Source organism: Cyprinus carpio, chromosome A7 (assembly GCF_018340385.1).
Source record: "Cyprinus carpio isolate SPL01 chromosome A7, ASM1834038v1, whole genome shotgun sequence".
NCBI lineage: Eukaryota > Metazoa > Chordata > Actinopteri > Cypriniformes > Cyprinidae > Cyprinus > Cyprinus carpio.
The window spans coordinates 21,988,663-22,242,137 of NC_056578.1; the positions used below are offsets into that span (position 1 = coordinate 21,988,663).

General features: G+C 37.6%; 6 protein-coding genes across 7 annotated transcripts; 1 reads left to right on the top strand and 5 right to left on the bottom strand.

The window, feature by feature from the left end:
* Positions 1-17,530: 17,530 nt before the first annotated feature.
* On the bottom strand, positions 17,531-42,659 carry LOC109079771 (protein naked cuticle homolog 1). 2 transcript variants are annotated; one of them, XM_042760350.1, is made up of 10 exons: positions 42,360-42,659; positions 42,219-42,251; positions 41,892-42,019; positions 27,652-27,709; positions 24,578-24,681; positions 23,892-23,987; positions 23,308-23,455; positions 22,100-22,181; positions 21,163-21,281; positions 17,531-20,470 (listed from the first exon to the last, which is right to left on the bottom strand). In XM_042760350.1, the coding sequence occupies exons 1-10, from the start codon at positions 42,382-42,384 to the stop codon at positions 19,962-19,964; spliced, it is 1,302 nt and encodes a 433-aa protein (XP_042616284.1). In that variant the 5' UTR covers positions 42,385-42,659; the 3' UTR covers positions 17,531-19,961. The 2 variants fall into 2 exon arrangements, with proteins under 2 accessions (XP_042616284.1, XP_042616285.1); XM_042760351.1 differs by having other exon boundaries at positions 17,531-20,467; positions 42,360-42,658.
* A 46,888-nt stretch (positions 42,660-89,547) lies between these two features.
* Positions 89,548-99,367, top strand: LOC109094232 (bromodomain-containing protein 7-like). Its single transcript, XM_042760354.1, is given in 17 exon segments — positions 89,548-89,746; positions 90,429-90,616; positions 90,704-90,827; positions 90,942-90,999; positions 91,759-91,903; positions 92,104-92,214; positions 92,401-92,596; positions 94,730-94,842; positions 94,966-95,041; positions 95,125-95,232; positions 96,432-96,567; positions 96,782-96,893; positions 97,051-97,107; positions 98,143-98,239; positions 98,498-98,638; positions 98,923-99,066; positions 99,223-99,367. Coding segments are annotated over 17 exon segments (1,893 nt in total). The 5' UTR covers positions 89,548-89,697; the 3' UTR covers positions 99,261-99,367.
* A 681-nt stretch (positions 99,368-100,048) lies between these two features.
* LOC109093815 (adenylate cyclase type 7) lies at positions 100,049-106,633 on the bottom strand. Its single transcript, XM_042760353.1, has 4 exons — positions 106,479-106,633; positions 103,776-103,890; positions 101,439-101,563; positions 100,049-101,282 (listed from the first exon to the last, which is right to left on the bottom strand). The coding sequence occupies exons 1-4, from the start codon at positions 106,521-106,523 to the stop codon at positions 101,136-101,138; spliced, it is 432 nt and encodes a 143-aa protein (XP_042616287.1). The 5' UTR covers positions 106,524-106,633; the 3' UTR covers positions 100,049-101,135.
* Positions 106,634-107,636: 1,003 nt separating this feature from the next.
* Positions 107,637-140,947, bottom strand: LOC109080760 (adenylate cyclase type 2-like). Its single transcript, XM_042760352.1, has 21 exons — positions 140,765-140,947; positions 121,529-122,033; positions 119,208-119,414; positions 118,078-118,248; positions 117,796-117,945; positions 116,301-116,458; positions 115,444-115,555; positions 114,669-114,796; positions 114,387-114,545; positions 114,146-114,278; positions 113,862-114,050; positions 112,685-112,725; positions 111,705-111,785; positions 111,507-111,576; positions 110,889-110,986; positions 110,675-110,759; positions 110,085-110,222; positions 109,909-110,004; positions 109,444-109,622; positions 108,928-109,039; positions 107,637-108,829 (listed from the first exon to the last, which is right to left on the bottom strand). Exons 2-21 carry the CDS (start codon positions 121,691-121,693, stop codon positions 108,599-108,601), a joined length of 2,703 nt encoding a protein of 900 aa, XP_042616286.1. The 5' UTR covers positions 121,694-122,033; positions 140,765-140,947; the 3' UTR covers positions 107,637-108,598.
* A 316-nt stretch (positions 140,948-141,263) lies between these two features.
* Positions 141,264-171,477, bottom strand: LOC109084830 (terminal nucleotidyltransferase 4B-like). The gene is made up of 12 exons (XM_042760356.1): positions 170,689-171,477; positions 154,539-154,662; positions 150,825-150,871; positions 149,472-149,592; positions 149,271-149,378; positions 148,111-148,239; positions 146,321-146,534; positions 146,066-146,192; positions 145,419-145,528; positions 145,155-145,339; positions 144,674-144,823; positions 141,264-144,311 (listed from the first exon to the last, which is right to left on the bottom strand). Exons 1-12 carry the CDS (start codon positions 171,165-171,167, stop codon positions 144,183-144,185), a joined length of 1,923 nt encoding a protein of 640 aa, XP_042616290.1. The 5' UTR covers positions 171,168-171,477; the 3' UTR covers positions 141,264-144,182.
* A 1,194-nt stretch (positions 171,478-172,671) lies between these two features.
* LOC109084829 (HEAT repeat-containing protein 3-like) lies at positions 172,672-200,803 on the bottom strand. The gene is made up of 15 exons (XM_042760355.1): positions 200,533-200,803; positions 198,838-199,010; positions 198,348-198,435; positions 196,197-196,300; positions 195,873-195,982; positions 187,547-187,687; positions 185,798-186,108; positions 184,951-185,041; positions 184,645-184,799; positions 182,910-182,992; positions 182,692-182,828; positions 178,128-178,216; positions 177,891-178,034; positions 173,385-173,561; positions 172,672-172,982 (listed from the first exon to the last, which is right to left on the bottom strand). Exons 1-15 carry the CDS (start codon positions 200,662-200,664, stop codon positions 172,869-172,871), a joined length of 2,049 nt encoding a protein of 682 aa, XP_042616289.1. The 5' UTR covers positions 200,665-200,803; the 3' UTR covers positions 172,672-172,868.
* Between the last annotated feature and the right edge of the window lie 52,672 nt (positions 200,804-253,475).

Here is a 253,475-nt window from a genome sequence, read left to right on the forward strand (position 1 = left end):
AAACATGCCTTACACTCCCTCTGACGCAAAATAAACCAATATCCCGAGTTATTTAGTTTGCAGCGGAAAGGTTTTTACTTAACTGCTAAAAGAGAACCAATGATGGGATGTGCACGAGCAGAGCAGCTGGACTGAGTCTCGTGCTGCTGGGAGACGGCATCACAGTAATATGTTTAGGGGCATAACATTTCCGTCACACACTTGAGGCATTCGGCCAATCACAATGCACTTGATACCTGGCCAATCAGAGCACACCTCGCTTTTCAGACCGATGAGCTTTGTAAAAATCGATGCGTTTCAGAAAGGCGGGGCATAGAGGAGAAACAATAATGTACAGTATGTGGAAAATCATGTGTTGTTTGAACTTTAAACCACATAAACACATTGCATTACACCAAATACACAAAATAATGTTCTTTTTACCAATGTCATATGACCCCTTTAAATTGCAACATATTTAGAAATAAGTTTAGAATTTGCAGGTTGATGCTGCACAAGCTGATGGGATTTTAAAATGGAAATAAAGAAAAACAACATAGCACAAAATGTAAAATTTCAAAGAGGCTATCTTACCCCAACTTACTGGGGAAAGATGGCCCTCTACCTGGGGCAAGTTTACCCTGGGTAAACTTTTACAGAATGTATAAATGACTTTTAATATAATTCATATTAAAGCAAAATACAAAATCAGCTAGTCTATTTAAATTGAGTTTTGACAGTTTAGTTAAAAAATTGATAATCGAATGACAAGGCTGAATCCTGTTAAAACAGGTTTATTTGAAAGGTAAAATATTCTATGACTTATGTACAGATATATAAATTTATAAATATTTAAATTCCCATATTTTAATGGAAGATATGTCATAATAACAACTTTAAGAATTCAAATTGAATGATTTCACTTAATTAATCTATATAGCAAATTATTTAAATAATTTTTGATTGCTTAGTGGCCTCAACTGCTTATGGCCTTAAACCATTCAAGGAAATGAATCTGTTCTCTAGGCCTACAGAGTCATACCACAAGTAAATACTGAGCAGTTTATTGCGTTTATTTACATTACATTACATTTACATTTAATCATTTAGCAGATGCTTTTATCCAAAGCGACTTACAAATGAGAACAATAGAAGCAATCAGACCAACAAGAGAACAACAACAGTATACAAGTGCCATGACAAGTCTCAGTTAGTCTAGTACAGAACACGTAGCCAGCGTTTTTTTTTTTTTTTTTTTTTTTTTTTTTTTTTTTTTTTAGTATTAATTGCTATTTATTTTAGTCTGCAATCCTAAATGGTCAGTTCTGGAGTATTAATTGCTCAAGTAAAGTTATATATTATGATATCTTCTGATGATGAGACCCAGCAGTCAGCTGAGAAATATATGACATTTATGGCGGTCTGGGCAGTGGAAGGTGCTGTGAGGGTTTGGTGTTGGTCCTGTTTGGGGGCTGTCTGGCTTTGATGAGACCAAAGTTAATCAGCATGATGTCTCCATCCCTCTGTAGCTCTGTCATCCATAGTGTAAAAGACAGAGCCTTTTTGGCCAAAAGGCCATGGAATGGAGACCATAATAAACAATTCTGCTCAACAGTAATGGCCATTTTCTTCTACTGAGGAGAGACAACCAAATTAACTAACGGACTCACTCTCTTTAGTATCTCTCAATGAACTTGTCTATCATGCTGAATGTGGTGCATTTCTGACATTGCATTGGACACAGAAGAACAGTCATGCAGTGGCCAGCTGACATGTGCTGACAGTGACAACACAATTAGCCAGTGACTCAGCCGAGGAAAAGAGCAAAATAGTGTGCAGGCAGACGTTGTCAACAGATTACCTTCAGTGTGCTACCGCTTTCTTACTCTAGTGTTTTATCTCAGATTTTTTAGAAGTTGCACTGTTACACAAAAAAACTCTCATAAAAAAAAAAAGCTTCAGAGCTAGCAAAAATATTAAGGATCTTAGCTATGAAAATGAAATTAGACGCCCGGTCAAACCAGGCTTATTGGCATAATACTCAAACAGTTGTAAGCAATGCAAAAACGTTCTTTATACCTAAAGAGTGTGTGTGTGTGTGTGTGTGTGTGTGTGTGTGTGTGTGTGTGTGTGTGTGTGTGTGTGTGTGTGTGTGTGTGTGTGTGTGTGTGTGTGTGTGTGTCAGAGATATGTGGCTTCTCCAGTCTGTCTTTGTCTTTGATCTACATAATAAAAACATGAGAAATAGAATTGTTTTGTTCCTTTATTGCCTGTTGTTTTGTCATGACTGCTTTATCTCATATTTCCTCATGTGCCATGATTAGTTTGTCATCTCTTTTATTGGTGTATAATATACAGCTCTGACGAGTCCGAGAATGACAGATGTAATGACAAACAGTGAGGTGTGGGTTGTCATGTTGATTTTCCACAAAGACTGTTGGGGTACAGAGAGCAGAGTTCTGACAGAACTGCTAATATCCTAATCAGAGAAGTACCGTGAATTGAACTCCCTTGGCATAAATGTTTTTGTCATTTCTTGTCATTTCACATTTCGTAATTGTAATTGTAAATATTGGATGCAGATAAGAGATGCAAGATTTTCACTGTCCCCTCAGCATGATATAGTGACTATATGCTAGACTAACATTTGTGGACGATACATGTGGAGTGGAGGCAGACAACAAACACAAATGTGTCAAATTTATAAATAAATAAATAAATAAATAATGGTGTCATCATTTACTCCCCCTCATGTCATACCAAACTTTTATTTCTTCCTCTCTTCTGTGCAATGTAAAACAAGATATTTTGAAGAATATTGGTAACCAAACACTATTGTTCCCATTGGCATCCATTGTATGGACCAAAAAATAGCATAAAAGTTAATGGGAACTGAAACTTCAGAATACCTTCTTTTGTGTCCTGTAGAAGAAAGAAATGCATACATGTTTGGAACGACATGAGTGGTTTTCTCGTCTCAATCTCATCTTTTTTAACTGGCTCATAATCGTCATTTCTTTGGGAATCAGAACAATTTCTGATTCACTAAAAAGAACAGGTTTGTAAAAGTCTTCTCTTTTTTTCTCAGCCCACATGAAAAAAATACTATAGTAATTTAGAGTAAATACTATAGTGTTTTTAAACCATACTATAGTAAAGTAGGCCTACTTGAATTAATTTGTTGTGGTAATTCTATAGTTGCTGTGGTAATATAACAACTAATATAAAACAAATTACCCAATACTGTACTAAGTTTTCTACAACTGCAGGGTTTAATATGCTACAATACACTACAGTTTATTGTAGTAAAAACTAAAGTATATTATACTATATTCACTATAGTTAATACTACAGTATGCTGTAGCATTCATTAACAAAGTGTTGTAATCTATAATATATACAGTATAATACACTTTACTATAGTATGGTTCAAAAACACTATAGTATTTATTATAAATTAATTACTATAGTATTTTTTGATGTGGGAGGTATCAGACAATACTGGTCATTTTATGTTTATGTTTCTTGTTTATGTGGCTTTAAGTTTTTGATTCACCTAAAAGAATTGATAGATAAGAGTAATTTGTTCGGGAATCAAGACTGCACTGGTCATGCTATATGTTTTGGAATCGTTAAAAGAATTGCATTATAAGAATCATTTGTTGGTGAAGCGGACTACACTGCCACGCTGTTTATTTGTGCACTCCTTACCATTATTTTACAGTATTTTTATCTCATTACATTCAGTACAGCAAATTCACATTCACAACTCAAGTAAAATATCATTTCTTTTGCTGAGGCACTAAAGATTCAGCAGTGGGGCAGCGTCACTAAAAAAGTGTTACATGGATGGCAGGCTACACACATAACTCTGACAAGTTTAGTATTCCAATTACAAATTTAATTAATAACTTCATTTGAAGGTTCTGTATAGCCTAATTTTCATTAAGGGTCTCATTTTACGAAAGGCCAACATGTTGGTGAGCTACACTTGTCACAGATTGGTTACGGATGCTTGGAAGGGCAGCGCACCAGGGAATTTTTGGTAAGGGAGGGTTCATACCACATTTACATGAGAGAACATGAAATGAATATACACTTTTCACAAGTCTATAAAGTAGCCCACATACTTTCTATATAAATCACCTTTAAAGTTAGAGCCTGGTCTGCACTCAAAGTGTTGGACTGTGTTTACATTATTAAAGAAGAGGTCTGCTTCACATCTCTCACATCAACATGAAAACTATGTAACAGAAATATATTTGCAACACAATTTAAATAACATCTAGTTCTATGAAAACCATCATTTAAGATAGATAGTCTCCTTTGAACAAGTTTGTTCTTCCGTTTGATCAGACTTTAGTTGCTTTCAGCCTAACATCACTTCATCACACATGCATCGCAGGACATTGTCAGTTCGCACTCTTTTTCTAAAATAGCACATCAAAGAAATAGGTGAGTTGACACTGTTTGAGAGTCTGATGTAAAACTCTGCCAGCACAGCAGTGGACAATGGTTTCAAACAGACCAGGCAGGCGAGATGGTAAGCGATGTCCTAATTGAGTCGAGTCTTGGTGAAATTGAAAGGCAATTAGTGCAGAGCTTACAGAGACATTCTCTGTTACAAAGAAGGAGATCAAATGTCTTTCAGAAAGAGAGAGAATGGAACAGAAGAAGTGCCAGCGCAGTCGCAGGCACGCGCCTTTATTTGTGTGTTTGTGAGGTTGCTTTGTATTGAGTTTTAATTGACGAGAAGATTAAAGCTCACTTCTCTGCAGTTTTCAGCGGATGGCTAAAAAGAGAGCGAGGGAGTGAGCGATAGTAGTTAAAGGAGGAGTGTGGGGCGTTGTGTGCGTCGTTGAAGGTTAGATCTGGCTCCTGCTGTGTGAGCACTGCCTGAGATGGGCTACTTGTTGGACATTCATTATCAAACCCTGTTTGGTCCTTTCATCTGCTGCTCTGCAGAGCCCTCCTCACAAACTACAGAGGCACCTTGCAGCTTGACATCTTTCCATTCACTCTGTACCTTAAACAGCATGCTGCCACATCAAAGCAGACACAAGCCCTTTGATGTTGCAAAAATAAAGAGCCCCAATGATCTACTCAAAACCAATGGAACTTTTTGCTGCCTCACTCTCCCATATGCTCTCTCTTTCTCTCTCTCTCTCTCTCTCTCTCTCTTTCTTTTCCTCATTTTGTTGGCCTCTGATAGACTTCATCACAGCTTGAGGAAGATAACCAGGGCTAACTATAATAACTATGGCCTGTTTACACCTTTGAAAAAAATGTCAACAGTGTGTATGCATGGAATTAACATATCAAGAACTATAAATAATGTCATATGATATGCAGATAAGAAGAATAATTGGAATGTAATTCAATTAGACTCACACTGTGAAAATACCATGTGCCCATCCTTAGTGGAGAACATCTACAGCATCCTGCCTATAAATTGTATCATGGCAAAATGCCATAAAGTGGGAATTCCACAATGTTTGTATGGCAGAAATAAAGGTTTTGCATGTCCACCATAAGAAGCTGTGAATGTGTGGGACTTTCGATATGTTTGCCACTATAGAATAAGAATAGAAGAACAAAATGCTATAAACTGTAAAACTATGCATAATAGATTGAAATAATATGATAAATATCAGTTTGCAACATCACAACAGACTGTTTTTATACAGCTAAAATAATTGGACCCAGCTGATATCGGAATCCTTGTGCATTTGAGTTAAAAATGGCTACGACACTTTATGAATAAGGTGGAAACATTTCTCATGTGTGGTTTCTCAACGTTTTTTTTTGGAATATGTTAAATGAAAGCCTCCCCTGCCCAGTGCAGTGTGAGCATGTTAATACCCCAATACCCAAAAAGAGGAAATCTACTGAACCACAGCACATTTAATTAAATGAATCATTGGTTTACTGTGGAGAATTGAGGTTGTTCAAAACATTCATTGTAAGCATTCAAAATGTCCAAGAGAAAATGAGTGAATGCCACTGGACTAATTTAACATTTCTTATTTACTTCTCTGGAGCCTGACCACAGAAAGTCATCACACTTTTGAAAGTAGAAAAGTTAATTTCTTTTGTTCATTTATACTACATAGGTCAAAGAACAGAAAAAAAAGAAAAGAACAAAAAATTTGCAAATGATTAAGTTATTTGGGATTTCAAACAGTTTACAAAAACTATAAAAACAACTTGCACATAATGTCATGCAAGAACACATTTGGGATCACCAATTCAGGTGGACTCATGCAGTTGGTGGATCAGTCGTAAGGGTGAAGAGGTGAGTCAGCGCTTTCTTGCTTATCACAGACTGATTCACCATGAAAAGACTTCAGAAGAGCAGGTGACTCATGTGGCTCTATAGAGGGATCGCAGAAGGAAACACTCAAGAATATGCAATAGACTCATAAAAGATCCTGCAGACTTTTGAAAAAGTAAGTGGCTTGAGAATAACAGAAAGAAAAAAACAAAAGGGCAGGTGAAACATAATCGGAGACAGGGGTTCATGTGAATCCAATAACCTGTGCTGAGAGTAAAGATTTGAATGTTAAGCCCGGATTTACTGGAGAACTTGCTCATGTCTACTATTTGTACAGAACACAGAAGTGCAGAGGAGAGACCAAACAAAACACTGGTCACAAATTAGAAGTACTAAATGAGGATTTGTAAAGAAAAATGTCTGAGGACTTCGATATAAGCCACGAGGAGACTAGTTTTCCTTTGCTCCTGTAAACAAACATTGGTTTTCATGAGACTAGCATATTCTTCACGGATCTTATGCTATGCCTACGTCCGTATGTCATCCGCCTCGGAACGCCACTCTCTAGTGAACACGTGTACGACTGTTAGCGGAAGCTCAAGATTACTGTTTATAAAGTTTAAATATGGATATTTTTCTTACAAAAAATGCATTGATTTGCTTTAGGAGGCCTTTATTCTCCCTTCAGAGTCATGTGGGACACTTTTATGATGGATGGATGTTCTTTATTGGACTTCTTTTGGACTATTGAAAAATAACACCCATTTAGTGCCTTTATAAGAGCCAGGTAACTTTTTAATATAACTCCGATTGGATTCGTCTGAAAGAAGAAAGTCATATACACCTAGGATGCCTTGAGGGTGAGTAAATCATGGGGTAATTTTTATTTTAGGGGTAAACTATCCCTTTGTGCTGTGACAGTGGGACTTGAGCTCTGGTCTCAGCAAAGTAACTACACTCTCAATGATGAAGTGCTTTTAAACATGCCATATTTTGTTTCTCTTATCAGTATTAATTTACTATATAAAATGTCATAATCACAGGGCTCTTGTAAAAAAAATATAGCCCTCAAGCATTTTCTCTTTCTTTTCCCCTCTCCCTCTCCTTTTGAATAATTCACTACAATTCATTAGCCCTTGAGTTCCTGACATTAAAAATGTTTCCATGTTTCCACACACCCTCACATTTCAGTCACACTACACCCTGGGCTGATGTGGAGATAGTTATGATGGTGCAATCAGCCCGAAAATATTATTACAAATAGTTGAAGGTCATTTTCTGAATATGTTTCTCTGATGTATTTTTGGAGAGTTTTGGGAGACTCAGCAATGATTTTTTATTTATTTTTTCAAAATAAATTCTTATTATTTATGTCAACTACGTACATACATTCTTCAATTGTATCAAAGTATTTCCACAGCACTGCATTAGACAGATGTAGTCACAGCCAGTGATATTTTTATATTATATTATTTACTAATTGTCACGACACGCACACAAACAGGTAGATCCAATTGCAGTATGTTTTATTAGGATAATCCAAATCTCATGGTCAGCCAGGCAAAGGTCACAATCCAGGTAAGCAGTCCAGAAACAAGAAACACAAACAACATCCGAGAACCACGACAAACCAGGGTGACATTCAACAAGGACTCCGTGACAATGACAGAACAACCGGGGTATTTATACACAGGGAAATGATAATGCTAACGGGGAATTGGCTGAGTGCAATGATTGATAACCACGGACAGCTGAGTGCAATGAGCAGTGATGAAACAGACAAGACTATGGGAAATGCAGTTCTAAAGTGGGGTGACGATAAGGGGAAGTGAGACCTCTAGTGGCCACCCAGGGAGACACAGAACAGACACCGTGACACTACCCCCCCTCTAAGGAGCAGCTACCAGATGCTCCTCAGAACAAAATAACCACAAAACAGAGACCAGGAGGGAGGTGGACTGGTGGAGGCAGAACAGGGGGAGGGATGGCGGGCCAGGCCCGTGTAGGGGAACTGGGACCGGCAGTGATGGCTCCCCTGGTAGCCCAGGTGGCTCGGTCAGATCAGGGGGCCATGGTGGACCCGAAAGTTCAGGGGACCACGAGGGACCAGGCAGTTCAGGTGGCCACGGTGGACCCGAAAGTTCAGGGGACCACGAGGGGCCAGGCAGTTCAGGTGGCCATGGTGGATCAGTCCATTCTCGTTGTGCAGACGGCCAGGGAGGAATTCGCCATTTGAGTGGCCCGAACGGAACCTGCCAATCGGGGAGCCAGTAAGGAGCAGGCTGTGGTGATGGCCAGGTCACGGCATTGGGAACGGCATCGGGAATGGCCTCAGGAACGGCATTGGACAAGGACACCGCCTCGGGAACGACCTCGGCATCGGGTACCGCCTCGGGAACGGTCTCAGGAACGGCCTCAGGAATGGCCTCGGGCACGACCTCGGGCTCCGCCTCGGGAACGGCCTTGGGCTCGACATCGGACAAGGACACCGCCTCGGGAACGACCTCGGCATCGGGCACCGCCTCGGGAACGGTCTCAGGAATGGCCTCGGGAACGGCATTGGACAAGGACACCGCCTCGGGAACGATCTCGGCCTGCGCATCGGGCACCGCCTCGGCCTCCGGAACAGCATCGGGCACAGCCTCGGGCACCGCCTCGACCTGGTGGACAGAACGGAACCTGCCAATCGGCCTCCGGAACAGCATCGGTCACCGCCTCGGCATCGGGCACAGCCTCGGCATCGGAAACAACATCGGGCACCGCCTCGGCCTCCGGAACAGCCTTGGTACCGCATCGGGCACCGCCTCGGCATCGGGCACCGCCTCGGCATCGGGCACCGCCTCGGCAACGGGCACCGCCTCGGCATCGGGCACCGCCTCGGGCACCGCCTCGGCATCGGGCACCGCCTCGGGCACCCCCTCGGCAACGGGCACCGCCTCGGGCACCGCATCGGGCACCGCCTCGGCATCGGACATTGCATCGGGAACCGCCTCGGCCACCGCATCGGGCACCGCCTCGGCATCGGGCACCGCCTCGGCATCGGACATAGCATCGGCATCGGGCACCGCCTCGGGCACCCCCTCGGCATCGGGCACCGCCTCGGGCACCGCCTCGGGCACCGCCTCGGCAACGGGCACCGCCTCGGCATCGGGCACCGCCTCGGGCACCCCCTCGGCAACGGGCACCGCCTCGGGCACCCCCTCGGCATCGGGCACCGCCTCGGCATCAGGCACCGCCTCTGCCTTGGACATTGCATCGGGAACCGCCTCGGCCACCGCATCGGGCACCGCCTCGGCATCGGACATTGCATCGGGAACCACCTCGGCATCGGGCACCGCCTCGGCATCGGGCACCGCCTCGCCATCGGACATTGCATCGGGAACCGCCTCGGGCACCGCCTCGGCATCGGGGACCGCCTCGGCATCGGGGACCGCCTCTGCATCGGGCACCGCCTCGGCATCGGGGACCGCCTCGGCATCGGGCACAGCCTCGGCATCGGGCACCGCCTCGGCATCGGGCACCGCATCGGGAACCGCCTCGGCATCGGGCACCGCCCTGGCATCGGGGACCGCCTCGGGCACCGCCCTGGCATCGGGGACCGCCTCGGCATCGGGCACCGCCTCGGGCACCGCCTCGGCCTCGTGCACCGCCTCGGGCACCGCCTCGGCCTCGTGCATAGCATCGGGAACCGCTTCTGTCTCGGCCACCTTCTCGGCCTCGGGCATTGCATCGGGAACCGCCTCGGGCTCGGCATCGGGCACCGCCTCGGGAACCTTGGACACCTCCACCTGGACGACCGCGGCCTGCTCGGGAACGTCCTCCTGGACGGCAGCGGCCTGCTCGGGAACGTCCTCCTGGACGGCAGCGGCCTGCTCGGGAACGTCCTCCTGGACGGCAGCGGCCTGCTCGGGAACGTCCTCCTGGACGGCAGCGGCCTGCTCGGGAACGTCCTCCGGGCTTTGAGGAACGGCTGACGCCTGTCTCCTCCTCCTGCGGCCTCTATGATGACGTGCCGGTGGCTCCTTGACGGAAGACTCAGGCGATGAGTCAACCATCTTGTCTGCCAACACAGGTGTAGATTCGACCCTCCTGTGCAGTGGTGCTGGGCTGGTGGTCATCTCGTGCTGTGGTGCTGGGCTGGCGGCCATCTTGTGCTGTGGCGCTGGGCTGGCGGCCATCTTGTGCTGTGGTGCTGAACTGGCGGCCATCTTGTGCTGTGGCGCCGGGCTGGCGGCCATCTTGTGCTGTGGCGCTGGGTTGGCGGCCATCTTGTGCTGTGGCGCTGGGTTGGCGGCCATCTTGTGCTGTGGCGCTGGGCTGGCGGCCCTCTTCTCTGGAGACACAGGTGTGGTCGAAGTATCCCATTGAGCACGATGGCACAGGTAATGGGTAAACCCCCAAAAGTCTAGGATCTCCAGCCCCTTCATCTCCCATTGAGGTAAAGGGTCATCCAGACAGTTGTTAAAAAAGTCCTTCAGTGCTGCATCATTATAACCCATCCCGACCGCCATGGTCCAAAACAATTGCGCCAGGCCACCCACCTCACTCCCCCTTTGACGAAGGGTGGTTAAGTTCCGGAATCTCCCCCTCCGTTCCTCCATGGTGGCTGGGGAACAGATTCGAAATCCCACACCGCTGGATCTAGGCATGACGGAGTCCTTCTGTCACGACACGCACACAAACAGGTAGATCCAATTGCAGTATGTTTTATTAGGATAATCCAAATCTCATGGTCAGCCAGGCAAAGGTCACAATCCAGGTAAGCAGTCCAGAAACAAGAAACACAAACAACATCCGAGAACCACGACAAACCAGGGTGACATTCAACAAGGACTCCGTGACAATGACAGAACAACCGGGGTATTTATACACAGGGAAATGACAATGCTAACGGGGAATTGGCTGAGTGCAATGATTGATAACCACGGACAGCTGAGTGCAATGAGCAGTGATGAAACAGACAAGACTATGGGAAATGCAGTTCTAAAGTGGGGTGACGATAAGGGGAAGTGAGACCTCTAGTGGCCACCCAGGGAGACACAGAACAGACACCGTGACACTAATATAGCAGCCTATTAATTCATATTTTTAATTAGCTATTATTTTTTCAATGTTAGTTTAAGATGTTTTTTAATATTTCTATTTTCTTTAGCTTTTTTCTTTTTTCAAAAAGCTTTTGTTTTTTATGTTTTAGTTAGTCATTTTAGTTCTTAAACTTATTTCAATTAGTTGCCAATGCAATGGGTTAAGTTTAAGTTTGTAATCTCATATTTATATTTCAGCTTTGATTTAAGTTTTTTTTTTATTTCAGCAAAATTTGTTAATAGTTTTAGTATCAGTCAAAAATATCACAGGTCACGCCAATTACAACACTAGTAATTATAACAATAACATAAAAATCAATAACACTAAACATCAGCTATGTTCAATTTTCAAAATTTATTTCTACTTTATTTTAATTTATGATAATATTATTTTATTGGAAATATTCAAATATTTACTTAAATGTAATATTTTGTAAAACAAATACATACGAAGAATTACATTACATTGTGTACTCATAAACATATGAAGCCAGTCACATTCACACCTCCATTTACCATCTCCCTCTCAGCCGTCAAACATGCCTTTGTGATTACAACAGGATGCTCTTAATCTCAATGACTGTTATCTCATCATACTCTTAACAGACTAAGCTGTGGAGCAAATGTCAACAGGGCACCGAGACCCTGAGTCCTCCAAACAAGCCTCAAAGACAGATAGAAGGAATGTGAACTTTAGCACTCTGCCAGCTTCTCGCCTAATTCAGTGAACTTGACGGTTAATATAGTGCCTTATTTTTGCCCATCTTCTCATACATAAAAGCCTGCCACACCAATTAGCTTTAATTCTTTTTTTCTCTCCTCTCTCTTTCTTTTCATGCTTTCAAGCCTGCAGAAAGCGCTATGTTTCAATCATTTGCATTATCCAGAGAATCTGCTTTGAAGTTGTGAGATACTGTAAGAAAAAGGGCTCCACTTATCCCACAGAAAAAAAAATCAAAGCCTCTAAATACTCTGGAACAGATGTACATTATCATTGGATTTGCGGTTTCGCCTCTTTGCTCCTGTATTATGGCGCACACTCCGTGCCAAAATTAAACGTCCGAACGACCGACCGACCGATCGAACATCAAACCGAACATCTATCCGAACGGCTTGTACTTTAAGCGTCTTACTGAGCGGGTGACCCACGTGACGACCTTACGCGACATCACCATCTTGAAATTAGCTGGTTTTTAAACATGTAAAGAGACATGCTGCTGTGTAAAGGCTATAAATGGATTTTAAAGGCAATACATAGATATTGTTCACCTAAAACAACACATTTTTTTTTCTGAATCCTGTGCTTGAGTATGTGTTTTACTTTCAAAGAGCAGACATAGCCTACTGTACGTTTTTATTGTTTATATACTGTAGTATTATACAATCTTCACAGTGTTATATATAACAATCAAACAATTAAATAATTTATTTACTTTTCCAACAAAGGTTACAATTTTAAACTATGATTTATTCCTGTGATTCAAAGCTTAATTTTCAGCACCATTACTCCAGTCTTCCGTGAAATCACTCTAATATGCTTATTTGCTGCTCAAGAAACATTTCTGATTATCAGCAGCCTGTAGGAAACAGTTGTGCTTCTTCATTTTTTTATGGAATCCGTTACCATATTACAATTCAAAATACAATTAAAACACACACACACACACACATATATACATTTTGATACACATATATATACATATATATACATATACATATATATATATATATACATACATATATATATATATATATATATATATATATATATATATATATATATATATATATATATATATATATATATATATACATATACATATATATATATATATATATATATATATATATATATATACATATATACATATACATATATATATAATACATATATATATATATACATATATATACATACATATATATATATACATATACATATATATACATATATATATATATATATATATATATATATATATATACATATATATATATACATATATATATACACATATATATATATATATATATATACATCTGTCGAGTCCCGCGGGGGCGGGACTCGACAGATGGGGGTTGGGTTTGGGGCGGGTCAGAGGCAAGTTAAATACACATAAGTAAATACATAATACATAATTATTTATAAGAATTATTGTGATAATAATGAGACTTATTAATGTTTCTTTTTTCTTTATCTTTATTATAACAAATTTTATATTACATAAAAGGAAACAATGTGGTGCATGTGGAACATGTAACAAGAAATTTCATGTACTTGAAGTACATGGAAACACATTCATGTTAAATACATGAGGTAAAGTACTTCATGTATTTAACATGAAGGCGTTTCCTAGTGTTTCTTACGTCCAGAATTATAATTGTAAGTATCAGACTTTGATAAAGTTTGAAATCGCGATTGTGCCATTGGCATTTATTGTGCTGTGTTACGTCGTTTTTCCCACCGTGTCTGATACTGAAATCAGTGCGACATACTTTGCAAAAAGCGTGGGAATTGTCGATGCTGCTTCATGATAAGAAATTAAATTCCTCCGACCAGCTGTTGTTATATTTGCAGCTATATTAAGTTTTTTTTCGCCGTAGCACCACCTGAGCTTTCTAATGCCATTTTTAGTGACGCTTGATTCAAATCCCCCCCGTCTACCTGCACAGATATCAAGTGCGCAACAGAGCTGTAGGTTGTCAGGTTGCGGTCACAAATAGGTTCAAAATTGTATGATGTATCTATTGTGTGAGAAGGATGCGTTTCATACAAGGTCTGGCAACTGGACAACCTTGAAATAATGTATTGATGTGATTATTCATATAACGAGGTAGGGCCATTCAAATTACGGGAGTTTCCCGGGAGAAATAACAAAACGGGAGGTGGGCGGGAGATGGGTGTGAAATACGGGAGACCCCCGGGAAAAACGGGAGTGTTGACAGGTATGACTGCATATAACTTTCTAAATCAGCCATTGCAAAAATCAAATCTTGACTACGCACGTGTTGGAACGTTACATATGATTTTATGCAAGTGATCAATAATTTAGTTCTGGCTCATTGTTTGTATGTGTAGGACATGAAAATCATCAAACCTTCAATACAAAGTTTAGTCTGTTTAAATAATTTACAGATTTAGCTGATTAGGCCAAAATTATAATAATAATTTAGTAATTTTATTAAGATTTAGTATTGATATTTCTCTTTAGTCTTTGAAACTAAAAGATAATGCTTATATTTTATTCACTTTTATTAGTTATTTGTTATTGTCATTTGTTTGATATTATGTATTTATTTTTATGCGTGTTTTTAATGTTTTTAAAAAACTTAAGTGAGGAACATTGAAAGGTATCTCCTAAAAAGGTAATGAAATGGCATGGATCGCGGAAGCGGGGGCTGATTTACTTTATGGGTTACTTTGAGGTCTTGTACACATTTGACACACAAAAATAGATCTACATATGCACGATTAATCATTAAAAGATTGGTATTTCTGTGTGAAAACATAATAAAGTAAGTATTGGGGTTACAGTTCATAGTCCAGATATAAATGCTGATGTTTCAGCAGCCGTGATCAAAATGACTAAAAGACCTTTAATAACAGTCAGGAGAATTCAGCAGAACCTCAAGTAAATTACATGTTATTTTGTTTATTCATGATATACAGGTGGAATCTCTTTTTTAATTTATCACTCAGAACAACTAAGTCGAATAGCCTACAACAATTTTCTTTAAAAAGTAAAGCAAGCAGGGCCTGCAGGATTTTTTTTTTTTTCAAAATTAATTTCATTTGTTCAAAAGATTTTTCCCTTTCTCCCATATCAGCTTATAATATTGTTTCGGCTATTAAAACAGTTTAGTTTAGTAACGACCAATCGGTAAGTGGCAGACAGTGAGTTTCTGATGATTCTCAAATCATCACGACTTGCCTAAAATAAAATATATAGAAATAAAACAGTTCAAGCATATCACAAATGTTAGGTCATCAAGCCTGCATTTATTTGATCACAATTTGAATATACTTTAAAATACATTTAATGCGATGCCGATTTATTATCAATGTCGGAAACCTGGGATTTACACTTTTTCACCTGTGATTCTTTGATTAATTAAAAAAAGAACAGCATTTACTTTAAATATAACTCCTGTAAGAATATACATACCGTTCAAAAGCTTGAGGTCAGTATTTTTGTTTATTTATTTATTTATTAGTTTTTATTCAGCAAGGATTTGTTAAATTAATAGAAAAGGTGATAGTAAAGATTAATATTGTTAGAAAACATCTCTATTTGGAATAAATGCTGTCCATTTTAACTTCTCATTTTTCAATGAACCCCAAAAAGTAGGCCTATCACAGGTTAAAAAAAACGTGGGTCACCCGCAGTGTAAGACGCTCAAAGCTCAAGACGTTTGGATAGACGTTCGTTTTGACGTTCGATTGGTCGGTCGGTCGTTCGAACGTTTGATTTTGGCACGAAGTGTGCGCCATACTGTATGGGTAATAGTGTAGCGCGTAGTCGCGTGTCCCTAACATCCTCTGTGTTTAGCATCTCCTCTCAACAGAAGCTAGCACCCCACTGGGCCAGTCCGCGCTTCAAAGCACTGTGTCTATTTACAGGAGACAAAGCACACTCCACACATATGGAAGCAGCCTCACTCACGCTCAAGTCAATAGCATCATTCGCTTGCTCGCTAGCTGTCTGTTTGTTTTTGTGACAGAGATATGGCTCTTTCACACCTATAGTCCTCACCATCCTCACAACACAAACCCAGCAACCTGATGTCACTTTTATACTCTTCTGAAAATATTTGTTGAAAAAAAGTCCCTAGAGAGAGGAAAGTAGGCGTGTTCCAATAGTTAAAATGTTAGTGCAAGGGTCATGGATTTATTCCCAGCGAGCATGTATGTATATATAAAAGGTTCAGTGCTATTTTTGATAAAGTACATGTAACCAATACTGGGACATCAAACTACTTGTCCTGTATATCATTCAGTCTTCTGGAAGTACAGTAAATTGGTGTAGCTACTCCCATAGTTTTGCTCACTTTCTGTAAATTGTATTTATTCATCACAAATTATTACTTAATCTACCTTTCCAAAGTTTGCAGTCTTTTGATAACAGCAACATTAATGAAGAAGTTTCTTGAGCACCAAATATATTAGATATTTATTAGCATATTCATTTGATTTATGAAGGATCATGTCTCACTGAAGACTGGAGTAATAGCTGTTGAAAAATCTTTGGCATCAAATAAATAAATTATGTTTAAAATACATTAAAATAGAAATTATATAATATTTCACAATAATGCTGTTTTTACTGTATATTTGTTTAAATAAATGCAGCCTTGGTGAGCATAAGAATTTATTATTATTATTTTTCCCCCAGAAACATTAACAAATCTTACCAACCCCAAATGGTATGTGGTGATGGAAATGGGCTAGTAGATGTAACTTAAAACTTACAGAACATCAGTACTTTCTTTGGCCATGTGGTAGACTGCTGCTGTGGGAAATATCTGAAGCAAGACATGCAAACAACATAGATTAACAGAGGACAGGCAAAAGTATTTCTACTCAAAAGCCGAAACCCATCTCTGCATGCAGCTGTGATGAGTGTACATGCATGCAAAGAAATCATCTGAACATTCTCAAAACCAACGGCCACCCAGTCAGTAAGCAACAGTTCAGCTTTTAATGAAAGGTTTTCTCTTGGCACAGGTTTGCTATTAAATAAATAAAGCAATTATTTCCATCCATCTATATAAACTAAACAAACAAACAAAAAAAAAAGCATGAAAAATTATTTTGTGGAGGGTTGTTGTGTTGTGTGGTGTGATGCCACATTGTGTTATTTATATACAAGCACCTCCATGAATCATTTTCTGTGAGTTTGAGAGAGTGTGTTATCCTACACACACTCACTCAATAAACAAAAGAACAATAGAAATCAAGAAATGTTGTAAGTACAAATGGCACTATACAAAATAGCTGATCATCAAACAGAGCAGAATCGGTCTAACATACTGGTATGACCACAGCCGACTGTTCATGTCGTATTTACAACTATTAGACAACTGATCCTGTCAAACATCTTAACAGTATCAGCGTGGTCACTGATTTAAGGATAAACAGGAACACTGCAGGACAATAATGAAATAATATTAATGAATATGCTGTGCATTTAGATGTTTTGCACATGTGGCATGTTTACAGTCTTCAATTTCTCGTGATGGGCCATGTTTTTTGTTTTTTTTTTCGTTTCTTTCTTTCTTTTAGCAGCAATACATGTTTAAGAAATGGTCAGAATCATTTAAAATGACAACATCTCACCATAGAGAGAGAAACTGATAGGGAGAATTAAGCTCTATACCACACAATCATTCCCCTGCAACAGCAAAACTGAGTGAAGGTCGAGTGTCGTTGTGATGAGACCACCCTGAAGCTGCAGGTGGGTTTTCCAGAGATGCTCTCTCATTTCCAATGTCCTCCTAAGCAGAAGAGTCAGCCGATCTCACTCTAAACATATCAAGTCGAACAGGTTCTAATAACCAAACATAATGAACTCAACTCAACACTGACAAAATTCTTTTTATCTAACTATTGTCCATATTGAGGCACAAAATTCCAAGGGCAAGTGCACATTTTCGTAGCTTTCAACACAATTTTTTTTTTCGTGTATAAAAAAAGAGAGATGAGATATATCACACAAACCTGGAGTATTAAAACACTTGCTGTGAGCTTCAACACACACACCTGCTTTGCTGAGTCTGAACAAAGGCTGTTGTGTTTCATAATCTTCCGTAGTGCTGTTTTCAGTTGCACACACACTCATTAACTCTGTCAGTGGAGTACTGGTGAGTTATGGGAGGACTGGAGACTCCTAGGCGGCAATACTGTCATCCTGCCCCTGAGGAATGAGGCAGCTGCCATACACACTCACTCACTCCTCCTAGGTGACTAGGGATACATCGAACTTAAAATAGATTCATAATATACTATTTAAATGCTGTTTAAAACTGCTGCAGGGGAACAGATGAACTTCTGATAAACCAGACTCCTTGTTTTCTCGCTACCCATCTCACTTCTGCCAATACTGAGCTAAAGGCACTACCATACTGTCTAAAAATCCCAATTCAGTCTGAGGACATATTCTTGGATTCGGAAAGAAATTAAAAACTCTAAATTGTGATTCTGTACCAAAAGAAGTCCAGTCCAGTGGTTTACAGCTCCCTTCAAAACCGATAATATTGTCTTGTCAAATCAATTACTCAAACGTGAAATGAACCTGAGAAATAAAAATACTATTTTTCCTTTCAGCATAGAATCCTTTACACTTTACAACTTGAATTGCCTTATGACTGAACTGATAAGGAAAATTTGAAGCCACAACTAAACAAGCAAAAACACATTATATCAGGTATAATATTGTCATATGATATAAATATATTCATTGTTTTCCAATCATTTGATTAGACCCATTTTGACTTGCCATAAAGGTGACAGGAATATGCTTTTCAAATAAATTATTTTTTTTAACAAGCTTCAAAACATTGTTCTACAATCATCAGAAGATTATTTTAAGAACTCATATTGTCTGATACACGTAATTACACTATAAACTCTGATGCCTAGTGGTCTTAGAATGTAATTAGCTTAGTTACGGGGACAGGAAAAAAAACATATGAAAATGTTTCAGTAATAAAGCTTACAATGGATTTAAATCCGTTACATCTTGACATGACTGCAGATTTGTGGGATATTATAACAGACAGACAAATATAAAAAAATCAGAATAATAATAATTATGTCAATAATACCGATAATCATAATAATACTAGAGGTAGCAGCTGATTATGATGCTTTGTTTTCTTCATGTAGATTGGTAGAGTTTAGTTCTCATACTGTCCTTCAACAAAGTCCTTTTTGATGGTTTGAGCGTCTTTACTGGTTCTTTTATGTACATGTGTCCTGTATTGCATTTTAAAAGGTGTTGATTCAGATCTGTTGTTTTGGAGAGAGAGGCTCTTCATAGATAAAGTGTCTCGAATGCAATGGCACAAGAAGTGCTTTTCAAGTGGTCTTCAGTGGAAAAGAAAAAAAAACAACAGGATAAATGTAAAAAAAGACACCTTAGGCACACATAGAAGTGCAGGTTGTACACACACACACACACACAATGTAAATTACAAAACCAAGGAATTGTATTCCTTAAAAAGTGGTTGTCAACTCAAAATTCTTCATTTAACAGGGTTGACCACCTTTTCAACCAAACAGAACAACTCAGATAATAGAGGGAGAGAGATAAAACAAAGGAGGCAGACAGAGTGATAGAGAGAAAGAAAGAAGAGAAAAGGGAAAGATAGAGCCCTTACGTAGTAAGTAAACCTCTCTTGCTGCCAAAGACAGGACTGAATACAACAGCACACATTCAAACTGACTCACACACACACTTATATATACAAATGCTTACATATTGTCTGCCACTTTGGCATGAACATGATTCTTTGTGTCCTTCTCAGCCTCATTGTGGCCATGCAAGAAGATATAAGATCATTTGTTAGGTTCCTCGTGGTTCTTCTTATTTAGATCCATTATGTAGGCATCTGTGTTTTACTCTTCAGGACTGATAGAAGTGATGGTAATGATGATGATGTTCATGATGATGATGATGCTCGTGTCGCTGGACCACCTGAGTTAATCCTTCTTCATATAGCACCAGACTGGGCAGATCCCTCACATGCTCTTTCTCTATGACTGGGCCAGACGTCACAGTTGGCCCAAGAGCCCGATAGCGCATCCCTTCTTTAGGCCTCTGCTTGTGTCGTCGGTACGGACCTGAGCTTTGGTGCGGAGGGGTCTGGTTGGTGGCCGCTGGGGGAGGAGGCGCTCCTCTTCTCATCACCCGACTGGCGGAGGCCTGTGTGGGAGGTGTGCGGTGTGTTTTGGGGGAACGGAGTGCGTGTGAGGGCCGGGAGAGGATGGCAGGAGGATCTGTGGTGATGGACTGTGAGCGCCGATGGTGAGCAGAGTATGCGTGGCCATTCTCAGGTTCCTGAGAACGTGAGCGTGTCTGATTGGATGAACGTGTGGTATGGTGGGGTTTTGCTGGTTCTGTGGCAGGAGCTGCTAGAGGAAGCACAAAATAGTTTGTTTTAATGGTTATTATTATATATATATATATGTTTTAATAGTATAAAATAAAAGCTTCTTCACCACAAAAGAGTGATGATCTCTTGCACATCTTGTATCACTATATGATATGTTGAGGTGCATGTCATCACAAGCGGGCCAGCACCAAATACAGATGTATAAGTGGTCCAAAACACTTTTATGACCAGTCAATTAATAGACTGAGCTAAAATGGGTTTTGGTTATGTGCATTTAAAAAAAAAAATATTTGTTCATATTTATAAAACCTGCTAAATGTATAAAATGTAATACTTTTATGCACTGACAATTCATATTTGTTTATAAAACATGAACTAATGTCATAAAATCTCAAATGTTAAAAATGTATATGTAAAAATTTACATTAGCCATGATAAATAAATGATGTGATTGATAAATGAATGATGTTCTTTTTCACAAAGGCTGTAAAGTATGGACCATTGTTATTTCACATAATTTATTGCAACTACTGTAATGTTAATGTACAGAACCTTATAGTAATGTGTTACTGATGCATTTGAGACAGCAATGTTTTTGGGCAGATTGCTTGTGACTGGATCACACAAGACAGATTTAAACACCAGGTGTGAGTAGGGCCTAAATGAGAAAGCTCTATTGTTTCCATTTACTCTTTGCAATTAAATCTGTACCTGTTCCAAAGCGGGATGTGTAGTTTTCAATGCCGGCCAGGTCAAGGTAATGGTTTCTTCTCTCCAAGTTCTCATCGACATCGTGCTGCTGACAACCTCGCTGGTCAGCATGGCAACGCCTAATACAACAGCATCATATATTGTCATGACAGCAATAACTTTGCTTTGAGGTTGTATACACAAAGCAGGCTTGAACCAATCTATGTCCATTTAATGTTAATTTCTTTAAAGGGATACTCCACCCCAAAATCAAAATTTTGTCATTAATCACTTACCCCCATGTCGTTCCAAACCCGTAAAAGCTCAGTTCGTCTTCGGAACACCATTTTTAGATATTTTGGATGAAAACCGGGAGGCCTGTGACTGTCCCATAGTCAGAATACTCCATCTGCCATCAGACGTGCAATCTGGGTTATATGAAGCAACGGGAACACTTTTGTAAGTAAAGAAAACAAAAATAGTGCATCCTTGTGGCACGGATGATACAGAAGAGCATATGCAGCATACAGTGATATGGAGAGACACAGAGGAGATCGTTGACAAATGAATTGTTGAATAAAGTCCTTATTTTTGTTTTCTTCACTTACAAAATGTGTTCCTGTCACTTCATATAACCCAGATTGCACTTCTGATGGCAGATGGAGTATTCTGACGACAATTTTCATACCTATTATGGACCTTGACACTGTTATTTACTTGGCAGTCTATGGGACAGTCACAAGCCTCCCGGTTTTCATCCAAAATATCTTAAATTGTGTTCTGAAGACAAACAGAGCTTTTATGGGTTTGGAACAACATGGGGGTAAGTGATTAATGACAAAATTTTTCATTTTGGTGTGTAGTATCCCTTTAAAGATTCAGCTGTGACAATTACCAACACTGATGTGTAAAACTGATTTGCATATGATGTGGTCTGTTTAGCTTAATGTCCTAGTACCTAAGAAATGCTCTTGACTTTTTCTCTGAAGTCTTGGTGTCCTCAATGCACTTTTCTCCCTTATGCTTGGGATGGGGAGTGTCTGATTAAGAGAGAGAGGGAGGGAGAGAAGAGGGGGTCTTTATCAAAGAGAATGGCGTTGAGTTGCACAGCATCACACACACGCACACATATACTGCAGCAGCTTTAAACACCAACCAAAATAATAAAGAAACCTTTGTTCCCTGCTTTCTATTTACTTTGAAGGTTCATAAAAGAAGAAAAAACAACAATGCTACATTTATTCTATTTTGAACTCAGGCCTCATATAAATCTAAAAAACACACACTTGTGAATTTGCATGAAGACAGCTGCTGTTCAAAGGCTCTTCTCTTTCAAATACATGACGGGTATAAATAGCCCAGATGACAGCACTAAACAAACAGAAACACTTCTGTTTCTTCAGAGTACTTTCTGTTCTCCATCACATTGTTTTTTACCAAGTAACACAGTTAGAACGTGGCTAAATGTGGATTTATTTATTTTTCAAACAGCAAAAGACTATCTGAAAGAAGCCTTTCAGAGAGGGATAAGATAGCACTTTCCAAAAGAAATCCAAAAGCTCAGAGCTGCAGAGGTTTGGGTTCTTTCTTTCTGTCGTCTTCTGCCTTTGACTATGAACTCATCTTATATGAGATGCAATGACATGGAAGACAGGGAATAGGAGGAGGGCAATAGTGTAGGAGACAGCGTAACAAGAATTTAGATAGTTCTCCCAAAAATTTGATGCCCTCATGTTGTTGTTTTTTTTGTTTTTGTTTTTTTTATAATGAAACACAAAATTTGGTATTTAAAACATGTCCAGACTGCACTTGTGCAATTAAAAAAAAAAAAAAAAAAAAAAAAAACTTAATTAGACACCGCCTCTGTACATTTCAGTTTGACCACCACACAAACCTCTTGTCCCATTGACTTCTTTAATAAGTGTCTTTTTGTCTCTTTTGATCAAGTTTGACTGATCCAGTTACCATTCCATTCCATCACTGTATGAAAAAGAGCAGCGCCAAAATCCCCTAAAATCCCTTTTGTGTTCCATGGTAGAAATGATACAGTCATATAGTTATGGAACAACATGATGGTGAGTAAATGATGACTGCATTTTTGAGTGAACTCTGCCTGATATCTCTCAATTCATTTTCTGTTGCTCGGAGAAAACTCGCTCTGTGTACCTGTGTTGTTCTGGGTGCAGTTCCTCCATCTCTGGCTGGAGTCTGGGGCAACGGAGAGCTTCACCCTGAGGGTCTTACTGCTGCTGGGGGAGTGATTCACCGATGCGTCCACCACCTCATAAATGGTGTGCAGTAGACTGGTGATGTCCTGGATGCAGGGAGATTGAGAGGGAAAAAATAACATGAATTTAAGAGATCTTCACTGACACGAGACGGTCGATTAGTCTTTTATATGCTGTGCAAGCCTGTACGTGATATATGATAAGATACATGCATTATTCATAATTCATACACAGACCATAGCCTCAGGGTGAGAAGACAGATGCTGACAGCAGTGGAGGACACATGTGCACACAAACATGAAACATGCTATACATCTGAGGCTATTTAGCATGTGGAAATGAACTGTAAATGCAAAGCAACTATGAAGCTGAGAAAAACAGGAACTGTGTGGCACGGTGGAAGAAAGAAGACAGTGAGCGACATCTATTTAGTATGTCCTGTTAGTGCTGTCTCTGTTGCTGGGCTTTCCCATGACAAAAGACAGCAGTCACGGTCCTTATGCACAGAGGTCTCGGTCTTACCTCTCTTGTGACCTTGCCATTGTTATCAAAGTCGTAGAGGGTGAAAGTCCACTCCTGCCTGTTATCTTCTTCAACTGATACGGCGCACTCCAACTCCTGATTAATAAACAACAATGGATAATCATTGTTTCAGTAACACACGGTTAAAAGACTGTTCATAAATTCTGGGACAGCATGATTGTGTTGATGTTTTTTAAAAAGAAGTCTCCAATACTCACCAAAGCTGCGTTTGATCAGAAATACAGTAAAACAGCAATATTGTGAAATATTACTACAATTTAAAATAACTGTTTTCTCTATTTTATTAAATTTTAAAATGTCATTTGATCTTATGAAAGCAAATCTGTAATTTCAACAGCCACTGTGTCACATAATCCTTTCAAAATCATTCTAATATACTGATTAGGAGCTCAAGTAACATTTCTGATTATTATCAATGTTGAAAACAGTTGTGCTGCTTAATATTTTTGTGGAAACTATGATACATATTTTTTTCAGAATTCTTTGATTAATAGTAATTTCAATATAATAGAAATTTATTTGAAATAAATAAATCTTTTGTAACATTATAAATGTCTCCAGTGTGACTTTTGATCAGTTTACTTTTAATGCTTTAATCCAGGCTGAATAAAAGTATACATTTCTTTAAAAAGCCTACTCAATATGTATGTGTGTTTTATACTGACCTCAAACTGTAATTGTTTGTGTGGTCCGACAGTGGCCGAGCCTTCAGTGTCTTGCATTCTCTCTTCCACACTACAACTGTCAGTCTTCTCAGGGGGCAGGGCCACTGCATGGGGACACACATTCACATAATGATAAGGCAACCAATTTCATACTTAAGAAATGGTCTTACTAATATATATATATATATATATATATATATATATATATATATATATATATATATATATATATATATATATATATATATATTATATATATTTTTTTTTTTGTCTTCATTTCATTTGACTGTGCCTCTACCTTTTGTTCAAAAGTGCAATTCAGTTCTTAATTTGTGTTTTTTTTTAATGAGTAACAAATGTTGAGAAACAGCTTCATGATCCTATATGAACTAAAATAGACAGAGAAAAGAGAAGGAAAAGAGTTAAAGGAGAATGCCTAGGAAGCACCCAGCTATTTTTGAATCATTACACTGAAGACACTCATACAGTCTGATAGTATGGGACATAAAACTTCAGCCAAAATTTGCTATCACACCCTGAATTTAAATCTCAGAAGTGCATGTTCCTCTACACACTTTGTTAGAGTCTTGAAAAACATGGATGGACATGTAGCACACACATAGCTCATGTCCACATCTCAATTCAGGACCACTTTTAGTGCAATGGCAGCGCTTTCACAATGGATCACCAGAAAGCAGCTTTACAAAGAAGAGTGTCTTACATCCTCCACTAAGTGAGCCAAAGCCAACAATGGTGAGGCAAAACCCTCTAAGATGTTTAGGAAGGATGAGGAAGAAACCTGAGGAACCAAGACAGCAGATCAAAATGTAAGCAGTTTAAATCAAAACACAATGTGGCAGCATTGACGTCAGTGATGTTAAACGGCACTGATTCCATGCATGTAACTTAACCAACCGTGACATGCCCAGTTTAATATGTCACAAGTGAGATTTGGGTTCTTTGGCAGAAAGCGGCAAGACTTGAATTTTGGTTTGTTTTTCCATACAAAACTATTGTAAGACTTGGAATATAAAGTCTTTTGCGCTACCTTTATTGTGCTGTTTTACCTTTGAAGCTTCACAGTGTCTGTACATTGAGCTTAACTGCCTTCTTTTGTGTTCCACAAAAAAAAGTCATACAGGTTTTTTGGGTGAACTATTCCTTTAAGAGCAGACTATGGGAAATCAGATCTGTGCCTAGCTAACACTGTATGTATAAAGGCATAAACAGGCCTAAATGCTGCCATCACAACCTAAGGCCAGACTTCAGAAACATCCTCGATAACCTATTTGTGTCTATGTCTGAAATCAAAAGCAAATTTAAAGTGAGTCGAACAGTGGCCCGTTCTGATATAGAGAATGCCTGTCAGGATTATTCCCGAACTAAATACCCAAATTTCAGAGGCAGTTTGTCTCTTTGTGTATTGCGGGTAATAAGATGGAGATGTTTTAAACGAGAGCAGATCTAACGCAGCTCAGTGAGGACACAGCTCAGCACCAGGCTGGGTCCTGCAGGCTAAATCCTCCCCCCTGCCCCAAATCCCTGTGCTTTGAAGTTCCATTCTCAAACCTTTTGGCCCAGGATCAGTCCGTCTGTAAAACAGAATCTCTAATTAATTAAGCAAAGTCAAATCTGAAACACTGTTTGTTGTACGAGCCAAAAGGATAGGCAGACACAACAGTATCTCTCTCTGTCTTCTCTCTCTCTCATTCACTTTTCCTTCGCTGATCCGCTCAGATCAAAGAGGACCTGTCTTGTCCCTCTGCAGTGAGAGGCAGAGGAGGATGAAAAAAGAAAAGAAAAGCACCAGAGGATGAGAGCATCGTCCCAGGGAGCTTTTACAGGTTTTTTGGAGGGAAACAGCGTCAGATCAGGGCTTTTGATCAGGGCCAGAAACTCAAAGGCAACGCTGAGCTCCAGGGCCAAAGCCTGCTTGCCAGCCAGCTCACAATATACAGGAGGTGTTTATCTAGAGGACTAACAAATGGTCACAAAGAAACTACACACACACACACCATACACACAAAGAAAGTGCTAACTCTCACAGCAATAGTCAAAGTCCTTCCCCACAGAGTGATGAGACAGCCAAACCCACTACAGAGCTCCGGTGACGGAGCTTAAAAACCGTGCTATACAACACAGAGGACAGCTTGGCAGCATCCCAAAGGTGGCTTTGAATCTAAAGGTTCACCTGGAGTTCAGAATAAACTGTGTTTTGACTGGTTAATAGCTACAGCACGGTGTGTTTCCTCAGTGTAGATGTTTGGTACAGGCTAAAATGTAGATTTTTTTTGCCTAAACAATCTTTTAACATGCTGCTATGAATTTAATTAGCAAACTATGATGTCCTAATGTAATGACAAATCCAGCAGGTTTGGGGGAAACTAAAAAAACTACACATTGCTCCCATTGAAAGCTTAAAAAGCTGTCTACAGTCGATTGTTTTGTTATCAAGGATATCTTTATCTTACATTAATTTAAATACACTGGTATATAACCACTGACTTCTTTCTGTGTCAAATAATACATGACAGAAGCATGAACATATAATTAACAAAAATCTTTGTTTTAATTTTTCACAGATCCAATAAAAAGGTGCCAGATCCAATTCCAGAGGTACCAGACAAGGTACAATTTAACTACTGATTATGAGGCAACAATAACACCATAAACACTGACCTTTGACCCACACAGATAACATTAAAGCACATAGCCTTTAAGCTGTAAACTTTGTCTGAATAGGAATCTGACCCTGTTGTAGCCTCTTGATCATGACCTTCAATTCAGAGTCAAATGATTAGATCTTCTTTTGCCTAAACCCTAGATAAGATCAGCTTTAAATCCTTAAATCTTTTAACATGCTACCATGAGTTTAATTTACAAATTACAACCCTCAATTTACAGTCAAATGACTCAATAAAACTCACAAGAAATAAATCATACCACACTAACATCGTGCAAATGATTTAACAGAAGAAATAATGAAACTGCTCTTTATATAAGAGCAGAGGAGAGATCAGAAGCTATATGCAAGAGAATACTAGTTGCTCAGGGGTTATAGTGAGGTACTTTACCTTCTAAACGATAATGTTCATCACTGATACCTTCAGCATAACCTTCATCCAATGGGTCCTGCAGTGACAGAGAGGAAAAGAGAGTTAGGCCTCTTTAAAAGAAAAAGACTGTAAGACTTCTCAGACAAGGAACAATGCCAAACTAAAGCGATGACAGTATTTGAGACAAAAAATGTTTTTTTTTTTTTGTTTTTTTTGCAATTTGTATTATAAAGACAGGAAATTATAGTGAAAGTGGTGAAAAGGAGGAGGACATGCTGCAGGCTGGGTTTGAACTAGCACACTTGAACATCTTCAAAGACTAGATGAATGACATTAGAGAGTGACTGAAAAACTTAGAGAGTAACAGCTAAAATTGATGGGATCCTGTCTACACATCCCATAATAGACAATGTAAGGTTACCTTGGATACTGGAGTGTCTCATCTAAGATATTAATCCATGCTACACATGCACAAGCACTTTTGTCATGTTCCAAACCAACCATCAGTCTAGAAGAAGACTATTGTCTCAACACACCTGCTACCTTTGTCTCATTTCAACACTCCAGCTGTCTGCATACTAACAATTCATTTCTCTGGCCCAAAGACTGACCGTACAGCCTCTGCTGAAGCTCTGCAGCTGCGCGTGTGTACATGCTGCTTCTGCCAATGAGGAGCTGCTTTGTCTTCATCCACACTAGACAGGCACGCTAAATGTCTTGCTGTAGTGCCTCAAGCCATACACTGGTCACTAGAGACTCAAAGCCATCCACACAAACATACGTTCACCATAATGTTCGAGAGGTTAGTCGACAGCATGTGAGGGGAACGCGTTAATTATGTGTTGTCTGGATGATGGATGGGCTGTATTATAAATATGAGTTCTTCTCAGTCGGTTGAAATGAGAATCGGTCAGCAGAAATTCTCATTCTCTTATTTATTTTGTTGTTCTCTCTATCATTTAAGGTCAAGTTTGGCTTAAGCACTACTTGGCCATTTGGACTGAGTGTGCTGTGTTTGTGCTGAGTGTGGATACGTGGCTATGTGTTGTTGTGCAGGACATTGAGGGCTGTGAGAAACTCACTAATCCCTGAACTTCACCTCTAAGTGGCGTTTAGCACAATCACTGTGGCGCCTGTCCGCCCCTCTCAGTCACTCTTAAAAAGCTCTTTAGAGTACCACTCACCCCCATATATTAAAGCCCCTTTTCTTGCTTCTCTGCTTAAGTTTTCTCATCCCCACCACAGTCTACTATTTTGGTATATGTGTAAAAGTGTCATTAAGATATTAAAATAATATTTTTATTTTTTTTTTGTATTTTGTATTTTCAAAAATGGTTCACTTTGTATTTTAAATACAATAAAATTTTTGATCAGAAACAAGTAACAATTAAATTACACATAAATAATGGTAACACCTGAGTATGAGTACTAGGGACATCAAAATGACATAATACTAATATAAATAATATCATTTTAAACAATAATCATTATTATCATTAAAACTGATAAATAATCATTATATAATATTTATTGTTTAATAAAATATTCAGATATATTATATACAAATTTAAAATTAATTAAAATATTACAAAAATATCTATAAAAAAACTATACACACCATGGAATTAGCATGGTATAGATTCATGTTACCTTTAAATAATGAGTGTAATGGTGTAATGGGAGGCTGAAGAGGGATCTGTACACACTCAGCATGTGTGAGGGTGACCATGTGCTTCAGGTCACTCACTACTGTATGGAGACTAAGTGCCATTTATAGCGTAAATGAAAACTCAATAAGAAAAAAAGGGACAGAGTTTGCATGTGAAGGGTGAAAGAGCAGAAAAGAGGCTTTGATTAAAAGCATTATCATGTAATTTCACAGATGAAGTCTTGTGAGCGACATTTTAAACAAAGAATGGAACACATCTGAGAGAACTAGTGTCCTGTGACTAACTTCTGGTGTGAACACATTCATGTCCATATTTGTTACTGGCTTGTGTTTATAAATTTTTATAACAGATGGAACAATGACATTTCTGCTGTGGGTCTTTTGCCTCAGCAGCATCATGAAAAGGCCTGCGAAACATAAACAAGGGCTTCACTCAATCTGTGCCAGCAACCAGAAACTCTTTCCCAGACACCATGTTTCACACTCTGTGGAAAACCAACCAGATCTTTTTGTTTTAACACAAGCCAAAACAGGAAAGAAGAGAAGTTTGAGTTGCCCACAGAACCCATATTACTGATTTGCCAAAATACATAAACACATACATCAAGCTCTCCAGTGCTGTGTTTCTGTTGGCCCTTGATCAGTGGAAATAGCCTAAATGAATCTTTCAATATGAAAAGACAAATATAAGAGTGAATTAAAGAAGAACTAAGAGCAGGAGAGAGACACAGACTAAGGACTGTTCACACAGGATGCTTTTTTGGTCTATGTACATAAGTGGTAGACAGACTTCTTTGGTTGTGTTTTGCTGGCACATTGTGCCACTGTGATGAAAATACTTTTAAAATCATTTAAAACAGGGCCGGCACTAGAGACAGAGCCAGGGGGGACTCACTGTGGCCCCCTGCGGACCGAGGGGGATGGACTTGGATTCTTGGGCAGATGGGAAATTTCTCACTCAAACCCCAGCCAGCTGATGCTTCTGTCTGCGTTAAGACAGAAAAGCTGCTCATAACTGCTGGTCTAGGATCTGTTTTCTGTGTAATAACAGCAAATAATAGTCAAACAGAGCTGGTAAAGAAGTGTGTATCAGCGTTTGCACTATGGAGAGCATTGAATGTTTCTATTTACGACATATTTTCACAGCGTGAGCAGTGAAGCCAATCACAGACATTTCTGCTGATTTCTTGAACGGAATGACCAATCAGAGGTGTTTACGTTAGACAGAATCACTCGCTGCTCTGTGTTTTTTGTCCAGTGCTGATCTGCATGCTCACAATTTCTCACTAACAAAATGTAAACATTATGTAAATAAGAGATTTATTGATTATAACTGAACTTTGTGAGGTGGTGATGAATTGAGATGAGTGACAGCTTTTTTAGGGTGCTCTTTGCATGCTGTCTAGGCGATATACAATTTATATAATACATATTCAGAATTTAAATAAAACCTTTTGCTTGTCATACTTGACCAGCAGCCACATACACACTTCAATGCAAATCCACATATAAATGTGGGATTCATTCTCAGAATTATGATACAATGGACCCTCAGTCAATGATTCTATTATCGGGCCTGGTAAAAATGCAGCATTTTGCTGCATTAGCTAAGGCAATGGTTATTATATTGATTGCCTTGCCAAATCATGCATACAGTATGCTTACTTTTCTGTTAAAATTAACAGTGGTTTGTGAACGTAGATGCTTTCATAACAAATAATTTATCTGGAGCGTTTTTGTGGGATGTGCACCTAACATTTAAATGTGTTTTAAAGGGTTTTTAAAGTGCAACAAACCAATCTGAGTTATCTAGGAGCCGGATGTGGCCCGGGGGTGTGGTTCAGTGAGGACTGCAGCGGGAGAGAGAGACAGGAGACGAGCGGTGTGTAAATGGGTAAAGTGCAAATGACAAACACCTGTGTCTTGTTTCAGCAATTGGCGTGGAGAGACCAGATAAAGGCACTGGGAAAGGAGACTAGCCAGAGAGAGACTGAGTGTAGATGCTGAAACTGAAGTCATAGTTGGAGTTATATTTAACTTGTGCTAAGTTGTTTAAAGTGCGTTGAGCTCAGCTGCTTTTGTGTTATATTGGAGAAGTCAACTAAAATACGAGTTCCAGTCAACCGACCCTGTCACCGGATTATTATCTTGTGAGAATATAGCCTATAGGCTTAATGCTATAGAGTTAAAGCTACTCTAAACAACTCCTTTCATTATAAAGCTCATTGTAAAGCTCCTTTTGTCCAAGTCTGTGGTGCCTGTCTAGATTGGGGTCTCAAACTACTGCAACACATGCCAAACAGTATAATACAACTTCTCAAATGGTAATAGTTTAAACCTGGAAACACACTCACACACATTGTCAAGTGTGTATTAAGTGTCACCCCAAAGTGTCTGGCACATTAATATGTAATCACTATGAAAAATAAAATTCACAGCAAAAAAAAAAATGAAAAGAGAAAGCCAGGGGGATTTCTTAGTCAGGTTAAGTATGAGGATATGTGTCTAAATTAGATTCCACATATGAATGCGGCCTTGTTCATTTTGTCATTAGGGTATGTGTGTGTCTGTATCTGTACGTTTGAATGTATGTGGGTAAGGGAGTGTGTGTTTGTGTGCATGTTGTGGAAAGTCCCACACAACTCTGTGTCTGTATTTTCTGTCTGCTAGCCATGCCACAAGGGCTGATGGACAATTTACACAGCTGATGACAGTTCTGCATGATCACAGGCCAGACACACACGCGCACACACACACACATAAAACACACACATGAACAGTCGCCAAGCCTTCACTAGGCCACAGCCTTGGAACGTCATCAAACCCAGGAAAACCTAATTAAGACTGTCATCTCTCTCTGTCTCCCTCTCACGCCTTCTCTGTCACCTTCAGTTTTCACACTAACAGACCACAGTCTTAATCATATTAAAACAAGGAATGAAAGATGGAGGGTTTCAGCACTGTGAACCACAGCCAACCAGAACCACTCCATTTTTAAGACAATTTAAGCCTTCACAAAGACACACACACCTACAGCTGCCATATTTCACCAGAGAGACAATCAACTACCAACATATAGTCACAAGCACTGATGGAAAAAGACTTGCGACTGAATTCCTGTTTAATCTTGCATGTCTGTTATCTTGCTTAAGCGTATACAGTTACATGCGCGGGATCTCGGGAGATGGGATGTATATGCTAGCACGTCGAAACAGGTCCTCACTAGCTACAGGACAAATCCAAAAATGACTCCCTACACTCCTCCCAGTACCCTACATATTTTCCTACATGTGAGGATGAAATAGTTTGAAGTGCAGTGACCTACATAAGCACCTCGTACTTCATAATGAGCAGAACAGACAACCCAGACAACCTGAACTACTAACCTGAGTGTCAGTACTGCACTCTTGAAGGGACAGGTCACCCAAAATGAACACCCACACCTTCAAATATACTCACCCTCATGTCTTTCTACACCTGTCACTTTCTTCTGTATTTTGAAATGTTTTGTGTGTGTGTCCATACATTAAAGTACATGTTGTTTTGGACCCTGTTGACTTTCATTTTATAGACAAAAACACTTTTAAAAAATATTTTATTTCATGTTCCACAGAAGAAAAATTCATGACAGCAGGTAAAAGATGACAATTTTAGTTTTTGGGTGATCCAGCTTTTTAATGATAAAACCACACTGACCAACAAATTAAAAAATATCTCGCTGCTGTTACTGAATTTTTGTAGCTCTGTTACACACACAGAATAAGACAGGAAGAGAGGTAACGAATTAAACAACTATCCCTAAGATACCCTCAGATTCTCTGTCATGGATTGCAACACCCCATTTTGGCAGCTAATTAACATGAATAAAGAAGCACCGTGCAAAAGAGACAATTGTACTAGGATGCAATTCATGAAGTGACTTCACCCTGTGAACGCGTGTGATGTGTATTTGTCCCTGCGGGGGTTGCCGTAGAAAGTATATGTTCATGTGTGCCGGGAGCACTTGTTAGCTTCACAGAGAAAAAGATTTACATTCTTTAAACATTGCTGCTTTCTTATTTTATTATTCATTCAAGTTTAAGCGAATGCCAGGAAAATGCTCGCTTACACAGTGTTTGTGATGGATTTGTGTTCTTTAAGTGGCAAGCAATATGGCCCGTCAGTTCTTCAGCACAATCTGGAAGTGAGAATAAGCAAAATGGTCAATCTCAAAGCCGTGAGATCCAGCTAAACCCCTAAAAGAGTCTGCTGGGCCATTAACTCAGCAGGAAGTTAAGTTGGAGGGTCTGTAAATGCTCACCTGCTGACAGACATGGTCATGCACATCAACTCTCTTTGATTTGCTTTGAACGATTGGGTATATGATGCTGCTTATGGCTGAAAGTCAGCAGAACAATCTGTTAGTGAGCTAAAACTGTAAAATCTAAAAAATAAATAAATAAAAACCTTCTGGCTGGACTGAACACAGATGATCTGGTGTAGAGAACAGTGAGGGGAGATTGGCAGAAGATGGACTGTTAGTGGTTGTAGTGTACCGTGTAATGTGTGTAAAACAGCCCTTGATTCAATGTTTTAAGCATTTTCGAGTTACGAGTCCTGATAATCGTATACCCACCCTGGCACAAAAAGCCCATTCCACGCATCCAGAATCCAAACACATGCTGCTAATTTACTGAATCACAGGTTTCTAAATCAAGTCAAGCTGCACCAGAAATGCAGTGAATGAGCTTGTGTATCTGTGTGTCTGTTCAGATGGTTAGTTTGCCCAAAGGCAAAGATAATAGAAGAATTAGAGCATTATTAGACGTTTAGTATTTTATATGTCACTGATGTCTTTTTCTAGAATGGAAAACATTACTCTAGTCTCAATAATACACCCTTGTCATCAAACAGCCACAACAGAACATAGGGACAAATTAGAGAAAGCTCACTCAGAAGAGAAAAAGTGAGCTGAAAGGGAGAGTATTTACACCAAAAATGCTGGTTTCTCATTCTGGAGTTTCAGCCATCTCTTCAGAACTCTGCATGAAGTTGGATGAAGACATAACTGACCACAGTACTACATAACCTGCCCATAAACAAATATGCCCTCAGTCTTTTTTCATCAGTATAGTATGTGTATACTGTACATGGAAACTACTGGAGAAGCTAAAACTTTTGTGTGAGGGGTTAAATACCTGTTAAATTAAGAATACTTTGCAAGAGCAAGCATACACATATGCTAAGCGTTCAAGTTAAAACTGAAGTATCCTTTGGGCTAAAGAGCTAAAATCAGTTTTAAATGACAAATCATAGACAACATGTTCATTTATTAAGTCAAATAATGTACATTCATGTTTGCACATACATGTATTAATTGTGTGAAATATCTGTATGTGTGTATTACGGTGTGTGTAGGCTATGTGTCCATGTGAACAGTTTACTTGTGTGGTGTTTATAGATGTTGAGTATGGCCAAGCAGTCAAGCGATTAGCAAAATACTGCTCAATATCAGCTACATTTTGGCAGTCGCAGTGTTTGGAGAAGGTGTTGTGTCTGGTATCCTCGATACTGGTGATTAGATCGTAACCTTACACAAGCGTCTGTACAGTTTATGCTCTTTTTTTAAAGGTGGATATTAAGAAATCATTAAAGTGTGTGTGTGGGCAGCTGCTTGTGTCAGTGTCTGTACAGGCTCCTTAGTCATTTCTCAGATGAGATTAACATTGCAAATATTTCCCCACACATTACCTCATCCACATCAATGTCACCACACACTTACTGTCCATAAAAACACACACACATACACTCTAGCCTCTCATGCACTCACATACACACTCTCTGTCTCTATAGTCATCCACTTAGCTATAAAGAGCTGAACAAAATGCAGATTTATTAAACTGGATGTGAGCATGATAGTCTTTATCAAGTCAGTTTGATCCTGTATTTTTGTTTTTTAAAGACCATGAAATGGCTTAACAAGTACAGTATTTCCTATTGAAACAGGATGTGGGGCAGGACTTCAGACCCAAGGAAGAATATAGGCAGCCGATAGAAATACAGGAGCTAGAAGGTCCTCTTTACATCCCAACACAATGCATCCATTCTCACAGCTAGACTAACACAACAGCAACAACACATATCCTGTATGAGTATCACTGACAGATTCAACTGAAAGAGGCTGATTACAGAATAGACATTAAGAGATAAAAGCATCTATCTTATCAACTTTGCATGCAACAACAGGACACTTATCGAGATAAAATGAAGCAAACATACAGTACTGGTGAGGCTATGCTCTCTTACTAGAGACACCTTTAAATCATGAAAGCTACAGAGTGAGAGCGCGCTTTGAAGCCTTGAAAATGAAGCAGCGCTCCCCGTTTGTTCTACTCTCTCTTCCCCTTAGGTGATCCCTCCTTTACCCTCTCCCTATTTCCCCTCTTCCTTTTCTTTTTAAAGGCAGAGAAAATGAATTACTAAACTGCCCCAAAAATACAGAGAAAAGACTTTTCAAACAATGTGTTTGAAACTCCAGCCTGTTCCTCTCTGAAGGACTTTAAAGACCAGAGTAACAGATCGCTGGAGATCTGTGGAAACATCAAGTCAGAGATTTACCAAATCCTTCAATATTACTATTTAATATGTACTCTAAATACAGACAGACAGTGATAAAAACATGAATTAAAAGTGACAAAAAAGAGCTTTTATGCTTTTTCTTATTACTGTATCATAATGTTATGATCTAACAAATTATACAATTTATCAAAGAAATTTGGGGTCTGTAAGATTTGTAATGTTTTTTCACCAAAGTAAAAAATTGTAATATAATAATAGTAATATAATGGAATATTATTATTAATAAAATATTATATTTTAATGTTTAAAATGTAGTTTAATTTATTCCTGTGATGGCAAAGCTGAACTTTCAGCCATTACAGTATTCAGTGTCACATCATCCGAATACGCAGATTTTGTATTAAAGAATAATTTCTTTTTATCAATATTGAAAACTGATGTGCTGCTTAATATTTTTGTGGAAAGAATCTCAATCTTACACTTTGAAGTACAGAAGAAACATAAACGTGTCAGAGCAGCTGAATAAATAAGGGCTTTTAGGAGGTTGGAACAACACTGTCCTGAGCTCTGCTGCTTGTGCCTGTGAAGTGTGTGTGTGCCTGTGTGTGTGTGTGCGTGTTTAAGGAAATTTAGAAAACACAGCCCAATTCTCAGCTGTTAATCCTGGCAGCTCAGTCCACACATTCCCACCAAGCACTTTGATCTCTAGAGCACATCCGGACAGACGTGCTTTAATGCACAACACACACACACACACACACACACACACACAGACACACTTTCTCTCTCTGATGCACCTAGCCAGGCGCCATCCTTGCCCCCAACACACCCCAATGCCACACATGCTTAAACAGTATTTTTACACACATACTTACAGACTTGCATTACACATAGTTGGAAAAACACATAAAACATGGGCAAGCCATTTAAATCAACTACAACTGAGATGACTGCAGTGCATTCTGTTTGTACTTACAAGCCAGTGTTGCACATCTATTAAACAAGAGTAACTCGAGAGTAAAGTCCAGTTACTTCAGAGCTGACTTTCAAGTTTCAGTTTTCATTAAAGGTTATCTCAACTTAGATTTAGTGCATTTGCTGCTATTCCTGGAAACAGACTCATTCGTAATCTTCTAATAATTCTGAAAAGCATTTTTGAAGCCTAAAGTGGGCAGAGCCCACCGTCGCCATCTTGGCAGTGTATCACTCCTGGGCAAAGAGGCAGGATGTGGGTGAAGCTGGTTGCTGAAACCAAGCTAGCTTGACGGTGGTGACAGCAGCGCAATCCACCTGTCACTCAAGTAGCCACGCCCTTAATTATGCAGAACTTTAAGGTGTAATATAATTTAAATGAATGAGTTATAAAAAAAAAATCACCCCCTCACAGTTGTCATGAAGGACAAAATTAGCTATATAGATAAAAAGCACTTTTTGTACCAGTCTGTAAACATATTTTTTTCTGCTGTAAAGTTGGGCATTTTAACATGGGGGGCGGGGGGGTCTATGGGATTGACTCCCTTTTGGAGCCAGTCTCTAATGGCCTGTCGATGAATTGCAGTTTAAGTCACTTCCGTGTTGGTTTCAAGAGACAGACCGGAAGGTTGCCGTTTGACACCACTGCACACCACTGATTGATAGACACACACACATATATAAATGTGTGTGTGTGTGTGTGTGTGTGTGTGTGTGTGTGTGTGACAAACTATGACAAACACTTGATAAAAGAGGTAATAGAGCAGCCACCGGCAGTTCCCTTCTCTCTTCCTGTCCTGGAAGAACAATCTACTTCTTCTCTGTTCCCCCCCTCCCCTCTCGCCTCTTACCCTCTTTTCTTTTCTAATAGGTGCCCCTCAACAGCCCTACACTGGAGCCAGGTGTTGTCCCACTCCCCAGAGGCACCCCTCTTCCCTTTTCTTTCTTTTTTTATAAAGAAACATAGCCTTTCACTTCCGCCCCCACCCTCTGTCTTTCAATCTCTTTCTGTCATCATTTCTCAACCAGCCCTGGAGAGACATGGTAAACCTGACATCTAGAACAGAAAGAGAAAGAAGTCTGAGGGTAAGTGTGTGACAACCACACTTGAAGCTTAAAGTGAAAGAACTACTTTGGATATTGGGGAGGGAATAAAAGAGACAAAGGATATAGTGCATATACTGTCATTCTTTGTGCTACAACAAAGACCATTCTGTAGTAAAGACAGCAAGAGAGAGAAAAAGTGTGTTGGTTGTCAGGAAAAGTTTGAATAGTAAGCCATGGAATCCAAAAAATACCCTCGCAAAAAGTTTTGAAATTCCGAAAGAAATTATTTTTAGAATTACAGTTCTCTATTTGATCTGGGCTTCAAAGTGTTTGGTCTCTGAGTGATACTACACACAGAATGATACAGAATGCTTTCAAAGTCATGATCAAGTCTGGTTTATAGTTGACCTATTGGCTGCTTTTGACTGTGCTGGAGATTGTGTTTAAAGCTGTGATGTTGTCTGGTTTGCTCTAGTTTAGAACTGTTGTGTCAACTGGTTTCAGAGTAGTTTTTAAAAAACACATTTCAAAGTAGCAACATCGTTTGGTCTTGGCACTATGATTCTGACTGATTTTAGATTTATGATGTTGAGTTTCTTCTTTGACAGTGTGATTCGGACTGGTTTATCACTGAGGTGCTAACTTACTGAAAGCTGCAATACAGTGTAAAAGCAGTGTGGACAAAGGTCCGATCACAGTTTGACTGATGACTATAGTGGCTGAGGTTCAAAACAGCTAGGTAATGGGACTAACATACACAGAATGACCAGTAAATGCAGCTGTAAGCCACACAATGACAAAGCTGCACCACATGACACAACACCAATCAATCACTTTTAAGGGAACAAGAGCATCACTGCAATGATTTTAGACTAAAATACAAAAAGGTAAACAATAAGCTTCATATAGGAGCTAAATTTAAATTTACATTGCCCACATAAGAGGCAAAGTTCAGCATGCTAACAGCAGGGCAACAAATCTAACCCTACCTCTTTTTGAACAAGAACTTATAGTGTAATTTACTAATAGCAAGGGACCTATGCAAACCAGACTGGAAAATGTAACAGGCAGTGCTACATAATGTCTTGTGTGTGAAGGCCAGTTAACACAGCACAACACAAACACACTCATCAAACAGATTCCTGACTCAGACTCCCCACCATCCACACCATCTGAACCACATTTGCAACACAGACACACACAACTGTCTGAACTTAAGCACAGCTGCTATAACTAACTAACTCTGCAGGTAGCCTCTATTAGTCCCAGTATTATCAGCCGGCATTTATGAGTGAGGTTTATGCTTTTTTTCATGCTGAGGCAGTGAGGTAATTCTTTGAATAACTTATGACAAGCTGGTTTTAAAAGATGTGTATTTTATAGTATCAACATTATTCTAAAGCACCGCTAAAGACCATGAAAAAAAACCTCCAGAGACAATTAAAAAAAAAAAAAAAACGTTTTAATAAAGACTCCACACATTGATCCAATTAATATTTCTCAGTAGAATAATAAAAATAATATTTGAAACATTCTCAAATAGTTCACTTTCAATCAAATCAAAATCAAAAAGGGAGAACTAACAAAGGGATGCAAATCCTTCCCCCTAAACCAGCCTCAAATTTCATCACTACATAAAATATTCAATTGTCCCGATTCCAAAGATGCTTTATGTCAAAACGAAATAAGCATTTCCAAATTAATATTTATGGAAATACCTTCTCCCATTCTTTTATTCTCACAAAACTCCATTAAGCACCAATTAAGTTATTCAAAAATGTCGTTTAGCGGGGACACACACACACGCACACAAACACTTCTACGTACTGCTATTGTTTCTTAAACTCCTCATTAGAACATCAGAGGAAAAACAAACCCTGGTTCAGATTATCATATTTAAGTAATGAAGGCCAATGTTAAAAGAGAAAAGTGAACAACTTTATGGCTTTATGAAGTTACATAAATATAAAACAGGTAAATCAATGAAGTCATTTCAGACTTTTGAACTGTTGTTTAGAGCATTATTATCTCTCCAGCTACAATAAAATCTCCTTCTCACAGCAGAGAGTGAAAAAAAGTAATAAACTTCAAACTGTGTGAACTTTGAACCAGGCAAGAACTATGCGTTCAACGCTCCTTAAACTTATTTTCTCCCCTTCAAACCAAAGGATATTAAATCCACACAAATGTGTTTACAATTTATTTGCTTGCAATGCAGTACTATGCATTGTACATGCTAAATAAACATTTATTGCCACTAGTTTCTTAGAGAGTTAGAAAAGAAATGCAGCATTTCTCCAGTAACACTCCTGACTCTGAAAGTTTAAGAGTGTTAGGTTTGTGTTGGACCTCCATATATGAGGACTGGGTTTAAGAAGTTGTGGTTGCATTCTCCTGCTGGTTGAAATGGCTGTTTAATAGCAGCCTTCTGGATTTCCTTTCACTTTTTTCTGTCACTCTCAGCATCTCTCACTATCTCTCCAATCCTCAAAAAAGTCTTTTGAGACTCTGCAAAAGCCCTTGACCAAAAGAGGCTTACTCTGAGGTATTTCCAGAGGATTTCTCCTCTCCTAAACGACAGAGCTCTCATGTGTTTACTAGGATGCCAAATCTGAGACAGACTGGCCCTCCCTCCACCCCTCTCTCTACTTCACAATACAGCGCTGTCACCAGCCTGTCAGCCTGCAATGCTTTCAACCCGCCGTGATCTATTACCTACAGAGAGAACTTGCATCTGTTCCTAGCCCTCACACAGTTCTTCCCACCACGTTCAAATAAACCATTTACCCATGTGAGCCGCCAGTGAAAAAGTTGACACGCCTATTGTCTAAACATGACTGCTAAAACATTCTCCTTGTTGGACAAATTCAAGATAGAAACATTCACATTCTTTGCTTGCAAGAAGAAAGGCGATAAGAATCCAACTATATACTTTCAAATACATATGCCAAACCTACTTATTTATTTACCTATTGATATTTCCTCTCTAAATGATGTGCCTGTCACAAATAAACAGCCTGAACCTGTCTGGAAACCAGACTTTTCCTCTTCCTATCATTCAAAGGAATAAAAACACAAATCTCCTCCTCTGGCTTCAAAGGCAGCAACTGAAACCGTGGAGAGCGTTTTAACAGGCATCATTAAAGGCAAAAGTGTATTCAGAGAGCGCTTCTCCTTTAATCACTCCTGCTAATAACGCCACTGGCTCTTATAGTTGGGCTCAAACTACAGAGTGTTTTCAGAGAGCAAACTATTGTTCTTGATGACGTCACAAAACAATGGCACGATCGTTTTCAAAGCGCGTGAATTGGGTGGTCAAGAAGCGCGTGTGGCCACTAGAAGCAGACAACGATCATACTGCAACGCGAATATTGCTGATATACGCTTTCTATAACCCAATAAGGGTAGTTGACTTGTAATGTGTCCATTAACTTTTTTTTTATTCAACATGGACATTAAAATGTACACATGCGTAAAGAATTTATTTTTTCTAACGCGAAGGCTAAACATTTCTTATACCCTAAGTTTATCACCATTTTAAACCACTGTTTTTTATTTACTTTACTAGTTCATTTTAAATTGGCTAGTTATGTGATGCAACAACTTAATTCTTAAATTTACAAATATTCAATTTAGTCTCTCAGTTAACATGAGGTCATAAAATTGCATGTATATAATTACAGAATAATTGAAACTCTTTGTTGAAAATAGTTTTAGATCAATTTCAGCGCGTCACACCGCTGCCATTGCTTGATATGTCATGTCAACTAGCCTACCCATGAACTGAATTCATGCAGAACAACGGAAAGAAATGTTTATCGCAACAAAACAACGTTTTTGATCAGTGGAAATGCAAACTTCAAAGAGTTCCGTACATGCATCCCTTACTTCAAAGTGCGCGACTTTTCTCTAATCAAGAACAACTTGAAACAAGTTCACTTTCTCAAAGTCCAAAATCTTCACACATTTAACATGCACGTGTGATGAAAAGTTATTAAAAGCGTTCACGTACCCGTGGAGACAGTCCGCAGGTATTTTTCTGCTGGTCTGCACGAGAGCTCGGGCAGTAATACTTCTGTTTAACCATCCAGTCATCCGGTCCTTTCCTCGCCAAACACGCGTTAACTACAAAACTATCCCCTAAAAGAGCAAGAAGATACAATTTATACATAGTATCGGTGTGTATTTAGCAGTTAAACAGTTTGTAAGTTTGTTTCTAACGCTTTTCTTTTTGTTTACAACAAATGTTCAAAGATGCAGCTTTGTTTTATTATTCATTTAGCCAGTTCAACCGTTTCAAATAAAAGCGTTATTATTTCTATTATTTGTAAGTACTCACCTTCAGGACTCTCCCTCGCTTTACAAATAGCAGCTTTAAAGAGGAAAAGACGTCGTATAAATGGATTACTCGAAAGAACTATATCAGAAGCGCTTTAAAATCAAAGACTTTCTCTACAACGCCAAAGAGATGCCGTCTTACCATGTTTGGAATGAAGTTTACCCATTTCTCTGCATCGGAGAGCAATTGAGAAACATCAGAAATGAGAAAAAAAAATCAATCCAGAAAGCTTGCGATATTTTTGAGTGTCCGTAAAAGAGAGCGCGCGAGTTGCGTACACATCCAGCAGCGGCGGCGGATCGAGTGAGATCTGGTTCCCAGCGAACGAGACGAGAGGCGCTTCCAAGCAGCGTGATTGACGCCGCGCGCAGGCCGCCTCTCCTTCAGTCTGATTGGACCGAGGCGGCACATGAAAGCGAAGCGGGATTCTTTTGGAGTCTCCAAATATAAAAAGAGCAGCGCAAATGCCCCCGTGGGCGCCATGAGCAGGACGTCTGCTAAACACGTCCAGCCGAGCGGACACCAATCGCTGCTTTGGACAGGAGCTGAATAACATTAAAGAGTGAAAAAAAAAAACGATTGTCTGGATGAACTGTAAATTCGACTCTGGTAACAAGTTAGCTTGAAACTTTTTTTGAAAAAATAAATAAATAAATAAAATCCTTTTTAACTAGCTTTGTAATGTAGCTAGCCTATAGCGCGCTAATTATGAACACCAATAATAGTCAAGGCTAGGTGTGAACAAACCTCACAGACAGAATCTACATAGAATAATTCCTATCTATCTATCTATCTATCTATCTATCTATCTATCTATCTATCTGTCTGTCTGTCTGTCTGTCGTTATTGACAATATTGTTAACAATTATAATATTGCCAAAGCAAATAAGGTAATTACAGCACCAAAATTATGAGTACAGACAGAGAATAAAAATTTGTTAAAATAAAAATATTCAAATGTATTTAATTTTAACATAAAAAGTAAATAAATGCATGTGATCTATGACATTAAAAGACCATTTAAGGAAAAAAAAAAAAAGAACTTTAGCTCCCCCAATCCCTTATCCTGAGAATTTCTTTCTCCACAGTGCGTTAAGAAACCCCAGCTTGACACAGGAATATGCGGGTTACACCAGTCACACCAACAGAGGGAAGAACAGAACAGAATTCATCTCTCATACAAATCAGCAGCACAAGGTGCTTCTTTCTCTGTGCACAGTGTTCTACAGATGACAAATGCACAGTCTGTATTTGTGCTGCAGCTCATGATGCTTTTGGGAAACCCATTACTTGGATTCCAACTTGTCTATTGGCATAATTTAAAATGATGCAGTGAAGTATTCATGAAAAAAAAAATATCCTGCAATTCTGTATAAAGTACTTCACTTTACAGCCAGTGAAGGTTCAGACAACTACCATAAGCAAGGACAGCATGATGTAAATAAAGCACTAATATATACTAGACAACTGAACTCCTTAAAGTCTTTCCAGTGAAAGCTGAATGAGGTTTGAGAGAGTTCTTAAAAAAGACATTCCAGTGCATCACTCTCTACGTACTGTACAAGAAGAACCTTTTCCAGGACAAGTCGTGCGTGTCCTCGGTCATGGAATAACTCATGTGCATAGAAACAAACATGTGCATATCCCAGAGTGGGGCATCAATGCCACAGCAGATTTCACATCCTGCGTCTCAAAACATAGGATTTTGGCTGGCTTTGAACCTCCCAGACACACACGCTTTTATACACGCACAGAGATGAGCATGTTATTATACCCTGCATACACATATTTTTCTCTCTCTCTCTTGCTCACACACTAACACACACGCAAGGGCTGGGAGCCAGCCGGCTAGTCGCTTTGACACACTTCCTGTGCTTTGAAGCGGCCAGTGGAGAGATGGCTTTTCCCATCATCGCCTTTGAAGCCTGCATGTGGAGGAGGCTGTGTGTGTATACATGGTATGGGGGAAGGGAGGTACTGACATTAATTCATCGTAATGGCTCATCAGTTGCTTTTACTTTGTGAAATGATTAATGCATCTAGCAGATTTTTTCTTTAGAAAGTTCTTGTCTTTCGCAATATGATATCTAATCAAATAAATGATCCAATCGCATCACACGTCCTGTGGTTATTCTCATGATGGCCCTGCAGTAAAACTGTTACATTCCAAAATGGCATTGGAATGCTAATAAACATAATATTTTATCGTTTTAAATCACCTGTAAATATTTCAGCATTTAGACAGACAGCAAGTGGAGGACAAGGCCAGCAGCTGTGGGGTGTTCAGTGGACATGTGACCATCACTTTTTTCTTGTGGGACAAAAGAGTGCTGGGTGTGCGAGAGGGCAGAGGGCAACAGTCCTACAGTACAGTGCAGAGTCCTGGGATGGCTGTAGAATGGGGCTTTGTAAAGACCCAGCATGCTGTGTGTCAGAAGAGGGGGGTCTGGGACAGTTGTGTGTGTTGGGGGAGGGTGGTGAGAGACAGCAGGCTGGCATGTGTCGTGTGTATGCCCGCTAGATTATAGCACCATGACCCCGTTGTGCATTGAGTGCAGACACAGTCATAAGATGGACTTCTCGCGTGACGGGTAAAACAAACCACCCTGTGTAATGCAGTATATTATATACTTTAGAATTACAAAATCATAAATGGATAGTTACAAAAAAATTAAAAATAGAAATAATGATAATTTACTTACTCTCATGTCATTCCAAACATTTACAACATTCTATATTCTGCTCAAGTAAGAAGTTGTAAGATTTTAAGAAGTTTTTTTTTTTTTTTTTTTTTTTTTCATATATTGTGAGCCAGAGGGATCTAAAACAACACTGTTAACCCCATTAACTTTCATTATATATTGGGGGTGGGTGGGGGAGACCTGAGACAGGAAAAACCTATTTTTTCTTCCCTAGAAATAACAGTCATACTATTTTGGAACAACATTAGGGTGAGTAAAAATTAATAAGAGAATGTTTATTTTGGTGTGAATTATCCCTGAAAGTTTACATAAACCTAATTGTAACATCAAACAAAAGACAAATTATTAAAGACGCACTGCTGTGCTCTAGGAGTAAAGCATCTTTTTTTTTAAAGGTTCATTCTGTAATTAAAAGGATGCTGATGTGGTATTTTATCATAAGTGCTCCTGATGTAAAAAGGGGAAACTGGTGTCCCACTTAAAGGGATACTCCACCCCAAAAGTCCCATAGACTGCCAAGTAAATAACAGTGTCAATGTCCATAAAAGGTATGAAAGTTGTTGTCAGTATGTCATGTATACACGTTAATTGGACTAGTTGGCATTTGAGAATGTCTCCTACATGGTTATCGGTGGCTTTTTGGCTCATAAAGGTCACAGATTAGCTCCTTTAATCAACACTATGAGCTTTGTGTGCAGAGAGTAAATATTACTCTGTCATACTGATCTAAGACCAGTTTTGCAGCCTTAAATCCTTTTTCAACCATTAATGGGAAAATCACGAAACCGGTCACAGGGCTGCGTAAAAGTAAAATTTCTTCCAAAGTGGTTATCTGAGCATGTGTCCCCTTTCTGTGCTATCTGTGCCCTGCACTGGCTGGGTTTGAAGCAGTTGGGGGGTTTTGCCCCATCCGAAATGAGGACACAATTAGAGCGCTGAGCGGAGAACAGTGGGGATCCTTCTTTGAAGTGTGGATCAAATAGAAGAGCCGCATGGTTTTGTTCAGAATGACAGAGTTGGCAAACTCACCACAGCACGGCTAATAGAGAGAGCGCTTTATGATGCTCGTTAATTATCCTTTCTGTCACAGGCCATAGAGAGGAGGAGAGAAAGGAAGGAAGAGAAGGACAGAGTATGAAAGAAAGCTACTGTAATGACATAGTGGGTGGATGTAGGTGAGTGGAAGACTGCATGCGGGGAACACTGAGACGGCTGGAGGGAAATGGCATGTGGTGAATGGGAGAAAGACAGACATGATGATGAAATAAATGTTGGTTAGTAAGAGTGTAAATAGAGTTTGGTAGTTTTTTTGAATGGAGCAGATGGTCAGAGAGGGAGACAAAGATTGTAAACCAGAAATAATGACAACAATGACTAAACAGGAAGCACAAGTGGAGGGAAGAAACAAAGCAAAGAGAAAGGGAAGCTTGAGATAAACAGTTTCCTGAGATAAGAGGTGCCACCAAGACAAATCGAGGCTTTAAAGTGTGAGACGCTCCCTGGGGGGCCGCTGCACTGCGGCTACAGAGACAAATCCTGCTCATGATCCAAACACTGGCCATCCTAAAGCTTCCTCCCTTCTCTCTCTCTTGCTCTCTCTCTGAGCCTATTGTTCCATGAAGTGACATATATCCTTCCACATAGCTTAAAATTGAAAAAAAAAAAAAAAAAAAAAACCTTTAGATTAGCACAAGAACAAAAAGTATATTCAGAATGAGAACATTTGAAGAATCCACAGCACTCAAATCAGACAGAAACACAAACTGCTAAAATGCTAGAATAAAGAAAATGTTCTGTTTATACTGATCTGAAAATAGCAGAAATTTACCAGATTACTCTGAACTAGTAGTTCATAGTACAGTACATAATTTTCTTCATCAGCATAGTCCGCTGATGTCTGCGCACACCCTCCGCATTGAAACTGAAGTAGTGAAAGTGACGTGACATACAGCCAAGTATGGTGACCCATACTCAGAATTCGTGCTCTGCATTTAACCCATCCAAAGTGCACACACACTGCAGTGAATACACACACGGAGCAGTGAGCAGCCATTTATGCTGCGGCGCCCGGGGAGCAGTTGGAGGTTCGGTGCCTTGCTCAAGGGCACCTCAGTCATGGTATTGCTGGACTGAGGCTCGAACCCACAACCTTAGGGTTAGGAGTCAAAGTCTCTAACCACTAGGCCACGACTTCCTCTGGGCCTTAAGAGTTACTATGAAAGCGTGCATATGGTAAGTGTACGGTTTATTTGAAGTCCAATTTTTGACCTTTAACCTTTTATTACATTGAAGGCATTGTGTGGAAGAGACTGTTGTTGTCAGAGGAGTCAAACGGAGGCACAGATGGCCATCAACCCTGGATATATGAAGAAAGAAAGGGAGGGTGATCATTTATCCATTTGTACTGTACTTTGTGGAAAACTGTATATTGTGTTTGTGTGTGGTTTGTGTATACTCTACGTTATGGGGAAAAAATATCCCAACAAAGATGGCAATATGCAAAATCCTTGTCCTTGTGGGGATATTTTTTTATTTTTTTTGTCCCAACACAGAAAACAAGTATATAGACCATACATAAGGAAGTCTTCTAAAAATCTTAAAATGTCAGTAGTTTTGTGTGAGGAGTTTATAGTTTAAAAACCATTATGTCTATGGAATGTCCACATAAAACATGGAAACGCATTGTGTGTGTGTGTGTGTGTGTGTGTGTGTGTGTGTGTGTGTGTGTGAGTGTGTGGAATGTCCTTGTAATGAGCTAAATATAGCATAAAAAGCAAACAGAGGAAAAGAGAAACAGATTTAAGTGAAATATTCTGACAAACTCCCACAGAAAATACACAATCCACTGAACTCATAAATATGATTTAAAAAAATAGAAAGGATATAATAAATTCTAAACACATGAATCGAAGTGTCTTGAATCGAAGTGTCAATGATCTCATAATAAATGTAGGAATATAACAAAAGAGTACAAAGAGATTTTGGAGCTCTTTGGAATCTTAACTTGGTAATCTTGGCAGCACTGTTGCTCAAACTTGTTTTATGAAGCACAGACAGAATAAAAAGCTCATGTGCAAGGCACAGTTGCCTAAAACTGAAAGCCTATTTCTGCAGGCGTAAGACCAAGCAAAACTGGTAAACATATGCTTAACAATATACTTTCCAACATTTATTTTATTTTTATTTTTCACATTGGTGCAAAGGAGGACAGGGCTGTGGCCGAGAGTCATTTCTGACTCAAAACTATACAACAATCAACAACAATAACAACAATTTTGGTGGCTAGAAACAAATTTTTAAAGTTAGTTTTGAAATATACTACTAACACCGTGTCTACACTGGACACGGGCGGCACGGCACGACAAAATACTGTCTATAGTCTGGACCAAGTCGAAGGTTAAAAATGAAGGGACGATACAGTTGCATATGCTTAGTTTTGTGTGTGTGTTGATCCAGGACCTTGTCCTCTGCAAGAGGAAGTTACAATTTCCTCTAGGATTTAATCAAAACACCTGGCAGGATCTCTCACCTCTACCCAGAATCCCTGCACTGCCTGACACATTCAGCAGATGTGTTTGTTCCTTTGCTTGCATGCAGACTCACCTTCCATTTTCATAAACCACTGACTATTTGTGTGATTGTCTTTGAGTGTGTACGTGCACATGCTCTACTGTCATGGCCTTCCTTTGGCCTTCTGTGAGTGTTCAAAAGACCTTGAGGAAGAAAAACATGTTTCAGTCTCAAGCACCAGGCAGCCTGGCTTAGCTGAAGACTCTCTGCCATACTCCACTGAATACATGGACACATTCAGCTCTTCTACTTTAAATAGCATTACAGTTTAGAGGAGTTTTTATAAGATACTCTACCTAATTTGTGTTTTCACCATTTTTATTTTTTTATTCAAAATTAATCGGCCAAATCTTGACCCATTGCACATCAAAACAGGAAACATTATTTAAAGGTCTTTATGCATCAGAAAGAAAGTGAACAAATTATCAAAAGATTTTTTTTTTTTTAAAGAAGTTCCTTGTGCTCACCAAGGCTGCATTTATTAAATAGAAAAGACGGTAAAAAACAATAATATTGTAAAATATTATTACATACATTTTCTATTTTAATATATTATAAAATGAAATGTATTCCTGTGATTCCAAAGCTGAATTTTCAGAAGAGATTATGGTCTCTGAAAGAACATGTTTTTGAATGAGATGGTCATTTTGATAGCTCTTCTTTTGCCTGACCAAGAAGAGAAAGTCTGGCACAGCTGCACAGGGTTCTCTCTGAAGCTGGCAGGCATTTAAACAAGGCAACAACAACAGTGATGAGAGGAAGTTCCTAATTTTAACCTAGAACATAATGTTAAAGGGGCCATACACTTTTTTGTCAAATGTTATTCAAAGTTTATGTAAAGATAAAACATTAATTATTTAGTTTTGTATGACTATCCACTCTCTCTCATCCCTTAGATTAAGTAACAATATTCTTGCTACTGCAGATATACAATTCCTTGATCTCCTGCAGCAGACAACTTTATATTTTTAAATTCCTATTATTACAGTGCCATTAAATACATCCCACATCTTCATGGGTTGTATTTAATATTTCAATATTTCAATTGCTGCTGTTTGTGGCCTGTGGATGTTTAACAACACAAACTGTTGCTTAAAACCTGCCTGACCAAGTTTTACAATTATACTGATTGTTATAAATTATGTCTCATTTGGCAGTGGGAGAAGAGAACAGGAGAGCAGGTGTCAAAGTAACAAAAGAGACAGCAGTAAAAAGAGGGAATGGTCAGAATGAAAGATGTATAGGAGGCAACAAAAGTCTAGTGAACCAGCAGTTTTTTTCTTCACTGGACAACAGATAGGCCTACTTCATAATGAATAACCAACCAAATGTTACTATTTGTCTCATTTCATGCTTCGGAATGTGATTGAGAGTTTCCCTGCTTACTGTAAAACTCAACCTTCAACAAAAAAGCTCATTCTAGCATGTTTTGAATGGGGCGGTGGATCTCTTTGAACTGTTGTAACGTGATGTATTTGGTGGATGTACTGGTTGTGTGACCAATATAATTTGCCTTTGTTCAGTTTCAGACAGAACAGGGAAGATACTCTAAACCAGATACTCTCTCATTCTCTGTGCTGGTGAGATGGTGCATTTAAAGGCTCTGAGGATAGTCTCCATGAGCTCACTAATACACACAGGGTTCACTGACCCTTGAAGGAAAGGTCACTGTGTGATGCCCTGATGTCCAGCATGGGCCCACCCAACTGAGTGATCCTCCAGGAGACACACACACTCACATAATTCCTGAAACAATACATAGAAGAGAAGAGAAGAGAAGAGAAGAGAAGAGAAGAGAAGAGAAGAGAAGAGAAGAGAGGAGAAGAGAAGAGAAGAGAAGAGAAGAGAAGAGAAGAGAAGAGAAGAGAAGAGAAGAGAAGAGAAGAGAAGAGATTTTCTCACCCAGGAGGATGCCAGCTGATTGACTGATTGATTTGGTTTTCCTATGTGATGATGGCGTGGTGTTAATAGGGAGTTAAAGATACTTTTTACCATGCCAATAAAGCTACTTGAATCTTGAGTGAGAGGGCAGGAGGGATGTGTGAGAGAGTGTGTGTGAATGGAGGGGAGGGGGTGTGGGAAGAATCTTCTTGAAGGGCCTGATGATGTCATCTGAACCCAAGCATCAGGGTGGTGTTGTGTTGCCCCTTCAAGGCCTGGGAAAATTTCTGTTATTTCATGTGTTTTTTGAGTGTGTGTGCCTGTACTATGGGAAAACAAAGCCTGAACAAAGAAACAATGCCATTCAATGTATTCCCTGAAAATGAGGGAGGGTGAGAAAGGGAAAGAGAAAGGAATGTGGGAAAGATGGAAAGGGAAAATGAAGCACGGATGGGTCTTTACTGAGATGTTGAGAGCTGATTCTTTCATACAGATGTTGGTTTATTACTGACCACAAGGGGCAGTTTCGGCCTAATGGGTCGGACTTGTAAACCGAAGGTTCCGGGTTCATGTTTCAGTACCGGCAGGAAATGTAGGTGGGGGGAGTGAATGACCAGATCTCTCTTCTAAACCTCATTACCCAAAACTGCAAGGCACCGAACCCCCAGTTGCTCCCTGGGTGCCGCAGCAAAAATGGCAGCCCACTGCTCTGGGTGTGTGTTTGTGCCCACATGGATGGGTGAAATGCAGAGGACAAATTCCGTGGATGGGACACCAAACTACACACTACACCACATATTATTAAACACTGGAAAAAATTGATACCAGACCAAAATGTAAATCCGGCATGCTTGGGATGACTCCATGATATGTGAAATAATGAGCGAGTCTGTATTTCACATGGTTTCACATGTGAAAGAGGAGGGGGTGAGGTCTGAGCTTTCCGGACAAAGACGTGATGCTAACCAGCCCTGATCTACCAAAAAGAGAGCTTGAGTATGTGTGTGTGTGTGAGTGTGTGTGTGTGTGTGTGTGTGTGTGTGTGTGTGTGTGTGTGTGTGTGTGTGTGTGTGTGTGTGTGTGTGTGTCAGGACCTTCTGTGAAGCTTTCCTCCTTCATGTCTCAGCTGCGTGTAGGAGAACATCTGGAGAACGTATGGGCCTCCTGTTAGGCCTGATTTTCCCCTTTTCTTATTGTCACTCTTTTTCTCTTTCCCGTGATCACTCCACTTCAATCCCTCTCTTACTTTTGAAAATAATGAACATTTACACACATACACACACACACACACAACGATGATGTATAATGTGACTGAAATGTTCCTGAATCAATAACATTGTTGGTCTTGGAACAACATTTTAAACTAGGTAGATTTTAGGTTTAGGTAAGGATAGTCTTAGAGTTTTGAATACTTAATTTTTTATCATCTGTTTTTAAAGGTGAAGTTTAGTCATTTCTGTGCCATTAGAGACACCAAATGTAATTCCAAAAATTATGGGAAATAATAGTAAACACTGCATAGAGCCTTTTGGGAGCCAGTCAACAAAAGGCTTACTTGTAACTGTATTTTATATTTCAGTATTGAAAAAAATACACATCATCACCTATTAAAAAAAAAAAAAACACTGAAAAACTAACAAAATAAACAAAGTAATAATTAGTCACCACAGTGATTTTTTTTCCATGAATGCATCATTGTAAAGGCCCAAATTATTCTGTTGTTATGTTATGACCAACTTCATGGTCCTAAAACATAAAAAAACATAAAGTACATAAAATTGAAATACTTTTATGTATGCCAAACAAACTCTATCTTCAAAACAGTAATGACTGACTCTGCAGTTGAAGTTGACCTTTCCAGTGTTTATAACAATCCATCAAGTTATCCGCAATGTCTTTTGTTCTCTCTTTTCAAAGGCTTCTGAACTTTGATCCTTCCCCATTTACTCTGCCATAATCCCAAATGAATATTCTAATATACCGATATGAGTTCAAACTCTCTCACTTTATGTTTAATCAGAGGAATGCTTTTCAAAACATCTCTCCCTGCCAAACTGAAAATGGAAGCCAGTCAGCCATGAAAAATAAAGAATGCAGGAAAGAGAGCGAGTATGTGATCAAGAGATGCAGAATGGAAGAAAAACAAAAGAAGAATTATGAAGGTATTTTTTCCTTTTTGTTTTTACACCCAGAATTCCAAGGATCCTGCAAGTTTGATAACTACACTACTGGGAAACAGCTTACTGGCAAATACTGGCACTTTTCTACAAAAATCATTATTTTTGGCATACGCTAAAAAATTCTGAACAACACTGAATAAAGAACAGAATAAACATTCAAAGACTAATTTATTGCAGTTCCACATTCTTTGTGCGTATGTTCTCACTTGCATGTGACTCAGCTATTTGTTTATTGTTTATTAATTTAGCAGAAACTGTCTGGCAAAATTACTTCCAAATAAGGAACAGCACAAGAAATGTATCATAAGACCCAACAATATTCCCCGCACTGAAACGCCAGGTTTCAAGTGTAAACTACAGTAGCTAAAGCAGAAGTGATATGCAGAAATGCAAAAATGTACACTACTGTTTAAACGTTTGTTTGTTCAAATTTTAAAAAAGTCTCTTAAGATCACCAAGGCTGCATTTATTAGATCAAAAACACAGTAAAACCATCCTTTGAATATATCTGAAAATATCATTACGATTTAAAATGAGCAATTTCTATTTAAATATATATTCCTGTAAATTGCAAAGCTGACTGTTCAGCAGCCACTTCTCCGATCTTCGGAGTCACACAATCCTTCAGAAATCATTCTAATATGCTGATTTGGAGCTCAAGAAACATTTCTTATTATCAGTGTGGAAATGTTGTGTTTTTGATTCTAGATTCATTTGATGAGCAGAAAGTTCAACCTTCATAATCAATATTATGTTGATAGTGCAACCCACTCATTATAACAGCCCAATACTGCAATATACTACAATATGCATTGCACATACCACATATTAATTGCTACTCCACGCCTAGCAATGTTCTGTTTTCCAGGTCCTCCTAGCTTTCTGGCTGCTGTTGCTGCCCCGCAGCAGGTTTATTTAGAGGAGGTCTTCTAGCAGGTTTATGCTAGAAACTACCCAACTATGAGTGTTCTGATGATTTTTCACTGGATGTGTGTGTAATTGAGAGCAGACGATGAGGGGCCTGTGGCCTCTGCGTGTTTCCACAGTGATGTCAGCTCTGCATTTGTGGGCGATGGGGAAATGTGCGGCAGAGCGGAATGTCTGAGAGGACGCAATCCTGCTGTAGGGTTGTATTGTTTCCTACATCTTCTATTAAATCTCCCATTGTCTCAGTGGAGCCCCAACATATTCATCTGTGTCACATTCTTTTGTTTTACCCCTACCTTGCTCTGTTTAAAAAGAAAAAGGAGTGTAGACTGTTACACAACAATTGACAGTTGTTTGGAAAGAGCATCTTGACAAATTAAGGGCAATTATCCCATAAGGCATCGAGGCTGTAAATCTGCTCCTGTTTGGAAATTTGTGTTCCACACTTCACTGAAACACAAGATATTATTCTACTATGCACAAGTGGGATTAGTGAAGAAAATTAATACATACAGCCAAGCTTTTGATAATCCCTTAATGTGACAAACCCCCTCAACTAAGTAGAGAGGAGCATACCTTAAGTGGAACCAATAAACACTGCCTTAATTACGCTCTCTCTCTCTCTCTCTCTCTCTCTCTCTCTCTCTCTCTCTCTCTCTCTCTCTCTCTCTCTCTCTCTCTCTCTCTCTTCTTTTAACTATGTGATTTTAACTGCAGAGCTCAAAATGCAACAGGCATTTATACACATACACAGGCAACATACATATGAAACACATGCACCCAGACATGCACATATCATGTTCTGTTCCTGCCCTGACCCATTTCAGCATGCTCTGGATCATTTGCATGAGAGGATGCAGGAGATGAATGCCAAAATCAACATCAGTTATAGCTGTCATCATCTAGCAGCCAAAACAGCTGCAGCTTTGATTTGCACTTTAAAACCCAGCTCTATACAAACTAAAGACCAGGCTGTTTATAACCCACACATATCGTTTTTACCACTAACATAACCAGTATGATGACCTCTGCAGAGGATTGCATGAACTAATACATGGTTATTAAAATGTGGAGTGATTCTTTGTTAGTGATAAGAACATGGGTGTGTCTATTTGTGTGCATGAAAGAGTTTTCACACTTTTAAAAAGGAGAGGTAGATAAAAGTCCTATTAAGCTCTCATCTCATTGGCTGAATTTTCACAACCACTACGTGTAAGCGCAGGCAGGGTTTTTGTTTTTTTCTTTTTTGGTAATAGTCCACCTAGCTGAAAGCAGAGTTGTGATACCAAGGTGATGTTTGACTAATGACAGGGTTTGACCAGGTTAGTGGTATCAAATCTTTACCAAAAAAAAAAAAAAAAAAAAAGATACTCAGACTTTGGGGTTTGATGCTCTTAAGCATCACCATATGTTTTGCTGTTTTCATATGTCTGTGAAATAGTGTGTACATGTTTTCAAGTACTGTAAAATACACTCTCTGAAGAAATGGTACAAACGCTGTCACTGGGGCAAAACCCTTTCAAAAAGTACATTTCTGTACCTTATTTATTCCTAATGGGTGCATATTAATAGTCCTGTTCTCAAAAATGCATATTAGTACCTAAATGGTATATGGTATAACATATATGTTCTGCGCTCGCATGAGAGGAAATAATTGTCTATACAAGCAAGTGGCAATAGTCTATATTCATCATTCATAAAGGCAAAATGAAACTAGTACTGCAGATATACACTCACCGGCCACTTTGTTCAACTGCTCGTTAACACAAATGTCAGTTACATTGCAGCAACACATGGCAACAGCATTTAGGCATGTAGACATGGTCAAGGCGATCTGCTGAAGATCAAACCGAGAATCAGAATGGGGAAGAAAGATGATTTAAGTGACTTTGGACATGGCACGGTTGTTGTTGGTGTAGGCTGGTCTGAGTATCAGAACTGATACTCACAAACTGCTGATCTACTGGGATTTTCACACACAGTTGTCTCTAGGGTTTACTGAGAACGGTCCAGGAAAGAGAAAACATTCAGGGAGCGACAGTTCTGTGGGCAAAAAAGTATTTTTGATGCCAGGGGTCAGAGGAGAATGGCCAGACTGGTTTGAGTGTATGCAAACCAATGTACGTACAGTATGCAGAAGAGTATCTATGCACAACATGTCGAACAAGCAGATGGACTACAGAAGCAGAAGATGACATGTGCCACTCCTGTGAACTAAAATTGAGGCTACAACACACACAGGCTCACCAAAACTGGATAACAGAAGATTGGAAAAAGGGCCTCATTTGATGCATCTCGATTTCTGCTGTGACATTCAGATGGTAGGGTCAGAATTTGCCATAAATGTCCTCAATCAGCACAGCTCTTTACTTAAAAGTATGGGTAATTTAACACATTAGAATGAGAATTATAGAACAGGATGAGAAGAGAAAAGGCAAAACCCAAAGGCCAAATACTCAATTGAGCCCACAGAGGAGGGAGGGAGAGGGACAAAATTTCCAATCCTCTTTGATGTGAATTCTTTAACTGAGGTCTGCATCAGCGACTGCTAGACAGCAGTTTAGAATTACCTTCTTCAGAGTCGCTCTGCTTTGGATGGTCAAGGTAATTTTGAGCCACTTGGCCCGCTTTGATCCTCCATGCCTACTTCACAGATCCTAAGAATCTGAAGTCTGACTGATTTCATCAATACCGACTGAAGCGCAGAGCTAGAAATCAGAGAGCGTGCTCATCTGCAATGAGCTGCCATGCCAGCTGACAGCCAGCGCTGTTGAAAGCACTTCCTTATGCTGACAGTCAGTCGCAGTGACTAGCTGCTAATAGGTTGAACATTTCATTCTCTCCTCTGTGCTCTGTTTTCTCTACTTTGGTGCTTTTAAGGTTCTTTTCACATCGCTGAGCTGCAGTAAACGCAAGTAAATAATGACAAGTGCTTACACGACAACAGCTAAGCGAAAAAAAGTAGAACATCCTCAGTTGATAAGATTATTTATAAGGCAATTACTTGGTTGGCAGTTTTCTGGAAACCCAGTTTTAAACGTATCAAAAAAACTATTGTTCTTGTCAGAATTATTGTTTTGCGAAGTGCATCGGTTTTTAAATTATAGACTAAAGTATATATTTTTGTGTTTATGCTCAAATGCATCACTTTTTTTTTTGCTGGTGGGAGACCAAGTGCACAATGCAGATGAATAGCATAGTCTTTAATAGTAATCGACAGGAACACAGACAGGGAATCCAGGAGGAAGGCAAACCAACGACGTGTATACATAAACAAACAAACAATAACCGGCAACTGAGGCCATGTCCACAAGAATGCGGGTATTTTCAAAACCGCAGCTTAGCGGTTTAGCTGTTCGTCCACACGCAAACGCAATGCCAGGTCACTGAAACTGAACATTTTTGAAAACTCCTGCCAGGGTGAAGATTCTCAAAAACTCTAGTTGCAGTGTTATCGTGTAGACAGACAAAAACAGAGTTTTTGGCTTGTGATGTAGGAGCATGCACTGTTATCTCCGCCTACTGGAAACTTTTTAAGGCTTCTGATTGGCCAACATGGTTTTATGGTTGAGATCATAAACCTGTTGGTTTGGCATGCTCTTGACAATGCATCATAGCATACATTTGAGTTTTCATGTGGACTGAGATTTTTTATTTTTTATTTTTTTCTTAAACAGAAGAAGAAAAAAAAACTGTTTATAAAAAAAAAAAAAAAACATGTACTTGTGGACATGCCCTGAGAAAACTAAACAAGGGGTATTTATACAATGACTTAATTAACAGGACACAGGTGAACCGAATGAACTAATCAAGGGAACTAATGAAAACTAGGTCAAGGAACAAAACTACACAGGAGAACAGGAAATGAAAATCAACTTAAAGTATATGTAAACAGAACATAACCGTGCAAAAGAAATACATAAACAAATAAAAATAAAAACAACAACAAAAGTCTACAGTAAATAAATTCTGTTCTTTTGAATTTTCTATTCATCAAAGAATCTTGAAAACAATGCATCACAGTTTCTGCAAAAATATTAAAAAGAACAACCTTTTTCAACATTTATAATAATAGAAAATGTTTCTTAAACACCAAATTAGCATATCAGAATGATTTCTGAAGAATCATGAAGACTGGACACTGAAGATTGGAGTAATGGCTGCTGAAAATTAAGCTTTGCCAAAGGAATAAATGACATTTTGAAATATATTCTAATAGAACAGTTATTTTAAATTGTACTAATATTTCACAATATATCCGTTTTACTGTATTTTTAATGAAATAAATGCAGCCTTGGTGAGCATAAAGGACTTTTTACAAAAAACATTTTGACATATTTCTTACTCCAGACTTTTGAACGGTAGTGTATATCCAATTTCAAAACATATAAACCCTGAAATGATCATAAATTATAAGAACAAAATTTACAGCTCAAATAACACAGGTTTTAAAAGAAAAAAAATTATGTAAGTTATTTTATAAAATTATAAGCTTGAAATTTCTTTAAATCCTACCTATATCCCTCAGTCACTTTAAATGAAGGGCTTTGATTTTTGCTTTTTTTGCTAAAATAAACAATGGGTTGAAATGATCAACAATACTCCACAAAAGTTGTTTAATGCTTAAAATGTAATTATCTAGATAATTCCTTTGATGAAGAAAAAAAAAATACAATAGACAATAGGACAATAGAAGATCGGAAAAACGTTGCCTGGTCTGATGAGTCTCGTTTTCTGCTGCGACATTCAGGTGGTAGGGTCAGAATTTGGCGTAAAGAACATGAAAGCATGGATCCATCCTGCCTTGTCTCAACGGTTCAGGCTGGTGGTGGTGGTGTAATGGTGTGGGGAACTTTCTTGGCACACTTTGGGCCCCTTAATACCAATTGAGCATTGTTTAAATGCCACAGCCTGCCTGGGGATTGTTGCTGACCATGTCCATCCCTTTATGACTACAGTGTACCCATCTTCTGATGGCTACTTCCAGCAGGATAATGCACCATGTCACAATGCTCAAATCATCTCAGACCGGTTTCTTGAACATGACAATGAGTTCACTGTACTCAAATGGCCTCCACAGTCACCAGATCTCAATCCAGTAGAGCATCTTTGGGATGTGGTGGAACGGGAGATTTGCATCATGGATGTGCAGCAGACAAGTCTGCAGTAACTGTGTGATGCTATTATTTCAATATGGACCAAAATCTCTGAGGAATGTTTTTAATACCTTGTTAAATCTATGCCACAAAGAATTAAGGCAGTTCTGAAGGCAAAAGGGGGACCAACCCATGTACTAGCAAGGTGTACCTAATAAAGTGGCCAATGAGTGTGTGTTTAAATATATATATATATATATATATATATATATATATATATATATATATATATATATATATATATATATATATATATAAATATGAAGAAAACTCCTAACACTTTCTGCCCACAAGCATACTAATGACACTTACGCAGTTGTGGACAGGATTTACTCAAGCTGTGTTTTTGGGAGTGGTCTGTGTTTTCTGTATTGGTGAGAGTGAGACAGAGAGAGACAGGAATGTTCCCAGCCTCCCGTGCAGAGAATTGGCCAAGGAGAAAATAAATGCTTTAAACTTCCACACAAACATGCAAAAAATCTGAAAAGAATTTGCATGTCTCCTCTGGGTGGCATTTGCACATTTTTGGCTAATGAAACTCTGCCATGTGCCGCTCTGTGCTTTGGAGTGCTGCCTTAATGCTAATTAATTGATTCCTAACAAAACTGCATGGCAATTACAACTTTTCTGCAGAGTTGTGCTCCGGCGCGCCGGCATGTACAACATTAATAGCATAACCTTCATTTGAAAAGAAAGAAGAATTTGAGATGTCTCAAAACTGCTCATTAAAGGGAAATCTGTTGAGTCGTCATTAAGGGATTTCTTCCCACCTTTTCCCTCTTTCCTCGTTCACCAGAACACCGACGGAAACAGCAAAGAAAGAGTGCTTTATTTCCCTGAAGTAGCCTATAAGTGAAAAGCTCCAAAGACATTTGTTTTAAGTTGTAAATGGTCAGGCATTTAATATTATTCTTTATTTTATATGAAAAGGGCGAAACTTTAAAGACTGTTTTTATGCTAATGCAAAGCTTAATTGGCATTAGCAAAATTGCTGTGGCATGCTGAGGGGCTGTGAGATTAGCTAGAGAGAAAGAGCGAGATAAAACCTTCAAAAGGCCTATTTCAGAGGAATTATGGGTTTCCTTTGAACATCTTCCAAGATTTAAATACATTAAAAGCCTGTTGGCATACATGTAAATTAAGCAGTACCAAAGCGCTCCAAAGAATTCATGCCGGATAATGCCCAGGGTGGGAGGACAAATAAAAAAGGGCCCGATCACAGGGGAAGTGAAGCCAGCGATCCCTCCATTGCCTGGAATCCCTCTCAGCTCACTCATTCTTCCGTTGTCCATCGCTCTTTCTCTCTCCTTGTCTGTCCACAGGCCAAGTGGCTTAAGAGATGAAAAGGCAGCAGAGTGGTGAGCGATTCCAGAGAGACAGATTCATCTGAACCCACAGCTCAATGACAGAGTATCACAAATGCACATAAACACACGCAATCAGTCACAAAAGCCCATTTAACACCACTCAGTCCAGAGCAGTCACAGCAAGCCTTGAAGTGAGAGTTTATAACACACACACACGCACAGTAAAAGGAAGTCTTCAAGCATCTGCTGTGAGTTACCTGTTCTGAAGCTGAACAATGAACGCAGCTCAAATGGATGTAAGGCATTTTTACAGAGTGAGTATCCAAATTCCAGATGCCGGAAAGCTTAGACTAATGTAAATTAACTAATGTTTGATGATATTAATATTATTAGAAGTACTATTTAAATTGCACATAATTTTAACACAAATTATTAAACTATGTTGATTTGAATTACAGTCAAAAGGTTTTCTATCACATTTACCTGATTAAACTCACTAGCTAATTTAATGTAAATCCAGTGCAATGTTCTTGGCCTTTGACAAATCAAATTTACTTACTACCACAGTCTAACAAGCTCTGGCATTGGGAAAATGTCAAAATATTACTGCAAAAAATGTACTTGAATTCAAGATATTTTTGGAATCTACATGAAACCTATTCAAAGACATAACTGACCAAATCAAGTATGAAAAATGGTTTGGAGCTAAACTCTGCAGGCAAGTGGATCTTGAGGGCCAGAGTTGAGAACCCTGATTTAGTCACTCAGATGCTACTACCTACTATTAAGCTATATCAGAGCATTTCACTGCAACTGTTGCATCATGTTGCACAGGAAGTTAAAAAGTTAAAGATTTAGACCTCTCTAATCACACAGAAAGAGACACAAACAGAGGCATTGTGATTCTCAGACAGATTATGCCTCATTTTGACACCATATATACAAAACAAAGACAGTATCTTTAACAGCTAGAAATACTCTGGATGTGAAGAATGACATCCTTAGCCTGTGACCTCTATCAGAGCCCTGAAAGGAATAGCATTCATTTTAAGCCCCTGTGTTAGCAGTTACCTCACCATAGCACTTCAACGCTAATTTCACATGGACAACAACAAACTGATACCAACATAAGTGGAAGAGAGAAGACATTCTTTTGGTGAGTCATTAGTAATACTATAAACACTAACAAACACCCTCCATTATTCTCACACATACACACCGATATACAAATACATGCTACTGATGACATCTGTGTTCTTATAAGGTTCTAAGTACTTATGTGTGACTCTCGGTTGTGAGTCAGAATCTTTGCTTCATTTCCAGATTTGCTGGAATCCATCAGATGAACAGTGACTGGAAAGACTCTGACACCTCAAGCAGGCCACAGCACTTAATATAAAGTTAAGAAGATTTAGATCAAAAGGTTAGCGAGGGGGGAAAAAGTGGGCAACTCAAATGAAAAACATTGCCATCGCAGTTTTTAAGCTGCATGAGTGTCTCGGCCGATGCAAGGCTCTGTTGGTTTCTTCATAGCCTCTGAGAGATGAAAGAGAAGATTGTCCGGTAGCCAGCACCACATTAGATTCTGCTCTATCTGACCATGCAGCCAGCCGAGAAAAAGTCTGGCAAATTCATAATTGTGCCATTACAGCTGTCAGAGTGGGGGGATTTGTATTTTGGCTTACGGTGATAGGCCTGTGTGGACTGAATCATTGTTGTTTGACTTGTGTCAAAGAGAGGACAAAGAGGATTGTGAATATGCTTTCTTTTAGGACTTAATCAAAAACCATTTTATGAACCTCATCTTCTTTTTCTCTTCTCTTTTACAGGACAACCGTTTTCACATTTATTTATTTTCACCCTGCAAAGTACTCTTTAAAAACAGCTGGAGTGCTTTAAGATGCTCTCAACCACCTGGTGAGTATGAGACAGCTAATTGGTCAGCTCTAGCTGATATTTTATCATCAGCAAAACAAGCATCAAACAAAATCAAATCAAACATAAAGCAGCAAGCTGAAATCATGGGGTATGTAGAAAGGAGAGCAGCAGTACGGGGACTCAGCCGGTGCTTGCAGGTGGTTAATGGCTAAAGCAGTCTGGCCCAGCTGTGCAAATGACAGCTAAGTTAATTAGCCCATGCCGAGCTTTTACACTAAGCCAAAACATTTAGCACAGTAAGGTGAATATTTCCCTTTTATTTTGATGGATTTGCTAAGACTGTATATGCTTTGTATCAAATCCCAGTTTGTCAAATCTCACTTTAGGAGAATGTCAAATCAAAGAGTTGAACATTTAGCCATCATTTACTCACCCTCATGTCAGTCCAGTCCTATAAGGCTGTCATTCATTTTCGAAACACAAACACACCAAAAAATATTTGCGAGATTGCAGTCCCTCCATTTAAAGTCATTTTAACTAAAACTGACAACTCAAAAAATTCACTAAAATAAAAATAGCAAACATAATCCATATGAATTGAGTGGCCATCTGAAGGGACATGATTGATTTATATGATGAACAGATTACATTTAGACATTTATTCACAAATCAACATTGATCAACGCATCGTATATTTATCACATAAAATATGGAAAATGGAATCAATGAGGCAGGTTCTTGTGCATCAGTCAATCACTTTGATTAATGTGCGTCAACCAATGTTTATATATGAATAGAAGCCTAAATTAAAATCTGTATAAAATCACCACTCTATTCATATTGACTATGTTTAGAATATTTTAATGAACTTTTTTTGAAAAGTTTTGGTTACATGGACTTTCAATCAGGGGACAGAAATTTCTCAAAAAAAAAGTATCTTCATTTGTGTTCCACAGATGAACTAAAATCATAGAGGTTTTAAATGACATAAGAGAGAGTAAATGATAATTTTCAAGATTTTGTCCCATCAATATAATTTGTTGAACTGATAATCAATTAACTGTAGCAAAAACTGACTAAAGACTACAACATTTAGAACAGAAGTGCCCTATTTTTGGAGTACAACCCATTTATCACGATTTCCCCATTACAAAAAAGATTGTGACAATCAACATTATTCTCAAAATCTATAACAGTATCTCATTACATGTTCTCAATTTTAACACTACATTTGTCAAACTCAACCTATTACCAACCTATTAGTAAAAGTATATAGAAACCCTATAGAAACTGAATAGAAAATAAAACAAAATCAAAAATGAAATCTATATTTCTTGCTTGTGTTTTAACTTAGAGCATCTGACCCCAGGTTTTTAATATTATATCTTTAAAGATAACTCCAATAAATGAAGAATGTTTACTCACCCTCATGTTTTTCCAAACCCATATTATACACAGCAAGTTATTAGGCAGAATATTTGACAGAGTTTTAGTCCCGACGGCCATTCGTCAGTAACCTGTTCCCTGTAGCTTATAGCAATAATAAACACAAAAATATGTTCAAAAACAATACAATACAATACAATATATGTAGTGAAACTTTTTTTTCTCTCTTACATATCCCCCCAACAATTCATGCAACATTTTACATACACTTTGCAGTATCTGCAAAATGTTAATTATTTTTAAGAGGGGTCATACAAATTGCATGTTATTTTTTATTTGGTACTGACCTGAATAAAATATTTCACATAAAAGACATTTACATATAGTCCACATGAGAAAATAATAGTTGAATTTATAAAAATGACCCTGTTCAAAAGTTTACATAGCCTGATTCTTAAAGGGGTCATATGACGTTGCTAATAGAACATTATTTTGTGTATTTGGTGTAATGCAATGTGTTTATGTGGTTTAAGGTTCAAAAAACACATTATTTCCACATAATGTACATTATTGTTTCTCCTCTATGCAACGTCTTTCTGAAACGTGCCGATTTTTTACAAAGCTCATCTTCTGAAAAGTGAGGTGTTCGCTGATTGGCCAGCTATCCAGTGCATTGTGATTGGCTGAATGCCTCAAGTGTGTGACAGAAATGTTACGCCCCTTAACATACTGTGATGCCGTGTCCTGGCATGATGAGACAAAACCAATAAAACTCATTACAAACGAGGCATTTGTTGCATCCAGTGGGGACACAATTACTGATTATATTGACTTATATTGTCTTTTTACGCATTGCGCTGCATATAGCGTTGCATTAACATAAAACCGTGTCTGTATTTGTGATCGGAGAAACGACAAACAACAAGCGCTACTGTACACTGTTCAAAACTCATGTTAGAATCATCAGTGGGAAATTCTTTACATATGAAGACATACTTACAGGTTTTGAGTCAGAACAGCCGGCATTGTAGGTTCAGGAAACAGTCCTCCATTAAATGCGTTGCACACACACAAATATTTGGGTTGAACTGTTCTGGAACAGTTTTGTAAATACAACTTATCCACTGATTTCTAGTTTTGTCCTCTTTTGGAAGGCCAAACAAAGTAGTTTCTCTTTCACAACGAAACACACAGCGTCTCCACGACATGGCGTTGGCAACAATACTACAGTGAGAATAAAGTTACTCCTTTTTTTGCGTGAACATTTGGACGGCGTTATGCAAATCTTCCCACATCGTGATGTAGACATGTGGGGGTGTGTTTAAACGAGGCGTTTTAGGGGGGCGTGGACGAGTCTTAACTTTTATAAAGAATATCTCTTTGGATTTGAGACTTTAGTCTTTGCAACTTTAGGCAACTTATCTATTCACGAACAGCTTGTAACACTCCAAAGAGAAAGAAAAACTTTTTACCTGGCTGATCCACACCTGTTATTTTTTTTTATTTTTTTATCATAGTTATTCATGAGTCCCTTGTTTGTCCTGAACAGTTAAAACTGCCCACTGTTCTTCAGAAAAATGCTTCAGGTTCCACAAGTTCTTTGGTTTTCCATCATCTTTCAAACAAAGACTGTATGATATTGAGACCCATCTTTTCACACTGAGGACAAAGGTAAATTTAACTTATTTTGTCTTCTGGAAACATGTAAATATCTTATGTAGCTTCTGAAGGGCAGTACTAAAAGAAAAAAAAAATCATATTTAAGCAAAATAAGAAAAAAAATCTGAAGAACAGCGGGCAGTTTAACTGGTCAGGACAAACAAGGGACTCATGAAAAACTATCACCAAAAAAAATTTATTTGTAAATTATAATAAATTTTTTTTTGTAATTTGGCTTCTAACGTTTTCTGATATATTTACATTTTAGTGTGTTAATGTTAATAAATAATGCTGCATTAAATGTAATACATATCTACTGGTGATTAAATGCATAAATGTAAAATATTATATTATTTTAGTTTAGTTTTTACTATTGTTCATGATCACGCTCTCTCTCTTTTGGTGTTCACAAAGAGAAGCACTCTTCTTTCCCACATAAAACATCTCCTTCCTTACAGTTTCCTTTTGTTTTGCTGTAAAGCTGCTAAAAACAGTTATAAATAATCCAGTGTCATTAGAGGGCACTTTTACTGCAGCTTACCAGCCTCTGTTACACTGCTCTGGTAAAGGGCTTTAATCTGTCTGCCATGGTAGAGTAGTCTAAGTCTGAACAGGTGCATGCCGGACATACACACAAACCTCTATGCTCGCGCACACACACACACACAGTACTAAACACTCTATCTGTACGCACTTCAGAGAGGACAAAAGGGACAAAGTGAGACACGAGTGGCCATTTAATGTTGTGTTGCGTCAACATGGGGATGACATTTACAGTGCCTTCCAAAAGTCTCCCTCTCTCTTTCTTGAACTCTCTCTTTCAAGCTCTCTGTCTCTCTCCCTCTCCTGCAACATGCCTACAGGGTTCTGAGGACAATGGCGCTCTTCTACTTCAAATAGCTTCAAAGGCTTAGCTACAGCAAGCAGGCGTCTGTGACTTCCTCTGAAGTGCCTTGCTATAATATATTATATCTAGATGTCCCCAGAGTGCCGCCCAGGCCTGCAGTCTGGGCCAGAACCATACTGGGGTCTTTGCCCTTCTTCATAAAGTCTATAATCATTCCACTGCCATCATGATACATTTGAGACGACATGAGATATGAGGGACAAAAGAGAAAATCAAAATGGTGAAAACAGAAATGGCGTCTTTGTTAAGCCAGCAAAGACTTCTTAGATGCGACTTTAGAGAGTTTGTGGGTACACAACAATGACACAAAGGGAATACCAGATGAAAGCATTAGAGATGTAAATAACTCTTCTGCCAGGGAGAGAGAGAGAGAGAGAGAGAGAAGAGAGAGAGAGAGAGAGAGTGACAAACAGACAAAGAGAGAGAGAAAATGTATATGTGAAGAGATAGAATGAGAGCTATAGAAACAGAAGGATTGTAAAGTGAACCAAATCCATAAGCCTATATGAAATCTACGTGCACTGAACTGATGATTTCCTGTCATTCACAAAGTTCTCCACCTCTTGCAAATTAGTTACTTAACATTGTTTAACTGGCTACTTTCAGCATATTCAAATCTATTCTACAGATGTCCCACTAAAATAAACAGAAAAAACTCAGAAGAGCAAATGTCTGGGCCTATAAGGCCTATAAGTTTACTTTGATAAATTTTTAAATAGTTGCTATGCTAAGTCTATAACAAAGCATATTATTATCTACATAGAATAATTAAAAACATTCTACTAACTATTAACATCCTCCTCGAGTGATCTGATCACAGGTGTTCAGTTACATAAACTGTTCAAAATGCCAAAGGCATGTAAGAATTGACTTTTTCTCAATGTTTTGAAAGAGGCCTCTTATATATCCTCTATATATAAGATCATGTGACACTGAAGACTGAAGTAATGTCTGCTGAAAATTCAGCTTTGTCATCACACATATTAATTACATTTGGAAATATAACAAAATAGAAAAGTTATTTTAAATTGTAATAATATTTTACAACATTACTGTTTTTAATCTATTTTTTTATCAAATAAATGCAGCCTTAGTGAGCATAAGAGACATCTTTTATTGACCGGTTGTGGAATTATAGTACATTAAGCTTCTAAAATTAAAATATAAGAAACAAAATCATGTTGATTAAGGATATAAAGCTAAATTGTCAGGGACAAAAATAATATAAATTAAATTAATAAAATACAGTTTCATGACTGGAGAGACCTACTGATGATTGGTACATTTTCTTAATTCACCCACAGTGGCAGGTTAATTTTAGAGCCTGTCTACATATAATGGATTACATATAGATCAAATTTATTTTGCGCTGTGTGGAATACTCATCCTGAATCGCATAGTAATCTTATCAATCAGGATGCATGAAGTTTAGCCTTCTCGATTCTGAAGGCTTTGAAATCAGGACACAAACAAACAGAAGATGTGAGCGTGAAACCAAGCAGGAAGCAGAGCTCATTCTTTCTTTCTACCCCTCTGTACATGTATCCCACATCCTTCTCCTTCCTTCAGCTTTTTCTTACTCTGTCTAGTTCTTCCGTCTTTAAACATTGCTCATTTGAAAGGGAGATTCATCAAAGATGGAATTTCAGTCCAATTTGTCATCAAAAGAAGGTAAAGTCTCTCATTATGTGGGCTGTTCCCCTTCATTCCCATTAGAAGGGCTGAGAGAGAGAGAGAGACAGACAGAGAGAGACGTGTTAGTCATGGCCACTTATCTAGCAACCTTATGAGCGCAGGATTAAAAGATGAAAGAAGAGAGAAGGGTTAGTGTTATAGAGAATGTAAGACGTTTGTGAGCCATACAGACTCAGCCTTTAACTCTTTCAAAACATATTCAAACCTCTCACTGTCCCTATCAGTGTCACCCAAATGAAGAATAAGTGAAAGTATAAACTAGATTCTTCCAGGAGAAGGTTGTTGAAGACAGCAGGGTGACACCGATACTCTGCTTTTAACAAGCATAAACATATTCATAAAATATGTGGTATATGACATGCAATACTTCATCTAATTATTTTGTAATAAAATCAGTTTTACTGACCTTTGATTTTTCAGTGACCTTTCACCTTTCAGTGAAAATTGTCACACCATAGAACCATTTCAAAATTAATTAGCAAAGAAACAAAAGTATCCTATAGTGGCTTTACAAACTCTAAAGAAATGGTATTTGGAGACTTCAGCGACGCATAAATATGAAGGTATTTGCATTATATAACAAAATATCAAACAAAGTGCCATTTATTTTAAATATAGCAAGTATGTGGGTCTTTAAGAGGGCCTGCGCACTCTTGGTGGGGGGTGGTCTGGGGAGAAAGTGCCAGAAGTTTTTCTTGTTTAATTTTTTTTGGTTTAAAAAGTGCTGTAGCATCAGCTGTGGGGGTGCTAACATAATAAAAGCCACCAAGTGCCTCTTAGTGTTATTCTGATCATTACAATAGCATATACCTTTCAGTAAGGTATATGATGCAGTAAGATCATTTCAGGTTTCAAAAACAGTAAGAAAACAACAACAATTGGGCAATTTTTGGTTGTCAAAAGTTAGTGAAACATATTTATAGAAAATTTGCTGAAACTTTTGTCACTCTTGGGCCATCAAAGATGCAAATGTTTTGGAGAATTTGGAGAAATCTGTCATTTTATCACTTGCTCACCAATGGATCCTCTGCAGTTAATGGGTGCCATCAGAATGAGAGTCCAAACAGCTGATAAAAACATCACAATAATCCACAAGTAATCCACACATCTTCAGTCCATCAATTAGCATTATCATGAAAGCATCATTATAGATTATGGACAGAAGTGAAGAAGTGAAACCGTCTTATTGATGGATTTGTTTTTACAAACATGCAGCTTTTCATTTCACAAGACGTTAATTGATGTGACGGATTATTGTCATTTTGCAAGTTTTTAACAGCTGTTTAGACTCTCATTCTGACGGCACCCATTCATGGCAGAGGATCCATTGGTTAGCAAGTAACGTAATGCTGAATTTCACAAAATCTGTTCCGATGAAGAAACAAACTCATCTACATCTTGGATGGTCTGAGGGCGAGCAAACTTTCAGCAAATTTACATTCTTGGTCAAACTATTCCTTTAATATGACAAATTATACCTGTGGTTAATGTGAAGTTGAGGGGAACTCACTTCATATATAAACTAAATATTATGAAGATCTGTAAAGTTGTAAAGACTAAAGTCTCAAACCCAAAGAGATATTCTTTATAAAAGTTAAGAGTCAACCACACCCCCCTGAAACGCCTCGTTCTAACACGCCCCCACGTCTACATCATGATGTGGGAAGATTTGCATAACACCGCCCAAATGTTCACGCAAAGAAAGAAGGCGTAACTTTTATTCTTGCTGTTGCCTCGGGCGCCATGTTGTAAAGACACCGTTTCATTGTAAAAGTGAAACTACTTTGTTTGGCCTTCCAAAAGAGGACACAACTAGAAATCAATGGTTAAGTTGTATTTCATCACTGTTCCAGAACAGTCCAACCAAAATATTCAGATATGTGCAACACATTTTATGGAGGATGAGGGCTGTTTCCTGAACCAGTAGCCTGCAATGCGTCTGTGGCACAATGGCTGTTTCTATAAAGTTGGGCAGTTCAAACTTTGCAACGTTCTATTTAACCGGATCTTCTTAGTGAACCGGTCGAACCAGTCCACCAAATCGAACTGAATCGTTTGAAACCGTTCGCGTCTCCAGTATGCACTAATCCACGAATTACTTAAGTTATTCAGTATATAAACATGCCTTACACTCCCTCTGACGTGAAATAAACCAATATCCTGAGTTATTCAGTTACTCCTAACAGTACATTGAATGAACTGCTAAAAGAGAACCAATGATGGGATGTGCACGAGCAGAGCAGCTGGACTGAGTCTCGTGCTGCTGGCCTGGGAGATGGCATAGTATGTTAAGGGGCATAACATTTCCATCGCACGCTTGAGGCATTCGGCCAATCACAGCACACTGGATAGCTGGCCAGTCAGAGCACACCTTGCTTTTTCAGAACGATGAGCTTTAGAAAAATCTACGTGTTTCAGAAAGGCGGGGCGAAGAGCATTAACTGCATTAACACATTGCACTACACCAAAAACACAAAATAATGTTCTTTTTAGCAGCATCGTATGGCCCCTTTAAAAGTAATTGCAAATAATAATAATAATAATAATAATAATAATACATTTTTGACATCTAATGCATTAGTACTGTATGTGTTGTCTGCCCATATTCAAATCTAATGGTTTGATATGGTCTTTGATTTTGATGACTTTGAAAGTGACTGTGAATTGTTCAACACTAATTATGTATAGAAGCAGTTAAATTATATATTGAAGGAGAGAGAAGCATTGAGATCATAGTCATCTGTGAGGTGTGAATCTCAGTCATTATAGTAAGGTGCTCTACAGTATATACATTATAACTGTGAAAAATGATCAGAAAATAAAGAGTAAAGATAACAGGAGATAAGAAAAAAGCCTGCAAAAAAAAAAAAAAAAAAACAATAGAACAAGATAAGCAATGTTGGAGGAAGGAATGTGCTTGTTATTTTTGCAATAAATAAATAAATAAATAACAACTTTAAAGGTCCAGCTGACCTTAGCAGCAGAAGGATTATTTCCGCGGCAAAGTCAGCTCCAGAAGGATTGCTTTGCCGCTCGGTGTTCTTGAATGTGGTGTGGGGGCATGTTTGAGCAGGAGGCATTCTCTAAACAATGCTGAAGCTTTGAAGTGCTTCATCTTTTCATCTGTTTCACCAGCCTATTAAACACAACTCTGAAAAGTGAGAATGAGGGGGAAAGTGAGAGAGAGAGAGAGAGAGAGAGAGAGAGAGAGAGAGAGAGAGGCTGTGTGGAATACATGAACTATATATTGAAATAATCTATCACTTATGTTCAGAAACTGTCATCTTAAACTATTCACATGTTCATAATGATACATATATTTGGCTTGGTGTCTGTGTTGGAGCATTTGAGCTCAACTCTGTCTAACTTGAACATATAATTAGATAAATCATCTACTATATCATAGAAAAAAGTTTTTTCTTTTTCTTGTACAAAAATAAAAAAATATTTTGCTGCCCAAAACTGTATATTACTGAATGTTTACATATATAAGTACAAGTATATACACATATAAGTATTTTGTTGAAAAATATTTTATATTACAAAATTTTAAAATAATGAATGTTTAAATATATAAGTAAAAAAAAAAGTGTATACAGATTTGATTTGTCCGAAATTTCATAACTAATAAAAAAGTATGTTCGGTGTGACATAAATGTATTTAGTATAGTTAATATTCGTATAATATTCGTATTCCTACATCTGCCATGTTGTCACTGTCATGTGACTTACAGTATGCTTACAGTTACATCACTTCATATTCACTCACAACTTCCCTCCCGTGGCCTTACAGAATAGTGAATTTATTGCACACTTCGGAGTCTAAGTGGAAGTAGTAGGAATACTAATATGAATACTATGAATTCGGACATTCTATTTGTCTGTATAATGGTTAACAATAAGCATTACAGAAGCATAGATTACTTTCTTTAATGGCTCATATCTATCAATATATCGATCTTGCTCAAAAAATGGATGGGTCAGCATTTCATATGAAAGGCTATATAATTCACGCTAATGAGACCAAATGAAAACTTTCATTTGATTGATTTGGCTTTCTAGTTATTACTATTTAAATTTTTAGCCTTTTAAAAAATTGAGAGCCAAGTCAACTTACAAAGATATTGCTGGAGTGGTCATCTTTGACTGTTAATGTGTGTTAATATGTTTACCCATCCAAGTCCATGGCATGTTACTTGCACAGTGCAATCTGAACTTAAAGTGCTATATCAAAGCTTCAGATAAATGTTAAATTTGACTGTGGTATCTGTTAAAGACTTGGTTCAAGATTTAATACTGGTAAGATCAGGTGAGGTAAAAGATGCATGTAATTGGACAATAATAATAATAATAATAATAATTAAATAAATATTAAGTATAAAATAAACACTCAAGGACCTAATAAACATTAAGAATATATACAGACAACTTTTTAATATGACGATCAAAGCAGTGACTGGTTTCAAGATAGTGTGCAGCCCAAATGGCATGAGCTGCCTCAGATTCATGAGTGACCTCCTCTCATGTTCCATCGCAATCATCTCAATATCATTATACTTCCTTCACTCATTTTCCATCCATACCTCACCTCTGTCGTCCTCTCTCTCCCTCCCTCAACTGGGGTCCCGTGGGGTTGTGAGGAGATTAAAACAAACAGGGCGCAGCACAGGAGCAGCAGACAGAAGTAGCCCTCTCAGCCTGCAATCAAAGACTGCTGCACCCCTCTTCCAGATCCCTATCACAACAACACAACCAGCAGAAACAATTATTTATTCCTTTTGATGTGGGGTTTTGAAGTTATCCCTCCATCCTTTTTCAGCACAAACCCCCACCCCAAACCTCTCTCTCACTCACTCTCTCTTTCTCTTTCTCTCATCTTCCCCTCCCTTTCCCTCTGTATCTGTGTTTTTTAAACACTAAGGAAACAGGGTCATGCTAGTTTATTTCAGAGAGGGGATTTGTGTTTGAGTTAGCCAAAATCGGGGCATTGTGTCCCGCCCTGTTGGATCTGTCAGGAAAGATAGACTCTCCTATTCATTCAGCACCAATTAGAGTGAACATGCCTCACTATCAGCTCCTCCGTGCCGTGATCTGTAGTGTGTGCAGCGTGTCAGATCGGTTAACTCAAAGAAAGTGGAATGAAAACCTGTGGAAGTGTATAGCTTGGATATATGACTGTTTAGACAAAGACTAAATGGTCCCAGAGAATCAGACACATTCATTCTCCATAGAATTCAATTCTATAGAATACAGTGTGATCTGTAGCTCCAGTAGATCAGTTCAGTTGCTTGTAGGTCTCTTGGCCTTGACTGTGACCTTTTGTCTTGAAGCAAATATAAAGGAATTTTTCAGGTTTAATACAAGTTATTGACAAAATTTGCAGCACAGTGCTAACAATTCTCAGCAAGTCCCTTGATAAAAATAAATAAATAAATAAATAAATAAATAAATAAATAAATAAATAAATAAAATGTTGTGAGTAATATAAAGCATTTACAATAGAAGTAAATGAGACCCATGCTAAAATACCAAGACTAAAATGTTGAGATTATCACTTACTGACCTTGTCTACTGTGTGTAAAGTTACATCTAATCTTTCAACTTCACTGTCATGGTGATGTACTTGTCTCTTTCCCATTGTCTTCATAATGTCTGATAATGAAAATAAGTCTAAACAAAAGCCATTTGCATTGTCTTTATTGGACTCCAGGTGCATAACAATTCTCCTCTGCTGATGCCGTCAAAACCAACAGATACTGCATCAGTGACAACAACTTCACCGCTCAAATAATATCCATTGATGAGAGAATTTATTTAAATGCTTTAACAAAAATATGAACTTCATATTTTAGCACTGAGACTTATCTTCCATTGTAAGTATCCTACTCTAACCGTGATTTTTACTTTTCAAACAAACAGAAATAAAGGAACAAACCAAAATAACTATTCCGTGTCACCATATTGTTGGTTGGGCTTCTGAATGGAAAAGCACAGCAAATATCACTGTGCTCCCATTTGCTCTAACAGGAAAAGAAAAAAATCCAGTTGCTTTTCCATAATTTTCCAAAAGAAGAAAAAAAAATATAATGGAATTGATAAGAAGTGAGAAATATGTCAAATTTAACATCACTCTCTCAGCAGCTGAATTAGAAACCCTATCGCAGCACTAGTTTAGCCAGGGTAAAATAACACAAAGTACAGTCTTGTAAATGTGCATAACATTTCAAATAATAATTCATCATCACAGTCTGTGAATATGATCGATTTACTTTCAAATTTTCCTTTAAAAAGGTTTGCAAAACTAACCTTCAGCAATGTTTATTAACAAACATTGTTTTCGGGCACATTCAGGAGAACTGTCACTGGTCATTATCTCTCAAACTGTAGCTATATACTGTTCACCTGTTAACACTTGACAACATTTTTAATCCTGGAACAATTGGGAAATGGGGATAATAGGCACGTCAAAGTCGGTTCTATTACAGAGCTTTTTAAGATCATGTGGTGAACATCCTCTTTACAAAGAAAATTTAAATCAGTGTACAAACAGCCTGAATTTTTATTCTATTTCAACATACGAGTGGCCATGTCTCTCACAGGAGGGTGAAGCAACATTGAATACTCAACAAAACAGTCAATTTACTGACTGTATCACTTTTTAAATCATCAAGTCTACATCTGTTATGACAATAAAAGCAGTGAAATATTTCATAGTAACAAAAAATAGCCTTTTGAGTTACTTTTACAACTCTCAGCCCAAAACATCTGCTGAAGCCATTAAAGTTCTCAGCCCTTCTCCAACAAAAGGCTAAAAGGCAAATCCTTTGAGACAGATGCCATTAATCATGTTTTAATCGCTTTTTGTTGGCCTTTGATCATTTCTAGTCATTTAATTAGTCTTGATGCAATTCTTCATTAACACTCATGCCCAACAGACTCTGTCTGTCTGGTGAATATGACTTGTCCTGGTAAACATAAGGCAGAACGTGATGTTGATCATCTTTCATTGGGGACCTGTTTCACAAATTCACCCCTTATTTAACAAAATGACTTAACAGATCTAATAAGCTAATGACAACATCTACCCTAAGCGGCAACTGAATTTATCTTACTGTATTCCTGCTCACCTTTGTCTAACAGTAGCTTTTCATAGTGCCATAAAACACATTAAAATATATGTTTCATATCTTGCCTTACATTCTCAACTTTTGGCAAGTTACTGAGCTGAGAACACATTTGATAATGCAGTATAATGGGGTTACATAGCAGAAACTGATCTTTTGGCTGTAGCTTGTGTAAGTTTAACCACTACCCATGTCTGTGAGTCTGAAATAAATCATACAATATGAGGCTATCCATCATGAAATTGTATTTCAGCTGGCACCAGTGTTAACCGCACTTCATAGGCAGCGATCCATTCCAAAAAAAGTAAACTTGTTGGCGTTGGAGTGAGACGGCCCTTAAAATACAGCCTAACCCCAGTGTTTTTGTGAGTTGTGTGATGTGCTGTGGATGCAGCGATGACATGAGCACTTCATCTGACAGGAAACAGACAGACTGCAGCCAACTGCTTGCATTCACAGCTGAGAAATATTTGCCGCAGCATGTGAAAACTCCCGCTTGCATTGATTTTGAGTCACTTTTTCAATTTAAGCATCATGGGAAATGCAGGTTTGTGTAAAGTTGTTCTAATAATTCTCAGGAATATAGGTTGTATATGATGGATTAATGCGCCAATGTGCATGTTGGGAGTGCATTTACATAGTCCCTTTGTTTCTGAATCTGTTATGATTCCTGAAGCCATGGAGTGACGCTGCACGGGAAGAGAGTTAGAAAGAAACCACAGATTCTATTATTCAATAAATAAATAATTGCAAAGCTCTTGTGTAAGTGAATTCAAAAGCGAAAATATTAATTGCCTTGCTCAAATTGTCTTAATATAATAACAAACATTTTAAATGATTAAATCACTTGTTTAATTAGCAGTAGTGAGTCTCGGTTAATTGTTTATTTAACTTCAATATCAAATTTAGTGGCTTCATATGGTAATATATTACATCTGTTGTGTGTTTTCGATAAAGCCTATTTTCTGTTTAATAGCAAATATTGGAGAGACGTGAAGGCCGCAGAACATTAAACATGAAGCCTTTGTGTAAAGTTTCAATTTCAGTACAGCCCTGAAGGACAACGTAGAGCTTGTAAAGCATTTCATTTCTGTTTTATAAGCAGCTTTATTGTGCCTCTCAGCCTCCCTGCTTCAAATCTCTCTTTAATTAAACTCCAGCTAATTACACAACTCTGGAATGGCTGTTGCTGCTCCCCAGGAATGAGGGGAGTTCCAAGAGCGGCTGTTTCTTTAGCTGAATGTCAGCTGACACCCAGAGATCACTGCTTTCTCTGCATTACAGCCAGTGACTGGCTAGTGGCCAGTAACACACAGATTTAGATCAACAGGAGTCGAGTGAATTCACCCGACTGTAATTATGTTAGATGAATTTGCTGTAGGGAGTCGATTACTGTGTAATTAACATAAAAACACACAGAGTCTGCAAACTAGTAAAGGCCTGAACACTTTTGGATGCCTTCATCTTCAATTCTAATTTAAAACTGAGGTAAAGTCAGATGAGGTTAAAGGCTGTCTCATAGATTCAAGATTCAATTTAAGACCACTACAGAAGATCAGCAGAACCACAGCAGAGCTGAAGGGACTGCATCAAATAGCAAGGTAAAAAGAAAAGAAAGAAAGAGAGAAAGTAACACTTTATTATTATTTTATTATTAAAGCTAAAAGCATCGAACAGCTATTTACCACAGTTGTAAAATAACATATATATATATATATATATTGTTCATCTTTTCTTTTAAACCCTCCAATGCATTTGGCCAATAGACTACACAGGCTGTAAAGTTTTTCCCTTTTATTATGCAAATTCAGTCACAATAAATGATTTTTTATTATTTTATTAAATAATAACTAATTTCTAGTGTTAATTCACAGCATTCCACAAACACTATTGCTAGATCTGAAATGTGTCATTTAATCTGCTCTAAGTTTAAAGGTGTCATATGATGTTGCTAAAAAGAACATTATTTTGTATATTTGGTGTAATGCAATGTGTTTATGCGGTTTAAGGTATAAAAAAATAAAAAATAAAAAAAATATTTTCCACATACTGTACATTATTGTTTCTCCTCTATGCCCCGCCTTCTGAAACGCATCGTTTTCTACAAAGTTCGTAGCTCTGAAAAGCGAGGTTTGATTAACCAGCTATCCAGTGCATTGTTGATCGGAAAAACGACAAACGACAAGCGCTACTCTACACTACTCAAAACTCACGTTTGAATCATCAGTGGCAAATCCTGTACATATGTAAACGTGCTTACAGACTGTGAGTCAGAACAGCCGGCATTGTAGTCTTCTCTCCTAGGATCAGGAAACAGTCCTCCATGAATTGTGCTACACACATCTGAATATTTGGGTTGAACTGTTCTAGATCAGTGTTGTAAATACAGCTTAACCACTGATTTCTAGTTGTGTCCTCTTTTGGAAGGCCAAACAAAGTATTTTCACTTTCACAATGAAACAGTGTCTCCACAACATGGAGCTGGCAGCAACAGCAAGAATCAAAGGTTACGCCTTCTTTATTTGCGTGAACATTTGGGTGGTGTTATGCAAATCTTCCTATAAGTGAAGTAGGCATATAGGGGCATGTTTAAACGAGCCGTTTTAGAGGGGCATGGACAAGTCTTAACTATTATAAAGAATATCTCTTTGGTTTTGAGATTTTAGTCTTTGCAACTTTACAGATCTTCTTTAAGCACCAAGAGCTTGTAACACTCCAAAGAGAAAGGAAAAATTGAAATCGCATCATATGACCCCTTTAAACACAAGTAGCCTTTTTGGAGTTGTAAAGTCATAATCTGTTAAATTCTGTATTGTAAACGTTCATAAGCATTAAAACATTAAAAGATATATTACAGAGACTTTGTTTGATCAAGGTATACAGTTTTTCCCTCTGTTCCCAAGTTCAAATATAACTGCCGTCATAAATGAAAGCCATTTGGATGAGATGTGTAAGTTACGGGAGACTCACAACAGCAGCATGTCACTGTGGTCTACTGGTTTGTGTGTATTAGTCATGGTCATTGATAAAGGAGTCTGGAATGCTTTTTCCTGTATTCCAGTCTCTGACAGTCCTCTCATGCTATGCCCAGGACAAGAAATATGCAGTTTAATGATACCTAATATGATACCTTGTTTAGTGATAACTTTTTTATTTTAAATATGCAGTAACAATTTTAGAGATTCTCCAGGCACCTGGTGATGTGTGGTGTTCTCTTATTTAAACAAGTAGGCCTACCTGTTCCCTTTTAAGGGAACTGGCTTTTAAAATGTAGCTACATTTAAAACCTTGAAAGCAGAAGAAATGAAGGTGTTGTGGGTCCATTCATCTGTCAGATGCTCAGGGGAAATCAGCCCCCATGTACGCTTCCTGTAGAACGTGGTCTACTTGCTGTTAACAAGTCCCCTGACTCCAGCTGACAGGCAGCCACAAGGAAAGGTTTAGTAAAGTCAGACAAGTCTATGTTCTCTTGAGTATTGTTTACTAATGTTCTATCTGAAGAGGAATCAGAGAGAATGGATAGTTGGTTGTATACCCATTAAATGTAATGAAACGAAGAAGAGTGATTTAAACTTATATATATAAGATTAGATATCTTTGTAAACTTAAATTTGTATCTTAATGAATAAATAGGTTACATAATCTTGATTAATCAACATCGACAATCACCAGATTTCAGACCCGATTCCATGACCCGACAAACACTACTGTTCAAACAAGTTTTTGAACAGTAGTGTTTTTTTATTTTTTATAAAAGCTGTTCTTTTTAGCTTTTTATTCATCAAAAATCCTGAAAAAAGTATCACAGGCTCCAAAAGAAGAAAAAAGTTAAATAAAATTAAGCCGTACAACTATTTCCAACATTGATAATTAATCAGCATATTACAATGACTTCTGAAGGATCACGTGACACTGATGACTGGAGTAATGGCTGCTGAAAATTCAGCTGTACCCTCACTGGAATAAGTTATATTTTAAAGTATATTACAATAGAAAACTATTAGATTGTAATTTCACAATATTATTGTTTTTTCTGTATTTTTGATCAAATAAATGCAGCCTTGATCAGCATAAGAGACTTAAAACTTAATTTGAATAGTATTTGTGTGTGTATATATAATTTCATTATAAATTGAGAATACATTTTAGCTAAAATATATTATTCGATTTTTTGCATGAAAACATTCATACACAGATTTTAAACACATATATGTACGCACACATGCTTAGCGAATGAGACTTACATCAGCCCTGAAATAAATAACTTTCATGTCTAAGCATGAAACAATATCTTGCACCACACACATATGCACACACAAATTTAATCCTGGGTACTTTGTTTATCTGCTAGTGAATTCTTGAAGAAACATCCTATAAGACATGAAATAATGACACAACCCCACTGATTTTCCATTTTACCTTTGTTTTTATCAGAACAGCCAGTGCTTGCTGTGAGAATGATCCCTTTATCTCAGTTTCATTAGTATGTGTGTGTGTGTGTGTGTGTGCCGCTCTTGGCCAGGACGGCGTGTCGGTAAGACAGTCACTTCCTGGTGTCTGTGATGTTCAGGCAGATTACAGAGATGCTTTGAAGCTTTGGCTCCTCATGTCTCTGGTGACAGAACGAACAGACCCCTGCCTTCTGCTGCCGTACACAGAACTGAGCGGCACATTGACGAAAGGCGCCACGCTGAACCTAAGCTTCTCATCGGCTTCATATGTTCCTTTACCTCCTGTGAACAATAAAGCCACACCTATTCAATCTCAATCCAGGGGCTTTAGAGAGAGGGAAATTACATGCATAATTTGAGATGTCCAACGGAGCTAAAGAGGAAATAATGGCTGGTCAGTAATCGGCCTTAACTGCAGCCATCCAGACTTTGGTGTAGACATTTATCAGAACCTTCCACCTTGATGCATGGTGTAGGGCTCACCAAGAAACTTAAAAGAAAGTCAGAATGACAAAGAGACTCTGTAGGCTGACTCAGACCTGGAATATAAGATGATATTTGATAATCAAGGGTTTGATCATCTGCCCCCTGGGAATTAAAGCGGTGCTTTGAGCTATAAAGAACTGGAAAATGTCAGTCTGAAAGGTGATGATAACAGCTCAGGGATGAACAGATCTGTCCCCAATGGTTAAAATTCATGAAGCAAGCCTTGTGTCTTATTTCATGCAAAGATATTTACTCCACTACTGGGTTAAGATAGCCTGGAGCATGAAGTTTCCCCGGGTAAACCTATCCCAAATGGCATCTGTTTTTGTTGAATATATATAATGCATCTGATTTCATGAAGCGTCATTAATGTAAAAATAGTAAAACAAACATGCTATTTAAATCTAATTTGACACATTAATTGAACAACTGAATAATGAGTATGTGTGAGTGTGACGTGATGTGTGGCCAAGTATGGTGACCCATACTCGGAATTTGTGCTCTGCATTTAACCCATCCAAAGTGCACACACACAGCAGTGAACACACACACACCGTGAACACACACCCGGAGCAGTTTAATTTATGAAATCCCTCATATGGACAAAAGCATTCAGCTATCACTGTAGATAAGCTTAATAAAAAATGTGAAGACAATACATGCACGAAAGCGACAATGGTATATGTGTGTTTTTCAAGTCATCTCCAGTTAATAAATAAAGTATCTGGATGATGCAGTGCTAACTGACATAGCATTTAGTAACCATAAAAACTATAAAATATATTTTCTGCCTTATTCTGTGATAAACATGTTAAATAAAATGTGTAGTATATAAACAAATCATAAAATTGCCATTAGAAATATAGGAAATATAGTACATAATACAAATAGTTGATTTCAGAACAATACTGCACTTTAATTTTACTCTCAATACCTTAAGTATATTAGAGTATGCAACAAAAAAAAATTTACTTGAAGGTGAGTAAATGATTACAGAATTTTCTGTAATTTTACAGAATTGTTTTTTGGGTGAACTATCCCTGCAACTAAGGTTTTAAATATGACTAGTAGTTTTTGATGTTGAAGGGAATCACGTGGTATGCAACTTTTCCCTTTGAGGGTACTGATTATTTGAGTTAAAAGAGATTTCAAAAAGAATGACAGTGAGCAGCCTTTATAGTAAGAGCTGCTGGGGTCACAGCTTGCCTTTTCTTCTAATCTGTCTTTTTCTGCTTTTTCAGATTTTCTTTATTACTCTCTGTCCGTCTCTCCCTCACGCACTCTACCTCTCTGCTGCTTTTTCCTCCTCTCCTGCCCTCCTCTTTATGATAAACAGACATAAGTCTGTGCTTCAGTCACAGACTGAAGCACACCAGAGTGTCGTGTGTGTTAAAAACGTTTCCCAATGGCAGCATCACAGTTTGTGTGAACTTTTCAAATGTCTCTGAATCTGGTGGAAGACCATCGTGGCGCTTCATGGCTTTGAACGGTTATTCTCCTGTGAATTCTCCTTTCCAAAGGGTCTCTGCCTTCAGAGGCTCACAGAGAAGAAAAGCCTCGAGCGACAGATATCAGTACCCCCCACCCTCCTTTTCTTCATCACACACACACACTCACTCACACAGTGTGCCTCCCCCACAGTGTCTCTCATCAGAACAGGCTGTTAAAAAGCCCACTACTTCCATTAAAGAGACCTTAAAAACAGAATAATACATTAAAGAAGCTTAAACATCAGATATAGCCTGCTACAAAAACAATAAGTAAGCCAAATGAAATAATCATTAGAGTAATTGGATCAGAGAACAGTGGCATGTGAGAGAGTTACTGGAAATGGATGATTCTGACGATGACAGTGTATCAGATCCATGTGGCAAGTCAAACCTAGAAATCTATTTGATTTTAGCTTTCATCCTAAATGAAAAACTTCACTGGAATTTCAGAGAAGATGAGATGATGCTTCCAGTTATAGGCATTTATGGTCTGTACTGATCTAACAAAATACACCAATCTGCAAACTGTAACTTTAGTATAAATAGAGGGCGGGTAAATGACAGCATTTTCATTTTTAGGTGAACTGATTAGAAGTCATAAAACTTTGTATTTGATCTGTATGTTTAACGAAGAGTCATTTGGCAAGCACATATCAGAACAACGAACACAGAACTCATACAAATCCAGAAATGTTTTAAAACTCTACTGTTGGTTTCTACTGTGTCACTGTGCCTCATGTGAAAATAAATGTGAAAATAAATTAGTCAGGGAAAGAGAGTCCCCAAACATTTACACTGGAAAATGGCAGGTGGTCTCCGTTCATCCCTATTGATTTTGCTGACTAAAAAATTATGCAGATTGTACAGATTTATTTTAAAGGGGTCATATGATGCAATTTTAAGTTTTTCTTTCTCTTTGGAGTGTTACAAGCTCTTGGTGCATAAAGAAGATCTGTAAAGTTGCAAAGACTAAAGTCTCAAATCCAAAGAGATATTCTTTATAAAACTCAACCACACCCCCCTAAAATGCCTCATTTAAACACACACCCACATCTCTATGTCACGTTGTGGGCAGATTTGCATAACGCTGCCCAAATGTTCACGCAAAGAAAGAAGGTGTAACTTTGATTCTTGCTGTTGCCGCCAGCGCCATGTCGTGGAGGATGTTTCGTTGTGAAAGCGAAAATACTTTATTTGGCCTTCCAAAAGAGGACACAACTAGAAATCAGTGGTTAAGCTGTATTTACAACACAGTTCCAGAACAGTCCAACCCAAATATTGAGTGTGCAGCACATTTTATGGAGGACTGTTTCCTGATCCTGGGAGAGAAGACTACAATGCCGACGCTTCTGACTCACAGTCTGTAAGTACATTTACATATGTAAAGGATTTGCCACTGATGATTCAAACATGAGTTTGAGTAGTGTAGAGCAACGGTTCTCAATTCCAGTCCCCGCGCCCCCTTCCCCTTCTCTCCACATTTTGTATGTTTCTCTTATCACTTCAGATGTTTGTTCTATTGGAATGTAAGTGCCCTGCGAAGTGGACATCACAGGATATTCCGCCATAATTCCAGTTCGAAGTGAATGTATATGTTCCATTCAAAGTGCATTGAAGTGTGAGAGCAGTAAATTTAAATTGTATTTATTGACAGAGGTGTATGATGTCACACTTGTCCATGTGTAAAGACGTTGCGCAGCGCAAATTCGTGAATGAATGTTCTGAAGTGAAATAAACTTCAACAGATGTCCCTGCTCAGGGAATAGGGAGCAATGAACCCTGTGTAGGGACCATGTCAATGGGAACACAGTTCAAGCACGGAGCTCACTTCTAACAAGCTGATTATCTGAATCAGGTGTGCTAACAAAGAGAGAGATGCAAAATATGCAGAGATAGGGGGCGCGAGGACTGGAATTGAGAACCGCTGGTGTAGAGTAGAGCTTGTTGTTTGTCGTTTCTCCGATCACAAATGCAGACATGGTTTTATGTTTACACGGCGCGGCACGATGCAATGCAATGCGTAAAAAAACAGTATAAGTCATTATAACCTGTAATTATGTCCCCACTGGATGCAACAAATGGCTTGTTTGTAATAAGTTTTATTGTTTTTGTCTTGTGGCGCCGGTGTTCTGACCAGGACACACATTACAATATGTTTAGGGGCGTAACATTTCCGTCACACGCTTGAGGCATTCGGCCAATCACAATGCACTGGATAGCTGGCCAATAAGAGCACACCTCGCTTTTCAGACCGATGAGCTTTGTAAAAAATGACACATTTCAGAAAGGCGGGTATAGAGGGGAAACAATAATGTACATTATGTGGAAAACAATGTGTTTTTTTAACCTTAAACCACATAAATACATTTAATTACACTAAATACACAAAATAATGTTCTTAATTGTTCTTTTAGCAACATCATATGACCCCTTTAAAAGTACTATTCGTACTAGAATTCTGGCATACGAATAGTAGAAAAGTTTATTTTCATCGCTGCAATGTCCATCTGTCCTTCACAGCTACAGCAATGAGTCTTTGAATCCAACATTGGCACTCTAGTTTGGTTCACAGTGCTGGTCATATAAAAAGATAAGGGGATGAGACCGAAATTTCAATTTAGCCCTTGCTGCAGCAAGAGGATGATGTTACCCACGTCTTTCCATTAGAATGTTACTTTTATGTGGTGCATGTGTGTTTTTTGATTGTATGATCCTAACTGAATATCTCAGTCTTTTTATCCTGGCTGAATTAGGTCAAATCTGCCATGAGTTTTCAGTAATCCTAAAGCGGTAGTTTATTGAAAAATTGTGTGATTTTCTTTCTTATGGAAGTGTGAATTTGATGAAAGTGAATATGGGCTGAGGCTGTCAAACTCAGAAAAAAACACCTTAAATGTTGTTCATATGAGTTGTGTGCTATCTCTTCTGAAGTCAAATGCATTGTGTGAAGAACAGAGTGATGTTCAAGTCATTCACTGAAGATTTTCACTGTATCCCGCACTAACTCTCAAATAAATTACTGTAGCAGCACGGCAACAAACATCAGACCAGTGGCTCTTAACCTTTTTGATTGCAAGGAAATCTTTTTGATTCCGTTGTCTACAATATTGAAAAGGATGTTTGTTATTCCCTGAATCTTAATTTCTGGAGAAGAGTAGAAGATTAGTCAAAGTAAATAGTGATTTAAATTTTAGTGTTATTGTTTGGCTTCAGAAGACTATAGCACATGCATCTTAAAAAGGCTTTCCTATAGCTCCAACAATACAACATGGCAACAACAATACCAAAGGCATGGGTTCGATTTCCAGTAAATTCATTAACTGGTGATACCAAATGTGTCAAACTAACTGAATTCCCCTTCACTTTCATTTAATGGAAAAATATTTCTTATTTAAGTAAATGATAATCATACTGTATATGGATAACAATCCAATTCTACTAGCTTCTATGCGCCAAGGTGAAAGAACCTAGCAAGTCTTGATTTTGTTCTTAAATGGTTGCACTCTATGGATGAATGCTTCTACATTTAGCCTCAGTCACCACTGCAACTTATGTTGCAGCACAATGTATTAAAAAATAAGCTCAAAATTTGTCTCGTTTAATACAAAATATTGATATGATCCACCTTTACACTAATAGGTATTCAAAGCTTCTGTAACTCATTTCTATAATGTAATGTAATGTAACATCATGGCTACCATAGCTAATAATACATATAGAATATATTATATTGTTACAGTAATATAATTTGTTGTGATCAATAGTTATTAGAAATACAACAGAAAAGGTTTGCTATGGAAGAATACTATACTTGAAGTCTGCGAAGAAGAATTTAGTGGAAATATGAAGGCATTTGGCGTGGATACAGTGCATTACAATACATTAATACTGTATTAACATTAGCCACTATGACAGCCTGATGATAATTTTTTGTTCACAGCTTAGGTACGGAATGTAGTGTTGTAATGAAACTCTCTGAAAGTTTAATCCACTTTCATTTGATTGGGAACACGTTAAAGACAGCTTCTCTTGCTGGAGCAGAGTCTCATGTTTGGGAGCCAAGGTAAACTAAACTTTCAGAGAGCAGAGTTCTAAGATTTCATGTCAGCAGAGACAGATAATGCACCATGGGTGCGTCTGATGAAGGAGTCTGTCTCTACCAGAGACAGTACCAGACACAGACAGTTACCGTCCTAAGCAGAACCAGCACCCTATAGCTTTAACCTGCCATGCTAAAACAAATCGCTTTAAATCTAAAGCCAAGCCCAAGTTACCTCAGGCTGGACTTCCAAGACTTCAAAGAACACCTGGCCAAGAATCCTAGAAATCCATCTGAAGCAAATCCAGATTTTATTCCATTCACTTATGGAACATGTCCAACATACAAAATTAGGGCTAGTGTCATTCCCGATCACAAACCAATAAATAAATAAATAAAAACTATTAGCAGATATGTATGTGTGTATATATATATATATATATATATATATATATATATATATATATATATATATATATATGGAAAATACACAAATACATGGAAAATAGAAAGCAAATGCTGAACCATGCAAATATATTTAAGCAAGTCAAATGAGTCACAGAACCAGTTCTTAAGGAACCAGCTGAGTAAACAGTGCAAATGGGTTTCACAGTTTAGGGATTTTTGAGAGATGATTTTGTATATTCTAGTGCGTGAGTGTAAATGATACGTAATTGTGCCGTGTCATCCTTCAGGGTGCCTTTCATGTCCCGAGTTGAGTGAAAATCAAGACCAGCCCTGTGTTAGATATTAATGGTAAAATGAATCACCAGAACAAATGTGATGATTGTCCCCATGGGTCTGTGGCTGCTTTGATGAGAAATGCATCCAATGGACTGTTTTCAAAAGACATTGCATGTCATTGGCTTGTTGAAGTAAATGAAACTGACCCACCTCATTGTGCTCCTTTGCTTTCGGATCCATCTCTTCAAAGTATGGCCAATATGGTGGTCAGATTCCATTAGATTTTAAGCCAAAGAAAGCACAGAACCAGTGTGAAATGGCATTACAAAAAGTATGTGATAGAAAAAGAAGATCCAACGTCCAACATGTCTATTCAAACATTAATAGCTTCCCTCAGGTTTAAGGCCTGTTGCAAACAGATACATCACATCTTAAATATGGCCAATAAGGCTGTGTGTGGCTTTATATGAGTGATAAGAGCAATGGCAACAGTATATGAGATGGGCTGAGATGAGTTAAATCACATCACAGACTGCCTGAAGAACAGCCTGAGGGAGTTCCAGTGTAGAAATAATGGCAGCTTTTGGAAAGCCTATGCCATACCAGAGAAGGACAAATTGAGGGTCATGTGTCATTTAATACACAAAATGCAGATCTGAATCAAGTAAGTGTTTAATATGTCAGCTAAAAGTGATTATAAATAATAGTTAATGGCTTCATTAAGTAAACTAAAAATCATATGACTTATTGTAATCCTGATAAATACTCTGCACTGTTCAGATGAATACATGTATTAACTATATATTATATTTCCACTTAACAAAGTCCATGGTAGGTATATGTTAATGTTCTGGATGCATTTATGTTTACTTTCTTATCACTATAAACTAAATTCAAACTTCAACACCCAGTACAGACTTTGGAAATTGAAATAATGTACACATTAATTGAAAGCCGGTACTATAATATAAACAGAAACATTGTGTTCTAATTGTTAGAGTAGTGCAGTGCAGTTCATGTACAGTACATTACAGTTTGCACATTTCCTGCATGTCATTCAGATGGGGGAAAAAAGGAATAAGATTTAGTTATGAGTCCTAAAGTTTTGGTATTGGGACTTTCCAGAAATCCAAGCATAATCTGCCACATAAAAGAAATGACTAACAAACAGGATTAGGCCATAGTTAAATTAGGACATTTAAGTATTCTTTATTAAAATGCCTTAGAAAAAAACATTACTGGCGTGCATCTTGAGATATATCAATAGTACTTTTACAGAAGTAGCAGCTGTTCTTGCGTCCAGTTTGGTTTTCTTTTACGTTTACATGCCTTACTATCAGCCATGATTATTCTACTCTGTTAATTAAAAGCCTATTTATATGCATATCTGCCAACTGTTTACGAGAAGCATGTGTAAGAGGCTGACATAACAACACATACTTGTTTAATTAGGGACACTTAGCCTGCATTTTAAAATCTTTATTTGAATGTGCATTTTTTTTTTTATTATTATTTTTAAACCTTTATCTGAATATGGCAACATAATATCACGCTCTACAATATTTTACAGTATTTCTATGAATAAATCTCTGACAGAGACCCCTCCCCTATCAGCCAATCACTGTGTGCATAGTTAGTGAGCATGCTGATCCCTTACTCTTAGCTTAAAGACTTCTCTCTATTCCTTAGGAAAAGTTTGTCTCTGCAGCTTTGTGAATAGGTTTTAAGAGAAAACTCATAGCTAAAAACTTTTACCTCTATGGACCCTTTTCACATTTCCGGGTTTCTCAGCAGCGGAAGTCGTCATAGTTGGGTAAACTTAAAGAGCAGTGAATGGGAGAGTACCACACATATATCTTTTGCATTCCCATTTGTTGAAATAGCAAAAGAAAAACTCCACAATAGTGTTTTCTTGACTTTCAGTAAAAGGAACAAAAAACTGAGAGAGACTGATAACGGCAGTCAGAAGAGAGAACAATACCTCCCATAGACACTGCATTAGAAACACCCTCGCATAAGCGTTAACTGTTTTTTGTAATTTGATGCAAATGTGATATAATACAAAGAATAGTGTTATAAATGTACATAAGTTTAACAAAAAATACAAATACAAATATAAAAACTTTCGAGGATTTTGGATGCTGATGACCGTTAAACGCATCATCACAGTCTTGTGAAAAGGGTCAATTTAGGAGAACTCTTAGTGGTAAGATAAAAGTTTTTGTGAATACGGGCCCTGGGCTGCATGCAGCCCTGACAAAACGGTGCAAAACATTTTTTTAAACGGAAACGGTGGTGCGTTTAGCACCCTGTTCTGATGACGCAAGAGTTGCAACTATGGCAGCTGAGAAGGCCATTCTTTGTGTTCTTTTTGAAGAATTTTCGGAGCCTGATATGATGGGTATAAATATGTGTTTAATACTGCAAAATACGCTCGATGTTACAGTCACTCCTCTTGCCACCCAGAATAAAAGAATAACATCCCAATCGAGAGAAGGGATTTGTGGAAACTGTGCTTCCTAATTATTGTTATCCAACATTTGCCTCACATTTCAGGATGAAAACACAGACATTTCAGGTTAAGGATAATCCATTTCTTACCTCTGAGACTGTGTTATGATCTATATGACCTTATTATTTTTGTTGTGAGTATAAGGCTAATCATTATTGCTGATCATTGTTGTTGTGCCATGCTATTGTAATATTTACCATTATATAATCAGAGGAGTATAGAAAAGTTTATGAAAGTGTCACTCAACACTACAATAACAAAATATATAAATATGTATAGTATTTTTGTTACATTATTAATCAGTGTCTAGCACACCTTCCTAAAGAAAGGATATGGACCAGAAGACATTGCATTTACTAAATGATATTTAGACAGACTTAAATAAGTTTCAGATCTATACTTGTGCTCTTATTATTTCAGTTATTTTGCTTAATGCACAACTGATGTTTGTACTGTTAAGCATCTGTCTCCAGCTCTCTCCGTGTTGATGTGCTGCTTGGCTGGCTAGCTGTTCAGTGGTTTCCTCTTTTTGTGTAATTTAGTTGAAAATATGTGCCTTTTTATCATTTCAGTCACTTTACAAAAGTTGCTAAAAGTTGCCAAACACTTTTTTAAAAAGAGCTAAATTTGTTGCTAGGTGCTTTTTGAAAAAAAAAAAAAAAGTTGCTAGGGTATTCTGAAAATTTGTTAAATCTAGCATCAAAATTGCTAAGTTGGCAACACTGGTTTATACACATTTGCTGCTGATCGGGCTGACATTTTTCACACACCCACCAAACAAGAGAAATGGTATCTCAAACCCCGCTGAACACCGTCGCACACCGTTTCCAGGAAACATGTCGTTTAAACCGGAAACCGTAGCAAAACTTGCACACCGGTTTGAGCTTGAACCTTTCTTTTACTTTTATGGCTTGAACCTGCCCCTGATTTCTGCTTTTATGATGCCTCAGTGTGCTACTGTGGCACATAGTGTAAAACTGTTAAGCTCGTTTTGTTTTTTTGCTCTTTGCAACAATTAAATTATAATGGAACAACTCTGTGATGTCAAAATGCTCAAAATGCTCCAATATTAAAAACGCTCTTACCGGTCTTGGAGTTTCGCATTGAGGGACACATTTTTACGTAGTATTTCAATGGCATTTTTCCCTCGGCTCTGATGCGTGTTTTTCAAAAAAAAAAAAAAAAAGGTTTTTTTTTATATACAGTTTTGACTCTGTTATATTATATTTAACTATGTATTTATGTAACTACAGTTGGTTTATTTTCAAATTAAAAAAAAAAAAAAAAAAAAAAAAAAGTCATGGTACATTAACTGTAATTGACACCGCCGAACATCAGGCGCCGCTGTTTGGATCCTGCGGCGCTCTGAAGTCTTTACCGACACAAAACAAAGAGCGGACTGGTCAAACACTGACCCGACTGAACCATCAGCTGTAATTTAAACTATGGGAAAAAAGCACAAGAAACACAAATCGGAGAAGCACACACACACCGGTAGGTCACTCCCCATGCTGGAGAATATTTCACTATAGACTGAAGTCCTGCTTTACGTTACATTATGATCTCAGATGAGCTATAAAGCAGCACTCAGACTCTACGTTAATGCTGTCAGATATTACATGTGCACAACGTGATGTCAATACAGTAAATGTTCTGGTTTATACAGAATAATAGGCCTATGTATTTTCTCATTAGCTCTATTTGCAGGCTATCAAGCTGGCTAGCAGTTGTTTTGCTCTGGAAAACTAGCAGCTGTTGCTCAAAACATCCGTAATTTCCGTGAACGACTTAAATCTAAATCCAGATGAAAATGCATCGGACATCACCAATTGTAATAAACGATAATAATAATAAACAAAATATTTTGACTTATGTTTGTAAGTCGCTTTGGATAAAAGCGTCTGCTAAATGACTAAATGTAAATGTTATGTGGGTTTATAAGAGGATATTTCAGACCCTGATACATGCAGTAGTATTTGTTAGGTCTAAAAACGATGAAAAAATAATATATTAATGTTCTCCTAGTTGGTATTTCTAACAAAAGCAAGACAAATAGACAGGATATACCAAGTGTTCAAATCAGAGCCAGTGTATAGCCATGGTAATGAATGGGACGGTATTTCAGTATTATATTATATTATTGTCCTAAATGACAATGTTGTGTCTGGCCTTTGAGAGCGTCCACTGAAGCTGGTGTTGAAAGTAGCTGGGAATGAGGTGACCACAGGCAGCCCTAGCCTCGAGAGCGTTTACGATGACTCTGTAGATTACGACAAACACAAAGACAAGAAAAAGAAGAAGAAAAAGAAGGACGAGAAGGACAGAGCCAGTCCTCCAGTGTCACCGGTTGACAAAAAGAAAAAGGTGGGATATGAATACTGTGTTTTTGTGCTTTACTTTTGATGTTTACTTGCCGACTTCATCCTAATCAATGTTGTGTGTGTCTTATAGATGACCAAAAAAAGGAAGGGCCCAGACTCTGTGGATCCAGACTGGGATGAGCAGAGCAGAACTCCTGCTCGCTCCAGTGTTTCCCAGGACAAGCCCCTCACCCCCTCACTTGCCAGAACGGAAGGTAGAGCTTCGCATCCTTTCATGGTTTAGAACTGATCTGTTTTAATGATGTTGTTTTGAGGGATTGAGGGCTGGGGCTGATTATTTGTCGTTTATGGCTTTTGTAACTCCTCAGAAAAAGAGCAGACGCCTCTACAGGAAGCTCTGAGTCAGCTCATCCGACAGCTCCAGAGGTAGGATTAAACATTGCTAACCTGTGCACACTTTGTGTTTAGACAGGTTGTGGACTTATACATAACTAATGTGCACTAACATCCAATGGTTTTGGGGTTAGTAAGGTTTTTTTTTTTTCTTTTTAGTGTTTTTGAAATAAGTCTCTTTGATCAAAAACAGAGTAAAAACAGCAATATTGTGAAATATTATTACAATTTAAAGTAACTCTTTACTATTTTAATAAATAATTTATTTCTGTGATGGCAAAGCTGAATTTTCAGCATCATCTCTCCAGTCTTCAGTGTCACAAGATCCTTCAGAAATCATTCTGATATGCTGATTTGCGTCTTAAGAAACATTTATTATCAATGTGTAAAATTGTTGTGCTACTTTTTTTATGGGGAACATTATACATTTTTTGAGGATTCTTTGGTGAATAGAAAGTTTATAGCATTTTTATTTGTACTATAAATTATTTTTTGATCATCACTATTGATCAATTTATTGCATCCTTGATGAAAAGAAGCATTCATTTCTTTAAAAAAAAAACATACAAAAAAACATTGCCCCCAAACTTTTAAATGTTAGTGTATAACTCTGAAACTGTTCTCTTGCACAATTTACACAACACCTCTGATTCCGCATCAGTTGTCTTTATATGTGCATCTTATTGGATCTGTGTTGTAGGGGTCATATTCCTGTGATCTATGTATGATCATAATCCTGTCTATTATTTCTGCGAATGAAAGCCGAATGCTGCTGGCTGCTGTTTATTGCAGGAAGGACCCGAGTGCGTTCTTCTCATTTCCTGTGACAGACCTGATCGCTCCAGGATACTCTCTCATTATAAAGAGACCCATGGACTTCAGCACTATGAAGGAAAAAGTGAAGAAGGAGCAATACCAGTCCCTTGAGGAGCTCAAGGTAATGTAATCATCACAGCTGTTAGTTACCAGGACACAGACTGGCACTAACTATGACTGAATATGCCACATGCCTTAATTTGCCATAGAACATTTGGATTAGTCATAGAACATTTGAATATTGATGAAGGTAATTTCAACGAAAATACATCTTGTTTATTTTGACAAATGGTTGACTATGCTGTAATGTTCTCCCAACAGCTGGATTTCAAAGTGATGTGTGAGAATGCTATGATCTACAACAAACCAGAGACGATTTACTACAAAGCCGCAAGGAAACTCCTCCACTCTGGCATGAAGATCCTGAGCAAGGTGAGTTGGGAAAACCTGAACAATTGTATTGGAACTTGTATTTCATTTAGAAAGCGTCTCTAGGTATGGTTTGTGAAACCAAACTTGTTTTAACACCAGAGGGCGCTGTTGTGCTGTGTACAATATGATGTAGGTTATACCCATTCAGATCTATCAACTGGAAGATAACTATGTGTGTGCTTTCAGGAGAGACTGGAGAGTTTAAAACAGAGCATCGAGTTTATGGCTGGCCTGCAGCCGTCCAGCAGTCATTCAGCAGAGGATGGAGGGGATGAGGGCGGGACGTCAGACGCTGTCAAAGAGAACTCATTTGTGATGGACACAAGTGACAATTCCCAGTCACCCCGTGTCGGGAATAAAGATACGCCAAGGTATGAATCATGTTTCCGTTTTTTACTTATTATCTAGGACTACTTTGCCTAGAACAGGGGTGGTCAAACCTGTTCAATGAGGGCCTCTAACCTGCAGAGTTTAACTCCAAGCCTATTTGAACACACCTGAACCAGCTAATCAAGACCTTCAGACTCACTAGAAACTTCCAGGCAAGTGTGGTGGAGCTAAACCCTGTCAAATAAATTGCAAATTTAGTGTTTTATTTAATGTTCTTAGTTGAGTTGATGTTAATGTTGAGTTGAGGGTTTAGAAATTTCCTTCCAGTTAGACTGATCCTGAGGTTGCTTTGAAAACTGAACCATTCCATTATTTATTTATTAGTTTTTTTGTTCTCTGGAAGATTTCCTAAAATAATAGTTTGTATTAATCACAGGCCGGATATAAAACACTTGGCAACTGCCTAATGTGAGTAAAATTCTGGCTTTGGTCAGTTTTTTGCCAGTTGTTACATCATTATTTTTGTGCAACTTCAACATAATACATGGTTTAAGAAAGAAATTCTGCTGTTGATCTAAGTGACGTGAGCAAATCAAAGACACAACATGTAAAAACATCTGTCTCAATGTGTGTCTTTCGACATCTTTTACTTCAGAGGAAAATGTAGGCATTCTCAAGAAAACCTCTGAGAGTACATTTTCTTTTTCTCCAGAACTCATGCTGAGCTCCAGGCAGGTTTTTGAGCTCGTAAGTCACGACTTCAAACCACGACTCAGGACTTTGTAACGTTCCAGGCAAGTCACGCCAAACTTCCTGAGCGCAAGGACTTGTAGCTAGATTATTAATTTTATTGCAACGTTATATTGTACTAAAATCAATTTTTCAACGTGTACCACTTGCATAAACACTGCATCCGTAGGCAATATTATCTGTAGGGGCTACCATTGTTAATTCGCGGGCTATGTGTGACGTCAGAGCGCGGAACTGGGAGTACATCAATCTAGTACGAGTTCATGGGTGGGAAGTCACGGGTTTGACTGCTGTTCCAGTGCACTTTCACAGGCAGAAGGCTGGAAAAACACGGGTTATGAGTTGCCTGGAACGCGGCAACAATGTGGAAACACATTTCTGAAATAGTCCCTGCATTAGGACACCAAAACAAATGTTTTATGTTTTGATGGGTGCAGTGCAGACTGCATCAGTATCTGATGCTGCAAGAGACTGTGATCTGTCCTGTTTGTCACAAATAAATAAATAAATAAATAAAAATCACCATATTAGAACGATTTCTAAAGGATCATGTGATACTGAAGACTTGAGTAATAGCTGCTGAGAATTCAGCTTTTTCACAGGAATAAACTATTTAAGACATTAAAATAGAACAGTTATAATAAATAACAATATTACTGTTTTTACTGTATTTTTAATAAATAAAATGCTGCAGTGGTGAAAAAATAGAAGATTCTTTTAAAAATAAAAAGAAAAAGAAAGTTAATTTCAGACCCCAATCATGGATATTAATTAAAGAGAGTTGATTCCAGTCATTATTTATCATGGTAGCCTATCATGTCTGCCTGGAAAAAGGAGCGTGACTGTACATAAATGAGTGATACAGTCAGTAAAATGATTCAAATTAATAATCAAATGGTTCCTTTCACCATTTGTTGTGTGTTTTCTAACTGTGTAGCAATTCACAATATCTTTGTAGCTGCATTCAGGGCTTCTGCTGCTGTACTCAAGCCAGAGAGACATTCCAGGATGTTGCCGGGGTGTTCACGGGCTTTCTCTGTTTTACACTCTGTTTATGTTGCTTGCCTAATGCCTACGTAAATCGGCTTGGCTGCTGCAGTTACCAAGAGTCTTGGAATGCTTAAACATGTTGTTACTTGTAGGCCATCTGTAGCGCACGAGCTACACACTCTTTAAACACACACACTTTGTAGCTTTTCAGGGAGGATGAATCATCTTCCCGCACACTGGGTCAGGTAGCGGCTTGAGAACAGGCCCATATGGACCACACATTGATCTGTTATCACATTATTTATCATTTATCCAATCACGGCTCTGACTTTAGAGTTTATTAGGCCTGGAATTCATTTGTGGGGGATTTAATCACTTTGAAGGGGGTAGTACTGATGACACGAATATATCCAGAATTGCATCAATGTTTGCAATGTTTGTGTAGAAGACAGTAAGGATGATGCTCAGAAGAGCCAAGCAGAGAAGGACCAGGAGGAGATCAAGAAGATCGTTGAGGAGTCTGGAGGGAAACTCTCAAACAGAAGCCTGCAGTGTGAGGTAAGCGTACAAGACCAGATAGGATGAATCGTGTTCTTGTACATCCCTCAAATGTGAGATCATTCATGTCTGATAACCGCTGATGAAGGAACACTTTTCTTTGGGCTTGTTTTTTATGATCAGCTGGAGTTTGAGAGAAGGAAGGCTGATGGTTCAACTACTCTGGGCATTCTGAACCCTGCTGACTTGAGCGCTGGAGGTTTGTGACAGTAGGAGTTGAAGAAAACAAGCAAATGTATGTTGTGCAGTACATGTGTACAGTTCATCATGTTTCCATGTTAGATCCAGGTTACTGCCCGGTCAAATTGGGCATGATGGGAGGTAGACTGCAGACTGGAATCAACACCCTTCAGGGTTTCAAAGAGGACAAGAGAAACATGGTCACTCCAGGTATGGTATATATATATATATATATATGACTCTCCATTCGTTTTCCAACCAGTTGAATCTCACTTCTGTATATCAGTCTCAACCGCTCTGTTAAAACTAGTACTCCTATTCGTTTTCCTGGAAAAGCAACTTCATGCAAAAACTGTCTCTCTCTCCTGTGGCCTTACCTTCAGTCATGTGGAGAAGATCATGGGAGGGGTGCAATATAATCTCTGTTTGAATACCCAGTGTTCAACTGCCAGAAGAATCTAATATATTACACGTCAGAAAAATCAAATTGTTCCAAGGAAAATAGGACAGGTCAAAATCACTGCTGAATCAGACTTTAGTTTCTACTCATCAGTGTCTTTTATCTGTCAGTTACCTCTGTTGCTTCTTATTTTTCATATTTTTACTCTGAGTATTAGACTTCTGTGTGCTAATTCTTCCAGACCATGCTACTGATACGAATAATACCTCAAAACATTAAGGAATAGGCAGGCAAATATCATAGCCTTCCATTTAAGGAGTCAGAACATTAAGATTTGGGGTGGGCTTCATTTTTGGTGGGCTAGTTAACAACCACACTGCTCTGCTAGGTACTGCGGTTTCCCGATTCTCACATTCTTTCACATTCTCAAAATGTAACACTAGTTGTTTGATCAAAAAAAAAAAAAAAAAAGTCAAGTTAAAGAATTGTACAATGCAGCTTCAGTGGAGTGGGCAGAGCATTAATAGCTTGGCAGTACTTTAGTCCATCTTCTTTTATAGTTCTCAAAGAGGGAACTGTGATTTTGAGACAAGGGAATTTAATTTAGATACGTCTTAAAAAGCCATGTGCATTTTTTGAATAAATATAATTCATGCCAAGCTCAAAATTAATTTATCAGGTAGAAATATTTTAAAAAAATCTTTAGTCCTTATCCAGTAAATCATGAACAGTTATTGAAAAATTAAAATAACTAATAAATCATGAACAGTTATTTTTAAATTAAAATAAGTTTCAGAAACAAAACTAGGGCTAAGGAGCCTCTTGTTGTCCTTTAGGGGGCTTGAAGTCAAGAGTTTTAGACTGTGTTCACTCCTTCTTCTCAGTCTAACTGCTTGCTTTGGCAGTTACTTATTGAAATGTTCTTAAACATATAACTGCTATTTCAGGAATCAGTCTGAAGTTCATTGGATCTGTGTAAGTCTCCACATGCCCCTCTCTGTCTTTGCAGTTGCCTATATGAATTATGGCCCATTCAGCTCATATGCACCCACATATGACTCCAGTTTTGCCAATATCAGCAAAGAGGACTCTGATCTCATTTACTCCTTCTATGGAGAGGACAACAGTCAGCCAGAATCTGAAAGGTGTGTCTTTGGAATCAGAGATATGATGAAATAAATCCATTGATCAGTTTTAGATGACTAAGAAGCAGCCGTCTCTTAAGAACAGTGGTTTATGCAGTAAGCCACACGCATTTGTGCGGCTTTGTGAACCTCTCAAACAATAAAGCCCTGATTCACACCCTTCCACTGTTCCCTTTGTGTTCCACAAATGTAATTTGGATGTGTTTATGTGTAGCATTGCAGATTACCTGGCTAAATCCAAGGAGCACATGAGCAGGTTGGCAGATGATGTCTTGGATGCTTTGACCAGCGGGGAGCACTCAAGACAGCTGAAAGAGACAGAAACTGTAAGAAACCTCGCTACACTCATTCACTAATACCAATAATTCCATGTCAGAATGAATGCATGATGATATACCACTAAAATGATATACTGTATAATATCCATTTCGAATTTCTTTTCAACTGTGCAGCTTACTCTCTGATTATTTTTGTTCTTCTCAGGGTAATCTAACCACGGAGGAGCCTGCGGAGAAAGTAGACACAACAGATGATGCTGAGGTAAAATGCTCTCATGTCCTCAGAAAATAACAATGTCTGTAAGTGCATACTAATGTGTATAGCTCACTTGAATGGAAGTGAAGTCACAAACCTGCTATTTAAAGACAGCGTAGGGACCGCAGGCTCTCTGCTCTGCAGCAGCTGTGTCAACAACACCAACCACACTAATGGAAAGAATATTTGCCCAGACACACACAAACACCCCCCACCCCCACCCCTTGGCATTTTTGACTTCCTCCTTCACTCACATCTGTGTGAGTGTGTGTGAGGGTGCCATAGACGTACAGGGAAAGGTAAGCACAAGTCATCTATGAACATACATTAGTCTGCGTGTGGAAGGCCGTCTTTGACTGTGGTGCTGCTACTGTACAACACTGTGTTTAGCAGTCCAGATTTGGTTAAAACTATGTATTATCCACTAGCTAAATCCATTGGGTTGAAGGAGAACAACAAGCATTTTATCTAGTGATTCCCAACCAGATGTACTTGTATCTAAGCTGGTTCCTTGGGGTACTTGGAACTTGTTTGTGCTTTGTAAAACCTATGAAAGAGAAATCTATGAAAATAATATGGCAGTCAGTACATTACAATAAATAATTTGAAATAGCACAGTGTATTTTATTTGCCATATAAACATTAATACTTTTTGTGTGGAACTGAATGCAAATGCAATGCAAATTCACTGTAATGTAACTCACAATAATATAAGCACCTTCCATGCACTTGATGGACTTCTTTGTACAACAGTAAACATACAGATACACTACCCTTCAAAAGTTTAGGGTGACTTTTTTTCTCCTAAGAAATTGGAACATTGGTCGTAAATGACAATAATAGCATTTCTAATGTTACAAAAGATTTCTTTTTCAAATAAATGCTGTTCTTTTGAGCTTTCTATAAAATGCATCATCTCTTTTCAACATTGAGAATAAAAGGACATGTTTCTTAAGCATAAAATCAGCATATTAGTCAGTGGCATGATTCGACTTGCGGTGTTTACACTGAAGTCTTCTCAGAAGTGTTTTGTCCACGTAGGTTGTTGTGTCAGAGCCCTGCAGCGGTGATAGTGTGATGGCTCTTGGTGCTTTGGGATTGAATCCTGACCTGCTTCCTGAGAGCTTTGACTCAGAAGGTAAAAAATCCCATTAATTAAAATGTTTAGTTTGAAATATGAATCATAAATCTCCTAGTCAGTTTACGTGTGATCAAACCCTGTGTAAATCAAGGCCCCAAGTGTTTTTTTTTTTTAAGTTTATTAATGAACTGTTTTCTAGAGAAACATCTTTCATGTCTATTATGCTGAATGAATTCCTAATGATCCTCCTCCCTCAGCATCACATCAAAAACAGACTGATTCATCTCAGTAAAAATTCCTCTTCCTCCATTAGAGCAGAGCATTTCCAGCAGAAGCTGGATGAGACGACAGTGTTGCTGAAGGAGCTGCAGAAGGTTCAGAAAGAGAGACTGAGCGCTAAACAGCCACCAAACATCATCTGCCTACTGGCTCCTACTGCGAAAGAGCTGCAGCTTGGTACATACACACACACACACACACACACACACACACACACACACACACACACACACACACACACGATGACAGGTTTACTGCTCTCACTCTCCCAGATACTAGAAAAACACTGGAAGGGATGTGTTTTTTCCTGCCTCATGAGCTTTTAGTTTTTCCTTACTCAAGAAGTTTTAGTGAGTCAGTATTGTTACACATCAACAGACCTGTGGGTTTCAGCAGCTTTTAAAAGCAGATATGTTTTGTACGGTTTAGATAACTTCTAACCCCCACCATCCTTCTTGCAGCGGAGAAAGTTACGGGTAACCTGACCCAGCTGACCAGTCAGGTGACTCCTGGTGACGTGTGCAGTGTGTACGGTATTAGAAAGGCCATGGGGATCTCGCTACCTTACCATACTGCACAGGATTCGTTCATACGTCTGACCACAGGTAACAGTGAGCATGAGAAATATTTAGCACGTTCGGCTTGGTGTTTCACGAGATTTGTTTGTGAAATAACTGTTAATGGCAGTGCATATAAAACATACGTACTCATAAACTGACATTAACAGGATGATGAGGGTAAATGTGTTTTCTGTGTTTCAGTGGGAGATATAACTGAACCCATGGAGGGAGTGTGTTGAGATCCTCCATCACTGCAGTCGATCAGTTCTGCTTATCCCATGTCATCCCCAATGGTGCTGTTTCTACTTTACTTGTGTTTCATTAAATAAACATCTTTTTTTTCAAACAGTTTCCATTCTTAATTTTAATAAAATGAACATTTGCTTTGTTTTTTGAGGATGAGTGTTGGACTTCTGGGTTTGTTATGAGGGTGAGTAAAGGACAGTCAGAGAGTAGCATTTGTAAAGGTCTGAATAAAATACTAAACATTTTGAAAATTCTAGTTTTAACATGAGAGCAGTTTGCAGCGCTTTGTGCTATCTGCTAGATTCACAAATCCTATCATGCTTTGGAAGAATTATGTGTAGACCTTAAAGGAAATACTGATGCTTTGATTTAAAGCCAAACTAAAGTTTTTTTTGTTGTTGTTGTTGTTGTTTACAAAGAATCATAGGTAATTCTAATTGCCCTTCATGTTTGGCAATGGCAGATTTATGTAAAATCAAGGAACAAATTAGCAAAATTGCAAATGCCCATTTTTAAGTAAAAGTAATATTCCAAGTCTGAGATCATCAGTTAGGTTCTTATCCTTGCAGCACTGGGAAATAATGATGATTCATGTTCCATAATGACCTCTTGAGATTTGCTACCATTTTAAGGCAACAAATCATAAATCTATGGTAAATGAACCTGCTATTTGAACAATACAGTCTCATTCTACAGAAGTCACCAGAAGGCCTGAGTCCAGCGTGACCTCTGACATACAGTTTCTCTCACCAATTTGGATAAAATGCTAGACAGGAAGCAATTAAAGTGTAAAACAATTTATTCTGTAACAATGCATACAAAACAGAGGAGACGGCAGGTGTTCCTCACAAACAATGCGGTACAGAAAGGCAGCGCAGAATCTCAAACCATGTAAATTCAGTCACTGTCACACTCAGAGGGCTGAAAATCCAGAGAGACGCATAGGATTTTCAGTCTAAATTGAACATTTATACCTATGGCTTCATCGGGCACAAATAAGATGCATGAATACATCCTGTATCAAATTTACAACTTCAGTTGGGAGAAGCCACAGAGCCATTTGGTCAACATCTAAGATAGATACATCTAAAAATTACAAGCGATGAAAGAAAGTAAGTGACGAAAGTACACTTTCAGTTGACGTTAACTGAATTTCAGTCATTGACATTTTTTCCCAGTATATGTAAACATTCCTAGTTTTCATCTGTAGCATAATATGAAGCTAAGAAAGGCTCCTCTCCAACATCCGCAATCTCAACTCAAAGGCAACAGCAAATCAACACTTCTTGTTGATATTTGGCAGTTCTTTTTAAAAAGAAAACAAACCAAAAATTAAAAAACAACATCCACAGTATGTATATTCAAGCCACAATAGGCATCCACCATTTTGTTGGTCCAAATGTTAACATAATGGTTTCTAATAAGACACATGCTATTTTAAATGACTGGACAAATGGGTTTGTGTGGGTCACGTGTTCCCTCTGAGTCTCAAATGAGACCGTGTGTGAGGCCAAAACTGGCCGACCAGCTCAATCATCCCAGATCAGTCGAAATCAAACAGGATCAAGGCCACTATGACAGCAGCACACAGCCAGTCTGAGAGCAGTATTTTCCTTCACTGAACTCAGTTACCCGCTGTCTGTGGGTTCAGCTTGTGATCGTATGAGATGCGTGAATGTATGTGTTGCTTTATGTCTGAGAGTTTCAGATCTCCAAATGCTGCCAAAACAGTTTTTCCAGACATGCTCTAAAGAAAAAAATCCAGTAGCAATAAAACATTCTTATTTAAAAAAAAAAAAAAAAAAGAGATCGCATATAGGCTCAGAGTCTATGTGTACGTGCATGTGTGTGTGTATGAGGCTTCAGTCTCAGCTCAGAGCGATGCCCTGCTGTTTGCTGGAATCTGTGCACACAAAGAAGGTTTTGAGCTCTCCTTTGCCCTTCACATTGATCAGGCCACGACACTCACATGAATAACCCAGCTTCTGCAGAACATCTGACGTCTCCTCGGTCACCTGCAACACAAAACTTGTCATAGCAAAAACCATTTGATGGCCATTTTTTTTTTTTTTTAATGACTTCGCTACTTTGAAAAACTAAAAATGAGAAGAAAGTCATCATCATCGTGGATCTAGAGAGGTGTAGTACTGTAAGCGAGATTCGGTGCATACCTGTATTTTACCCAACTCTCCAGTGCTTTCCATCCGGCTAGCCACATTCACAGTGTTTCCCCAGATATCATACTGTGGTTTCCTGGCTCCAATCACCCCAGCAATCACCGGGCCGTGATTTATACCTGCACAAACAATCATGCACAGATCATTGAACAAACTCTGCAAATATGACATTTACATGATTTCTGCATACAGGTGCTGGTCATATAATTAGAATATCATCAAAAAGTTGATTTATTTCACTAATTCCATTCAAAAAGTGAAACTTTATTATTTATATTATTGCTGCAGTAATTCAGGCAAAAGGAGCCCCAACTTTTCATGTTCATACTTTTCAGTTGGCCAAGATTTCTAAAAATCCTTTCTTTGTATTGGTCTTAAGTAATATTCTAATTTTCTGAGATACTGAATTTGGGATTTTCCTTAGTTGTCAGTTATAATCATAGAAATTAAAAGAAATAAACATTTGAAATATATCAGTCTGTGTGTAATGAATGAATATAATATACAAGTTTCACTTTTTGAATGGAATTAGTGAAATAAATCAACTTTTTGATAATATTCTAATTATATGACCAGCACCTGTACATACATATATACAGGTGTATCTCAATAAATTAAAATGTCGTGGAAAAGTTAATTTATTTCAGTAATTCAACTCAAATTGTGAAACTTGTGTATTAAATAAATTCAATGCACACAGACTGAAGTAGTTTAAGTCTTTGGTTCTTGTAATAGTGATGATTTTGGCTCACATTAAAAAAAATAAAAAACACCAATTCACTATTTCACCAAATAAGAATACTTCATAAGACCAATAAAAAAAAACATTTTTAATGAATTGTTGGTCTTCTGGAAAGTATGTTCATTTACTGTACATGTACTCAATACTTGGTAGGGGCTCCTTTTGCTTTAATTACTCAAGTCGGCGTGGCATGGAGGTGATCAGTTTGTGGCACTGCTGAGGTGGTGTGGAAGCCCAGGTTTCTTTGACAGTGGCCTTCAGCTCATCTGCATTTTTGGTCTCTTGTTTCTCATTTTCACCAACACCATGGTCATTCAACCCACTTTTGGTGGTTTTGGCAGTGTGGGCAGGTGCCAAATCCTGCTGGAAAATGAAATCGGCATCTTCAAAAAGCTGGTCAGCAGAAGGAAGCATGATGTGCTCCAAAATGTTTTGGTAAACGGGTGCAGTGACTTTGGTTTTCAAAAAACACAATGGACCAACACCAGCAGATGACATTGCACCCCAAATCATCACAGACTGTAGAAACTTAACTCTGGACTTCAAGGAACTTGGGCTTTGAGCTTCTCCACCCTTCCTCCAGACTCTAGGACCTTGGTTTCCAAATGAAATACAAAACTTGCTCTCATCTGAAAACTTTGGACCACTGGGCAACAGTCCAGTTCTTCTTCTGCTTAGCCCAGGTAAGACGCCTCTGATGTTGTCTGTGGTTCAGGAGTGGCATAACAAGAGGAATACGACAACTGTATCCACATTCCTTGACACGTCTGTGTGTGGTGGCTCTTGATGCCTTGACCCCAGCCTCAGTCCATTTCTTGTGAAATTCACTTAAATTCTTGAATCGATTTTGCTTGACAATCCTCATAAGGCTGTGGTTCTCTCGGTTGGTTGTGCATCTTTTTCTTCCACACTTTTTCCTTCCACTCAACTTTCTGTTAACATGCTCGGATACAGCACTCTGTGAACAGCCAGCTTCTTTGGCAATAAATGTTTGTGGCTTACCCTCCTTGTGAAGGGTGTCAATGATTGTCTTCTGGACAGCTGTCAGATCAGCAGTCTTCCCCATGATTGTGTAGCCTAGTGAACCAAACTGAGAGACCCTTTTGAAGGCTCAGGAAACCTTTGCAGGTGTTTTTGAGTTGATTAGCTGATTGGCATGTCACCATATTCTAATTTGTTGAGATGTCAATTGGTGGGTTTTTGTTAAATGTGAGCCAAAATCAACACAATTAAAAAAACCAAAGACTTAAACTACTTTAGTCTGTGTGCACTGAATTTATTTAATACACGAGTTTCACAATTTGAGTCAGACTCAGACTCTTAAATGGAGCATTTAAGAAGCATTTCATGCCAGTTCCCAAGTGCACCTGTTACCCTGAGCTGCTGAAGATCTCTCTTATGAGCTGCCTCTGTTTTTCAGTGAGATTTTCAGCTACATTTTTAACCCTTAATGCAGAAGTAAGATTTGCAAAGTCTAAAATGAAATATCTATGCAATACCTGGAGGTAAAGTGTTTTTCATCCTGAGTCTCCAAGCGATAACTGAGTAATTAACAACGGTGTAGAATTGTTTCTGTAATCAAGACTTACCGACACGAAGCCTGAACGTGTTGAAGGAGTGTCTGTTGATGCCGTCCAGCTTGCCGATCAGAGCGATGGCGAACTCCACCATGTTTCCTATCTGAGCATTCTGCCTCTCACGGTCCTGGAGACACACACAACAGAGCTCAGTCAACTGGGACACATACATTATGTAGCTTGAAGGACACTTGATCTGCATAGAAGAAAGGAACTTCTCTTTCAGTTGGTTTTTATATGTGCAGCCTCCTAGTTTTATCAGCTCAATCATCAAGTGCTCCTCAGTCACAAGTGCTGGTCAGCCTTTTCATTTTCCATAACAATACAGTTAAGGTGAATTGAAATCTTAAAGCACAAATGTGTTAATAAAATTTAAATTATTTCAGCATGTTAACAGGAATGTTCACTTCTCGAGTAAATCTCATATGTAAATCATATTCAGGAAAAGAAAATAACTATCATTTCTGTTAAGTCAAGGACATAGGATTGTAATTAAATGCAGCAGTGTAGACTTAGGCTGATGACACACGGGGCAACTTTTTGACCAGTGTTTGGACAACCAGGTGAGACACATGGTCCACGACCGATCTAAAGTATTCAGATCGAAATTTCTTACCCATTCTCAATGGGAAAGTGTTAAAGCAACATTGCTCAAAAAAAGTTGCCCCGTGTATCATCAGCCTTACCTTGATATAAGAAATGTATCAGTTCATTTTGTGTTAAATTGTGGTAGATTTGTTTCTATCAAGTTTTTTAAAATTCACTGTCACTTAAGATTTTTTTCTATTTCATGAAACACATTTTGAGGTTTAAATATGCTGTCAATGGCCTGGTGCCATGCGGTGCATATCTGGACGCTATACGTTTATTAATACAGAACTAACTTAATAAATCTTTTGTTTAGAATTATTAAGTCATCACACGAATCAACCACTTAACTGTAATTTACAATAATGTTTAACACCCTATCTACACTCAAAGAAATAGGTGTGTAAAACAAATGTTAAGTTTCAATGTAACAGAAATAGAGCTTTTCTTCCATATTGTGATTGTTGGGGGGGAAATGAAGGACAGGGACTAGGTTCTATCCATCTTTGTAAATTATGATCTGAACGTGAGCTTGCAGGGGCAGGGTTTAAGCTGACTAAATGATTCCAGCATGCTTCACATGAGCATCGATGAATATTTACAATAAGATCAATAACATGCATTTAGAAAATAGATGTGAAGTTTCATTTGAAACATTACATTTAATGTGTGGATTGATCCAATTTATCTATTTTATTCACAAAAGGTTTTGGAATTCAGCTTAATTTCTTTCTTAGTAATCCTGAAGCTAAGCCTCAGGATATGCAAATGCCACAATGACTGATTAATGCACAGTGACAGACAGCATAATCAAACTGCCAGCTTTCCATTTAGTAGCTACCAAATGTCAAAAGTATGACAGCAAAAGCTGTCAATTTAAAGGGGTCATGTGATGCGATTTCTATTTTTCCTTTTCTTTAGAGTGTTATGTAGCTATTTGTACATGTATACGAAGCTACAAAGTCTCCCACAAAAGGATTGTATGTCACGATGTGGAAATATTTGCGAAATGCTGCCCAAATGTTCATGCAAAGAAAGAAGGCGTGGTTTCAGGAAGCGCAGTAGTGTTGATGCAGCCATGTCAGGGAGACGCTGTATGTGTTTCTGTGCAGTAGGTTTAGTAGTTTGTTTGGGTTTGTTTATGTGAGTGGGTTTAGTAGTTGTTGTTTGTGTTTTATTTACAACAGAACAGCACAACCCAGATGTTCGAATTTGTGCAACGCATTTTATGGACGACAGTTTTGTGAACCTAGGAGAGTAAAAGCCTGGCTGTGCACAAAGGCTATTTCTAAAAAAAATGGGTCTATTCCGACTTTGCTATGACAATCTGGTGCTTATTCTGAATCAGTGACTCTAAGTATGTTTTCCTAATAGTTTAAGTGTTTGCTATTGACTGTTCAAGTGCGGAGTTTTTACGCAGCGTAGAGTAACGCGTTGCGTGTGTGTGAGTGAGGGTCACATCACAGCAGAGAGAACAGCCTGTCAGAAATCATAGCACCTCAGCTGTCTTAACCATGGCTTGTGTTCTGCATCATCACTGTGTCTGTCACGTGACTCCGTTGGCCATTCAGGCTTGAACTGATGGTAAAACTAAGTACATTATTAACTGTCTTGATATTTACTTTGAAAGCTAAAGCTCGCGATTATGGAATGGGGTGTTACATTTCCGACATGTGCTTGTGGTATTCAGCCAATCACAATGCACTGGGTCAGTCGGCCAATCAAAGCAGACTGCATTTGTCGGAAGTAGAGGGGCTTTGTAGAAAACGATGCGTTTGAGAGAGGCAGGGCATAAAGGACCTACAATAATGTACAGTTTTTGAAAAATAATGTGTTTTTTGAACATTAAAGCATGTCAATATATTCTGTTACACCAAATACACCAAATAATGATCTTTAAAAAAGTTATGACCCCTTTAACACAAAAACCTACGATTAGCATGAGAGAGCATCCTCCTTCACTTTGTCTTAAATCTAATATACACAAGACACCCGAGAGGTAAAGACAGTTGAGAAGTTAACACAGTGTAATCGTTTATGAATTTTAAGAATGCATTTATTGGGATTTATGTGTTTGAATTCCCTTTGCTCTAGATGTTTGTATAGGGGTATGTGGTAGTGCAGTACCTGGCTGCTCTTTTCTGGAGGTCCACTCAGTCCCGCAGCAGACATGTACGTGCTGCCGATGGTTTTAATCTTCTCCACACCACTGAACTTGGGCTTAGACAGCAACTGCAGGTAAGGAGAGAAGGGAAGGGCCAAGTGGATATCAGTGTTTCAGAGCAGTAGAAATCCATGCCATGATGTTATCTCACGTTAAATGACAGAGAGAGAATGAGAGGATAATAAGAACGGAAAGAAAAACAGGAACAGCAGCCATTCCACACTGAAACTCAGCATTATCAATATGTGAAGCCTGTATTTAGAACCCTCTGGGTGAAGCAAATTGCTGCCAGAACTGTTGGCCAAAACATTTGTGTGGTCAGTCAACCCAGGGCTTTGTTGTGGTGGTGATCACCAACAAGTCCTGGCCCTTTCCCTGCTGACTCCTCAATCCAAATGCAGCTCACACAAGTAAGCAGTTGAAGTGATATGATTGTACATTTACACAACGGTTGCCTCATTTCATCAAATTACCCAAATGACTGCTGAGGTGACGCCCTTAGAACTGAAAGCATTTTAGATGTTGGCAGAGCACTGTTCATATTCAATGATTCATCCATTCATTCAGGGAATGACAGGAGAAGAAAGAGCGGAATAAGGAGATCAGAGAAAAGCATCATAGGTGATTATGCTTTGAGTGATTATGCTTTGAGTCATTATGTCATTATGAAATTATGAGATTATGTGATTGTGTAGTTTAGGAGACTCAAGTACTTCTTTATTTATTTATTTATGTCACTATAAGTGTTTGAATTTTTGCACCGAGGCAAACATCACACATACACAGTCATATGACTTATAGTACAGGTCCTGGAGAAGAGGATCAGAAAGAGCTCAGTTCTTCTGTGTCGCAATCATTCACATGGTACAACAGACAAAAAACAACAACAACAACAACTACAAAATATGTTTTATGACAGGACATTCACAGACGATGTAAATACACGTGTAAAGGTATGAGGCATGATTGATTCATGACATATGATGTGGGTGCTTTGAGTAACAGAAAGAAAAATTTCTCTAAATGCACTCAAAAAATCAGAGGCACAAGACAAAACTTGCAAATTAGACAGTAAGAAAACAAAATGAAAAGCAATATATATATATATATATATATATATATATATATATATAAATTGGGCTATTGTTCAAAGGGTCTGTAAGATTATTTTTAAGATAGATTACAAGTTTTATTCAGCAAGGACATTAAATTGATCCAAGGTGACAGTGAAGACTTACAATGGTCCAAAAGAAAAAAAAATATTTCTAAAAAGAATGAGGTTCTTTTGAACTTTCTATTTATCATAAATGTTTTTTTGGGCACCAAATCTGCATATAAGAATGATTTCTGAAGGATTATGTGACGCTGAAGACTTCTTCCAAAAACTTTTTGAAAAAAAAATTCTTACAGACCCGCAAAATGGACCAGTAGTGTGTTAAATTAACATAAAAAAAAAATTCTGGACAGTGAGAAAAAGGAAATAAGACAAAACCCTTGCACTTATAGATAACTGTAATAATGAGCTAATATTTCTTGTCATAAAAATATATAAAGAATAAAAACCATTGTAAATAAAACTCATGAATCACAATAATTATTTCAGGCCTATTTTCAGACCTAAGTTCTTAATTATGGTATGGTATAGTATAGACTGTGGTAGAAAATGGTTGAGAGGTTACTATAAAATACAGTGTGGGATTCTCTGTATTGTGCACATTGTGATCATAGAGTATGATATTGGAATGGCATGGTGGAGTATTGCATGATATTATCATGTGCGGTATATGGCAGTGTTTCCCAACCTTTTTTGTCTTAAGTACTGCCACAGCCCAATCTATAAGGCTCTTACAAACATTCATCTTTCACATATTATTTTGTTTCCTTAAAAAGATCTGCAAAACCATGAAATTATTCAAAGTTAGTAATTTTAATGAATTAACATTTGTTTCTGTTTTAAATATTCAACAAAGCTAAATCAAAATCTGTCCAAGTGCCCTTTGGAACCGGCTTAGGTACCCCTGATTGGGAATCACTGGTATATGTTTGGTCTTGTATGGGAGACATGAGGGGGTGATATACAGGCTCATCCCACACATTCGAAGCCAGTTCCTACCTTGTATTTCTGGTTTAGTAAAGAGATAGTGGACAGCAGCCCCACCTCATTCTTTTTGTTCTCGCCCATGAAGAGAGCGGCCACATGCGCCGGGAGAACATTCTCCAAAAGAAGACGGTTCAGGTTTTTGCACAGCTCAACTTCCTTATCTGCCAGGTTCTTGTTCTTCAACAGGAAGTCCTGACGACAGCAGTACTCATTCTGAGAAGAAGAGCGAGAGAGGACAGAGCAAGGATGGGTGTAACTCTCTGCCCTGCCAGTATGGTGTGTTTGAGTTGTGTGTGGCATGAGGAGTGTACCTGGTAGGATATGAGCAGCATGGTAAAGAGGAAGAGTGTGATGTAGATGCAGCTCATGAGCTGTGGGTCCTTCATAAGTCCTGCTTTGAACCGCGTCGATATGGTCTCCACACTACAAAAGACATACACTGGACATGATTATACTAGAGATGCTCCAATGGTAAAATTCTGGCCAATACTGATCATTATTTCCATGTTAGGACTGATAAATTGCCAGTATTATTAACCTATTTTATCTAAATAAATGTAAAATAAAACTCCAAAAATCTATTGTTTTAAAAGTCCCGTAAGAACATTTTTTTTATAATGTGCACAAGATTGTCATCAGTGTTATTTAGCAATGTTAACAGTGTTTTTCAAACATTATTAGCTTAACTTAAAGTGAGTGTGAAAAGATGGCAAAGCTAATCTAAATGGAGGGGGAGGGGAAATGGGGGATATAAGCATCTACAATTTAATATGCAATAATAAAAAATGATTTGACAATCAAATGCATGTGTGTTTGTGAGAGTGTACCTGCTGTGGTTGAAGCAGAGCAGGCAGCTGTAGCTGCTGAAGAGACTTTCCTGAGAGTAGAAGATGATGATGTAGGAAACGGTAGAGACGATGAAGAGGAAGGCCACCTTCAGCTCCAAACTCACCCTCAAAAACACGCCACAGGCGATCAATGCCAATATACAATTATATACTGAATACTGCAAAGACAAAATCATACAGAAACAAAAAGAGTCATATTTGTACAGTCAACAGTTAACACTTTCACAATCTCAAATCAGGGATATGAAACATCCTCATTCACAAAAATATAATGTAATAAATAACAATACAAATAATTTGTTAGGGTTACAATCTGGATTTAGAGTATTCATAATTAGCTATATCTAAAAACAATAGAAGTTTAGAGAATGTATCCATGTAGCTATCCAAGTAAACGTGTGTGTGTTTTGTGTGTGTGTGTGTGTGTGTGTGCTTGCTACTCACAGGCAAATATTGAAGGTCTTCTCCCAATGTTGAATTAAGAACTGTGCTCTCATTTCGTCCCAAAATGTCACATAAATTCCCTTGGGTTTTAAAATACTGTGGAGTGAAAAAGTTTGATGAGCAACAATGTTAAGAGGTGGACCAACAATACTGTCAAAGTATTAAAAAAGCATTACAAAGTTGAACATGGCGATGATGACTATGACTGCGGTGGTCACGGTTGCCAATGGGAGGCGCAGAAAAGGTCTCTTAACCACTGCTTCTGAAAGAGCCGAGAGCCACGTACATGACTTTAACTTCTCCGGAAACATCCTCTGAAAAATAAAAAGGGAAAAGAAGGGGGGGGGAGACTTTTAAAAAGAAAGAGGTTTAAAAAAGACAGAGATGGATTAGACGGAAGCTACTGAAGCCAGAATGTGTTGGAAAACGCAACAGTGTATTTGAATGGGGCAGAGAGGACACTGGGAGGAACACTGTATGCATGGGTGACTCACGTGTCATGGTATGTATATGTTTTTATTTTTGTGACGCTATAGCAAAATGTCAGTCTGTTTTTAGTTATTTCACATTCCAGTATAAGTCAGTGCCAACAATGGACACAGCAAATGACAATCTTCACATTATAGTACAGTACACAGCAAGAGAGGCACTGCATGCTATAGCATCATTAAAACCATTACTGTACTAGACCACCAAACATACCCCAGAACCCACCGAACCAAGTGAATATCTGTGCTAAGGCAAAAGAAGGCAGTGGTGGTCTAACCTGTATATGACCTGCAAAACAGATGCACAGAGCCAAAAGCAGAACACACGCCAACACCGCAAACACCAGCCCCAGCATTTTACGCCTTTGAGAGAAAGACAAAGACAGAGTCATACACTCTCAGGACAAATGGTTGTAACATATGAAGACACGTTCAGCATTAAAGTGTTAAATCAAGTCTGCCTGTTGTTCAGATTGTATTCATGAAACTTACTGCTTGGTAACAAGCATTTGGATGATGAAGATGCATAAAAAGACGAAGGTGGCACAACCAATGTAGTATTTAAAGCTTGGCATCTCTATTGTCCTGTACTGAGAGAACCACACACATACTTTAATATGCATTTATTTGTTTATTTGTGTTATTTGTTATTTTTAGAAATACACAGTGTATGAAACAATGAAGTGTTAGGACATTTAAAGGTGCTGTATGTAGGATTGACACAGAGTGGTTGAACTAGGTATTTCACCCGGCCCCTCCTCCTCAGACTTAACGCACACAGGTTGCCAGATTGACGACACAAACAGGAACGAGCACACTTGACGATGAATGAAATGAAGTATGCTGTGTTTTCCGTTAACTGGCAACCCAGGGTGCCGAGATACAATTGGGTAAACTGACAGTGGGCGGGTTTCACAAAACAAAACAAAGATTGACATTCCGGCCCGGAACGCACATTTTCAGAGAATAACTGACTGTAGCATTGTTTTACAGATAAACAAATATGTTATGTTAAATATCTGCAAACATTTTATGGTATTTTTAATGCTTTATTAGAGTCAAAATCTTACATATAGCACCTTTAAGTTAAGCCCACAGTAAAATATCTACCTGCTTTTCCAGGTCTCTTTTAGTAAACCACAGTGTGAGGCCAGAGTTCTCTTCAGACTTCATCCACTGCCTGCACACACACACACACACACACACAAAATTCTCTTCACTTGTTTTCATGCATACTAAATGAACAACTTTAACCAAACCGGGCTTAATTCAATCTAAAATGATTTTATGTGCTTGTTCAAGACTAACTTGCTGGAGCTCAAATCGTTGATGGTGGTGGTCATCTTGTCGTAAAGTTCTTCATCAAACTTAGTCTTCTGTGATTTATTCCTACAGAGACAGCATACACATATCATAGAGACAGAAACACACTTTGTACCCATGAAGTAACACACAAACGCACACACACACACATACACACATACACACACACACACACACACACACACACACACACACACACACACACACACACACACACACACACACACACACACACACACACACACACAATGCACATGTCTATATGTGCATGAGCACTGTGGGACAGGAAAGATGTTCATAGTTGTTGTCATGCTGTTATTGAGTTATATTTGACTGCAGCCAGTTCAGGGGAAGCTTGGGTGAATGTGTGTGAAGTGTGTAGCTATAAGTGGCTTCACTTGAGTAGTTAAGGGATCTAAATAGACCATAAGAAAGAAAAAGTTCTAACTTAATTTTGTTGAGAATTGAGATGGTGTTTGTATTTGTGTCTATGCAAATATGTGTGAAACAGGATGCCATGAGTTAATTTAAACCCCTGAGAGAGACTATAAGTGTCCCCTTGCAATGTGCCTCAACATGGCTCAGGAAGGAAAATTCTGTTTTCCTTTCTCTCTCTCTTTGCAAGCAGAAACATACACGCTTTTCTAAGCCCAAAGTGCACTACAATCTGGAAACAGAGTACTGCGGGAGTGCAGCTATGGTCTTGCTAACCGTATGACTAGTTAGCAGGGGCTCATTGAGCATTTGCATTGTTAGTGTTGAAACTACGGGCCCCAAAGAGCTGGCTCCACTCACTTATATGTGCTCAAGGGAGGGGCAGGTAAAGAGAAGGACTCCTCAAAAGAATCATCAAAGCTGTCAGAGAGCAACAGTGAGAAAGACAACTTCAACACTGCTGCTTCAGTCAGCAAGACCAGGCAATAGACACACAAAACAGACACACAGATGACACAAACACAACTCACCTCTCTGTAATTTTGATCGGTACTGATCTAAGAGGGATGTCCTAAAGAGAGAGAGACTAACTTAAGCATCGTTCATAGAGACTTGCTTTCATCATCAACACATGATCTGCATACAGTTTTTTGGCCAAAAAACACCTTGAGAAGTCCAAATAATTATGTTTTCTGGCTCCATTTGATATATTTGTGTGAATAACAGAATTAATAGACTGGCATTTTGAACTGTTCAATCCATCACACAGAAGAAATTTATGGTTTGATGAGATTTGCAAACATAGCAAACAAATCAAATACACTACTTTCATGCATTTGATCCTTTTATGAAGCTTATGAAGAAAAAAAAAACTGTTGTATGGAAAAGATTCTCCTTTTATGCTCCACAAAAATAAGAGCACACAGGTTTGGAACACCATAACTTTATGTAAATACAATAATGAATATATTACCCTTATTAAGCACTGTCACCACTTTTGAAGCTTGGGTACTCTATCTACTGTATGTCTGTCAAAGAAAATGACTTTGCAAGTCATCTCGCTCACTAATGCACCTGATGAATAAATTACGGTACTATATATATATATATATATATATATATATATATATATATATATATAAAAAAGCACACACTTTTTTAACAGGTTGTTATGATGAAACAATATAATGGTAGAAAAGAAGAAAAAAATAGTAAAATCTATTCAAATATTAAGAAGTCATAAGTTGACATCATAAATCCTGACATTACCACAAATGTAAAATGTGCAACAGATGCTTTCTGCAGATGCGATCATATGTTGGCCACATGTAAGTAGTTATTAATGGGGAAAATAACTGTAAAATGAAATCAAATCCCTTTTCAAAAAATATCAACTGTCCTGTATTTAACACTTTTTCTTTTATACAAACATCTTGGTTTGGGACGATTATTTTAAAATTTCACCGTTTAGTTGTTTATGCGATCTTGCATCTTTTCACTGTATGTAACCCTTTTTACTTTTTTTATGTTGGGAATTTCCAAAAAAGGAGCTTTATCACACAGAGTTTAATGGACAAAATGGCAGACAACAACGAGGCTTATCAGCACAGTGATTTGATTTGCTATTATTTGGGCTGTCTGTCATTTGTCTGTCATGAGGTCAATTCTCATTTTTGAGCATTCATTCCTTTAACATGTGTTTCTGACCTTGCAGCGACCCTTTCCATTGACCATAGCATCTGTGCTGAATTCCTCTCGGCTCTGCAGATGGGCGAAAGGTTTAACAGCCCCCCACGACTCCAGGAAGCGTGTCATACGCACAGATGCTCGCATCTTCAAACCATCACTCACACGAGGCTTAGTGACACTGGGAGCCATCAGTGATGAGTCTTTTGACTAAACATGAACACCACATCAGCATGTTCATATTCACATACAGTGACATATATGTGACATGCACACACTAATAATATATGATTCAAAGTTTCTACCCGCGGGTCTATGACCAGGTACGTCTTGACGTTAAGCTCTTTAAGGTATGGGTTTCTCAGATGACCATTCCCCTCCTCCACCTCATACGCTTTGTTCAAGTGCTTCAGAGTCGCTTCTGTGATGTGAACCCGGCTAATGGAGAAAACACAAATGTAGCATGTTATGGAGATGACATGACATTAATGATACAGTATGCAGCTTAAAAAGTTCTTGTTTGATAAGCGATTTTATTGTTCATACCCTGGTAATCCACCTGACTCCATATGATTGGCTAAGGTGACATCATGTGACCACACATCAAACTGCCATTTCCGTAGGCCAATCACACCACAGAGGACATTTCCAGAGTGCACACCTACACGCATGTTTATATCCACACCTGTCGCCTCACGCACCTGCCTGCAAGTGATTAGAAAAACATTCAGCCTGTCATTTGCCACATACACACACAAGGAACATTGGCCAGTGCTAGGAAAATCACTATAAGGAGAAATACTGTGCTAATAACGATTACTGACTTACTTGATGGCTTCGCACATGTCCAGGCCCATTTTAACACAGTTTTTGGCATGATTTGGCAGGGAAACAGGGAGGCCAGACACACAGTAATAACAGTCACCAAGAATTTTTATCCGCATACACTCGTTCTCCTACAGGGGAACACATACAAGCAGATACTAGTCATCTTCAAAGACAACTACTATGTACAGTTCAGAGCACAAGTATCTAATTTACTAAATCATCAATGGTGTTTTTGTTTAGGAACCAAACTGACTGATAATACGATTGATTTTTAATACATTTAATTACATAATAATCATTAAATTACACACAGTGCCATTCAAAAGTTTGGGGTCAGTTTAAAATACCTTTTATTCAGCAAGGATACATTAAATTGTTCCTAAGTTAGAGTGAAGACCATTATAACGTTACAAAAAAATTCTATTTGAAATAAATGCTGTTATTCTTAGACGCTCATGTTTCCACAAACATATTAAGCAGCACAACTGATTACATCATTGATAATAATCAGAAATGTTTCTTGAGCAATTAGCGTATTATTTCTGAAGGGTCATGTGACACTGAAGACTGGAGTAATGGCTGTTGAAAATTCAGCTTTGCCATCACAGGAATAAATTACATTTTAAAACATATTAATGTAAATAAGTTATTTTAAATTGTAATATTATTTGCCACTATTACTATTTTTACTGTATTTTTTGACCAAATAAATGTTGAGCATAAGAGCATAATTATATTGTATTATATACATTAAGTCCTATTTAGTTATACTTACTTTTGCAATCTGGTCAAATTTCCCAAAAAGTTCATTCAGCATGATAACAAGCTCCTTAGGAGAACAGTCACTGGCCAGACGTGTGAAACCCACTATGTCAGCATACAGGATGCTAGCAGAAAGCAGACAAAAAAAGACACTCTTATGTGTTTTTGTAGGTGGGGAAAAAAAGGGGAAAAACATGCTTGCTAGTTTGAATCTCAGGTCAGGTCAAATAAGAAGAGGAGGCATTTAGAAGTTGATATGATTGTGCCGAGTATTTTTTAATGAGGAGAACAGAAGCAGCTCTGAATGCCCAGAAAAGTATAAAAACTTCATAAACATGGCTCATGGAAATGAACCTTGAAGACCCAGCTGTTCTCAATGCTGACTACGGGACCAAACACACACCCACACACACAATCCATGTCATCACACTCCTAATGAACAAGTTCAAAAAGAGAGCAGACCCCATGAATTTTGGCAGGTGACCAGATTTCTATTGTGTTCTCACACACACAGGTAAGTGAATCTGTGTTCTATCTAAGCAGCTGTAATGGGAGGCAAACAAGCCGTCTATCTAAATATAAACAGCTGCCTGAGAACCAAGCATTGTGAGCATGGGACAAAGAATATTAATAGATGCACCCCATCCCACATCTTCACTCTTGGGGTTGATGGGAAATAAAACTAATTAAATGAGTGGCCTCATGATGAGCACTCTGAGAGTTCGGGCTAACAGACTGACCATTCATTCACTCTCAGGACCAGATTAATGAGGAAGGGCTAAATTAGAGCATGGAAACACAGAACAACACACAAACAGCTCTAGATATCTAAGACGGTGTATATGTGTGTGTGAGCACACAGCGTGTTACCTGACGTTCTCATGTCTCTTCACGTAAAGACTGTGGAAGTTGTTGTCACGGACCATACGCTGCTGTTCCTCTTTATCTTTACACTTGCAGCGCTCCATTATGGCCAACTTCATCTTCATGGAGATGTACACAGGAAGCACTGACTGTAGAAGGTTTTCCTACAGCACAACAAACACATACACACATTTAAAGATAATACCCGTGAAATCACACATCCAGTTTACTATTAAAGTCCGCCTGTGAATTAAACATATCATTTTTTTTTAATTCAATTAAATAAAATTTCTGTCTAATCTTGAGTGTCCTATTCTTTTTCAGTTTTAACTGTTGTTTGACTGTAACAACTTGGGTCAACAGGCTAAGAGATTTGGACTATGAGAGGGTCATGGGAAACTAACAGATCATATGGTTTTATTCAGAAGGTCATTTTACTGTGTCTTGTAAGGACACTAGTGCCCTGTGTGTATAAATGTTTGTTCAACAAAAGGATTCACCATTGTTTCTGAGATTTATTATTCTGAACATATACTGTCAGGGAGGTTAACAGCCAGTTCTGAAACTGTACTCTGCTTTTCACTGTTCTCCTTACAAGATGTCACTTCCTCGACAACACTCATAACAAACCAAGAAATAAAAAGAAGTTTAAAAATGATTCATGAAGTTAAGCCTATTTCAGTAGAAACCCCCTTGATTCACTTTTCAATGTCTAATATAACCATCAGCTGTCAGATTTGAAGATGAATTAAACATTATATAAAATCATTAATGAAAAAAAAAAATCCAAATTTTTTAAGAGAAAATTTCCAAAGCCATTATTCAAAGTTCATTTAAGGTGAAGGTTGTTTAAGCCTTATGTAGTTTGAATACATGAGCAAAGAGAAATTAGTTTGAAAGCTACAGTATGGGGCTGCTGGGAAAGATTGGCTTAAGACTAAAGTACACTTATGTTTTAAAGCATACACTAGGGTACACTCTTAAAAATAAAGGTGCTTCACGATGCCATAGAAGAACCTTTTTTTGTCTAAATGTTTGTTTAAACAAGTACAAAGAAATCAGTCATAACTTCTGGAGAGAAATAGCGCAGACACTGAACAAAGTTTAAACTTTCTAGTGCTACTGTATCTATTTCTAGTCTATGTGTTCTGTCTGTGACCAACCGTGTACACTCTTAAATTGAGGATACTTTGAAAGGCTATGTTTTCGCCTGTACACATACACCAAGTGTTCACATCAAAACTGAAGCAAACTTAGGGCTTTTGTTAGAGCTGAAAATGTGGTCTCATTTAAAAAAAAAAAATAAATAAAAAAAAACTTAACCCATGTTTGTACAATAACAAATTTGAAATCACAAAAATTCTATAAAACAGATCATTTGATACTCTTGCATAACAGACATAAGCATGTCTGTTTATACAGAGCATTATTTGCATTTGTTTCTCCTATATGTGTGTTTTGGCTGTGTGTCTGATTTGTTGGAATGAAGTTGTATGAGCACCTGCTGTCTCTTCTCAATCTCCAGTTTCATGCGAATGCCAAGGCAGCGAAGAGTATCCTGAAATGTCTGCCTGAGAGCTTTCTCCATCAGAACCTTATGAAATGCACCCACCATACTTCCACAAACAAACACCACAGCATTTGACAGCAACTAGAGAAGGAGAGGGAAACTGACTTTTAACATTGAGATGTTACAATCCTTTTCAGCTTCTATTCATATAGGTTTGCTGAAGCTGTAAACCTGCTTTCCTTTCAACCAATCAGAAACCAGATTTTCTTTTACCTGATTGGTGATGAGATGAGGAGATGATTTGTGTTTGGGGTCCACTGTGAGGTGCACCGAAAGAACAATGATGTGAGACAGAGAGGAGACGATACTCAGGGTCACAGCGTAGCTCATCTGGAATGGCAGCATTATGTAGACTGTAATGATGATGAAGAGGAAGAAGGGCACCTGGAGTGAATAAGATGAAGAGTGCAACATTAACATTTATTTAAGACTGACCAGTATTAAATTACCAGTTACTGCCAATATTTAATATTTCAGTGCATGACAGAGAACGCATAAGAATGCTCCTTCTTTAAAGGGCACCTATTATGCCCCCTTTTACAAGAAGTAATATAATTCTCAGATGACCCCAGAATTCTGTGAAGTTTCAGCTCAAAATAGATCTTTTATTATATCATTTTAAAAAATGCCCATTTTAAGTAGAAGCAGAAACACAGTTTTCATGCATATATCTTTAAATGCAAATGAGCTGCTGCTCCCCACCCACTTTTCCAGAATAGAGCTGTCCCATTACAGCTCACACCTCAGATACTCTGCCGAAACAAAACATTTGTTTAGTTTTGATTATCATGTATATCGTGCTGAAATTTAAAGCCATATCAGTGTAAACTAACTTCTGGTTCTAATAAAACTAATGTCTTATTGCATTTAAACTGTCAAATACACACAAGGTTATGTCAAAAACACACATATGCTACATAAACACAGTCGGTTATGTCTGTCAAGGTAAACAGCTGGGAAAGTAATCTCAAGAAGATCTGTGACAGCAGCGTAACATGCAGTACCTACTGCTGTCTGAAAATCACTCAGTGCTTTTCACCCAATAACTTCTATAGCTTTAATAAGATGACATTTCTTACTTGAATGCTGTTTTTAAATGCTCTAGCTTAATGATAAACATGGTAAACATGATGTCACATTGTACAGATTCTGCGAACGGCTTGTTCTGAGACACTGGTTGTGATTTATGGGGATTAAAAAAAGGAGTGGGTGGATTTTTATCATTATTGTGTGGTTGTGTTCACAAACAACATTTAAAAGTGAATTTTGCATAACAGGTTCCCTTAAAAACTACTCTTGTCATGTGAAATTTAAAAATAAATATTATAGCTAGTATGTGTTACCTGGTCCCATGGTTGTATTGGCATTTCGGTTTCTGTGCTGAAAATAAAGGTGAAGCCCATTGTGAGGTGTGTGGCCCACACGGTGAGGCCGAGTAAAGTTCTCCATCTCTGAGAGAGGGTCTCTGTACACACTAATATAAACACAGCCAGGAACAAACACAACGCTCCTCCCACAACTCCCACAAATACACCATGGACCTTTGCATCCTGAAACACACACACACACACACACACACACACGGAGAGAGCAAGGTGTTAGGGGCAAACATACATATCACATAAGTCAGCTCATTCAAAGTGTTTGGAAAAAGCAGTAGGTGTGCGTGTGGATGTGGGTGTATGTGAAGCTTTGAAAAAATAAAGAGCACTGTTCAAAATAAATTTGAAAAAATCTAGAAAAAAAACTTTGTGAATGTGTGTGTGTGTGTCTACATGTTTGTGTATGTCCTCTATCTTGGAAACATTAGTTTTGCACATTAGTTGTCATGGAGCCATTAAGCGACTATTGCCTCCCACATTATTTTCCCCCTAAAGGCAGAAAAACTCAAACATAAAAACACAGAAGCCAAAAATCCTTAAAAAGCTCCAGAGATCACTTCATGCCATCTGTCACAATAACACTACTGTAGTTTAAATCCAGACACCATCTGAGTGAGCTTTTTTTTTTTTTGGCATTTTTGCCTTTATTATGATGTATGATGACAGGAAGTGAAGTGGGATAGAGAGAGAGAGAGAGAGGGGGACAGCATCAGGAAAGGTTCGCAAGCTGGGACTCAAACTCAGGACGCCCAAAGCATAAAGGCACTATATGTCGGCGCGCTACCAATGAGGCCATCAGCACCCATCTGAGTAAGCATTAATAGCATTAATAGCTGCAACACAAAGTTACAACAAGGGAAATATATATATATATTATTTGTGGTCCTCGGATCTGATGTTTGCAAGTTCCAGACAGGCTGTGCATTAGTGGTGGGGGTTTTTTAGTGAGTCCTTTGGCAGGTCATCTACTCAGCCGATACATTCAAACACACCAATTCACTCAGGAAACGAAACAAGTGACTTATTAGTGAGTCACTGAATCATTTACTATGCAGATAGTTCTAAATCACTACAGCGTGTTTGCTCTGAGATGTGCAGTGGTCTATTCTGCTGTGGTTTCACTTCAATTTAATTCAATTCAATTTATCAAAAATACTATATTTACTATATTTTGATCAATGAACAAGCTTTGGTGAATAAAAGAGACTTTCAAAAACATTAAATATAAATTACATAAATCTTACCAACCTCAAACTTTTGAACGGTACCATAATCTCGACACCAGTCACTGATTATATATAGATTCAGAGTAAACAAAGGACAAAGTAAAATTATTAAATAACACTATCAGAAAACAGGTCCCTACCTAAGTGGGCAAATCACAGCACTAGTTCGACCCACACACCAATATACACACTCACCACAGTGGGTCGAGTCCTCCACTCATGTTCACCCAGTTAAATCAACCACTCCGAATTACCACTGAGCTACAACTTTCAAAAACATCAGAAATACATACCTCAGTCAACAAGAACACACAAGAAACACACACACTCCCATCATCCTATGGGCTTTGTGAAAATTCAGATATATAGTAAAACACAACACACACACAAATATATGCCCACACACAGAGAGCCACACTGGTTGTAATTCTGTTCCTCCCACGGCCGGTTGGTGTTGAGAGAGAAGGTTACCGAAGTACAGATGGTATAGTGCTTAACGGCTAAAGAGATGAACAACAGCGGTACGGAAGGAGCGTTCACGGCCCCTCTTCACATCCAGCTGACTCCAGAGAAAGTTTATGTGCAAGTTTATGTGAGAATGTAACAGAGGAGCCAAAGAGAAAGAGAGAGAGAGAGAGAGAGAGAGAGAGAGAGAGAGAGAGAGATTATTGTGCAATGTGCTTCATATTCCCAAAGGAAAAAAACAACAACATTCTGATGGACCTGGCATGAACTGCCAATTATTACAATTAAAACACTGTCCTGTCCTGTCATGGATAATGCCAGTTCACATCAGCATTGTAATCATCAGACTTCAAAATACGCAACTATAGAGGATCAGCACCTCAGTGGCTGCAGGATTATGTAAGAGAGGCTGCTTCAATCATCAGAAACCATCTGAACAGCAAAGACAAACCAGATCATGATTAAATGATTAAATGTAAATGTAGATCCGGTTATATAGTGACTTGCGTGGGTTGGTGTTTGACCTCTGATTGTGGGCGTGTGTAAGCATGCATATTGTATGAGTGCATTTGCATAAATGCGGTATCTCACCAGTTTCAGGCTGAAGAAGAGCACTAGCAGTGTGACACAGGTGAGCATGCTCAGTCCCAGCAACAGTACGAATGGCTGGTATTGGCTAATGCCAGAAAATTTCCTGTACAGTGTTTCCTGTTTCATCTGCTGCTCGTTCAGCAAGTACTTCCCTTTTGGCGGCATTCTGACCAATGGCAGTGTGGCGACTGAATAGTACTGGCCAATCAGAGTAGAGCAATCAGATACCACAGAAATACACTACCTCCCATCCAGCAGTGTGCTGCTATGCTGAAATCCCCATAGAAACCACGTGAGAGTGTGTGGGAGGTCATTCCAGGGAAGAACACTTCTGCTCTCCCCTCAAGAGCACCATTCTGTGCATGTCCTTTGTGATCCTTCTTCGTTCTGTATTCACTCTTTCAGCACTTTTCGCCTCACTCTGGTGCTTCAGGATACCCCGACGTGTGTACGTTGGATGAGAGGAAATGCAATGCAATTAGATTCTTCCACAGTCCAAGAAATCCTGTCACACACAAAAAATAGAGAAGAGTTATTTATTAGATGTGCTACAATGATTATACTAATATGACACCTCCTATAGTCATTCTGACCCACTGAAGAGCAAAATAACTCAAATTAAGAGCTTTTTGTTTAGAAACCAACTCGGTTTGTTTCAAAAGCTGTTGAATCATGTATGTTTAGCGAGTATATTTTCAGGTCAACTCCTTTATAAGCACTGCTCTGTTCAGTCATTCCCACACTGGAAGCTCTCTGTGTCTGTAAAAAGGCTTTTGTGTAGAGTTCAACATTTGTGTGGATTCAGTCCTCTCTTCATTACAGAGCCTAACGCTGATGGCTGCTGTCCATGGCAACTCACACTGAGGCGAGCAGAGCTCTCCAAAGAGAAACCTGAGTGAACACTGGACACAGAGTATGTGAACTCTGCCCTGCTGGACACACAGAGACCTCGGTGCAGCGAGTGGTTAATGGTCTTACTGTGCTTGATGTGGTCACACTGCAAACATGCAGAGTATACAGGAAAGGAAAACAGTTAAAACATTTGGGCTCAGTAAGATTTTTAAAGAAAATAATGCTTCTATTCAGCAAGGATGCATTAAATTTAAGCAAAAGTTACAGTAAAAACCTTTACAGTGTTACAAAAAATTTCTATTTCAAATGAATGATGCTATTTTGAACTTTCTATTCATCAAAGAATCCAGGAAAAGATGCATTCTGCACTATTTTCAACAATGTAACAATCAGAAAGGTTTCTTGAGCTTCAGATCAGCATAATAGAATGATTTCTGAAAGATCGTGTGACATTAAAGACTGGAGTTATGGCTGCTGAAAATTCAGCTGTTTGTAATATTACTCCACAATATTACTGTTTTAATGTATTTTTGATCAGATTTGGTGAACATAAAAAACTAGATCTAAAAATTTAGATATACTAGTTGACCTCAGGTGGAGGAAACGATCCACAGAGGAAAAGAGCGGAGGAGTCTCTGTAAATAAGCTTCGTCCAAAGGTCATGATTTCTCAGTGCAGCTTATTAATGTTTGAGGAGCGCAACCAGATGATCATGGAAGCGTAAGCAACGGCTTCACATCTGAATGCACACACACACACACACACACACACACCATGAAACACACCTATGAGTAACCATCCAGAGTTTTTCAAGTGATGCTAAACTTGGCTATGCTGACGCATTGCTGAAAACATGACTCAAAAGCAAATATTATAATACAATAGTTTTGTCTGTTCTCATTTCCTGTAAATTGATTGGATTACCATATAAGTATTTGAAATATCCTCTAACACTATTGCAGAAGCTTTAAGAAAGTGAAGGACTGGAAACTACAACACAGAGGGAAAGAACAAACTCCAAAGCTCCATTGAAGTGCCCCTGAAAAGAAGCACAGAAAACAGGACAGAGAGAGAGAGAGAGAGAGAGAGAGAGAGAGAGAGAGAGAGAGAGAGACGGGGAGTGATAGAGAACTGGGATGTTCCGTGATTTTCTCTTTGTTGAGGGTCATTAAAGGCTGAAAGACAGCACCGTGTCACTCTCTCACTCTCCCAGACAAATGCACCCAAGCCAACAAGTGGCCTTTATATTCCCAAACTAAAGTTACCATGGCAAAGGAACAATCCAGCAGGGCAATAACAGAAAGAAAGAAAGAGAAAAGGGTGGGAGAGAGAGTAGGAATGAGAGTGAATAGTCTCTCCGTGTGGAAACAGGGAGGTCAAATCCTCCTGGCTGCTGCTGTAGTTCCTGGAAGTGCACGGCACAAGAGTGGTGAAGCTCTGAACCTTCACAATGATCTGACGCTTAACATGATACAAGCACAGCACTATAATCAGGCCGCCTCCTCAGCGTCAAACTCTATGTACAGTAGCTGCACATGAACAGCACAGCAGTCTGCAGCTCCACACTATTAACAATAAAGGAATTTATTTCTCAAGGAAACAATAACATTAACATCACCTACCCATGATGATTAAGCAACGATACTTCTAAATGCAATATACACTAAATGCCTATATTTTCACTCAAATGTGGCATTAGTAGAGTGTACTAGGAATTCGATCACTTCTAAAACATTTGAATCCAAAGTTTTGAGGCACAAACCAACACCAAGGTTGTGTTCTCTCATCCATCGTCATACTCCCCCCTTGTGTTGTTCCAAACCTGTATGACATTCTTCTGTTCTGAAACATTTATACATACATGCAAAAAAATATTTTGAATAATGTTTTTTTTTTGTGTGTGTGTGTGTGTGTGTGTGTGTGTCCATGCAATAAAAGTCAATGGGTTAAAATGTAGTTTTGAACCCTAGTGACTTTCAAAATATCTTATTTTGTGTTATTTTGTGAAAGTAAGTTATACATTATAGGAATGATATGAGGGCGAGTAATGATATGAGGGTGAGTTTTTTTTTATTGTTTTTATTTTAGAAACAAAAATATTTAAATTAATATTATTTCTACTCTCTTGTTCCAAAACATCATGAGACATGAAGTGCCCAGTCTCTCACACTCCTCTTTCATCTGCACTTCTGTGGAAAAGCATGTGATGGAGAAAAGAGAAGACAGGCAGAAGGAAGTCTAAATGTGAATTTTCAAGAGCTCCACGTGATGTGAGAGCTGGTATTGTCACTGGTCAAGCCCAACACATAAAAGCCCCATTCTCTGCTTTAATTCATTAGAAAATGAACTATACACACTTGTGAACTACTCTGCTTTTCTTCTCCCTTTTGTTGTCCATTCCATCACATTGACCTGCACCATCCATTGAATTTTTAAAAATGCTGAATTATAGGCTAATCTTTAGGGTTGCAATATTGTGATATGTGTTTAATGCATTCATCTGTAAAGTTTATGGAAACGCAGAGAGCAAAGACTAGGCATGTGATTATCTTCCGGTAGTGTGTGTGCACTAATGACATCATACGCATAAGATAAGCAAGTAAGACAAGGTCCCTGTTTAGATTTCCATTCGATTTCCATTGATTCTGGAAAATAAAAGTCACTTTAAATAAAAGAAATGTTGTTCACTTTGAATAACTGGAGTGATGTTTACATAGTAAGAGAAAGATTCATACTGGTACAAGTCATAGGTTCAAGCGTGCTCAGTAAAATCAAGAATATAGGGATCCATAAAATATGCACAACTGATGATTGCACAAATGTGTATAAGTTAATTTATACACATACATATATGTTTCCTGAAAAACTATTACAAAATATTTGTTTTCTATTTGAAAATATTTTACTCCTGTGATGCCAAAGCTGAATTTTGTACATATATGCATGTGTATAAAAAGAATAATGCTGACTATATCACTCTTATTATAGTAATCAACAAAGCTACACAGCACTAGTACAATCTGAACAGTCTAGTCTTGTTGTGAGGAATCATACACTGTGTCTATTGCAACAGACTGATTAAATGTTTACTGCATATTATTTATACTTCATAGATCATTATCTGCCATGTTTACACATGATAACTGATTTAGCAGCTGGGGGGTTAGATTAGTCAGATGCTATCCGAGGCTGGTTTGGCTAATCACTGCTGTTTGCAGTGCACACAGGAAGTGGAGACTGTCAAAGGCACATGCCCGACACTGTAAATGAATTCTGTCTTAATCTGTTGTTGAAATTCCTTAATTTTACAGTGTGAAAGTCCAGTCTTCTGATACAAAGAAGGGCTGAGTGGTATAACAATGGATTTGAATTTGTGTGGTACATCGATATATTTTCAAATGAGATTATTGATGAGAGAATACCGTAAACATTAGGAGTGTAACAGTACACAGACATGATGCCTCTGTACGTAGTTTGGTTTTGAGGTCATGGTTCAGTATGGTTTCATTACAGCAAGGGGGGGAAAATAAACAAATTGCTCTTTCTTTAAATAAATGTAATTATAATTACAGTTTTCTTAGGGGTAAAAATCTACCTCAGATTCTGCTGTAAACTATGTAAAATTAAATTCTAAATGATAACATTTCTAATTGTTAGTGAAATATACTTATTTACATTGGCTGTCATAACTTGTTTCATAACATTTATTTAAAAATGTATTTATCACTAACAGGTAAAGTCAAATATTATGAGTATATAGTCCAATATTTCACGAAATGCTCTTCTCTGTACTTCATTTCTCTATAGCAAACTAGCGAGCTGTGGTCACTGATGCCTTGCCTGAGGTAAATGAATTGCTGCGTGACATTTTGGTTACAAACTTGACGTGTTTCCAAGGTTGAAACACTGATTGAGGGATTACAGGAGGCACAAGATGTTCATTCATATTTATTTAAAGTTAAAACTAGTAAATAGGAAGGGATGACGTTTGATTTGAGGTGTTGTTTTATTGATGTGTTATGTCATGTCATATAGAATAGATTGCATTTCTATTGTTTGAATTTCCTGGAACAAAAAAATGGATAGATTTGAAAGATGGGACTTTGTTACTCTCACGCAGTGGTTAAACCAACGCTGTGTTTGTTCGGTACAAATGCGTACTGAACTGAAAGACCCGTACCGAATACATGTACCATTACAACCATAGTAAACATTGATATATTATGATGTTGCAAACATATCTATAAAAAATAATGGATAATACAAAGTGAGCTGCTGCATGAACAATGCATGTCCAAGGTGCTCTAAACATGAGACTGGGCCATGACTTTCAAAACTAAGGCCAAAATTCTTCCTGCCTTGCAGGTCTGATCTGCAATCAAAGTGAATTTCTGGTGTGGGTTATATAACCAGAGGGTCAGTTACTTATTCAATTCAATGGTTCACACACTTTTTTCACCCTGCAATGTGAATGTTTAAACAGTGTGTTCAATAAAGACATGAAAACATATCAATGTTTATGTTATTTGTTTCAGCAGACTGTGTTTGTCTATAACATCACAAATGCCAAGCAATATTCATCTTATGATAGTCATAACGCACATAAATGCACTGGCCTGACACACAAACATAATAAAAACATAAACTGTCTGTGAAACATGTAGAGCGTATTCTGGAAAGTATCAATGTACTGCAGGTTCCTTTATTACTGTTTACACAATAACAAAAGTGTGTCACATGAACCACACAATGAGCAGCTGGGGCCTCCATAATTTTATGGTGACTTTACAGAATGTAGACAATTTTTTATCAAGAGATCAACTCTGCCTCATCTGTCTTTGCACACTCTCTCACTGGTTAATGGCTCCATGCAGACAGAAACGGTCTCTTTGAAGGAAACATATTCCAGCATCACTGTCATAAAAAAGGCATAACTGTTATCCTTTGGAAACACAGACAATAGCAGCCCTGCTGTGTGAGAGCAAGGTCAAGCTACAAAGGAATCCCAGTAGTGTTGCTGTGGATGGAGATGTAGTGTGTTTGAATATGTGTTTTAAAATTACTGCACCCTTCCTTTCACCTATAGTATGATGAAGTCGCCACAGTAATGGCAAATATTAGATCCCCTCTGTTTTAAAGATGTAGTTTAACCAAGAAGGTATTTTCAAAAATTTCAAAGATTTTTCTTTTTTTGTCCAGAGAATGGAAGACAGAATCCTGACCGAATTTTAATTTTGGGTAATTAACCCTTTCTAATTCTGGACCTCAGAAGACCTCCTGTGGATCATTTTCTCATAAACAGAAGTTTTGTCTTAGTGCACAGAAAAGCAAATTATTCCCAGCTTGTTTTAGACTTGAATTTGAAAACTGTACAAGCCTCAATAAACCTATTATTTTCAATGATTAATTCTCCTGACTTAATTTTCCTGGTAACACACAAGGATGAGTAAAATGTTTGATTTTGCAGTAGGTGGCACATAGTCGATTTCAGCATATTGCCTTATCAGGAGGGAGTGTTATAACCCTCACATTGAGTGTTGCCGATCTGTTCACACCATCACATTTCATCCCATGAGTTAAATTAGTTTTGCAATACAGACACAGTAGAGCAGCCATAAACACTATAACCATAGAAACATATGAAATTGAACATAAAAGGGAAACAGACTGTAACAATTATAATGACCTCATATGGCTCCTCCCTAAACAGCCTCCTCAAGCAAATCTTTTCATTCTGCTTTAGGGTTCACACAAATCATTTCCCCTATTTCTACATTAACGCTATCAGAAAAAAAGGTATGAATCTGTCACCCGGGTGGTATCCTGAGATACAAAAACTAAAAGGTACATCTTTGTAACTATATATAAATGGTACACGTATCCTTTTTTCACACTGCACATTACAATGTTGTTATGCCTAAATTTACTTGTAGCATTTAAAATGATTGATTTTTAGCATTTTACACAAACCATACAGCATTTTAATATTGGCCATTTATCAGTTATCAGGCATAACAGGAAAATATTTATTGGCTTATTAATATCAGCCAGAATTGTAATATCGGTGCATCCCTTGTGGAAAATGTGAAAATATTTCCCAGTGAGCTGTTTGTGACGTCACAGCTCAGGATAGTCACCAGTGAAGGGCTCAGGACTGTCCTTTCAGATCCTTGCATCTTTGTACCAGCAACCAATCCCAAAAAATAAATAAATAAATAAATAAATAAATAAATAAACAGAATTCTAAAAATTATTAACCAAAGGGACAAAAATCAGGCCCCTTCATTCAAGGGTCAGTCTTATACTGTCGGGATTATCCTACATACAAGTTTTCCAGGAGGATATTGCAATTGCAAAAGTCATATTTATGAGTGAGGAACACAGAATGTAGATAATACACAAGTTGCCCAGTTGTGACATTGGAAGGGCTGTGTCAGTGCGAAACATGGCAGAAACACTGATCTAAAATATAGTTAATATCATATCATCTATAATCTATATAGAGATCAGAGAGCGGAAAGCAAGTCTGTAGCAAATGGTGTTAAACACTCAAGTTTGCTTCACATTTATAAATAAGCCATAGAAATAAAAATTATTTATCATTTTGAATTCAACTGCAGTTATTTGGGTTTGCTGTTCAGAATATAATTATTTTATTTTGTTTATGTCTCAGACTCTGAATGCATGACATGTTGTAATAATGAACACTCAACGAATGCCTGAAGGAACATGTTTCGCAGGTGCACTTGAAAGGTGCCATTATGACAGATGGCTGAAAGTATCTGCACACCCAACCAGATCAGACTAGTAAATTACAAATAAACATTCACACTCTCTGTAGAATATCATAAGCTAGGGCAATGTGATGTGTAGCTCTGGTAAGGCATTATTATCTTCCATCTGAGGTTAGAGTCAGGGCACCCAACCATTCCAAACCTCCAAATATCTGATTACTGCGCGTGTAATTATATGTGATGTTACTACCTGCAATCTGGTCTTTCTCTTTCATTAGGAGCCACCATCAGGACTAAATGGCTGACTCATCTGACTGTCTGTTTTTTTCTGCATGTGCACTGATTTTCATTTCTGCCTCCTCAAAATCCCCAGCTAGTTTCTCAAAGTCTAATCCTAATGTTTTTCTGTGTTAACAGGGTTCCTAATACTAGGGATGTGCTTTTTTAAAATCAACTAATCAGTGGGTAGTCTGAATGACTAGACAATTAATATAATTTAGCTGGTTTAAAATACCTTCTTTCTAGAACGTAAAGTAACAGAGTCAAATTCAGGGGTCTCAAGGCTCATTTTATCATTTTCATTAGCAAAACTCAACCAAATGTTGGACTTTTTTAACTTAACACACTTTCTCTCCTGTTTTTCTTCCAGTTAATGAAAGCAGCTGTTGTGTCAGAAAGTGGTGCCCCGGTGTTACATTACACTGTTTCGAATAAAGTGTGCGTGCAGAATTAACATTGTTTTTGCAGGTGTGTGTCTGAGTGGAGCTATGCAGGAACATCCATGCAGAAAGTCTGTGTGTCTCCCTGCACGATATCGTGATTCACTCCCTTTTTCTGTGGTGGATAGATACTGGAACACACACAAAAGTCAGATTGTAACCAGGAATATGTAGTTTATACTGCATCAGTTCAGCCAGTGATGTGTGTGTGTGAGGGAAGCTGAAAGCTTGATTATTAGCTAAGTGGAAATGGCAATCTTCTACATTAATCACATTCTTTAACACCCTTTTTCAGATCACTCTCTAATTCCCACACACAGGTAAATGCATCAATACATTGTACCATTAAGATCACAAATTAAAATGTCAATTTCTTCCCTTAAGGTAAAAGGAAGAATCTTTAATGACAACTGCTGTAAAACCGCAGAGAAGAGATGACATCATCTCCAAGCTCATGATACAGAAAACTCCCTGAACGTGTTCAGATCATACGCTTTTTCACAGAAACACACTTCTTCATTTTAACCTTAAGCTACACACATGCATGTTAAGCGATGATGTGAAAGACGCCATGTTAACATAGAGCTGATTTTTGTATTGTTGTGGTGATAAAGGCGGTCAGAGTTAGCGGGTAATCTAATAATACGTCGATGAAATACACAGCACACACAAATGCAGAAGACAGAATCCACCATTTTCTAAGCAGAGAAACTCTCATCAAGGACAACCTTAGATGTCTACTCAATCTAACCACACACCAACCCATTTCCTTAGCAACCATGACTCATTTCCCTAACTACAGGGCTGAACACAGTACAGGCAGCAGAGCAGTGAGGTACATCGCTTCAAAAAACATTGAACCTTTTCTGAGGGATTTCAATGGAGAAGGACTGTTGTTTTCTCCAGCTCTGCAATTCACATGTCACTGTACAGAGATAAGTGTGTCTCAGACGGGTCATGTGACAAAAGAGCGGAGCGCACAAACACGCAGACTCTGTTCTGACCTTCAGGTGCGTTCAAACATAAATAGGCTCCTCACCATTCAAGAAATGTTATTCTAGAGATAAAAACATTAACAGAATAAACATGCCAAACCTGAGAAAGGATGATTTAAAGGGATAAATCACCCAAAACTGAAAAATGAACCTTAGTCCATATTGACTTTTATATAACAAGGCTGTGATGGAGTCTTTACAATGTAACATACAAACTGTATAAAGGTACTATATCAAATAACTGTTTTATGGAGTTTTTGTCAACTGAAAGCTTTTGGAAAGATGTTTCGTCAGCCCAACAATCAGAATGTTGTTAAACATCAGTACATTCCATTTCTACCCTCACAGCCTCGTTTTCATTCCTGACAAACAGTAAATATGGCACTGACCTGAATAAAGTCTATTTGTTGGAGCCATTTAGCATATATTTCATTATTTATGCAACCTCATGTTGTTACCAAAAGTATCTCATTGTCTTTCTTCCACGGAGCTCAAGAGAAGATATTTGAAGAACGTTTTAACCATTTTGTCAAGTCAGTGGGGTTCAAAACAAAAAGTGAATAAATGATGCCAGGATTTTTATTTCTGAGTGAACAAAAATCTCATTCATTTAATAAAAAGAATGCATTGTGGACAAGAGGATAGATTTTTTCATTGGCTCTTCATAATCCACACCATTCAGGAGAGAGAATTCCACATCAAAATTTTCCCCGTTACAAACACACCTGGCAATTCCACATAATTGCGTAATAAAAAATGCAAAACAATGCAAAAGCATGCAACAACTGGTGTTCAATACGGGCTAAAGACGAACAAAACCGATACAAAAAGCAACGCGGCGACACACCCTCTATACAACGCTTCACATCAGCAACTGAAATACCTTTTCAACAGCAAATGATCTTCAGAGAGAGCTTCAAGTGTCACATCCACTTTTAGGACAAAGAAACAAGAGCGTCAAAAGGGTCAAGAGCGGGAGAACTTCCACACAGTGCACAGGCATAACGTCCACACCTCTGAGTCTCAGGATGAGAGCGCATGTGACGGAGAGACAGTGAAAAAATGAGAAGACAAGACTAGATAAAACATTACATCAGTGCCACGAGCAAGCACACACTGCGAAAGAATGTTCAGAATGCTTGTGACACACAGATACCAATCCTCCACTACATACTATAATCATAATATTTTTGACATCATAATCTACTGTTTGTTTATATGCAAGCCTTTGTGCCTGTGGGAGAAAAAGAGGGTTTTTGTGTGTGAGAGGGGATGGGCAGAGGATATGTACTGTAACAATTAAACAGACTGGTGCGTTCCAGCAGATAAGGGTAAAGAGGGAGGGAGGAAAAACGAAATGAGAAAATAAGAGAGGGATTATAGGAAAGACACCATAACAAAGACAACAGATATGCTTTTTTCTATCAGCTCAAGTGTGCTTTATAAGAGAGGATTAGATGGTAAGACGTGGCAAATGAAATCAGCTCTTCATCTCTCTCAGGCCAAAGATCTGACATGACCTTGTATGATCTCAAAACCTGATGAATACTTTGAAGTATTTAGCTTCGTATTAAAGTCTCTTACATAGTGTATCATGACCTCAGATTTTCAAGAGGATAGTAGAACATAAATGCCATAGACCTTTTACGTACTGTAGTAAACTGCTTCAGAGAATTTCAGGCTTCTAGAAAAAAAAGTGCACTAGCACATGGCCATGACATCAGAGAAAATATATTAGTATGCTACATATTTTGCACATTTTGCATATTCTATTCTAGAGAAGATTTACCAAAACATGAATTCCACAATGACAAATGGACAAATGGGAGATCAGTACATGATCCAACCCTTTCTCTTCTGTCCAGTCTTATTGGAATCCAGTCCTCTTTCTTTGTCAGACATTTCTGAAAGTTATCCTAAAATGCACAGAAGACATCAAAACAGCACACACATACACTACCATTCAAAAGTTTGGGATCAGTACGATTTTTTTTTTTTTTTTTTTTTTTTATGAAATAATACTTTTATTCAGCTAAAGTGACAGTGAACATACATTTAAAAAAAAAATCTATTTAAATATATTCTGTATTTTGTATCTCAAAGAATCATCACAGAATCTTAGGACCTGTTTACACTTCATGCATTTTCTCTGATTGGATAACAATGCGATCATGAAAAGACCAGGTGTAAGTGTCAACCGAAACGCTTTCAAGACTTCAGGAGGTGCTCTGGGACGCATTCCAAATGAAACTGGACAAGTGTAAATGCATCTGGTTGTTGAAACCACATATGTAAATTTTACTCCTCCCAAAATGTTCAAATAATAAACATGTGTGAGAGAGCGTGTTATACAGTGGGTATAAAAAAGAATCACCCCCGTTTAAAACAGTCTCTTTTTTTTTGCTTTGTAGCCTGAAATGAAGACAAAGTTTTTGTTTTATCCAGCCGTATTTACTCAGTGCAACTTATAACATCCAAGTGAAAGATATAACACCAATATGTCAGAAAAAATAAAGAAATACAAAACTCACTGAGTTGGAAAAAGGATCACCCCCCCCCCCCCCCCCCCCCACACACACACACACCTCCTAAAATGACTTGTAAACTCAGTCAGATGTAGCTAATCACCTTCTCAATGGCACACTAAGCCTGTGTGCCATTGTCTGTGTTCAGCTGTGGTCATCAACTGTGTTCAGCTGTGGTCATTTTGATCAGCTCAGCATGAGAAGAGCTTTCCTGGAGCATTTCGGTCCTTGGTAGTGCAGCTGAAGCAAGCGATCAGCTATGGGTGGCAAGGCAAGGTCAAAAGATCTCTGGGATAAAGTTGTGGACAGGCACAAGTCAGGAGATGGATACAATCCAAAGATAAGGCTATATCAATGCCTAGATACACAGTGAAGTCTATTACTAAGATTTGAAGGTTTTTGGTACAACAACACAGACCCTCCCTGGATCAGGACGACACTCCAAACTGGATGAAAGAGCCGGAGAAAACTGGTCAGAGAGGTGACCAAGAGGCCTACAGCAACTCCGAAGCAGCTGCAGGAATTTATGACCACATGCAGTCACGAGTCTCGACTGAGTTCTGCAAAAACGCACCTTGAGGATTCTGAGGCAGATGAGACTTAAATTGAATTATTTGGCCTCAACACCAAACAATATGTCTGGCAGAAATCCAATACAGCTCACCATCCAAATAACAGCATTCCTCCAGTAAAGCATGGAGGTGATGATATTCTGTTATGAGGGTGTTTCTCTGCAGCAGGGACTGGAGCACTTTTCTGGGTAGAAGGAAAAATGGATGGATCAAAATATCGTCAGATTCTTGAGGAAAATCTGCTGCCCTCTTCCAGAAAGTTATCAATGGGAAGAAGGTTTACCTTCCAACAAGACAACGACCCAAACCACACAGCAAAACTGAGCACACAGTGGTTGAAGGAGAAAAAGCTGAATGTCCTTGCATGGCCTGATCAGAACAAGACTTAAACCTCACTGAAAATCTGTGGAATGACTTGAAGACTGCAGTCCACAAACACTCACCATCAAACTGAACTGAACTTGAGCAGTTCTGCAAATATTGGGCAAATATTGCAAAGTCTAGATGTGCAAAGTTAGTAGAGACAGAGACAAATCCCAACAGACTAAAAGCTGTAATTAAAGTAAAAGGTGGCTCAACAAAATACTGACACAAGAGGGTAATCCTTTTTCCAACTCAGTGATTGATTTTTTTCCCTTTGTTTTTTTTTTCCTGACATGTTGGTGTTATATCTTTCACTTGGATGTTATAAGTTGCACTGAGTAAATACAGCTGGATAAAACAAAAACTGTGTTCGTCTTCATTTCAGGCTGCAAAGCAACAAAATTTGATTATTTTAAATGGGGGTGATTTTTTTCTATACCCACTGCAGGCTATATGAAATGTAGTCAGATATGACTAAACCTGATGTGCAAACTGAAAGTAAGTTGCAGATGTTCAACACACAATCATCTTCATTAAAAGTAGTGAGACTAACTTATCTTTCCAGTACTGAAGCCGCTCTCTCTCTAGTTGCAGTCTTTGATCTTGAAATTAGCTGATGATAAATAAAATTCATTGCATATCTGTTGCTTTTGTTGATGCGAACTCACTTAGGAATTTAAGATCGGATTTATATCCATTTGGTGGAGACACATGTATATGGACAAGTATAAACTTAACCATTTTAACAAATAAGATAGCTATCCGCTCAAAGAAAAAGTGACCAAGTGTAAACAGGCATTTAGTTTCTGAAAGCATCTCCACAATTTTAAATATCAAGCAGCACATCTGTTTTCAACACTGATTATAATAAATATTTCTTAAGCACTACATCAGCATATTAGAATGATTTCTGAAGGATCATGTGACACCGAAGGTTCATTAGTTAATATGAACTAAGCATAAACAATACTTCTACAGCATTTATTAATCTTACTTAATGTTAATTTTAATATTTACTAATGCATTATTAAAATCAAAAGTTGTGCTTGTTAACATTAGTTAATGCACTGTGAATTACCATGAACTAACAATGAACGACTGTATTTTCATTGTAATAAATGTATTGTTCATTGTTTGTTCATGTTAGTTAATACATTAAAAACATTAACTAATGGAACCTTATTGTAAAGTGTTACCGCAAAATCTTACTGACCACAAACTTTTGAATGGTAATATATATGTGCACTAAGCTATCACGTCTGTATCAAGTCAAATCTCTTATGTGTTCACAAGGAGGTTAGCTAAACTGGACAAAACTACAGGGGACAACACCAAACACACACACACACACACACCATAAACACACACACACCTTAAACACACACACACACACACACACACACACACACACACACACAGGAGACCCTATCAATCACCTGATGACACTGAAGTGTTTAGAATTTGACTCCTGCTAAGCTGAACGCTTTTTCAAGAGATGGCTGCTAACTCTTCAACTCCTCCACACATTTTGAGCACACAAGTGTGAGATCTTGTTTTAACACAAAGCTGTTAAGCAACTCAAATAGACCAAATCTAAAATAGATCATTCAGCACATGCTTCACTGCCCACAAAGCTTGAACAGCAACATATATATATATATATATATATATATATATATATATATATATATATATATATATATTAGCAAATGTTACAATTAGACACGTTGACAATACACCAAGGACAACACAATTTATGTTTTGACTTTTTGAGTTGTCAACATTTTGGCTAAGAAATATTTAGCATTTTCCTTATATTATTTCTGAACATATAGGATGTGTTTAAGACAAGTGTGTACAATATTGCCTCCATATTTCATCTTTTCTGCAAATATATTTAACAAGTGAATTTGTTTTACATTTACCCTACAGTATGTTGACCACTTCATGTGTGGTGCACTTGGAATAGAACTTTATTTATCCGCTGGAACACGACTCTCTCATGAACACATGTACGTCAGTTAGCGGAAGCTAGAGATTACAGTTTAGAAAGTTTAAAATATGGATATTTTTCAGGAGACCTATATTAACCCCACGTAGCTGTGTTGAGGACTTTTTATTAATGGGTGGATTCACTTTATTGGACTTCTATTGGACTATTGAATCTCAACCCCCATTCACTGCCATTATAAAGCTTGGAAGAGCCAGGACATTTTTAATATAAATCCGATTGTATTCGACTGAAAAAAGAAAGTCATTTACACCTAGGATGGCTTGAGGGTGAGTAAATCATGGGGTAATTTTCATTTTTGGGTGAACTATCCTTTTAAATCATGATATAGTTACATTTTCAAATGAAATAAAGATTTCTTTTTTTTGTTATATTACTCACTAACCTCACAGAACATGTTATAAAAAGAAAACTGTAAAATTATCTTAATACAACAGTAAACCTTTAAGTCAAAAATGGAATCATTCATTATTTATTATTATTTGTAACAAATTTAGTAATAAAAAAAGAAAAGAAAAGAAAAGAAAAGAAGCCAAAGTAAGCTGAGGAAGTCACTCCCTGAAAGTGCACCATGGATGGTTAACTCCATAAAATCTCCACAGGAGGAAGGGAGTGTGCAACACACGGGGCAGGGGTGGGAAACACATCAGTGAAGCACAGCCTAGACACACACACACACACACACACTTGAATGTTTAACCTCTCTACCATTTAAAGATCTCGAGAGAGAAGGGTGGAGAACACGTCAAAGGTCAGAGGGGGTCCATCCATGTGCTTCTCAAATTAAAGATAAGTAATCTAGCAGTTCTCCATTGTCTTGGGGAGCGACTGTGTGTGTCTTTTAAAATAAGAGACAATACATTTACCTCAGAATAACCATTTGGCATCCACAAGCAAAATAAATATATATATAAAGAGGAGCATTTTGCTACATATATGCACTATATTGCATATTAATATTTTTACTTAACCTGTTGTCTACATGATAAAAAAGAATGCAAGGAGCTAAAGTTAAGATAGATGCATGTCGGTGCATGTCTCTTTAAATGCTAATGAGCTCTGCTCACCCCGCCCCTCTCTTCCGTTGAAGAGGATAGGCGATTTGCAAACAATCATAAAAATTATAACTTTTTAGCAAAACCTGCCTTGAATTATCCCTCGTTCAGAAAGCAGTCTGGAGTAAAATGATTTGCGCAGACATAAACGAATTTAGGTGTATTTGGTGGCACATTACCATCAATAACAAAACTAATCCACTGCGTCCTCAGTGGGTCTGATGTCAGGAGAAATCGAAGACTCTTATGTTCTTCTACATCCAACTACAAAACACCTGCATTGCTTATGAGACGTTGCTGCTACAGCTGCTAGAGTGCGAACAACTGGCTGAGGGGAGAAATATGCTAATATGAGACAATCCGTCATTGGCCGTGGACGGGGCTTGAACAATATGATGTCATATTGCTCAGAAAATCTAAACGGCTTAATAATTGAGACTCTTTAGGTTTTTTTGGGGATTAAAAAAAGAGAAGTGAATTTAATTTTATTATTGTAGGCAGGTTGTGTCCACACACTGCTAAGGCACATTTATAAGCAAACATCATGTAAAAGTGAATTTTGCACCTGATGTCCCTTTTAATCATAAAATCAACAGCTCAATCAATCAACATTTTTTTTTTTTTTTTTTTAAATATGACAGAAACAGTTTACTACTGCAAATTGCTATTAGACAATACTATACCAGAAGCTTGGATAGTACTAAGATTTTAGAGGAAATAGGCAGTCAGCGAGCACAGAGTCCTTTATACAGTTAAAAAGTTCTTATTGTAGATCAACGAGGCAAACTACAAAAATTATCATTCAATTATCAATGAAACTGAATTGCAACATTCTAAGACAGTGTAAGGTCCAATTTGGGAAAGCTCACTAATGCTTACATATACATTTTAACTCATGCATGTAAACATTACCAACAGTCTGACCATAATGCTTCAGCATTATGCTCTCAGTGAACTCAACACTTCACACAGTGCAGATGCCCAGAACAAACAACTCCTGCAGAAAACACAACACAACAGTGCAACTTTGGGTGGTGCACCAATCTACTTGCATTGTGTATATGCTACATACAGTAAGTGTACTGTATATACATTTAAAGGCTCATAGCGTGCATTTCTCAAAAGTGACTAAAGCCTATGAAAGTGTCCTGCAGCAGGCGGCATCTCATGTCAAAATGAAACCTATACATCTAACGCTCAAAGAATTTATAGATCACTCACTCTCAACATGAAAGCACCCTCCAGTCTGCCATCAAGCAGGACAATCAATGTTCCATATATGGTGACATTAAGCAGCTAATTTAGCACTTTCTAGCATATTTTTTTGCAACAATATGAGCCTGCTGTCAAGAAGTCCAAAAACTCAATTTAACAGACATTAGAAGTGCTGACCGAACATCACACATATGAAACAACTGAGTTTACAGTTTTAGTTCTAAAAATATACTTTAATTTTGCCAATATGGATTAACAACCAAAACCAAAGAAATAAACAACCCCTTTCACTTGTTCCAATGTAAAAATATTATTTTTAAATACTGGTAAATGGTTGACAACATTAATGTTCCGTTCCAGTAGCTGACTGCTCTTAGAGACCAAAGATCAAAAGAGCTATTGAAAAAGATTTTGTCATAGCAAAATTTCAGAATCACTTTCTGCTGCCTGAATCTTTTCATCGCCCATGAACTTTTATGAGTGGAAGAGTTCATCTGTACAGTGCTGACTATGGCAGCCAAGCCACAATGACTGTGCTTATGGTAAGATCAGATGTGTGACCTGTTAAACATCAGTTACTGTCAAGATACAAAATGTTTAGTTTACAACATTACCCGTTTCTGAATAAATTAAGCAATGGTTGATTTAATGTCAATATTATTTAATCCCCACTTTCATACTAACCGATTACAATGTGTAAAGTAGACTGTAGTGTTAACAATTTAATATGAACTGTAACAATGACGACTTGGAAACATACTGAAAACACTAATATTTACTTACATTTATACTTAAATATTATATTTATTTTTACATTTATCTGCAACAATTACCAGAAAATTAGAATTTACATAGGAAAATTACTTCTTCCTATGTAAAGTTTCTTCTTCAGTCATGGCTTTTGTAAGGGTTCCCACCCTTTATGACCATGACTTTTCCAGTCGTTCATGCTTGAGGTTTCTTCTTCTTCTTCTTCTTCTTCTTCTTATTTATTTATTTTTTAACAAATCTTAAAGACTGCCGGAGTGGATCTCCACAAATGTACAAAAGTCTCTAAACAAACAAATAAAGATATTTGTGCACATGGAGGTTTCACTTTCTAAATGTAAGTGCAGTGCATAAGCAGAAACATTTTTATTCACTAAAATAATTTCTATCATTTTTCCAGGCAAAACAAAGTTCAGAATTTCCTGATATTTCCATGTCTTCCATGACCAAGGGAAACCTGCTTCTTACATACTGTGCTCTTGAAATCAAATAAACCAACATTACAAAACAAAGCACCCTATTGTCCAGCAGACACCCGTCAAACCTTTGTAACTAAGCATTTCTTGGAAGACAGGGTAACTCTGAGTTCAACATCACCACGTGAAAAGCACAGCAGCAACGGTAAGGAGACAAAAGTCACGATGAGCTTCTACAGCAGGTCTCACTCACCTCTGCAGTCCTGGTAAAATGCTCCACTGAACCTTCTGATTTTTTTTTTTTTTTTTTTTTTTTCCAAATCCACTTGAGTTGAATTGATTGCCTTGAGGGCATCTGTCTTACCCCGTCCTTCTCTCACTTTCAGATGGTAAGCCCGATGGTTTTGTTTGCTCAGAGTACACTGCATATGATAAGCCTCCAGTGCACTTTAGATAAGATATTCATTTCCTGTACAGAGACCACTTATGTCAAGAAAAAAACCAGTTACTTCCACTATATAGCAGACGCTGCGTGAAGATTGACGCGTCAGCTGTATCTGAAATAAACCATTGTCAGGCGAACTGTACACCATATTATCTGTGTTCACAAAGATTTGGGACCCAAGTAACACCTCAGTAACCCTACCATACATGTAGCTATCCCCAGTTTCGCAGGACAGGGCTAATGAAGATGAGCTATATGATACTTCAAACCAACGAGAAAAATATATTTTACAAAATCCTTCCTCATGTATCCATAATACAATAATTAAACAGTTCAGTCAGGAACGTTTACTCTCTCTCTCTCTCTGAGCCGAACTGATGCGCTACAGACACGAAAGAGCGCTGTAGAGATGAACAAAGACAATAGAAAAAAAGCACTCATTTAACTGAAAATGTGAACAACTTAATATTACAATATATATATAATAATAGTAATAAAAAGACCATCTCTGTTCGCTCAGTTTCCCTACAGGTAATAAATCCGCTGTAGTGAGAAACTTCACTCACCTGGCTGCTATCGTCGCACGCTGAACTGTTGTTTACTGCCGAAACCCACAGCAGTAAGATACATTCAGTTTTGGCCCTCAGTTCCGTGTTTGACTGTGCAAACTCTTGTCTAACTGTTTCTCTCTCAGAGGCTCTAGTTCAAGCGGCTCGATCGCTAACTGTGCACGCGCTGCGGAAACTACCTTGAGGATCACGTCTGCTTTGAGCGCGGCGCGCCTCCCTGCGTGCAGCAAAAACATGACTTCGGGTGTTTCTAGTCTTTCTGCGGGGTTTCAACTGTGAGAAATGACGATTGCATTTACTTCAACTTTATTTTATTTTTTTCTAACCATGTCCACACAATGCAAGTGTCCATTTTTGTGTAACTGAACTTCACACACACACACACACACACACACACACACACACACACACACACACACACACACACATATAAACATGGGAAGGGTTCTGCAAGAAAAATAAATGTAAATTGTACATATAACACAGCTACAACTGCTGATTTTAAAGTGCGTTTTATTATTGTAGAATACAGATATTCCTTATGATTGAGTCCAAAATTGATTATTCCCTTTTCATTCTCACAAAAATATACAAAACATATCGATGTCTTAATAGTAGCCTATACGAGCTAATAATGAGTGACACAGCCTCAAAACAACTTTTTTTTCTTTTCAAAATAAAAGATCAACCATGAAATATTATATAAAAATAATAAAATATAGAATCGTTTATGCATATCAATATTTGCTTATTTTTGGGATTACCAGTTTTTACCATAGACATGACTATTGAGAAATCAGTTGAAACATTGTGAAAGCTGCAGTTCTGTGCTTTGTGCATATCAGTGAACCAGCTGGAATAGCCTACACTTCACAGACACGCACTACAAGTAGGAAATATACAAAAAGTATAATTAAACAGCATCTATGACCAATGTTTTTATTATTATTATTTGGTGACTGATCTTGGAAAGTGTTATATTACTGCTCAAGCAGCACAGTTGTTCCCACTGCCTTATTATCTTCATATATAGGCCAACAAATAAATCACAGATCATATAAATAGCAAAGTATTATATTGGCATGCCAAAGAGAACAGAGATGAGGATAAGGTAAATGTCTGAGTCTGTCTAGGGCAACGAGGATCTCTCACAGTCAAAGAGCACAATTAGAGGTGGGACTTTAACACATTTAAGATTATCACCACTTTCAGTGTCATATTAAACCTGGTGTACTTACAAATTTGTGACACATCAGTGACAAAATGCAACTGCAACCCAACAATACATTTTTCAAAACTCCTCTGAAGGCAAGGTAACAGTATTTGTGTGTAAACAAGTAAATTTGCTACCTATTATAAAAAAAAAAAAAAAAAAAAATACCTTTTACAATTTCCTCAACCAAAACAGAGCTATGAATTCAAGCAAAAAAATAAAATAAAACATTTTATTGTTGAACTTGAGACATTTAGTCCATGTGACTGGTTCTTGGATGGAGAACATAATATCAGGTTTAATTATGGTGTTCATTAAGTTTGGTTCTGCTGTACCAGCTGACTACAGAACATTATTCATTTGCTTGGCTCAGTCACTGGTATGTTAAATGTCCTATACCAAGCCATTAAACAATATCAAAAATTGTCCAAACAACCTTTAGTTCACACAGTATGAGAGTACAAAATGTATAGCAACTTTTCAAAACAAAGAAAAGAGGTGCTGAACAGACATTTTATAGAACAGCTTGGTGTTTTATGGTTGTGCTGTAACTTTTATTGCATGGATGATCATGGATACATGTGGACTAAACCTGCCTAAAAGCACTGGCTGTGGCACTAATGACCCTCCAACTGTTCTATCTCTGCATCTCTCTCACTCTATTTCAGTGGCATCCATCTGGTTTTAAGACATATTACTGGCTTGAATTTTAGCATCATATATACTCAATACAGGTGGAGTAACTAATATTGACTCATCAAAAGCCATCATCTCTCAAACTTACACCAGAGACCTGTGAAAAATATTAGGCAAATCTTAAAAAAAAAAAAAAGGGAATTATTGCGTATAAAATAACCTTAGGTTACACCACCACCTACTGGTTATCTGAAGAATTGCAATAATATTTTCTAAGAAAACAGGCATTCTTATACAATACATCAAGCTCCAGTGGAATGGAGAAAAAAATAAAAATCACACCAAATAATTCTCCTCATCTCCCTTTAAGTAGACCAGCCACAAATTAAAACGTTTAAAACATATTTTCTATATCTCTGTTAAAATGTAATTTCAGAAATAAACTTGGTCACTCAGTTGTTACAGGAAAAAGGGTAGTTGACATTCAGAAAAAATCTATAGCACACTACATGACAAGCAACAATCATGTTTTGCCATTCAGCCATAAGACGGAACACAAAACATGTCTGGCCTCTGCGGTCAGCATATAGAAATCCACTGTCTTTGATAAAAATAAATACATTAACAAATACAACTTATCTTGTGATGGGCAGATCACCTGAAAACAACAGTGGTAGTGTTCTTCAAATTTCCACATCAACACACTTTACTCCTCTCGCTGACAGACCGCTCACACACATTCATACAGTGTGTGCTGAGTTGTGTGTTTTTGGATGTGCAGTCAACTCCTAACACCTCTCTTACACTGCCCAACCACATCATTACACAAACAACAGAACAGCAGAGGAGGCTGATGATAAGTGTTGGCAATTGAACCCAAACCCGCACTTAGCTGTGAGGAGCTGTTGTGCAGTTAATGTGTGTACATCTATAGCATGGCAAAATTTTAACAATACTATAAAATTATGAAACCATTTCCATGTTTGATATTTTTGGGTTGTTATTATTATTATTTTTTTTTTTTGTATTTTTTTTATACTATTTGTATAATCTGTGTATATGACAAGAACCACTCTTCAAAGAAGAAAAAACATGCATAATTTCTCTTGTACTAATTACGTTTTCTTTTCTTTCTTTTTTTACACATTTAAAAATCTTTGCACTTTCAATATAACTTTTTTTTTTTTTTTTGAGTCCTTTTTTATTTCCGTTGTCCTCAGTGAGGCAAAAGTCCCGGGCTTCAGGTATTGCTCAAGTTGAATTCTCTCTCCTACATTCTCTGGTCCTCCACATCTCCAGTAGAGCAGTGCAGCTCCCATACGGGCAGTAAGCAGAAGCTGTGCAGAAGCCAGTGGAAATCAGGCCTACACTCTCCCACATGATTCCAGTCCCATGGCCAATGCCCCACTTTAATTATTCTTTTTTTTTCTTTCCCTTTTCCTTTTCCATTTACAAAGTCACACACATCCCTTAAACAGTGGGACAGGAGAGATAGATGATACCAGCAGCACCCTTCTGTGGTCAGAGACATTAAAAGCATGTTTAAGTCTGAAAGAACAGCTCCCCCTATCTACACAGGTCCTGATGCGCTACCTCACGCTGAGGTTTCCTCTTCTTCATGTTGGTTTTTTGGGACTTGCTGTTTTGCTGGATCTTGGTGGGTGGCCCTTGAGCACTTTTAGCAACCTGCCGACTCTGTGTGAAAAAAAAAGACATTTATATTAATATACAGTTGTTCACTGTTAATTTGCTGACAATGTTCATTCATAACATATATGGTATAATACACAGTCGTGGTACACAATGCCAGGTTTAACAGAAAGCTGGATTAGGATAAAGCAGAGGAAAAATGCAAGAAAAAAATACAACAATGTATCAGTAGACAGTAACAGTAAACAAGATGAAGAAATGCTGTAGTACTGTAGATTAATTCATGATACCTTGAATTTGTTAACTAATGCTAACGAATTGAATGTTATAGTAAAGTGTTGCCTACTGGGATACTGAACCAATATGTCTCAATTATAAATGGAATCATAATCCCTTCAAGTTCTCACCTTATTGCCCTTATAAGTGGGGGTGGGCGTTGTTGCTGAATGATTTTGTGATCTGTGATTGGACAGATTCCTTTCTGTATTCTCACTGTAAGAGTTAGAGCCCCGGCCACCCAAAGCTTTCAAAGTTTTATAGGGGGTTCCATCAGAGTCCTGTAGAAAGCCAGTGAACAAAAAAATAATAAAAAATACATGTATACAAATACAAAAATACATTTGCTTTCGGTTTTGAAATAATATTTGACCAATACAGTATCTAAAATGTGTTTGGTTTTATGCTAAAACAGCATCTAATGCTATTTTTAGGGTAAGAAAATAGATGAACAGAAATAAATAAGTGAATGTTATTCATTTTTCCATATTTAATATGAAGTAAGGAATAGACAAAGATGATGATTTACACATAAAAAGAAAATCTATATAACATTTTAAGTGTGTCCAAAGAGAAAATGTGGATTTGCACGGATACATGTATAGAACTTACCGCATCACTCGAGCTAGAGGCTGTTGAAGATGAAGATGAGGATGAAGGGGAAGAGGGGGAAGGAGAGGAGGAGTTTGATGACACTTTGCTCCGGGGTACGGTAGGAAGCACCGCACTATCTTCTGAAAAGTTATTATTACACTCATCAAGCTCCTCAGACTCCACGTGCAGCGTGACATCATTTGCTATGGAGAAACAAAACAGGGATATTCAGCTTTCTAAAGTGAAACACAGATCAAAATAAGCTCAGGGATAATGTCTCACCGTTACAACTGAGGACCGGCTCATTGTTGCTCCGCTGGCCCCACTGTGCACTGATCCAGTCACGGTACTCCGCTACTTCCTGTGTGACACGGATTATTCTACCTAGAATACTGTGGGGGGAAGACAAGACCAATCATGAATCCCATCCCGAGTAGATCCTGATTTCAATCACAGTAGTTTTTCCCCCTAGGACTATTAATATTAGTTTCCATATCAGTTTGCAGTTGTTGCTTTTTACAGTTTTATGCAATTTACTAATTCTGGGTGTTTAGAATACCCCAAATACATTAACATTAAAACAAGGTTAAGAAGAAATTCACATGCATATACACGTGCTGTAAACTATGCCGTAATCTTGAGAAGTTCTCCTGTGTGTATAAATACAAATAACCCTCGTAAATATAAGTGAATGTGACCCATTATCTACGTATGATAAGGGAGTGCATATTCCCCCCACACGTCTTAAACCAAGAGAGCTTGAATACTGCTGTCATAGTGTCTGCACTACATATTACATCATGGGTCAGTACAGAAACTCTTTTTTTCAAATTCATGAAATAACACGAAACACGTTTAATGTTCTGCCCAGCCTTCACAACTAAGAAAATTAAACGCACACATCTTTTATACAGTTCTCCTTGTCTCACCTCTCTGACTTGTTGTTGGGGTAGAACTTGGCAATCGGGGACACAGCATGACTTAAGACAACATAAGCGTAATCAAAAGCCTCTTTCACCTGCATCGCCCCATATGAACTTCGCCCAACATCATTTCCTATGACACAGACACACATACACAAATGATAAGAATCAGAACATCTTCCATACAGTCTTTGATGGCATTTACATATCAGTTGAACTGTTTAAAAATGTGCATGTGTGTGTGAGGGTTTGTGTTTGTACCTGGCTGCAAAGGATCCTCAATGTAAAGCATAGAGGGTCTGTACCCATCCAGCATGCCTTTCTGCACTTCATCCTTGGCCACGTAAGAGCCACCGTCTTTTATCCTGATCCCTGTCTTCAGGTAGTTAAAATGCCGTCCGTACAGCTCAAAAAACTCAATCAGCAGTACACCCAGGTTTGGGTTTGAACTACACACATCCTCTCTGTAGTGCAGCTGAGAAATAAAACAGCAGATACAATTATAATGAAATTGCTGTATTAGCTAAAAGCCTATGAGCAATTATCATTAAATAGTTGATTTTCACTCTGGAGGCAAATCTGACGATGCATATACCTCGGATAACAAAAACAAGCTTTAGCAAGCTGATATTCACAATGCGTGTTGAATTGTGTACATTTAAAGCTGTATTATAATTAGGGTTTGCATAGACTAGTCGAGTGATCGACTACTTCAACCACTAGTCAGCGCTGTCGGAAACAATCGACTACTCGAGCCTGCATTAACCATAATGCATGCACAGAGTTTGCAAGTATGACGTAAATTTTAGGATTACAATATTGCATGTAGCGGTTACTTTCTATGACTTTATCTATGTTGCATGTAAAATTAAAATATGTAATGTAATAATTAGGGGTGCGCCCGAAGCAGAATACTTTATTCGGAATGGCACGGATAATGGCTTCAGAAACTGACAAGGAATAATTCTGCCTGAATATTCGGCTGTAGCTGGCACACTCTGCTGTTTGCTAGATAACAGTTGAGCCAGGGGATCATCGCAATATTATACACAGACCTCTAAAGTCACGCAATAATGAGTGTGTGAAGTGAATGAATGTAAACTTTATGAATGAAAAGAGCGCAAATCAAACACCGCATTGCTGTTGCCTCTCCGTGCATCTCTCAGAAATCAGAGCTTTCCAAGAGTAATATCACCTATAATAATACATCATAAACGTTATATTATTTGTATATATTTAAAACGCAATGATTTAAACCTTAGGCTACGATATGAAATGAATGAATGGAACAAGCACAGCGCGTTCACCAATCAAACAGCCGCGCTGCGCGCCTCAGTCTCTCCAAAACCAAACCAGGTCTCTCTAAAGAGTAGGCTAATAATCAACTTAGATACAGATACATTTTCTACTTGGCCTACACGTTTGCATCTTTATCTTTTGCTGGTTTGCATGGCCCATGCACATTTGTTTAGTGAAGTTCACAAAAAGACTCGCTTAAAGAGTCCTGCGTAATGAAAATGTGCGCATTGAATTAATTCAGTCGAGTTCAAATGATCACTAAACGTTTGTCATGACATCTTTCTGCTTGCATGATAAATTTATTTTTAGAAATTAATGATTATTTTAGTTTAACATGGCATATGCCTACTTGTTCAGTGATAACTATGAAAAAAAAAAACGGTCTCATCAAGTAACTGTATGACGTTCTATCCGAATGCAGATACAAATAATTTTGTGGTTGTTACAGATACAAATACAGATACAAATACTGGCTGTTTAAATATATTATGTCATAATTAGAAAGTTTTGACAATTTACATATGTAATTGTTGCATTAGGCTATGAATTATTAAGCATTTATTGATAAGAACTTTCTCATGTCGTTTCATTTACAGTAGCATGAACCTTGAGTAGTCGAGTAACTCGAGTATTTTTTAAATAAGAAATCGACTAGCAGAAATCAGTAGTCGTGCAACCCCTAATTCTAATGTACACTATTGTTATAGCTTTAAGTCTCTTATGCTTGTGTAGAATGTGTAGAAGTGTGTTACCTGTAAAAAGCTGACAACCATGAGGAACAGACTGTATGATCCGATGCCTCCCGTAAAAACCTCATTCAGCTCTCTTTGCAGCAAAAACTGCTTCAAAACCAGCACCAGGTACGGTAATACGGGAAATTGCTAAAACACACACACAAATACAAGTCAGAAAATAAATCTGTATAAATCTGTTGTATGCAACTACAAGACTGAAGACCACCTCACATTTAAAGGGCACCTATTATGCCCCTTCTTACAAGATGTAATATTAATCTACTGGCTCTCCTGAATGTGTCTGTGAAGTGTCAGCTCAAAATACCATACAGATTGTTTATTATAACGTGTTGAAATGTGTCATTTTTGGGGCGGGTCTATAAAGTGCTGTTTCAGGGGTGTGTTCCCTTACATGAAAATGAGCTGCAACTTCCCGCCCGACTCCAGAAGGGGGCGGAGCCTAGACGCCTCTGCTTTGCGTATGGCAATAAACAGAGAGGAGAAGCAACATGAGCAAAAGTGAGAGGACCGGTATTCAGCTGTACATGTGTGAACCGGACTCAGACCCAGAACAAGGAGAGACTACAGCAGAAGAAACAGGATTCGGAATGGTAGTTTGAATCATTTATGTACTTGTATAGTTTTTCACAGCCGCTTTGTAAAGATGGATGCGACACAGTCAATCTCACGCAGACAAAATAGCGGACATGGCACAACACACTGAGAGCTGAGGATATGGTAAGATGCACCTGTCAGTCAATAGTGGTGGGCGGGGCTACCGCATTATGACGTCATGTTGCGGACAGGAGCCTGGTTTGGTTTTATGAAGATTAAAAAATCAATCATATTTTCAGCTGTTTTTCTCTTTTGGCCCAAAACCAAAAATATAATTTTTGGCTGATCATTTTCAGTGGACGAAATTTCGGTGCATCCCTAGACTGCATCTGCAACTAGTCGAAGCGCGCCTCACAAGCAAACACACTCTAGACGAGAATCAACATCACGCACATGATACGAGCTAGGACTTCATGTCAGGTAGTAATCGGACTTGAGTCTTGTAGTATGCACTTGACTTTAGGAGATGTTGAAAATCCAGTTCAAGTGAGTTTCGAAAACGGTCATCATTTCGGTTTCCCTCTTAATTTATGGCTCGAGTTGAAAGAGGACTCCACACTCACCTGTTTGAAGTTCTTGATGAGTTTTGCAGCTTTAACACCGTTCTGTACATTAAAGCTGATGTCCACTTTTACCTCTGTGTGCAAGTCTGTCAGTTTAATGATGGGAACCTACAAACACACAGAGCATTAACACAAGCAGGGATTTCTGACAGACATCAAAATCATCCTACATACGTGTATGACACAAAGCACTGCGCCTACCGTTGCTTTGTCCAGGACTTTGATAGAGTTCTCATCTGCAATTTTTCTCTTGCGTAGCGCCTCTTCCAGAGTCCAGAGAGGTAAAGTCTCCCAGTGACCAAAAACCACCAAGTCTATATCACTGGTATAAAGAGGGAGAGGAGAAAGTGTTAAATATAAGCAAACAAAAATGATTTTCTTCTTAATGAATGAACAATGTTGTTTTGGAACAAGTTTAAGAGGCAAACGCAGGTCTACGCAGAAACCAAACAATAAAGTTGGCTTCGAAGACAAGACACTGTGCAGTGCCAAGATGTGGAAAGTCTTTGCATTGCCTTTCTTCTGATCCTAACATTAGGAAAGACTGGATGAAGTTTATTTTTAATGAACATCAAGACTGCATCAGTTAGAACTTGGTCCTTTGTTCACTTAATTTCACAGAGGAATCATTTATAAACAAGGCACAATTCAATGCAGGATTTTCAGAAAGATTGAAACTGAAAGACGATGCTGTGCTGAGTTTTCTATATTGGATCTGACAGTAATGTCTCACCACATGAATGTGAGTAACTCTTTTTATTACATGGTCACTATTGCTTTATCTGTTATTACAGATTGTTTGATATGTAGCGAGTATTTATGCATTTTTAACCTAAATCTCAGCAGCGTCCATCTATGAAGGATGTCAAACATACACAACTGTTAGTCAATCATAGCGGTGGGTGTTTACTTCTGAGTCTACAATCCACCACACCTATTCGAACAGAGCGTTCTGATGAGGGGGTCAAAAAAACAGGGCAGAACATAGCCAATTACTTCTAAATTATTGGGGTTTTTTTATGTAAAAATTTTGATAACACTATAAACCCCTTTAAATAAATTAAAACTAACTTATGTAAGGGCACCCAAGTATGTTACAAATGAATTTATGGACGTACTAAACTGAATACGAAACTCAACTGTTTAAGCAACTAGCACACTTGTGTACTGGCACGGACAGATTTATTCCACTAAGCCACAGTTCAGTAATCCAGGTGGAGTATAAACGCAGTATGACTGGTGATGTGAGATTGCCACAAAAAAAAAAAATGTAAAATTAAAAAATTAAATAAAATTCACAGACTTGGGATAGCAGGATAAGCAGAGCTAAAATTACACATCTTAATCCTCTCCTCGCAAGCACACAAAAAGTACACACAGACACAAACACAATTCATAATACTTGTCATATTACATTATTTTACACAATTACAAAAATTAGACTTTCATTTAATTCACACAACAAATCAGGTGTATGTACAATAACATTTAAGATCATATGTATATTGTGCTGAGTGTAAAAAATGTAGAAAGAGAATAAAATCATAACATTACCTTGTAGGTAAATACAAGCCTGTGCTGAAGCTGCCAAACACTTCAACCTGAATCAGAAAATAGAAAAACAGATTAAATCTGCTCTTACAAGAATCTACCTATGAAAATATTAGTCCCAACAGCCAGCCTGTGTTCATATTTAACACAGAACATATAGACGCTCTGGTGTTTGAGTACATGAGTGCAATAACATTGCAGAAACAAACTAGGGCTGAAAATGGCAAGAAAGATGTGAACTCATAAGACAATCATTTTTGGTGAAAGAGCTGTAAATTAAAGTACATTAATATGTGTATACTGTTAGTTAACACAGAAAATAATATTTAATAATAAAGTAATAAAAAAAAATAATATAAAATAATATAATATAATATAATATAATATAATATAATATAATATAATATAATATAATATAATATATGTTGATCATTAGTAGGGCTGGACCAGAATATTCGATTATTCGAATATTCGTTCGGTGGGTTGGCATTCGATTTTCAATTTTGAGATTCAAATATTCTCTTTCTTTTTTTTTCTCGAACACCTGGCATCCCCCGCGAAACGGTTTTCATTCGCTCTTGAATATGAATCTACCATGAGTGAACATCATGATTCAGTTCATCTGGAAGAGAAGACAAAAATGCCAAGACCTCAGCTGTGTGGGATCACTTTAAATTGAGTGAGGACAAGACAAAGACAGTGTGCCAGATATGCGATTTGAAACTGGCCTTCCACTACAGCACATTAAGTTTGAAAAATCACCTTAGTTTTGTAAGTAGTACGCATATAGTATATTGTAGGCATGGGCCGGTAAATATCACGGTTTCACAGTATCACAGTATTGTTGTTACAGCTCTGAAATTTTTAAATAACTGGGTAAAAAAATATATATATTTTTTCCCACTGGACACAATATATTTTGTTTTTGAGCAACATACAGAACATTAGAAACAGTAGAATTATTTATTTTTTTTTTTTTCCTAAAAAGAACTGACATCTTTATTTAACCTAAATCTGTAATTACAGTTATTTTTAGTTATATAATTCATATACATATCATTTATATCATTTCATATCATTAGTTATATAATAATAATCATACACATAATTTGATTTAATAATAACCCAATTTGAAGCAAAAACAGAATGTTCTGGCAAGTTTTGTGAAATTATACCATGTAAACCTTTCAGAAGACAGTCAGCTCCCCTCAGAAACACATTCATATAAACCCCCAAATAAATATTGAGGATTTATTCCAATAGTTTGTGCATCATGAACAGTGAGTGATCTGCCTGCTACAGTATTTTTCTCTGTGCGTCCGTCTTCGTCTCTGGCCTGTGTTAACGGCGTTAACAGACTTCATATTATCACATAAATTACATTTTGGAAAATGATTGCATTGTAAAGCAGTTTGTGCAAGTGCAGAACAGAGAGTTGCAATAAGGCAAAAAACGTCCGGTTGCAGATCGCATAAAGGCCAAAGTATATTTCGGCTATCCACGCACCGTCGGCATTACGTTATTTTCGTTGTCAAGAGGGCTCGTGAATGTATAGTGGTAGTGAGAGTGTGTGTATATCATCTGTGGTTGAGTATACTTTTGAAAGCTGTGCGGACGTGGCTGTGCACGAGATGGAAAGGAACGCTGAATGTGAAGTGTACCCGAGCCTTAAGTTCAGCCATCCTATACGTGACTGACCGCTCGCTTACACCAACAGGAGGAGGAGGGGTCAGTGTTACTCTCTACACTGCACTCAGCCTGAGTGATTCCTACTCTTTCAGTCATTGAGGAGACATGGAAAATAGTGGCTACCGCAGGAACAGTATAATGGAAAATATTAGTGGTTTTTAAACCGTGACATTTTCAAATCGTGGTATACCTTGAAACCGGTAATCGGCCCATGCCTAGTATATTGTTGGTGTAAAAAAAAAAAAAAAAAACTGCTTTTATCCACCATGTTAATCAGTAATTTTACACATGATATAAACGCGCACTTTATTTGCTTGGAAAATACTTTTGAAAACTGTAGTCATAAATTAAAAAAAAAAAATAACCCGTACAGTAGCCCAGCCTAATAATAATTTGTCTGTATTCAAAGTACTGCTCTTAAAAGACCTGTGTGTTTTGTATCACTAGTGCAGTGTCCGTTCTCGGAGCATATAAGCCCTGCCCGCGTGAGGCGCACAGCTTCTTGCTCAAACTGTTCTGTAGTTTATTAAAAGTTTATTTATTCTGAACGTGTCTCATGTCCATATTGCACCAAAATGCAACACTGCACTCCTTTGGGTCCGCAGCAACTCACACGCCACGCGTGAAGTCGATTGGATGAACGGTTCTCGACATAATAAAAATGCAAACAGACAGACATACACACAGAGATTCCTGCCTTTATTACACCATGTCTACACCAGACGCGACGGTTGTTGTGTCGCGCAGCAACAGCTAAAGTCCGTCTACACTGGACACGACAAAGCCACCATTGAAAATCATTTGAAATTTGTGTCAGTACGTCATAAATAGAACGCAGCAGCAGTTTAATGTCAGGTATTTGTCAGCCGCGTGCGCCGCATCCAGTGTAGACATAGCATAGGTTCTATTGTATTTTGTTGCGCGCACACGGTGTAGACACGGATTTTAGAGAGAAGAATATGTTCAGCCCCCTCCCTCCGAAGCTTAGAATATTCGGTGTTGATTACTACCGAAGCTTCAAAACTCAAAAAATGGTATTCGGAATAGCCCTAATCATTACATGCTATGCAAGCCTACGGGATAATGCACTCCATAATTTAATAAGCACAAGTAAATATAAATTAAAAATAAATCGGTTTCCTCGATGTGTAAAAGCAGGACGGCAAACACTACACTGTGGGATTCAAACATAAACATGCCTCTGAAGAACTCCTCTGATACAAATGCATGTCTTTGCTACAAGTTCCATGGCTACTTTTCATATACTACAAAGAAACATGTGATCCTCTGGTATTACACAGATTAGCCTATGCTTCCTTGGAACATTATCCTGCACTCTGAGCTTAATATAAAGACAGTTACAACCAGAAATAAATTATTTTTCAGCTCATTATCCATGCATTTACAACTACATTTTAGCAACAGAATGTCCTGCCACTTGTGGAATGCACAGAAGGATCACTGCTGAGTTAGCTGTGCTATTCTATTAGCAGATTATGTGCAGTTTAAATTTCCACATCATGTGTCTTTATTATTTCACTTTGTACACCCATTGGCCATATTTTTCTCTGCTAGAAAACATCCATAAGCTCCAGTTGGAATAGAAATAAGATGACTAGCACCAATCAGTTCAAAATAGCTGGATTGAACAGCGCAAACTGTAAAAAATTTATATAGAGCAAATTCATTGTTAAATCAATAAACAAATACTTTTAGATATACAGGTAAACTGAGAAGAGTATTTCTTTTATATCTGACAGGTTCCAGTGACAACTTACAAATGGAGTCCCTCAAGGCTCTATATTTAGATCTCTGAATGTCCATCACACCACTGTGTAATGGTGAACTACTGCAAGAACAAATTCACATATGGTCTTTGATATTTAAAAGCTCAAGTAGAAGTTCTGAAAAAGTGTTTGTATTTATGCCTCTTTGGCAGGTGGCTTATTGATTGTTTCTCATCATCCAAATATTCAAGAATACAAATGACATAAACCCCAAGAAGACAATCATATGAATAACACTAACCTCAGCATTTGGCCACAAGTCCTTGATGACTCTCTGGATCCTGGCCACCACCTCTTGCCTCATGTGGTCTTCCTCTGGACGAGGAGAAATATACTCATAAAAGTCCTTTATCTCCTCATGCAGCCTGGATAGAGAGAGAAATTAAGTGTTACATAATCAAAGAGTTACTGCATTATTGACAATAAAGCTCTTTAATATTTAACTCAAATACTACATTAAAGTGATTTGGTGGCACAGTACCACAAATAGGTGTTGTTATTTATAAACCTGGTTTCTGGTGACCTAAACTGTTGTGAGTGTAAATCAATATCAATAAAGACAGAATAAGAAATAACACCTAATAGTAATGCATACAAATGTGTTTGTTTTCCTAGTACACCTAAACTACATGATTTTGATCTGATCAAAAATTCAGTAAAAGCAGTAGTATTGTGACATATTACAACTTAAAATTGTTTGTATTACAATTTAAAGCCCATGTTGCAGGTTAACCACCACTGTCGATTAATGGGTACATAAATCACTCAAGATATGTATATCATTTTTAAAATGTCTCAAAAAAATGGCCTTAAAGACCAGTTTTTTACGTTTTTTTTGGTATTAACGGTTTACATTTTTACGCAATTCGGTGATGACGTCACATTGGGGAGAAGTGGAGGAAAGGTAGCCTCAGCCTAGTATGATGCGCGTTCCAGGCAACCCCGTAACCCGTGTTTTTCCAACCTTAAACCCGTGAAAGTGCACCGGAACGGCAGTCAAACCCGTGACTTCCCACCCGTGAACTCGTACTAGATCGATGTACTCTGAGTTCCGACGTCACACAGGACGCGAAACAACAATGACAGCCCCTACGGATAATACTGCCTACGAACGCAGTGTTTATGCAAGTGGTACACGTTGAAACAAAAAAAAACGATTTTTGGACATTGTAACGTTGCGATAAAAACTCGGGATGAGGAAGAGGTGGCAAGAGCCAACAGGTATGATGGCCCGCAGCCCTATAACTTTTGAACCAGCCAGATGTGAGAGAGCAAATGAGGAATTGCCAAGAACTGATGGCCGTCAAAGCCAATTAAATGCATGGTCCGAGGAGAATGAGTGGAGAGTTGGTGAAGTGTCCTGGTGAGTTGCTATCATTTAGCAATGCAGCAATGACGCACTGGAGCTAGTATACGAGCAGCAGTCCACAATAACGACACACACACACACACACACACACACACACACACACACACACACACACACAGACACACATATATATATATATATATAATTTTTTTTTTTACTGTCATTGGATAGCGCCGAGTGAAAAATAAACGTTTTCTTTATATCTAGTGGCAGTGATCATGACGTTAGTTCAGATAAGTACCAGTAGCCTAGGGCTGGACAATATAACGAACGATATGACCATGTGCATCTCGTCAGTAAAGCCGGTTCCATGATGAGCGGTAAATCCCATCACCTGCTTTCAAATGGAGCTGCATTTAATACACAGAGCCGTAGTTTATTGACAAGCTACGCTATATTGAGTTCATTATCAAAGGCGATTCATCTTCAATAATGAACTCGATATAGCGTAGCTTCTCAGTGAACTACGGCTGTGTATTAACTGCAGCTCCATTTGAAAGCAGGTGATGGGGATTTACCGCTAATCATGGAACCGGCTTTACTGACGAGATGCACATGGTCATATCGTTCGATATATTGTCCAGCCCTACAGTAACCTTTGTCATAGTGTCGTACTGGGTAACTTTGTCTTTGTCATCTAGAAATAGAAAGCATCATACTAGCTATATGGGCGTTTCTAAGCGTTTATCTCTTCCTCCGGTGAAAATGTTGTTGCAAACGTAGCCGCGTGTCTGTCGTTATGTTTGGCTGGTGCTTGTGTGGAAACTGCGTTGGAAAGCTGGTGCTGTAGGGAAGTGAGTGCGTTTGGTCGCTGTTGGTCGATATCTATCTATCGATCTATCTGTCTGTCTATCTATCTATCTATATCTATGTATTTATCTATAATCTGCGCTATCTGAATACTCTCGTCTACTACTCGTCTCTCTAGTCGCTCTCAAGGCGGGCTTTGGTAAATTCTCTCCCCAATGTGACGTAATGCAATGCATTGTGGGGAAAGGAGAATCGTTGCAAACCGCTGTAAGATAGTACCTACTTTTTCGTATTTTATTCCATTTTGTGATACCCAACAACATAAAATACAACGGATAACAGTTTAAATGTTCATTACCAACAAGCAAATTGCACAAATTCGTTGAAAAATTAACCATGCAACACGGCCTTTAAACTGTTTTCTATTTTAATATATTTTATGATGTAATTGATTCCTATGATGGCAAAGTTGAATTTTCATTACTAATTTAAATTATTTAATTTAAATAATTTTCATTACATTTTCATTACTCCAGTCTTCAATGTAACATGATCCTTCAAAAATCATTCTAATATGCTGATTTGCTGCTCAAGAAACATTTCTTTTTATCAATGTTTAAAACAGTTGTGCTGCTTAAAATTTCTGTGTGAACTAGGGCTGCACGATAAATTGCATGTGATTGTCATGCGCATCTCGTCAGTAAAGCTGGTTCTGTGATTAGTAGTAAATCTCCATCACGTGCATTCAGATGGAGCGGCATTTAATACACAGAGCCGTAGTTCACTGACAAGCTACACAATACCATGTTCATAATCGCGTAGCTTGTCAGCGAACTACATCTCTGTATGGAACCATGATAAATTTTTTCAGGATTCTTTGATGAATAGAAAGTTTACATCAAAGAACAGTAATTGTTTGAAATTGAAATCTTGTAACATTATAAATGTTTTACTGTCACTTTTGATCCATTCAATGCTCCACTGCTGAATAAAATTATAAATTCCTTTAAAAAAAAATCTTACTGCCACCAAACTTTTGAATGATATTATATGCTGTCATGTAAGCGATGAGAACATTGGTTAACATGACTCAGGATAAGAAAAGAACAAAGAAACAAATTCACACCCTAGTTACAGTTAAGTAAACATTCAAAGGCAGGTTACTACAGCTAGTGAGGCTTCAGTCAGGAAAGGAAGAGTGTAGCTAGGTGACACCTCATTATTACTCATTTCTAATAATTTGACCCTAGAAAGCAGGGCACCATTAACTCAACCCAACCTGACATAGCAGTCCAAGTTTATTCCAACCTGAACATTAAATTCAAGCAATGGTAGCAGCATCTAACACTGCATGGGACACACCTGCAGATATACTACAACATGCAAGCTGCTTAAAGAAGCAGAATTAATTCACTGAAATAATCTCTTGGTGTCATACAAGTTGAGTATGTTCAGATTACTGTGCCAAGGCACCTGCTATCACCTCTCATTCTCTTCCAGCTTTTTACTAACACTGGTCTTCTGGTGCCAGGTGGCAATCCCACGACAAGTGTTGAATCTGCACATGCCTGCCAAACTGGCCGCCATCCTTATTTATGAACATGTACTGTAGCTGCTGCTGCAAGCAGTTTCATCATTCTGTACATGTGCTGAGTTTGCCCATGACTTAAGTGGTTCCAATAGACTTCCTGTAGCTCAAACATGGAGCTAACAATGCCATGGTCATTGGTTTGATTTACAGAGAATGCATGAACTGATATTATGTACACAATGAATGGTGTATGTACATTGAAATGCAATGTAAGCTGCTTTGCATAAAAGTGTGCCAAAAGCATAAAAGAAAATAAGAGAAAAAAAATCCTACATAGTTCACATCTTTTTAACAGCATCAAATAAAGTCAGTGGAGACAGGCCACTTATAGGACGTTTTCACACCTGGCTCCTTTGGAGCGTTTGTTTCCCTAAACAAGTTTGTAAAAATTGAACATTTAAGTCCCTGTTTCAGAACAATCTCAGTGTGGTGGATGTCAGTTAATCTCAGCTTTCAGTTTAGTCTTAAACATACATGCACATTAGCTGAACCAGTCTGAACAAATTACACTTTCATGCTGATTCGATTTAAATAAGCAAAATATATGATACCACTGATGCAGGGCTCCAAACAAAAAAATCGAGTAAGGAGCCATTGGCTCCTATAAGAAAAAAACTTAGGAGCCAAATAATTTTTTAGGTGCCACAGAAAAAACGTGTCATTTCAATCATACTGTCATGTGTTTATGTCTCATCTTTTCTTGACTTTATCAGCATTTTAATCCATCTTGTAGATGACCTGGGAACTAAGGTGCACTTAAAGTGGGAACTAAATGTCTTTTCCAGCTTGAAATCTACAGTCACAAAGAATTGTTCATTACACAGAATCTGTACCAGTATCATGGAGCATAAGCATCACTTGGTCACTGAGTGTGGCTTGGGCTCCTCCTACATGAGACATTTCAGTAAGTTGTACTGTAGGCTGTCTTATAAAATAGCCTACCTTTTGATGTTAATTCAAGTTCACTATGTACTATATTAGTAAAGAGAAAGATTAAATGGGTTCACTTGCCCTTGAACTGAGGCGCTAAAGCGTAATGAATTCAGAATAATTTTAAAGCTGGTACTTTTTATTAAAAAGTGACAAAGAACAGAGCTTTTTGCGATTACTGGATGGCAGTTGCACTTCAAATAATGAAGTTCACGCATTAAAAGAACAGAGACCAAGATCTTGTTTAGAAGAAGCCATATTAGTAATTATTATAATCGAGAATTGTTAACGATATTGCCAATATCCACACAGCTTTACCTGTTCTAGTTTGTTCAAGTTGTGCTGTATTTTCTGCACTTTCCCTTCTTACGTCTCCGTCATTTCTCTCTCGCTGCACAGCGGAGCTGCGTTTATCAGACTGTGTGTGTCAGCTCTGATGTGCGGCAGAGACGAGGACTGTCTGAAACTCTCTTTTTCCACTAAAACTTTAATGCGCATCGTCTCAGTTTAATACGTGAACATAACAAAAGATTTGATTGCAAAACAATTAGGAAAAAAGGCATTACATTCAATTTTTTTAAGTTATAACATGTAAATATATACCCAGATAGCAATAACACTTGGGCTGATTCTGGCTGAAATGCGTCTCTGTCGGTTCAGTCTCGGCATCGGTGAGAAGATAAGGGACCAGAGCCGCGCCGACTCTACAAAACACTTCTGGCTGACAGACGGCTTTTTCTCTATGGGCCGATTTCGGCTGAAAGCTGATGTACAAGCGGCAGGTCCACACTCGGTGTGTAGTTGTGTGTATTAACCTTCGGCCCGAGCTCGTTTTATCACAGACGGGGCGCTGCTAGAATGAAGCAATCATCCGCCTGAGAAAACTTTTTTAGCGGTTAAATCCTGATGAGCTTTCGGCGGGTAGTCGCCAGTGGCGACCTCAGCAAAAACGTCACTCGCAAATTAATATTTATGGTCGCAAATGCAACTGTTTTAGTCGCAGTTTGTAGCCCTGTGATGTCAAACTTTATTGCTGATTTGACATGCTAAATGTTTTCTTTTTGTTGTTGTTGATTTTGGTGCTTACCGGAATTAATTAAATAGGATAGTTTCTATGTACCAACATAGAAACTACTCAAGAAAGTTAAGATGGCAGAGTGGATAGGTTTGCTTTTTCTTCCTGAAATTGAACACAAAATCTGTGTGGACACTGCAATTACACCTACACTAAATGAACATTCTTCTTGGGTTATTTCTATATTTGCTAACTGCTAGAGCAGCCTAACATAAAATATACAGTTCTTACACAATCCGGTCCCTCCTCCACATTTGACAGCAAGTGAATGTTGACGGGCCGCATTTATTTCAGTTGTTACATCTTTAACTGTGAAGAAAAAGGTGTTCAAATAACCTTTTCTTGCCAACAGAGCAGGCAAACTAAAGTTTTCATTTGAACTTAGACTAATCTATAAAAGTCAAAAGTAAAAGAGTGAGAAATAAAATGCTTTCCCACGTCAATTAACGAGACATTTTATAAATTTTGGACAGGTGAGAAACAATCACGCCCTGAAGAACATTTTGCACTCTGGGAATTCTAGGCATCTCATTACTTAAAAATGCTGATAATTATTCTAACTTCTAATAAGGTGAGAAAGAACAGGTTACATGAAAGTAAATCTGTGCTACACTGGCATTCGCTTATGCCAGAGTGGAAACTCTGAATGGATACACTTACATTGTCAATAACAATAATAATAATGTTTATTTTATATAGCGCCTTGCTGCAAACTCGAGGTTTATCTCAAGAAAGGTCTTAGTACCTCCGCTCACAAGGTCCATAAACAAACAAGTCATGCAAAGCTTTGAGCATAAACACCACACAGACACAAGTTTCTTCTGGGGCTCCGATCAGTGTGTAAGCACATTTGTCTATCCATGCTGGTAAAACTAAACTGCATGATAAAGTTCTGCCCTTGGCATGAAGCTCTGCAGAGGCAGTTTGACAGCATTCATCGAAGCCAGACACCACTGCAACATGCACACACCTTCAGCAGGCGCACACTCAAGACTCCACAGATCAGGCCATTGGATTAGGGTTTTGAGACAAAGGGTGGTTCATGTTACCAAGACAAAAATCATCATACATACAAAAGCCCATTACATCACAGAGTTTTTATGCAACCAAAACAGAACAGATATTTATAGAGCAGCTCTGCAAATATTTTCACTGTCCTACAAAAGTATTGGCAGGGCGAGTAAAAATAGGTTTTTATAGTTTTTTACTGGCCCACATATTCACAACATACTTATATCTCTCTCTCTCTCTCTCTCTATATATATATATATATATATATATATATATATATATATATATATATATATATATATATATATATATATATATATATATCCTAGATAAATTGCAATTTTACAATACTCATGGTTCATTAACTTTTTTTTTTCTTTACAAATGAGCTCAAAAGCTGGAAATTAGCCATCCTTTATTGAGTCCTGACATATTATTCAAAGATCAGACATATTAACACAATTTGTCAAAAGACACATACATACTTTCATAAAATCCGTAAAAATATACAAATGCCAAAGTAACAGAAAATTTACCTGATATGGATGTGTGTATATACATATATGTATGTGTGTGTGTGTGCTCCTGATGTATAAGTATGTTTTTCTGTGTTTATGTTCATATCAGGTTCATTCAAAGTTGTATGTCTGCATTTGGGCATGTGCTTGCAAAGCGTGTGTTGTTTCATCAAGACTAGATAGAAGTGTGTTTCAGTCCTGGCAAACAAAAAAAAAAAAAATTAGTTCAGTCCAAGAAATGGAACTGAAAGAAAGCAAAAGTGGAACCAAAAGGGCTGAACTGAATGACCTCTTGATCTCACCATATCTGCTTCAGCAGCAATCTTACAAAATGGACAAGAGAGAGCAATAGCAGACAAATTTAAAACAAGATGAAAAGTTAAAAAAACTGAAAGTACTTAATTTAACTGGAGCTTAATAAATCCCAGCAGGCTGTCTCACAGTTCAAAGGGCACTTTTGCCCTCAGTGTCGTCCAGCTTGGCTGTGGGAACTGATAGCACACAGAGTCTGAGTTTCGTTTCAATGAATAAACTGGTCAGATCAGTTTCAATTCTCCAGAGCAGCCTGTTGTGTCCTCTGATCAAGCACGAGCAGCATACGGTTTACTCCCAGTGTCAGCCAATGAGAGAGCAGACTCTGTCGCTAAGAAACCCTCCACTGTGAGGGCCAAAACAAGTTTTGCTGTTACTGCTGTGGATTCACTGACTCACATTACACACACACATACACATAAACACACACACAGTTAGCCTAAATACTGATAATCACACGATCATCCTGATTTACATGCATGAGTAGGGATATGCCGGTATCCAATTTTCATGTTGCGATTAATTGCTAATGCTTTTATCACGGTATACGGTATTATCACTGTATTGAAATTTAGTTTTAAAAAAGTGGTCATAATACAGTAAAACAGGTTTAATAATTTTTTTCTTATAACAAAAATAACTGAACATTTAAATACAATAAAGCAATACAAAAAAATTAAAGCTATATATATGTATATATATATATATATGTGTGTGTGTGTGTGTGTGTGTGTGTAAGTAAAATACAATATCAGTCTGGCGAGTAAACTAAATAATTTACTAGCCAATGGCAATTATATTGCCAAGGCGTGCCTAGAGAGTTGCCCAAATGTCTAAATAAGAAAAAGTAAGGGATAGTAAATGAAGACAGAATAAAAATGAACTGTCCCTTTTGAACTAGGTCATGAACTGAGAAATCAAAATTCCCTTGATCTTTTGATATATAAGAGGTCATTGTGCTATAAAAACATCCTGTAAGTTTCAGAACTCAAAACTTTCTCGTTAGTCTGAAAACAGCTCGTATTGAAGCTGATCTGCCAAAACGACAGCTTGTGGAATGTGCCACTTTATGACATAATAGTGTGGCTAAACAGCACCTCCGCAGAGGAAGTGCAATGCCTGCTTTAAAGGTGCTGTATGTAGGATTGACACCGAGTGGTTGAACTAGGTATTGCAGTCCAAATTCAAAATCCCTCCTCCTCACACTTGACGCACACGCAATACGCTGTGTTTTCCACTAACTGGCCATACTTTTTCTGTGTGCGTGCTTTGGATGTGTGAGCACATGGGCGAAGAAACAAGAAAGTCTATGTATGACCGGACAAAGTCATATCCAAAATGAGACAGTATGGACATTACTGAGCGCTAAACACTCTCATGCAGTGCATGTTTCATTCATACTCGAAGCTTGGGGCTCTCGCGCAGAAAGTTCAAAAACTTCCAGCTATGGCTGTAGCTAAAAAAAGTAATTTCAGGTCATTTCAAGGTAATAAATATAGTATATGAATAATCCTGCCTTATTCTGCCTTATTATGTGTTTGTATAAACCAATTCTAAAATTGTCATTAGGAAAATACAGAAAAAACCTTATAGAATACAAATGATTGTTTATCATCCTGCAGTTTATTTCATTTCTTATCCAAATGTCAACTAGACAAAATTCAAAAGGGTTTTTTTTTTTTTTTTTTAAACATTTCTGTTCCCCTCATTTCTGAAATGATGGCTAGCCTATGCCTCTATGTGTGCAGTACAGAAAACAGTGCATGAGTCTTCTTGTGCTTGAATGGTTTAAAGTCATATTAAAATGTGCACAAAGGAATCCATCCGATCAATGATACCGATCTTTTTAAAGCCTTCTTTTTACCATGTAGAATTATTTATAGTGATGATCCAATCAAGATTTTTAGACATTTATTCAGGGCCTGAATTTCTTTTCTGAAAATGAATTCCTCTCTTAGGTGACTCTTGTGAGAGGATTTTTTATTATTTATCTGGGGGGTGCAGGGGGACATTCTTTCAAAAATATAATTTATAATAATTTATCTCACCTAAATGTTTGATCATGCACAGTATTTTTGTTTTTACAATTGTGTAATTGTTGCACAATAGCTAACACAGCGCAAGCCTGTTTATCCATTGTTTTGATTTTAAATCCAAACATTGTTACTTAAAATGCTTTTTCAACATTGTGATTCTTTTTTTTTTTTTACACAGTACAGTAATACAATCTTTCATCAATTATTCAATGTTATTTACTTTTGTATTTACTTTTAGATTTATATATAAAGTTGCTAAAGCAAAATATTTAAACTACTTTTCTTACGTTATCACAAACATTCTAAATTAAAACTTACCACTGACAGAAACCGTCAGCTCTACTGCCTTTTCTTGTGCATTTAAATCTTTATTACAAGCAATCCTGCAGTTCATAAAGAACTTTAAAATTATTGCCTTGTTATTCAAAAGTGCTCTTTTCCTTTAAAGGGGTCCTATTATGCTCTTTTACAAAGTCTTGATTTTGTTTTGGGGGTGTTCTAGAACAGGCTCTCATACTAAGTTGCTCGAAAAACACTTTTTTGTACATATTTTACATTATTACAGTTGTTACAATACCTCTCTCCCCAGTCTGGCATGAACGGCTGGAATAGTTCCTGTAACAAATGAAGGCCCGCCTTCTGGAATACGAGATGTGCTGTGATTGATTAGCTGGACCAGCACTCGGCGCATGGTCGGGAAATGTCCTGCCTCTTACCATAGCTGCCATAGTATTCAGCTGACAGGAGACTTCTAACAGTTCGGACATTGCGTGAATCAGAGGTAAAAATCTATATAAATACTGTTCAGATTCTTGCACAGACCGATCGTTTTGTGTCTTTACACATGAATGTATAATTACGAGCCGCAGGGTTTAATTTGGATTTGTCTATGCATGGTTTTTTTTAGTTTTATTGTATGTTTTATCCGTGATCTATTATAAGAGTGATGGACTGCAAAGTTTGAGTTAAAAATCTTGGTTTGTGTTCTACTGAAGAAACAAAGTCACCTACATCTTGGATGCACTGGGGGTAAGCAGATAAACATCAAATTTTCATTTTTGGGTGAACTATCCCTTTAAGTACAATTTCTTAGTACTCTTTCCAGCACTAGTCATAGCTCTAATACATGGCTCAGAGCACACTCTCACATCTCAAAATCCTATGTTAGTGACAGAATCAGCCAAATTCAAGTTGAAAAACCCATTTCTCTTGTAGTGTCTGGGAACCTGTCAGAGAAGCCCCATGTGCTAGCACTGAAGGCTGCTTTTCTATTACATTTAGCCCCCTTCCACCAACATGAAATGCCTCCCTTATGTCCCATGGCAACTGGTTAACCTAATGACAGTGATTGATGAATATAGGCTGAACTCAATTGCAGAAAACAGAGCTATAATGTGAAAAGTAGCAGCCAGAAAGAACCTTGCTTAAAGGATTAGTTCACTCCTGAATAAAAATTTCCTGGTAATTTACCCACCCCCATGTCATCCAAGATGTTCATGTCATTGTCTTCAGTCGCAAATAAATTAAGTTTTTGGAGGAAAACATTTCAGGATTTTTCTCTATATAATGGACTTCAATGGTGGCCAACAGGCTGAAGGTCCAAATTGCAGTTTCAGTGCAGCTTCAAAGGGCTCTATAAGAGTCTAATCTTCGAAACAATCTGTCATTTGCTTAAAAAAAACAAACAAAAAAAGTATATTTTTTAACCACAATTACACGTCTTGCACTAGCTCTGTGATGCGCGTCCATGACTTCACTTGAGATGCACCGATCGATCGGAATCGGCTGGTTTTCTGCATGATCGGCAATCGGCCGATCAGTCTCACGTCTTTCTAATTTTGAGCCGATCCGTCTACATGCAGCTACATGCAAACTAGGGCTGGGTAAAAAAAAAAAATATATATATAGATATCTCGATATTAATCGATTATCTTTTTTAAGGAACAATATCGATTCTTAAATCGAAAGAATCGATTAGTCTAGCCTGTTTTCAGTTAATGGACGGAACATTGAAGTGCACTTCCCATCCAATAAATCGCAATAACCATTGTGCTTTGGTGCTTTTAATGAAACAAGTCTCAGGTTTCAGTTAATGTCCATTTTATTGCAGTATTCAAACAATAAATGCATTTTTGGTGCTGTTTAATCTGGAGTGAAAGATCGAGACTCATTTTCTCCTTCAACATTAAAATCATCCGATATCATTTTAATTTAATTATTTATTTATTTATTACCTTTTTTGTAAAAGGCATTTTACTTTCTTTGCACATTTGCTTTGTAAACACTGGGTCAGTACGTTCGCCTGTCACACATGACCTTTCCAACGTGACTACGCAACGCATGAAGTCATAGATGCAGAGCTAGTGCAAGACAAGCATTTGTGGTTAAAAAAAAATGTAAATAAAAAAAATTATATCATTTATTTATTTTTTTTCCTGTAGAAAATGGCCAAACATTTCACTAGATAAGACCCCTATTCCTCTCCTGGGATCGTGTAGAGCCCTTTGAAGCTGCATTGAAACTGCAGTTTGGACCTCCTGGATTGTTTTTCTCAAAAACCTTATTTTCTTTTCGAACGAAGACAGACAAACATGGACATCTTGGATGGCACGTAGGTAAGTAAATTATCAGGAAATTTTAATTCTGGAGTGAACTAATCCTTTAATGTTTTGTAATGAATAACACAACAAACTACTACAATTATAACAGAGAACTGCATGCAGTGATCATCTTTATGTGAAGATAAACTAATTTACAATTCTTTAAAGTTTCAGCATGACCAAAAACTATTCAAAGACATTAACTCAGGACACCATCTGTTCAGCAATGCTTTCTGAATACAAATGAACGTTAGTGTCCAAAATTATATCCTTTGCATCGATTCAGTGCTCTTCGAAAAAAGACCAGTGCACTGAACTCATCCTACACCAGTTAGTAACATTGAGAAGACCCAACATAAAAAATTCAGCACCAGCACAACTAAGCGTAGAGAGAGGCTTTTCCCTCTCCTCTCATTGCAGCACAGCTGTCAGGCAGATGAAAGAATCTCGACTCACTCTGATTGGTTGGAAGCACCATGACATCACAGAGACAGGGATCGTGTGTCAGCTGGAAGGGGGGAGCATTTGTTTTGAGTAGAGCCAGGAAGGAACTTGTTCAACATTCGGAGAATATGAACAGAAAAATCTCTCTACACACACTCAGACACACCCATTAAACCATATGTCCCTTTTCTCACACCTCCAAGCAGAACAACAAAAATGATTACGCGAAATTAGCCTCCAACACATCCACAAAATACTTCTATAATGTAGGTTGGAAATATTTTGTGCTGTAGGAAGGAAGCACATTTCACATCCTGGAGACATGCATAAATGGAAAAGACTAAAATCCAAAACAAATGATCCCAGAACAAGATTTAAATCTTTAAAGGGGTCATATGATGCAGTTAAAAAAAAACATTATTTTGTGTATTTGGTGTAATGAAATGTGTTTATGCGGTTTAAGGTTAAAAACACATTATTTTCCCCATACTGTACATTATAGTTTCTCCTCTATGCCTCACCTTCTGAAACACAACGATTTTTACAAAGCTCATTGTTCTGAAAAGCGAGGTGTGCTCTGATTGGCCAGCTATCCAGCGCGTTGTGATTGGCCGAATGCCTCAAGCGTGGGACGGAAATGTTATGCCTCTTATGCCTACATATTGTGATGCCTTGTCCGGCCGGAGCGACGAGACATAAACATAAAACCCATTATAAACAGGATATAAACAGGATTTCTAGTTGTGTCTTATTTTGGAAGGCAAAAACAAAGTAGTTTCGCTTTCTCAACGAAACAACGTCGAAAAAAGGTGAATTGAGTGAGCAGAGGCTGGAGGCCTAGAGTGAGCCGCGGTCTAGAGTGAGCCGCGGCCGGCTTGAATGAGCAGAGGCGGGCGGCTTGAGAACAGTGCAGCGGGCTGATTCTATGAAGGAGCGTACCTTGGTCTTGCAGCAACCGTATGTGATGACCCCGGGCTGGACTCCGCTTCATCCATGGTGAAAGCCGATTCGGCGATCCACAGTGCAAAGTTGATGTATTTCCTCAGCGCCCAGCATGGATCAGCCCCAGGCACGACAAAGCGTATATCGTCCTCTTTTGGAAGGCCAAACAAAGTAGTTTCGCTTTCACAGTGAAACACACAGCGTCTGAACGACATGGCGGCGGCAACAACAATACTACAACAAGAATAAAAGGTATGCCTTCTTTCTTTGCGTGAACATCTGGGCAGCGTTATGCAAATCTTCCCACATACTGACGTAGAGATGCGGGGCCGTGTTAGAACGAGCCATTTCGGAGGGCGTAGACGAGTCTTAACTTTTATAAAGAATATCTCTTTGGATTTGAGACTTTAGTCTTTGCAACTTTACAGATCTTCTTTATTCACCAAGAGCTTGTAACACTCCAAAGAGAAAGGAAAAATTTAAATCATATCACATGACCCCTTTAAAGCATTTCAGACATGCTCTCTGAATACAATGCTATTGCATGAGCCAATCTGCGCTTAATCAGTACATTTCGGCCCACGTCTATAAGGGCCTTTCGCACCTCTTTAGCTCCAGAACTAAATGTACATTACTGGGACGATTTTGCGCGAACTATTTCCCAGTAATATTTAAAGGGTTGCATTCGCACCGACAGTGTGTACTAGCGTCCGTCCATCTGTCGCTGTTCTCCATACTTGCAAAATAAGTTGACACAATGTTTACACAGCTTTTTAAATCATGGCGGGCGAGGCCGTTTTCATACGCGTTTGGCCAATCAATGTTACGTCACGGGTAGTACCAGTTGTGCTGGTTAGACCCTGCTCCAGAGTGGGAGAAAGTTTGGTTATGTTAAGAGGAGGTCGGTTGATGAAGTTGTGAACAGTTGGGGTTGTTTTGGTTCTAGAAAAAGTGGGTAGTTCCACGATTAGTTCTGGTACTATGAAAAGGTTCCTGCAGTGCGAAAGGCCCTTATAAGACCGAGCTGACGGGAGTCATTCATTCCAGAAACAAGAAAATCAGTGAAGGGGGATCAGGTAAGAGGTCTGTAAGGTGAGGACTAGAGTATTCACAAAGGAACGCTCTTATGCAAAGTTTCAAACACTCTGCTAACATTACTATAAATGAGGATTAGGCTTGCTGGCTGTACTTTGCTCTGGGCTCCACAAGCTGCTGCACATATCAATCTGAACTTTCAAAAACCTACCAAACCACCACCACCACACCCTTAACACCTAATTCTAACATCATACCACTACTCAATCCATAATCCAGCACTACTTCCACATGCTTCATTCAAAATAGTACCTAATACAGTTCGACAATCGACCTCTCCGGCACACCCTTAAAGTTTGGCCACTAAAACCTTACTGAACCTCTCCCAAATTGTGGTTTGAGAGTACGCTGCTGCTTTGTTTTCATTTCACACATTCCACATTTAAAGAGATCACTCAATAATGAAAAATTCTGACATTTACTTTTGTTTATCTTTGGAACACAAGTGAAGATATTTTTCATTAGTCTTAAGAGTTTGGAATGACCCGAGGCTAAGCAAATGATATCAATTTTCATTTTTGAGCTAACTTTGCCTTTCAAGCCGTTTTATTCATATCAGAAAAAAATATTCAGCAATTGCAGTAATAACAGCAATAAAACAAGAAGTAAGGAAAGAAGTCCATGTAATCATGACTTATGATCACTAAGTAACCTGAGTGTGAAGTGCAAGGTGTAGATTATTGACTGACTGAGTGACTGGGCGGAAGATAATGATTAATAGAGGCAGTAACTACAGTAGAGCAACTCTATGTAAATCATACAGTACTATCTGGGATTGGTCTCATTAAATAAATTCATGCACACAACAGAAAAGATCCACTGAGATATGTAATCATCCATGATGGCCAATAAATAAACCTTCAACTTCTAGATTTTAAATTAAGCATTTTTAAGTGTTCTATTAATTTTTCCCCAAACATTAATTTAAAAAAACATTACTACAGTAAAACATAACTTTACATGGGCTTTCCTTCAAACTGTGTGAAAAGCTGATACAAAGCAAGCACATTTTTCTTGTAGTACTAACCACTGTAGTAACTATGGCATAACGACAGAAACCATACATTATCAGGCTCGTGACAAGCAGCAGCTAAAGGAATAGCTTCCCCCAAATGTCATGTCATTCCGAACCTGTATGACTTTCTATTACAGAACATAAAAGAAAATATTCTGAGTGTTATTTTTGTACATACTAAGTCAATGTAACCAACATTCTTCCAGCTATCTTCTATGTTCCACAAAAGAAAGAACGTTACACAGGTTTGGAACGACAAGTGGGTGAGTAAACAATGACAAAATGTTGTTATCCCTCTGAGACTAAGTGGACTTTGAGAGAGAGAGTTCGTGCTACTTGTGATTGGGGCACTAGAGACGTCAGGGGAGCAGCTGACAAGGCAGCGCAGGTCATTTAAAAGGAAGGATCGCAAGGATACTCTAGACATGCCAAATATGGTGAAGAAAAGGCTCGAATGTCAAACCACTGGTAACCCTGCGAGGACCTTATAGCCCAGTTATTTTAGGGAACGGACGGTCGCAGGTCCAACACCGTGCTGTTGTAGTCTTCTTATTCAGGTCATGCCATGTTAAACATGTACTGATTGAACAACCCTCAGTTTTAAGAGTTAGGCCAGCTCCTGAATCCGAGCAAACAAACTGGGCCCAGCGCCGAGGTTATCCTCATATACACCCACGCATATAAAGTTCGTTTCTGCACTCACCCCACAATGCCTTCCGAGTAGTTTCTGCTCTTCCACGGTGTGCCAGTGTAAATGTCCTCCACCCCATCTGTCAGCAGAAGATTCCTGTTAAAACCGAAGGTGCTCGCCTTATTGTCTCTTTTCCTCTTGCTTGGCAACTCCGTTCCTACGACTGCGACCCTACTGCCACCCACTTGCCCTCCGCCGACACCCCTACTGCTGTTATTGGCTTCCAGAGGGATAAAGTCTTGTTGATCGGAGACCACACTGTCGGGTTTGGATCCAGACATCCCCCGATGATCCTTGGGCTTGACGCTGCTGTCGGCCGCGTTGCTCGACGCTCCGTCGCCTCCACCGCTCGTCAGTTTGGCGCTGGCTGTGTTGCAGTTGTTGTTGAAGTAGAGGTTTCCCAGCGTCTGCGTCGTTTCCCAGATGTGCATCCACAGGTTGTTGGCAGGTCCGCGCTGTTCTGGCTGAAACCAGGCGATTCTAGGATCCATCAAACGCTGAGCTGCTGCAGGCACGCTTGTCCCCAGAGCAGAGCCAGGCTCGGTTCGCTTAACCCACTGACGGGAACACGCGCTCGCCCTGGACAGCTACTAAAATATCCTGTGCGGGTCCATCAACGTATCTCGGGACAAAAAAAAACAACAACACCAGTGTAAACGGACTGTTAAAACGTTGTTTAAAAAAAAACGGTATCCGTCAAACTTCAGAGCACGAGGAATGGAGAAGCGTGAGTGTCGTCTGTGTCACTGCCTCCGACTCGTTTCTGTATCGCAATGGCGGACAGACCATACAGCGCGACTGCGCATGCCCGGCCAGACGCGAGCGAGCAGCGGGGGCGCGCGCGGACTCCCGAGTGTTACCCAAGAGAGCGCGTTACAGTGTCTGTTACGTAAAAACAGTGGGTTTAATACTTTGTAGTAATGTATGAACCTCTCGTTCGTTTCACGTTCAGACCTGTAAAGGGTGCCGCTAATCTAATCTAGAATCTAGTTCATAGGGGCCTTAGTTTTATCTTCTAATTGGATTATTTTGTAATGCATTGACAGAAATCAGATTACTGGGAACAGCAGTCCGCGAATAGAACATGAACAGTATTATTACTGTTATGACCAGTGTTTCTGTTTTACCACTCAAAGAGACAGTGCAGTAAAACATAAGTCATGATTCGTCCCTTTCCGGATCTTCTTTCTTCAGTGAAGGAAAATATGCTAGGAACAAACACCTAATACTCAGAAAACAATATTAGCAGCAACAGACAGCCTCATTTACTACTGGCTTCCTTTTCATCTTTTTTTTTTTTTTAAACAATGTAAGTGAAAGGTGACTGAGACTGCCAAACACAGTATCCTTTAGTGTTCCTGTAAGTCGTTCAGGTTGGAACAATATTGAGGATTAGTAATTCATGACTAACTGATTTATTATTATTAATATTATTATTTTTGGTGAAAAGTTATTTTAGGTAAATTTGATGAGACTCAAAATCCTTTTTCTTTTATTCAGTGGGGTGTAATCTAATAAGTATGCTAATGGCATGAAGTATATTAAATGATCAAAAAAGTTTAAGATGACGTAACATCTACAAGACAATGTTTCCTTCTCCATTAATGGGTTTCTAAGGGATCTAATACAACTCATAAACATCTGATAATCTACTGTTGCTGTGGGCCATAAAATGCTACATCAAAGGGTTTAGTTCATGGACCGGGTGAGAGGGAAAGCATTGCGGTGTTTATAAAATAACCCCTGGGCACTGATCTAAAATCATTCTACAGATGATCTCACTGAGGAGGACAAGGACAAGTCTTACCAGAAGCCCAAAAGCCAGAATATTAAGGGGGTTAAAGGGGGAATCCGTTATGAGACTGGATGACATTGTTTAACTTTTCAATTTAATTTAAATGCTGAAATCTGATGGCCAGTGGAGTATACGTTATAAATCTAAAGCACAGACACTACTGATTCATCCTCCTAATACTTAACAACACAAGACCATTATGATATTTTATGCTTTAATTAAAGCACTTACATATGTTTGGTTTTACAAACATTAATTTTTCTCTTAATTTCCTCACATAAACAATCTCAAATTACAATAAAACCAAAAGAAACCCAGAGAGAAGTATGGACAGAAAAAGCTAAATAAAACAAGGTGAGATGTTTACAGAGAATTTGTGCTACTGATCTCTGAAATCTCATTTTCTCTGCAGGTTCTCCAAGTAGCTGATGAATCTCTTCAGGTTGATCCTTATGTTGTCCAGAACACAAAGCTGATCAGGGCTGTATTTTCCTCTGCCTTCCTTTCGCAGCTGCGAGGGAACAAAACACCAAACTGTGAAAAGCCTGCCATCTAAAGGCCTAAGAACACAGGAATTCAGAGAGCTAGTAATGGCTGTGCTGTGAATGGTCAGACTGTGAATGGATACAAGCAGCTGAAAAAGTGCATAACAGTTTTAAAGAGGAACATTTTAGATCAGCCACCAAAGCCCCTTTCTCTGGACAGTCATTATGAGGCTGAGACGGTGCTTATGTAACAGATGTCAATGTCAGAGGAGACAAACTTGAATCTTGAGCTCAAGCCTGAACATGCATTTGGAGGAGTGAGATTTGGCATTTTAGTGTCTGATTTAATATTATTGTCTGGGCGTGTGAATGTGATAAATGAGTGTGATTGTATCTGAGGTGATATTTCTTGTTGGCTTTAAACAAACCTTAGCCCTAAACCCTGGCTGAAGGGCTTTGAGAGATGAAAGCAGGTTAATATTTTTTCCAGCTTTCTCTGCTTCATCACCATCCGCAAACACATCAAAGAGGGCATCCAGCGCTTCCCCACACACAACCAAATTTGAGTCCTTCATTGCGATATTCAGTAATGCATTTCCAATCAACTGCAAAAAGAGATCAGGTTAGCTGAACAACTGACCAAAGCTATGCAATGACAAATATACTGCAAAACAATGCTCAGTTATTAACATAATAAAAGACAGACAGATTCTACTATACAATTAATTTGTAAATCCATTTAAGCCTAAAAATACTATAGAATTTGATATTAATGTAGCCACTTGTAATTTAATAAAATCAGACTGTCACTGCATTTTAGTTTTTGAGTGTGTGTATAAAAAAAAATATAATTTAAACCATTACTGTGTTAAATGAGAAAAATATAAAGTAGATATTAAAAAAGTAGCTTTAGAAATCATTTGATTCAACAAAAAATGTTTTACACATTACATAAATGTTTAGGCTACAATGGCCTAACAAATTATAGAACCTAAAAGAAGACATTTCAGTATTTTTTGTTCATGCAATTAAAGTGTTTTGTAACCAAATCAGCTTGATTACCAACATTCTTCATTATTTTCTTTCATGTTCCATTAAAAAAAAAAAGTAAAAGTGATACAGGCTTGAAATTACATGAGGGTGAGTAAATGAGGACAGAATTTTTGTTTTTGGGTGGACTATGACTTTATTTTTATTATTAATATTTTTTTACTCTATACTCTATATACTCGATACTCTAAATAAGAAACGAAAACTGCCAGTATGTGACAGAAAATGTCTTTATTAGTAAGTCACTGAGTATGTTTACGTGGACATCAGTAATCTAATTATTTACCTTATTCTGAATAAGACAATATTATGATTAAGGTGTTTACATGAGTTGCTTTTAGAATGTTCCTTTCATGTTCCCGTTTTACATATTATAGTACATAGATTGAATAATGGCACACGTCATTACGTTCCCAGGCGATGCCATACGACTTTCCCCCTTTGCAAAGAACTTGATTGACAGGCAATCTGACCAGTCATAACGCATTTTGTCCGACAAACAAATCAGACAGGAGAGTAGGTTAACTTCGGTGGACTTACACTTGAAAAATTCTGTGTACTGACGTCTTTCCACAGTTGAAATAAAATGTTTTGATGTCCATTGAGTACTCACTGAGTGTTTACATGGACAACAATAATCCGATGTTTACACAAAGACAATACTCTGATTAAGAATCTACCATGTAAACAGAGATTTTTGATGACCTTAATCCAGCTAAAGTCATACTCGAAGTAAACAAATCAAATTAAGACATGTGGAGTATTCCTATTTTATTCACATTACTGAAGTGCAGTATAGACATGTACACACCTTAATCAAACTATTACCGTCATGTAGGACTTTTCGCCGCATTTTGCAACAGGATACACACCCGGCAGTTGTCAACCATTTGACAGCATCCCAATTCACCTACTTATACTATGACCTAAAAGTATGTACTCTTTTTGTGAAGAAAAAGTAAATACTTTTGATTATGTAGCAGAATAGTAGGCAAGCTTATGGAACATGCTACTTTGTCATAACTGTGTCTTTAACGGACGCTCTGTTGCTTAATTACGTAAATCTGGTCACCATTTAAACTGCACTGTCAATCATCTTGTCAAAGTTAACATTATCCACATTTAGTTTAAATTTAATTTCCTACTGTATTGGAGAGAAATTAAGAGGCATGTTGATCTGCCAGTCACAGGTCTATCATGCCGAGAACTCTGCTCATGTGTTTGCATAATGATGCATTTAAAAGTCAAAGGGATACTCCACCCCAAAATGAAAATTTTGTCATTAATCACTTACCCCATGTCGTTCCAAACCCATAAAAGCTCCGTTCATCTTTGGAACACAATTTAAGATATTTTGGATGAAAACCGGGAGGCTTGAGACTGTCCCATAGACTGCAGAGTAAATAGCAGTGTCAAGGTCCATAAAAGGTATGAAATTCGTCATCAGAATACTCCATCTGCCATCAGACATGCAATCTGGGTTATATTAAGCGGCGGGAACACTTTTTGTAAGCGAAGAAAACAAAAATAACCACTTTATTCAATAATTCCTTTGTCAACGGTCCCCTCTGTGTCTCTCCATATAACCGTTTGCTGTGTATGCTCTTCTGTGTCATCCGCTCCACAAGGATGCGCTGTTTTATTTTTTTTTAAATTTTTTTAGACTTTGAAACAGCACATCCTTATGGTGCGGATGACACAGAGGAGCATACACAGCATACGGTGATATGGAGAGACATAGAGGAGACCGTTGACAGTCTCAAGCCTCCCGGTTTTCATCCAAAATATCTTAAATTGTGTTCTGAAGACAAACGGAGCTTTTACAGGTTTGGAACGACATGGGGGTAAGTGATTAATGACAAAATTTCCATTTTAGGGTAGAGTATCCCTTTAATGACCAAACGTATAATTATAAAGTTCACAGTGCTGCTGCAGATGAAATATAACACGGATAACATTAAAGAAATATTTTATCAACAGGTGAGATATTGATTATTTATCACTCAAATCCCTTTCTCTACCTGTCTGTCTGTCTCGCATATCTGCTATGTTTGTAGTGTTTTAACACTTTTCATGTGTGTTTGTAGTTCTAATCGAATCCTTGTCCACCGTGCAATGTGTTGGGGGCAATACTAGCCATTAGAGCATGGATCTGCACTTAGAATTTCTACCGGAAGCAATAAACCATCCGGGTACCTTTGGAATACTCATTTCAACATACTACGATTTGAGACATACTTATTCTAATTTCGAATACTATCTAGGATGGATAGTATGTGAACTGGGATGCAGCACATGGCTTCAAGCAAGAAGGCACATTTTTATCTGTCGTTGTCTGTTTGCACGTATAGCATGACATATAATTTACTGCAATTGAAGCTTTCGTACAATTAACAATGAAACACCCAAAACTGTATAGTACCAAAGATGAACTGTATGTTGTTTATATGTGAAATTCTGGAACGCAATGACGTGTGCCATTAATTGTTCTATGTACTATAATATGTAAAACGGGAACATGAAAGGAACATTCTAAAAGCAGCTCATATAAACGCCTTAATCATAATATTGTCATATTTAGAATAAGGTAAATATTTAGATCATTGTTGTCCATGTAGACGTACTCATTGAGTCATTCATTCATTCGATTTGTTTAAATGGCTGATTCATTCAGGAAAGAAGTAAATGGATTTCTTTATGAATGGGCCATTGATTCATTGGTTCACATGATTAGTTCAAAACGTGGATTCATTCAGAAATGAATCACTGCTTTGTGTGATGCTCGTTGACGCACAACAGTTCTGCTGTGGCATTATAGGTAATATTTTCATTTGCAAAACTGAGCAAAAGCAGACAATAATGTAGTCTATCTAAAATAAAATAACACAATATTAACTTCTCATTTACTGAACTGTTGTTTAAAATCATGTTTGTCAACTATGTGAAATGTAAGATGACATACTGGTCTGTGGCAAGGCAGGTGCATTAATTGCGTTAAAGTATTTTAATTGTTTTATTTTTCAGTAACTAATTAAACACACTAAAACAACAGAACATACATACATACATACATACATACATACATACATACATACATACATACATACATACATACATACATACATACATACATACATACATACATACATACATACATACATACATATATATATATATAGTGCTCCTGTAGCTCAAGTGGTAGAGCATTGCGTTAACAAGCGCAAGGTTGGGGGTTCGATTCCCCGGGAACACATGATAGGTAAAAATTGATAGCCTGAATGCACTGTAAGTCGCTTTGGATAAAAGCGTCTGCTAAATGCATAAATTTAATTTCATTTCATTTAATATATATATAAGAATCTAATCTAATAATAATCTAATAATACATGTAAAAAAGATTTACAAAATAACTAAACAATTAAAAGTTTTAATTAGGTCTAACATTATAAAATGAACATCACATAATCTTTGTCCATTCTCTCTAATTTCTGAATATTTAACTTATTTTTCCTGTAAGAGTGGGCCATTTGTACATTTTATGTGCAAGGTTTCTGCTCTCATCTGCTTCCAGTTATTTCTAGCAGTACAAAACAGCTCATTTTGCTGCTTGATATTGCAAACTGGTGTGTCTTACCATTGTACTTTAATGTACATCTTAATTCTGAACACAGTGGTTTGTAGTGAAAATAGTTTTACGTTTACAGTACTTTGTTATTCTTCTTGCTATTTTCCTACAGCGTCTAATGAACCGGGAGTGTTGCACATTTACAGAAAACGTCTAACTTCCATGTTGAAAAATAAGGTGGATATTAATCGTAGGCATAATAATGGCACTATAAATATGGCTAATAGTATTCTAATATTTCTACCGCAGTCAGTATTACCTGTAAAGTGTCTGCTGTGTTTTTCTCTTTGGAAAGAGAGCTTCCTGTGATACCGAGAATGGCCAGAGCATTAACTCTCACGCTGACCAGCTCACAGCTGGTGGCAGCCTCACAAAAAATCATCAGCTGGTGAGGAGTCATACACTGCAGGATACAACATATAAAACACATACGGTTAAAAATACTTGAAATAATAAATCGCTAAAACATAAAATGATAAATGAATGTGGTTCTCACCTGAGGGATGCTTTTGGTAGCCATGATCTGTAGTAGAGAGCGAAGCGCACTAGTCACAGCCTCCAGGAACTCCTCATCCTTTAATGCCTCTAGAAATGAATGTAAAATCGTAGAAGATATTACAATTTTACACCTAAAGTGGAAAAACCACATATAAATAAATACAAGATCTCCTACTGTATGTCTAATCAATACCAAACATTGAAAAAACAGCAACAGCAACAACAACAACAACAACAACAACAGAACAATTAAAAGTGCTTTCCATCAGAAGCCTGACAGATTCAGTATAATGTCAGAGAATAGGGTTGTTCAATTATGGCAAAAAAATAATAATAATAATAATTTGATAAAATATATGATATTTTTATCAATGCAGTGGTTCCCAATCCTGGTGCTGGAGAACCCCCAACCCTGCACATTTAGATGTCTCCCTATTCAAACACACTTGATTCAGCTCATTAGTGAAGACTCCAAGACCTCAAATGTGTATGTCAGATAAGAGAGACACCAAAAGCGTGCAGTGTTGGGGGTTCTCCAGCACCAGGATTGGGAACCACTGTATCAATGGATTTACTTGAACTTTATTTTTTTTCCCTTGAAAATTATAAACAAATATAAATATAAAAACAATAGATGAAATATACATATATATCCACTACCATGCAAAGGTTTTAGGCCTCTTGTATTTTCACCAACAAAAAAACTGGTTTTAAGTAATTTATGTCTTTTGCTGTAGTACAGTACGTCAGTAGAAAATCAGTTTACATTATCAAACATTCCTTTTGCAATTAATTGTAATAATCCAGTGAGATTTTTGTAAGAACCATAAGAACTGTGGCAACGACTCCAAGATGCTTCATGAAACCTTCCTGCAAAGCTACAATACTGTGAAAAGCTTTAGGCAACTGTGTAAAAATACTGTTATGGATCATGCTTTCAAAAATAATGTCATAAATAGATTTTATTCAGCAATTATCTTATTAACTAAATCATATCAATATTTGGTGTGACCACCCTTTGCACTTAAAACAGTTTTTGTCCTTGGTACACTTGCGCATATTTTTTTAGGTAGCTTTGCAGGAAGGTTTTTTGAAGCGTCTTGGAGACGGTGCCACAGCTGCTCAGTTCTTTAGTCTGTGTCATTTTTTTCCTGATTCTTCATGTAATCTCAGATGGACTAGATGATGGTGAGATCAGATCTCTTTGTGGAGCACTGGCTGTTGTCAGACTCATAGTGCATACAAAAATCTCACTGGATTATTACAATTAATGGCAAAAGGAGTGTTTGGTAATGTAAACTGAAATTTCCTACTGACACACTACAGCAAAAGATAGAAATAACTGACTTAAAACCAATTTCTTTTTTTTTTGTGAAAATACTAGTGGCCTAAGACTATTGCACACTAGTGAGTGTATATTTATATATATATATATATATATATATATATATATATATATATATATAATATATATATATATATATATATATATATATATGTGTGTGTGTGTGTGTGTGTGTGTGTGTGTGTGTGAGACCTTGGTCTTAAGTCGCTGGGGTATATTTGTAGCAATAGACAAAGATACATTATATGGGTCAAAATTATTGATTTTTATTTTATGCCAAAAATCATTAGAATAATAAGTAAAGATCATGTTCCATGAAGATATTTTGTAAAATTCCTACTGTAAATATATCAAAACTCAATTTTTGATTAGTAATATGCTAAGAACTTCATTTGTACAACTTTAAAGGGATAGTTCACCCAAAAATGAAAATTATGTCATTAATGACTCACCCTCATGTCGTTCCAAACCCGTGAGACCTCCGTTCATCTTCGGAACACAGTATAAGATATTTTAGATTTAGTCCGAGAGCTTTCTGTTCCTCCATTGAGAATGTATGTACGGTATACTGTCCACGTCCAGAAAGGTAATAAAAACATCATCAAAGTAGTCCGTGTGACATCAGAGGGTCCGTTAGAATTTTTTGAAGCATCGAAAATACATTTTGGTCCAAAAATAACAAAAATTACGACTTTATTCATCATTGTCTTCTCTCCCGGGTCTGTTATGAGCGCGTTCACAACACTGCAGTTTAGTGACACTCCCTCTGAGTTCAAATAAACCAATATCCCGGAGTAATTCATTTACTCAAACAGTACACTGACTGAACTGCTGTGAAGAGAGAAGTGAAGATGAACACCGAGCCGAGCGAGATAACGAACGAAACATTGACTCGTTCTCGCGTTAAGAACCGTTTCTGTCGGTTTTAGGATGAGCGGAGCCAGATAACGAACGAAACATTGACTCGTTCTCGAAATTCTTTCGGACAATTTGATTCAATAAACCGGTTGCCGAAAACGGTTCACCAGTTCTTTTGCGCTCAACGTAATGACTTCATTGGCGATGATTGCCCTTGATTCAAGCCTTCGGTTTAAGCCGAGTTCAGACTGCACGATTTTCAAAGTAGTCGGGTCACTGTTCTTTTCACACTGCATGACTATCTCGGCCAGCATTCAGTCGCTGCTGTGTTCACACTGCATGATGGATCGGCGACAGAAAGGTTTCACACTGCATGACTTTACAATAGGAAGAATCGCCGACAACTCTGTCTGGCATGCAAACTACGTTTCACAACCAAACACACGCGAGATGTCAAGCATGCAAGACCGGAGTTCTCACGTGAGACTGGGCTAGCTCAGATGAAACGTCAAACAGACACGGGTGCTCCTGCCAAATTTCTACAAATTTTTCTTCCATTTCTTTGGTCCACATAGACCGAGAAGAAGGCTTTTTCTGAAACGAAGCCATGCTTGCTGATATTGTGGTATATAACTCCTCCCCGAACTCCCCGCTGCTCTGTATCTTGCTCTCTCATTGGCTGTCAGTCATCGCCGACGTAGTTTTCAGTCAGCAACACTTTTCACACAGCATGATTTTGAATCGCCGACAGGTCCAGATATTTAGCATGCCAAATATCTCACGGGCGTCGGTGACTCGTCGGCGATTCTCTCAGATCACATCTTTGCTCATTCACACTGCGTGATTGTCACTCGCGTGAACGAGCAACGATTTGCCTGTGATTTCGGGCATTTGTCCGCGATTTCTCAAAACCTGTCGGCGAGCCAAAAACTGGGCTAAAATCGTGCAGTCTAAACGCGGCTTTACCCGCGCTCATAACATTAGCACAGAATCAGTTCAGAATCAATCACCAAAAGAACCAGTTCGGTTCAGACGCGCTGTGTGTCAGTCTGAATCACGCATGCGCAGTATCATCAGCTCCTCGGTTCTCGAATCGGACGCGTCCGACAGAAACGGTTCTTGACTCGAGGACGAGTCAATGTTTCGTTCGTTATCTGGCTCGGCTCGGTGTTCAGCTTCAGTTCTCTCTTCACATCAGTTCAGTCAGCGTTTGAGTAAATGAATTACTGGTTTGGTTTATTTGAACTCAGAGGGAGTGTCAGCCATGTTAAAAAAGTTAACAGCTTAAGTCATTTGTGGATTAATGCTTATTGTTGACGCGAACCGTTTCAAACGATTCAGTTCGATTTGGTGAACTGGTTCAAGAAGATCCGGTTACATCGAGTGATTCGTTCGCGAACCAGATATCACTACACTGCAGTGTTGTGAACGCGCTCATAACAGACCCGGGAGAGAAGACAATGATGAATAAAGTCTTAGTTTTTGATATTTTTGGACCAAAATGTATTTACGATGCTTCAAAAAATTCTAACGGACCCTCTGATGTCACATGGACTACTTTGAAGATGTTTTTATTACCTTTCTGGACGTGGACAGTATACCGTACATACATTCTCAATGGAGGAACAGAAAGCTCTCGGACTAAATCTAAAACATCTTAAACTGTGTTCCGAAGATGAACGGAGGTCTCACGGGTTTGGAACGACATGAGGGTCGTTAATGACATAATTTTCATTTTTGGGTGAACTAACTAAGTTTTTTGCACCCTCAGATTCCAGATTTTTAAATAGTTGCATCTCGGCCAAATATTATCCGATCCTAACAAACCATACATCAATGGAAAGCTTATTTATTCAGCTTTCAGATGATGTATAAATCTCAATTTCAAAAAAATTGACCCATATGACTAGTTTTGTGGTCCAGGGTCACATATATACATATACATACACACACACACACATTTAAATAAAGAAAAAAAACTATCAATTAAAATAGTTGAGATCAATTAGGTTGCAATGTTCTTCCACAGTGCACTACAAAATATATGATCTAGTTTATTCTGGTATAATTTATTTGTATTGTTTTTATAAATATTTCTATATAAATATTTCAATTTTTATATATATATTATATTTTTATATATAATTAACATATGTCAAAATGCCTGCCGATGTAAGCGAAAAAAGTATGCTGGATTTGTAACACAACACAAAGTGGAAGCATCACTGCAAAAAGAAATGTGGCACAATAAGCATTTTGTCTTGATTATCTTGTGTTCATAATTGCTGGAAGCCCAAATTACAAGTGAAAATAAAAACTGATTAAATTGCCCAGCCCTATTTAATAGTGAGATGTCTACCTGCTGAGCTGAAAACCAATGAGGAGAGTTGCTGTGCCACAGCCTGTAGCCCTGAAGCACCACCAAGAGATTCTGTATCCATAGAAGAAAGGATATTATGGAGACATGTGAGTGCTCGACACTGCACCCGGTGCATCCTAGAAGAAACAAAGCGTATAAGAATTGGGTTTTCGCAGATTTGTATGAACACTACAAACATCATGAATATGTTTTTTTACTTTTTCAACAGGCATTTCCAGGTAGGGTACTTGCTACAGAGCTCAAGGGCAGCAGTACTGGGGAACTCTGCCTTCTTTAAGACCTGAAAGAAATCAATCAGGTGAGTGAATACAGTACACACAGTTCACTATGACACAGGTACAGTATGTTATATGAACATTACAATATGTGAGTATGTATTGAGTACATTATGCAAATAGTGTGCCTTTAACACGTCTTACAATCTTCTAGAGCGGGATTGTTAGTCAGCCCTAAGTTTAGTCTGGTGACTATGGGAGCCAGGTCTTTTAGTGCTGTGGCTCATAGATGATGGAATGCTCTTCCTCCAGATATCCATCAAGCATCCTCCCTTCTTTCCTTCAAAAACCTCTTAAAAACTTTTTTTTTTTTTTTCTATGAATATTACTCTTCATTTCTCAGTCTGTAAATTGTACATTGTTATGGATATGTGATTTATTAGAATCCCTCTATGTTTGTATCTCTAACCTAACTTTGTAAGCGACATCTATACATTGCTTTCAGCTCTTGTTATGTGTATTGTGCTTTGATGTTGATGTTTATGTGGCTCTGTTCCTTATTTGTCTCTGTAAAGTGACCTTGGGTGTTGGAAAGGCGTTATTTAAGTAAAAATGATTATTATTACTATTATTTAGTGCTGGGCAACAATTAATAGTGATTAATCACATCCAAATGAAAAGTTTTTGTTTACATAATATATGTGAGTGTACTGTATATATTTATTATGTATATATAAATACACATATATACAGTACAGTATATATTTTACATTTTACAGTATATATATTACATTTATATAATTGATCTTATATATATATAAATATATTTAATATAAACATAATATATTTTTCTTAAATATATACATGCATGTGTGTGTATTTATATATACATAATAAATATACACAGTTCACAAACATATACTATGTAAACAAAAACTTTTATTTTGGATGCAATTGATCCCAATTAATCATTGCCCAGCACTACTATTATTATTATCTTTGTGTATTTCAAGGGGTCATATCAAACATTTTTTATGAATTTTCTCCAAGGTACATTAGCTTTATCACCAAGAGCATTTATACTGTAATTCAGTTTTGTATGAGAGTTTTCCATCTTGTCTTTCACTCTAAGAATTAAACTGGCTGTTTTTCTTACTTATTCTACAAACACCACTATTATTTATTGCCATTTCATAATAATCACTTGTATCCTTGATCATGTTAAAGCTTCCCTTTGGTAAAATCATGCTTTCAACAAAAGTAAAGTAAAATAATAACGCTGTTGTATTTATATATTTTTCAACAATGTAACAAGTAACATTTTTAATGTCATATTTGTTAAATTTGTTGTGTCCTTGTTAAATATAAGTATGAATTTCTTCAGAAAAAAAAATTGACCCTAGATTTCTGACCGGTAATCTACTAATTCAAGATTATTTTACCAACAAGCACATTTTGTTATGGACTACTTCAATGCCCTCTCTCTGTGCCTGCAAACACAAGACAAATCCTTCACAAGGCCTAGCCCAGTGTCCTCATTTAGCTGCCAGAATATGCCCACCACACTCCCATTTTAGATGGTTTTACAAATATCCCAAAGTGGCCTGGAGTACAGTATGTGAGAACTGTGATCTCCTCACTGAACCAGAAGGGTCAGTAACATCAGAATATAAAAAAAAACTGTGGCATTGTCTGACTATGTAATAATGTGTGTTACCTGTTGAGGTATGCTGTGGTTGAGCAGGATTGTGTGAAGTTCAGCAGACAGACAGAGATGAGAGAACAAGCTGGAATTAGTGTCTGACATCCCATCAGCACACATCTCGCTCTCATCGCTGCTGGACATCTCCTCCCACTCATCATCCGAGGGCTCTACAGACAAACACACACACACACAGACAGTCAATATCCCATCATATTATCTGTCTCGTGACACAAACATAGAAATCATTCCTCTAATTTTGCACATTAGTTTAATTTAGCACATCTTGTCTTCCCTGCTTGCATACAAACACACACGCACCATCGGAGCAGCACATGTTGACGATGATTTCCAGTGACGTCTGCTGTGCTGACAGCAGTGCTTTGGCCTCTCGCAACTCCAGTCTTTCTCTCTAAAAAATACACATACAACAAAACCACAGAAGTAACTGTTTGGGTTATTTGTACACATATAGAGATGGCTAAACTGATTTAAAATAGTTTGACTGAATACTAATAACCGATTTGATTAAGCTGAAATAGAGAATGAAATCATTAAGAGCATTCACAGCAACATGGAGATTTTAAACATGGCTTGCTTTGGTTCCTGATGTAAACTGGGCCACAAATGGGAGGCTCTGGATCAAATCTCTCCCTGAACTTTCAAAGAGGACAACATTCAAGACACCCTATGGGTAGGTTACACAGGAGCTCAGAGTGGTTACAGCAGCCCTGCACACTCGTGTGTAAGTGGGGAAAGTCACTCTGTGTTTAGAGAGAGTGAGAACCATCTGGCTCTGAGGGACAGATGTGCCATCATTTAGGCTGACATGGTCTGAAGGGGAAAGAGAGAGTACAGAAAGAGTGCAGGAGGTATGCTTTAGCCTTCATGTCAAGGAACATAGAGGAGATAGTCTTTAAGGACGCATCTATGATCTCCACAGGCACGCTAACCTATCATAATAATATAAGTGGCTCATTTTTGTAGTTAATGTTTTTAGATAATTCACCCAAAAACAAACTCTCATCGTTTAATCACCCTCATGTTGCTCCAAACCAGACTTTCTTCTGGAACGACATGAGAGTGAGTAAATCACACAATTTTCATGTTTGGGTGCACTGACAACTTTGTTTGTTTTTCCACTTAAAACAATAGCTTTTCAACATACAGGCAACAGATCTGAGATGTCACTTTTTGTTTTTGACATTCGATCATTAGGCTTTCTTCCGTTCATCTTCTCATCTCTCACGTCCTCCTCCATCTCTTCGGCCTCGTGACCTGCGGGCTGTGCATCTGAATGATCTGACTCTGTGGCAGATGTGGTCTCTTTGGACAGACGGGCAGATTCAGCATGCCACAGCTCTGGGATGAGCTCTCCTGCATCCAGACTGAGGCTGTGTGAGAGAGTGGTGGCCAGTGCAGTCAGTATATGAGACTGCTGTGTTAAAGACAGACCACTCTTCAGATTCCATAAAGAGCCTGAAAAAGATGAACAACTATTAACCACACGAAAATTTATTTAATTCTATTCATTAAACCTCTACCACCCATTCATAAAACAACATTACTGAATTAATCAATTATAAATTAACTCGCTAGTTATTAGCACTATATCAGCTCTGTACAAATACTACAACAAGGTTCAATTAGCTAAAAATATATACTACACACACATACATACATATATTCATATTGATCAATTTGAGTAAAAATGTTTTTTTAACAAGAAAGCGGCAAGATGAAAACCACTATTTTCTGTTTCAAACTTTCATATAACATCTTTAGGTTATAATAACATTAAACATTCAAATCCAGACTTTTATTTTCAAAGATTTATTATAAAATTGTATTATTTTTTCCCTAAAATGCAATAAATCCATGATACGTTTTTTTTTTCTTCCATTGAATCAATATAATCGTTATTTTCCATATTGAAACTGTTGAAAATACACTATAACATAGTGAGCCGACCCACATATGACAGGTTCTGAACTTCAATACTAATCTTATATACAGGCACTGGACTAAAAATACATTCAATCAGTCGTCGCTCCCAAAATTAATTCAACGGTTCATCTTGTTAATGCTATAAATTAATTGCAACAATAAAATAAAATTTCATCATGAACATACATGAAAAATAACATCACATTAAACCACAGACATTACAAAATGATATTTCCCTTACATTCAACTAGCTACCAAACGTGCATTCATCTTTGCCATTTTACATTAATTTAGTTGACTAGTGCTATACGCTGTTTTAACAAAAACATTAATGGCATAAAAAAAAATTTACACCGACAAGCTACGCAATATCACATTCATAATCGAATGAGATTCATCTGCAATTATGAACGCTATATTGCATAACTTGTCAGTGATGTATGGCTCTGTATATTAAATGGCGCTCCATCTAAAAGCACGTAATGGAGATTTATCACAGAACCGGCTTTATTGACGAGCTACGCATGACAATCACATGCAATTTATCGTGCAGCCCTAAGTTTGTTTGTTGATCACAAAGTACAAATTAGATGAGAAAAACTAGGATGCTGGGTGTATTCAGAGCGCTGTGATTGGTTAAGCGGATATATCGCATTCTGCAGAGAAGGGAGACTGGCGTTTGTCGTGGTTTGGTAATAAAAAGGGAGAAAAAAATGACAGAATAACCCTACGGATATCGCATTTTGCGTAAAATTCAAAATGGACTTTTCAATACCGACCAGATACAATACTGATTTTGGCAGAAACTCAATTTTTTTAAAAAGGCATTTATTGCGTTTTGGAAACAAATTATTTATATATATATATATATATATATATATATATATATATATATATTAGCTAGTAGCATCTTGCATAGTGTGGATGTAGTAAATGTATTTATTATACATCCAGTGTCGTGTTCTTTTACCTGCAGCCAGAGTTCGCAGGAGAGTGTATTCCATACTCGTGTTTGTGGAGGACAGAATGTTTTCCAACACCCCAAACACTGCTGCGTTCACACTGCGCACCAGCTCTTCATTCTCTTCGGTTACTGTGTGCAGGCAGTGGGCTACACAAAAAAATAAAATAATAAAAAACACACACACACACACACACACACACAAAACAGCAATTTGAATTTGGGGTATATACACACTACTGTTATAAAGCATGGGGATAGTAAGATTTTTTAAATGTATTTAAAAGAAACTCTTATACTCACCAAGGCTGCATTTATTGGATTAAAAATAGAAAATAAGTGTTTTCTATTTGAAAGACTGTAAAATGTAGTTTACTCCATTGAGCGTAAAGCTGAATTTTCAGCATCATTACTCCAGTCTTCAGTGTCACGTGATCTTCAGAAATCATTCTTAGGGATGTAACAGACAGTAAAAGAAATGGACACAGCGACCCAATTGGAACTCAATTGAGACAAGTGAAGCCCATTTTTAGCGATTTTTAGCACTTCCGTTTCTGACGCGCAGACTCAAACTAAGCTTGATGACGTCAGCAACCTGTCTGACAGATGTAAATCTTCTAGTAGCTGTGCGTGCAAACTGCCATCGTTAATCTTGCAGAGACGGCGAGTTTGAGCGGGGAGTTCTTTGGCGTGAGTGAGCAGGAGTAAGTATTCTGATTAATTATTTTGTATAGTATTTTAAAATGTAACGCCAGTACGCCATATCTCTTGACGTCTCCCCGATTGCCTGCGAGCTTTTCCTCCTGTCTGTACGGTAATTTCTCTACTGTGCGACAGAGAGTCGAGTGGTTATGACGCAATCGTTAGCCTATTTTTACAAAAACTGTTTCTACGGGGCCATAATGTAACATAGAAGGTAATGGAGCACTTTATACATTGTCGTGTATCTTTAGAAATAAATAATGGACAAATGGAGTCTTTAAACGCCTCAGATGTAAAGTTATTCGCTGTCAAAGTGACGCAAAGATGAATGGGAGTCAATGGGATGCTAACGCAAGTGAAGTTCTGCTACAAGATGGCGGCACGCGGCCGACTTCAACTTCCGGTCGACTTCCTTGCCCCCTGGGGATGTAACTATTCACTCAACTTACGATTCGATTCAATTCATGATTTTGTAGGGCTGGACAATATTTCAATATCAATATGTATCGCGATAAAAAAAAATTCAATAACGGTGATATGGTTTTTAAACACATTTCCGATATTTCGATATACCAGTGTTTCCCATACATTGATTTATTTGTGGCGTTTGACTTCGTTGAATAAATATGAGCACTGTACGTTTCAAAATCAAAACACGTCGCGGGTGTTTTATATGAATGTATCTCTGAAGGGAACCGACTGTTTTCAGAAAAGTTTCGATGGCATTTTAATTTTATCTGATAAAGAAGCGTTCATAGGCGCAGCTCCTTTGATTATAGCCGTTACTGGAGAAACCGTTGGGTCTACCGCACTCACAGCGCCTCCTGCTGGCAGACAATCAGTTTGCATTTAAGCCCGGCTCCAGCAACATGCCTTTTTTTTTCCTGCAGCAACTCAAGAGCACTCTTCATACTCTTTATACTGACTAAAGCACATTTGTTTCAATCTATATCCAAAGTACTGCAAAAACAGTTACATTTTGAAATATTTTTACTATTTAAAATAACTTTTATTTTAAAATGTAGTTTATTCCTGTGATCAAAGCTGAATTTTCAGCATCATTACTCCAGTCTTGACATGATCTTCAGAAATCATTCTATTATGCTGATTATCAATATTTAAGAGAGTTGAGTACTTTTTTTTTCAAGGATTCTTTGATGAATAGAAAGATCCAAAGATCAGCATTTATCTGAAACATAAAGCTTTTGTAACATTACATTTTGATTACATTTGATTTGATTACACTATTCCATCCAAAAGCTTTGAGTCAGCATGATTTCTTTCTTTCTTTTGGAAAGAAATTATAGAAATTTTTATTTAGCAGAGATGCTTTAAATTGATCAAGACATTTATAAAGTTACAAAATATTTCTATTTCAAATAAATGTTCTTCTAAACTTTCTATTCATCAAGAAACCTACTCAGCTGATTTCAACAAATTTTTTTGAGCAGCAAATCAGAATATAAGAATGATTTCTGAAGGATCATGTAATCAGAGTAATGATGCTAAAAAATATAGCTTTGAAATCACAGGAATAATTTATATTTTAAAATATTTCCAAATATAAAACAGTTATTTTAAATAGTAAAAATATTTCAAAATGTTACTTTTCTTGCTGTATTTTGGATCAAATAAATGCAGGTTTGGTGAGCAGAAGAGAATTCTTTAAAAACATTAAAAATCTTAGTTCAAAAGCTTTTGACTGGTAGTATATATTAGCCTATAGTTTGAAGTTAAAGATATTAACTTTAATTAGGTGAGTCTGAAATGATTATTTGACAGTGATTTCACATTTATTGTTTGTATGAAGGCTAAATACAAAAAAAGAATGTTTTTTTTTTTTTCAAAAATATTAAATGGTTTTAAATGAGGTGTCAGACTTTGCAAATTCATTTTTCATAAATTTATATACACCGACATCTGTTGTGGGCGTTCTTGGCAGTTTTTACGAGGCTTTTTATAGTGTTCATTTCGATATCGGAATTATATCGTATCGACCGAAATTAAGAAATATATCGTGATATAAATTTTGGCCATATCGTCCAGCCCTAATTCAATACACAATTATTATTATTTTTAAAACAAAATTATATTTAAGACAAATTATGAATTTTGTGTCCTTTTATTATTGCTTGGACAAAATGCAGTACATTTCTTTGTGAAATTGAAATATAACTATAATAATATACTAATATAGCACTTGCATATCATTGCTCTTTTGTTGGTTTTGATTGCTTCTATTGTCCTCATTTGTAAGTCGCTTTGGATAAAAGCATCTGCTAGCCCATCTGCTAATGCCAAGACAGAACTGCTTGTGGTTCCAGCAAACCCATCGTTTCATCACAATTTCACCATCAAGTTAGGCACATCAACCATAACTCCTTCAAAAACAGCCAGAAACCTTGGAGTTATGATTGATGATCAGCTAACTTTCTCAGACCACATTGCTAAAACTGTCCGTTCCTGCAGATTTGCTTTATTCAACATTAAAGGGATAGTTCACCCAAAAATCAAAATTATGTCATTAATGACTCACCCTCATGTTGTTCCAAACCCGTGAGACCTCCGTTCATCTTCGGAACACAGTATAAGATATTTTAGATTTAGTCCGAGAGCTTTCTGTCCCTCCATTGAGAATGTATGTACGGTATACTGTCCACGTCCAGAAAGGTAATAAAAACATCTTCAAAGTAGTCCATGTGACATCAGAGGGACCGTTAGAATTTTTTGAAGCATCGAAAATACATTTTGGTCCAAGAATATCAAAAACTACGACTTTATTCAGCATTGACTTCTCTCCCGGGTCTGTTATGAGCGCGTTCACCTCACATCCGGTTCGCGAACGAATCACTCGATGTAACCGGATCTTCTTGAACCAGTTCACCAAATCGAACTGAATCGTTTGAAACGGTTTCGCGTCAACAATAAGCATTAATCCACCAATGACTTAAGCTGTTAACTTTTTTAAACATGGGTGACACTCCCTCTGAGTTCAAATAAACCAATATCCCGGAGTAATTCATTTACTCAAACAGTACACTGACTGAACCGAGCCAGATAACGAACGAAACATTGACTCGTTCTCGAGTCAAGAACCGTTTCTGTCGGACGCATCCGATTCGAGAACCGAGGAGCTGATGATACTGCGCATGCGTGAAGCAGACTGACACACAGCGCGTCTGAACTGAACTGGTTCTTTTGGTGATTGATTCTGAACCGATTCTGTGCTAATGTTATGAGCGCGGGTAAACCGAAGGCTTCAATCAAGGGCAATCATCGCCAATGAAGTCATTACGTCGAGCGCAAAGAACTGGTGAACCCGTTTTCGGCAACCGGTTTATTGAATTAAACTGTCTGAAAGAACCGGTTCGCGGAGAAGAACAGAACTTCCCATCACTACCGGTGATCCGAAAACCGATGCAACCGGTTCTTGACTCGAGAACGAGTCAATGTTTCGTTCGTTATCTGGCTCGGTTCAGTCAGTGTACTGTTTGAGTAAATGAATTACTCCGGGATATTGGTTTATTTGAACTCAGAGGGAGTGTCAGCCATGTTAAAAAAGTTAACAGCTTAAGTCATTGGTGGATTAATGCTTATTGGTGTAGTTTTATCAAGATTTATTCACACTTGGATCGGGAGCCTGGTTGAAACATGAGCCGAATTCCACAGAAAGGCAGGATGTTGTAAATCAACTCCCAGCAACCACAGTCTGATAACCGACTCTTTCACAGAACAGCTTTCAACATTAACACCATTAGAACAATCATTGACAATTTCAATTCGAAGAAGAGATTGTCTAATTTGGGGCAAGTAATCGAAGAGATGGACAGTCTGAGCCTCACATGTAAAGCCATGACAGAGAAAACAAGATCGTTGGATTGACTTCCCCCCACCTAGCAAAACCAGACTGAAATTCCTAAGGAGACCTGTTTAACCCCTCTGGTCTCCACAGGACATATCCTTACTCCCCAGAATGGCACAGAGAATGCCTTCCAATGCATATATGCACCAAAATGAACTCAAAAAAGACTTCTAAATGGATATCAGTCCATTGCTTAACTCCATATCATTGATGTAACCGACACATTTGATTTTAATGTTTCTAATCACTTATTGTGTATGTCTTTTTTTAAATAACTCAATAATTGCTTAAGGGATCATATTCATGTTTAGTATGTGTGTGTTCGAATATTCTTGCTTGAAACGTTTCTGACCATTAGTTATTTGTCAAATGTATCATATTCTTGTTATAGGAATCATGTCCAAATTATACCCTGCAAGAGCGGGGAAAATTCGGACCTCGTGCTTGATAAGATAACATATGATTTATGAATGGGTGGGACAAACAATGCAACACACGAGAAAAGACAATATCTAATTGGTCAAGACAACATTTGAGGTGTGGCCAAAAGGCCAGTTTAAATACTCAGGACACCATCAAATTTTGCTTTTAGCTTTGCTTGTAGTTTAAGCTTTTAGTCATGTTTTTTAGCTTTTAGCTTTTAGCTTTTGTCAAGCTTTTGCTATCAGTCATGCCGGCTTTTAGCTTTGCTTGTAGTTTAAGCTTTTAGTCATGCTTTTAGCTTTTGTCAAGCTTTTGCTATGAGTCATGCCGGCTTTTAGCTTTGCTTGTAGTTTAAGCTTTTAGTCATGCTTTTAGCTTTTAGCTTTTGTCAAGCTTTTGCTATCAGTCATGCCGGCTTTTAGCCTTTGCTTTTTAGCTTAAGCTTTTAGTCATGCTTTGTCATCACTTTTAGCGTTCTTCGAGCGCCGTTCCAGCGTGCTTCGGCCTGCACGCCTGCTGCTACTTAGCCACGATGAGAAGAAACACCACCTAGTCTCGTCAAACTTTACTTCTTTTCTTTTCCGTTTGAGAGTTTCGTGTTCTGAGTTAAGTTTTGTAACGCCGTGTCTCCGAGTCTGACCTCGCGTGCCCGTCTGAAACTTCAACCAGCCCACAAGTCTGCATCTTCAGCCAACGCCCAAACCACGGGCTTCCCAAGACGTCACTTCAACGACTACTGAACTTCCAGCCAATCAGCAACTTCGGGAAACCCCCTTTTCAGCGACAACAAAGGGAACCCCGTTAAACAGGCAACGCAAGTAACCTCCAGACTCACATCTGTACTGGTGTTATCTAATATAATTTTAACCTCATTGAGGAACTCAGTGCGAGGGTTAATTAAGTGATTAATTGGTTGTTCATGTCTATGCAATTTCACGTATTGCTGTAAACTTGGGATTTCACATTTTCATTCTCTTAAACTCACTCTTTCCTAACGTTCTATCCTCCTGCAACTTGTGTGAATGTGTGAGTGCGTGTGCTTATGTGTTAGATTAGTTTATATGTCTTAGATTTATCTAATAAAGCCTTATTTATATTGAAAAGAGAAGTATCTTGTGTTTTGTGCTGGGAGCAAGTTAATGTCTTAAACTGCCGATCTTGTTACTGTGCTAAGTAATAGTGTTTTCACTATACTTTGGATATTAATATCCAGCGCAGATTTGATGTTAAACGGCTCGTTCAGTGATCAGCCGTGAAACAGTGATTCTGTTCAAATTCCCTTTAAAATCTTAAATGATTCCCTTTGAGCTAAATTGACCTGTTTCCCTTACATTGTTGACGCGAACCGTTTCAAACGATTCAGTTCGATTTGGTGAACTGGTTCAAGAAGATCCGGGTACATCGAGTGATTCGTTCGCGAACCGGATGTGAGGTGAACGCGCTCATAACAGACCCGGGAGAGAAGTCAATGCTGAATAAAGTCGTAGTTTTTGATATTTTTGGACCAAAATGTATTTTCGATGCTTCAAAAAATTCTAACGGACCCTCTGATGTCACATGGACTACTTTGAAGATGTTTTTATTACCCTTTTGGACGTGGACAGTATACCGTACATACATTCTCAATGGAGGGACAGAAAGCTCTCGGACTAAATCTAAAATATCTTAAACTGTGTTCCGAAGATGAACGGAGGTCTCACGGGTTTGGAACAACATGAGGGTGAGTCATTAATGACATAATTTTGATTTTTGGGTGAACTATCCCTTTAAGAAGATCAGGCCCTTTCTTTCGGAACATGCTGCACAACTCCTTGTTCAAGCTCTTGTTCTGTCCAGGCTAGACTATTGCAATGCTCTCTTGGCAGGTCTTCCAGCCAGTTCTATCAAGCCTTTACGATTAATCTAAAACGCGGCAGCAAGATTAATTTTTAATGAGCCGAAAAGAATACACGTCACACCTCTATTTATCAATTTGCACTGGCTACCAATAGCTGCTCGCATAAAATTCAAGGCATTGATGTTTGCATACAAAACCATCACTGGCTCTGCACCCCTTTACCCTAAATTTATTACTTCAGACTTATGTGCCCTCTAGAAGCTTGCGTTCTGCATGTGAACGTCGCTTGATTGTGCCATCCCAAAGAAGCACAAAGTCACTTTTATGGACTTTTAAATTAAATGTTTCCTCCTGGTGGAATGACCTGCCCAACTCAATCCGAGCAGCTGAGTCCTTAGCCATCTTCAAGAATCGGCTTAAAACACATCTCTTCCATCTTTATTTGACCCTCTAACTTTTTCACTCACTATTCTAATTCTATTAAAAAAATAAAAAATAAAAAATGTAACTACCTTTCTAATCTTTTTGTATCCTATCTATTTTTCTTTTCATTTATTATACAATTATAAAAAAGACCTCTATCACTAGCTTGTTCTATTCTTTTTCTATTCTATATGTTTTCTTTTTATTTATTATATTATTTAAAAGCCCTTGCTACGTATACTGTGTTTAGGTTAACTGAGACTTGTTATAGCACTTACTATATCATTGCTCTTTTGTTGTTTTTGATTGCTTCCATTGTCCTCATTTGTAAGTCGCTTTGGATAAAAGCGTCTGCTAAATGACTAAATGTAAATGTAAAATGTAAATGCTAAATAACAAAATTTAAATAGAATGTAAATGTAACTAACAAAACTAAATTTAAATTTTAAAACAAGCCCCAAATCAAATAAATAACACAAATAAAATACATTTCTTCATATAAACAAAATAAGGCTCTGTCTGTGCTTTTCCATTTAAAATTAGAGGCAACCACTGCATTTTAATCATGATCCAAACAAAGATGCCAAATACATGCAACATGAGCAGTTTTTTATTGAAATTAGATAGTATGATTTAGAAATTCTGAAGCAAAAACAGAATGGTTTGACTTCAGTTTTGTGAAACTATACATAAAATTATCTGCATGAAACAGCAGACGAGCTGAATGAGATGCAGATTCACTCTCTGCCAGCAGGTGGGGCTTAAAGCGTTTCCTTGGTTTCTGCTGTAAACGAAGCTGCGCTGAACTTATGAACTTTAATATGCATTACACAGAGGCAAGATGAAAAGAAAAAATACCATCTAAACTTTTCTAAAAACAGTAAGTTGCCCTCAGACATACATTCATATAAGCTCCTACCCCTAAATGAATCGCGATTTGCTTAGCATCTCAACCGATTTGAATCATCACATATTTGAATTGATTTTCAACCGGCTTGCAGTTAATTGTTACATCCCTAATCATATACCTATATATATATATATATATATAAAAAAGAAAAAAAAACACTTACTAATCCCTAACTCACCTGCTGATATTGCCAGCTCCATATTCTGAGGGTGTCTCTGTAGACAATGTAGAAGAACATCTAGAAGTCCAGCCTTGTTAAACACTGAAACAGCTGTGCTACTGCTCTCACTACACATCCACAAAAAAAGAAACACACAGATTATACAAAACTGCAACCATGTCATCTTATTGAACATTATTGACAATTTGACTGTTTACAACACAACTCTTCATGCCTTGTTTTTATTGTACGTATATGCCAGGTAGTTTTGAATGATTTACTTAATGACCCTGGTGATTGGGCCTCTCAAGGACCATGAAGTCAGTTTGAGCTCAATCTTACCAGAGGTTCCAAAGTAAATTTACTGCCTCATTGGCGACGTCTTCCACCGTGTGTTTCTGTCCTTTCATAGTAGGAGACGAGCTCATGTCAAAGCCAGTACAGCACTGCTCTCCACAAACACACACAAGAGAGACTTGTCAAAAAGAGATTTTTTTTCTTCTCCCTTCTCACTAGGGCTGGGCCATATGGCAAAATTATCATATGAATTTTTTTTTTTTTTTTTTTCAGGCAGGATCAAGATCCACAATCTTTTTCATGTTAGTTTTTAAGAATATTGTGCAAGTGAATAAGAAGTACAGCCATGGTAATTTCATTATTCAAAAAATGTAGCCCTGCAAAGTAACAAAGGATAAAAGAAAAAAGAATGACATATCTCTACATGGTTAATGAATTAAGTAGACTGACTAAAATATCCTTCATCAATGCAATAAAAAAAAAATCATGTTTTAAGGGGTGGACACACTTTTCTTTTCATTCCATTGACTTCCATTTATACGCATACAAATGCTGGAGTCCAGAAACGCAAGCTTCACATTTCACTGCATTCTAAACTGAACTTCACCCTGCAAATTTGTATCAATTGCTACTAATTAAGACTAATAAATGATTGATACATCACAGCATGAGCTGTCAGCTGAAATAAAAAACATAAACTTTAAAGCTACAGGTTTGCTGCTTTACAGGAAAGTGGATTGTATATTTGCAACCCTCTACACTACGAGTAAATCACTCGCATATGTGACCAAATCTTCACTCTGGCCAACTAAATGATGTATAATATTAGCCACTGGCTAATAAATTCTCAGATTTTACTCGCCAGTTTGTGAGTTGGAGGCTAAGTATAAGTTTAGCACAGATATATTTTCACTCGCTGAACACACTGACTGAGCGCTTCAGAGCTTGACTCTCCATCAAGCGATCTGTGCTGTTTTTCAGTTCATCTCAATGGATGCACAGCGCACCTGTATTTGACGTACCGTAAACTCTAATGTGAAGGTGCGCACCTCGCCATCTCTCACACTTACTCAGAGAGAGAGAGAGAGAGAGAGAGAGAGAGAGAGAGAGAGAATTGACACGCTACACATAAACAATACTCTTTGTTGTATTTTCCAGTCAAAATAACTTTCCTTTGGAATTCTTCAGCTTTTAAGAACTGTCGGGTTTTCCTGTAGTAGGGGGAACTAAAGCGCAATCTGCAATTTCTTTGGCTGGCACTCAACTTATATCGTCCCTGTATTGGTTTCAGCAAACCTGATTAATATCCATGAATCCAGCAGCTCATTAATCCTTAGTAGTTCTTAGTGCGTTTTATATTGTTCTTATTAGTAGAATTTGTATCATTATTATCTTATCAGTATTTTTGTTAGTTTTTTTGTTATTTTTTTTGTCCAGAAACACTGAAAGACCAAAAAAGCACCACCACCAGTCCAGTTAAAATGTTCAGTTAAAATGACTAATATGCATTCAAACTTGGTTATCAAGTTTCAGTTCTGATTACTAAAGTTCAGTCATTAAATAATACTTGATTATCATATTATAATGCCTGACTGACTGATGTTAAGAGTGTACTTTCAGATATTTAAAGGGGTGCTATTATGCTCTTTCACTTTTTCAACTTTAGTTTGTCTGTAATGTTGCTGTTTGAGCACTTTTCAAAAACTACAACGAAGGACTCCCGACCAGGTGCCGAGTGCTGTCAGTCACAACACACACTGGCCCAGCTAACCAATCACAGCATGTTTTGTATTTCAGAAGGTGGGCCTTCATTTGATACAGGAACTATTCAAGCCGTTCATGTCAGACTGGGGAGAGAGGTGTTGTAATAATGTAAAATATGTGAAAAATAATTTTTTCAAGCAACCTAGTATGAGAGCCTGTTCTAGTACACCCCCAAAACAAAATCAAGACTTTGTAAAAGAGCATAATAGGACCCTTTTAAAAGACCGTGCCATTTTACAAACATTTATTTAATATATATATTAAATAAATGGCAAGTTAACTAAAAAGTTTACTAGCCAATGGCGATTTAATTGCCAAGGTGTCCGTAGAGGATTGATTTGTACATTCTAGATATATTATGTTTTTATGTTTCAAGTTAAAGACTGTCATGCCAATAAAGCTTTTTAAATTGAATTGATCCAGCATTCGTACCTCCCTCAGAAGAGCAGACAGAGGCGTCAGCACATCCTGTTTCACCATGTCCTCACACACTTCAGGGCCTCCGCAGGCACTAAGATTCCTGTAGCACAGACGCAGAGGAAAATAAAGGCTTACTTTAAGTAACTAAATAAGACACATAATGTGTGTCACTAAATAAACCCCCGAGGCTGAGGAGTCTTATATGAGAGTCTTATAACAGTGCAATAATGATAGCAGGCACGCAATACACCAAACTGTTCATTAGACAAACTACTGCAGAGGGAAATAATAACAACATTTAAATTTTATAATTGACGCTTATTTCTATGCAAGAAATGCACATTCTGCGTAACGAGTTTCTGTGTCTTTCATTTCCTTGGCGGCTGATGTGCACTACAGCTCAGGTTTAGTATGTCAGTGTCACCTGAGAGTAAGGGTAAGGGTGTGTGTGTGTGTGTGTGTGTGTGTGTGTGTGTGTGTGTGTGTGTGTGTGTGTGTGTACCTGAGTGCTCCAGCAGCAGTCTCTCTGACCGCCAGGCTGCGATCCAGCAGTAAAGGTCCGATTTTCCTGACTGCATCTCTCTGGAGGAATCCTGGGATCATCTGACTCTGCTGTACAACACGAGAGATACTGGCACACGCGTACTCGCGCACATCAGCTGATGGACTCTGCAGCTAAACACACACATAGAGAAGGAGAGTCACCTGCAGACAGACATATGGGGGGAGAGAGGGGTGATTTCACCCCGTGGGGAAGTTCAGCCACCCCTTATATCTAGACAACCTTAAACAAAATCGGTGATATGACCACACATTTTTAAAGAGTAACCATTTTACTCCCTCTATGATGAAGAAGGGCCCATGTTACTACATTTGTAACTACACTTAAGTTCAAAAACCTGTTTTTTACTGTTTAAAGTGATTTTTGTACGTTCAAGGACTCATGCTTCTTGTGTCTGAACAATTGCAGACAAATCTGAAAACACACCACATGTGTTTGTGCTTTAAGACGTTATAATATGAGTCTATAATGTTAGCTGGAAACTGCTGGATGACAGAAGTTTGTTAAAATGGTCCAAGTGGTGTATTTGAGCCGAAGGTCCTGGTTTAAGTTGAGCCAGTGGCTCACCCCTTCTTATGATTATAAAGTATAATTTTACCATGATTCTACATGATATCTCATTCATTTTAAACCAAACATTTTTTGATTATGTTCTTTGTTTTGAACTAATTTTTTTTTTTTTAAATAGGCCTTGTTTATTGGCCATTGAAGTTTTATGACTTTTATGAATTGTATTTCCCTGCAACATTTATAAGTGTGACGTTGAGTACTATTATCCCAGTTCAGTAAGGTCAACTGCAGTCATTTTTTTTTTTTTTTATTCTTCAATTTGAACTCTATTTTGTTCAGAAATTTGTAAATAATAATTTTAAAAAAGCCTTCAAAGTTGTGAACTGTATCTTTAAATAAAAATTTTCAGGAGTCATCCTTCCATCCATTCTATTATCCAAACCTTTTTTTCCTTATTAGGGTTGTGGGGAGCTGGATCCTAACCTATCATCTTAAACTACAGATAGAGAAAAACCCTGGATGGATGGCCAGTCCATCACAAGGCTCATATACAGATTTTAAGTCATTTTTATTGATTTTTTATCTTCTTTTGATATATCATGAGATGGTTTACTTCAGCATCATCAATGGCACAGTTTAACTCCATATGGCTCAACTTTCCCCTCCCTCACTGGAGGCAAACTGAGCCAAGAGACCACCGTTTTATTTATTTGGAAAGCGGTTTATTTTAGATCCAATGTGATTATTCCCAAGGATGCCCCACATCATGAAATGTATGTAACTTACATATTTAAGTTGGACCCATTACTGTCATGTGCTCCCTTTAAACACACTGAACTGAACTGGATCAGCTCAGCACACTCTCCCCTACTTGAACCCCCCTTAGGAATGTAAGAAAGACTGGATGGTTCAAGGTTGAAGATCCGAGTAAAGGTTTGCTGCCTCGCTTCATTTATTCATCATGCCAACATCCATGCCATCAGTGAAAGAGCTGACACGGTCATTACACACGCCGTATTTAACTGTTACGCTAATGTTGGTTTTATCTCAGCATTTCCAAATATTTAGATTCATAAACACAATTTACTGCAGGTCTGAAGAGTTGTCACAGCAGTGGAAGCTTACTTTATCGAGCAGCTCCGCCGCCGGAGAGTCTTCGTCTTCTGATTCTTCAGCAGTCTGTTTAACAGGAGCTGCTGGGAGACCATCGGGCGAAAACGATGGCCGTTTGAATTTGTTGTTTTTAGTCTTTCCCATATTTTTAATATGTTTGGACTACGCTTGAAGTGAAATATCAATTTCAATCTGTTTTACAACTCCGGCAAGCTCACAACACGAACGACCATGTGGACATTAGCCGCTGCCGTAAATCGTAAGAGACAGTCGTAAGAAAAGTGTCGTCAAAAAAGATGGGAGCGCCACCCCGTGGGTCCAACAACGCCCTGCATTTGAAAGCGGCGGTGATAGAAATCTTATTAATCCGCATGGGATATACTGTATGTAAAATGGTCAGCATCCAGTCATCTGTTTTCTCTATCCGACGTTCCACCACAGGATAATCCTTAAATCAAAACCAAGCGTTTTGGATCTAGTTACAGATAAACTCCTTCAGGAGAGCCCATGTCTAATCTTTAACAGTATTAAGAGTGAATCTTCCCATATGGAGTTTGAGATCTGTCTGTACTCCCTCTTCTGCATCCTCTGGGAGTTTCTTGGGGGCAAACCATAATGTAAAAAGAAGAGTGATAATGGAAGTACTAACTTGGCAACATTTTCATAAGAATATCTCATATTTCATAGGAATATTGATCTAGCCTATAATTTCTGTCACTATTGACTTTTTGTCTCCCCAAAATGCCTGTTTGTCCTTGTGTCCTCTACAGAAGACATTATGAAAATTATGCCGTTTTGTAACAAAAAAGGCATATTCTGATTTGAAACCCCATAACATTTTTCTGAGATGTTTATTTACAACAGACGATTTGAAAATTGCCCAGATTTAAATGATAATTGCAAAACATGATCACATTTCCCCAAGAGTGCTAAATTTGATAATTCTGTCAATATCAGTCATACCTGTATTTAAAGACCAAGGAGAGGGAGTGTTTAAGATCAAACTTCCAAATATTTGATCTCTCTATAAAGCCTGTACAGGACATCCAGGATTAAGAAAGAAACATTTTTTATGATTAGTAGTTGTGCTGATATTATTTTTTTATGGAACTCATGATACTTTCTCAAAAGAACAGCATTTATTCGAAATGTCTTTACTGTCTTTAATGCATCCCTGCTAAATAAAAATATTAATTTCCTTAGAAAAAAAAAAACGGTAGTGAAAGCAATCAAGTAGTTTAGCTTAGATAAAGAAAAATAGCAACTGAATCAACCACAGACATTTTAAAAGCCTTTGGAAGTTCTCAGTTTTAACAATTGTATTTTAATTTCACTTTCTTCCTTTCTTTCTTTCATTCTTTCTTTCTCAATAGAGTACGTTTTGGCTGTAGAGCTTGTTTGACCTGTCCTAACCCTGTGCAGTGTGTTGAATGAGAGCTAGAGACCCTGGGTCTTCCTTTCCAAATCCCCTACTGCAAGTCAGCGCGTGGCAGCCCTCCCCAACAACCGTCCTGAGAGGACCCATAATTAATCCCCATTCAGCATGTTTCAAAATCACATACAGCCAGCACATCAGAGATGATTTCAACATTATGTGTCTGAAACCATTTGAGTAAAGAAAAAAAAAGTGCACACACATTTCTCTCTGTCTTTCTGTCTACATTGAATAAACTGAAAAAAAAAAAAAAAAATTGAGTGTGTAAAGGTTAATTCCTGTTCCAACAGGTTTCCTCTAGCACAGCATTATTTCACTGATAATGGCTGCCTATCTACAAAGGACAGAGCAACCCATAAACTCATAAACTCTTTATCTAACATACACACATACACATCCTAAAGCAGGGGTGTCAAACTCAACTCCTGGAGGTCCGGAGCCCTGCAGAGTTTGGATTCAACCCTAATGAAACACACCTGATCCAACTAATCAAGTCCTTCTGGCGTATTTGAAAACTGGTATGTGTGTTGGAGCAGGGTTGGAACAAAACTCCGCATGGCTACGGCCCTCCAGGAACTGAGTTTAACACCCCTGTCCTAAAGTTTATATGTTCTGAACGTTTTTTTTTTTTTTTATTCAACCAAAAAGATTACGCAAACACCATACATACACACACTGTGGGGCCGAAGAACCTCAAGATCCCCTCAAAGAACATAAAGATGAACGCAAACTCGTCCATCTCACCACTAGATGGAAGTGTTGTTCTATGTTTCTACAACAGCCTAGTCCCAAATCTCTCCACAGCAATTTCACACTTTTTTTTTTCCTTTTCAGATCGAGTTTGTGTGGATAAACAGTGCAGCACAATGACGAAACACATCTGCTGGGTGAAATATCCTTCAGCGCCAGAGCCAAAGGAGCGCTGGACCGTAGTGAGAGGATGTTCTGTCGGATAGGCATTGGCCATTTGGCCATTTCGAGGTGAATGATCTATGTGCAGAGTTTTTCTTTAGAGGAAAACTAATAGAACACACATTCCTCCAGCAAACACACTTAGTTATATGGCTTACAATTGTTCACCCAGCCTTAAAACATAAGCCATTTCAACACAAAGTTTATGTAGATTTACATGTTGCAGGAGATTCTTGGACTTTTTACATTTATTTTAATTTTAGAATCTAAATTCCAGAAGACATTTTAATCTCTCGCAGAGATTTGTTTGTTGTGTGTTAGATGGTATCTACAAATCCTCACCATGTGAGAATAGCAAACACAAGACAGCAGAAGACTATTTCTGCTTTTTCTAACGGATGTTCACAATCTCTCAGAGCAAAATGAAGAGAGGAACCCTGCAAAAACTCTTGACTTCATGTGATTTCTTGTTTACCAGTCTGCTCAAGGAGTCCATTTTAACTGATTTCACTACTAAATGTTTAAAAGTTCAATTCAGTATATAGTAGTTCAGTTCAGTTCAATATAAAATCATTCTTTTCTGTATACATCTAAATCAAAACAACAACAGCAACATATTTTATGCCCAAGTTTCGCTTTTTATTATTATTTATTCATGTTTCATTTAAATATTTATCTGTCCTCAATGCCGCTGTTCTGAGTTTTGAATGGAGAGAAAAATTGCCGTGAATTCTTGGCTGTGTGTTTATACCTCATGACAAGCTCATCAGTTCACTGCCTTACAAGACAGTAACCTCTTAGACTAAAACAACATCTTCACCCACATAAGCGCTATACCAGAGTCAGAACACAGAGTTAGTCCCATGCTGCCATAAAATGCTACAATAGAGCATTTCAATCCAAGACAGAGAACGAGAAAGGCAGAAGGATGAATAAACTGACTGGTGTTATGAAAAATGGGGAAAGGAAGCTCTTTAGGTCAAAATAAGTGGGTGATGTTTGTCCCCGATGTCAGGAAAACCACATAATGAAATTTAATTACAGTATACAGACGTAATCTGACCAAAATCCCCCCCCATCCCATCCCCAGCCCTCCTCCACTGGGTGAGACTGAGGAACAACAGGAATGGCCATTTTCTTACTACAGACAAATAAAAAATATAAAAGAGAATCAGTGCATTTATTTTCCATGTAATAAAGAGAGGGAGAAAGAGCAGCCAAATAAGCAGATGAGGTATAATTGTTCTAATGTTTTCGTGTGATCTTTATCCATCAGCTGTTGCCCTGCAGGCTTCAATCTGACCTTTTGAGCAAAGCAAAAAAACACACACACTCCAGCTGCAGAAACAATGAGGGAAGAATAACTACAGCACAAATCTGGACAGAGTGAGCGGGTCCAAATACTTTTCTTCACCTCTCTTCTCCCTGAATCAGGCCTGATCATGGCCCTCAGTGTAGAAGGGAACTGTGATGTCATGCTAAAAATGTGGATCACTCATGCAAGAACAACCTGATCAGACAGGTTAACTCGTGGTTTACGGAAAATAACTGCCTTAATTCATAAGAGTGGCTTTCCAGAGAAAAGCAATACGTAAAAGGATGAATCGGTTAATTGTAGAATAGAGTATTACTAGAAGGAAACAATATTTCCTTCATAGTGTAATAACAACATTTCTCAATTGTAAGGTGCTTTGCTTTGACATAGATACTCAGTTCTCAGTTAATCACACAAATTAAATGCTTGAGGGTAAATACATTGTTATACAATAGACTCCAGCCATCAGTGAAACACCTACAGCTGTGTGACTTATCTAAACATCAGTGAAAAAGATCCTTAAGAAGTTTCTGTGCTTGCAGATTAGAGGCATAATGCTGCACCATGACCCTCAGCATGACCATTACTTTTAAAGTACATTTCTAAATTTCCAAAAAAGTGCTGATGTCAGTTTTTTAAGAACCTTGTAGCAGTAAGTAAATACCATTATTAATGAAAATACCATGGTAGAATTACTGTGCAAAAACTGTTTTGTTAGAGATGGCATTGTCTCTCTGTGTCTCTGTCAGAAGACAGTAGTGAACCCTTCAGTGCACGATTGAGGAGATTTCTGACTCTGGCCACATGATAGCAACACCTTCAACCAGATTAGCATTAGCTGTGTTTTTCATTGTAAGGCAATAAAAAAAAGCTACAACTTACTCTTACAATTACAACTTACATCTAACCAACAACTGCTTACAACTAAAGTCTTAAATGTGCCGAAGGTGTTAGCATTAGCATGTGGATAGTATGATAAGCCCCAAAGAATGGCATTATGTAAATTCACAGTGAATTTGTATTTGTATGTGTAGTATGCTTTAACCTTTTGAAATCTGTTACATTTTTGACCCAGACTCAGAAGTCATTTAGAGGGTGAATAAACAATTGTTTACAAAGATATACAAGAACGTGCAATGCAGTGTGTGTTTGAGAAAAATAAGTTTGGTGACTGTAGTAATTTTACATTTGTATGTGTCAATGAAAAGCTTAAGAATGTTGTAAGTCACTGAATCAAGTGAGCACATTTCAGCCACCTAAAACTAGTTCAGCTGATTTTATGCAACCGTATTTCTCTATACCTGAACATACAAAACTTTGAACAGTTTTTTTTGTTCTGAACGACATCTTCACCATTGTGCCCACACAAGCACTGTAACAGATTAAAAACACATCTCATTATGTATTCAAATATACAGTATATATTTTCTAATAATATTGGAATCTGAAACGTACAATATGGACTTGACAGCATCTAAATGAATGGGTTTATATTTGCATACTTGCGGCTTTAGAAACAAACCAAATCTTTAATATAACTTGCAGGTAGAGGTGTCATGAGCCACGGTCTGAGAGTATGATGCTTCAGTGAGCATGAGATATGAAACACTTGCATACTCTTCCAACAGTAACAGTGTGATGACAGACACGTAATGTTGGCTTTGTACCATATCTTGGGATCAGTCAGTGGAATAATCACTAGGAAGTGCTAATACCTCTTTAGTGACAATTGTGCTGCTGGGCTTTTCATTGCTTATGCTTAATATTATGTCAAGCACTACCACATAACAATATGCAATTCCGTTATGCATATACTGCATATGTATAAAAAGAAAAAAAAACTATTTGTTCTTGTTCATGTGATGAACCTGTTGAACCTACACCTAAGAATTTCATGCATTGTCTTGTTCGCATTTTTCTTGGGTTCTGGTTGCTTGAACTATGACAACAACTGCTGCCTCTCCAATCACTTCACATGGAAATCGGCATGTTGCTTACAGATGATGTGTTTTTGTATTCACCACCATTACTTTTTCCTGATGATGGTCATAAATATAAAGGACAAGCGGAAAAGTCACATGGCTGAAACATGAATAACTGGATCAAATCAATGTATCAAATTTCAGACAATGGTACCCTGTGGCGAATATTCATACACCATATTCACCCACACTGTGCCTTTGATGTCACATCCAAGATACTGCATTTCCACAAGTATGTGAAAAACTGCATTTTGGTCTCTGTACTTTTTGGGTTTAGGAGTAGGCCTAAATGAATGCATACTACTCAAACATTTTACTGATTGGACTCAGATGTCACACCCATTTAAGTTGTTGCTCATAGAGAGCATATGTTGAAACTGATTTGGTGAACGGCTGTAATATGATGGAAAAATCTCACCTGGGCGAAAAGTGTCGTTTTAATATTTAACTCCAATTAAATGATGGATCTTTGACTGACTTACTATAGGTAGGGGTGTAAATGATGTGTCAGTGTGAGCGTCAATGCCACAGCAAAAGACCCTGACAACCCAGAGACCTCCTGATCTCTTCCCAGGTGCCCAGTGAGTTGGGGGTTAAGAGAGGGAGGGGTGTCAGCTTCACAAGCGAAGTTATTGGCTGAAAGGGCCACAGTCAGCAAGCCTATCGTGTGAGCTCTCCGGGCGTTTATCCAGTGTTTGGCCTGGAGGGCGTGGGCTCGACATTCTCTGGCAGAAGCTCAGCTGGACTTTAAACACTCAGAGTTGGTGCACTAGACTTCTTTAGACCTGGGTACAATGTTATAGCTGTTTGTCCTTGTAATGTAAATCTTTGGTTGGGTATGAATAAATGTACTGTAAATGACACACTGTAACCATATAAGATGCTATTTCTACCTAATGTAAACTTTAAATTTACTTTTGTTTGGGAACAATGTATTTAGGTTGATTCATTGATGCTAATACAATATTTTGGATTAGAATAAAATCAGTTCATTTAAATGTTACCACATGAAGCACATTTTTCCTCAGTTGTGCCTCCACAATACAATACTTTGGACCATATGTATCTGAACTGTTATCTGAGCCAGATCTGATATGAATCAGATTTCGTCATATATTCATTAAAGCTCTCTCTGACCCGTTCCAGTTTCTTACAGTTGAAGCTATTGGCGGTATTCAAAGCATCATTCTAAATATTATCACTTATAAAAGTCTGTATCTATATGCATTATGGTCCTAATGATTTTTATTAGGATTCCTAAACCCTCAATGCTTCATTCTCTAGTACAACTAAAACACGCAGTAATTCAGAGGGAGACATTTTTACAGGCCCCTTTGTTTTCTGAGAGTTAGTTTGGGTTGTTAGAGGAATATTCCAAACGCTGCTTTCCAAAATCACTCTGCAGATGACACTGATTTATTTCCTCTTACTGCAGCAAAGAAACATGAGAGTTCACTGACCTTTGCTGAATTAAGGCAAAAATCTTCACATCTTCTAAAGGGCAAAATCAGGTGACTGGCATTGGCACTAACATTTAATGGAAAAGTCTTGTGTGAACACATTTTTATCGAACATTGATTTGTCATTAATTATTATTTTGAAGAATGAAGTCAAAAATTGTTACAGTTCATTTTTCTGTATTGAATACAGATTGTTTCCATTTGTCTTTTTGTTCTTCAAAGTTGGGATGTGGGGAATCCATCTCAATAATTACTAATGTTCTTTGGACTGATCCTTCATTGAACTTCAAAGGACAAATATTGACATGAGCAAACAAAGCCAGATGACCCGTACTGGCCCCGATGGCTATTTTGGATATGTGTTGAGGAGATAAAACCAACATCATGATCAGAGACGTTTGAAGTATTTTCCTCAATAATTATTTTCTCCTCTTTTTTTTATTGACAAAAAACACAGAACAGATACAAAACAGTTCAGGCTCTGCTTTTGGTATTCTGAGGGGATAAACAAACCAATTCCATCGTCATTCCAAAGTTGAAATCATAATAAGTACAGAACATCTTGAATGTCACAAATCCAAAAATTCTCACAGTTCAGTTTTTGTTTTTTTTCTAACTGTAGTTCACAGAGCTGACCATTAAACATACACAATTACTGTAAATCAATTAGAACAGAACTTCCTATAGATCAGTTAAGATCCAGTCCAGAATGTACTTATTATCAATGAATGAGTGCAGCTATATGTAATGAGCTTGAGTGTGTGGCACGTTTGCTGAATCAGCGCTCTGTGTTGACGTCCCCTGCCAAAAGCAGAGCCTGGTTCTCACATGCTCTGGTTCATAAGGCCATACTGCACGTCCCACACAGAGTTTGCTGTTGTAGGAGGATCCCATCATAAGTCCCTAATGGATCTTATCACTTCTCCAGTGTAGGACGGTGAAGGGGGGTTAGGGATACGGTATCCTCCCTTCATTGCTGTCATAGTAACAGCGGATACAACTGCATGTTGAGGAATGGGATGAATTTGTAATTAAAGTTTTAATTTATATGAACATATATTTATATATTAAACAATTAATTTTAATACATTTTAATAAACATTTTATAATAGTAATTATTATTAAATTTTAAAATTGTGTATAATTTATGTAATTACACATAGTTTACAATAATTAAAGTTTATATAATCAAATAATTAAATAAGTTATATTTTCCCCCTTATTTTTCAAGATAGTAAAGTAAAAACAGGACAGGACAGGTTTTGTTATATGTGCATTTTGGAAATTTTATTTACACATTGGTGTTTCCATTGAGATGTAAAATTGATATCAAATATATCTTAATGGAAACAGGCTTATGAAAATATCCTTTGCATATTTGAACTCTTCCATGCATTAACTGTAAAGTGTTTTAATCATCTTGTACCAGCTGTAAAATGCATTAAGGATTACTTTCTCTCAGAGAACTGAAAGCCATTCAGAGCTGTTTTGAATCACGTCTACAGTCATAAATACGAGTAAGCTAACTTTTGCACAGCATTCTTAATGTTTCTCATGCCACCTTTCACCCTGATGAGCAGCTGCCCCATGCACACCAGACAGAATCAGCAGAAATGCCACACTGAGACTCAAGAAGTGATTATATGGAGCTGTTCTCTGAGGGTTTATAGAACTGTGACTGTAATAAGATCAGTATCAAATGGTGCACACAACGATGTGATGATGCAGAAGCACATGCCACGTAAGAGGATCTACTTCCTGTAGAGACAAATAGACACAAGCACGCAAGCAATAAGTCTTGTGTTTGTATGTGTCTGTACAATAATGGAGACAGTCCCCCTACATACAACCCCTCCACCCCCAAATCATGAGACTAGCCACGCTGTCTGTCTCTCTCTTTCTCTCCTGTCTTTCTCTGACTGAAAGAGGAAGTACAGACCACTTCCCAGTGTAGCATGCAGGGTTGTGCTGATTCACGAGTCCACTAAGAAACCAAAAATTTTCCATCCACAAACTGTGACGACACATCCAAATTATTCAAATAATAAAAAAAAATAATAATTAAAAAAAAAAAAAACCCATGACCATAAATATTAGTGAACAACAGTGGTTCTCAACATTTTTTGGGCAGCACTCCCCTATTCATTATCCAGGTCCTGTACTGCTCCCATCAAATAACATGTAGTATAATTGTCTTCCCTGAAGGATAATGTTAATTTGATTTCACTGGACAGTTATCATTATAGTTTCCCAGAAAGAAAATAAATAAATAAATATTTATGTATATATCTATATAATCGAATTATATAAAAAAATGAATCAAATGTAAGGCAGGGACTCGGTTCTATGCATCGGTTGTTGATTGGATGTTGAAATATGAGCATTGCACTCAAAAGTGGAGGCAGATGAATGTGAGCTTGCAGGGGCCTGGTTTAATAATGTTCATAATAAAACCTACAACATGCTTTTAGAAAATAGATAGGGTGAATTTTTATTTTATGCCACTTTAAGTAAAGATGTCGCCAACAGTAAATGGATGCCGAGTTCTATTTTCAGACATATACTTCACGTGCCTGTTTTACTTCTGAAAACATCCCAATCATCCAGACAGCGCAACATTGGCTCAACCAGTGATTTGAGTTTGGGGGCGGGACTAACAATTTTGCTAACCAATGGCAGACAGAGAGAATCTTCTGGAAACTAGTTTGAAAACTTGTTTGGTAAAGATAATAGTGTGGTAATTATTCAATTTGACAGTACAGATCATGCTTCTAGTGTTTTGTTTATACATCTAAAACTAGAAACTAATTCTTGTGTTACTTTTCAACAAGGTATAAAAGAGTTAAAGATGGTATTTACAACATTGCAAAACCATATGTGAAATCTTATAGCATAAGCCATGACAACTATCCTGTGGTTTTCAACCTCTGATAAGAAGTTTAATGGATGGCAGTGTGTTTGTGTGCATTCCCATGAGTTTAAAAGCTGAGAGAACCATTTCACCAACTTGGCCCTGATGGAGTCCAGAGTTGTACTTCACTTCATTCCTGCTATGAGACTGACATGAAATACAGTAAAATCCCCAAAGCGTTCACAACTTGAAGCATATGCATGTGTCCAGAGCTGTTTCTGCAACTCTTTGACAACAATTACAGCCACCCAAATCTGTTAAAGGCTTTGCTTTGAAATGTTTATGAAGGCTGTCACTAACTCTAATGTTCATCTGCTATCTCTTTTTCACACATCACAACAAACGTGTTTTCTTACTGCTACATGTTGCAGTGGATAAACCATCACATTACAGATCTGTGGTTTGGTTTGTAATAATCTCTTGGTTTACATGATGTGCATAACAAAAATACTTTGGTTGAACCATAATTATCCATTTGAGTCTGTTTAAAAACAAATAACCCCAGAGAACGCCTCAGTACTCAAATCAAAATGTTCAATCTCTTTTGGTGTGACATAATTAATAAAAACAGAGCATAGTGTATGTTCCACCATACTTATAAAGAAACCAGAAGCACACTGATGTAAGACACAAAGGTCATGTCCTCTTATTATGCTGTCAAGACTGGGTGATATATATAGCAAAATGGGTGATGTTTTGCTATATTAATTAAAAGCTTGGTCTGAGCACTCAAACCGAGGTATCAAAGTTTATGCATCATTTACACGAAAGCAAACCCTGCTTACACAAATTGTGGCGTCACTAGGCATGTTGTCATATGCTTGTGTTTTCTGAACAGGTCCCACAGTCAAATTAACAAAACACAGACACATAACATGCTTTCCAATTAAAAGTGATTGATAGGGGATTGTTTTGATACCACATGGTAACATTATAGAAATCTTCCTTTATTTGTAACTGCATTCTAATGTTTTCCTAAACTTTTTTTTTTGGCCTTAAGTTATATATTTTAATTTACTCTTTCATTCAGTTAAAATGTGATCACTTCTAAAGTGATAAATGTATGTAATATATGTTAGTGATTGTCTTGGTTAACTGCCAAACCTAAGCAATAATGCCTTGCAACATTCAATCCAGGAACATATACAACTGACTTGGATTTTGAAACATTGGCATGTTGTCACTCAGCCTGTGTAAGGAGATTTTGAAAGTGTAGAAACTGTCATTGAATTATCAATACTTGATGTTAGGGGACTTATCTGCAGAAATCATAAACAGACATCAACAGGAACCAGCGTTAATGTAGTATCATTAAGATACTGTAGGTTTTATCAACATTTTTGAATTCGTTTTTGTTTTTATCATTTATGTTTTAATTTTAATTTTAAAGTTTTAGCAATTTTGTTGTGTTTTTGTCATTTTCTGTTATGTTTTTAAATATGAGTATATGGTTTTTTAAAATCAATTCTTATTTCAGTTATTTTAGTACATCAAGTTAACTAAATGCAAAATAATAAATGTTGCCTTATATTTTAATATATATTCAGATAGAGTTTTTATTTCTACACCTGCCTTTTTTCCATGTTGAAATTGTTTAAAAAGATATCTCAAAGAAAGTCTGCTAACACCAGCACACTTCAAATCCTGAACAAATGGAAAATTGTGGTCTATTAGACAATCCGGTAAACTAGGTCTTGTTATGTCACTGTTGTAGTGCACCAAGGTGCTCTTCAAATCTTCATCAAAGTATCACCAAGTCCATAAGACTGTGAGCATCTGTGAGTACCCACTGTACAACACCGGCACCTGATCGGGTCAGCACATACTGTAAGCGGGTCGAGGCGCAATAGAAGAAAGAACTTTGCACTTCCCCTCCCCTTCTTGTCAACCAATGGAAAAATCCAGTCCAATCCAAATCCGATTGTTTGCAGTGATCAAAAGCCGCTGTCATGGAATGTACACATACACAAGCTTTCCTTGAGGACAAATGACACGAGAAAAAGAAAATGCATTCTGACAGACTGATACAATGGTAAACTTGGCAGTGAAGGCTGTCATTAATTTTATAGTAGTCATATATCCACTAGTGTGTTTGTGTGTGTGTGTGTGTGTGTGTGTGTGTGTGTGTGTGTGTGTAGTAATTCAGAAGTGATTAAGGCAGATTGTTAACATGCCTTTGCTTAACTTTGATTAACTCTTCCATTCAAGGAAAGTGAATCACATATAATGAGCACAAAAATGTATTAAACCATCATATCCAGAGGAAACATTTCAGCTCTGTCTTTTTCGTTATTAGAAAGCAGTGGCATCTGTGCAAACAAGTTCTTGATTACAGAGCAGTGCATCAGAAATGCTGCCACACCAAAACACAGTGCATACTTCTTCGTGCAGACCCAGAGGGGTCAATAAACAAGTACACATGCCTTAAAGAGATAGTTCACACAAAAATATTAAAAAAAACAAATAAACTAAACTAAACTAAACTAAAATAAAATAAAATAAAATAAAATAAAATAAAATAAAATAAAATAAAATAAAATAAAAGGCTTACATGTGTTTCAAACCTGTAAGCCTTTCTTTTTTATTTGGAACACAAAAGTAGATATTTTAGCACTGTGTGTTTATAAATTAACATTAATTTAAATTCATAAATGCTGTAAAATTAATACTGTTGCTCACTGTTAGATTATGATACTTAATGCATTAACTAATTTAATGAATTTAACATAATTTGTAGTGTTACCGCTTAAATCTGTTCGCCAGAGGCAGAGCCAGAGGCATCCATGCTCCTGCGTGTGTTTCTGATTCAGTGTGAGCAGTGCAAGACTGTAGATCTCACTCAGAGATTTCCTCTTAGTGTCTCACAGGTCAACACATTCATGACTGCTGATGACCTCCTGTTCCTGCTAAGTAATTATATGCCAAGATATATATGGTTTTGTGTTTGCAAACATGTTTCATCATTTCTCTCTACCTTATCTAATAGTAATTGTAAATATCTCTCTTTTCATAGCTATGTTTTCATGGAAGATGAAGTCCAGAACCATAAGGGAGGAGTTTATAGATATCTATCTTAACCAGCAACATTCATCAGAGAGAAACAGAAAGATAAGATGTATAAATTAGGAAACAGAAGGATGGGGATTAGGATTGTTCACTCTGAATGTGATTAAGTGATTAAGGAAAAGATACAGTTATTTTGTAAAACAAGCAACAGTCAAGCTGCTATAACATAATCTGCTGTTGATGACAGCCTCATGACCATGACACATTCTATGCTGATGACATCAGCAGGTCACCCCCTGCCAAAGGTCTACTGTTTATATACTGGAGCTCAATATCTGAGTATGATACTGTGGGAGCATCATATCTGTTATGAGCTGATCCAATGCCGAACCTAATCTTCAGAGTACACGAATTCAAAAAATAAATAAAACACTTACTTGAAGCTTTAACACCTAATAAACTAGGGTGTTCCTTTAACTTTAGCCACTTATGTTCTGAGGTTGATGTAGATTTTAAATGTTAATCCTTCAGTTAGTTAGTTATTTGCTTTTTTATTATTGAAAGAGAACAGAAATGTATTATTATTATTATTATTATTATTATTGCAATGAAAACTTCATCTTTTAGTTTTCAAAACTATGATTATCTAAACAAAATTCAAAATAAACTCATTTTAATATTTACTTGGTGATTATTATTATTATTATTATTATATTGTTATTACTTAATTTTGACCTAATTTCCACCACACTTAAAATTTGGGCCTAGTAATGAGATTTGTGATGTGTAAAGAAATTGCTATACATAAAATGCTACACAAATGTGTCAGTAATTTTTACCCAACAATTTTAACATGTCATTTCCCATTAGAATGCTATTAAACACAATACATACTGAAATTTGTCAGTGATGGATGCATATACACAGTTGAACACTGTGGAGAACTGGTAAAAGTGTGAAAAGTGTAACTTTCTAAAAGTTTACAGGGCCCAAAGTGCCTGTAATTGAAGAAAGATCCATTACTGAATTTAGAGATTTTGTCTTCAGCTTGTTTCTGTATATTTGAAAGGTTCATAATGAAATCATACCAATGCTGTAAAATCCCAGATCCCAAATCCCAGAGCTGTCAGTCATTAAGAATCTACATAATCACCCTGATATCTCTGACACACTGTAAAGAAGAGCTTGTGTGATGACCACATGAGCATCTGTGTCAGAGGATATTTTGGGATCAGATGACTTCATATCACCCATATGGTGTTTGATCATACCCACACGCCGTGAAGCCTGAGTTTGTTTGTTTCCATTGTGACACAGCATGTTCTCACTCGAGTATCAGACTCACTTAGGACTCCAGACTAGAAGCTCCTGTTTTCCACAACATGACTGCACTTGATGAGCTGTGATTGGACTGTTAATGGTCTCCACAAGATGCTGGGACAGTTGTTCTTCAGTCATTTGGTTTACAGCATGCAAATGAAACAGGGGTGTAAGTGGCCTTCTGAAATGAGGAAGCTAAGTGCGCTCTCTGTTTTTTTTTTTTTTTTTTTTTTTTCTAGTGTAAATTCCTGCTGTATTTGATGTTTACACAGTTTCCTGGGTTAAATGACCCACTTAAACTAACAACAAGAATAGTTTTGAGTTGGTGAGCTTTAACTCTGTAATTCATTTCCACGGCATCATCTGTAAAGTGCTAGGTTGACTTTTCCTTTACATTTTCTCCACAATTTAGGAGCTCAAGTGAAAACATAATGAGCTTGTATACAAGGAAAAAAATAAACACTGTGTCCTTCTGAACCTCTATCCAGCTGGACAATGTTCATTCAGAAAAAATGAGTGGTTTGCCTAGAATCTCATATTTCTGAATATTTGTTTTGCAGTATTTTGTACTGTTGATCATTTTTCCATCAAAATGTTTCTTAGTCTCCTCAGAGAAAATGGCCCTTGTGGAATTACAGCTGGTGTGATTAAAGTCATGTAGGCTTTAGTGTTGGTTCTTTTTGACTATTTATGTGTGTGTTTGTGTTGTGGAAAAGAAAAGGCGAAAGACGCTTATAATACCTGGATCTGGCAACGCGGAGGCTGCGCCCGCGCCCTCACAACTCAAGTCAGCATCTTGCAGTTGTTATTTTCATACCATTGACGCACATTCTTAAGAACTGTCTAAACTTAATTATATGTACAGACAATTCATATGAGGAGCTTTAATCAGCAGATTAGTCATTCAGAAAACTAATTTTATTTTTGAACATGAAAAATCTACTGAGGTTCGGACTGGAGTATAAAGAAAAGGTACTAATCTTGGACAAATTAACAAATTAACATCATGATCAGTCACATGCAACAAATGCACAACCACTATGGACAGCTTTTATACTCAATGCCAACTTCACTCACAGCATTTCACTGACATCCTGTAATATCAGCCAATCATTACAGCACTTCATCTTTTCCTGGAAATCTACAAATACTCCTAGCCTCTGGCATCAAACACACAAACATTGCCCAACACATAAAGCCTATGCATGCTCACACCAGGCATCTGAGCACACAGAGAGTCACGTCTCAAACATAGAGCAGAACACACTGCTTACTCTCATACACCCCCACACATTACCCTGATTATGAGACAATATGTTTATAAAATTAAACTACACACAATAAAAAATCAGCCGGACATGTCACTCTATGATGCACTGTTACGGCTATAAAAGCAATGATGTCAGCACAGTGTAACTATTATAAAACTTTAAATGATAAGCACTCCTTCTTGCTCGGATAATGTGCTACAGCCTGCTCAAGTTTCAATATACAAATGAATAAATACTTTAATAGAGGAATTAATACTTAACTGATCAAAAAATGACTTAGTTTACCCCAAATACGTGTAAACATAGTGTATCTTAATGACCAGAATGGATGTATTTCTGCAGAAAAGGAAATTATTTCTCATTACTTTCAGAGAGAGTACGAATGACACATACAAATTCTCAAAACTACCTTTGAATTCCCAATACAACAAATGTTTAAAGATGAGGTAATACAGATAATTTCTCTACTAAACAGAAAACTGTTATTTTTCATCTGAAGATATGAGCTATGAATAGAACACTATGATAGTAATTTAGGCTGGCTACAATAAAAGGCCACTCTAAAATGTGCAGTTATATCACACAGCACAATGCCACAGATGTTGCAAGTTTTGAGGGAGCATGCAATTGGCATGCTGACTGCAAGAATGTAAACCAGAGCTGTTGCCCGTGAATTAAATGTTAATTTCTCTACCATAATCCATCTCCAAAGGTGTTTCAGAGAATTTGGAAGTACATCCAACTGGCCTCACAACCACAGACCACGCATAACCACACCAGCCCAGGACCTCCACATCCAGCATCTTCACCTCCAAGATTGTCTGAGACCAGCCACCCGGACAGCTGCTGCAACAATCAGTTTGCATAACCAAAGAATTTCTGCACAAACTGTCAGAAACCGTCTCAGGGAAGCTTATCTGCATGCTCGTTGTCCTCATCTGGGTCTCAACCTGACTGCAGTTCATCGTCGTAACTGACTTGAGTAGGCAAATGCTCACATTCGATGGCGTCTGGCACTTTGGAGAGGTGTTCTCTTCAGGGATGAATCCCGGTATTCACTGTACAGGGCAGATGGCAGACACCGTGTATGGCGTTGTGAGGGTGAGCGGTTTGCTGATGGCAATGTTGTGGATCGAGTGGCCCATGGTGGCAGTGGGGTTATGGTATGTGCAGGCGTATGTTATGGACAACGAACACAGGTGCATTTAATTGATGCCATTTTGAATGCACACAGATACCGTGACGAGATCCTGAGGCCCATTGTTGTGCCATTCATCCACGACCATCACCTCATGTTGCAGCATGATAATGCACAGCCCCATGTTGCAAGGATCTGTACACAATTCCTGGAAGCTGAAAACATCCCAGTTCTTGCATGGCCAGCATACTCACTGGACATGTCACCCATTGAGCATGTTTGTGATGCCCTGGGTCAGCGCATACGACAGCGTGTTCCAGTTCCTGCCAATATCCAGCAACTTCGCACAGCCATTAAAGAGGAGTGGACCAACATTCCACAGGCCAAAATCAACAACCTGATCAACTCTATGCGAAGGAGATGTGTTGCACTGCGTGAGGCAAATGGTGGTTACACCAGATACTGACTGGTTTTCGGACCATTTCGTCATCTTATTTAGGTTAATAATATACAGGTCCTTCTCAAAAAATTAGCATATTGTGAAAAAGTTCATTATTTTCCATAATGTAATGATAAAAATTAAACTTTCATATATTTTAGATTCATTGCACACCAACTGAAATATTTCAGGTCTTTTATTGTTTTAATACTGATGATTTTGGCATACAGCTCATGAAAACCCAAAATTCCTATCTCAAAAAATTAGCATATCATGAAAAGTTTCTCTAAACGAGCTATTAACCTAATCATCTGAATCAACTAATTAACTCTAAACACCTGCAAAAGATTCCTGAGGCTTTTAAAAACTCCCAGCCTGGTTCATTACTCAAAACTGCAATCATGGGTAAGACTCCTGTAGCTCAAGTGGTAGAGCATTGCGTTGCGAAGCGCAAGGTTGGGGGTTTGATTCCCCGGGAACACATGATAGGTAAAAATTGATAGCCTGAATGCACTGTAAGTCGCTTTGGATAAAAGCGTCTGCTAAATGCATAAATTTAATTTAAATTTAAAAGACTGCCGACCTGACTGCTGTCCAGAAGGCCATCACTGACACCCTCAAGCGAGAGGGTAAGACACAGAAAGAAATTTCTGAACGAATAGGCTGTTCCCAGAGTGCTGTATCAAGGCACCTCAGTGGGAAGTCTGTGGGAAGGAAAAAGTGTGGCAAAAAACGCTGCACAACGGGGAAGAGGTGACCGGGGACCCTGAGGAAGATTGTGGAGAAGGACCGATTCCAGACCTTGGGGGACCTGCGGAAGCAGTGGACTGAGTCTGGAGTAGAAACATCCAGAGCCACCGTGCACAGGCGTGTGCTTTTGAACCAGAAACAGCGGCAGAAGCACCTGACCTGGGCTACAGAGAAGCAGCACTGGACTGTTGCTCAGTGGTCCCAAGTACTTTTTTCGGATGAAAGCAAATTTTGCATGTCATTCGGAAATCAAGGTGCCAGAGTCTGGAGGAAGACTGGGGAGAAGGAAATGCCAAAATGCCTGAAGTCCAGTGTCAAGTACCCACAGTCAGTGATGGTCTGGGGTGCCATGTCAGCTGCTGGTGTTGGTCCACTGTGTTTTATCAAGGGCAGGGTCAATGCAGCAAGCTATCAGGAGATTTTGGAGCACTTCATGCTTCCATCTGCTGAAAAGCTTTATGGAGATGAAGATTTCGTTTTTTCAGCACGACCTGGCACCTGCTCACAGTGCCAAAACCACTGGTAAATGGTTTACTGACCATGGTATTACTGGGCTCAATTGGCCTGCCAACTCTCCTGACCTGAACCCCATAGAGAATCTGTGGGATATTGTGAAGAGAAAGTTGAGAGACGCAAGACCCAACACTCTGGATGAGCTTAAGGCCGCTATCGAAGCATCCTGGGCCTCCATAACACCTCAGCAGTGCCACAGGCTGATTGCCTCCATGCCACGCCGCATTGAAGCAGTCATTTCTGCAAAAGGATTCCCGACCAAGTATTGAGTGCATAACTGAACATAATTATTTGAAGGTTGACTTTTTTTGTATTTAAAAACACTTTTCTTTTATTGGTCGGATGAAATATGCTAATTTTTTGAGATAGGAATTTTTGGGTTTTCATGAGCTGTATGCCAAAATCATCAGTATTAAAACAATAAAAGAACTGAAATATTTCAGTTGGTGTGCAATGAATCTAAAATATATGAAAGTTTAATTTTTATCATTACATTATGGAAAATAATGAACTTTTTCACAATATGCTAATTTTTTGAGAAGGACCTGTATATATATTTTTAAAAAAGCTAAAGAATCACATGATCAGGATGTTAAAGCAAAAATCACACCTTTCAGAGTAGACACTGAAGCGTGTTCCAGCCAGTTTCGTAACTTGTTTCCAATGCATATTTGCAGCACGTTTCTGTATTTGGTTGTGTTGTGAGTCTTTGCAGTGTGCTTCTGTATTTGGTTGTGTTGTGAGTCTTTGCAGCGCGTTACTGTATTTGGTTGTGTTGTGAGTCTTTACAGTGCATTTTTGTATTTGTAGCGTGTTTCTTTATTTGGTTGTGTTGTGAGTCTTTGAAGCATGTTTCTGTATTTGGTTGTGTTGTGAGTCTTTGCAGTGCGTTTCTGTATTTGCAGCATGTTTCTGTATTTGGTTGTATTTGCAGTACATGTGTTGTCAAACTGATAAAGATGTATTTTTCTGACGTTTTTTCTATTTGCATGTGTGGGCGGTTTTTTTTTTTGTTTGTTTTTGTTTGTTTGTTTTTTCATTTGCAGAGCTCTCTCGGCCACTGTAATTTTTCATTTACTAGTGCTCATGGTTCTAAACTATGAACATTTATGAACTTTACCTTCTTCCTAATTATGATTAATTCACATTTATTGATTTCTAGAAGATAATGCAAAGAAAGAAAGAAAGAAAGAAAGAAAGAAAGAAAGAAAGAAAGAAATATGTGATGTAGGGAAGTGCTGGGGGGCTAGATGAGGTTTATTTATTGATTCTCAAAACTCAACATTAAGAAACAGTGTTGAAAGAAAACTCCCTTTGGTTAACACACTCCTCCACATCTTCACTTCCGTTTCTTTCTATGTACATATTTTTCACTCAATTTCTGTCTTTTTCTCTCTCTTTTTCTCTTTACCTCTTTCTGCCCCCACCCCACTTATAGTTTGAGTTATGTTTTTTGGACAGAATTATTATCTGAGCTCCAGAATGCAGAAAAGCAGCAAATCATTCAGGGACTATCCTGTTCCCCCTGCATCTCTACGGAATGTGCTGGTAGCAATCAAATTAGTGCAACCCATTAAGAGATTTCGCAGCTGTCAATGATGTATAGTGCAAAAAGTTCATTCTTTTCTCTCTGGACTCTTTTAGAAGAGTTATTGAGTGAGTTCAGTGTAACATTGGACTCATTTATGTGTGTGTGTGTGTGTGTGTGTGTGTGTGTGTGTTTGTGTGTGTGTGTGTTTTTGTTTGTGTTTGTGTGTGTGTGTTTGTTTGTTTGAGTGTGTGTGTGTGTGTTTGTGTGTGTTTGTGTGTGTCTGTGTCTGTGTCTGTGTGTGTGTGTGTGTGTGCGCACATATGTTTAGCTTTCATAAGGGACTGTGCATATTTATTTAGGGCTTACAAAACAAATATTTGTGAAATCTCCACTATGTGTAGAATACTGCATAATGGATACTTTATTATATGAAAAACAGGCAGGTCTCATCAAAACTGAGGTGCAAATTTGGACAAAAACGTGAATAAGCTACAGTTATGGATAAGGTGTAGGCTGGAAAAAGTTGGATTAAATGTTAAAAGGTCTGAGCTTGCAGTCATAGAGACTAAAGCACAGTTCCCCTTGAGAAAAATTAGGTTTATTATTATTATTATTATTTTACCCTTAGCTCCTCTAATTTTTCATTTTTTTTCATTAGTCATTAGTTTTTTATTTATTTATTTATTTATTTATTTATTTTGCTTGTTTTGTTTTTTTAATAACTTTCACACCATTAGAATTAAACACACTGTTTTTTGGCTTCTGTACCTTTAAGGTTCGCACATTTGAGTTGTAAGCTGTGCTAACAAATGCTAAGTAGACTAAAGGGTCACTGCCACATGTGCTACTGGCTTCTAGAAACTCCTGCTCATACAGTTAAGTTTGCCATTTAAGCTTCAAATACTGAGTAGAGCTATGTTAATGTATTAAACCTAGCCATCATCCACTGCCATAATAAATCAATTGATCAATCCATACATACATACATACATATACATTCCGTACAACTACTTCAAAACATTTATAGTGAAAAGCAGTGGAAAAAAAAGAAAGAACTGAACTGAATTGAATTGAAATTATTTCTCATCAGGTTTATGCATGTAACTTTAGTATAAAGATACAGTTGATACAAAGATGTCTTTGATTCTTAGATGTGATACATTTTTTGATTAATATAGTGTTTATGTGGTGAAAGTGGGGTCTGTCTGTCTTTCTGCAAGAGTTCATTTTAACTAAGACCTGTTAGACTGGTAAAGAAAGGAAAGAGCATGAATTGATGTAGGAGGATGGCAGATGTTTGGGGTGTATGAAGGTGTTCTGTTTTCATGTCATCACTTCGGTGGGAGAATAACAATGAGGATAATAATGGCTCTTATTTCATCATTCTGGCTTCAAAAAAAAAAAAAAAAAACACCTTTCTCTCTTACTCTGCTCTGACTTGTTTGTCCTGTTACATCATTAGCCTCTCTAGTACAATCCATCCATGCACTATGGTTTAGCGTTCCACTGAACCCTCTCTACTCATGGTTGATAAACATTTCCCAGACGAGACCACACACTCATCCACGGCAGTTTACATCACTGATCACAGACTTCAATCCATCATCTGACTGTGCTGTTCTACATTTCATTCAGTTTACTCATCAAATTCTATAAATCCTTCTAAAAATAAAAAAATACTCAATAATAGTATTTTTTATATAATGTTAAAAAAAAGTTTTGCAGCTTGTGTAATATTATCCATTAAGTTCTTCAAGGAACATTTGTCTTGGAATCGCTGTTGGACTCCTTTACCACAAGAATAAACAGGGGAAAGTGCTTTGAAAAAAAAAAAAGAAAAATGCATAAAAAAGAGAAATGGTTACAGTTGAAGGCAGGTTTTTGCTAGGCCTTTTTTTTTTTTTTTTTTGCTATGACTGTTCATGGACCATACACTACCATTCAAAAGTTTGGGGTCGGTAAGATTTTTAATCTCTTATGCTCACTAAGGCTACATTTATTTGATCAAAAATGCAGTAAAAACTGTAATATTGTGAAATATTATTACTATAATATAAATAACTGTTTTCTATTTAAATAATTTAAAACTTAATTTTTCATGTGATGGCAAAGCTGAACTTTCAGCAATCATTACTTCAGTTTTACATGATCCTTCAGAAATCATTCTAATATGCTGATTTGATGCTTAAGAAACATTTCTTATTATCATCAAGCTTTATTATTTTCATGGAAACTGTTTTTTTTTTTTTTTTTTTTTTTTTTTTTTTGATTAATAGAATGTTCAAAATAACAGCATTTATTTGAAATATATAAATCTTTTGTAACATTAAAAATGTCTTTACTGCCAATTTGTAATTATCCTTGCTGAAATTAGTTTTATTAAACTAACCTCTTTATTAACCTCTTAAACTATTGATGGTATGTTATGTATAGGCCTATTTTTTTTCACAATGATAAAACTACCATTTTAAGGTGTAATGCTTATTCATCAGTTATATTTCAATATTTGTAATCGACTTCTGCCAAAGCATACAATGACTAAAATTAAAGAGTACATTCTGTGCTACAGCCAAATGATAAAAATATATAGTCCTAAATTCTGAGCATGTCTCCACAGGGGGAAACAGAATAAAACCTGGAGAAGGTTGTTGGCTCAGCTGGCTATACTACACGTAAATTAGACATTAAACTGATAGAATACAGTGTGTGTCTAAAATTAAAGACAGATCTAAAAGATCTGTGCTGACAGGTAAAGTCAGGGGAGAGAGAGATGAAATATTAGTGTTGGCAGGATGCTGTGTACTGAACATCTCTCTGTCTTTTGTACAGAAAAAAAAAAAGAACAATACATAGCGTTCCCTCTTGTAGTCAAGTTTAATAATTCTGTTTCAAATCCATAATGACCCTCTAAACACAAAATATTACCATGTATTTATAATGTAAACAGATTTGTGCAATATCTTGTTTAGAACTTTGATATTATTTTAAATGAATGGAATATGTGTCATATTTAAACAGTGTTGGTTGTCCAGTCCCAAGCAAATTCCAAGTCATTTTTATTTTATATAGCACTTTTCAATTCATATTGGTCCAAGAGAGCTTTACAAGAAAAGAGCTTTACAACCCCAGTTTTCTTCCATGTGACAGTAGCATGGAAAAAACTTGAAGATGTTTAAGTAAATAAAGAAGAACTGTTAGAGGAACCGAGACTGCTGGAAAAGCCCACTGCCTTGGACTGACACATATTTACAAAGCACGAACACATAAATGTTCATTTTGAACAGATGTGATCCAGCCATATAGTATTAATTAAAATATCAGCAAATTTGTTGTTTAATTGAGTGATTTTGAATTAAAAAGGAGCTCATGCATGTTATAAAAGTCTCTAATTCAAAAGTATCTTTTTTTTTTTTTTTTTTTTTTTTTTTTTTTTTTTTTTTTTTGGCTAACACACTTTCCTGAGGCCCTTGATTTAAGCTTTCATTCTCTCTACCATGCTTTTTTTTTCAGCTACTTTTTCATAAATACTTTTTATTTCCCAGAAGTGTTTATGTCATGCCCATACTAACACCAAACAACAATGGAAACCCAGGTTTTTTAGAAAGAAAGAGCTGTGTTCCGGACATCCACACTTTGGACCTTTTGCTCCCCCTAAAGCACAATGCTGGCACACCTCAATGGCTCTATTTGTGCATTTAAAGTCTGCACTGTTAAAGAGTTTGATGTGAATTAATAATGACGCTGGATAAATTCACAGTAGTAAGCAGCTAACAATGTAACAAGGTGGCCATTCATACATCTGTGATCCTTTACAAATTACGTAAAAATATAAACACGTCAGTCTCAAGGGTTTTTTTTTGTTTTGTTTTTTTTTTTTTTTTTTTTTTTTTTTTTTTGTTTTTTTTTACTTCCATGTGCTATGACCAGTTCTCAGTCCATATAGTCAATTAAAAAACAAGCTCCTGATCAATAGCAAGCAGTCAGTATCACTTAAATCCAGAATCCAGACAGACAGAGAGAGATAGTGAGTGTGTTTGTGTGTGGAGAGAGAGAGATGACTGTGAAGGCAGATATGGGCTTCAGCAAACAGGACGCAGTCACACTAGGTGCAAAGGTAGAGCTGGGTAAGATAAGACCTGCTCTTAACACGCAGATGAGATACTATTTGGCAGACAGAGGGCATTTTGATAAGCCGAGAGCACACACACACTTTGATAAGTTGGGTCATACACATAAAGACCCATATTGAATGGTAAGGTCACACACACACACACACACACACACACACACACACACACACACACACACACACACACACACACACACACACACACAGACTTCAATAATTAACATCCCTGATAGGTAAGGTTAGCTTGTGAACTATTTAGCTTATACTGAAATAATTACATCAGTACACACAGGTAACTCAGACAGGCCTGTTTAATTATTGAGGCTTGACTGTTTAAGAACTTATACAACATGTAATCAATGTATATAAACATTTTGACCCAGAAAAATTAAAGGGACTGTTCACCCAAAATATCAAATATGTCATCATTTATGGTTCATGTTGATTAAAAACCAGTGTCACCTTCTTTTGTCTGTGAAACACAAAAGGAGATATTTTGCAAACTGTTTTTTTTTTTTTTTTTTTTTTTTTTTTTTTTTCATTGCATGGACAAACACGTTTTAAAATATCCAAAGAAGAAAGAAAGTCAAAGAAGTTTTTGAACAACATGAATTTTCATTTTGGGGTGAAATATTAAGGAATTGAAATAAATACTCTTGAAAAGAATTGTTACAAAGAATTTATGAAAAGAAACAAACAAACAAATAGCACAACATGGTTAAAATATTCTTAAATTATAACCACATGTAACAAGATTTTCTGGGGGGGGGGAAATGATACAAAATATTTTAGGCATCATCATTATTAAACAGAAGGTAACATATACTGAAACAGTATTTCACATTCTAGAGTATACAGACTGACACGATTCTTACTAATGTGAGTTAATTGATGTGTCCCAGATGTAAACTAAAGGCACATTTAATGCCAGAATCTCTTTTCAGATTTTATGAGAGTGAATGTCAGGCCAGAAGACTGCAGCCTGCGGCAATGACGAGTTTAATCTATCAGATCTCTGAGGTAAAGAAGCTCTCACACAGACATGACCGAGCATGAGATAGCAGAACACTCCCAAACCTACAGAAACACAGTATGTGAACAATCCCACTCAACACAATAACAAATAACAGGTCCTAATACCTCACAAAATGTTATGTACTTTTTATACAATTTTAGAATCAGGAAACAGAATAACATATGTTACATTATAGTGCAAAACAGATATAATGATAACTGAATGTTTTTCTGCAGGTGTAAATGTTAAAAAATGTGCACATTTCAATGTGAAGAATTCAATTGATTATAATAAGAATGGTCTTGTATTCAGTGTTTCATGTTTTTTAGCATGCTGTCAGTTTCCAAATAATAAGAGATATTTGTTCCTGGAAATCCAAGTCATTTTCCTTAACTGGTCATACAAAGTAATGCTGAGATCTTTACTAAACACTAAATGAATGATAGTACACACGTCTCTCTTTCCCCTTTTCTTTGTCTACTCACACTCTCACTCCCCCACCCATCCCACCCTACTCTAGTTCTCTCTCTGTAATCTGTCCTGTCATATCCGTCATCTTTTAAACTCACAATAAGACCTGTGGCTCATTTGTGCTATTCAAAGTTTAACCTTTGCTCCTTGCGCTAGTGAAGTGACCTCTACAAAAAGGTTAAGACTCATATTTTGCATTTTTTTTTTCTTTTAGTCAACAGGGTGAGCCCGGTGAGTTCGGTAAATCATTAGTGAACATGAAGCCATAATTCAGCCAACCTGAACATTGAGCTGCAGTTCTTTTTTTTATGAAAAAAGAGCTTCAAAGGTATTCAGTGCCTGAGCAATTTAATACTGTGTTACTTTGTCATTTGTGTTCTGAAAGTGGAAACTTCTGGCAAGAGAAAGCTCTCTGAGAGAATGGCTAAGCACCAGGTTAGGTCTAAATGGGCCTGCAAGTCACATGACACAAACCGGACATAGCAATCATTACAGAGAAAAATAATACTTACATAATTACACACATTTTCTTAATTAAGCTAACCATAAAATCATAACTGAGCTGGGTATGAGTCAGCATTGAGCTTCAACTTCTCAGACAGTTTAAAAGTAATTAAGGATTTCTGTTTTTTTTTTTTTTTTTTTTTTTTTTTTTTTTTTTTTTTTTTTGTATTCTTTTATTATTATAGATTTGATCATTATTTACTTCTTTTTATTTAGGTTCATACTATCATCAAAACCTCCACTGCTGTCATGAGCAGAAAATATTTAATGCCAGCATGAATATTTACAGAAACTGCTGTACTTTATTTATACAGTTAAATTAAATCAAAGCATTGATCAATATGCTCAAAATATACTCTTACGGTAAATCATTAGGTCACTGTAAATAATTATTTTGGAGGAAATGTACCAGTAAATATTTCTTACATAAACATGCTGAACCCTACATTGCAATCAACTAATTATATTTGTCATATAGGATAGCATACAAATCCATATGAGCTGATTTCACTCCACCGAGACTAGTGTGTAAAGCTACTTCTACAATGTAGCAATACTAAAGAAAGCAACTTTACAATTAGAATTGATTTATTTCAGATATTTCTCATAAGCCAGAATATTCAAACTGCAGCATGACAGATTTGCAACATAACACACATAAAGACACACATGCACACTCACACACTGACTTACTCAAAGCTTGTATGTGTTTATAGTGAGCACTCGCACAATCACACACAGTGACTCACACAAACACAAGGACATCACTAACACAGGTTAATAATTGTTATGGAATTTTCCAAATCATAAAATGAGCTCAACCTACTCTCTCTCTCTCTCTCTCTCTCTCTCTCTCTCTCTGTCTCTCTATCTTTCTCTCTGTCTCTCTCTCTTATTCTCTCTCTCTCACTCACTCACTCACTCACTCACACAGTGTGTGTGTGTGTATGTATACAGTATACACATGTATAAATGCAATTGCAATATGTAGATGTTAGTCTGAGTATATAAATGTAGATTGTTTATATATGCTATTGCAAATCAAAATATATATTCATAAATACTGAACATATATTTCTCAATATATATTGTCTACATCTCAATATAATTATAAATTTATTATCAGGCATGTCAATATACTTATTTTTAATGAAAACATTATGCCTATACATCATGTATGCAAGTATCAATACAGATATTGTCCTATATTAATTATCGTAAGTGTATTTCGCTAATCTAAACCAAAAGGAGTATTTTCCCTCTACTGGCTATGGTACCAATAGGCCATCACAGTGACAATGTTAATCTTTTCTACATGATTCAACATGGCAGAGAAGGAAAGGCAAACTGTCAACAACATCATTTGTTTACAAATAGTGATTTTATTGAGATAACTGCAGCAGCATGTGATGGTCAGCAATAATTACAATAATTAATATAGTACAATATCTGCTTTGATACATGTACAGGATACATAGGCATACTATTTTTTTTTATTAAAAAAGTAATAAGACCTTCTGCCTATGTTGAAATGCCTAATAATACAAATATATTTATGTTGAGATCTAGACTATATGTTTAGATTTGCATTTATATACTCAATAAAAATACCTTCTGATTTACAATCATATAGTCAGAATAATAACTATATATTCACAATTTATATATTCAAACTTACAACTTTATTTTCAGATTTAATTCTATTTATTCAGACTTTTAACTATATATTCAGATTAACTTCTATACACATATTCATGATTTGCATTTACATATTCAGTTTTTTAACTCCATATTCAGATTTATATCTATATATTGCAACTTTCAAGTGTATATTCAGAATTATCAGTACATATTCACATTTTATATTTATATATTCAGACTTAAAACTATATATTCAGACTTCTATTTATTCATGATTTATGTTTTTGTATTACAATTTGTATTTATATATTCAGACTTACAACTATATATTCAGATTTACATTTATAAAGTCAGATTATAACTATATATTATGATTTATATTTATATATTCAGATTTCTAAATATATATTCTGATTTACTTCTATATATTCAGAATTATAACTAGATATTCTGATTTACATTTATATATTCTGATTTCTAAATATATATTCTGATTTACTTGTATATATTCACAATTTACATTTATATATTCAGATTTCATATAATTATTTCATGTTTGGTGCTTCATAAATATAATTAATAATAATATTAATATTAATAATAATATAATTAAAATATTACAAATATAAATTTTCATTCTGCTGTTTAATAAACCTAAACATAAAAATCACAGATACCTGTGCAAAACACTAGATTTAAATAGAAATATGATTTGGCCAATTTATAAGACTTTTTAACTAATGTGGTCCAGCTAACTAGCTGGTCTTAAACAGATTGCACTACATTAGTAAGAACATTTTTGAAAAGTGTGGACATTTTAGACCTCACAAGTATAGTCTCACACACACACACACACACACACACACACACACACACACACACACACACACACACACACACACACACACACACACACACACACACACACACAACCTCACTCACTCATAAGCACACAGCTCCTGCCCTGCAGTACTCACCCAGTCCAAGGTTCATAATGAAGAGGGTTGTAAAGAGAGGGCATTTTCCCGAAAGTTTACACAAGGAGCCTCTGAAAGTGAAAAGTCACCAATATAGATGGACGAGGCCCAGAATAGCCAGATCTGTGTTCACAGTTTCATGTTTCATTCATGATTCTGTATATGTTTGTTCTTCCTCAGGTACTCAAAGGCCTAGTTTATGTGCTGTAATGATGTGTGTGAATACACTGGAATATGTTACTGTTCGTGAGACAGGAGAACATCTTAAAGGCAGAGAGAGTCCATATGTGAAGCAGCTGCATATCCAACATAACTCTGCGGTCACTAACCTTCCCCTCAAGCTTTCACACAAACACACATACATAATGCACCAACATTTTTGCAGTAAAGTATTATTGTCTGGGTCGTAGTACATGTGCCATGTTCCCCTTTTTATGAATAGGAGGCTAAATAAAACCATGCTGGTGAAATATTTCTAAAATATTTAAAGCATAATGAATTCACAATATGGAAATTACTGATGTCTTCAGCTTTTATTATTCATTATTATTTTATTTATAATGTTATTTCTTATCCTTTCCTTAGATAATGTTCTTTTTGTGCATGTATCTTATTTTTCTTATTTGTCTTAACACTGGCTTTTAGCTCACTTGAGATCCGAGGTAATTCTCATTTGAAATGTAAAAGTACTCATTTCACCAAACACCTTCCTTCATTCATTTTAAGTGGGTTATTTAGCGCTTAAACAGACCTCTATTCATTTGTTAATAAATATATATCTATTTTTCACTCAACCTCAAGGATCTTGAGAATAAATTTAAAAAAATACAAAATAAAGGAGGCAATGCTGAGAGATAAAGCTGTATCCATAAGGCTGGCTCAAAAAAAAAAGCTTTTGAACTCTTCCGCTCATTCATATTCAAAGCAAGTAATATGTATATTCATACAGCTGCAGTCCCATTTGAATCCCCCATCACTGTATTTTCATTCCAACAGAGATTCACATATAACTTATTATTAGATTCACATATAACACATATCTATATATACTTTGTTCTTGTCCATAACTCTAATTTCTTTTTCTTTAATATGAAATATTCTATTGTAAACTATGGATTCATCTACCTCTCTGCAGTTCCCTAGACTGTTTTATACCTTTAACAGAAACATCCACCCACCAAATCTTGCAATGGATCTTAAAAGGTTTTTTGAAACAAACACTTTTAAAAACAATGGTTCTTGGCAGATGCTGTATAGAATGCATTTAAGCTTCCCCAGAACTGGGTTTGAACACAGTCTTAGACTCAGCTGAGAGTAAGAATTGTGAAAGAGTTTCAGACATTTAACTTCACAGAGATTCCCTTCAGTTGACTCCTCGGGCTACTGTAACACTAACAGAAAGCAAAAGTAATATCATATGAACACAAGCTATGTTTCAGTTTCTACACAACTTTGCTTACGAAATACTGAAAGAAAGTTTTGACATGACTTTCATCATCAGCAGGAATACCAAAACAATCAGTAAAATTGCTTATGAGTCCTGCGAGAGGTTTATGTTGACCTGGATTCAACATGTGCAAGACATTTTGCCAAAGAAATGTTCATCAAAATGTGTTACTGTTGCAAACATGCATCCACACAAACACAAACTCCCACAGGGAGAGAAGCCTTCAGATTTCAGAATGTGGTACATCAGTATGAGCCAGTATTTTTTTTTTTTACAAATCTAGTACATAAGGTACATGTCAGCTAAGAAGTCCTTCCTGAGTTTTAAACTTGGAAGTACATCTCTCTTGAGAAAACAAAAAGAGCAAAAAATAAATAAGTAAATAAATAAATAAATAAAAATTAATAATAATCCTATCAACTCTGCTTTTTATATCTGCTGGGGTACATGAACATGCAGAATTCCTCTAAAACTGCTTAATAGAATCATTCTTGTACACTGAATGATATTAAACATCTATATCTATATCCAAACTTGTTACTATGAAGGGCCTAAAATCAAGTGGCCCATTAGTTAACCGAACTTGTTTGGGGGCTATGGGCTGAAAGTAAATGTTGCATTACATCTGACTATATTATAATAAAATTTATATTTAAAGTGTAATTCACCTTTATGTTCTATATTTCATTTCAAATATATATAAATGTCGTAATATATATATATATATTAGTGCTGTCAGTCGATAAAAAAAAAATCGAATTTAAGTGAACTTATAACTATCTTCACATGAACCATTTATAATAAATGTCTTATTTAGTTACCTGTGCCCTTCAGCAAGATATATACAGAAATTGAATAAACTTATAAAAAATACCAGATTTTAAATGAAATAGATGAATCCTTAAAGCTACAATAGTTATGGATTTAGCTCTTTTTTCTGACCTTTGATTAATAGACATCACAGTAGTTGTTTTTTTGTCTGCTGCCCCTTTAAGAGCTGCCGATGCCAAACATGATGCGGATCTGACACACATCTCTGACCTGATTCTGACCCACTTCAGTTAATGAGTTGAATTGGATGTGTAGGCAGACAGTGCTGGGCTGCTCCAGGACAGTTTGGAAAACCACTGCATTTCAGAAACATGTTCTTAAATGTGACTCATATACCAAATACATACACGTACAGGTTTAAGGCAGCTTTAATTGCCTTTTTGGTCACTTTATGACATAACTGATGACATAACTACGATAATGCCTGCACATAGTTTATTTCGTGCTTTAATATGAAAGGATGGCTACAGCGTGCGCCGGCGCCTTTGTGCATGCAACTGAAGAGCACACACTGTTAGCACAGTACTGTTTCCGCGCTCATGTGACTCGCACCTGGCACTGAAGTGAAGTGGAGCGTGCATCTGAAACGTCTAGTGATGGGTTGTTCTTGAATCTTTAATGTGACTCGGGATGCATGCGTAGTCTAGGGGAGTGATTCGTTCAGTTGCACAAGCGCAACATCCTATGGGTTCTGTACTGAAATTAGTTCACCTGTTTCGAGTCTTCTGGTTTTTTGAGTCGTTCGTTCATCATGTGACAGCCCCATAGCTTAACCAATGCAGTCTGAGCCGGAAAGAGAATTGATTGGTTCATCTCTCGAGTCTTTGGGTTTTCGAGTCGTTCATTCATCATGTGACAGCCCCATAAGCTTTACCTATGCAGTCTGAGCCGGAAAGAGACTTAATAATAATAACCAACTCTTTATTACCTTTGTTACCACATTCAGTGTTATGGAAAAGAACCATGATGACAGAAATTCACACATTTATATACTGTAAGAAATAAAAAGTTACAATTTGAGACCAGAAATGCATCACATAACTGTAAGAGTAAATAAAAATGATAATAATGATAATAATAACAATAGCTATGCAACCCTTTGTAAGGAAATTAATTTCTCTATCCAATGCTGTCACGTCACATGACAAAAGAATGAACTTGAAATTCGAAAGACTCGAAAGATGAACTAATCGGTTCTCTTTCTGGCTTAGATAGCATAAGTTTAGCTTATGGGGCTGTCAGGTGATGAACGAACGACTCAAACACGAAGACTTGTCAGATAAGAGGTGAGGTGAGCTAATCATGGGCTAAAGACCCAGGTGAACAATGAATTAAACTTTTCTGTTTCTTATAGCATTATAGTTTTGTATTGTTTGTAGTGTGATCAATGTTTGCGTAAGTTGCAGATGTGTTAGGGAAGTAACTCGTAACATTTTGCTAAAATGAACGAAATGAACAAAATGACTCGAAAAAAGATCATTTTGCTGAACGAGACTTAAAGGTCCGAGTCGGTAAAATGATCCGAACTTCCCATCACTAGAAATGTCTCCGGTTTGATGTGGTCGTAAAGACGTTCTGCGTTTAAATAAATGATGGCTCTTGTGAAGAAAAAGGAGCAGTATATAAAACTGCAATAATGCAGGACCATTTTTAATTTCAGCTTTAAATTGTCCTCTTTGAAAACAGACACAATTGATTTTCATATTTTTCTCTAATCAGTGACAAACTGCACCATAAAACTAGTGCATGAGAGGTTTTTTTAATAACCTTTCCCTTTCCTAAATATGCTGAGCTAAATAGAAGCTAAAACCCTTTGCGTGCACACAGAATGAAACCCATTTGCACACATTCACACTGTCAGAAAAAACAGAAGTTGGTCACGGTGTTGCTGAGGCGTTAGGACCATGTGATATATGTGGATGGATGGAGAGATTGGAGATAAGGAGAGAAGGACAGGAGTTCTCTCTCTTGTCCTTAAATTAAACCCAACAGGAAGACTGAAAAGAGGCCTGCAGCAGCCGTCAGCCCTTTTCGCTTCCCTTTTCTGCCTGATGGGAGAGGCAGCTCTGGGCTCTGCACTGCAGGCGCGGCTTTAAATCTGCTCTGACTCATCACAGATGGACAACTGACCATCTCCTCTCCTCAAAAAATTAATTGTTCCTTTACTACAAATATTATAACTTGAACCAGCATGCACATGGATACAGAAGATGTTGAGTAGATATATTAATTCACATCTACATTTATGCATTTATGCAGTATTTTTACCAAAAGTGATTAACAGTTCATTCAGTGATACATTTTGTTAGTACATGCATTGTCTAGTGAATAATTCAGTGACCCTGACATTGCTAGTTAAATCTACATGTTTCTGAAAATTTAAAGATGTTACTACTGGCAGAAGGTTTTTCCAGCTGTGTACCGTAATCCTCCAGTTTCAATGCTCTGTTCTAAATTATATATTTTTAGAACAGTGGAACTGGAATTTTTAAAGAAATTATTAACTTTAATACCAATATTTGTATTATAATAATCTAATATATAGTGGATAAAAAAAAATAAAAAAAGACCATGAGGCCACTTATAGCATAACAACTGAAACGAGTATAAGTCTGATACAAGAATCAGTCTTTGTGTGTGCATGTAAGAGAGAGATTACAAACACACACACACACACACACACACACACACACACACACACACACACACACACACACACACTATAAATATGTGTAAACTGGTGGGACACTTTTCACCATTTCGGTGACAGAGCTATTGAGATTTAATAATAGATAATAATAGATATTAGATGATAATAAAAGATAGATATTCGGCAAGTATAACATATAATACAGTGGGAAAAATATTTATTTGATCCCTGCTGATTTTGTAAGTTTGCCCACTTACAAAAAAATGAAGGGTCTGTCATTTTTATGGTAGGTTAATTTTATCGTATAGAGACAGAATACCAACCAAACAATCCAGAAAATAAAAACACATTATATAAAGGTTAGAAATTGATTTGCATTTCAGTGAGTGAAATAAGTATTTGATATCCCAGCAAAACATGACTTGGTACTTGGTGCAGAAACCCTTGTTGGCAAGGCCTTGTTTTGATCTACTCCTCTTTACAGATTCTCTCTAAATCATTAAGGTTTCTTGGCTGTCGTTTGGCAACTCGAAGTTTCAGCTTCCTCCACAGATTTTCAATAGGACTGAGGTCTGGAGACTGGCTAGGTGCCTCCATGAACTTAATGTGCTTCTTCTTGAGCCACTCCTTTGTTGCCTTGGCGGTATGTTTTGGGTCATTGTCATGTTAGAAGACCCATCCATGACCCATCTTCAGTGTTCTGGCTGAGGGAAGGAGGTCCTTGTCCAAGATTTTACAGTACATGCCCCGTCCATTTGCCCCTCAATGCAGTGAAGTCGTCTTGTACACCTAGCAGAAAAACAGCCCCAAAGCATAATATTTCCACCTCCGTGCTTGACTGTAGGGATGGTGTTCTTGGGGTCATAGTCAGTATTTCTCTCTCTCCAAACACGGCGAGTCAAGTTAATGCCAAAGAGCTCAATTTTGGTCTCATCTGACCACGACACTTTCTCCCAAGCCTTCTCTGAATCATTTAGATGTTCACTGGCAAACTTTAAACGGGTCTGTACAGGACCCCTTCTTGAGCAGGGGTCCTTGCGGGCGCTGCAGGATTTCAGTCCATTGCAGCGTAGTGTGTTACCAATGTGTTACCAATTCTTCTGTTTCCGAATAATCGCACCAACAGTTGTCTCCTTCTCACCAAGCTACTTGCTGATGGTCTTGTAGCCAATTCAAGCCTTGTGCAGATCTACAAACTTGTCTCTGACATCCTTTGACAGCTCTTTGGTCTTGCCCATGGTGGTGAGGAATGGAAGATACAGATTGTGTGAACAGGTGTCTTATACACCTAACGAGCTGACATTAGGAGTAACTTCTTAAAGTGGCAGGACTAATCTGTGTTCCACATGGGCACATAACCAATCTGTTGGAGCCAGAATTCTTGCTAGTTGGTAGGGGATCAAATACTTTTTTCACTCACTGAAATGCAAATAATTTTAATCTATTTTAGAATTTCTGTGTACATTAATTACTTTTTACAGTTATGTTTACTAGAACTGAATAGTATTTCATTATCAAAATAACCATTTTGAAACATCAGTACAAGCTTCCAGTTTCGGATTTGCACAAATTAATCAATGCCAATTTGCATGTGGTAATATTTCTGAAGTGCAGTTATTAGATTGCTTACGCTATCATTACTGCTCATCACTCTACACTAGCTCACATAAGAGGTCTTCCTCATTTCAGTCGAAGATTTCGAAATCCTGTTTTCTCCAGAACACATAGTACAAGCAGGTCTCCTTTTAGTGATGTCACATCCGTATGTGTGCGACTGATAAAACATCTCAGAAACGTGCTGTCCTTCCTCTCTACAGATGGACAGTGCTATACAGAGTACATGAAAGGGGGGAGAAAGAGGAAACTTACCAGAAGAAGGGAAGAGAGGGGTGAGACTGCCGGGAAGCTGAGTATTTTATTTATCTGCGCGCGTGCGCGAGCGTGTGTGTGTGTGTGTGTGTGTGTGTGTGTGTGTGTGTGTGTGTGTGTGTGTGTGTGTGTGTGACTGTGTGTGTCTGTGTGCATGTGCTGGGATGACAAGGTAACAGAGACCACAGACCCTCAGCGGTAGATGGCATCTGCATAGTCTGGTTACTTCAACAGATATACAAAAACACATGTACCGCTATCTTAAGTTAAGAGTCTGTAAAGAGCTTTGTCCTGTACTAAGTATGCAAGATAGCAAATACACACTCATATACATTGTCTGTCATGTGCAACAGTGCACACACACCTGTGACAGAGGCACAACAGTATTAAAGCGCCATTGAATCACAGGGCAGCTCAAGTGTCAGGGATGCACATGTGATTTCTGAAGAACACACCAAAGTCACATCGTTCTTCTATCCTAACTGCTTTTGCTTTGTTTACCAAAATCATGCATACATACATTGAAGTGAACTGAATCAACACTGAACTGGCTGGAGCTGAATAATGAACTATTGTCTTGCTACAGCTGCTTTATAGCGGAATTTGGATTTGCCTCATCTTTGAAGTTTGCATCATCGATTCTGTTACTTTCTTGTTTAATACTGTGGCGCATATAAGTGCTATAAAAATAAAGTCGACTTCACTTAACATATCTGACAAATATGTGATCATTTATTAACACGTCTGCAAACTCTTCAGGAAATTACAGAAACATTTTGTCCGTTAATAGGGAACTTCCCAAAGCTTTCACCAGTGCTGATGTAGAAAAGCCACCTTCATCCACACCCAATGGTACACAAGGTCAAAGCACTGCCCACTTCTCATCCACTTACTGAAAAACCGTAATTACTCCAATTGCGCAATCTTCCAAATTCAACCACAATGCCGGATCCTACTAGTGTAGTATGCATTCTAGCAATGTGACAGATCCATCACTCTATTGTGACATCACTAGTGAGTTCTTGATTTTACGCTACTTTCATGAGAAATCACTCTGCAGGACATGATGCAATGTGCATGTTTACCATATGAATATCCTGACCTGAGAAATATGTCCATTCATACTGTACAACGTGCAGAAATTAGCTAATTACTCAAGTACACAATGTCAAACCTAAATTATCTGTGCAATAAGTCATGTTTCTCAATGCCATATGCAGGTCATCACTCACAGGACTTGATATTACTGGAAAGCATAGAATGTAGCAAGCACATCTTGGCTTAGATCTAAAGTTTTCATTTGATTGTCAAAACTGAGAGGGTGTTTTTGACCTCTACATTGTACATGTTAACACACACAGAGCCAAACGCTGGTGTTGAAATAGTTCGATTTATGAAGCAAAACTGACTCTAAGGTTCACATATTCACATAATCAAATCAATCATTTTGGACTACTTTTTTAATATACAGTATAAAATGTATAAAATGGGACAAAATGACACATACCCATCTGTTTAAAAGTTTGGGGTCAGTTTTTTTTTAATTTTTTTTGGAGAGAAATTAATATGTTTATTCAGGATGGATACATTAAATTGATCAAAAGTGACATTAATAACATAAATGCTATCTTTTGAATTTTCTATTCATCAAAGAATCCTGGAAAAACTAAATGTACCATGTTTTCCAAAAAATATTTAGCAGCACAGTTATTTTTTTTATGAGCACTGAAGACTAGATTAATAGCTGCTGAAAATGCAGCTTTGCCATAACAGGAATAAATTACATTTAAATAAAATTTTTTTAAATAGAACACAGCTATATTACATTGTAATAATACCTCAGTCAGAATATTTCTGTAACGGATGAACTCAGGGAGACAGGTGGTGCACTCAAGTGCAGGGTTTATTCAGCACAAATGGTGATAATAACAGGAGAATGGTGAGTACTGATGCAGCAATGATAAATAAACAGTGATGGAATGGTATACAGTCTATAGTTGCAGGTAGCATGGAGAGAACACAAAGAATACTCATGCAACAAAGAGAACAATGAGGGAGAATCAGCTAAATCCAATCTGGTAAATCCAATCTGGTAAGTAGAGAGTCTGACAATGACTGCATATGAAAGTGTGAGTGTGAATGCAGGCTAAATAATGTCCTTTATGAGTGACAGGTGAAGATGATTAGTCCGTGGCAGACTGATAATGTAGGCCATTGACATGCCACATTTTTTTCACGGACAGAGATGTAGAGAAAAGATAGAAAGCAAGCGGAGAACAGCTGTATCAAATCTCTTAACAGATATTTCATACTGTATCTGCAAATAAACAAGAAAACAAATTCAAATACCTCTTTCTTTGTCTCCTCACAACCCGAGGTAACAACGCTTAAAGACAAGAGCAATAGAAAGAGAAAACATCACTTCATCATGAGACTAAGTAAACTTCATTTGGAAAACACCATCACTCTCACTTGTGCTAAAGAAATACTTCTTCTGCCGCCTCTTCTCTAGTTTAAACATGAATGTTTTTGAAATCTTTCAAAAATACATTGAATACAAGCAAACACAGAATGAATGTGACTAGTTGCACATCAACTTTGAAAATATATACAGTACATATATTTCTTGACATACAACCTAATTTTACCACCTAAATCTATAACATCAGTAATAACAAAAAAAGGCAAGAATTTTTTTTTCTATCTACACTTTTAAATTAAAGCATAAACAGACAGTTCACCCAAAAATGAAAATTCTGTCATCATTTACTCACCTTTATGTTGTCTAAACCTATGACTTACTTACTTTTTTTTTTTTTTGGTCCATATAATGGAAGTCAATGGTAACCAAATCTGTTTGGTTTGGTTACCAAACCACAGTACATGAGTTTTGGTTAAAATGTCTTAATTTGTGTTTAGTAAGTAATACAGGGTTGGAATGCATGCGAGGGACTAAATAATGAAAGGATGTTCATTTTTGGTTAAACTATCCCATTAAGTGTGTAATTTCTATTCTACCATTTATATTCTTACTTACTTCTATTGTGGTCAAACAAACAGACAGTCCTGCCCCCAAACTCACATTATTGGTAAAGTCAGTATTGCTGTGTTGGATTCACTGTGTGTGTGTGTGTGTGTGTGTGTGTGTGTGTGTGTGTGTGTGTGTGTGTGTGTGTGTGTGTGTGTGTGTGTGTGTGTGTGTGTGTGTGTGTGTGTGTGTTCATACTGCTGCACAAGTCACTTATACTTGTGCAACCTCTTGAGATCAGATTCTCAGGCGATCACTTTGCATTTTGCCATGTTTGCTAATAGGCTAGGTAATATGATAATAGGTTAATAATAGGGTAGTGACCCCTGGCTTGAGAGAGATCATTGCTGAAGTATAAAATATATTTACAGGAAGCATCACTAAAATGAATCTAGACAACAGTTTAATTAAGTGGTACATTTAAAAATAGGGCATGATCTCTTTATCATTGTAACTCAGTTCTATTGAAGGGGAACCACCAGTTTATGAGAGTATAGATTTGCGCATCTCAGCAGTTTATCTTCTATGAGTCACAAAAAAACAACAGTTAGGCTTCCACATAAATTCACGAAATATATTTATATATATTTTACTGACTTAAATACACACCCATGATCAAACATATACACACTTTGTGGGTTGGTCAGATCACGCAGAATGTTTGCACTCCTTTTTTTCTTCAGACTATGAACAAAGAGCAGCATATCTTTCTCACTCAGGTAAACATGACCTGACCCTTACCCAGCCTCTGCTCATAGAGAAACAATGGGTGTCATAGCATGCGGTATACGTGTGTTATGGTGGTCAGTAAATGGAAAAACTCAGCTTTGTGCATCATGACAGTCTACTGTACATAGGCCTATGATACACCCATATGTACACTGAAAAAAAGATGAAGGATTTCTTTGAAACAATACTCACTCAGAAATTGCTTGTAAATTTCACAAATGAACATTTTTAAGAAGTAGAAAAAAACAAAACATTTTCTTGAAAAATATACTTTAGTAATCTTTGTTTTATATACAACTTTAAAGAATTATTTTTACAGTGTACAGCAAACAGTAAATCAGTGTCACCACTGCTATTTGCATAAACTAATGGGACAAACTAATAAAATAATTAACACAGCAACTAATGGAAGCCCGTTTCCACCTCAGTTTGAAAAAAGTGAATTAAGAGATAAAGTTTAAAATAAGAAATAGATTCAACCATTGTCACAGTTACAAGAAACTGTTACAAGTTACAAACTGTTTCAAAGTTACAAAAATGTGAGATATGAAGTCAGTTAGAGTTATAAATATATAGTGAGAGATATAAAGTTACATTGTTATATATGGAGTTGCAATTACGAAAAACAAAGTCAAATAAAGTCAGAACTGGGAGACATAAAGCCATAAATAGGAGACATAAGGTCGCTATTATGAGGAACAGTTTCACTTCATTTATTTATTTATTTATTTATCTTTCTGTTCCACAGAAACAGGCTTCGACATAAACTGAACAGACACACATTTAAAACTAAATAACAAATGACCGAAAACAATCTGGACACAAATGTCCAAACATGTTTGGGCAGTAGTGACATCCATTCAGGATGGAGGAAAACCTGAGAAGAAACACATGCATTTCACACTCCTGTAAATCACATGATTCAGGAATGAACTGAAATTGTTTGTACCAGAAGGAAAATAATGTTTCTGTGCTGAGTATTTGTGTTCTGTGTTTGTGCGTGCACAGTGTGTTTATTGGTCTCAGGCCACTTCTTAGATGCACTGTGACTGGAAACAGCTGTCAGTAAGAACATCATGTGTCCACAGTCTTATTCAAAGGAACGATGATGAGCCAGTGATAAAGCAAAATAAAGCAAAATTTGAGCTTCGACAGATAAAGAGATTGTGTGAGATCACACCATTCACTGATTTCTTCAGTTAAGAAGGTAAGCTGGGTTATACTTGGTCAGTGAGCAAAAGTCTTACGATACATATTTTATCTCATATTTACCATTATTATATTATCTTTAAACTATAAAAAGCTGTGTAAATATTTGATTCAAATGTGTTTACGTTTATCCCGACTTGTGCATGCAGTTGTAGCACCACAGTAAATGCATGTGTGTATGTACAGGATTGTGTGTGTGTGTGTGTGTTTGTACCTGCGGTGGTAGTGTGCATGATTGTGTGTGCGGGTTATGTAAGACTGTACTCTGAGGAAGTTGCTGGTTAAGAAGATGTGGGGCAGAAAGAGGAAGTTCTGTGTGTTTATCAGTCTCCACACTTCCTGTGGCCGAGGGGGCAGGGCCTGGACCCGGGGCTGTGGTTACCGAGCACCTATCTCCCTCGGCAACAGTGTGACTGAGTGACCAAGCGTCTGTTACCAAGCGCTGCAGTCTTATCAGACTCCAAATCTCACACAGCAGAGGTTAAATAACAGGGGCATAACAGCGGAAATACACACACCTGGCTTCGCTTTCATACGCACACATACATCCTCCATTATTTTCTCCATGACAGGCAAATCGTGAGATGGGCGCACACTTACAAAGATCTGTTTCTCCCATGTCCTGACTGCATCACATTCAGAGCTTTAGCATATCACACTTTTACAGTCTCTCAACAATACTACTCTACTCACTCTACATCAACATTTTAGAACATCATAATTGTCATTTTGAGTAAAATATAATGGAAAGAGCTAAACTTTCAGCATACAAAGTTTAAAAGACACATAAAAAGATGTGCAGTAACCAGTTGTCAGTGTTGGTTTGACCGTTGATAGTTGGGAAAGCAGTTTGTGTCCATGTTGCAGCATCTTCCGTTGGGACAGGGAAGAGAGAGAGAGACCAAAGAGAAATCTCCTCCCTAACAAATGTTCTGGGACACACAAAATGTTTTTGGTCCAACAAAGTCCAAGTCACATATATTTATAAAGCAGTTTCAAAACTACAGAACAGACAGAAGTGCTTAAGGATTTTGAATATTATCAGAAAAAAAAGTGAAAAAAAAAAAAGAATTGTACCTTTAGGGGAACAACAGTGTGTCAGAGCAGTTTCCCTAAAGGGTCGATTTTGAGGGTCGACCACCTTATTTGGCCATAAAAAGTTTATAGTAGTACTGTAAGGGTACATATTACTACTCTAGAGTACTTATAAGGTACAAAGTTGTCCCTAAGGGTACCGTCCCAGTGATAAGCTGTTGAACCTGTAAAAACCCCAAAATATTCAGAGCAAAGTTCTTTTTTGTTCTTCGCTTAGAGGTAAAAAAGAAGTTCCAATTACCTTCACAGTACTGTAGTACTGTTAGTGAAGATCCAGTGCTGTTGAGAGCAACATTTAGATGAATATATAATTATGTACCGTACACTTCCCACACAGTAATAAAATAAACACAACAAAAATGATAGTGGTAAGAAAACTTCTGATCAGAAAGTATCTGATCATAGCGTAAACTATAAGTAAACGCACATAACGTTTATTAATATAGCACTTTATACAAGTGTACTTTAAAGCAAGCAGCTTTCATATAATAATCCGGAACTTTTCTGGAAAGGTAGCTTTGGTGAGCTGTTTCCAGCTCCCGAAGCAAACTCCAAACAAACTAAGTTTTGACCTGATTTTGTTCGAAATGTCATCACACCAGTTTGTTCTTCGATTTCGCTTGAAGTATATCAGGGCCTTAAAGGTAAAACTTTTGGACTTTTTTTTTTCTGAGTGAAGAGTGGAAGTGTTCATTTGTGATTTCATCTCAAAACAACATTTATGATTAGTCTTTGAATGCATCATGACTACTAAAGGAAATCTGATACATATCTCTTCAGTTAGAAATAACCTTCAGAATCACATGACACTGGTGCCATTTAAAGACTAATACACAACACATACGACAAAAGTAGACTAACAAGTTCATTAACATACTGTCTCCTTTGTCAACATAGTGCTATGAGCTCAATTCAAGTGTGACTATTTGCCGTTTAAGCAAGAATGATCATTGTTTTTTTGCAAACCAGTTAAATAACTAATGATAACAAAACAAAAACATTAAAGATATGCTATAATAAATCAATTTTACAGTGTTTATATTAGTACATAATTTTATCTGGTTTTCCCAATACTTGGTCTTTTGATAAAAACACACTACTCTTACTGAACAAGAGCGGAAGCTCTGTCACATTTAAACAGTATATTGTCACTTAAAATCTACTGTGTGCAGAGAGCCATCAACAAGTGTGACCAGACAAACAGTTGGCATGCAGATAATGAGAGGTCTAAGGAGCAAAGAGCATCTCTGAAGTGTGTGTTAAACATCTCTGTAAGAATAATACACAGGGCTGGTATACTTTGCACTCACAAGAAACACTTGTGAATGCTGCCTGAAATTGTACAGCAGACTCCCATCCAGAACTTAAAAGGAAAACAGTCAGTGCACGGTTAAATCCCTTTAAGTCACTTCCAACACACCTACACTTTCAGACGGAAAGCTCTAAAGATCTTCCATATCTTTTAGTTTATGGATGACTCAATGTTTACAACAGGCTATGACAACCGATGACTTAAAAAGACCACTGATCCAATGCCTCTGCAAACACTAGGCGTGATCAGATCTAAACTGAACCTTAAGAGCCGTGGAATATTTTTTAGATTGGCTGTCATGAATAAAGCAGCCATCAAGGGTCTCTGACATTAATCCATTTATGTCGGGCAATGAAAAAAAATGACGTTGTAAAAGGATGCTTTCCATGCCAGTGTTTAACCAGGTTTAAATAACAATTAATATAACACCATATCAAGTGACGGAAACACCCACATTCCAATAGCTGAAAGCAACATCACAGTATCATAATCTCTAGCTGCCACATATAATAAATATCTGCAGGTGAAGTACACAAATGTCGTTCTATTTAGCTTAATTCTAAAGTCTAGACACCTAATCCAGTTCAACCTGTCTCCCTGTTCGCAGTGGGAAGACAGAAAACTGAGGATCAGGGAGTGTTCGTTTTGGCATGTTGATTTGTTGTGTTCCTGTCACACTGGATATGATAAACTAGCATGTTTTTTTCTCTTGTACATTCTGCTTCGCTAAGAGTGGAGAAGCCATGTTGACACTTGTCTAATACTAACCAATGGTTTGAAAGGAATGCATGTGTTTAGAGAGATAGAGATAAAAACAGCAAAAAGTGTGTGTGTGTGTGTGTGTGTGTGTGTGTGTGTGTGTGTGTGTGTGTGTGTGTGTGTGTGTGTGTGTGTGTGTGTGTGTGTGTGTGTGTGTGTGTGTGTGTGTAAAAGTTCACAGGTAATTAAGGGTACCTGTGTCAAATTAGGTCTTGTTCCTATCCGATGACATCATTCAGCTGTGCTTATGCTCTGCTCTCTGGAACATTAATTTTACAAAAAACACACACACAAACACACACACACACAATGACATTTCATGACATTTAGTGATCCATCCTCATCAGGACGCTGTTACAACTAGGATGATTTGATATTTGAAGCCGTTATAAAGTTTAATTACAAAGAAACACTCAAAGAGAGGAAGAACAAGAAGACTATAAATATACAAGCAACTTATAAACTAAACTAAACTAAACTGAATGAACACTGAACACTAAAACAACACTGATGACAACCAAACCTAAACATCACCAAATTACCAATGGAGGGTCAAAATCTGTCCAAACTTTTCTTGACAAATTAAAAAAAAACACAGTCCATAGTTCAGTGGTTCTCAACTAGGAGGGCCTCAAAATGGTTTAAAATGCTTTAAGACAAAACAAGTATTGGATATATGTACTGGCTATATGTGCTCCTGTAGCTCAATGGTAGAGTATTGCGTTAACAAGCGCAAGGTTGGGGGTTCGATTCCCCAGGAACACATGATAGGTAAAAATTGATAGCCTGAATGCACTGCAAGTTGCTTTGGATAAAAGCGTCTGCTAAATGCATTAATTTAATTTAATATATGAAGTAGCCTAATTTTAAGAGTGTGGTTTTTACACCTGAAAAAGTCATGTAAATTAATAAAAATGAAAAGCATCATAGGCATTTTTAATGATTTTTTTTATAATATAATATAATATAATATAATATAATTATAATATAATATAATATAATATAATATAATATAATATAATATAATATAATACTGTCACGGAGTCACAGCCTACACCCTCTCCACACGCCACGCCTACTCATTCACAATCACCAGAATTCTGAGCACCTGTCCATCATCACCAGGCTCTCATATAAGGAATATCACTTCCCCTCACTCCTCGTCTGATCTAGCATTGACCCCACATGTGCTTACCTGAACCCTCGCTACCATTGTTGTTCCCCTGGATACCCGTTGTTCCTTCCTCGTCAGTTCCTCTGTGCCGCCTTCCGATTCTGTCATCTACTTCCATCACAACCAGAGCTAAGTTCCAACCTTCTTTGTGTCAAGACTATTCCTGTTGCTTCACCTGTGTCAGAAACCTCTGTAACAATAAATACTGCTACACGTTCACCTACCTCTGTGTTCCCGTCTTGTGTCTGACAAATATAATATAATATAATATAATATAATATAATATAATATAATATAAATTAAATTAAATTTTTAGTTGCAACAAAGATCTACAATATTAGATCAGTTATTAATTGTGAGGGTTTGTTGTTGTTGTTGTTGTTGTTGTTGTTTTTTGTTTTCTTATCTTTAATCCTTATCCAGTAAATCATAAATAACTGGAAAAATCACACAAATTCATTGGTTAAAAAGAGCAGGAAATTCCTTATTGAAATAGTCATACAGGTTTGGAGCGACAAGAGGGTGAGCAAATGATGACAGAATTGACATTTTTGGGTGAACTATTTATTTAAGATTTGCCAGATAAGTGGCTTTTTCTTTCTTTCTTTTTTTTAAGAACAGTAGGCTTTATTCATGAAACACAAACAGAATGAATTTGTGTCCGTGTAAATCACTCAGTCTTGAGTAAACTGTCATGTGTCATGAACAATGCTTATGAATAAGGCCCAGGCAATATTCCCCTGAGCACATGAAAGACCCTATATAAATATTAAACATAATGTTATGACGCAGTAGGAGGAATAAATGTCACAGCTTTGGCTCATGCACAATAGATGCATGTCAGATAGATGCACTTGGGTTTTCCACTCATTTTCACCCCCGTTATGAGTGATAATCCACATGCCAAGCAGGTACATTTGGACAGTTATTCAGCATAGCTAATCTCCTAATCTGTGTCTGATGGTGGGTAGTTCTTTCATAGTCAGCAAACCTCTTAAAGAATGACTTGTTTGCCACTCTGTGGTTTTGAAGAACATATTTCATTACACAGGATCAGCCGCCAACAATGGAGCGCTATTATACAGGTAACAGTATGTGTGTGCATGTTTGTGTACGTGTGTGTGTATGCGTAGGTTGGCAGCCGGGCCGTATCCTCAAACCGCTAACACTCAAAGTACCATCACAGCTGCAGGTTAATGCAATAACAACAAACACTCCACCCTCAGAACCACCAGTGTCACACAAGCTCTCTCTCTCTCTCTTCCAGATAACACAACACAAGCGACAGCTCTGTCAGAACCAGTTTCTGTGCACTCTGTGTTCTTTATGTAATATGATGTGCTTAAGCTCAGCGAAAAAGAGTTTGATAATTTAGATGCCTTAACGCAGAATGATCTACCACATTAAAGTCCAAACCTCAGAACAGTAAGTACTTCAGAAACTGACAACCTGAAAGTACATGCAGGGGCATATAGATGAAGCTCAGAGAGATAATGTAGAACAAGCCTATGAAGAGTTGTTATGCTCACAACTGTAACAAAAAGTTTTCACAATTTAAGGGGTTTGTTGCAACTGGGACTTGGTTCTGACCAGAGTCTGGAACAGCATTTTTAAAAGGAGGCAGGGACCAGATTTTGAAAAATATTTCATATTTTTCTATCATATTTCTGTAACAAAACTACCAGTGTTTTTCCATAAATCTAATCAGGTGTAAAAACACATATCTCTTTCTTTCTCTCTGCACAGCTATCATGTTACTACAATAAATGTTGTGTATTTTCTGCGCTACAGCCCATGAGGTCTGGAGGGTTTGGAACATGCAGTCGATTCATATTACTATCATCTAACTCAGCATTATTGGAGAGAGATAGACAGAAAAGTAGAGCCATATTTTGCATATACAACATTTTGTGTGTAAATTCATCCCATTTGTATTCATTCTGTTTTGTTTTACATCTACAGTACCTAGTCCGTTTTATTTAAGTGATTTACCTCACCCTATTTATTTTCTGTACAATATATTGGTTATTTCAGCGATATTGTAAAGACTGACAATCATGCCGATAAAGCTTTGTTGACCAGTGCTAACATTAAAGAAAATAAACTATTAAAGAAAATATATTACTTCAGAAAAAAAGTAAAACAAGCAGTCACAGAGGAAAAGGGGGATAAACAGAAAATCATATAAATAAAAAAAACCTAATGTTGACTCAGAGAGAGAGAGAGAGAGAGAGGGTGGGGACATGTGTCTATAATGTCTCTGTTAAGGACAATAATAGCACTACACAACTCACAAATACCTGGCATTGTTCCTGACATGGATTACAAAGGATCATTATACTCCACTGTCCTGTAATTAGAAGTGCACGTTTCTCTGTGTCTCTCTCTCTCTCTCTCCCTCTTAGAAATGTGTTACGTGGCCAGCTTGGGTCTGTAAATCACATAAAAGCATTCAAAACACACACACATTCTTATAAGATATAGGACAGTGCAACATTCAGGCACCCAATGCATGTGTGTATTTGTGTGTTCAGAGGTAATGTTTTGAAGTGTAAATGTTAGAGTTATAGAGCACATATCTATGGTCTCACCACACCTGGTTCTTGTGAATATGTGTGTCTGCTGCTGTCTGTGCATATATGTGCTTTTTAGCAGAACTCGGGCAGCTGCAGGTGCCTGTTTATATCACAGCAGGTTTTTCTCAAGTACTGGTGACTGTCTCAGCAGAGTGACAGCAGGCAGAAGCTCACTCACACACTGATGAGGAGATAAACTCACAATGACGAGTATAACAGCCACATACTCCAGATAAGAAGGCAGTGGAGTCATGCTTCAGTGCTGTGGGGAGGAGGGGACTGTGTATGTGCTTACTGGTTGCAGCTATGAACATGCACCTCTGCAGAGATACAAAATACGATGTGTAGTTATCTCAGTTCTAACATGACCCTTCAGCAGAAATACAGACGTCAATGGGATGTTACCTAAAAGTCATGACCCCTCGTCATGGTTGACTCTTCACCAGACTAGTGAACACAGACGAGTAGGAGGCAGCTCATCAACTTCTGGTGAAAATGTCCACCTTTCTCAGAATGACTAATGGAATGGCTACATTCACCCAAAAATGAAGATTCTGTCATCTGTCACTGTTTCAAACGTGCAAGAAAACAAAAGAAGGTACTTTGAACTGTTGTGCTCCATATAATAAAAGTCAGTAGGGTCTAAAACAGCATTGGACCCAGGTTTATTTCATTGTATGGACATTTTCTAAAGATAAAAATAATCCACAGTCATTGCTTCTGGACATCTTCTTTTGCTAATTTTGCATAATTCTATTTAGTCATGTGAGTGAACTAAGTGTGTAAGTAATAAGTGTGTTCTATTGTCTCATTTCACTCGTCGCATCGCCAAACTACACTTAACTACTAAAAGTGCTGTATATCTACAGAGGGAGCCAATGAGCCAGAGGGTTCTCTTAGTTTAATTAAACACTGCAAGTCATGTCATTTCAACAGGGCGACAATCTCATGTGAGTGTCACCATTCAGATGACATTTCACAAAAACACTAAATATGCCTGAATGTGTACAACTATTTAAATTTGCACAAAACTACTAAATGCACCTTTATTGTAACTTGAACAACCTGACTGCACAGAAATCTTGAGGGTCAGATTAGGCAGAAAAAGCTCCCTACAGTATATGACACAAAAACTTCCATCAGCCCAAACGGAGTAGGCATTATATCTGGGGAGACATGTATTTCTATGTTCTTGAAAACACTTGGCTTAATGTGCCCTCTACATAATCTTTTCTATATTTCTGTCTAAACCAAACTACTCGCACTCTTGACAGATAACTAAATTGGAGACGTGTTATATGACCAGAAAGTGTTTTTTGGCAGTCACAGAGTGACCTGACAGAAAGGATAGAATGGAGAAGAGAGGAGAGGAGCCAGAGAAATTGCATACTTGCAGGAAAGAGGAAGAGCAAAAAAGGAGGGATCAAATTCAGTCGTGGGAAAGCCCATCACAAAACCTCAACACTAACTCCACAAACACAAAAAGCGAAAGTCTGTTTCAGTTTCTCTCATGGTTCCAGTCTGAAAATCACTGTTAGATTTCTGGACACGGATGCAATTTCTAGAGGCTTTGTGTCCTATAGCACCGTATTTACGAGAGGGAGCAAAAAGGGAGAGGAGAAAGTGCAGCATCACAGCATTCAGTAATTGCCATCTCCTGCTGAAAGAGACTAGTGTGAGAGAAGCTAGAGTTTCTTTTCTTTGGACATTTAATGCACACCTCTCATCCAAACTGCACTCTCTCCCTCCCTTCTCTTCTTATAGCTCTTATCTGCAGTAATTGCTCTCTTAGGTGAGTGGACACAAGGTCCAGTGTGTATCTGTGTGTGGGGGTGTGATGTTTTGGGCCGGGGAGGACAGAGGTGGGAGCAGATGGGTTCTTGTGCAGCTCTGGATCATGTGCATGTGCATGTGCGTGTGCGTATGTGGGGGAGCAGTGTTATGGGATTTGGTTGACTCTGGCCGATTATGGTTGCTTTGTTTTGGCTGAATAGCAGCATTTTTGGAGGTTAACATGTGATTCCCCACAATAGTAGCTTTGCTAGATGCCAACTATAGAGGTTCCATCAACCATTATAGAAATATATAAAACACAAACTACTCTGGATTTAAAGGTTTACAGCATCCACTTATACACACAATCCTTAGGGTGTAGTAAATGGACTAAAAACAGATTGAATGATGACAGAAACATATTCCACATAAACAATGAGAATTATGTCAGATTCATATATTTACTTAATACGACACACAAACACACACGCACACACTTACTCCATGTGTTACTGCTTTACATATGATATTTCTTGGGAGCTGGAAGACAAATGTTCTAAATAGAAGAGTAATATGAAGGTCTAGTGGAGTATTAATACAGCAGTCATTCATCATACAGGCGGCCTGGTCCTGTCTTGGCTCCATGAGCCTTCACTAACTCATATTCCTAACAACAGGCCACAAGAGCTCAGTTCACATGAACCACACACACATACACCTCTAAACACGTTAACTAAATAAACCATTGCATAGGTACAGGATAGTCCAAATAATATATAATATTACACACACACACACACACACACACACACACATATATATATATATATAATTTTTTTTTACCAACAGCCAGTTCCAGGGCAAACTCACTCTTGGTTTAAAAAAGTGCAGTAAAAACATTGCAATGAAAAGCCATGGACCATTTTGGCCATTTTGCAGCTGACCTAATTGCATATTTATTTGTAGAAATTTCAGTCACAAAATTTATGGGAGGAGAGTATTTCAATAAATCATGCAATGTGATTTACTAAGATTAGAGGTAGTCAGTTTACTGGTATTAGTGCCATTTTATTTAATGCCCAAAAAAAGCATGTCTGCGATTGTTGCTAATTTGCACTGTTCTATGTAGATTTTATTGGTCATTATGGACATGATCCAGCTGCATCTGTTTTCTTTGATTTGTGGATTGTCAGTAGATTTGTCAGTAAATTTTAAATTACATTTAATACACACACAAATAAATTTTACTGTATTTCAATCAAATAAATGTTGCCTTGGTGAGCATTGGAGTCTTATTTCAAAAACATTACAAAAAATTTTACAGACCCCAACTTTTGAACGCTTTGTTTCACAGTTCACATTTTATTGAAAAGTCTATAATGGGCTGTTTAATAATCTACTGTGACAAATTATCATACATATCATACTATCATACTATTATCATACACACTTTTGAAAATGTTAATTAATTTATTTTTTATTTAATTATTATTATTTTTATTAATTTTTTTGTAGGTGATTTCAACAAATTATTATTAAGCATTTAGCACAGGAATGCAAACGAACTGTACTACTGTGTGTTAATAGAGGACCAGGAGAAAATTGGTTTGAACATTTGTCATTTTGTATTAAAGTGAATTAAAACAATGGCAATCCCCTTTGTCACTGTTCTTAACAACCTAAGAATTGTCCAGATTGCACAAGTGCTATGTTTTGGTGGTTGGGTGCCATGGAGAGAACGGAACATCATACACTATCACTGTGTGTGTCTGTGTGTGTGTGTGTGTGTGTGTGTGTGTGTGTGTGTGTGTGTGTGTGTGTGTGTGTGTGTGTGTGTGTGTGTGTGTGCAGGCAGGAATGTGAGGGATTTGAGGGGGTGGAGTTTTTAAGAGGTTGTAGGGGAGTGGCATGAGACCCACACACCCTGAAATTAGCCAATCAACAGGGTTAGCTGAGGAGAACCAACCATCCCCATCAATCACTCGTATGCTCACACGGTCATGAACAACACACTATAATCACTGTCTGAGAAAATACACATGGAAAAGAGCAAAGATGAGAGAGAAAGACTGTCAGAGATATGTCCTTTAACATGTGTTTGTGTTTGCTGTGTGTTTGTGGCATCATGGTGTTGACAGTGAGAGATGGGGGATTTTGGGAAAACCACCATAAATCAAGGAGAATAAGACATGGCACCACACTGCCAACCAAAGCCCTATACCATAATCTCACTCATGCACGCACACCACAAGGCGAATGAGTGTTAACTGATGGTGCGATCAGTCTCACTATTGCGCTCTGTCACACGTGAACATCCAAACAGCCACAAACACTCCTACTCATATACTATTTGTTCCTAAATACACAAACATCCAAGACGTGATCTCACAGCAGTAACAAGACTAGCTTCAGAAGGTCTGAGCCTATTGTCTTATAAGCCTCTAAATCTGCCGGGCAGCAGCCAGTCAGACCTGATCCCTGTGTCGGGACTGATTCCAGTTTCAGACATTAACTGAAAGCTGCATATGAATCAGCAAATTACATGACTAGTCAGCTACACAGCAAGCACTGATTGGACAGAGGGCCGGTCGATCGCTCTCATGTGTTGATGGGGATACACGTTTGCGTGAAGGTGTGAGACAACAGCAATAGTTGCTGGGAATGAGGGTTGTGCAGAGATGCCAATACTTGTACATGTATCAGTACGTGGAGAAAACCTGATGTGGTGGAACTTAAACAGAAAATGTATATTACACATATATATGTGTAATATACCGCAGAAGCAAAAATGGCTGGCCACTGAATGTGTATTCATGCTGTGTTAAATGTAAAGCACAAATTCTATATGGGACACCATACTTGGCTACGTGTCGTGTCACTCACTACACGTCATGTCACTTAGATCAGATTTTCCTGGCCCTGCCAAAACATTCACTAGCCCCCCATCCCCCTAAAAAACATAAATACAGTTTTTCCTTTCATTGTTTTGACCTATGTAACCTTAGGATACCAACATTTTAGATACTAGCAAAATTTACATAAAAATAAACTACTTCATTGCTTGAGAAAACTGTATTATGTAAATATACACAAATACCTATTAAAGCTATATGTTTTTTAGTAAAGAACAGTGAACAATTCTTTATTTTCTTATCATTAACATAGGAAACGCATGGATCCGTTATACCTTTGATACACATCTGATACTTTCTTAACTGTTTACATTCACTTAAGATGTAACCGACTGTTTATGTGAATAGCCTACTCGTCGAGAATTTTGTTTGTGAATTTTGAGTGTATTTGTTCAAGAAGATGCCAATGACAACTCAGTTAAGTATTTGCATGCACGTGTCCGGTGTGAATATGAAACGATCTGTCATAGTGCACGAGTCCAGAATTGAGAACCGCCCCCGACTCTAACTTTTAACTTCTTCTAACTTGATTCTAACTTTTAAATTCTACGTTTCTTTTTCTTTTCATTTTCATGTATCCAGATTTGTTATTCATTTTAAAGCCATTATTCCAAATAAGCTATTTGGCTTTGGCACATCCCAACTGTAGATTGTTTTTCTCTGTACATGTGTGCTAACCACAGAGAATTCTTCACATGTCATGTTACTTGTATGACAGATTGGCTGTGAGCCTATTGCCCCTTTGAAGAATTATGATCTGTCTTTTATTTCCATTAACCACCAGCCAAAACCCACGACTGTTTCTTTCTCTTTCTGTCTCTCTTTGTTTCTGTTCTGGTTTCCGCTCTGGTCTCAGCTGGTTGGTTGTGAT

Coding starts and splice junctions, on each gene's coding strand:
- LOC109079771 (XM_042760350.1), bottom strand. CDS start 42,384: ATGGGTAAACTTCATTCCAAACATG. Junction 42,252..42,359: donor TAAACTTCATTCCAAACATG/GTAAGACGGCAT, acceptor TCCTCTTTAAAG/CTGCTATTTGTAAAGCGAGG. Junction 24,682..27,651: donor TGAACATTATCGTTTAGAAG/GTAAAGTACCTC, acceptor GTCCCCATGCAG/TGGCCCTGCCCCCTGAGAAG.
- LOC109093815 (XM_042760353.1), bottom strand. CDS start 106,523: ATGTCTGCTGCGGGACTGAGTGGACCTCCAGAAAAGAGCAGCCAG. Junction 103,891..106,478: donor CTCCAGAAAAGAGCAGCCAG/GTACTGCACTAC, acceptor GTGTGTCTCCAG/GACCGTGAGAGGCAGAATGC. Junction 101,283..101,438: donor GAGAGTTGGGTAAAATACAG/GTATGCACCGAA, acceptor TTTGTGTTGCAG/GTGACCGAGGAGACGTCAGA.
- LOC109080760 (XM_042760352.1), bottom strand. CDS start 121,693: ATGCCGCCAAAAGGGAAGTACTTGCTGAACGAGCAGCAGATGAAACAG. Junction 115,556..116,300: donor AAGAGACATGAGAACGTCAG/GTAACACGCTGT, acceptor GCTTTCTGCTAG/CATCCTGTATGCTGACATAG. Junction 114,279..114,386: donor GAGTCAGGTGGATTACCAGG/GTATGAACAATA, acceptor TTTCTCCATTAG/CCGGGTTCACATCACAGAAG.
- LOC109084830 (XM_042760356.1), bottom strand. CDS start 171,167: ATGGATCCTAGAATCGCCTGGTTTCAGCCAGAACAGCGCGGACCTGCC. Junction 154,663..170,688: donor TACTCGGAAGGCATTGTGGG/GTGAGTGCAGAA, acceptor CTCTCTATCCAG/GCTGCATGAGGAGATAAAGG. Junction 148,240..149,270: donor TCATCAAGAACTTCAAACAG/GTGAGTGTGGAG, acceptor TGTGTGTTTTAG/CAATTTCCCGTATTACCGTA.
- LOC109084829 (XM_042760355.1), bottom strand. CDS start 200,664: ATGGGAAAGACTAAAAACAACAAATTCAAACGGCCATCGTTTTCGCCC. Junction 199,011..200,532: donor CGGCGGAGCTGCTCGATAAA/GTAAGCTTCCAC, acceptor GTGTGTGTTTAG/CTGCAGAGTCCATCAGCTGA. Junction 185,042..185,797: donor ACATCTCAGATCTGTTGCCT/GTATGTTGAAAA, acceptor TGTATTTTTTAG/AGAGAAAGACTGGAGTTGCG.